The 264,547-nt window shown below is 45.9% G+C and overlaps 56 protein-coding genes across 60 annotated transcripts; 25 read left to right on the top strand and 31 right to left on the bottom strand.

The window, feature by feature from the left end:
* Positions 1–80,164: 80,164 nt before the first annotated feature.
* Positions 80,165–81,805, bottom strand: E1B28_003852 (uncharacterized protein; the record flags this gene model as incomplete). Its single annotated transcript, XM_043148290.1, has 11 exons — positions 80,165–80,568; positions 80,629–80,713; positions 80,781–80,880; positions 80,936–80,974; positions 81,030–81,056; positions 81,114–81,233; positions 81,285–81,403; positions 81,464–81,492; positions 81,546–81,667; positions 81,718–81,747; positions 81,787–81,805. The coding sequence occupies 11 exons, from the start codon at positions 81,803–81,805 to the stop codon at positions 80,266–80,268; spliced, it is 993 nt and encodes a 330-aa protein (XP_043012882.1). The 3' UTR covers positions 80,165–80,265.
* A 342-nt stretch (positions 81,806–82,147) lies between these two features.
* E1B28_003851 (uncharacterized protein) lies at positions 82,148–85,183 on the bottom strand. 2 transcript variants are annotated; one of them, XM_043148289.1, is made up of 15 exons: positions 85,020–85,183; positions 84,734–84,897; positions 84,651–84,676; positions 84,528–84,600; positions 84,428–84,472; positions 84,100–84,366; positions 84,012–84,039; positions 83,900–83,956; positions 83,655–83,839; positions 83,396–83,578; positions 83,315–83,336; positions 83,169–83,255; positions 83,019–83,106; positions 82,829–82,964; positions 82,148–82,771 (listed from the first exon to the last, which is right to left on the bottom strand). In XM_043148289.1, exons 1-15 carry the CDS (start codon positions 85,112–85,114, stop codon positions 82,479–82,481), a joined length of 1,749 nt encoding a protein of 582 aa, XP_043012881.1. In that variant the 5' UTR covers positions 85,115–85,183; the 3' UTR covers positions 82,148–82,478. The 2 variants fall into 2 exon arrangements, with proteins under 2 accessions (XP_043012881.1, XP_043012880.1); XM_043148288.1 differs by having other exon boundaries at positions 84,734–85,183.
* Positions 85,184–85,798: 615 nt separating this feature from the next.
* E1B28_003850 (uncharacterized protein) lies at positions 85,799–86,119 on the bottom strand (the record flags this gene model as incomplete). Its single annotated transcript, XM_043148287.1, has 1 exon — positions 85,799–86,119. The coding sequence occupies one exon, from the start codon at positions 86,117–86,119 to the stop codon at positions 85,799–85,801; it is 321 nt and encodes a 106-aa protein (XP_043012879.1).
* A 1,409-nt stretch (positions 86,120–87,528) lies between these two features.
* Positions 87,529–90,500, bottom strand: E1B28_003849 (uncharacterized protein). The gene is made up of 9 exons (XM_043148286.1): positions 90,222–90,500; positions 89,887–90,153; positions 89,539–89,823; positions 89,296–89,481; positions 89,173–89,241; positions 88,922–89,116; positions 88,543–88,855; positions 88,462–88,479; positions 87,529–88,410 (listed from the first exon to the last, which is right to left on the bottom strand). Exons 1-9 carry the CDS (start codon positions 90,225–90,227, stop codon positions 87,830–87,832), a joined length of 1,920 nt encoding a protein of 639 aa, XP_043012878.1. The 5' UTR covers positions 90,228–90,500; the 3' UTR covers positions 87,529–87,829.
* Positions 90,501–90,871: 371 nt separating this feature from the next.
* Positions 90,872–94,583, bottom strand: E1B28_003848 (uncharacterized protein). Of its 3 annotated transcripts, none has more exons than XM_043148284.1 (9): positions 94,088–94,583; positions 93,621–94,040; positions 93,172–93,568; positions 92,830–93,114; positions 92,587–92,772; positions 92,461–92,529; positions 92,210–92,404; positions 91,850–92,153; positions 90,872–91,795 (listed from the first exon to the last, which is right to left on the bottom strand). In XM_043148284.1, the coding sequence occupies exons 3-9, from the start codon at positions 93,385–93,387 to the stop codon at positions 91,146–91,148; spliced, it is 1,905 nt and encodes a 634-aa protein (XP_043012876.1). In that variant the 5' UTR covers positions 93,388–93,568; positions 93,621–94,040; positions 94,088–94,583; the 3' UTR covers positions 90,872–91,145. The 3 variants fall into 3 exon arrangements, with proteins under 3 accessions (XP_043012876.1, XP_043012875.1, XP_043012877.1); XM_043148283.1 differs by lacking the exons at positions 93,621–94,040; positions 94,088–94,583 and having other exon boundaries at positions 90,872–91,241; positions 91,301–91,795; positions 93,178–93,320; positions 93,385–93,568; XM_043148285.1 differs by having other exon boundaries at positions 90,872–92,153; positions 92,830–93,110; positions 93,167–93,568; positions 93,621–94,273.
* Positions 94,584–94,621: 38 nt separating this feature from the next.
* Positions 94,622–99,649, top strand: E1B28_003847 (uncharacterized protein). Its single transcript, XM_043148282.1, has 12 exons — positions 94,622–95,298; positions 95,347–95,635; positions 95,700–96,478; positions 96,532–96,734; positions 96,788–97,137; positions 97,193–97,465; positions 97,519–97,857; positions 97,929–98,054; positions 98,111–98,441; positions 98,495–98,586; positions 98,638–98,775; positions 98,833–99,649. Exons 1-12 carry the CDS (start codon positions 94,739–94,741, stop codon positions 99,313–99,315), a joined length of 3,963 nt encoding a protein of 1,320 aa, XP_043012874.1. The 5' UTR covers positions 94,622–94,738; the 3' UTR covers positions 99,316–99,649.
* Positions 99,650–100,119: 470 nt separating this feature from the next.
* On the bottom strand, positions 100,120–103,225 carry E1B28_003846 (uncharacterized protein). Its single transcript, XM_043148281.1, has 3 exons — positions 102,428–103,225; positions 100,506–102,368; positions 100,120–100,451 (listed from the first exon to the last, which is right to left on the bottom strand). Exons 1-3 carry the CDS (start codon positions 103,190–103,192, stop codon positions 100,350–100,352), a joined length of 2,730 nt encoding a protein of 909 aa, XP_043012873.1. The 5' UTR covers positions 103,193–103,225; the 3' UTR covers positions 100,120–100,349.
* Positions 103,226–103,281: 56 nt separating this feature from the next.
* On the top strand, positions 103,282–107,178 carry E1B28_003845 (uncharacterized protein). The gene is made up of 12 exons (XM_043148280.1): positions 103,282–103,720; positions 103,773–104,228; positions 104,284–104,517; positions 104,574–105,068; positions 105,123–105,268; positions 105,320–105,435; positions 105,487–105,643; positions 105,692–105,783; positions 105,835–106,141; positions 106,196–106,375; positions 106,431–106,574; positions 106,630–107,178. Exons 1-12 carry the CDS (start codon positions 103,346–103,348, stop codon positions 106,985–106,987), a joined length of 3,060 nt encoding a protein of 1,019 aa, XP_043012872.1. The 5' UTR covers positions 103,282–103,345; the 3' UTR covers positions 106,988–107,178.
* A 166-nt stretch (positions 107,179–107,344) lies between these two features.
* E1B28_003844 (uncharacterized protein) lies at positions 107,345–109,402 on the top strand. Its single transcript, XM_043148279.1, has 2 exons — positions 107,345–108,457; positions 108,513–109,402. Exons 1-2 carry the CDS (start codon positions 107,594–107,596, stop codon positions 109,254–109,256), a joined length of 1,608 nt encoding a protein of 535 aa, XP_043012871.1. The 5' UTR covers positions 107,345–107,593; the 3' UTR covers positions 109,257–109,402.
* A 1,250-nt stretch (positions 109,403–110,652) lies between these two features.
* E1B28_003843 (uncharacterized protein) lies at positions 110,653–112,172 on the top strand. Its single transcript, XM_043148278.1, has 8 exons — positions 110,653–110,767; positions 110,830–110,884; positions 110,937–110,974; positions 111,028–111,113; positions 111,172–111,342; positions 111,396–111,525; positions 111,582–111,962; positions 112,015–112,172. The coding sequence occupies exons 2-8, from the start codon at positions 110,877–110,879 to the stop codon at positions 112,035–112,037; spliced, it is 837 nt and encodes a 278-aa protein (XP_043012870.1). The 5' UTR covers positions 110,653–110,767; positions 110,830–110,876; the 3' UTR covers positions 112,038–112,172.
* Positions 112,173–112,192: 20 nt separating this feature from the next.
* E1B28_003842 (uncharacterized protein) lies at positions 112,193–114,919 on the bottom strand (the record flags this gene model as incomplete). The annotated part of the gene is made up of 10 exons (XM_043148277.1): positions 112,193–112,643; positions 112,717–112,813; positions 112,868–113,007; positions 113,067–113,298; positions 113,358–113,824; positions 113,889–113,967; positions 114,018–114,136; positions 114,201–114,455; positions 114,512–114,627; positions 114,680–114,919. The coding sequence occupies 10 exons, from the start codon at positions 114,917–114,919 to the stop codon at positions 112,193–112,195; spliced, it is 2,196 nt and encodes a 731-aa protein (XP_043012869.1).
* A 390-nt stretch (positions 114,920–115,309) lies between these two features.
* On the bottom strand, positions 115,310–118,683 carry E1B28_003841 (uncharacterized protein; the record flags this gene model as incomplete). The annotated part of the gene is made up of 3 exons (XM_043148276.1): positions 115,310–118,123; positions 118,178–118,599; positions 118,668–118,683. The coding sequence occupies 3 exons, from the start codon at positions 118,681–118,683 to the stop codon at positions 115,310–115,312; spliced, it is 3,252 nt and encodes a 1,083-aa protein (XP_043012868.1).
* A 595-nt stretch (positions 118,684–119,278) lies between these two features.
* E1B28_003840 (uncharacterized protein) lies at positions 119,279–121,421 on the bottom strand. The gene is made up of 4 exons (XM_043148275.1): positions 121,288–121,421; positions 120,686–121,239; positions 120,028–120,630; positions 119,279–119,976 (listed from the first exon to the last, which is right to left on the bottom strand). Exons 1-4 carry the CDS (start codon positions 121,356–121,358, stop codon positions 119,555–119,557), a joined length of 1,650 nt encoding a protein of 549 aa, XP_043012867.1. The 5' UTR covers positions 121,359–121,421; the 3' UTR covers positions 119,279–119,554.
* Positions 121,407–122,640, top strand: E1B28_003839 (uncharacterized protein). Its single transcript, XM_043148274.1, has 4 exons — positions 121,407–121,536; positions 121,591–121,975; positions 122,027–122,413; positions 122,470–122,640. Exons 1-4 carry the CDS (start codon positions 121,491–121,493, stop codon positions 122,585–122,587), a joined length of 936 nt encoding a protein of 311 aa, XP_043012866.1. The 5' UTR covers positions 121,407–121,490; the 3' UTR covers positions 122,588–122,640.
* Positions 122,641–122,857: 217 nt separating this feature from the next.
* E1B28_003838 (uncharacterized protein) lies at positions 122,858–127,872 on the top strand (the record flags this gene model as incomplete). The annotated part of the gene is made up of 31 exons (XM_043148273.1): positions 122,858–122,899; positions 122,955–123,068; positions 123,120–123,161; positions 123,214–123,270; positions 123,336–123,417; positions 123,471–123,663; positions 123,723–123,741; positions 123,794–123,858; positions 123,913–124,129; positions 124,193–124,340; positions 124,396–124,472; positions 124,532–124,594; positions 124,654–124,835; positions 124,896–124,958; positions 125,013–125,056; positions 125,110–125,189; positions 125,246–125,261; positions 125,319–125,468; positions 125,528–125,951; positions 126,006–126,222; positions 126,274–126,359; positions 126,411–126,528; positions 126,585–126,753; positions 126,807–126,908; positions 126,962–126,991; positions 127,058–127,146; positions 127,201–127,283; positions 127,333–127,360; positions 127,416–127,495; positions 127,553–127,643; positions 127,699–127,872. The coding sequence occupies 31 exons, from the start codon at positions 122,858–122,860 to the stop codon at positions 127,729–127,731; spliced, it is 3,204 nt and encodes a 1,067-aa protein (XP_043012865.1). The 3' UTR covers positions 127,732–127,872.
* A 3-nt stretch (positions 127,873–127,875) lies between these two features.
* On the bottom strand, positions 127,876–129,754 carry E1B28_003837 (uncharacterized protein; the record flags this gene model as incomplete). Its single annotated transcript, XM_043148272.1, has 6 exons — positions 129,256–129,754; positions 128,754–129,193; positions 128,505–128,687; positions 128,295–128,449; positions 128,088–128,242; positions 127,876–128,017 (listed from the first exon to the last, which is right to left on the bottom strand). Exons 1-6 carry the CDS (start codon positions 129,459–129,461, stop codon positions 127,876–127,878), a joined length of 1,281 nt encoding a protein of 426 aa, XP_043012864.1. The 5' UTR covers positions 129,462–129,754.
* Positions 129,755–129,904: 150 nt separating this feature from the next.
* Positions 129,905–131,936, top strand: E1B28_003836 (uncharacterized protein; the record flags this gene model as incomplete). The annotated part of the gene is made up of 5 exons (XM_043148271.1): positions 129,905–130,031; positions 130,086–130,184; positions 130,238–130,342; positions 130,399–130,966; positions 131,041–131,936. The coding sequence occupies exons 1-5, from the start codon at positions 129,918–129,920 to the stop codon at positions 131,934–131,936; spliced, it is 1,782 nt and encodes a 593-aa protein (XP_043012863.1). The 5' UTR covers positions 129,905–129,917.
* A 477-nt stretch (positions 131,937–132,413) lies between these two features.
* Positions 132,414–133,255, bottom strand: E1B28_003835 (uncharacterized protein; the record flags this gene model as incomplete). The annotated part of the gene is made up of 3 exons (XM_043148270.1): positions 132,414–132,712; positions 132,779–132,861; positions 132,933–133,255. 3 exons carry the CDS (start codon positions 133,253–133,255, stop codon positions 132,414–132,416), a joined length of 705 nt encoding a protein of 234 aa, XP_043012862.1.
* Positions 133,256–133,705: 450 nt separating this feature from the next.
* E1B28_003834 (uncharacterized protein) lies at positions 133,706–134,444 on the bottom strand (the record flags this gene model as incomplete). Its single annotated transcript, XM_043148269.1, has 4 exons — positions 133,706–133,835; positions 133,891–134,054; positions 134,116–134,223; positions 134,439–134,444. The coding sequence occupies 4 exons, from the start codon at positions 134,442–134,444 to the stop codon at positions 133,706–133,708; spliced, it is 408 nt and encodes a 135-aa protein (XP_043012861.1).
* Positions 134,445–134,734: 290 nt separating this feature from the next.
* Positions 134,735–140,525, top strand: E1B28_003833 (uncharacterized protein; the record flags this gene model as incomplete). The annotated part of the gene is made up of 11 exons (XM_043148268.1): positions 134,735–135,004; positions 135,060–136,276; positions 136,331–136,481; positions 136,537–136,608; positions 136,671–136,844; positions 136,898–137,358; positions 137,415–137,547; positions 137,603–137,815; positions 137,875–138,029; positions 138,082–138,615; positions 138,678–140,525. The coding sequence occupies exons 2-11, from the start codon at positions 135,182–135,184 to the stop codon at positions 140,523–140,525; spliced, it is 4,836 nt and encodes a 1,611-aa protein (XP_043012860.1). The 5' UTR covers positions 134,735–135,004; positions 135,060–135,181.
* A 222-nt stretch (positions 140,526–140,747) lies between these two features.
* Positions 140,748–142,480, top strand: RPT4 (26S proteasome subunit rpt4). 2 transcript variants are annotated; one of them, XM_043148267.1, is made up of 8 exons: positions 140,748–140,873; positions 140,935–140,977; positions 141,034–141,153; positions 141,223–141,458; positions 141,514–141,849; positions 141,918–142,139; positions 142,189–142,333; positions 142,393–142,480. In XM_043148267.1, the coding sequence occupies exons 1-8, from the start codon at positions 140,799–140,801 to the stop codon at positions 142,413–142,415; spliced, it is 1,200 nt and encodes a 399-aa protein (XP_043012859.1). In that variant the 5' UTR covers positions 140,748–140,798; the 3' UTR covers positions 142,416–142,480. The 2 variants fall into 2 exon arrangements, with proteins under 2 accessions (XP_043012859.1, XP_043012858.1); XM_043148266.1 differs by having other exon boundaries at positions 141,514–142,139.
* A 472-nt stretch (positions 142,481–142,952) lies between these two features.
* E1B28_003831 (uncharacterized protein) lies at positions 142,953–144,929 on the top strand. The gene is made up of 3 exons (XM_043148265.1): positions 142,953–143,485; positions 143,542–143,887; positions 143,937–144,929. Exons 1-3 carry the CDS (start codon positions 143,050–143,052, stop codon positions 144,385–144,387), a joined length of 1,233 nt encoding a protein of 410 aa, XP_043012857.1. The 5' UTR covers positions 142,953–143,049; the 3' UTR covers positions 144,388–144,929.
* Positions 144,930–149,049: 4,120 nt separating this feature from the next.
* E1B28_003830 (uncharacterized protein) lies at positions 149,050–150,593 on the bottom strand (the record flags this gene model as incomplete). Its single annotated transcript, XM_043148264.1, has 2 exons — positions 149,050–149,793; positions 149,850–150,593. The coding sequence occupies 2 exons, from the start codon at positions 150,591–150,593 to the stop codon at positions 149,050–149,052; spliced, it is 1,488 nt and encodes a 495-aa protein (XP_043012856.1).
* Positions 150,594–152,764: 2,171 nt separating this feature from the next.
* E1B28_003829 (uncharacterized protein) lies at positions 152,765–154,326 on the bottom strand. Its single transcript, XM_043148263.1, has 6 exons — positions 154,150–154,326; positions 154,011–154,095; positions 153,509–153,943; positions 153,324–153,441; positions 153,146–153,264; positions 152,765–153,087 (listed from the first exon to the last, which is right to left on the bottom strand). The coding sequence occupies exons 1-6, from the start codon at positions 154,294–154,296 to the stop codon at positions 153,071–153,073; spliced, it is 921 nt and encodes a 306-aa protein (XP_043012855.1). The 5' UTR covers positions 154,297–154,326; the 3' UTR covers positions 152,765–153,070.
* A 294-nt stretch (positions 154,327–154,620) lies between these two features.
* E1B28_003828 (uncharacterized protein) lies at positions 154,621–156,933 on the bottom strand. Its single transcript, XM_043148262.1, has 3 exons — positions 156,755–156,933; positions 155,437–156,696; positions 154,621–155,381 (listed from the first exon to the last, which is right to left on the bottom strand). Coding segments are annotated over exons 1-3 (1,764 nt in total). The 5' UTR covers positions 156,756–156,933; the 3' UTR covers positions 154,621–154,878.
* A 606-nt stretch (positions 156,934–157,539) lies between these two features.
* Positions 157,540–158,221, bottom strand: E1B28_003827 (uncharacterized protein; the record flags this gene model as incomplete). The annotated part of the gene is made up of 3 exons (XM_043148261.1): positions 157,540–157,707; positions 157,763–158,128; positions 158,183–158,221. 3 exons carry the CDS (start codon positions 158,219–158,221, stop codon positions 157,540–157,542), a joined length of 573 nt encoding a protein of 190 aa, XP_043012853.1.
* A 195-nt stretch (positions 158,222–158,416) lies between these two features.
* On the bottom strand, positions 158,417–158,812 carry E1B28_003826 (uncharacterized protein; the record flags this gene model as incomplete). Its single annotated transcript, XM_043148260.1, has 2 exons — positions 158,417–158,536; positions 158,591–158,812. The coding sequence occupies 2 exons, from the start codon at positions 158,810–158,812 to the stop codon at positions 158,417–158,419; spliced, it is 342 nt and encodes a 113-aa protein (XP_043012852.1).
* Positions 158,813–158,855: 43 nt separating this feature from the next.
* On the bottom strand, positions 158,856–160,898 carry MTR4_1 (ATP-dependent RNA helicase mtr4; the record flags this gene model as incomplete). Its single annotated transcript, XM_043148259.1, has 4 exons — positions 158,856–159,570; positions 159,632–160,083; positions 160,300–160,554; positions 160,611–160,898. 4 exons carry the CDS (start codon positions 160,896–160,898, stop codon positions 158,856–158,858), a joined length of 1,710 nt encoding a protein of 569 aa, XP_043012851.1.
* A 218-nt stretch (positions 160,899–161,116) lies between these two features.
* On the top strand, positions 161,117–162,943 carry E1B28_003824 (uncharacterized protein; the record flags this gene model as incomplete). Its single annotated transcript, XM_043148258.1, has 1 exon — positions 161,117–162,943. One exon carries the CDS (start codon positions 161,117–161,119, stop codon positions 162,941–162,943), a length of 1,827 nt encoding a protein of 608 aa, XP_043012850.1.
* A 370-nt stretch (positions 162,944–163,313) lies between these two features.
* On the bottom strand, positions 163,314–164,445 carry E1B28_003823 (uncharacterized protein; the record flags this gene model as incomplete). Its single annotated transcript, XM_043148257.1, has 4 exons — positions 163,314–163,399; positions 163,464–164,219; positions 164,269–164,372; positions 164,432–164,445. 4 exons carry the CDS (start codon positions 164,443–164,445, stop codon positions 163,314–163,316), a joined length of 960 nt encoding a protein of 319 aa, XP_043012849.1.
* A 39-nt stretch (positions 164,446–164,484) lies between these two features.
* Positions 164,485–165,439, bottom strand: E1B28_003822 (uncharacterized protein; the record flags this gene model as incomplete). Its single annotated transcript, XM_043148256.1, has 4 exons — positions 164,485–164,487; positions 164,557–164,863; positions 164,932–165,206; positions 165,263–165,439. 4 exons carry the CDS (start codon positions 165,437–165,439, stop codon positions 164,485–164,487), a joined length of 762 nt encoding a protein of 253 aa, XP_043012848.1.
* A 425-nt stretch (positions 165,440–165,864) lies between these two features.
* Positions 165,865–167,438, bottom strand: ACT1_1 (actin; the record flags this gene model as incomplete). The annotated part of the gene is made up of 9 exons (XM_043148255.1): positions 165,865–165,875; positions 165,935–166,073; positions 166,129–166,345; positions 166,407–167,003; positions 167,054–167,122; positions 167,175–167,202; positions 167,265–167,270; positions 167,327–167,363; positions 167,415–167,438. 9 exons carry the CDS (start codon positions 167,436–167,438, stop codon positions 165,865–165,867), a joined length of 1,128 nt encoding a protein of 375 aa, XP_043012847.1.
* A 1,340-nt stretch (positions 167,439–168,778) lies between these two features.
* On the top strand, positions 168,779–170,474 carry E1B28_003820 (uncharacterized protein; the record flags this gene model as incomplete). Its single annotated transcript, XM_043148254.1, has 7 exons — positions 168,779–168,832; positions 168,885–168,961; positions 169,024–169,151; positions 169,220–169,388; positions 169,449–169,600; positions 169,661–170,172; positions 170,235–170,474. The coding sequence occupies 6 exons, from the start codon at positions 168,779–168,781 to the stop codon at positions 170,071–170,073; spliced, it is 993 nt and encodes a 330-aa protein (XP_043012846.1). The 3' UTR covers positions 170,074–170,172; positions 170,235–170,474.
* A 72-nt stretch (positions 170,475–170,546) lies between these two features.
* Positions 170,547–172,346, top strand: ATG18 (autophagy protein). Its single transcript, XM_043148253.1, has 7 exons — positions 170,547–170,652; positions 170,722–170,795; positions 170,859–170,974; positions 171,028–171,187; positions 171,246–171,849; positions 171,909–172,070; positions 172,132–172,346. Exons 1-7 carry the CDS (start codon positions 170,597–170,599, stop codon positions 172,265–172,267), a joined length of 1,308 nt encoding a protein of 435 aa, XP_043012845.1. The 5' UTR covers positions 170,547–170,596; the 3' UTR covers positions 172,268–172,346.
* E1B28_003818 (uncharacterized protein) lies at positions 172,347–174,232 on the bottom strand. Its single transcript, XM_043148252.1, has 5 exons — positions 173,354–174,232; positions 173,191–173,282; positions 173,029–173,137; positions 172,825–172,932; positions 172,347–172,768 (listed from the first exon to the last, which is right to left on the bottom strand). The coding sequence occupies exons 1-5, from the start codon at positions 174,167–174,169 to the stop codon at positions 172,520–172,522; spliced, it is 1,374 nt and encodes a 457-aa protein (XP_043012844.1). The 5' UTR covers positions 174,170–174,232; the 3' UTR covers positions 172,347–172,519.
* Positions 174,233–174,280: 48 nt separating this feature from the next.
* On the top strand, positions 174,281–175,602 carry E1B28_003817 (uncharacterized protein; the record flags this gene model as incomplete). The annotated part of the gene is made up of 5 exons (XM_043148251.1): positions 174,281–174,385; positions 174,446–174,588; positions 174,698–174,780; positions 174,834–175,088; positions 175,151–175,602. The coding sequence occupies 5 exons, from the start codon at positions 174,281–174,283 to the stop codon at positions 175,600–175,602; spliced, it is 1,038 nt and encodes a 345-aa protein (XP_043012843.1).
* A 187-nt stretch (positions 175,603–175,789) lies between these two features.
* On the top strand, positions 175,790–176,765 carry E1B28_003816 (uncharacterized protein; the record flags this gene model as incomplete). The annotated part of the gene is made up of 7 exons (XM_043148250.1): positions 175,790–175,823; positions 175,892–175,942; positions 175,993–176,167; positions 176,222–176,300; positions 176,369–176,515; positions 176,564–176,614; positions 176,667–176,765. 7 exons carry the CDS (start codon positions 175,790–175,792, stop codon positions 176,763–176,765), a joined length of 636 nt encoding a protein of 211 aa, XP_043012842.1.
* An 874-nt stretch (positions 176,766–177,639) lies between these two features.
* E1B28_003815 (uncharacterized protein) lies at positions 177,640–178,902 on the top strand (the record flags this gene model as incomplete). Its single annotated transcript, XM_043148249.1, has 1 exon — positions 177,640–178,902. The coding sequence occupies one exon, from the start codon at positions 177,640–177,642 to the stop codon at positions 178,900–178,902; it is 1,263 nt and encodes a 420-aa protein (XP_043012841.1).
* Positions 178,903–179,031: 129 nt separating this feature from the next.
* Positions 179,032–179,370, top strand: E1B28_003814 (uncharacterized protein; the record flags this gene model as incomplete). The annotated part of the gene is made up of 1 exon (XM_043148248.1): positions 179,032–179,370. One exon carries the CDS (start codon positions 179,032–179,034, stop codon positions 179,368–179,370), a length of 339 nt encoding a protein of 112 aa, XP_043012840.1.
* A 461-nt stretch (positions 179,371–179,831) lies between these two features.
* E1B28_003813 (uncharacterized protein) lies at positions 179,832–181,986 on the bottom strand (the record flags this gene model as incomplete). Its single annotated transcript, XM_043148247.1, has 11 exons — positions 179,832–179,955; positions 180,017–180,075; positions 180,137–180,199; positions 180,258–180,328; positions 180,390–180,486; positions 180,547–180,651; positions 180,717–180,865; positions 180,929–180,989; positions 181,146–181,381; positions 181,472–181,652; positions 181,735–181,986. The coding sequence occupies 11 exons, from the start codon at positions 181,984–181,986 to the stop codon at positions 179,832–179,834; spliced, it is 1,398 nt and encodes a 465-aa protein (XP_043012839.1).
* Positions 181,987–182,256: 270 nt separating this feature from the next.
* E1B28_003812 (uncharacterized protein) lies at positions 182,257–182,795 on the bottom strand (the record flags this gene model as incomplete). The annotated part of the gene is made up of 2 exons (XM_043148246.1): positions 182,257–182,729; positions 182,786–182,795. 2 exons carry the CDS (start codon positions 182,793–182,795, stop codon positions 182,257–182,259), a joined length of 483 nt encoding a protein of 160 aa, XP_043012838.1.
* Positions 182,796–182,838: 43 nt separating this feature from the next.
* Positions 182,839–184,738, bottom strand: E1B28_003811 (uncharacterized protein; the record flags this gene model as incomplete). Its single annotated transcript, XM_043148245.1, has 3 exons — positions 182,839–183,852; positions 183,910–184,150; positions 184,200–184,738. 3 exons carry the CDS (start codon positions 184,736–184,738, stop codon positions 182,839–182,841), a joined length of 1,794 nt encoding a protein of 597 aa, XP_043012837.1.
* Positions 184,739–184,833: 95 nt separating this feature from the next.
* On the top strand, positions 184,834–186,012 carry E1B28_003810 (uncharacterized protein). Its single transcript, XM_043148244.1, has 2 exons — positions 184,834–185,229; positions 185,293–186,012. Exon 2 carries the CDS (start codon positions 185,422–185,424, stop codon positions 185,875–185,877), a length of 456 nt encoding a protein of 151 aa, XP_043012836.1. The 5' UTR covers positions 184,834–185,229; positions 185,293–185,421; the 3' UTR covers positions 185,878–186,012.
* A 1,140-nt stretch (positions 186,013–187,152) lies between these two features.
* E1B28_003809 (uncharacterized protein) lies at positions 187,153–188,778 on the top strand (the record flags this gene model as incomplete). Its single annotated transcript, XM_043148243.1, has 1 exon — positions 187,153–188,778. The coding sequence occupies one exon, from the start codon at positions 187,153–187,155 to the stop codon at positions 188,776–188,778; it is 1,626 nt and encodes a 541-aa protein (XP_043012835.1).
* Positions 188,779–192,220: 3,442 nt separating this feature from the next.
* On the top strand, positions 192,221–193,983 carry E1B28_003808 (uncharacterized protein; the record flags this gene model as incomplete). The annotated part of the gene is made up of 3 exons (XM_043148242.1): positions 192,221–192,301; positions 192,358–192,498; positions 192,562–193,983. 3 exons carry the CDS (start codon positions 192,221–192,223, stop codon positions 193,981–193,983), a joined length of 1,644 nt encoding a protein of 547 aa, XP_043012834.1.
* Positions 193,984–194,364: 381 nt separating this feature from the next.
* E1B28_003807 (uncharacterized protein) lies at positions 194,365–195,097 on the bottom strand (the record flags this gene model as incomplete). Its single annotated transcript, XM_043148241.1, has 5 exons — positions 194,365–194,390; positions 194,471–194,694; positions 194,758–194,780; positions 194,867–195,022; positions 195,095–195,097. 5 exons carry the CDS (start codon positions 195,095–195,097, stop codon positions 194,365–194,367), a joined length of 432 nt encoding a protein of 143 aa, XP_043012833.1.
* A 630-nt stretch (positions 195,098–195,727) lies between these two features.
* Positions 195,728–197,869, top strand: E1B28_003806 (uncharacterized protein). The gene is made up of 2 exons (XM_043148240.1): positions 195,728–195,817; positions 195,894–197,869. Exon 2 carries the CDS (start codon positions 195,915–195,917, stop codon positions 197,697–197,699), a length of 1,785 nt encoding a protein of 594 aa, XP_043012832.1. The 5' UTR covers positions 195,728–195,817; positions 195,894–195,914; the 3' UTR covers positions 197,700–197,869.
* Positions 197,870–197,934: 65 nt separating this feature from the next.
* E1B28_003805 (uncharacterized protein) lies at positions 197,935–198,630 on the bottom strand. Its single transcript, XM_043148239.1, has 3 exons — positions 198,481–198,630; positions 198,368–198,430; positions 197,935–198,306 (listed from the first exon to the last, which is right to left on the bottom strand). Exons 1-3 carry the CDS (start codon positions 198,484–198,486, stop codon positions 198,127–198,129), a joined length of 249 nt encoding a protein of 82 aa, XP_043012831.1. The 5' UTR covers positions 198,487–198,630; the 3' UTR covers positions 197,935–198,126.
* A 4,041-nt stretch (positions 198,631–202,671) lies between these two features.
* Positions 202,672–204,822, top strand: E1B28_003804 (uncharacterized protein; the record flags this gene model as incomplete). Its single annotated transcript, XM_043148238.1, has 10 exons — positions 202,672–202,703; positions 202,765–202,777; positions 202,837–203,070; positions 203,125–203,156; positions 203,214–203,445; positions 203,505–203,870; positions 203,928–204,105; positions 204,166–204,518; positions 204,581–204,719; positions 204,788–204,822. The coding sequence occupies 10 exons, from the start codon at positions 202,672–202,674 to the stop codon at positions 204,820–204,822; spliced, it is 1,614 nt and encodes a 537-aa protein (XP_043012830.1).
* Positions 204,823–206,284: 1,462 nt separating this feature from the next.
* E1B28_003803 (uncharacterized protein) lies at positions 206,285–208,117 on the top strand. Its single transcript, XM_043148237.1, has 3 exons — positions 206,285–206,385; positions 206,446–206,586; positions 206,651–208,117. Exons 1-3 carry the CDS (start codon positions 206,305–206,307, stop codon positions 208,109–208,111), a joined length of 1,683 nt encoding a protein of 560 aa, XP_043012829.1. The 5' UTR covers positions 206,285–206,304; the 3' UTR covers positions 208,112–208,117.
* A 425-nt stretch (positions 208,118–208,542) lies between these two features.
* On the bottom strand, positions 208,543–208,707 carry E1B28_003802 (uncharacterized protein; the record flags this gene model as incomplete). The annotated part of the gene is made up of 1 exon (XM_043148236.1): positions 208,543–208,707. One exon carries the CDS (start codon positions 208,705–208,707, stop codon positions 208,543–208,545), a length of 165 nt encoding a protein of 54 aa, XP_043012828.1.
* Positions 208,708–213,176: 4,469 nt separating this feature from the next.
* Positions 213,177–214,296, top strand: E1B28_003801 (uncharacterized protein; the record flags this gene model as incomplete). The annotated part of the gene is made up of 3 exons (XM_043148235.1): positions 213,177–213,452; positions 213,529–214,095; positions 214,156–214,296. 3 exons carry the CDS (start codon positions 213,177–213,179, stop codon positions 214,294–214,296), a joined length of 984 nt encoding a protein of 327 aa, XP_043012827.1.
* Positions 214,297–215,235: 939 nt separating this feature from the next.
* E1B28_003800 (uncharacterized protein) lies at positions 215,236–215,583 on the top strand (the record flags this gene model as incomplete). Its single annotated transcript, XM_043148234.1, has 1 exon — positions 215,236–215,583. The coding sequence occupies one exon, from the start codon at positions 215,236–215,238 to the stop codon at positions 215,581–215,583; it is 348 nt and encodes a 115-aa protein (XP_043012826.1).
* Positions 215,584–215,841: 258 nt separating this feature from the next.
* On the bottom strand, positions 215,842–217,170 carry E1B28_003799 (uncharacterized protein). The gene is made up of 4 exons (XM_043148233.1): positions 216,855–217,170; positions 216,708–216,805; positions 216,418–216,649; positions 215,842–216,358 (listed from the first exon to the last, which is right to left on the bottom strand). Exons 1-4 carry the CDS (start codon positions 217,070–217,072, stop codon positions 215,968–215,970), a joined length of 939 nt encoding a protein of 312 aa, XP_043012825.1. The 5' UTR covers positions 217,073–217,170; the 3' UTR covers positions 215,842–215,967.
* A 3,022-nt stretch (positions 217,171–220,192) lies between these two features.
* On the bottom strand, positions 220,193–222,580 carry E1B28_003798 (uncharacterized protein). Its single transcript, XM_043148232.1, has 8 exons — positions 222,216–222,580; positions 221,481–222,160; positions 221,165–221,418; positions 221,019–221,103; positions 220,906–220,952; positions 220,594–220,841; positions 220,428–220,536; positions 220,193–220,371 (listed from the first exon to the last, which is right to left on the bottom strand). Exons 2-8 carry the CDS (start codon positions 221,936–221,938, stop codon positions 220,310–220,312), a joined length of 1,263 nt encoding a protein of 420 aa, XP_043012824.1. The 5' UTR covers positions 221,939–222,160; positions 222,216–222,580; the 3' UTR covers positions 220,193–220,309.
* A 2,983-nt stretch (positions 222,581–225,563) lies between these two features.
* Positions 225,564–225,993, bottom strand: E1B28_003797 (uncharacterized protein; the record flags this gene model as incomplete). Its single annotated transcript, XM_043148231.1, has 3 exons — positions 225,564–225,581; positions 225,642–225,853; positions 225,924–225,993. The coding sequence occupies 3 exons, from the start codon at positions 225,991–225,993 to the stop codon at positions 225,564–225,566; spliced, it is 300 nt and encodes a 99-aa protein (XP_043012823.1).
* Between the last annotated feature and the right edge of the window lie 38,554 nt (positions 225,994–264,547).

Below are 264,547 nucleotides of genomic sequence, written 5' to 3'. Positions count from 1 at the left end.
TAAAGCTAGTGCCGCTAGTAGAATGTGCCGTGGCGCAGCTAGACCAGTTAGAGAGAGCCGTAGATCGTGTCAGAAAACTGTATGACCGTTCAAAACCTGTAGAACACTATGAGCAGAGGACTTAAGCAGTAATTCACCGAGTTCTACTCTCTACATTCTACTATGCACTGGCATATCAAGGGATTGTACTATTAGAAGACTTGTAGTCTTCACAGAACCGTTCGTAGCAGAACTTAACAAAGTCAAAAGACCTTCATACTAGGAGTACCTACTTCTACAGGGGATTTAGTTGACAAGAAATCGGACATTGGACCACACAGACTAGGAGAAATTTGATATGACCGTAGATCGAGTCCCGATCTGAGGAAAAGACAAAAAGACATGATACAGATCCCAGATCACAGATAGAGTACCTAGGAACCAGGCAGGAATGAACAACGAATCTCGAGTCCGCACTGTTCATGTGCTATGGCGATTCGGAACTCTGGATCCATATGCTGGAACTACTTGGACAACAAAGTCCATATGATTTGATAACGTCGAAATGCAGGATAAGGTCCGCAGGCAGGAAGTACCATATGGTACGCCTATGTAGGTCCATTCTACATGCTGAAACAAGAATGAAGAACGGTCCAGATTGGTCCAAAACATATGATTCGAATACGGAAAAGCTCCGTAGACAAGATTCTGCACATGTAGCAGTCCCTAGCGATAAGACTCCGCATGGATTCGTAGCTACGGTGCATTATTTTTAGAGATGAAACAAGTAGAGATAGGATTACAAAGCTAGCATAGAAGTAGTATAAAAGCAGCTCATGTATCCGTAGATAAAGGAGTACTACCCGTGCGTAGGAAAGTCCTGAGTGGGTTGCCCGGGAGTAACTGCTCTTGACACCAATAGAGAGATTTGCCCTGTCTTTGTGCAGTGAAACGATAAGATTTGATTTGAACTATACGAGACCGTCGAGGTCAAACTAGAGAACTATCCGTCCGTAGGCCGCCGAGGTCTTGATTACTGTTTTGTGATCCGTCGAGGGTCTTAGCGTTCGTGTCCGCCGAGGACTTAGTTTTCGTGTCCGTTGAGGGCAATAGTCTCCAATCGTTCAAATTAGTCTTACCGTAGACGAAATTCATAGTCCCACTTAGTCCACTGGACAATAAACAGAGCCCCTACAAACCTAGAATCCCCGTAGCTGTGGTGTTTTACACTTGCAGTTACATTGATTTCATAAGACCTTCATACGATATTGAGACTGTGATCTTGTGCGTAACCTTTGCCAAGCAGTCCACCCTTGCAATCTTTCCTGGTGTGTAGAGTTATTGATAGACTTTACCGGAGGTTTACTAGTTTTGGGTTGATTTGGTGTTGGTGCTACTCCCGTAGCTCTGATATTAGGTTGACTCTAGTGGTATTCTTAGCCCATTATCTGGTGACCACCGCAGGGGTGGAAATAAGATAACATTCAGTATCAAACGAAATATTGTGAAATTCTGGTAGTTTTAGCCCTACCGGCGAGAACTACAAAAAACAAACAAAACCAAAAGAACTTGTTCACAGCGACGTAATACTCGCACTTCACTAGCTGCTGGCAAACAAGTCTTACAGACACATAGTCTTCACGGCTTTAGCATCTAGACCCCAGCTCAAGTACGAGAGCTGGTCAGTCTTCTCGATCTACGGCGCAATTCTACCGCCAAGGAAGAAGCTACCCAAGTTATCCCAAACGATTTAAGAAGACCCCGGTTTCTCTTTTGACAGCAAGTCCGAGAGAAGCATTCCGAATTACGAGATCTACGCAAAGGTAAGGTCCTAGAAACCAAGCGTTAGAAACCCCATCACGAAACCCCAGACGATTTTAACTGAAGACATTGAACGTTTTCTTCGACCATTATCATCTCTACCCTCCGAATACAATTCAGACTTTGACCTACGGGAAGAAGTGTTTTATTCTTTTGAACTAAACCCGAGTTTATTTCTTGAAAGACCGTTAACAAGTATGTCCCATATATCGAATGACCCAGTAGCGGCAGGTGTGCCAGATGAAGAAAGACCGATAAAGAAGTCCTGGGCGGAGTTCTCTAAAGGTGCTTTGAAAGAATTAGACAAGGATACGTCGAAACGAAGGCTCCCCACATTCAACCGTCTAGATCCTGGAAATCTACGGGAATGGATGGCGGCTATCCTACAATATGGGAAAGTCAAGGGCTGGAAGTTAGATGAATCTTTTATCATTCTAGCAATGATTCAAATGGAGTTGAGACCTCTCGACTCCTGGCACATCATTTGCCATCTACGAGAGGCTATAGTTGGGCCTTTGAGAAAGAGATGTTTGATTCGTTCCCGTCGATTAGGGATTTAGAAATAGGAGCACTGGAGAATTTAGATCTGTTGAAGGCTAGGTTTTCTGGTATAGGAGAAGAACAGCTACAAAAGCTTACTTCGTTTAATATGGAGTTTGAGTTTGAAGCAGACAAACTGGCAGGAAGTTTGTCAAATCGAGAGAAAGTACAGAAGTTTGCGGAATGTCTAAACCTGACATTCTGGCGAGAGATCAGAAAGAGGCTACGGGACCCTCACTACGTTCGAAACCTGCAGCAGAAAAGCCCGTAGAAGTAGATAGTGGGTGGGTGGCTTCCCAGCTAGACCTGTTTGCTTTCTCCCAAGCTTAGGGATATGGCTTTGACCATAAGTAATGAAGCTTAGTAGGCGATTGCTACGCACCTCAGGGCTTAGATCCTGTTCAGCTATACTCTAGGAGTGAAGCGGCGGCTCCCGTAGGAACCCCTTTGATCACTCGTTGCAAAAATCGAGCCTACGATCGCTCCATTGTCTTCGTACAAGAAGGAAATAGCTTCTGAGAGTTGACAATGAAACTTTTGGCCTCCGTAACGCACAGAATACTCGAATGAACGACTTCCGCGTGCAGTTTCTGAGCTTTTCGAAGAAGATGCCTGACTTCAGTCAGCCTAACTTCTAACAAAAAACATGCAAGCTAATGGCGTATCATAATGGAAGCCAAGGGCAGAGTAGCGGTGGATCTAGGCCTTCGAACCAGATTACATCCAACTCTATGGCTGCAGGACAGCCATATAGGGCGCCTACGGACAAAAATTGCATTATTTGTGATGAACCCCGGGCATTTCTGGAGAGAATGCAGGCAAGCACAAGAGCTATCCCAGAAGAAGTGGATAGTTAAGAATGAACATACGAATAGATTGGAGATGTACGATGGGAATAACCTCCCACCGCCTGATCCAGTAAAGAAAGAGTCGCGAGCAGACAGAATTAGAGCTATCGCTAGAGAGAAGGGATGGCCAGGTGCTGAAAAGACCAGTTTCTTCTTACAGGGAGACTTGGATCTTGATGATGATCTCCCAGACCGTCAATCTGTACCTACGATAGAAGTTTTGTTACAGAGAATTGCTGCTTGGAGGTAGAGACTCGTCGCCAGTCGGGCGACAGCTCAAAAAACTAAAAGGTCCAATGATGGACTCCTCAGATAAGAGAGATAGATCTCGGGATACCCAGAGGAGACCGGAGGACCCCAAAAAAAATAAAATTACCACCAAAACCCAAGTAGTAATATCTACGCCGTCGTTCTTAAGGAAACAACCGTATGTGATACCCCAGAGAAAGCCTTTCGAAGAAGAGGTCTCTGAAGAAGAAGAAGCAGAATCGGATGAAGAAGAACCTCCGTCGCAGGTCGATAGACGTCCTTCTACTCCGCCGCCTAGGGGTATTCGATAAAATTCAACCCGTAGAACGCGTCCCACAACCAAGGGATTCTGTATTGCCCCGAAGCATAATTCCTGAAGACAAGGGTGCTTCAAAATCTAAGAAGGTTCAGTCCGAAAACGTGAAGAAAGCGTCTACGGAAAATCTTCAAAATGTTGAAACGAAAAGATATAAGCAACGGGTGATTCAAGACCTAATTGACCAAATGATGGCCAATCCGGCTAGTGTCTGCCTGAACAAGCTCACGGCTTCAGAAGAGTTCTGAAAGGCATTGCTACGGCGAGTTAGGAATAAGCACGTTCGAACGAAGAACTATAAAGCGTTCCTTCAAACGTTAGACTATCCAATAAAAGACTCTATGGCGGCAGAGGAACCTTTTGATGAAGAAGCAGAGTTTGTGAAAGTAGATAATATTGAGACCGTAGATTCGTTCGAAACCTTAGAAGAGGAAGAAGACGGATTGGAAGCGGGATCAGTAGTTCACCGAGATGTTGTGGAAGTTTATCGCACCGAGTTAGATTCTGAAGAAAAACAGAAGGTTGTGATAGTAGCTGGATTGTCTGAGGGACTCAGATGTGTCTTTCCTGAGGTTAACGGTTCTACAGAAAGAGTAGAAGTAGTGATCGATGGTGGATCACAAATAATCGCGATTGATGCATGGGTTGCTCAAGGATTAGGCTTGCAATGGGATCTGAATTCAGTGATTCACATGCAGTCTGCGAATGGACAGCTGAAACCAACACTGGGGGTGTGCAGAAATGTACCTTTCAAGTTTGGTGAAGTAACAGTATACTTGCAACTTCATGTGGTGGAGAAAGCTCCCTTTCAGATTCTCTTGGGTAGACCTTTCGATGTCCTAACGGAATCGAAAGTGCAAAACTTCAAGGATGGAGATCAGTGGGTTACAGTTTCATGCCCAAACAAAGGAATTCAAAGTGTCATCCCTACATACATGAGAGGGGAAGGCATTAAGATAAAACCTAAGCGGGAACCAACCCTACGGACGCAGAGTTCAGAGGAAGCGCAGAAAGAAAGAGAACAACGAGGGACTGAATCTTCAAATTTTCAGTCCACCTTGATGAATTGATAGAGGATCAAGGAGAGGTGGCTCTACAAATATCCGTAGATGCTCACGGTGTTCCACAAATTGAAAAATATAAAAATTTGATAAATACAAAATTCTCTCCTACGGAGCTGGCTGGAGCCTTCATAGAAGCTTCAAATAGTGAAAGGACTACTAGTCAGTCTGATTCGAGAGTGATGAAAAACATTGATATAAATGAAAAAGACCAAAAACACACAGAAGATACAAAACACAAAACAGTGCTTCTATTTCTCCTTGTGCTACGGACAGTATTCTTTCTTATTATTCATCAGCACCAGTTTCGAATTCCCTAGATTCCATACACAGTGAATCTATGGAACGAGAACGGTTGCTTTGTACTACTAGAAGAGGTTCAACCCTCGAAGGCTTCAACAGCCAAAAATTGGCACATCAATCGGACTCTTCTCCAACAAGATAAGATAGATGAGCTTAGTGAGGTCGCCGTAGACGGCAGAGCTTTACTCTTGAAGGCTCAAGATACCCATAGTCTATGTGAACTTGTTGATTCGCTTAGTACGAATTTCAAGGATCTCGCTGATGCGTTGCAAATCGAAGAAAATCCAAATAGATTGATACCCCCGTTGCTCCGACTACGAAGTTTTGTAGGGGGTGCGGTTGAAAATGAAAATGCATTTGATACAATGCTAAATGAAGCATCTGCGCTAGTAGATTATCACCAAAGGATGTACGAAAATCACTACCAAACCGACGAATGTATAGCCTTGATTTTGGATAGGTTAGCTAAGGATCCTGAGAAATGTGGAAAGACTTTGTTCAATGAACTAGCTTTTCATAAGGAAAGATGGTTGCAAGTCTACGGGACTATAGACAACTTTCCTAAGGACCTTTATACGGGCGAAACCCCGATAGATGAGATTCTATTGTCTACAGACTCTCTGAATGCCTATGTTATCGAACTTGATGCATGTGTACAAGAGATGGGGCTTGCTCTATGCAACTTAGAAGGAAAGCTTTCGAGAGAAAGTCTTCCTACGAATTCATATAGCACATTCTTGAGTAGCTCGCAGTCTATGGAGCGTGAGAACTATGTTTCCCAGGGTGCTACGGCGCTTGGAAAACATACAGTTCAGTCGGTCTACGGAAAATATAAGCCAGTAGCACTTAAAGTCCGACCACAATTGGCTAAGATGCCAGAAGAATTCCGAGTTCTTAGGAATATTACTGGGGATCTGCTTGAAGGGATGCCAGTACTATCGCCGCACCCTCCTGCGTTCAGTCCAGGAGAACGGTATACAGAAGAACGTAAGGAAATCATAGAAAAGAATCATAATGAAGGCTTTCTATGGCCCGAAGAAATGAAGTTGGTACACCACCTGATGAAAATCCAAGAGAAAGGATTCGCTTGGAGTGCAGATGAAGGTGGAACATTTCGTACAGATTTCTTCCCGCCGATTAAGTTTCCAGTGTTGCCTCACAAGCCCTGGGTTGAGCGTAATATCCCTATTCCACCTGGGATTTCTGAAGAAGTCTGCCAGATTTTGAAGGACAAAATCGCAGCAGGAGTATATGAACCTACTACGTCGTCGTATCGATCGAAGTGGTTCATGGTACTAAAGAAAGATGGAAAGAGTCTACGGCTGGTTCATTCATTAGAACCATTGAATGCAGTCACGATTCAACATTCTGGGATTCCACCTGGAACAGCTGAGATTGCTAGTAGCTTTTCCGGAAGAGCATGTATAGGAATGTTAGACATTTGGGTTGGCTACGATGAAAGGCTTATCGACGAGGAATCGAGAGACTTTACTACATTCCAAACGCCCTTTGGCCCCTATAGATTAGTGAAACTACCTATGGGATGGACTAATTCAGTCCCTTTGTTTCATGAGGATGTAACGTACATTCTACGGGAAGAAATTCCTCATGTTACTAGACCATACATTGACGACGTACCTATACGAAGACCTAGTACTAGATATGAGTTACCTGACGGAAGCTACGAGGTGATCCCTGAGAATCCAGGCATCTGTAGATTCGTTTGGGAGCATTTACAGAACGTGAATCGAATAGTTCAGCGAATGAAGTATGCGGGAGGTACCTTTTCAGGTCGGGAGGTACCTTTTCAGGTCCGAAGGCTTTCATTTGTTGCGCTGAAGGAATGGTAGTAGGCCATAGAGTGTCCTACGACGGTGAAAAACCCATAGAGAAGTTTGCAGAGATCATTCTCTCTTGGGATCTGAAAAACTTCAGAAGCAAAACTGATATTTGATCATTTCTGGGGATTGCAGGACAGATGCGCATGTTCATTAAGGACTACGCTAAGAAGACAAGACCATTGAATAAGCTCACTGGAGCTTTTGTACCGTTTGAAATGAACGAGGAAGCTTGTGAAGCTGTCCGAGAGGTTCAAGATGGAATCCGTGATGCACCCGCGCTACGGCCCATCGATTATAAGAATCCGACGGGTATCACTTTGGCCGTAGATTCGTCTTGGCAAGGTGTAGGCTATTACTTGTACCAAGTAGACCCCAAAAATCCGAGAATGAAGTTCTACAATTACTTTGGGTCTATAACGTTCAATGAGAGAGAAGCACGCTTCTCACAACCGAAAAGAGAACTCTACGGGTTACTTATGGCGCTACGAGCGTCGAAGTATCAAACTTTTGGATGTAGACCGTTGACCGTAGAAACGGATGCCAGCTACATTAAAGGAATGTTGAACAATCCGGATAGTGCTCCAAATGCTAGCATTAACCGGTGGATTGAAGAGATCAGACTCTATCATTTTGAACTAGTTCATATTAAAGGACTTGTACATGGTCCAGATGGACTTTTGAGACCTCCTCCTGGTGGGATATCTATGCCTAGACCAGAAGGATGGGAAGAATTCCTGGTCGACGACGATGGTCAGCCAGTAAAGTTTCAAATGGGAGATGGAATCGAGGATGAACCTTTTGACTTTGATACGTTCAAGGATGATATAGATCTGCGGTCTGGTTATTTGGTTTCATTAGCTGAGAAAGAACCAAAGTTGGCGACATCTGTCTTTTGCTATTTAGAAGACTTACGGTCCGCCGTAGATGAAGCAAACTTTGTAGATAAGATAAGAAATTGGGCACTACGGAAACCTCCAGACTATGTTTCAACATTTTTGAAGCAAGTACCAGTGGTCCCGCCCGCCGTAGATGACAATTGGAACGATTCTCATCCATATAAGCCTATACATGAATATACGAATGAGATTAAAAGGTTCGATGAGAAAGTTCCACAAATTGAAGAGTGGCTTCTAGATCCCGAAGCAGATTTTGTAAGCGAGTTATCTAAAAACGAAATGAACAGTTTCATTACATTGGGATCGAAATTCTTTCTAGACCCCGATGGGAGACTTTACAAACGGTCTACGGATGGTTCTACACAACATAGGTTGTATGTAGTTCCTGATAAGAGGATGTGGATGCTCGTAGCAAGTCACGATCATCTAGGACATAAAGGAATGTTTGCGACTAAGTCGATCATGGAGAAACGATTTTGGTGGCCACATATGGACAAGGACATAGATTGGTTTGTCCGTAGCTGTCAAGAATGCCAGGATCGAAGGCTTGATCTTTTGAGGATACCTCCAGTGGTTACTCACACACCGTCGCTGTTCCAAGTGATCCATGTAGATGTTTTAAGTATGACTCCCGCTAGCAACAGTTGTAAACTGATTGTTCACGGACGATGCGCACTATCGAGATGGTCCGAAGCAAGGGCTATTCAAAGTGATACAGCCAGAATACTCGCAGAGTGGTTCTTTGACGATATCATTAGTAGATGGGGTTGTCCCGAGGAGGTTGTTACGGATAATGCACCACAAATGATTGCTATGGCAAGGTGGCTTACGGACAAATACGGTGTCTGTAGCATTAAGATTTCACCGTACAATTCTCAAGCAAACGGAAAGATTGAGAGAGCACATTTCGATCTACGGAGCGCGCTTTCGAAAGCCGTAGCTGGAGACCTTGCAAAATGGTACTGGTTTTTGAAGCATATTTTGTGGGCAGATAGAGTAACAACTAGGAAAGACCTAGGTTGCTCCCCCTACTTCTTTGTTACCGGTGCGGAACCTATACTACCGCTTGATATTGTGGAATCTACGTGGCTAGTGAAACTACCCAATAGGTTTCTATCACGAGAAGAGTTAATTGGCTTTCGAGCGCAAGCTCTGGCTAAACACAGAACGCATGTAACAGCCATGCAAGAAAGAATTACAGAAGAAAAGCGTAGACGCTTGATCAAGTACGAACGGGAATATATACATACTATAAAACCCTTAAACTTTGAACCCGGGGACTTGGTTCAAGTACGGAATACTGCTATTGAAAAGAACTTGGATAGGAAAATGTTCCCTAGATACTTTGGGCCTTGCGTAGTCATTCGACGTACTAAAGGTGGCTCTTATATCTTAGCAGAAATGGATGGAACGTTGCTACGGGGAAAATACGGAGCCTTTCGCATCCTACCTCATGCGGCGCGATACCACATTGACCTTCCTACGGAAATAAAAGATTTAATTCAGCTATCTAAAGATGAGTTAGAAGCCATGGCTAACGAAGATGAACCAACTGAGTACGAACTTGGAGTGGACTACATCTTTGACAGGGCTCAAAACTTGAGGCTGAATGGTAATGCCTCAGCTACGGCAGAAAATGATAATGAAATTCAGCTACCTAGTGAATCTGAGGATCCAATGGACGATCTAGTAAGAGTTACTAGGTCTGCTAAGAAGAAAGTTAGATTCTCTCAGATCTGACTGAACATATGAAACCGAAAAATCCAGTTAGATTTTAATAAAATCTAACTAGTGCACAAGTATACGAAATGACAGTAATATGAAAAGAGCAGACACCGTTTATCGCTACAGCCAGCCATTGTTATAGAGTGATCTACGGAAAGATACACTACTGAATAGACTCCATAGGAGCACCTGCATCCGCCTCAGTAGGCTGGTTTGTAGACCTCTCCTGTGCTGAAGTCGACGTAGCTGACTGTTCGACGGAAAGGGCGAGGCGGGAAAGGACTAGCTGATTTGCCTCGACGAGTTTTTCGTAGGCTGCCCGGTACGCTGCTCCTTGGTGAAGGATCGAAAAGGCCGATGCATTGACCTCCGTACGGAGGAGGGTCTGAATGGCGGCGAGGTCGGACGCAGAAAGGGAGTCCATACCAAAATGGGCCGGCATGCTGGCTATGACCTTGAGTACAGAGAGATGCGTAGACTCTCTGCATTTCTTCTCCTCTGTCCAACAAGTTGTCATAAGTGATGCTACGGCCACGAATAAAGAGAGGACGGTCCCAAGGTGGACACTCACCCTCAGATTCGGGCGTAAGGTCTACGCCTGCCTTATCGATACGAGCCTTCTTAGCAGGCTTTGCTTCGATCTACGGAAAGATTAGAAATGATTTATATGAAACGAATAATGCAATCTACGGACCTCTTTCTTCTTGGAAATGCGAATTTTCATAGGATCCTTCCCTTTAGTGGCATCCTTCATTTTGAAGTCGTCATTCTGGTAAAAGGATTGAGCCGTAGATAGGTTTAGAACGAACTGAAGGGCTTACTTTAGTGTTTGCCTCTTCAGTATCAGAGCTTTCGATAGTAGCTTCGTTGTGAGAAGAGCTAGCTCCCTACAGCGAAGTCAATATCAAAAATTAGAAATATTAATAGAATGAGAGCTTACATTCTTGCGCTTGATAGCAGATGCCTTGTTGCGCACAGCGCACATCTCGACGTAGAAGGACTTGGCCTTTGCGAAGTCAACGCTCTTATCGAGAGAGAACTGCTCGATGTCGGCGGTGACCATCTCAACGACGTTGCGATAAAGATCGAACGCGACATCGTCTTTGGCAGACTGGTAGCTTTGGAGCTTGGTCTGAACCTACGGCAGAAGCATTGCAATGAAACAGAGAAGAAAGAGCGGTGCTAAACGTACCACAATGTCGAGAAGCTGTTTGGTGAACAGCTCAGCGGACAGTTTGTTAGCGTAGGGACGCAACTGGCTGACTTGTTCAACGATTGGAGCAGCGCGTTCAACCCAGATTTTGGTGGGAACAAATTCGCTACGAGTGGACATGTTTAAATTAAGATGAGAATGTAAGAGTTGAGAATTGGTTACTACGAATGCTGGTAGAGCTGGGTAGTGAAGAATTGACTATCTACGGTCAACCTTTTATACCTTTTACGCCCTACTATCCAGCCGTAGATGACTTTTTCTACCTTATGGTCCTAAAGGACTCCCGGATCCAACATCTAGTCAACAGGAGTTGACTGCACATTTGTTTGGGGGGAGAGGTACCTTAGGTTCCTGAAAATTTGACTGTAGATTCAAGTTTTGCGATTTGGACACCTACATGAACATACTGGCGTATCTACGGATCCTGAAAAGATAATCATCGCTTAAGAAAAACTTATAAGCGAGAAGCTACGCGAGAGATGCATAGTGATAAGAATGATTGAACAACGTGCTACGGATAGATTCATCTAACTCCGAGCATAGAGATACGCGAGCATGCCTGTCAATACTCTAACTTAATCAGTGGAGTTGAAAGTCAAACTCATTTGAACTCAGTTCACGCGGGGTATAAATCAAACAAGCTTTGATTTTACCACAAAATGAGAAATAAAAATACAGAAGAGTAATTTAGGCGCCGTAGCGCATACCAAAATACAAGATAAGAGGGCTATAAGCCCAGTACAAGATTCAAGACAAGCTACATTAACTGTAGACTATTGATACAAGATGAGACAACAAGAAATGACTACAAAAATGGATGAAGTTCGAGTTCGCTGAGAAACACCAAGTCCAAGAGAAGAAAGACTACGCTCTAATGAAGAGTTAGTGTCAACTTTTAAGACAAGGGATTCAACTTACCATTTACGAAACAATGGACAACCAAATGCCTTTTCGTAGGCTAGTCGTTCCCGTGCCAACTTTTCCATAACGGCCCGAGCTACGGGAGAAAGACCTTCGAGGTCAGAAGGGGAAAGTTGCCAATCCGCTGTTTCTTCCTCGTCAGTCTCTTCCCCATCGCTTGAATCTTCGGAACTCTAGAAAGAAATGATTAGAACCAGTCTACGGAAAGATAGTAAGAGACTACCGCTTCCTCGGCCTCATCGTCGATCAAGTCGTGAGCTGTAATCGCTACTTCCTAGAAATAAAATGAATAAAAGATAGAACATGATTAAAAGATTGACTTACGGGTTCTTGTACTTGAGGATCTTCAGCGCCCTCAACATCCTGAACCATACTGGACTTGGCTACGGATGAAGAAGCCTCCACAGAAGAGTCCGATGAACCACCATCAGATTCACCCTCTTCTTCTTCCTCTTCATCTGCGCTAACCTTCTTGGAAGCTCCAGAAGTAGCTATGGGAGCTGACGGGTTAATAGAACTGGTTGGCTAGAATAAGGGTGAATCATAGGGATTTCCGTAGATGCGAAATGAAATAAAACTTACCAAGGGAACAGAGGGAGGAGCATTCTCCTCGACCTCTTCCACCGCAGAATCAGAAAGCGACCAGCCAAGAGCGTCGCCGAGAGCTTTGACTTGAGAGGGAGTCATTTTGAAGTCCTCATCGTCACCAAGACCTTTGAAGACTTCAACGGGATCCCTCCCAGCCGCCCGTAGAGCCCTTTGACTCTCCTGGATGTTTGACCAGGTTATCCTAGCGGCGTTGTAGGTGGTCTTCTGAGCCAGTAACATTTGCTCGTAAGACCGTAACTCTCGATTGAGCCAGAGAGCGATTTTGGCCAAAACTGGTAAAGGGATTTAGAAGAAATGAAAAGAAATTGAACAAGAAGAACTTACGAAGGTTATTGCTTGAGGCGGCTTCAAGTTTCTTGAGCCCAGCTTGAGAACTGTCAGGATCGAAGAAGGAGCACTTCTGCTTCCCCGCGAAGCATCGTGCGCAGGTCGGCCTATGACCAGCCTTACCGCTAGTGGCCCAGATTGGTTTACAATCAGTATACCCAAAGTAGGTACAGCGACCGCAGGGAGTGAGACGATCGAACTACAAAGTTCAGTCAGAATAAAAGATTATAAGAGAAGAACAGGAAAACTTATGAAGGCTACGGATCGACCGGCTTTCAGAATCGACTCCAGGCTGAGCTTGGCTTCGCCCAGATCGAATTGGAGTGCCATATCTGGGCTGCAGCGTTAGTTTAGCAACAAATGATACGAGTTAAGAGACTTGCTGCGAGCGGCACCAATCCACTCCTCAGGAAACACGTGAGACCGGGTGCCAGAAGTCCACAGTTCCTCTACGGAAGCTCCAGTGTTCTCCATAGACTCCTTGGCCTTCCCTTTACTTTTGCTGGTCTGGCTTGATGTTTGCCTCGAGGACTGGTCAGTAGCTGCGGCCTCCGATTCCGAGGTAGCTACGGGCCCCTTTCTGGTACGAGATTGAGTGCGATAAGGCTAAGAAGGGAGGGTTAAAGAAGTTAAGAACGGATAAAAAGAGATGACTTACTTTGCGAGGCTCAGAAGCCTCTGCATCTGAGGACTCTGCAAAAGTGACCCTAGACTTGACAATTTTCGATCGCTTGGACCTCGTAGACTCTACCGTAGAAGATTCGGGGGCCTAGAGGGACTTGATTAGAACAAAGTTAGAACCAAAAGGAATAGAAGATGGACTTACCTTGCGTTTGGACACCGGTTTAGAAAGACCAGCAGCCACATTGGAGGACTCTACAGCGCTGGACGAACCAGCAACCAGAGTGGAAGCGAGAACCCTGGGCAAACCAGAGGCTGATCGAGTTCTGGCAGTTGGAGGCGGACTCACAGCAGCATCGACGGAGCTTGAAGCTGCCGTAGGCAAAGAATCCCAAGAAGGAATCTGCTGTCACAATTAGCATCACTGAGAAACGAAATGAATAACTCGAAACTTACCGTAGAGGAAGTTTCCAGTCGAGGAGCGTTTGGCATGTACTGGACTGGGGGTTCAGCATCAAAGTTGAAAACCTGGAAGATACATGTTGATAAGCCAAACGAGTAAAAAGGAAGAAAGAACTTACACCAAAGAGTTCTTGTAAAGAGAGGGACTCAGTCGGTCCCATCCGCCAGCTGGCCATTGGAACGTCCCATTCATCGGCAAACGATGAGAGCGAGGCCAGTAGCTGAAGAGCTGGAATGATCCAGTCTTCACCTTGGAACCGATTCAGTTGTTCTCGTAGATCGTTCTAGGGAAAATTGGAAGCTGAAAATGATAAGGATAGAGAAATGCTTACCAAAAGAGACCGGTGATCTGAAAACTCTTGCAGCATTTGGGATTGGTCGGTGAAATGGGCGACGAGTCGGTTGTATAGACCCTCTACCCATTTGTGGATATAGCAGAGGTTTCCCTCCAGAGCATCAAGAATCTCCGGCGACGGCAGTTCGGGTTCAGGTTCAATGGCCCGGGCCTTGCCCTTACTCTTCGCAGATTGTGATGGCATTGGATGTGATCTACGGTGTCGCATCAGTATGCGACACCGCCAAGAGATAAGAAAAGAAGAAAAACAATCTACGGGCCTCGGAGCAGACTCCGAAGCCTCCGTAGATCGTTCCCACTGACCTCGAGAAGGTTGAAGTCAATGAGCAAAGAAATGAGAGGAACGGCAGCGAAGAGTGACCGTAGAGAAGGTGGGAGAAGGGAAGAAAGAAATTTTCTGCTAAGTCCAACTGCTGCGGTTTTTATAGCCAAATCCGAAATATGAACCAGCACATGACCGTAGAACATCGCAGAATGTTGTAGAATATTCCAGATCTACGGAAATTAAAGCCTCGAGGCTGTTGAAATCATCTACGGAATGATGAGGCCATAATTAAGAAATGATGGAAGTAATTAACGACGGAACATTGCATCGTAGGAGTTCTGGCGTGGGAAAATCATTTTGATGTCGGAACATTTCCTTTTTGGGAACATTAGCACTGGTCAGCGTAGAGCTTGAGCTCAAAATTTCTCTAAGTCAGAGACTTGGCAGTTGTACACTGTAGATAAGATTAAGTAGATCTACAGGCCATTTTGAAGGCTTTTAGTAGGACTACCAAATAAAAGAGCTGTAGATCAATTCAAACGATAGAAGATGATGTTGTACTCAGTCCATAGATGGACTGGGGACAGTCCTCTTTTGTTTGGGGGAGATAATGCGACTTAGTTGACTATGCTACAAGGTTCTTTTTGCACTTTAAAACAGTGCCACGGAGCGATATTTATCGTATTAAGAACTAGAGTGAGCCCGAATTGCTAGTTAAAGCTAGTGCCGCTAGTAGAATGTGCCGTAGGCGCAGCTAGACCAGTTAGAGAGAGCTGTAGATCATGTCAGAAAACTGTATGACCGTTCGAAACCTGTAGAACACTATGAGCAGAGGACTTAAGCGGTAATTCACCAAGTTCTACTCTCTACATTCTACTATGCACTGGCATATCAAGGGATTGTACTATTAGAAGACTTGTAGTCTTCACAGAACCGTTCGTAGCAGAACTTAACGGAGTCAAAAGACCTTCATACTAGGAGTACCTACTTCTACGGGGGATTTAGTTGACAAGGAATCGGACATAGGACCACACAGACTAGGAGAAATTTGATATGACCGTAGATTGAGTCCCGATCTGAGGAAAAGACAAAAAGACATGATACAGATCCCAGATCACAGATAGAGTACCTAGGAACCAGGCAGGAATGAACAACGGATCTCAGAGTCCGCGCTGTTCATGTGCTATGGCGATTTGGAACTCTGGATCCATATGCTGGAACTACTTGGACACACAAAGTCCATATGATTTGATAACGTCGAAATGCAGGATAAGGTCCGTAGGCAGGAAATACCATATGGTACGCCTATGTAGGTCCATTCTACATGCTGAAACAAGAATGAAGAACGGTCCAGATTGGTCCAAAACATATGATTCGAATACGGAAAAGCTCCGTAGACAAGATTCTGCACATGTAGCAGTCCCTAGCGATAAGACTCCGCATGGATTCATAGCTACGGTGCATTATTTTTAGAGATGAAACAAGTAGAGATAGGATTACAAAGCTAGCATAGAAGTAGTATAAAAGCAGCTCATGTATCTGTAGATAAAGGAGTACTACCCGTGCGTAGGAAAGTCCTGAGTGGGTTGCCCGGGAGTAACTGCTCTTGACACCAATAGAGAGATTTGCCCTGTCTTTGTGCAGTGAAACGATAAGATTTGATTTGAACTATACGAGACCGTCGAGGTCAAACTAGAGAACTATCCGTCTGTAGGCCGCCGAGGTCTTGATTACTGTTTCGTGATCCGTCGAGGGTCTTAGCGTTCGTGTCCGCCGAGGACTTAGTTTTCGTGTCCGTCGAGGGCAATAGTCTCCAATCGTTCGAATTAGTCTTACCGTAGACGAAATTCATAGTCCCACTTAGTCCACTGGACAATAAACAGAGCCCTTACAGACCCTAGAATCCCCATAGCTGTGGTGTTTTACACTTGCAGTTACACATTGATTTCATAAGAACTTCATACGATATTGAGACTGTGATCTTGTGCGTAACCTTTGCCAAGCAGTCCACCCTTGCAATCTTTCCTGGTGTGTAGAGTTATTGATAGACTTTACATGGAGGTTTACTAGTTTTTGGGTTGATTTGGTGTTGGTGCTACTCCCGTAGCTCTGATATTAGGTTGACTCTTGAGTGGTATTCTTCGCCCATTATCGATATCTTCAGTATCTTCTTCCTTCCATATTTGCCACATTCGGCGATGTTTGCACTCTGGCGGGCATCGATCAAACTGAAGAGTCCCCTTTTTCCAGTCCACCATTGGGTTATGATGCCAAAGCCAGTTATACCCTATGATCACATCGCTTTTTCCCGTATCAGTTACAGCAAACGTGGTGACTTCAGTGTGGTCCTGGATCATAATTCCAAGTTTGGCCATGTGGGAAATCCTGCCTGCACAATTAGGAGTACCATCGGCGTTATAGACAGGAATTGGCTGAGCTAACTCATTCAATTTGAGTCCTTTGTCCATCACAAATGCCTTATTGATGTAGCAACTGGTGGCTCTGTAATCGAGGAGGGCTTTGGTAACAAGTCCTTTGTGCGAGTTAAGGGTCTCCAGAGTCGTCGGCACTAACACAGAATCTCCTTGAATCTTCCGGATCCATTGAACAGATTCTTTTAGCTGTTTAATGGTCGAAAGTGCATCTTGGACTGTCATTTGGAGAATATCGCGTACTAAGTCGTTGTCGACTTCGGACATCCTGCTTTCATGTGACTATTTCTTCAGGAGATGTCGTCCCTTTCCCTCGTTGTGACATAAGTTCCAATAGATCCAATAGGCATCCTTCTTTGATGTGGGGTAAGGGAGTTCAGGATTACTAGTTTTAGGGGGCACTCGAGCAGGTACTTGCCAAGGTACTCCATCCCTTTTTGCTTTTGGTGATAAGTTTGAACTGATTGCTATTGGATTTACAGACAAAGGATCCCTTAGGTGGCGTATCTTTCTTCCTAAGGGGTTTTAAAAACCCGCCTCCTCTCCAATTTTCCTGAACTCCGCTTTCTCTGCAGTACTAAACAATTGGATCTCGTTAAGAAGTCGAGACATGCGATTAACCCTGGGATGAGGGCAGTCCTGCAGAAGGTGGCCAACTTCTTGACAGTTGTAACACTGATGGTTTCCATTCCAAGCGTTAGGACGAGCATGGGCTCGATCGATTTCCATAGGTCGTCCTTGACCTCCGAAGGTTATACTGGTTCCCATCTTAGCTTCTGCAGGTTCCAAGGTCACGGTTGACACAGTGGGTACTGTCAATACCTGATTCTGGAAAGGATTGTTGGTACTCCGGGGTACTGCTGCTGCAGGTTTCGCTGCCGGAGTATGCACATTATGCTCCGCTCTCAGAGTCCGTGCACTGTGCTCCTGAAGGTCGAACCGAATTGCTGCTTCCTTCCACCTGTTGTAGGTCTGCGGCATAGGATCCATGGCATAGATACGACTGATGAGGAATGGTTTGAGATTCGTCTTTAAAAGCATCAGGAGTCCCTCTTCTTCAAGCCCAGATTCAGCTCAGTACTCCTCAAACTCAAGGAAGAATTGACTAGCCAACTCATTAGGTTTCTGGACCAGGCTGTGGAGTTTCCTCTGTGCTATATCCTTCTGGTCACCATCAGCGAAATCTCGACGGATTTCTGCCTTTAGGTCATTGAATGACGCTGGCCACTGTCTGTTCTCGATTTCTCAGATTTTATTAGCCACCCATTTAGGAGGTAGTACTCCGTCGGTCATATGGGCAAGGGTTTCAAGGGCCTTTGCATGGTCCACAGTGTATTTCTATGGATTTCTTTGGAAATAAATATAGAGCTGGGGGAAGAAGGGATCAATGCCTTTGGGGGTTCCGTTGAATGCTTTGGGCTTCGTAGCAGATGATTTCTCATTACTCTGGCTATGACTCTTCTCTAGTAACCTAGTAATGACTTTGTTTTGAGTATTCAACTGGCTAAGTTGTCGCCAAATGTTGACATTGAGTTCCCTATCCTGCTGTTGTGCGTTAAGACCCTGGAACCATTCTTCGGTTCCTTGAGTGAGGACTTCTGGATCGGGGAGAGCAAGTCCAGCATATTGGGAGATGTTGGGATTCATGTGGGTATCCTGATCTAAGGTGGTAAACATGTGCACAGCAATCAGGATGAGAGGTTTCCAAACTAAAGGTTGGTAAGAGTAGAAAAGGTCAGGTCGCCCCTGGGGTACTCTTGTCTATTGTTAGGAGTCGATCCTTGGGTGAGGCAAGCTGACAATTGAAGGGGAAAAGGGAATGACTCCTAGGTAGGATTGACCAGACAAGAGTGAAGTTCTACTGTACACTTGAAGTACTTATATACTACACTACTTAAGGGGTAAGGAGTTGAGGGGGCAGGGGCCTCCCTATCTATGATGGTCTACGGCAATCACGAGTCGGACAGAGTGCTCAACAGTGAGGAGTTGAAGGGATCGAAGGGAGGACATCGAAACGATCAAGTGTAAGGACAGGAGGGATCGTGATAGTACGTCAAGTACTATGGAGGAGTACTTGGAGTATGGCGAGTTCGTGACACTGGTCCTCTCACTCCATTATAAATTATTCATTTCAAACAATTCAAAGTCAAGAAAAAATCAATACAATTGGCATCAAGCCGACAACTTCCGGAACGCTCTACACAAAATATTCTATGTACAAAAGGCCCAATCTCGGCCATACTGCCCACTCCTTTACTCTTCTACCTCCATAGTCTTTTCTCCTTCATCGGCTTCTGGCTCGGTCTCCTTTTCCTTCTCTTTCTCTTCCCTCCTCTTTGGAACTTCCACTTCGACCGACCTCACTACTCTCTTCCTCTTCTTCTGCCTTTCGGAGGTACCGGCCTCTGCCTCGGGGATTGCCACTTTGGCGTTCTCTGCAAAATAGTCAGAAGAATAGAACAACAAGTAAACAAACACTTACTTTTTGTAACACTAATCAGTTGCTTTAGCAACCGATTGGTCTCCTTCTGTCCTTCCACCAATTCTCTCTGCCCAGCCACTAACTCTTCCATCATCTCCTCCAATTTTGTGTTGTCGGCGACCATCGTGGCCGATCGACTCCCTCCAGCTGTTATATCTGTGCCAGATCCATTCCAGACCAACCAGATTACAGTCCACTTCCATCCAGTCTCTAGTCTATGACCAAGGATTGTTTGTAACAAAGACCAAGATGCTTTTACTTACTATCATTCCTATACTCCACACATTCACATTATTTACTCCACTATCTCTACTTGGCCAAGTGTCCATTCAGTCTAGTAACTTCGCTTAATTCCTTAGTCTGTCTGACTCGGACCTCCGATCAGATCTCACCTACTTTCACTCTATCTCCTTTAGTTATCTTGAGTACTATATAAGATGTACTTCTTAATAGCTAGTACTTTAGAATTTAACTCAACTCTGGTTATCATTGATCAGGTCTAAGACAGTTCGACTCAGGGAGCCGTTGTCCAATAACTTTGGCTACTGTCAAGACTCGTCACTCTCATCTCTCTCATTGCTGTCCGAAACATTCCGATCACTTCCGATCACTTCTTCACTTCTTCTTTCTATCTATCTATCATTCTATTTGTCGGATCCACTCAGGTCTGGTCGATCTCCGCACATCCGTAACACCAGCAAACAAACACCCCAGTTTTTTGAGGTTGCAGGCCTCGCAGGCTTTTGCCTTGCTCGACCTGCCCAGAACCCGACAGACAATGTCATGGTCCTGATGTCGCTTGCACTCTACAAAAACATTATAAGTACGAAAAGAGGTTTGGAATGAAATGGACTTACTTTCATCAGCCTCTACATAGACCCTTTCCTTTCCCTTTCCCTTTGCTTTTGAGTCTGGGTGTCCATGCTTCAAATAGCCAACTATGGGGCTTGTCTTGGACGCTTCAGCATCCCATTTTCCCCTCTCGTATCCATGCAACTTGCCCTGTTTGAATGCGTCAGCGATACTTTTGAAAGCCAACTAAAGAAAGACCAATAAAAATAAAGGAAAAAAATACTTATAAAATTTTTTACTTACTGTCTAGTACTCCACATCCTCATCCTCTTCCTCTACATCATGACCGGACCTGCCCAGTCTGGCACTCACCTCCTTTCCTTTTCCCTTCTCTTTTCTCCTTGCTTCGGCCTCCTCTTTTTTCCATTGCTCTTCCACCCACCGCTCCTCCAATTGATGGCGTCATTTGGCCTCCATCTCCTCCCACTGTTTCAATGCGGCCTTTACGGCCTCCTCCCTCTCATGTTCCATTCTTCATGAAAACCTCAGTCCTTATATACCCTGCTTCTACATATTGCCTACCAAACTATATGATTTGATACAAATGTGCAATTTACTTCCGAAGTACTATTTTTGGGTGTTTCCTGGAGAGTTTCTGTATTATTCTCCGCTTTTGACTTCTAAAGGCACATAGTAGAACATTTATCTGCCTCAGAGGATCTGTCTGCATCGTCCACCTGTGGGACTAGATGACCCTTTCATCCCTATTCATCATTGCATTCCCTGGTACCCATGGGGAGGTCCTGGTGTCAGGTAGTTATTATCCTCACTTAGACCTACTCCACTCATTCTTCTATCCCTTTTCTTATGCTTCTGAATCTATCTCTTATGGTAGGCAGAAGCTACTACACGTATATCTCATTTCTGACGCTATATCTTCAGAAGGATCACTAAGAAGTTGTGTCAGGAGGGTGAACCACCTATGCATATCAACACCCACATAGAGCATACTCCGAGGGGTACCAAACCCCAGTACTCCGACCTACTATGAGATCATACTCCAGACTAATGCTGGCAGACCATCCTATGGGCCTATCGGCAATAGAGGATGACAAGAGCTGGTGACCAAGGAGAATGAATAATGATGATGTCCGGTATCATGAATATCCATGAACCATGTGGTGAACGGTACGACGAACCGTACACCTATAACAAGAGTAGACCTTCGGCAATGAGAGCGTCCTATGATGAGGACCATATCCTCACGAGCTGGTACTCCAATGACAACGAGAGCATATGATAGACAGTACCCAACGTACACCAGTGTAGTGTACCACATACCTGTAACCTAGTCCATGTGTACCCCATCCTGTACTCTAACACGAGAGAGTCCTGACCTCAATTAGACGGTGAGTCCCCTGACAAGGGCGACCTGGATGACATAGAGCGACTGAGTGAATGGGGCAGAGGCAAAAGGTAAGGATAGGGAAGGATAAAGGACAGAGGACAAAGGAAGACAAAGGAGATCAAATTCTAGGGAAATATCTACCACTAAGTACTCCTTATATACCTATCTAGTAGAAAGGGTTGTACTCCTATACCGATGACCCCTTCTCTAAGATTAGGAGTACTCTCCTATGAATTGATCTATTTCACATGATATCTCCCTTGATTGTACGCCGAGTCCAACCGCAGTTGACCGTATAGGAGGAAAAGTCGGCGGTAGGTACTACTCCTGGTTCAGTTCATGACAAGTTGTTTCTTGTGTCACTGGACCAAGTTCATTTGTGAAGTGTTTCTTATTGCATCTGCCACCCACTGTTTGAACTGTTGCTATCTCCATACTACATAAGAACAAATAAACACCCTTTTTGTACCCTACTTTCCAGGGTTCAGACAACTAAGGATCAAATTTCCGAAGTTGCGAATAATAAGAAGGACTTTGAATTGAATATACTTCAGAATTACATCAGAAGTGGTGGAACTGTCAACAACACCCAACCCCATCTCGTACACTTGTTTGTTGATTGAGTGTTTGATTTAGAAGAAGTTCTCTATTTTCAGTAGAGTTCCTATTCTACTTCAGAGACCTGATTCCCACATTTCATCCTGTTCATCTGTTCCAGTCAATTCACTGTTCTAAAGTGTTGGTTCATATTTGTTTATATTTAGTTTACATTCACTCACATGCATTCGTTCATGATCAATTCAATGTTCTACACTGGTTCTTCTTTGTTTACAGTCATTGCACATTCAATCACATTTGTCTGTTTGCAGTGAATTCACAGTTCTAAACTGCTGGTTCACATTTGTTTAAAGTCATTCCACATTCATGCGTGTTCATCTGTTCACAGTCAATTCACAGTCCTAAACTGTTGGTTCTTCTTTGTTTACAGTCATTCTACATTCATTCACATTCCTCTGTTCACAGTTAATTCACTGTTCTAAACCGTTATTGTGCTGAAAATCAGATTTAGCCTTAATATGCATATTTTTATCATTTTTAATTAACATTTGAGTTATAAAATAAGGGAATGTAGGACTAGGCTGAGCCCAAACTACTAGTCAAAGCACAAGCCTCTATGTGAGACTTTAGCAGTATGAAAAGTACAGAATTGGAAAGACGAGAGACTTCACGAGGTTTTGAAAATGGTAGAAACTTCAAGAAGCAGCCTCTTAAAAACCTTTGTATTTTGAATAGAAGGCCTTGTCTTACTTGCAGAATGCTTGGGGTGAACATAGGGAATTTATTGAACACTTTACTTTGACTTCATGAAGTATTGTTGGACAACTCAGACTTAAAGGAAATAACAAAGGACACATTAGATAAAGGACCTACATGTGGATTTAGGATAGAGATATCCAGTTCCTATGAAGTCACAGGAAAGGAACAGGATTACAACGTTCTGAAACAAAGGAAACCCAGACCTCGCGAGGTTGACATGACAGTTGTTACTGGAGACAGGAACACAGGAAATGTGTCATGGACAGCGACTGGTTCTTTTCCTTATTTAGAGGACAACAGGACAATGTTGATATAGGAGACATGTTTCCAAGGATATGTGGGCAACTCAGAGATCTCAGGAAGTCTAGACTCTGTCATTGTAACATAGATACAGGCAGGGGACTCTTGGCTTATTATTTTATTCATGGTTTCTGGCACAATCTCTGGCACTATACCTGATTAGGCAAGTTTCTGTTCAACTGAAAGGGATTTTATTATTATTCTCAAGTTTACTACATATTTTGGTCTTTTATTATTTTTATTTCAAAAAGTGTATATAAGGAGGGAGGGTAGCAGGAAATTTCCCTCCAGCAGCCTAAGAGTGGAGACGCAGTTCACCTACTAGTGCTAGCTCAAGGATTTGACCTTTGCCCCTCACTTTGTTGAAGTTTGGTGTTCTGTGTTTGGATAGAATTGATTTGGACCTTTTGCAATTTGGATTTGATTGGGACTATTATTGAAATTGAACTTGGATTTTAAAGTCGATTTGGACTTATATTGAATTGGAATTGCATTTGGACTTGATCAGAATTTGAACTTGAACTTGAACTTCACAAAGTCTTGAGAAAAGCTTTGTTGAATCCTTATTGTTGAAATATTGAACTAGTGTTTTGTCTTGTCATTTGATAAGAAGGAATAGAACTTTGATTGAACTCTAAAGTCCAAATATCCCTATATTCTCTCTTTCTTAGTGCCTCTTAGTGCAAACTAAAGCCTTAGAATACTGACCTCCACCCCATACTCTAAGAATACTCTTGTGGTGTGGTTGGTTTGCACACTTTGTGCTTGAGGTGTGTTTTCCAAACCCATTAGTAGGGTGTTCCAAGTGTTATTACCATTGGTTCATATTTGTTGATAGTCAGTTCACATTCACTCACATGCCTACATTCACGATCAATCCAATGTTCTAAACTGTTGAGTCTTCTTTGTTTACAGTCATTGCACATTCATTCCTGTTCGTCTGTTCACAGTCAAATCGCTGTTCTATACTGTTGGTTCTTCTTTGTTTACAGTCACTCCACATTCACTCATATGCCTGCATTCATGGTCAATTCACTGTTCTAAACTGTTGGGTCATAATTGTTTATACATTAGGAAAATGGGGTTTAGTGCTGATGTGTGTGGGCAATGCTGACGAGAGTGAGTGCATGGGAATGCATGTTAACGCACCCAACAGATCAACAGGTCACTGTTGGTTCCCCTTTGTCAGTTCACATTCGTTATTAAACCTAAACCCTTGTGCTCATGTCAGGGCCTAGGTATCTATCACTTTATATATAAGTAGGGACTATGACTGTTATATTATATTACCCCTGTGACAATAGCCTTTTGTATAAATATTCACCGCTCATCTATTTATACTAAACAAAGTTCATCAGTGAGGTAGTCTCAGACTGCATCTTGGACCAGTATGGTGAGAACAACATATAAATATATACAATACAGCTGTTTGTTCTGGAATGATCTAAAATAAACCATAGAAGTGTTTGTCCCTTGTAATCTTCTTTCTTGCTGGAAATCTGAGCCTATCCACCACTTTTTTAGTATGGTAGATGGCATGAATAATACATATGGGTAGGATTATATTTTTAGTTTGATCCATATTTTTAATTGATTTAATTTTCCAACATCTCTCTGATTTAATATTAATAAAATCATTCACTGTATAACAAAATATAGGAAATATTAAATGTTCAAGCCAGAACAAATATTAAATCATAGGGAGTTTAAAAGTATGTTCTAAGTATTGTTACCAGCCTACCAACCTATTTCCAGACCTTAGAAGTGACAGCTGACCCTCTTGACAAAAAAATACTAAATCCCTGGAAATAATATACTGTGATACAGGAGGTATTGCCACATTCATACACTTCTGCAAAATGCTTAGTAGTATGTTAGAGTATTGGACCTCCAAAATATCCAAGCCATTGGTTCATAGTGCTGTCTGTGAGACACCAGCTGTTTATTTCACAGTATTTTATTACTGTCATTGACCCTGAAGTTGTTATATCCGTGCCGGATCCATTCCGGACCCACCGGATTATGGTCTGCTTCCATTCAGTCCCTAGTCTATGACCAAGGATTGTTTGTAACAAAGACCAAGATGCTTTTACTTACTATCATTCTTATACTCCACACATTCACATTATTTACTCCACTATCTCTACTTGGCCGAGTGTCCATTCAGTCTAGTAACTTCGCTTAATTCCTTAGTCTGTCTGACTCGGACCTCCGATCAGATCTCACCTACTTTCACTCTATCTCCTTTAGTTATCTTGAGTACTATATAAGATGTACTTCTTAATAGCTAGTACTTCAGAATTTAACTCGACTCTGGTTATCTCATTGATCAGGTCTAAGACAGTTCGGCTCAGGGAGCCGTTGTCCAATAACTTCGGCTACTGTCAAGACTCGTCACTCTCATCTCTCTTATCGCTGTCCGAAACATTCCGATCACTTCCGATCACATCTTCAGATCTTCTTTCTATCTATCTATCATTCTATTCGTCGGATCCACTCAGGTCCGGTCGATTTCCGCACATCCGTAACAGAAGTCGGAAAAACCGGGAATTCGGAAATTTGTACTGTAGCCAAAAATGGACCATTTTTTTAGACTTTTTAGTATCAGAAATTAAGGAGAAATGTACGATACCTATCCAGAACACTCCTCACAAGGGGGGATGAACTCCTTACTGACTTGTGATGGTTGCATGACGATGGGTCAAATATTGGGCCGAAATTTTTTCGCATGAGAAAATTTTTTAATCAGGAATACCACCACTGTGGCACAAGTTCCTGATCAATTCCCTTCATTCTTGGTTAGTTATGATCACTGGATATTTCTCTTGCTCTCATATACCCATAGATACAAATATGACTGACCTATAAGTGCCCAAGGCCATGATTCTGCAGAGCACTCTGATTTTTTCAGTCATTTTGACCCTAGGTTGTGGCAATTACTCCAGGTACAGCATGGCATGCTGAGGGCCAGGCTCTTGGCACTGTCAATTACATCTATTGGGCTACCCAAATCTTTGGTCCTTGAATTTTTGCAATTTTTTTAGGGTGTACAGGGTGTATGCTTGCAAATATCCGAGATTTTTGTGTTTTACACCCATAAACTGTACAAGAAGACTAGCAAACACCTCTGGCAGGGATCAGATGATTCCTGAATTTTTACTTCTAGTCCAAGCAATGAATTAGGATTGATTCTGGCACCTCCAGCACCCTCTGTTCATGGGAAAAACAACCTAAATGAGGAAAAACTGATAAATTTAGGGTTTTTTTCCCACAAGTACAGCCTCTGTATATGAATGACATGTGTAGTAGAAGCATCTGAAATGAATATATATTCATGAGAAAAGTCCCAGGACCTGATGGAACCATTATACTGTCCCTAAGTAGACCTGCGTGGGAAAGACTTCCAATTTCCCCCCAACTACACTATGCCTCATAATAAAGGGCAGAGGAAAAAAGCAAAAACTACTACCAGTACTTCCGCAACCCCAGATTCTTCACCACATACAACCCCACCCCATTCTCCTACTCCATCTGAGTCCCCCTCTCCAGATTCTCTTCCTGAACCTTCTGATCCAGCTGTTGATCAGCTTGAGGTTGGATACCTTCTTCTGTTACTTGAAACTGCGGAGGCAACTCCAGAAGACAGAATTCAATATGCACTTGCAGCTTTAGACCGGTCCAAGCAGTAAGCAGTGGCTGAGGCAGAGAGACTGAAGCAGGCAGTATGTAAATCTAAACTGAGTGTTAATGCTGTGTGAGTCCTGCTTGCAATCTCTGTTTCCAAAGCTCATTAGTACTCTAGATCAAAGCAGTTTGGTGTTCCCTCTTCCACACTTTATGACCGAGTTAGTGGAAAACACAAGAACCAACAAGAAGCTCATACTCAGGAGATGATTCTCAACTGTGAGCAGGAGTCCATATTGGTAGAGTGGCTGAAGGTGTTGGGTTGCTGTGGGGTTGGTCTGAGACCCTCTCTCATTAACAAGAAAGCTTCCAGCATTGCAGGAAAGGAAGTTGGGACAAATTTCTACAGGCGATTTCTGGCACAGCATCTGGATTTGGTTGCCAGACAGACCACCATGCTGGAGGCATGTTGGGCACAGGCTCTCAACCCTACCCTTGTTGGTGAGTTATATGATCTCTTGGAGGAAGTGATAGATGTAGGAGATGGGTTGAAGATTCATCCGGGTATGATTGCTAACATGGATGAGAAGGGGGTCAATGTTGCAGACGTTGGGGCACAGAAGGTTATTGTTGATCATGATCAGAAAACAGCATTCACAACATTGAACGCAAGTTGGGAGTGGATAACTATTATTGAGACGGTGTTTGCGGATGGTTCCAGTATGAAGCCTACAGTTATCTTTAAAGGGGCTTGGACAAATGCAGAATGGTCCCGAGATAATCCTGGTGGTGCAAGGTGGGTCTTCAGTCCATTTATTAATTCTGTACAATTGTGCTGCACTCAACTGTCCCACTATAGTGTAGCTTCATCTCCCAATGGCTGGACAGATCGGGAACTTGGATACACCTGGCTGAAGAAAGATTTCATTCCAGAGGTCCGCTGTCAGAGGAAGGACTTTGGGCTCCACTCAAAGTATCCTGCACTTCTTATTCTTGATGGCCATAACAACCACTGCTCCCATGAGTTCTGCAATGTGGCAGAGAAAAATAATATTCACATTCTCTGTCTTCCATCCCATACTACACATGCTCTGCAGCCATGTGATGTTTGTGTCTTTTCACCTCTTGCTCGTGCATGGAAGCAGATTGTCATGGAGTCAGCAGATCAGCAGATCACCATCTCAAAAGCAAACTTTCTCTCTCATTATCACAAAGCCAGGGAACGTGCGATGAAGGGAACCACTATTACCTCTGCATTCCAAAAGACCAGAATCCACCCTTTTAACCGCAACATCATCCCTACTACAGCCTACGCATCTGCACAGAATACTACTACTCAATCATCCCAGCCTATTCCTGCACGACTTCCTTTTGGTCTAGTTCCAGTCACAGCCCCCATCCCTCTCACTGTCACATCTGCCCCAACTGACAGCCCAAACATTTCTGCCACCAGCAGACGTACATCAGTCACAGCCACTAGCAACAATCTACTTGAGTCCCTTTGGATTCAGAAATTCGAACTTGCTCTTCCCGATCCCCCTGACAATGAGGCACCACCAGAGGAGCTCTGGGAATATATCGACCTTCTCATTCAGACTGCCAAGCATGCCAGCACTGAGCTTGATTGTTCATATGCTTATATGGTACTGATGGATGAGGAGAATGCTAGATTATGGGAGGTTGCACAGAGGAAGGGTAAGACAAAGAAGAAAACCTATGTACAGGGGCGTGCTCGACATCTTACTGATGCACAGGCTTTAGAGGAGTTGGCGAAGGAGGATTGGCAGCTCAAGGCCAAAAATCTACTGAAGGAAGTTAAAGTTGCACACAAGGCTTTCCAACACCATCTGAAAACTCGACAGCAAGAATTGGAAAAGTTGATCGGAGAGGTCAGTGGGGATCATGGTAAACGATGAGGTCAAGCTCGGGGTAGAGCTAGAGGTGCTGGTGCTGGTCGGAGTCGAGGTAAAGGGCATGGCAGAGCAAAGGGCGGCAAAGGAAAGGGTCATCAAGTTGACGTGGTATCAGAATCATCTTCAGGTGAAAATTTTGACTTCTCTGCACTATCTCCACCCCCCCAGCCATCTCAACCCTGACCTCGCCCCTGTCGAATTAACAAAGGGACCAGTCCTGCCGAAACTTCAGCAGCTGCCTCTCACACCACTCCACCCCTTTCTGCCAAGAGCAACAGCAATGACAATGATGATGAATATGAGATTAGGAATGTCTCTATTGCAGATATATTGACCCAGGAGCTCAGGGTTGTACAATGGTTATGACAGCAGCAGGGAATTAGTTGATATGCCTATAGAAGATGACAGAGAGACCAGTGAGAATGACAGTGAGGAGGTGGAAATTGGTGTCAAGAAGATTGAGAAACATCGTCATGTTGAGGACAAGCTGCAATTTCGGGTCTGGTGGGATGATGGAGATAAGACTTGGGAGCCATTTGAGAATATTGATGAGCTGGAGGCATTAAACCAGTATCTGAAGTGGAAAAGTGTATCCTTTGTGACTGAATTAGCTTAAATAATATTTGCCTTTATCTACGCTTCATTTTGAGCCCCCTATTGTGTATTTTGGTTGGGAACTCGAGGAGATATCGACACTTTTTCAATGAGCACAATTGTGTGATGACAGCGACATCGCTTAAATTGGCAATTTCCGACTTCGCCATGGGGCCACGTTTTCGACACCCCCTCATTAAAAAATTCATATCTCAATAACCTCACACCCTCCCCACACAAAAATTGGTAGGCACATACTTCAAAAGGTGTTCTACGCAACTGTAAGTTATTTACAGGTTCTGGTACATACTTCTTTAGTTATACTAATATTTCTTCTTAGATTGCCGACTTCAGGGTCAATGACAGTAATAGCTATATAACAACATGTCCAAATGATATCAAATGGCATGTTCTCACGCTCCTTTTATTCACCCCAACCTATCTATAAAGTCTGGTGTATATATAGTTAGAAATAACCATGTTAAAAGTACTATATTTATCTATATTTGCAGTTTTCCATTATTCTCACCATATTCCTGGCAAAATTAAGTGTAAATAATCTATAGACCATGCTTATACAACTATTTGGAAATTTTCCTGATTTTTTGGTTATTTTCCATTACCCATAGCATGACCTGCATGAAGATTAAAAGGGCCGTGCCAGGCCATGGGGAAAACAATTTTTGTCATTACCATAGAAGGAAAGCATATCAACCATATATGGCCACCCCACAGAACCATAAAAACACAAAAGAAAAAAAGACTGCTAGGCTCAGGATGTAGCGTAAATCAAGCATAGCTCTGACCAACCTTACGTTAACCTTATGCTTATACACAGCTTAGCATAAAGTAATAATAATTCCCACCATAAATAAAGCATAAATCTGGCATAACCCTTTTTCTTTATTCTTGCAAGATCCTGGGAAATTTAACAACATAATGGGAATATTGCATCAACGTAGTGCATGGCCATTATGGAACAAAATTTTTTCATAACGGTAACGTAACATAAAGCGTAACTACTGTGAATTACGTTATATTTCTTGCTGTGGTTCAGACCAGTTACTGAGGTTTCAAAATGTGGTAATGCGACTTAGTTGACTATGCTACAAGGTTCTTTTTGCACTTTAAACAGTGCTATGGAGCGATATTTATCATATTAAGAACTAGAGTCAGCCTGAATTGCTAGTTAAGGCTAATGCCACTAGTAGAATGTGCCGTAGGTGCAGCTAGACCAGTTAGAGAGAGCCGTAGATCGTGTCAGAAAACTGTATAACCATTCAAAACCTGTAGAACACTATGAGCAGAGGACTTAAGCAGTAATTCACTGAGTTCTACTCTCTACATTCTATTATGCACTGGCATATCAAGGGATTGTACTATTAGAAAACTTGTAGTCTTCACAGAACTGTTCATAGCAGAACTTAACGAAGTCTAGAGACCTTCATACTAGGAGTACCTACTTCTACAGGGGATTTAGTTGACAAGAATTCGGACATAAGACCACACAGACTAGGAGAAATTTGATATGACTGTAGATCAAGTCCTGATCTGAGGAAAAGACAAAAAGACATGATACAGATCCCAGATTACAGATAGAGTACCTAGGAACCAGGCAGGGATGAACAACGGATCTCGGAGTCCACACTGTTCATGTGCTACAGGAGTTCGGAACTCTGGATCCATATGCTGGAGCTACTTGAACACTCAAAGTCCATATGATTTGATAACGTCGGAATGTAGGATATGGTCCATAGGCAGGAAATACCACATTGTATGCCTATGTAGGTCCATTCCACATCCTAAAACAAGAATGAAGAATGGTCCAGACTGGTCCAAAACATATGATTCGAATACAGAAAAGCTCTGTAGACAAGATTCTGCACATGTAGCAGCAGCCCCTAGCAATAAGATTTTGCATGGATTTGTAGCTATGGTGCATTATTTTTGGAAATGAAACAAGTAGAGATAGGATTACAAAGCTAGTGTAGAAGTAGTATAAAAGCACCCCATGTATCCGTAGATAGTAGTACTATAAGGGCAACCCTGCTAGAGGTGGAAGAATGATCACACAGGTCTAGCAGAGGGAAATCCAAAGTATATTAGCCAGCCATAGCTAAAACATATCCAAAATGCGCACCTAGCAGAGGGGAATCCAAAGAGAAAAGACTAAGGAATCCCTCTGACCAAGCACTACTATATCTAGCTAGTCACATGTCCATGTCCATATATATCCAGTACAGTCCATGAAGGGAAAGAGAAAGAAGAGAAAGTAAAGTGGGAACGATAAATGCTATAGACGTGAAAATGGGAGTATATACCTTTCGAATGTGCGCAATGATACTGTAAAGACCGTTTGTTGATACCATACGAACTGCAGGTGCAATAAAGGAAAGAAATCTAAAATGCGTAACTCGGTGAGATAAGAACATGGAAAGTCAAGGGGATGTAACAAGGCGTATCTGTGTGGGATCCATAGTCACAGGGTGCAGCTAGGTCATGTTTTATGTGCTCTCTTGAACCGTGCAAGCTGTGTGTCGATTGATGTCCGGGGGCAGATCTTATAAGACAAACAAGTGCACAGCTCCGAACTAGAGATCCAAAATTGACCAAGTCCACCAAAGCAGGTTGTCCCCTTACAAGTACGATAGTAGTACTACCCATGCGTAGGAAAGTCCTGAGTGAGTTGCCCGTGAGTAACTACTCTTGACACCAATAGAGAGATTTTGCCCTGTATTTGTGCAGTGATATGATAAGATTTGATTTGAGCGTACGAGACTGTTGAGGTCAAAGTTGAGAACTATCCGTCCGTAGGCCACCAAGGTCTTGATTACTGTTTCGTGATCCATCAAGGGTCTTAGCATTCATGTCTGCTGAGGACTTAGTTTTCGTGTCCGTCGAGGGCAATAGTCTCCAATCATTCGAATTAGTCTTACTGTAGACAAAATTCACAGTCCCACTTAGTCCACTGGACAATAAACAGAGCCCCTACAAACACTAGAACCCCCGTAGCTGTGGTGTTTTACACTTGCAGTTACACATTGATTTTATAAGACCTTCATATGATATTGAGACTGTGATCTTGTGTGTAACCTTTGCCAAGCAGTCCACCCTTGCAATCTTTCCTGGAGGTTTACTAGTTTTTGGGTTGATTTAGTGTTGGTGCTACTTCCATAGCTCTGATATTAGGTTGACTCTTGAGTGGTATACTTTGCCTATTAGCAGCGTCGAAATGGTGGGAGGGGATGGAGCAGTGTATCAAGTCCACCCTCTGATATCCTGCTATGTGGCAGACTACCCAGAGCAATGTTTAGTTTCCTGCTCAAAATACGGCACTTGTCCTAAATGTCGATGTAGTGCAGAGCATCTTGGAGGCATGGAGAACAAACCGAACCATACTCGCATCTGGAGAATAGATATTATGGACCACGCTAGAGTATCTTCTAACAGCAGACATGAGTACTTCAAGGCTTGCATGAAGCATGAAGTCTCGGATTACACTTACCAGCCGTTCTGGTACAGAAATCCATACAGCGCTCACCCCTGATGTATTACATCAACTATACCAAGGGGTGTTCAAACACCTAGTAGGCTGGTGTCAAGATCTGATGACTGAGGATGAACTTGATCGTCACATTCACTGTCTCCCTCCAGCGATGGGAGTAAGACATTTCCACAAAGGATGGTTGGTTCTATCACAGATAAGCGGAAGCGAGCAAAAACATATGGCTCGCATTCTACTAGCATGTCTGGTGGGTTCCAACATGCCACCCAGGGTGATCAAGGCATGTAGGCATTTACCTAGCACAGTACACCACTCAGACCACTTCCACCTTGAAAGAGATGGAGGATGCCTTGGAATGCTGGAGGTGCCATAGCCAGCAGTTCATAATCCTTGGTGTGCGAGGAGACTTCAACATCCCAAAGTTCCATTCACTTGTCCACTATACCGAGATGATACGGCTCTTTGGCGCCACGGACAACTACAATACAGAATTGTTCGAAAGGCTGCATGTAGACTTTGCAAAAAAAGGGTGGAGAGCATCAAACCATTGCAATGAGTTTCCACAAATGGTGAACTGGCTATCACAACAAGAGAAGATAAGTGCATTTTGTCGCTATATCGAATGTGAGAAGGAGGGCATGCTACAAACGGTAGATGAAGGCAAGGAAAAGCAAGGACCAGCTCAAAGTGGTAGGCCATCCCTTGCGTTCGACCTGCAAACGATAATGGGCGCTGGGAATGGTATATCAACCTCTATCCTCAAGAACAAACCAACCTATCAGTGCTATGTCTAGCACTAACAAATCAATCAATCCTCAATAATATAGCTATCCCAGTTGTGAAGAGTCTATCACCACTCAACACCCCAGAAGAACAGCTAGGGGTTTTGTAGTAGGTTTTACTTGTGTCCAGTGGACTTAGACAATAGGGTAGAAAGCTAAGAGCCCTCTGTGGACTATGAATCTCGATACGAAAACTGTTCTCTGAATTTGACCTCTGTTGGTCTATCTTGGAAATATCTCTGAAGGTCTCTGAACTGTTCTCTGAAATCGCTCGCTCTTATCCAATCTCTTATCCAATCACTGATTTAACAGGGCAAATCTAATCTCTATTTGGAGGCTATGCATGGGCAGTCACTCCGAAACTTTCCTACACACTGGCAGTACTTGCTTGCCTTAACTATGGATACAGGCCTGGTATATATACAATTTCTACACTAGCTTACAAATTGTCTTTGGGCTTGGCTGCCCATGCTGGGTTGTTGCAGGCAATGTTATCTAGCTGCATTCTCGCTTGCTAGTACCGCTAGCATATGCCTCTGACTTCGCTAGCTCTTTCTGCCAGGCATCTGCACACGGTCTGGAAGAGTCTAGCTCTTAACGTCACTGGTCTCTATTCATTGGTTAGTCTCTTAGCGAGAACTCGTATGGTTCAGTGCATGGAATCCGATCCTCAATCCTATCTGAGAGCGCTAGCTCTCTCCGACCTGTCCAAAGACAGTCTGTCCCTGTTGCTCGCACATGTTCAGACACCTCTCTGATCACTCGCACTTAACTTCATCTCGTCCTTGGTCTTGGGCATGTGTTTTATTTCTCTCCGTAGCATCCGCTCGGTCCATATGAACTGCTAGCGCTCAACACTTCGGCGTGCCTTTCTCTAAATCCATCTTTGTTCAAGAGGACTTGCTCTCTCTCTCTTCAGGAGTCTGTTTAAGACTTCATCCCTCTTAGCTACAAGTCCAGTACCGAAGCATAAGCCTCAACATAATATCCCTTAATCACTTTGTGCATAATAGCGTACAGAGAGTGGTCTTTCTGAATAGTGACTGCTCACATAGTGTCTTACAGTTTTCAGGCTAGCTCTACGGGATGCTCTCTAGCTGTTTCTCAGCTGTGCTAGTGTACTCTACTAGCGGCCATAAGCTTTAACTAGCAGCTTGGGCTCACTCTAATTCTCATACGATGTCTATATCATTCCAAAGCACTTAGTATATGTGCTGAAATGGACATAATGTAGTGTAGATGTCAAAAGTTGCATTAACGAGTAGACACATGTACATCACCAAGACACTTGATCAAGTACAAACGGGAATATATACACACTATAAAACCCTTAAACTTTGAACCCGGAGACTTGGTTCAAGTACGGAATACTGCTATTGAAAAGAACTTGGATAGGAAAATGTTCCCTAGATACTTTGGGCCTTGTGTAGTCATTCGACGTACTAAAGGTGGCTCTTATATCTTAGCAGAAATGGATGGAACATTGCTATGGGGAAAATACGGAGCCTTTCACATCCTACCTCACGCGGCACGATACCACATTGACCTTCCTACAGAAATAAAAGATTTAATTCAGCTATCTAAAGATGAGTTAGAAGCCATGGCTAACGAAGATGAACCAACTGAGTACGAACTTGGAGTGGACTACATCTTTGATAGGGCTCAAAACTTGAGGCTGAATGGTAATGCCTCAGCTACGGCAGAAAATGATAATGAGATTGAGCTACCTAGTGAATCTGAGGATCCAATGGACGATCTAGTAAGAGTTACTAGGTCTGCTAAAAAGAAAGTTAGATTTTCTCAGATCTGACTGAACATAGAGAACCGAAAAATCCAGTTAGATTCTAATAAATCTAACTAGTGCACAAGTATACGAAATGACAGTAATATGAAAAGAGCAGACACCGTTTATCGCTACAGCCAGCTGTTGTTAAAGAGTGATCTACGGAAAGATACACTACTGAATAGACTCCATGGGAGCACCTGCATCCACCTCAGTAGGCTGGTTTGTAGACCTCTCCTGTGCTGAAGTCGACGTAGCTGACTGTTCAGCGGAAAGGGCGAGGCGGGAAAGGACTAGCTGATTTGCCTCGACGAGTTTTCCTAGGCTGCCCGGTACGCTGCTCCTTGGTGAAGGATCGAAAAGGCCGATGCATTGACCTCCGTACAAAGGAGGGTCTGAATGGCGGCGAGGTCGGATGCAGAAAGAGAGTCCATACCAAAATGGGCCGGCATGCTGGCTATGACCTTGAGTAGAGAGAGATGTGTAGACTCTCTGCATTTCTTCTCCTCTGTCCAACAATTTGTCATAAGTGATGCTACGGCCACGAATAAAGAGAGGACGGTCCCAAGGTGGACACTCACCCTCAGATTCAGGTGTGAGGTCTACACCGGCCTTATTAATATGAGCCTTCTTAGCAGGCTTTGCTTCAATCTACGAAAGATTAGAAATGATTATATGAAACGAATAAAGCAATCTACGGACCTCTTTCTTCTTGGAAATGCGAATTTTCATAGGGTCTTTACCTTTGGTGGCATCCTTCATCTTGAAGTCGTCATTCTGGTAATAAGATTGAGCCATAAGATAGCTTTAGAACGAACTGGAGGGATTACTTTAGTGTTTGCTTCCTCAGTATCAGAGATTTCAATAGTAGCTTCATTGTGAGAAGAGCTAGTTCCCTATGGCGAAGTCAATATCGAAAATTAGAAAGGTTAATAAAATAAGAGCTTACATTCTTGCGCTTGATAGCAGATGCCTTGTTGCGCACAGCGCACATCTCGACGTAGAAGGATTTGGCCTTTGTGAAGTCAACACTCTTATCGAGGGAGAACTGTTCGATGTCGGCGGTGACCATCTCGACAACGTTGCGATAAAGATCAAACGCAACATCGTCTTTGGCAGACTGGTAGCTTTGGAGCTTGGTCTGAACCTACGGCAGAAGCATTGCAATGAAACAGAGATGAGCGGACAGCTTGTTAGTGTAGGGACACAACTGGCTGACTTGTTCAACGATCAGAGCAGCGCATTCAACCCAGATTTTGGTGGGAACAAATTCACTACGAGTGGACATTTTAAAGATGATATGAGAATGTAAGAGTTGAGAATTGGTTACTACGAATGCTGGTAGAGCTGGGTAGTGAAGAATTGACTATCTACGGTCAACCTTTTATACCTTTTGCGCTCTACTATCCAGCCGTAGATGACTTTCTCTACCTTATGGTCCTAATGGACTCCCAGATCCAACATCTAGTCAACAGGAGTTGACTGCTCATTTGTTTGGGGGAGAGGTACCTTAGGTTCCTGAAAATTTGACCGTAGATTCAAGTTTTGCAATTTGGACACCTACATGAACATACTGGTGTACCTAATAATATCCCTATGGATCCAGAAAGGATAATCATCGCTTAGAAAAACTTATAAGCGAGAACCTACACGAGAGATGCATAGTGATAGGAATGATTGAACAATGTGCTATGAATAGATCCATCCAAATCCGAGCATAGAGATATGTGAGCTACGGCTGTCAACACTCTAACTTACGAGTAGAGTTTCAAGTTGAGCTCATTTGAACTTAGTTCACACAGTATACGAATCAAACAAGTCTTGATTCTACTACAAGATATGAAACTAAAAATACAAAAAGAGAGTTTAAGCGCCGTAGCGCGTATCAAGAAGATAAGATAGGAGGGTCATAAGCCCAGTACAAGAAACAAAAAGAACTACAGTAAATGTAGACTATTAAGGGAATACAAGAAGAATCAAAAGAAAGCTACATCAAAGCTATTGATACAAACAAGAAACAAGAAATGATAGATAGGCAGATACAGTCTGTCCTTGAACAAGATCGAACCTGTAGAAAGCATTATTCTAGGGAGCAGTTAGTGATAAGAAAGTACAAGATTGGTATGATAACTTACCAAGTCACCCTCTTTTGGAGCAAGCTTGGCCTTCTCATGGTGTTTGGCCCAGAACAGCTTGCGCTTCATTCTACGCTTGCTGAGGTTGGTGGGGACTTCAATGTCTCCCTCATCAGTGCTTGAATCGTGGTCAGTGCTCTAAGAAAAGAAAGTTAGATTCAATCTATGGAAAATAGAGAGGAACTTATGGCTTCCTCTGCTTCATCATCAATGAGCATGGCACCCGTAGGCTCAGCCTAGCAGTTATAAGAAGTTGAAATAATATGAATAAAAGGAAGGACTCATGGGTTCAACTGGAGGTTCAGAAGAAGAACTCTGATCCTCTCCCTCCTCTGCCTCCCCAGGAACTTTGAGCTCTGGCTCAGGAGTGGCTACAGGAACTGCAACCTCTTCAGGTAATGAAGGCAGGGGTTCCTAGAAGAAACGATAAGAAACACAAATTAGAAGAAATGAAAGAAGAAAATACGAACTGTAGATGGAGGAGGAGCAGATTCTTCAACTTCATCTTCGACAGGAGCAGAGCGTAGATCGTTGGAAGCCACAGAGGCTGGAGTACCTGCAATAGGCCAGCCAAGTACTTCGCCGAGCACTTTGATTTGATCTGAGGTCATTTTGAAGTCTTTGTCTTCTTGAAGACCCTTCAGAACCTCAACGGGATCACGCCCAGCTGCCTGTAGCATTTGTTGGCTGGTTTGGATATCCTCCCAGATAAGTCGGCCAGAGTTGTACACTGTGATCTGAGCCATTCGGGCCTGATCGAAGGCCTTGAACTCGCACTGAAGTCGATGAACTACCTTAGCTAGAACTGAAAGAAAGATTAGACTTGATCTACGGAGCAAAAGAAGCACTTACAGATGTTATTGCTGGATGCGATTTCAATCTTCTTGGCCCCTGTGTGAGAATCATCGGAGTCGAAGTAGGAACACTTCTGCTTTCCAGAGAAACATCGCTGACAGGTTGGTCTACAGCCAGTTTTGCCACTTGGAGCCCAGATTGGGCAACAATCTGCATATCCAAAATACGTGCATCGATTGCACGGAGAGAGGCAATCAAACTAGATATGAATTAAGATAAGATGAAACATAATAGATGAGATGAAACTCACAAAGGAAACAGAACGTCCAGCAGCAACAATCGACTTGAAGCTCAACATAGCTTCCTTGAAGTCAAATTGCAAGTCCATATCTATGCTACGGCGTTAGTATCTAGTGAATCAAGAAAAGAAGCAGAAAACTCACTACAAGGTTCCCCGATCCAACGTTCAGGAAAGACATGTGAAGGAGCTGAAGATGTCCAGAGATCGTCTACGGAGGTTCCAGGGCGATTTGAATCGAACCCTTGACCTTTGCGTTTCCCCTTGACTCAGGATGGTGAAGGCTCAGATGACTGATCAGCCACCCTAGCCTCTGAATCAGAAGCTACAGAGACTTTCTTAGTCCAAGACTGAGTGTGATATGGCTAGGAAACAAAGTCAGTAAAATAACATAAGAATAGATGAGAGAAAAACTAACCCTAGGAGGTGGAGAACCTTCCTCAAACGACGACTCTTCAAAAGCTACACTCTTGACAAAAGCCTTAGAAGGCTTCAGTCGCTTAGGCTGTGAAGGGTCAGCCATAGATGAATCTGGAGCCTAAGAAACGATAGTTAGAACAATAAGAGAAATGAAAATGAACCTTACCTTGCGCTTTTGAGCTGGTTTGGACAGTCCAGCAACCGAAATGGAAGAAGTGCCAGCTGCCCTGGATGAACCAAGAGCAGTGGTCACTAGGGATGAACCCATAATGGCCCGGGAGCTTGAAGCTACCCCTGGGACAGCAGGAACTAGGCGGGGAAGAGGCTACGGCCAAAAGGATTTAGCCTAAGTTGCTAAAATAGAAGACAAGACGATCTTACCATAGGGAGAGGTTCTGACCTTGGTGCATTAGGCAGATAATAGGTTGGAAATATCCTGGTCAAAGTCAAATCTCTGGAACAAAAATGAATTGAGAATATAAAATGAGAAGAAAAGGAAGACTTACGCCAAAAGCCTCAATCAAGGCAGCTCGGTCTTCCTCATCGAACATCCAGTCATTGTAGGGAACCCGCCATCGGTCAGCCAGCTCAGAAGCCATAGCCAGCATCGAGAAGGCAGGCGATATCCAGCCAGCAGGTGCCAAGCGGATTGTTTGTTGGCGTAGATCCCCCTACGGCGAAATTAGATTGAGAATTAAGCAGAAATAAGATCCAAAACTTACCAAGAGACTGCTGTGCTTCCGGAACTCCTCGAACATCTCTGGTTCTTCCGTGACCTTGGCAATTAAACGATTGATAAGACTCCCAAACTATAGGTGCATGTGTTGGAGTTGTGATTCCAGCACATCGAAGATGATCTCGGAGGGAACATAGGGCTCCATAGCAGGCGCCTTGCCCTTGCCTTTGTCTTGTTTAGAAGACATTGAATATGAGCTACAGCGTCGCGTTAATACATTGTCAGACACCGTAGAAACATATAAGAAAAGAAACAATCTACGGGCCTCAGAGCAGACTCCGAAGCCTCCGTAGATTGTCCCCACTCACCTGGACGACATTGAGGAGGATGGTGAAGACGATATGAGTATCAGCGGCAAAGAGCGACTGTAGAGTGGTGGGAGAAGGGAGGAATGAAATTTTCTGCTAAGTCCAACGGCTGCAGTTTAAATAGCCAAATCCAACATATGAACCAGCACATGACCATAGAACATCACAGAATGTTGTAGAATATTCCAGATCTATGGAAATTAAAGCCTCAAGGCTGTTGAAATCATCTACGGAATGATGAGGCCATAATTAAGAAATGATGGAAGTAATTAACGACGGAACATTGCATTGTAGGAGTTCTGGCATGGGAAAATCATTTTGATGTCAGAACATTTCCTTTTTGGGAACATTAGCGCTGGTCAGCGTAGAGCTCGAGCTCAAAATTTCTCTAAGTCAGAGACTTGGCAGTTGTACACTGTAGATAAGATTAAGTAGATCTACAGGCCATTTTGAAGGCTTTTAGTAGAACTACCAAATAAAAGAGCTGTAGATCAATTCAAACGATAGAAGATGATGTTGTACTCAGTCCATAGATGGACTGGGGACAGTCCTCTTTTGTTTGGGGGAGATAATGCAACTTAGTTGACTATGCTACAAGGTTCTTTTTGCACTTTAAACAGTGCTACGGAGCGATATTTATCGTATTAAGAACTAGAGTGAGCCCAAATTGCTAGTTAAAGCTAGTGCCACTAGTAGGATGTGCCGTAGGTGCAGCTAGACCAGTTAGAGAGAGCTGTAGATCATGTCAGAAAACTGTATAACCATTCAAAACCTGTAGAACACTATGAGCAGAGGACTTAAGCAGTAATTCACCAAGTTCTACTCTCTACATTCTATTATGCACTAGCATATCAAGGGATTGTACTGTTAGAAGACTTGTACTCTTCATGGAACTGTTCATAGCAGAACTTAGCGGAGTCAAAAGACCTTCATACTAGGAGTACCTACTTCTACAGGGGATTTAGTTGACAAGAAATCAGACATAAGACCACACAGACTAGAAGAAATTGGATATGACCATAGATCAAGTCCCGATCTGAGGAAAAGACAAAAAGACATGATACAGATCACAGATCACAGATAGAGTACCTAGGAACCAGGCAGGAATGAACAACAGATCTCGGAGTCCGTGCTGTTCATGTGCTATGGCGATTCAGAACTCTGGATCCATATGCTGGAACTACTTGGACACACAAAGTCCATATGATTTGATAACATCGAAATGCAGGATAAGGTCCGTAGGCAGGAAATACCATATGGTACGCCTATGTAGGTCCATTCTACATGCTGAAACAAGAATGAAGAACGGTCCAGATTGGTCCAAAACATATGATTTGAATACAGAAAAGCTCCGTAGATGAGATTATGCACATGTAGCGGTCCCTAGCGATAAGATTCCGCATGGATTCATAGCTACGGTGCATTATTTTTAGAGATGAAACAAGTAGAGATAGGATTACAAAGCTAGTGTAGAAGTAGTATAAAAGCAGCTCGTGTATCCGTAGATAAAAAGTACTACCTGTGCGTAGGAAAGTCCTGAGTGGGTTGCCCATGAGTAACTGCTCTTGACACCAATAGAGAGATTTACCCTGTCTTTGTGCAGTGAAATGATAAGATTTGATTTGAACTATATGAGACTGTCGAGGTCAAACTAGAGAACTATCCGTCCGTAGGCTGCCGAGGTCTTGATTACTGTTTTGTGGTCTGTCGAGGGTCTTAGCGTTTGTGTCCATTGAGGGCAATAGTCTCCAATTGTTCGAATTAGTCTTACCATAGACGAAATTCACAGTCCCACTTAGTCCACTGGACAATAAACAGAGCCCCTACAAACCCTAGAATTCCCGTAGCTGTGGTGTTTTACACTTGCAGTTGCATATTGATTTTATAAGACCTTCATACGATACTGAGACTGTGATCTTGTGCATAACCTTTGCCAAGCAGTCCACCCTTGAAATCTTTCCTGGTGTGCAGAGTTATTGATAGACTTTACACGGAGGTTTACTAGTTTTTGGGTTGATTTGGTGTTGGTGCTACTCCCGTAGCTCTGATATTAGGTTGACTCTTGAGTGGTATACTTTGCCCATTAACGTGCCTTCTTAGCAGGCTTGGCTTCGATCTACAGAAAGATTAGAAATGATTATGCAAAATGAATAAAGCGATCTATGGACCTCTTTCTTCTTGGAAATGCGAATTTTCATAGGGTCTTTATCCTTTGGTGGTGTCCTTCATCTTGAAGTCGTCATTCTGGTAATAGAATTGAGCCATAGATAGCTTTAGAACGAACTGGAGGGATTACTTTAGTGTTTGCTTCCTCAGTATCAGAGATTTCAATAGTAGCTTCGTTGTGAGAAGAGCTAGCTCCCTATGGCGAAGTCAATATCAAAATCTAGAAAGAACAATACAATAAGAGCTTACATTCTTGCGCTTGATAGCAGTAGCCTTGTTGTGCACAGCGCACATCTCGACGTAGAAGGACTTGGCCTTTGCAAAGTCAATGCTTTTATCGAGGGAGAACTGCTCGATGTCAGCAGTGACCATCTCGACGACTTTGTGATAAAGATCAAACACAACATCGTCTTTGGCAGACTGGTAGCTTTGGAGCTTGGTCTGAACCTACAGCAGAAACATTACAATGAAATAGAGATAGAAGAGTGGTGCTGAACGTACCACAACATCGAGAAGCTGTTTGGTGAACAGCTCGGCGGACAGCTTGTTAGCATAGGGACGCAACTGGCTGACTTGTTCAACGATTGGAGCAGCACGTTCAACCCAGATTTTGGTGGGAACAAATTTGCTACGAGTGGACATGTTTTGGGTGAAATGAGAATGAAGAATTGAGAACTGGTTACTACGAATGCTGGTAGAGCTGGGTAGTGAAGAATTGGCTATCTACAGTCAACCTTTTATACCTTTTGCGCTCTACTATCCAGCCGTAGATGACTTTCTCTACCTTATGGTCCTAATGGACTCCCAGATCCAACATCTAGTCAACAGGAGTTGACTGCTCATTTGTTTGGGGGAGAGGTACCTTAGGTTCCTGAAAATTTGACCATAGATTCAAGTTTTGCGATTTGGACACCTACACAAACATACTGGTGTACCTAATAATATCCCTACAGATCCTGAAAAGATAATCATCACTTAAGAAAAACTTATAAGTGAGAAGCTACATGAGAGATGCATAGCAATAAGAATGATTGGACAATGTGCTATGGATAGATTCATCTAATTCTGAGCATAGAGATATGTGAGCTACGGCTAATGAGGCTTTTAACTTAACAATTAGAGTTTCAAGTCAAGCTCATTTGTACTTAGTTCACACAATATACAAATCAAACAAGTTTTGATTGTATTACAAGATATGAAATAAGGATACAAAAGAAGGATTTAAGCGCCGTAGCGCGTACCAAGATACAAGATATGAGGGCAGAGGCCCAATACAAGAATCAAGAAGGCTACAATAAAAGTAGAGCTATTGATACATACAAAAGATAAGAAATGACTGTAAAAGGTGAAGAAGTCCAAAAGGCAGAAAGGCTACGCTCTATTAAGAATTAGTAGCAAGTTCTAAGATAGAGATGTTGAACTTACTGTTTACAGTACATTGGATGGCCAAATGCCTTTCTGTAGGCCAATCATTCCTGTGCTAGTTTTTCTAAAACTGCTCGAGCAACGGGAGAAAGACCTTCAAGGTCATCAGACGAAGAGGAAGATTTCTCATCTTCTTCTTCGTCCTCGCTCTCCTCTCTGCTGTCGGCGCTTGAGTCTTCGTCGGAACTCTAGAGAAAAGAGTCAGAAGTGATCTACGGAGACCTTGGGGGACTTACAGCTTCTTCGGCTTCATCGTCAATAAGGTCCTTGACTGTAACTTCTACTTCCTAGAAACGATATGAATAAAAGATACATTTTTAAGATTGAGAGAGATGATTGGCTTACGGAACTTGGAGCTGGACAAACCTCAGCCTCCTCCTGGACTGTAGCAGACTTTGCTACGGCGGACACAGCATTACCAGAAGGTGATGAAGAGCCCAATGAAGACTCATCAGACACTCCATCATCTTCCCCCTCCTCTTCGGCCTCACTAACCTTCTTGGAGATTCCAGAAGTAGCTACAGGAGCTGGCGGATTATTAGAACTGGATGGCTAGAATAAGGATGAATCATAGAGATTGCCGTAGATGCAAAATGAAATGAAACTTACCAAGGGAATGGAGGGAGGAGCATTCTCCTCGACCTCTTCCACTGCAGAGCCAGAAAGCAACCAGCCAAGAGCGTTAATAATGCTGTGTAACACCACTAAATATGGCTAGCAAACACACCTCAAGCACGAAGTGCGCAAACTAAGACCACACCAAGAAGAGTATACACAAGTGTAAGGGGTGGAGGTCGGTATTCTTAAGGCTTTAGTTTTCACTAAAAGGCACCAAGAAAGATAGAATATGGGGGATCTTCGGTTTTATAGAAGTTTCAATAAGGTTCTTTCACTACAAGAGTGACAATATGATTCACAAATCCCAAAATTCAATATCTGACTTTTCAACAAAGCTTTACAAGTCTTCACCGAAGTTCGGTTCCAAGTTCAATATCCAAACTAGACAATAGCAATCCAAATTCAATATAAGTCCAAATTGACTTCAATATCCAGAGTTCAATTCCAAGACAATATGCCAATACCAAATTCAATTGCAATAATCTAAATCTGTCTTTCCAAACACAGAACACCAACTTCAGTGAAGACTGGGGCAAAGGTCAAATCTCGAGCGAATCCTAGTAGGTGAACTGCGTCTCCTCTCTTAGGTTGCTGGGGAAAATCCCTCTTTCCTGCCCTCCTTATATACAGTTTTTCTAATAAATAATAGTAAAAGTCCAAAATGTGTGTGAAACTGGTAAATAATAATGAAATCCCTTTCAGTCAAACAGAAACTCGCTTAATCGGGTATAATACAAGAGTTTTATGTACTGAAGTGCCAAATCGAATATTAAACTGAATATCTGTTCCTTGTTTCCTGGTTGCGATGTAGGGACTTGACTTTGCCGAAGTACCCGACATATCTGCATTCTCCTGTTTTTCCTAGGGAACGAGTCCCTGTTTCAGGCATATCCATTCTTCCTGTTCCTGTTCTATTCCTTTTTGGAAAAGATCTAGCCTCAATCCTAGGCCCTGTCCCCAAGGTTTCCCTCTTGAAATCAAATAACACGTGCACTTCGCTGAAGTCTGTGTTTCCTTGGTTTTCTGAGAAATTCCTATTCTTTCCGTTTTCCATTCATGAGAATCAGATGTTCCTTCCTTTATCTTTGTTTGGATCCTATATCCGAGAATTCCATATATCTGAGCAGTCCAACCAGACTTTGTTGAAGTTTCAATAAAGTGTATAATAAAATCCCTATGTTCGCTATGAGCATTCCAGGAGTAAGAGGAGGCCTTCCAATAAAAGAACGAATGTTTTTAAATGGCTGCTTCCCCAAGTTCATACAGTTTTCTGAACTTCGGCGAAGTCTCTCATCTTTCCTAATTTTGTACAGTTTGTACGGATAAAGTCTCTTGTAGAGGCTCATGCTTTAACTAGAAGTGCAGGCTCACTCTAGTCCTATTAATCCCATAATTTATAACTCATAAGTGTTAAAATTGTATAAATATGCATCTTTAAGGTCTTTTCCGATTTATATCGCGATAGCGTCGCCAAGTGCTTTGACTTGGGAAGGAGTCATTTTGAAGTCCTCATCGTCACCAAGACCTTTGAAAACTTCAACTGGATCCCTTCCAGCTGCCCGTAGTGCCTTCTGGCTCTCCTGGATGTTCGACCAGATCAACTTAGCAGCGTTGTAAGTGGTCTTCTGAGCTAGTTGAATCTGCTCATAAGACTGTAACTCTTGATCGAGCTGTAGAGCGATCTTGGCCAGAACTGGAAAAGGAAATAAGAAGAAATGAAAAGAAATTGAACAAGTAGAAGAACTTACGAAGGTTATTATTTGAGGTGGCTTTGAGTTTCTTGAGCCCAGAACGAGAACTGTCGGGATCGAAGAAGGAGCACTTCTGCTTCCCTGCAAAGCATTGAGCGCAAGTAGGCCTACGGCCAGCCTTACCGCTAGCGGCCCAGATTGGTTTACAATCTGCGTAGCCGAAGTATGTGCAGTGACCGCAAGGAGTGAGACAATCGAACTACAAAGTTCAGTCAGAATAAAGATTATAAGAGAAGAATAGGACGACTTACAAAAGCTACGGATTGGCCGGCTTTTAGAATTGACTCCAGGCTGAGCTTCACCTCACCCAGACCGAACTGAAGGTCCATATCTACACTACAATGTTAGCCTGAAGAAAATGAAAGAACCCAATCCAAGATTCAGGAAACACATGCGACAGCGCAGAAGATGACCACAAATCCTCTACAGGAGCAGCAGTGGGCTTTGCAGCCACCTTTTCCTTCCCCTTTCCTTTTGGAGCCTTCGTTGAAGAAGAATCGGAAGAAGGGTCTGCCATCATAGCTTCAGAATCAGAAGCTACGGGGGTGGAAGTCTTTTTTGCATGAGACTGTGTTTTATAGCGCTAGGAAATAGTGAGTTGGACTGAACAAATGATAAGAAACCAAATTTACAGAGGGAAGAGGAGACCCCTCGTCTTCAGAAGTTTTGACAAATGATACCTTCTTGACGAAAGCCTTAGTAGGCTTGGGCCTTTTTGGCTTAAATGGTCCTGCCATAGGCAAATCGGAAGCCTAGAATAGAGATAAGAGTGAATATTGAAAGAAAAAACAAGAGCTTACCTTGTGTTTGGATCGAGTTTTTGATGGTCCAGCCACCAGGGAAGAAGTTTCAGCTACCCTGGATGCACCAAGGGATTGCAGAGAAGAAGTCGCTAGGGATGTACCCATAGCAACTTCTGCTGAACCTAGAGCTACAGCAGAAGAAGGCGAGTGAGATTCAGGAAAAGGCTACCATAAATTGTTAAACTTTTCAGAACTAAGAAGAAAAGAGAGGAGCTTACCGTAGATTGAGGTTCGAGCCTCGGAGTGTTCGGGAGATAGGAGTCTGGTGGCGGTTGGTTGAAAAAGAAAGTCTACGGGGGAGTATATGATTAAGATGAAAAGAAAAGACTAAGTTGATAGGCTTACCCCTCCAAGACGGTCCAAAAGGGCCTCCGAGTTCTCTGGACTGTACCGCCATTCATCGAATGGGATCACCCAGTCATCAGCCAGCATAGAGAGTGAGGCCATCATGTGGAGAGCAGGTGTTACCCAGCTCTCCCCATGAAACCGCACTAATAGGCGATGAGTATCGTTCTACAGCAAAATCAGAAAGCAAAATGAAAAGAAGAAAGGAGAAATGCACCAAGAGAGTACTATTTCTCTGAAACTCCCATAGCATACAGGGCCAGTCAATTGTGTTGGCAATGTACTGGATCTGTAGCCCAGCTGTCCAATTGTGGATACGAGGATGGCCATAGGTGGAGGGGACAGTGCAAGAGGCGTGGCTTTGGCCTTGCCTTTGCCTTTGTCTTGCTTTGGCGGCATCAGAAAAGATCTACAGCGTCACATTAGTATGCGGCACCATAGAAACATATAAAGAAAAGAAACAATCTATAGGCCTCGGAGCACACTGTGAAGCCTCCATAGATCATCCACACTCACCTGGAGAATGTTGAGTGTGGGGACAAGAGAGAAAAGGACGACGGCGGCGAAGAGCGACCATAGAGCGGTGGGAGAAGGGATGAAATTTTCTGCTAAGTCCAACTGCTGCGGTTTAAATAGCCAAAGTTCAACATATGAACCAGCACATGACCGTAGAACATCATAGAATGTTGTAGAATATTCCAGATCTACGGAAATTAAAGCCTCAAGGCTGTTGAAATCATCTACGGAATGATAAGGCCATAATTAAGAAATGATGGAAGTAATTAACGACGGAACATTGCATTGTAGGAGTTCTGGCATGGGAAAATCATTTTGATGTTGGAACATTTCCTTTTTGGGAACATTAGCGCTGGTCAGCGTAGAGCTCGAGCTCAAAATTTCTCTAAGTCAGAGACTTGGCAGTTGTACACTGTAGATAAGATTAAGTAGATCTACAGGCCATTTTGAAGGCTTTTAGTAGAACTACCAAATGAAAGAGCTGTAGATCAATTCAAACGATAGAAGATGATGTTGTACTCAGTCCATAGATGGACTGGGGACAGTCCTCTTTTGTTTGGGGGAGATAATGCGACTTAGTTGACTACGCTACAAGGTTCTTTTTGCACTTTAAACAGTGCTATGGAGCGATATTTATCGTATTAAGAACTAGAGTGAGCCCAAATTGCTAGTTAAAGCTAGTGCCGCTAGTAGTAGAATGTGCCATAGGCGCAGCTAAACTAGTTAGAGAGAGGCGTAGATTGTGTCAGAAAACTGTATGACCATGTGAAACCTGTAGAACACTATGGGCAGGGGACTTAAATGGTAATTCACTGAGTTCTACTCTCTACATTCTGCTATGCACTGGCATATCAAGGGATTGTACTATTAGAAGACTTGTAGTCTTCACAGAACTGTTAGTAGCAGAACTTAATGGTGTCAAAAGACCTTCATACTAGGAGTACCTACTTCTACAGGGGATTTAGTTGACAAGAATTCGGACATAAGACCACCTAGACTATGAGAATTTGGATTTGACCATAGATTGAGTCCCGATCTGAGGAAAAGACAAAAAGACATGATACAGATCACAGATCACAGATAGAGTACCTAGGAACCAGGCAGGAATGAACAACAGATCTCGGAGTCCGTGCTGTTCATGTGCTATGGCAGTTCGGAACTCTGGATCCATATGCTGGAACTACTTGGACACACAAAGTCCATATGATTTGATAATGTCGAAATGCAGGATAAGGTCCGTAGGCAGGAAATACCATATGGTACGCCTATGTAGGTCCATTCTACATGCTGAAACAAGAATGAAGAACGGTCCAGATTGGTCCAAAACATATGATTTGAATATGGAAAAGCTCCGTAGACGAGATTCTGCATATGTAGCGGTCCCTAGCAATAAGATTTTGCATGGATTTGTAGCTATGGTGCATTATTTTTAGAGATGAAACAAGTAGAGATAGGATTACAAAGCTAGCATAGAAGTAGTATAAAAGCAGCTCATGTATCCGTAGATAAAGTAAGTACTACCCGTGCATAGGAAAGTCCTGAGTGAGTTGCCCATGAGTAACTGCTCTTGACACCCAATAGAGAGATTTGCCCTGTTATTGTGCAGTGATACGATAAGATTTGATTTGAACTATACGAGACCGTCGAGGTCAAACTAGAGAACTATCCGTCCGTAGGCCACTGAGGTCTTGATTACTGTTTCGTGATCCATTGAGGGTCTTAGTGTTCATATCCACCGAGTACTTAGTTTTCATGTCCGTCGAGGGCAATAGTCTCCAATCGTTTGAATTAGTCTTACTGTAGATGAAATTCATAGTCCTACTTAGTCCACTGGACAATAAACAGAGCCTCTACAAAACCTAGAACCCCCATAGCTGTGGTGTTTTACACTTGCAGTTACACATTCATTTTATAAGACCTTCATACGATATTGAGACTGTGATTGTCATGAACTGAACCAGGAGTAGTACCTACCGCCGACTTTTCCTCCTATACGGTCAACTGCAGTTGGACTCAGCGTACAATCAAGGGAGATATCATGTGAAATAGGTCGATTCATAGGAGAGTACTCCTAATCTTAGAGAAGGGGTTATCAGTATAGGAGTACAACCCTTTCTACTAGATAGGTATATAAGGAGTACTTAGTGGTAGATATTTCCCTAGAATTTGATCCCCTTTGTCTTCCTTTGTCCTACATCCTTTGTCCTCTATCCTTCATCCTTGGTTATCCTTACCCTTCGCCTTTCCCCATTCACTCAGTCGCTCTACGTCATCCAGGTCGCCCTTGTCAGGGGACTCACTATCTAATTGGGATCCGGACTCGTCCTAGAGTCCCTTCTCTCATGTTAGAGTACAGGATGGGGTACGCATGGACTAGGTTACAGGTATGTGGTACACTACACTGGTGTACGTTGGGTACCGTCTATCGTATGCTCTCGTTGTCATTGGAGTACCAGCTCGTGAGGATATGGTCCTCATCGTAGGATGCTCTCATTGCCGAAGGTCTACTCTCGTTATAGCAGTACGGTTCGTCGTACAGTTCACCACACAGTTCACGGATATTCATGATACCGGACATTATCATTATTCATTCTCCTTGGTCACCAGCTCTTGTCATCCTCTATTGCTGATAGGAGGATGGTCTGCCAGCATTAGTCTGGAGTATGATCTCATAGTAGGTTGGAGTACCGGTAATGGGCGCTGGGAATGATATATCAACCTCTATCCTAAAGAACAAACCAACCTATCAGTGCTATGTGTAGCACTGATAAATCAATCAATCCTCAACAATATAGCTATCCCAGTTGTGAAGAGTCTATCACCACTCAACACCCCAGAAGAATTGCAAGGGTGGAAATGCTTGCCAAAGGGTACGCTTCTTATCTCAAAAAGGGTAATACTAAAGACTAGGGAAAGCTAGCTCTTAGTTACAGCTATCTGTGCTATGCACTTGAACAGCTAGGGGTTTTTGTATTAGGGTTGCTTTGGGTCCAGTGGACTTAGAAAGGAGAGTGGAAAGCTAGGGGTTCTCTGTGGACTATGAAACTCAATATGAAGACTGTTCTCTGAATAACTCTGAAGGTCTCTGAACTGTTCTCTGAATTGCTCGCTCTTATCCAATCTCTTATCCAATCACTGATTTAACAGGGCAAATCTAATCTCTATTTGGAGGCTACACGTGGGCAGTTGCTCTGAAACTTTCCTACACACTGGCAGTACTTGCTTGCCTTAACTACAGATACAGGCCTGGTATATATACAATTTCTACACTAGCTTACAAATTGTCTTTGGGCTTGGCTGCCCATGCTGGGTTCTTGCAGGTGATGCTATCTAGCTGCATTCTCACTTGCTAATACCGCTAGCATATGCCTCTAACTTCGCTAGCTCTTTCCACCAGGCATCTGCACACGGTCTGGAAGAGTCTAGCTCTTAACATTACTGGTCTCTATTCATCGGTTAGTCTCTTAGCGAGAACTCATATGGTTCAGCGCATGGAATCCGATCCTCAATCCTATCTGAGAGCGCTAGCTCTCTCCGACCTGTCTGAAGACAGTCTCTCTCTGATGCTTGCACATGTTCGGACACCTCTCTGATCGCTCGCACTTGACTTCACCTTGTCCTTGGTCTTGGGCATGTGTTTTACTTCTTTCCGTAGCATCTGCTCAGTCCGTATGAACCACTAGTGCTCAACACTTCGGCGCACCTTTCTCTAAGTCTGTCTTCGTTCGAGAGTGTTCACTCTCTCTTTTTAGGAGTCTGTTTAAGACTTCATCCCTCTTAGCTACGAGTCCAGTACTGAAGCATAAGCCTCAAACTAATATCCCTTAATCGCTTTGTGCATAATAGAGTACAGAGAGGGGTCTTTCTGAATAGTGACTGCTCACATAGTGTCTTACAGTTTCCAGACAGCCTTACAGTTTTCAGGCTAGCTCTACAGGATGCTCTCTAGCTGTTTCTCAGCTGTACTAGTGTACTCTGCTAGCAGCCATAAGCTTTAACTAGCAGCTCAGGCTCACTCTAGTTCTCATATGATATCTATATTGTTCCAAAGTACTTAGTATATGTGCTAAAATGGACATAATGTAGCGTAGATGTCAAAAGTCGCATTATCGAGAACCGCAAGTCCAAGCAAAAGTCCATGGCAATATATTGACGAAGGTCTCTAGCAGACTTAGCTAGTCAAGTCTAGGATATCAATGATGTGGACTTACACTTAGGCGAATGGCCAAGAGGGTCAGAAGATGGGGCAACATCCCCAGGCGACGGTGCATCGACTGAACCCTCTTTCCCCTTGACAACCTTTTGAGCCAGCTGTTGAACCATGGACTCCTCAACTTCCCGAGCTGACATGCTGTCATCGCGAACTGGATCCAGGGGGTTCTGTAGAAAGGAAAAGAATAGTTAGAAAGGAAAAGTAACTTGAACAGAAATATAAAGGAAACATACTTGAGCGGCACTGATCAAACTGAGAGCCACAGAGAAGGACTCGCCGGTCTTAGGGTTAAGAAAGGTCATTGAAGACCCATCAACCTTGACCTCGGTAAACCCCTTGGCCTCTCCATCTTCCAGCAGCCACTCGAAAAGAGCACTGAGCCCTCGGATTGTCTCGGAACAGAGCGCCAGACTGTCCAGGTGCAATTGAAGGTACTCAAGAACCACTTTTGGGTTGATGGCGATGTCTTGAACCTTGTGGGCCTTGTTGACGATATTGGCACAGAGGGAGGAAATGGAATCTTGAAGAGACCGCGCTTGATCAGTGAGCTGGTCGTACACCTTCAAGAGCTGCAGGAGCTCTCCTAGACACGAATGGAAGTCTAGAAAGATATGTTAGTCAAAAAGAATAGAATAGAAAAACAAGAAACTTACTGCTGGGGGTTGAACTAGCCCAGTCCCGGATGGATGTCCATCCTAGACCAGAATTCCGACTTCGGCAGAATCCAACTGCACGGGAATCGGGACACCTTGCATCGATCGCACTTCTCGCTTTTTGTTATAGAGCGCTCGCACTTGACTTTGGCGGAGGTGCAGGCGAAGCATGGGAGCATCAATTCCTGTTTAAGTCTTTCAGCTTAGGAAAAAGGAAAGAATGGTTAGGACTTACTGAAGAAAGTGTCCAGCTGCTCTCGAGGACGTCTCGAAGTGAAAAAGCTTCTGCCTCAGGAATATTGAAGCGGAGTGGGACGTCTAAGATAAGAATTAAGAATGAAATTTTAGAAGAATAAAGATAAGACTTACTATTGGCATCATGACCTTGCGGATGTTTTTGGGTTTGAGAATGCTAGATAGTAGGTTCTTAGAAAAGAAAAGAAGTATTAGAGAAAGGACTTATGATGTCGAATTGACGATTGGAAAACCATTTTGAGGGCTTAGAAGCGTAAGGGGATGGAGATCTGGGCTTGGCCTTGCCCCTCCCCTTGTCCTTTTGAACCTCAATGACCTTAGCAGAAGCAGGGGTCTTCGACGGTTCTTGCTTGATCTTCACAATGGTTCCAGTTGAACTGCGCATAGTGCGAGGGCCAGGGGACAGAGTCAATGAACCAGCAGCTGGTGGGATGTTGACCTTCTTGATCTTTGACAAGTCAGAAGGCGGGATCTAATCGAGTGTTAGCAAAGAAAAAGAAAATAGAACTAAGAACTTACCAGAGAGCATGCCAGCTTAGGCAGAGGCTTAGGAAGAGGGTGTTGGGCTATGACCACCTCAAGTTGCTTTTTTGAAGGTGGAGGAGGACCTTGCTTTGAAAGTCTGGTAAGCGGCTACAATAACATTGTTAGTAGAAAGAAAGAAAGAAAATAATAAAGAACTTACTTCTGAGGGAGGAGACGGTTTCAAGTCCTCTTCGGACTTGATTTCATCTTCCTCTTCCTCAGAGGAGACGACTGCCTTGGATCTCTTCGACATTTGCTGTAGAGTGGTTAAGAAGAAGTCTAAGAGTGGAATAAAGACTTACCTTGCGCTGATGCGACTTAGTTGACTATGCTACAAGGTTCTTTTTGCACTTTAAACATTGCTATGGGGCGATATTTATCATATTAAGAACTAGAGTGAGCCCAAATTGCTAGTTAAAGCCAGTGCCACTAGTAGAATGTGCCGTAGGCACAGCTAGACCAGTTAGAGAGAGCTGTAGATTGTGTCAGAAAACTGTATGACCATTCGAAACCTGTAGAACACTATGAGCAGAGGACTTAAGGGGTAATTCACCAAGTTCTACTCTCTACATTCTGCTATGCACTGGCATATCAAGGGATGGTACTATTAGAAAACTTGTAGTCTTCACAGAACCGTTCGTAGCAGAACTTAACGGAGTCAAAAAACCTTCATACTAGGAGTACCTACTTCTACAGGGGATTTAGTTGACAAGGAATTGGATATAGGACCACGCAGACTAGAAGAAATTTGATATGACCATAGATTGAGTCCCGATCTGAGGAAAAGACAAAAAAGACATGATACAGATCCAAGATCACAGATAGAGTACCTAGGAACCAGGCAGGAATGAACAACAGATCTTGGAGTCCACGCTGTTCATGTGCTATGGCGATTCAGAACTCTGGATCCATATGCTGGAACTACTTGGACACACAAAGTCCATATGATTTGATAACGTCGAAATGCAGGATAAGGTCCGTAGGCAGGAAATACCATATGGTACGCCTATGTAGGTCCATTCTACAGGCTGAAACAAAAATGAAGAACGGTCCAGATTGGTCCAAAACATATGATTTGAATATGGAAAAGCTCCGTAGACAAGATTCTGCACATGTAGCAGTCCCTAGCGATAAGATTCCACATGGATTCGTAGCTATGGTGCATTATTTTTAGAGATGAAACAAGTAGAGATAGGATTACAAAGCTAGCGTAGAAGTAGTATAAAAGCAGCTCATGTATCCGTAGATAAAGTAAGTACTACCCGTGCGTAGGAAAGTCCTGAGTGGGTTGCCCGTGAGTGATTGCTCTTGACACCAATAGAGAGATTTGCCCTGTCTTTGTGCAGTGAAACGATAAGATTTGATTTGAACTATATGAGACCGTCGAGGTCAAACTAGAGAACTATCCGTCTGTAGGCTGCCGAGGTCTTGATTACTGTTTCATGATCCGTTGAGGGTCTTAGCGTTCGTGTCTGCCGAGGACTTAGTTTTCGTGTCCGTCGAGGGCAATAGTCTCCAATCATTCGAGTTAGTCTTACTGTAGACGAAATTCACAGTCCCACTTAGTCCACTGGACAATAAACAGAGCCCCTACAAACACTAGAATTCCCGTAGCTGTGGTGTTTTACACTTGCAGTTACACATTGATTTTATAAGACCTTCATACGATACTGAGACTGTGATCTTGTGCGTAACCTTTGCCAAGCAGTCCACCCTTGCAATCTTTCCTGGTGTGTGGAGTTATTGATAGACTTTACATGGAGGTTTACTAGTTTTTGGGTTGATTTGGTGTTAGTGCTACTCCCATAGCTCTGATATTAGGTTGACTCTTGAGTGGTATTCCTCGCCCATTAACACATAGCAGTCTGTTTGGGACATTTAGCTGGGGGATTGTCGATGATTTTGACTTCGGAAGAAGAGGCCTTCTTGTCGTTCTCTTCAGACTGCCATCGTTTTGAGGACATCACGCGGGCCATTCGGTATCCAGGGTGCCATGGAGAGTAAGGATTAAGTTCGATATTGGGGAGGATGTCGTAGAGAAAGTTAACTGAAGGCGCAGCCTTGAAATTATGTTTGGGATAAGAGAGAAAGTTAGTATCAAATAGAAAAAGAAGAAGAACAAAGACGCATGATGTTATAAGTCACCCAAGTGGCGATCTCATTGGCAGAAAGAACCCAAGAAGCTTCGTGATGTTGCGAGTGTGCTATCTTTGAAGTTGCGGAAAGAATCGCACCAACGGCAGGAGGAAAGTGTCGATGAAAGGATAGCTTGCAAAATTCCAAAGCCAAGCGTTCCTTGATTGCAAAACATGTCAGAAATGAAACAGGAAAGAATAGAAATGGAAATAGCACGTACTAGCTCCATTCTGCAACACTTGAGAGCACAGAGGAGGAGTCTGTCATGTGAAAGACCTTCTGTTGGAGGAAATGAAGTCGCGTCACCAAAAGTCCAGTGTATGTTGAACATGGCCTCATTGAAAGATGAAAGATCACTGAGAGCCACTGGAGAAAGGCCCAAAAGCGACGAAGAGGAAGACATGGTAGAATAAAGGGGAAAGGGAAGTTGAAAAACAAACCCTTGAACCTTGAAAATATAAAAGGGGCGATCGGCAAACCCTGAATTGACTTAGAAATATTTTGAACATACCTCTCATGGAAGTTGTGGAGTGGGAAAGTTCTAAATAAGGAAACCTTAGCTACAGATCTCGAAAATGAGTTGATGGCTAACTCGCTAGTGCAGAATCAATTCAATTTGATATCAATAACGCTTCTAAGTGAGATATATGAAGGAACCGATTGATGTGGGGACTTAGAGTCCTCGGGAAAGAAATTTTGGACTTCGAGGAGGTCTAATCAACCAAAGAACATTGTGAAACAGGTTGTAGACATTGCAGATTGACTCCGGACAAAGATGCTATGGACTGAGGACAGTCCTTTCTTTTGTTAGAGGGAGATGTCGCAGATAGACTCTACTAGTACCTAAATAAACGCATTTTTAACATTTTTATATATAATATAATCAAAATGGGAACATAATATGAGGATTAGAGCAAGCCCAAGCTGCTAGTCAAAGCACGGGTCTATTTGCGGGTTATCTGAAGTACGAAAAGTACGAATTACCTTATAGACAAGAGTCTTCGACATTCTGAAACCTGTAGGAACCGATGAAGTAGCCTTTTAAAAACCTTCGTTCATTTACATAGGCCTTGTCTCACTCACAAATACTTGTAGCAAACATGGGGACACTTGATTTTACTATCAATTTATTGATTTCTTCGATATTGGTTGAAAAGACGGAAACAACTCTTAGAAGTACATCTGGAAGTAACAATCGGACAGATGTAACTATCTAAAGTCCACTTCGGACTTAAGGAACAGAAATAATGCCAGTGGCTGTAACTTACAGCTGGGAACAAGAAAAGGGGCGGATGTTGTCGATGTCCGGTCAGAAAGGATATTCTACCAGGAAAGAACCATAGAAACGATCCCTGGAATATAGATCGAACCGTTTTGGACTATTCCAGATCGGATAGAACAAGAGAGAACAAGGGAGCACATGGGAACTCGCCTTGGAAACCAAAAGGTGTCAGGATGTATCTACATGCAAATGTCAAAGATATCTGACTCAGAACAGGAATAAAGAAAATATGAGGAAAAGAAATAAGAAATACTATATTCTGGACGGTTTTATATCTAATTGACATGTACTATACCTGATTAAGGGTACTTTGGTATCTCTGAAAGGGATTTCTTTATATTTTCGACTTTTTACTATATCTTCGACTTTTGATTATTATTTATTTGAAAAAGCGTATATAAGGAAGGGTGGTAGCAGCAGTATTTCCCCAGTAACCTATGACAGAAGCCTAAGTGCTTTCACTAGGGAACTCTGGCTCATACTTTGCCCCACTTCTTCGAAGTTGGTGTTGTATTTGTAAAAGATTAGATTTGGACTTTGAATTTGATTTGAATTTATTGCCACTTTGGTACTTGGAAACTTTGAACTTGTAGAGTCATTTTGACTTGAATTTGAATTGAATTTGATAGTTCTATTTGAACTTAGAAAGAATTGAACACCTCCTTGAAGTAGTGAACTTTGTAGAAAGCCTTTGTCATTTTGACTTGTGAACACAGAATTTAAATTTGTTTTGAACCATATAAAAGCCCCACCTTTGAAGTCATATCTTAGAGTTCTCAGTGAACCTTGCTGAGAGCGTCCATTGATACCAATCTCCACAAATCAACTACGCTAATTGCTAGTGTTGGGTTTGGTTTTGTGCACTTCGTGCTTGGAGTGTGTTTTGCTGCACCTGGTAGTAGTTTTTAGTGCCATTATCATAAGTGTAGCTTGGTGTAGATTCAAGCCATTTGAGGAGAATCGAGAAGGTCGGAGATAAGTGGAAGCAGATACCAGTCTTTATTAGTGATCTTGTTAAGACCACGGAAGTCAACATAAAGGCAGAGATCACTGGACTTCTTTTTAATGAAGAGGATTGGAACACCGAAACGAGATTTGGAAGGAGTAATGAGCCCAGCACTGATATGTTCGTCAATGAATTCTCGAAGTGCCTTGAGTTCTGCGGGAGATAGTGAATATATCGGACCGTATGGAGGATCTGCAGTTTCCTCAATATTAATTTTAACATTGTGAGAATGATGTGGAGTTAGTTCCTTCGCCATAGATGAAGAAAATATATCAGAGAACTCGTGGTATTCTTTAGGGATACGTGCAAGATCTTCATCAGAGACATCCGGAGCCTTTCTGTCTACCGATTCAGCCGATGGGTTGGCCAAGTGCATAATATAGGATTTCGCACCTGATTCCTTAGTAGCCCTCAAATAAGCGCAAGCTGAGATAATGGATACAAGCGGAACCGAGTTTGTAGGGGCATTTAATAGATCTGCATTAATGGGCGAAGAATACCACTCAAGAGTCAACCTAATATCAGAGCTACGGGAGTAGCACTAACACCAAATCAACCCAAAAACTAGTAAACCTCCGTGTAAAGTCTATCAATAACTCTACACACCAGGAAAGATTGCAAGGGTGGACTGCTTGGCAAAGGTTACGCACAAGATCACAGTCTCAATATCGTATGAAGGTCTTATGAAATCAATGTGCAACTACAAGTGTAAAACACCACAACTACGGGGGTTCTAGGGTTTGTAGGGGCTGTCTATTGTCCAGTGGACTAAGTGGGACTGTGAATTTCGTCTACAGTAAGACTAACTCGAATGATTGGAGACTATTGCCCTCGACGGACACGAAAACTAAGTCCTCGGCAGACACGAACGCTAAGACCCTCAACGGATCATGAAACAGTAATCAAGACCTCGGCAGCCTACAGACGGATAGTTCTCTAGTTTGACCTCGACGGTCTCGTATAGTTCAAATCAAATCTTATCATTTCACTGCACAAAGACAGGGTAAATCTCTCTATTGGGTGTCAAGAGCAGTTACTCACGGGCAACCCACTCAGGACTTTCCTACGCACGGGTAGTACTTACTTTATCTACAGATACATGAGCTGCTTTTATACTACTTCTACGCTAGCTTTGTAATCCTATCTCTACTTGTTTCATCTCTAAAAATAATGCACCGTAGCCATGAATCCATGCGGAGTCTTATCGTTAGAGATCATTACATGTGCAGAATCTTGTCTACGGAGCTTTTCTGTATTCAAATCATATGTTTTGGACCAATCTGGACCGTTCTTCATTCTTGTTTCAGCATGTAGAATGGACCTACATAGGTGTACCATATGGTATTTCCTGCCTATGGACCTTATCCTGCATTTCGACATTATCAAATCATATGGACTCTGTGTGTCCAAGTGGTTCCAGCATATGAATCCAGAGTTCCGAATCGCCATAGCACATGAACAGCACGGACTCCGAGATCTGTTGTTCATTCCTGCCTGGTTCCTAGGTACTCTATCTGTGATCTGTGATCTGTATCATGTCTTTTTGTCTTTTCCTTAGATCGGGACTTGATCTATGGTCATATCCAATTTCTCCTAGTCTGCGTGGTCCTATGTCCGATTTCTTGTCAACTAAATCCCCTGTAGAAGTAGGTTCTCCTAGTATGAAGGTCTTTTGACACCATTAAGTTCTGCTACGAACGGTTCTGTGAAGACTACAAGTCCTCTAATAGTACAATCCCTTGATATGCCAGTGCATAGTAGAATGTAGAGAGTAGAACTCGGTGAATTACTGCTTAAGTCCTCTGCTCATAGTGTTCTACAGGTTTCGAATGGTCATACAGTTTTCTGACATGATCTACAGCTCTCTCTAACTGGTCTAGCTGCACCTACGGCACATCCTACTAGTGGCACTAGCTTTAACTAGCAATTTGGGCTCACTCTAGTTCTTAATACGATAAATATCGCTCCGTAGCACTGTTTAAAGTGCAAAAAGAACCTTGTAGCATAGTCAACTAAGTTGCATTATCTCCCCCAAACAAAAGAGGACTGTCCCCAGTCCATCTACGGACTGAGTACAACATCATCTTCTATCGTTTGAATTGATCTACAGCTCTTTCATTTGGTAGTTCTACTAAAAGCCTTCAAAATGGCCTGTAGATCTACTTAATCTTATCTATGGTGAACACTCTAGTGTACAACCGTCAAGTCCCTGACTTAGAGAAATTTTGAGCTCAAGCTCTACGCTGACCAGCGCTAATGTTCCCAAAAAGGAAATGTTCCGACATCAAAATGATTTTCCCATGCCAGAACTCCTACAATGCAATGTTCCGTCGTTAATTACTTCCATCATTTCTTAATTATGGCCTCATCATTCCGTAGATGATTTCAACAGCCTCGAGGCTTTAATTTCCATAGATCTGGAATATTCTACAACATTCTGTGATGTTCTATGGTCATGTGCTGGTTCATATGTTGGATTTGGCTATAAAAACTGCAGCAGTTGGACTTAGCAGAACATTTCTTTTTTCCCTTCTCCCACCTGCTCTACGGTCGCTCTTCGCCGCTGCTCTTCAAACTTCTTTGCTCATTGTCCTCCGCATTCTCGAGGTGAGCGGGAACGATCTACGGAGGCTTCGGAGTCTGCTCTGAGGCCTGTAGATTATTTCTTTTCCTATCTGTTTATACGGTGTTGCATACTAATGCGGCCCGTAGATCATATCCAATGCCGTCTGCACAAGAGAAAGGAAAGGCCAAGGCCAAGGCTGTCGATCCTGAACCTCACATCCCCAGTCCTATCGTTATTGACATACTGGAGTCCCAGCTTCAGCAAGTTCATCAATGACTCGGTGACCTTAACAACAGGTTGATCGCCAAGTTTACCGAAACTCCAGAGATGTTTGACGAGTTCCAAAGGAACAGTAGTCTTTTGGTAAGTCTTCAATTCCTCTCTTTTTATTTTTCAACCTGATTTCATTATAGGGGGATCTACATCGGCAAACACTTCGTTTTGCACCTGCCGGGTGGATCACTCCTGCCTTCTCGCTACTGGCTACAGCCTCTGAGTGGGCTTCTGGATGGCGGGTTCCCTACAATGAGTGGATGTTCGATGAAGAAGATGCCACTGCTCTAATCGAAGCCTTCGGCGTAAGTTTTCAACTTCTTCTCACTTTATCTTTAAATTCATTTCTACTCTAGCGATGCGATTTTGACCAGGACCTTCCAGCATACTATTTGCCGAACGCTCCAAGATCAGAACCTCTTGCTACAGTAAGTCACACTGTCTCCTTTATATTGAACATAGGCTGAGTTTTCGGCCGTAGCCTCCTTCTCTCCCAGCTCTCGCCCTTCCTGGGGTAGCTTCAAGCTCCCAGGTCGCTATGGGTCCATCCCTAGCGACTTCTGCTCTTGGTTTGCCCAGGGCAGAGGGTAGTTCATCTCTTCCAGTTGCTGGACCATCAAAACCAGCTCGAAAGCGCAAGGTACGAACCCTCTTTCAATTTTGTTTATTACTTCTAACCTCTGTTCTAGGTTCCGGATTCATCTACGGAGGGCGCTTCACAGTCTAAGCAGCCCAAGCCTACAAAGGCTTTTGTCAAAAGCGTAGCCTTCGTAGATTCTTCCTCTGAGGACGATTCTCCTCCTGCTGTGAGTGTCCCTCCTTTTCTTCTAAGGCTTTTCTTCTAAACTACTCTTTCTAGCGTTACAAGACACGTTCTCGATCCACGAAGCGCTCCGCTGTCCTAGCCTCTGAGTCGGAAGCGGCGGCAGCGGATGCCTCTTCCAATCCTTCTCCGTCGAGGAGTTCAAGGGCAACAGGAAAGAAGAAAGCTACCACTAATCGTACCGAAGCATCCGTAGACGATTTGTGGACCTCTTCTGCTCCTTCCCATGTGTTCCCTGAGAATTGGATTGGTGAAGCACGGAGTAAGTTTCCTGATTTTTCTTAATACTACTAGATCCTGACACTGCAGCGTAGACATGGATCTGCAGTTTGCTTTTGACGAAGCCAAATTAAGCTTCGGATCAATTGTGGCCGCTGGCCGTTCTGTTTCTTTTGTAAGTTCTATCATCTATTTTGTTCCATCTTATCTTAATTGGTATCTAGTTTGATCGTCTCTCCCCATGCAATCGATGTACCTATTTCGGCTACGCTGACTGTTGCCCAATCTGGGCTCCAAGTGGCAAAACCGGCCGTAGACCGACTTGTCAACGATGCTTTTCTGGGAAGCAGAAGTGTTCATACTTTGACCCCGATGATTCTCATACTGGGGCAAAGAAACTCGAGATTGCCTCAAGCAACAACATCTGTGAGTGCTTCTTTTCTTTCATGGATCGAATCTAATCACTTTTCCAGTTTTGGCTAAGGTCATTCGCCGCCTTCAGCGAGAGTTCAAAGCTTTTGATCAGGCTCGACGGGCTCAAATCGCCGCATACGATTCTGCTCGGCTTATCTGGGAAGACATTCAAGTCAGCCAGAAAGCGCTACGGGCTGCTGGACGCGACCCTGTAGAAGTTTTGAAGGGTCTCCAAGATGATGAAGACTTCAAAATGACCGCAGATCAAGTCAAAGCTCTCAGTGAGGTACTTGGCTGGCCAATTGTTGGAAATTCACCCCCTGTGGCCACTGAGGATCTACGCTCCGCTCCTGTTGAAGATGAAGCTGAGGAGTCTGCTCCTCTTCAATCTACGGTTCGTAATTCTTCTTTCATTTCTTCTAATTTATGTTTCTTATTGTTTCTTCTAGGAACCCCTGCCTTCATTACCTGAAGAGGTTTCAGTTCCCGTAGCCACTCCTGAGCCAGAGCTCAAAGTTGCCAGAGAGGATGAGGGAGAAGAACCAGTAAGTCTTTTCTTTTTTTGTTCATATTATTTCTGCTTCTTATAATTGCTAGGCCGAGCCTACGGCTGCTATGCTTATTGACGATGAAGCTGAAGAAGCGGTAAGCTCTCTTCTAACTCTTCCGTAGATTATATCTAACCATTTCTCTGTAGAGCACGGATCACGATTCTAGCGCTGGTGAGGAGATTGAGGTCCCCGCAAGTCTTAGCAAGCGCAAGTTGAAGTGCAAACTCTTCTGGGCTAAGCATAGCGAAAAGGCTAAGCTCCGAAAGAGGGCAACTTGGTAAGTTGTTTCTTCATATACCATTCTATCTTATCACTAACCATTCCATAGAATAAGGACTTCTACGGGATTGATTTTGTTTGTGTTACTAAGGACAGATTCAGTTGTTCTGCCTTATATCTTGTCATATCTTGTTTGTATCCATAGCCTACGATTACTGTAGTTTTGTTGTCTTTTGGTATTGGACTTGTATTGGGTGTCTAGCCCTCATTATCTTGTATTTTGGTACGCACTACGGTGCCTAAATTCTTCTTTTGTATTTCTAATTTCATATCTTGTATTTCAATCAAAACTTGTTTGATTTGCACACTGCATGGCTAAGATCCAATAAGTCCAACTTAAAACTCTAATTGCTAAGTTAAAGTCTTATCAGCCATAGCTCACATATCTCTATGCTCGGAGTTAGATGAATCTGTCCGTAGCACATTGTTCAATCATTCCTATCGCTATGCATCTCTCGCGTAGGTTCTTGCTTATAAGTTTTTCTAAGCGATGATTATCTTTTCAGGATCCGTAGGTACACCCGTATGTTCATGTAGGTGTCCAAATCGCAAAACTTGAATCTACGGTCAAATTTTCAGGAACCTAAGATACCTTCCCCCCAAACAAATGAGCAGTCAACTCTTGTTGACTAGATGTTGGATTCGGGAGTCCTTTAGGACCATAAGGCAGAGAAAGTTGTCTACGGCTGGATAGCAGAGCATAAAAGGTATAAAAGGTTGACCATAGATAGCCAATTCTTCACTACCCAGCTCAACCAGCCTCAGTAGAAACCAGTTCTCAACTCATACATTCTCACTTCATCTAAAACATGTCCACTCGTAGCGAATTCGTTCCCACCAAAATCTGGGTTGAATGCGCTGCTCCGATTGTTGAACAAGTCAGCCAGTTGCGTCCCTACGCTAACAAGTTGTCCGCCGAGCTGTTCACCAAACAGCTTCTCGATGTTGTGGTACGTTCAGCACCACTCTTCTATCTCTGTTTCATTGTAATGCTTCTGCCGTAGGTTCAGACCAAGCTGCAAAGCTACCAATCTGCCAAAGATGATGTTGCATTTGATCTTTATCGCAATGTCGTTGAGATGGTCACTGCCGACATCGAGCAGTTCTCCCTCGATAAGAGTGTTGACTTCGTGAAGGCCAAGTCCTTCTACGTCGAGATGTGCACTGTGTGCAACAAGGCAACTGCTATCAAGTGCAAGAATGTAAGCTCTTATTTTATTAATCTTTCTAATTTTCAATATTGACTTCACCGTCGGGAGCTAGCTCTTCTCGCAACGAAGCTACTATCGAAATCTCTGATACTGAGGAAGCAAACACTAAAGTAAGCCCTCCAGTTCGTTCTAAAGCTATCTATGGCTCAATTCTATTACCAGAATGACGACTTCAAGATGAAGGACACCACCAAAGGATAAAGACCCTATGAAAATTCGCATTTCCAAGAAGAAAGAGGTCCGTAGATCGCGTTATTCGTTTCATATAAATCATTTCTAATCTTTCTGTAGATCGAAGCAAAGCCTGCTAAGAAGGCTCGTATCGATAAGGCCGGCATAGACCTTACGCCCGAATCCGAGGGTGAGTGTCCACCTTGGGACCGTCCTCTCTTTATTCGTGGCTGTAGCATCACTTATGACAACTTGTTGGACAGAGGAGAAGAAATGCAGAGAGTCTACGCATCTCTCTGTACTCAAGGTCATAGCTAGCATGCCGGCCCATTTTGGTATGGACTCCCTTTCTGCGTCTGACCTCGCTGCCATTCAGACCCTCCTTCGTATGGAGGTCAATGCGTCGGCCTTTTCGATTCTTCACCAAGGAGCAGCATACCAGGCAGCCTACGAAAAACTCGTCGAGGCAAATCAGCTAGTCCTTTCCCGCCTCGCCCTTTCCGTCGAACAGTCAGCTACGTCGACTTCAGCACAGGAGAGGTCTACAAACCAGCCTACTGAGGTGGATGCAGGTGCTCCCATGGAGTCTATTCAGTAGTGTATCTTTCCGTAGATCACTCTTTAACAATGGCTGGCTGTAGTGATAAATGGTGTCCGCTCCTTTCATATTACTGTCATTTCGTATACTTGTGCACTAGTTAGATTTTATTAGAATCTAACTGGATTTTCCGGTTTCATACGTTCAGTCAGATCTTAGAGAATCTAACTTTCTTCTTAGCAGACCTAGTGACTCTTACTGGATCGTCCATTGAATCCTCAGATTCGCTAGGTAGCTCAATTTCATTATCATTTTCTGCTGTAGCTGAGTGTCACAGATTTCACTGTCTTATCCCTATCTAACATTTATCTTATCTGTGCCATGTGTTTATCTTATCACATCACTAGATATTCCAAAGATGGAGTGGACCATTGGACTTGTTCTAGACCATTCTAGACACTTCCAGATTGTAGATCAGATCTAGGGGAATTATGTCAGATCTAGATCACACTAGCAACAGCCTTGGCAGGCTAGATGTCTAGATGTTGATCCTTGTTGCCAAGCATGCTTGAGCAACCCAGAGTACTATATATTTACTCAGTGCTACCCACTGCACCATATGGTTTCCCAGGCTTCACCATATGGTTTCCCAGGATTACCCAGTGTACCATATGGTTTCTCAGATTGTTGCTAAGGAACCATTGTTCTGGAATGTACCTGAAGTCTTCCAATCAGACAATTACCAAGCACACCATGTGCTACTATTCAAATAGAGTATTAGAGGTCTTAGTATAGTATCTGGGGTCCTAGATAGAATTCATGTATATAAGCTAGACAGTCTGAGCCTTAGAGCCTCAGACTTAACAACATCTTTTGTCTTCATACAACATCTCTGTGCTCTCCATCTAAGCTTCACTACTAATCTCCTTCTACCACTCCACTACAACACATCAAGAAACTAGGTGAGTTGCAGATTTGTGATACTGAGGCATTACCATTCAGCCTCAGGATTTGAGCTTTGTCAAAGATGTAATCCACTCCAAGTTCGTACTCAGTTGGTACTCAGTTGGTTCATCTTCGTTAGCCATGGCTTCTAACTCATCCTTAGATAGCTGAATTAAATCTTTTATTTCCGTAGGAAGGTCAATGTGGTATCGCGCTGTGTGAGGTAGGATGCGAAAGGCTCCGTACTTTCCCCGTAGCAATGTTCCATCCATTTCCGCTAAGATATAAGAAGAGCCACCTTTAGTACGTCGAATGACTATGCAAGGCCCAAAGTATCTAGGGAACATTTTCCTATCCAAGTTCTTTTCAATAGCGGTATTCCGTACTTGAACCAAGTCTCCAGATTCAAAGTTTAAGGGTTTTACAGTGTGCATATATTCCCGTTCGTACTTGATCAAGCGTCTACGCTTTTCTTCTGTAATTCTATCTTGCATAGCTGTTACATGTGTTCTGTGTTTAGCCAGAGCTTGCGCTCAAAAGCCAATCAACTCTTCTCGTGATAGAAACCTATTGGGTAGTTTCACTAGCCACGTAGATTCCACATATCAAGCGGTAGTATAGGTTCTGCACCAGTAACAAAGAAGTAGGGGGAGCAACCTAGGTCTTTCCTAGTTGTTACTCTATCAGCCCACAAAATATGCTTCAATTTTGCAAGGTCTCCAGCTACAGCTTTCGAAAGCGCGCTCCGTAGATCGAAATGTGCGCTCTCAATCTTTCCGTTTGCTTGAGAATTGTACGGTGAAATCTTAATGCTATGGACACCGTATTTGTCCATAAGCCACCTTGCCATAGCAATCATTTGTGGTGCATTATCCGTAACAACCTCCTCAGGACAACCCCACCTACTAATGATATCATCAAAGAACCATTCTGTGAGTATTCTAGCTGTATCACTTTGAATAGCCCTTGCTTTGGACCATCTGGATAGTGCGCATCGTCTGTGAACAATCAGTTTACAACTGTTGCTAGCGGGAGTCATACTCAAAACATCTACATGGATCACTTGGAACAGTGACGGGGTGTGAGTAACCACTGGAGGTATCCTCAACAGATCAAGCCTTCGATCCTGGCATTCCTGACAGCTACGGACGAACCAATCTATGTCCTTGTCCATATGCGGCCACCAAAATTGTTTCTCCATGATTGACTTAGTCACAAACATTCCTTTATGTCCTAGATGATCGTGACTTGCTACAAGCATCCACATCCTCTTATCAGGAACTACATACAACCTATGTTGCGTAGAACCATCCGTAGATCGTTTGTACAGTCTCCCATCAGGGTCTAGAAAGAATTTTGATCCCAATGTAATGAAACTGTTCATTTTGTTTTTAGGCAACTCGCATACAAAATCCACTTCGGGATCTAGAAGCCACTCTTCAATTTGAGGAACTTTCTCATTGAACTTTTTAATCTCATTTGTATATTCATGTATAGGCTTATATGGATGAGAATCATTCCAATTGTCATCTACAGTGGGCAGGACCACTGGTACTTGCTTCAAAAATGTTGAAACATAGTCTGGAGGTTTCCGTAGCACCCAATTTCTTATCTTATCTACAAAGTTTGCTTCATCTATGGTGGACTGTAGGTCTTCTAAATAGCAAAAGACAGATGTAGCCAACTTTGGTTCTTTCTCAGCTAATGAAACCAAATAACCCAACCACGGATCTATATCATCCTTGAACATATCAATGTCAAAAGGTTCATCCTCGATTCCATCTCCCATTCGAAACTTTACTGGCTGACCATTGTCGTCAACCAGGAATTCTTCCCATCCTTCTGGTCTAGGCATAGATATCCCACCAGGAGGAGGTCTCAAAAGTCCATCTGGACCATGTACAAGTCCTTTAATATGAACTAGTTCAAAATGATAGAGTCTGATCTCTTCAATCCACCGGTTAATGCTAGCATTTGGAGCACTATCTGGATTGTTCAACATTCCTTTGATGTAGCTGGCATCCATTTCTACAGTCAACGGTCTACATCCAAAAGTTTGATACTTTGACACCCGTAGTGCCATAAGTAACCCGTAGAGTTCTCTTTTCAGTTGTGAGAAGCGAGCTTCTCTCTCATTGAACGTTATAGACCCAAAGTAATTGTAGAACTTCATTTTTGGATTTTTGGGGTCTACTTGGTACAAGTAATAGCCTACACCTTGCCAAGACGAATCTACGGCCAACGTGATACCCGTTGGATTCTTATAGTCGATGGGCTGTAGCGCGGGTGCATCACGGATTCCATCTTGAACCTCTTGGACAGCTTCACAAGCTTCCTCGTTCATTTCAAACAGTACAAAAGCTCCAGTGAGCTGATTCAACAGTCTTGTCTTCTTAGCATAGTCCTTAATGAACATGCACATTTGTCCTGCAATCCCCAGAAATGATCAAATATCAGTTTTGCTTCTGAAGTTTTTCAGATCCCAAGAGAGAATGATCTCTGCAAACTTCTCTACAGGTTTTTCACCGTCGTAGGACACTCTATGGCCTACTACCATTCCTTCAGCGCAACAAATGAAAGCTTTCGGACCTGAGAAGGTACCTCCCGCGTACTTCATCCACTGAACTATTCGATTCACATTCTGTAAATGCTCCCAAACGAATCTACGGATGCCTGGATTTTCAGGAATCACCTCATAGCCTCTGTCAGGTAACTCATATCTAGTACTAGGTCTTCGTATAGGTACGTCGTCAATGTATGGTCTAGTAACATGAGGAATTTCTTCCCGTAGAATGTACGTTACATCCTCATGAAACAAAGGGACTGAATTAGTCCATCCCATAGGTAGTTTCACTAATCTATAAGGACCAAAGGGCGTTTGGAACGTAGTAAAGTCTCTCGATTCCTCGTCGATAAGCCTTTCATCATATCCAACCCAAATGTCTAACATTCCTATATACACTCTTCCAGAAAAGCTACTAGCAATCTCAGCTGTTCCAGGTGGAATCCCAGAATGCTGAATTGTGACTGCATTCAATGGTTCTAACGAATGAACCAGCCATAGACTCTTTCCGTCTTTCTTTAGTACTATGACCACTTTGATCGATATGATGACGTAGTAGGGTCGTACACTCCTGCTGCGATTTTGTCCTTCAAAATCTGGCAGACTTCTTCGTAAATCCCAGGTGGAATAGAGATATTACGCTCAACCCACGGCTTGTGAGGCAACACTGGGAACTTAATCGGCGGGAAGAAATCTGTATGAAAGGTTCCACCTTCATCTGCACTCCAAGCGAATCCTTTCTCTTGGATTTTCATCAGATGGTGTACCAACTTCATTTCTTCAGGCCATAGAAAGCCTTCATTATGATTCTTTTCTATGATTTCCTTACATTCTTCTGTATACCGTTCTCCTGGACTGAACTCAGGAGGGTACGGCAATAGTACTGGCATCCCTTCAAGCAGATCCCCAGTAATATTCCTAAGAACTCGGAATTCTTCTGGCATCTTAGCCAATTGTGGTCGGACTTTAAGTGCTACTGGCTTGTATTTTCTGTAGACCGACTGAACTGTATGTTTTCCAAGCGCCGTAGCACCCTGGGAAACATAGTTCTCACGCTCCATAGACTGCGAGCTACTCAAGAATATGCTATATGAATTCGTAGGAAGACTTTCTCTCGAAAGCTTTCCTTCTAAGTTGCGTAGAGCAAGCCCCATCTCTTGTACACACGCATCAAGTTCGATAACGTAGGCATTCTGAGAGTCCGTAGACGATAGAATCTTATCTATTGGGGTTTCGCCCATATAAAGGTCCTTAGGAAAGTTGTCTATAGTCCTGTAGACTTGCAACCATCTTTCCTTATAAAAAGCTAGTTCATTGAACAAAGTCTTTCCATGTTTGTCGGGGTCCTTAGCTAACCTATCCAAATCCAAAGCTATACATTCGTCGGTTTGGTAGTGATTTTCGTACATCCTCTGATGATAGTCTACTAGCATAGATGCTTCATTTAGCATTGTATCGAATGCATTTTCATTTTCAACCGCACCCCCTACAAAACTTCGTGTCGGAGCAATGGGGGTATCAATTTATTTGGATTTTCTTCAATTTTCGACGCATCAGTGAGATTCTTGAAATCCATACTAAGCAAATCAACAAGTTCACATAGACTATGGGTATCTTGAGCCTTCAATAGTAAAGCTCTGCCATCTATGGCGATTTCACTAAGCTCATCCATCTTGTCTTGTTGAGAAGGGTCAGATCAATGTGCCAATTTTTGGCTGTTGAAGCCTTCGAGGGTTGAACCTCTTCTAGTAGTACAAAGCAACTGTTCTCATTCTGTAGATTCACTGTGTATGGAATCTAGGGAGTTTGAAACTGGTGCTGATGAATAATAAGAAAGAATACTGTCCGTAGCACAAGGAGAAATAGAAGCACTGTTTTTGTGTTTTGTATCTTCTGTGTGTTTTTGGTCTTTTTCGTTCATATCAATGTTTTTCATTACTCTCGAATCAGACTGACTAGTAGTCCTTTCACTATTTGAAGCTTCTATGAAGGCTCCAGCCAGCTCTGTAGGAGAGAATTTTGTATTTATCAAATTTTTATATTTTTCAATTCATGGAACACCATGAGCATCTACAGATATTTGTAGAGCCACCTCTCCTTGATCCTCTATCAATTCATCAAGGTGGACTGAAAATTTGAAGATTCAGTCCCTCGTTGTTCTCTTTCTTTCTGCACTTCCTCTGAACTCTGCGTCCGTAGGGTTGGTTCCTGCTTAGGTTTTATCTTAATGCCTTCCCCTCTCATGTATGTAGGGATGACACTTTGAATTCCTTTGTTTGGGCATGAAACTGTAACCCACTGGTCTCCATCCTTGAAGTTTTGCACCTTCGATTCCGTTAGGACATCGAAAGGTCTACCCAAGAGAATGTGAAAGGGAGCTTTCTCCACTACATGAAGCTGCAAATATACTGTTACTTCACCAAACTTGAAAGGTACATTTCTGCACACCCCCAGTGTTGGTTTCAGCTGTCCATTCGCAGACTGCATGTGAATCACTGAATTTGGATCCCATTGCAAGCCTAATCCTTGAGCAACCCATGTGTCAATCGCAATTATTTGTGATCCACCATCAATCACTGCTTCTACTCTTTCCATAGAACCGTTAACCTCAGGAAAGACACATCTGAGTCCCTCGGACAATCCAGCTACTATCACAACCTTCTGTTTTCCTTCAGAATCTAACTCGGTGCAATAAACTTCCACAACATCTCGGTGAACTACTGAACCCGCTTCCAATCTGTCTTCTTCCTCTTCTAAGGTTTCGAACGAATCTACGGTCTCAATATTATCTACTTTCACAAACTCTGCTTCTTCATCAAAAGGTTCCTCTGCCGCCATAGAGTCTTTTATTGGATAGTCTAACGTTTGAAGGAACACTTTATAGTTCTTCTTTCGAACGTGCTTATTCCTAACTCACCATAGCAATGCCTTTTGGAACTCTTTTGAAGCCGTGAGCTTGTTCAAGCAAACACTAGCTGGATTGGCCATCATTTGGTCAATTAGGTCTTGAATCACCCGTTGCTTATATCTTTTTGTTTCAACATTTTGAAGATTTTCCGTTGACACTTTCTTCACATTTTCAGACTGAACCTTCTTAGATTTTAAAGCACCCTTGTCTTCAGGAATTATGCTTCGGGGCAATACAGAATCCCTTGGTTGTGGGACGCGTCCTACGGGCTGAATTTGATCGAATACCCTAGGCAGCGGAGTGGAAGGACGTCTATCGATCTGCGACAGAGGTTCTTCTTCATCTGATTCTGCTTCATCTTCTTCTTCAGAGACCTCTTCTTCGAAAGGCTTTCTCTAGGGTATCACATACGGTTGTTTTCTCAAGAATGAGGGTGTAGATATCACTACTTGGGGTTTTGGTGGTAATTTTATTTTTTTGGGGTCCTCTGGTCTCCTCTGGGTATCTTGAGATCTATCTCTCTTATCTGAGGAGTCCATCATTGGACCTTTTAGTTTTTTGAACTGTCGCCCGACTGGTGACGAGTCTCTACCTCCAAAGCAGCAATTCTCTGTAACAAAACTTCTATCATAGGCACAGATTGATGGTCTGGGAGATCATCATCAAGATCCAAGTCTCCTTGTAAGAAGAAACTGGTCTTTTCAGCACCTGGCCATCCCTTCTCTCTAGTGATAGCTCTAATTCTGTCTGCTCGCGATCCTTTCTTCACTGGATCAGGTGGTGGGAGGTTATTCCCATCATACATCTCCAGTCTATTTGTATGTTCATTCTTAACTATCCACTTCTTCTGGAATAGCTCTTGCGCTTGCCTGCATTCTCTCCAGAAATGCCCGGGTTCATCACAAATAATGCAATTTTTGTCCGTAGGCGCCCTATATGGCTGTCCTGCAGCCATAGAGTTGGATGTAATCTGGTTTGAAGGCCTAGATCCACTGCTACTCTGCCCTTGGCTTCCGTTATGGTACGCCATAGCCTGCATGTTTTTGTAGAAGTTAGGCTGACTGAAGTCAGGCATCTTCTTCGAAAGCTCAGAAACTGCACGTGCAAATTCATTCATTCGAGTGTTCTGTGCGTCTACGGAGGCCAAAAGTTTCATTGTCAACTTGTCAGAAGCTATTTCCTTCTTGTACGAAGACAATGGAGCTACCGTAGGCTCGATTTTTGCACGAGTGATCAAGGGGGTTCCTACGGGAACCGCTGCTTTCACTCCTAACGTATAGCTAACAGGATCTAAGCCCTGAAGTGCGTAGCAATCTCCTACTAACTCATTACTGATGGTCAAAGCCATATCCCTAACTTGGGAGAAAGCAAAAGGGTCTAACTGGGAAGTGAAACGAACTGTTCAACCTTAGAACCACTGCACCCAACTAGTGGGGTTTTAAGGCTTATGTGGCAAGCTAAACAATACAGACAACACTACAAAGGGGGACCGCCGAGGCGACAAGGTTTACTCAAAGGTAAATACTTACTGAGGGATGCTGAGAGGGAACTTAAAAGCGCTTGAAGCACACTGGAAAAATACTGAGGGCACTAGAACACTTGGGAACACTGGACAGGAGCAATGGCTCAACTGGAGAGAGAGGAGGAAAAGCAGAAAGCACAAGAGACAGAAACACAAACAGAAGGTTTAAAATTACAAGGCTGGGGGAAAAAGCTAGATACATGGGGGTTTATATACTACTGAGCTATCTATAAGGGGATAGGGCTTAACCAATAGAAAATAACATGTGAATAGCCACCAGACTTCTGATTAGAACAGTGGAAACCTGCAGGAGCTATCGGATTTCTGATTAGAACAGTGGAAACTTTGTGTAAAGATGACTAGATGCCAGTAATGCTTGGGATGCCCCAAAAATTTAATTTCCAGGTATTTCTTGAGGCTGGACATGCCTTGGAAAGTGAATGATTCGTGACAGGAAGCCACCCACCCACTATCTACTTCTATGGGCTTTTCTGCCTGCAGGTTTCGGACGTAGTGAGGGTCCCGTAGCCTCTTTCTGATCTCTCGCCAGAATGTCGGGTCTAGACATTCCGCAAACTTCTGTACTTTCTCTCAATTTGACAAGCTTCCTGCAAGTTTGTCTGCTTCAAACTCAAACTCCATGTCAAACGAAGTAAGCTTTTGTAGCTGTTCCTCTCCTATACCAGAGAACCTAGCCTTTAATAGGTCTAAATTCTCCAATGCTCCTATTTCTAAATCCCTAATCGACGGGAATGAATCAAACATCTCTTTCTCAAATGCAGCCCAACTATAGCCTTTCATAGATGGCAAATGATGTGCCAGGAGTTGAGAGGTCTTGAACTCCATTTGAATCATAGCTAGAATGATAAAAGATTCATCTAACTTCCAGCCCTTGACTTTCCCATATTGTAGGATAGCCGCCATCCATTCCCGTAGATTTCCAGGATCTAGACAGTTGAACGTGGGGAGCCTTCGCTTCGATGTATCTTTATCCAATTCTTTCAAAGCACCTTTCGAGAATTCCATCCAGGACTTCTTTATCGGTCTTTCTTCATCTGGCACACCTGCCACTGCTGGGTCATTTGATATATGGGACATACTTGTTAACGGTCTCTCAAGAAATAAACTCGGGTTTAGTTCAAAAGAATAAAACTCTTCTTCCCGTAGGTCGAAGTCTGAATTGTATTCGGAGGGTAGAGATGATAACGGTGAAGAAAACGGTTCAATATCCTCAGTTAAAATCTCTGGGGTTTCGTATGGGGTTTCTAAGGCTTGGTTTCTAGGACCTTGCGTAGATCTTGTATCTCGGAAAGCTTCTCTCAGACTTCTGTCAAAAGAGAAACTGGGGTTTCTTAAATCATTTGGGATAACTTGGGTAGCTTCTCTTCCTTGCATAGAATTGTGTGTAAATCGAGAAGACTGACCAGCTCTCGGTACTTGAGCTGGGGTACTAGATGCTAAAGCCGTAAGACTATGTGTCTGTAAGATTTGTGTGCCAGCCGCTAGTGAAGTGTGAGTATTACGTCGCTGTGAACTAATCTTTCGGAGAGAAGTTCTTTTGGTTTTGGTTGTTTTTGTAGTTCTTGTCGTAGGGCTAACACTACCGAAATTTCACAATATTTCATTCGATACTGAATGTAATCTTGTTTCCACCCCCTGCGGTGGTCACCAGATAATGGGCGAAGTATACCACTCAAGAGTCAACCTAATATCAGAGCTATGGGAGTAGCACTAACACCAAATCAACCCAAAAACTAGTAAACCTCCGTGTAAAGTCTATCAATAACTCTACACACCAGGAAAGATTGCAAGGGTGGACTGCTTGGCAAAGGTTACACACAAGATCACAGTCTCAATATCGTATGAAGGTCTTATAAAATCAATGTGTAACTGCAAGTGTAAAACACCACAGCTACAGGGATTCTAGGGTTTGTAGGGGCTCTGTTTATTGTCCAGTGGACTAAGTGGGACTGTGAATTTCGTCTACAGTAAGACTAATTCAAACGATTGGAGACTATTGCCCTCAACGGACACGAAAACTAAGTCCTTGGCAGACACAAACGCTAAGACCCTCGACGGATCATGAAACAGTAATCAAGACCTCGGCGGCCTACAGACGGATAGTTCTCTAGTTTGACCTCAACGGTCTCATATAGTTCAAATCAAATCTTATCGTTTCACTGCACAAAGACAGGGCAAATCTCTCTATTGGTGTCAAGAGCAGTCACTCACGGGCAACCCACTCAGGACTTTCCTACGCACGGGTAGTACTTACTTTATCTACGGATACATGAGCTGCTTTTATACTACTTCTACACTAGTTTTGTAATCCTATCTCTACTTGTTTCATCTCTAAAAATAATGCACCGTAGCTATGAATCCATGCGGAGTCTTATTGTTAGGGACCATTACATGTGCAGAATCTTGTCTACAGAGCTTTTCTGTATTCAAATCATATGTTTTGGACCAATCTGGACCGTTCTTCATTCTTGTTTCAGCATGTAGAATGGACCTACATAGGCGTACCATATGGTATTTCCTGCCTACGGACCTTATCCTGCATTTCGACGTTATCAAATCATATGGACTCTGTGTGTCCAAGTGGTTCCAGCATATGGATCCAGAGTTCTGAATTGCCGTAGCACATGAACAGCATGGACTCCGAGATCCGTTGTTCATCCCTGCCTGGTTCCTAGGTACTCTATCTGTGATCTGTGATCTGTATCATGTCTTTTTTGTCTTTTCCTCAGATCAGGACTCGATCTACAGTCATATCAAATTTCTTCTAGTCTGCGTGGTCCTATATCCAATTCCTTGTCAACTAAATCCCCTGTAGAAGTAGGTACTCCTAGTATGAAGGTTTTTTGACTCCGTTAAGTTCTGCTACGAACGGTTCTGTGAAGACTACAAGTTTTCTAATAGTACCATCCCTTGATATGCCAGTGCATAATAGAATGTAGAGAGTAGAACTTGGTGAATTACTGCTTAAGTCCTCTGCTCATAGTGTTCTACAGGTTTCGAACGGTCATACAGTTTTCTGACACAATCTACAGCTCTCTCTAACTGGTCTAGCTGTGCCTATGGCACATTCTACTAGTGGCACTAGCTTTAAGTAGCAATTCGGGCTCACTCTAGTTCTTAATATGATAAATATCGCTCCGTAGCACTGTTTAAAAAGAACCTTGTAGCATAGTCAACTAAGTCGCATTAGCGTAAGAATAAATAGACTCAAAAGGATAAGGAGTAGAACTGGATGTGTAGCGGAGTTTTGCATGTTGGCGTTTACTCAGGCCAAGTGGAGGAGTGTAAGGAGAGTCCAAGACCTCGATAGAGGGACTCGGACGTTCGGCCGGATTCGGATGCACGTCGGTTCAGAAAGCGATACTGTCTTCAGACCAGTCAATCAACGGATTGTAGCAGTTGAGCCAGTTATATCCCAGAACTAAGTTGCAGGTAGAATCTAGAGAAGTGACGTAAAAGTCAATTGATATGATTTCTCCTGTAGGAAATTTCATAGGAAGAGAGACAGAGGAAGTAATAACGGAACCGAGGGAACCATTAAGAAGATGTAAAGAAATAGGAGATATAGGTACAGTAGGTACATGGTTCTTAGTAACAAAGTTTGAATCAATGAAACAATGTGAAGAACCGGAATCGATAAGGGCCGAGAAACTAAGAGTGTTCGAGTATAGAGGGACAGAAAGAGAATTAGGAGAAGAGAGTGCAGCTGCATTGAGTGTAACCTCAATTTGGACACAATCTAGTGCAGTGCAACTCCAAGCTCATGCCGAGGTCTTGGAGTCGCAGCCTAGTTTTCCGACTTTCCATCAGACTTGGCTGGCTCCGAAGTGGAAGCATTAGCTGCATGGGCCTTAGCCTCTTTCGCAGCTTGGTTAGTTTTCTTCTTTTGACAATCATCAACCTTATGTTTACCCCCACAATAGCTACACAACCCATCCTTCAAGCGGCAGGCCTTTTCAGCCGCATTCAGCTTTCCATCTTTTCCTAACTTATCCAAGAAGGGAAGATGGGGAGCAGTGGAATCCGATCTGGAAGCAACGGCATTCAAAGTCATAGTGGATTGTTGTCCTTTGCCTTTCGGCTTGGGTTGAGATTGGGAGTTGGTCAAAGAAGTGGAAGAGGAAGTAGATTGTTTCGGTTTGTTGGAGGAATTATTGTTGGATTGGCCACGAGCAGCATGGGTTTTTTCGGCCTCATGTTGCCAATAGTGTTGGTCACCAGCTTTCACGGTGGCCCGAAGCAGATGGTAAAGGTCCGGACGGCCTCCAGGAAGTGCAGAGACCTGATCCTTGATGTGGTCAGGAAGTCCGTAATAAAAGGAATGACAGAGTCCTGGATCACTGTAACCAACTCTAGCAGCAAGGGAGTTGAACTTCACTATGTAACGAGCAATTCGGTCAGTAGTCTTCATAGTGAGTAAATCCAACTTGTCCAAAGCTTCTCCGGCAGAGTCCACTTGGCCAAAGTTTGTCTGCAATTCTACCACCCAAGCTTTATAGCTACCCATCCATGCTGGCAGATCCTGTTCAGAAAATTCGCTACCCAATAGTTCAGGTTCGAAAAATTCAAGAGCAGTACCTCGGAGGAAAGAGAGGCCGTAATTGACCTTTGCAGATGGATCAGAGGAGAAAACGTCAGGGTAGTGATTAAATTGTAATTGTAGACCAGTGAGGAAATTTTTGAGTTTGTGGGGATTGGAACCGTCGAAAGTCTCGGGTTCCTTCAGGCATATGCCCTTCTTGGGTTTGGCTTTTTCGCGGAGCATCTGTTGAAGCAACGCATTCTGAACGGTAAGATAACTGGTGACTGCAGAATAGAAATTATCAGACGGGTTTCGGTAAGGAGCACTGCCTAGTGTTCTGCCAGCTGGAGGACCACCACCACCTGGAGGACCACCGTCACCACCACCACCACCACCAGAACCTCCCGGACCTCCAGGGCCACCACCATCACCTGAACCACCACCAGGAGGGTGTGATGGATCTTCGTCAGGATCATCTCCATCTTCGGGTGGATCATCAGCATCATCAGCTCTACCTTTGCCTTTATCAACCCTCGGTGTTTCTTCTCCTATTTCCTCCATTTGTAATTCGGAGAGGATCGGAGATGGTCAGGGTCGTTGGGTAGAAGAGCATCGTGAACAATCGATGGTTCCTTGGAGTTTACTGGGAGAGAGTAGGGAGTCGTAGGGATTGTCGGAATCAGAAGCATAAACACTGCTGACCCTTTGGGGAGTTTTGGGAATATTGAGATGAGAAAAACAAAGAGCAGACCCGACATGGGCCTGAGTTGTAATAGTACGTGTGGGGAATAGAGTTTCGAAAACAGGAAGGTGTTCGCAATGGTCGTCTGGATTGGACAACATGTTGACTCAAGAAAAAGAATTTAACTACTGTTAAGGATGTGCAGAGATCGATCGGACCTGAGTGGATCCGATGAATAGAACGATAGATAGAAAGAAAGAAGAAATGAAGAAGTGATCGGAAGTAATCAGAATGTTTCGGACAGGAAGAGAGTGATGAGAGTGACGAGTCTTGACAGTAGCCGAAGTTATTGGACAACAGCTCCCTGAGTCGAACTGTCTTAGACCTGATCAATGAGATAACCAGAGTCGAGTTAAATTCTGAAGTACTAGCTATTAAGAAGTACATCTTATATAGTACTCGAGATAACTAAAGGAGATAGAGTGAAAGTAGATGAGATCTGATCGGAGTCCGAGTCGGACAGACTAAGGAATTAAGCAAAGTTACTAGACCGTATGGACACTCGGCCAAGTAGAGATAGTGGAGTAATTAATGTGAATGTGTGGAGTATAGGAATGATAGTAAGTAAAAGCATCTTGGTCTTTGTTACAAACAATTCTTGGTCATAGAGTAGGGACTGGATGGAAGCAGACCGTAATCGAGTCGATCCGGAATGGATCCGGCACGGATATAACACCTCTCTATGTAAGCTTCCCATGCACCATATATGGTAAGTACACGTGTCTCTGACCCTCCTCTTCTATTTTTTTCATCACTCGCGAATGACACTACACATTTTTTTCTCACTCTCTACCCAACCATTAATGATGACAGGTTCTGGTATTGGTATTTCATTGGAGTCTATATCTTCTGAGCCTAGAATATTATATCTGTTAGCCTTTTTAAACTAAGATTTCCTGGAAATGAAATACCACAGCATCACTCCAGTGATTGACTGTTCAATGAGTCTTGATGCATGATGCTTTTGAGTATGGAATAAGGTTACAAACAGTCCCAGAGAGTTGACTACAACAACCACTCTTAGATATATATTTATTACCCTTCAGAAACTCAGAATTGGCTCAGAATCCACAACTGGACCTTGCCAAATTGCAGATGTAGGTGGGTCTAAAAAAAAAATTCCGCCCTGCTCGACAGACCCCCCCCAGGTCACAGTCAGGGAATCAATTTTGTGGGCCCCCTTCATCAGTAAAATAGCAAACCTCCTTATGTGGATTTTTAAGGAGGATAAGGAGGATAAGGAGATAAGTACACGTACTTTTCCAAGGAACGTCCTATAACTTGAAAAAGTTCACTTCCCTTGAAAAAGCTTGTCAAGGACGATGAGGAAACAAAAAACCAGGGCTCCTTGGCCCCCTTTTCTCAATTTCTCCTTTCCACTTTCTGTACAATCAGACATTGGGATTGGTCAAAACATGGTATATAAAATTCTGTTCTAGTATACAGATAACTAAGAATAATTTGTACCAGTAGAATATAACGAGTCATCACGGTAAGTATCGGGGTCCACCACCTTGCATGCCACCTTCTTGCGGGAAGGGGATTCTATCAGAGATGAGAATTAGTATAGTTGATAACGATGGCGAGGATATACATACCTGAGTAGTGAGTTTGGTGATGCCAATTGCACAGTAACCCATGATCCCAGTTCAGCCCCAGTGGTTGGTATGACAGAACGAGTAGTGATGGCAGGATGGGTTATGATAGCGGAGTATTGTTTGTGTAAAGTTAGTACCAAAATCATCAAAGAGAGTTGAAGTTCGAACACATACCAGTTTGGACACCTTCCTCTTGAAATTCTTCCAGTGAGTCTTGCTACAGTCAACTCATAAGCCAGACAGTTCATGTTTTGTTCAAGTTTTGCATGGCGAGACTGAGATGTTGACGAGACATATTAACAATGCCTGGCCACCTTAAATACAAAAGTCAGAAACATAATTAGGGAATGAAGGACACATACCTCTAATTTGAGGGTTGGTTTCTAGTACTTCGAGTGGCCTATTAGAACATTATGGATGAAGGGGGAGGAAGAGAGAAATAAATGGGGGAAATTTTTTTAATCGTGCGACTCACCAACAAGACCATGTGATGTGCAGAGTATATTCGGACTTCAAAACGACTTAGCTATTTTTATGAAGTCCACTCCAACTTGTTTCACACATTCTGCACAAGTAAAATAAGGAGATAAGTAATGAAAACCTCCCATAACCTGAGAAAAGTTGGCCTCAAAAAACCACAAAGAAGTTCAAGTACAAAAAAGCTCAAAAAAGCCCCGAAAAACCTGTTGCTGTTTTACTGATGTTGGAAGCATGTAAACTGAAAAAATGTCACTCCTCAGACAATATCTGCATCTCAAGTGCATTGCCCTCCTCTACGAGTGTTCTGGCACCAGAAGTTGCCAAATGAGACCAACCTGAAGAAATGTCCTCCTTCCAGGTCCTGAACTCCTCTCCTAGATTTCCTATGGTTCTTGTCATGATGTCATTCGGCTGCTGAGCAGAACGAAGATTAGGGCGCGGCCTTGGTTGCTCCCCGACACCTCGGAGATTCAACACAAGCCGAGATACCATGACAGAGGTGATCATTTGGCTGAACGATGCACCAATTGCTTTAAGGTCCTCCACAGCCAACTTAATAAAATCTGCCATTAGCCTATCTGGACTTGCACACTGTGGAACAAAAGTCCAAACCTGGTATATTATAACATTGATCATGTTGGCCGAGAAAATGACAGCGAAGTATAGGACACCGTCACGGGTGAACTGATGTATCAACCTTAGTTGAAAGTTCAATGGCAGCTTATTAGGAATGAAAGATCGATAAATGCATGAGTAAAGCTCACGGAGTGGTTGACCTTAAGTTCCTGATGAATTTCATGGTCCGATATAGGGTGAGGCAGAAGATAATGAAATCTGTTATGGCGGGGGCATACCAAATCGCCGCTGATTAAATTCATTAAAACGCTGAAGTATAGGGAATTTCATCCAAATCTCTCACGAAATAAAGATTTGTTAGGTGGACCGGTGAATATGCAACCTGACAGAAGGTTCAGTATGCCAGTGACTGAATCAACAAACCAGCGACCACGTACCGACAAATCCAGGAGGGAGGGGGACACCTAACCAACTCTTAATTTGACTGCATCTCGGAAAAAGCAAAATCCAAAAAGACATACGGGTCCCAAAAGAAAGCCCATAAGAAGATATGATGATCTGGACAGCCAAGACCACTAGAAGGAAGCCAAGGATCCAATAGTTGCGGCCATATAATGCGAAAATACGAAGTATCATGACAACTGAAATCGAGTGAGGCGGCTGCAGCCTGGGTCAAAAATACGGTGACCTACGTTCACAAACTGCGACAAGACCAACTGTAGTGTAGCCCTCGAACGAAACAATTCGATCGCAACTAGAGACCGTGAGCTTGTTGTTTTCAGAGGGATCATATAAGAAACGCATCGTACAGCTAGAATATTGGAAAGTCAGAAATAAAAGCGAAAAAGACCATCAAGTTTATAACACTCACGTTTGTCGACCATCCGGGGTTGTGGAACGCTGGTCGAACGTTGAGCCCCGGACTGCCAGTACTCAAAAAAAAAGAGGCTTACCATCGATGATGAATGCAAATTGTAATGGTGTAAGGTATCGATTGAGAAGGAATAGTATACTTGCGCCAGTAATATCGCGCTTCCAGACTCGTTCGACCTGATGGAAAGCAATTCGGTAAGTACTATCTGTGGTGAGAAGCATAGTATGAAGAACAATTGTCAACCTCTTCACTGAAGGTGACGCCTGCCGCCACGACTCGGCCTGTCAGAGTGGTTCACTTCACAGATAGAAGACGCTTACAATGGTCATACAACAGCATCACATAAGCCGCAATCTGGAAGTATTTTCCGGCTTGCCTGGAGGGTTATAAGGGTGGGGATGTCATTCCTGAATCGAAGTAGGGAACGCACAGATGCAAAGCAGCGGTAGTCACTTCGGCTAGAGTTGGAGCAGACATGATTAGTACGGTACTAATCTCCAGTAATGGATCGCTACTTCCCAGGAGTCGTATAAGTACGGTCGATGGAATTTGAATGATGATTTGATGCTACAAAATGATGGTTAACGATAGTTTGAGCACGCCAAGTGCAAGCTAAGTGCTTGAAGCCTGCCAAAACCCTGCACTAGTATGCACCACAATCAAAATTGAAACCACATATGCCCGGGGATGGTTAATTCGGATATCTTCAAGATAGTTTGATGCGCGCGAGCCGTCCGTAGGTAGTACTTACCCTGGTTTGGTTGATGTGATGCCAGCTTTGAATTTGGGGTAACTTCACCTACGGACTTCATCGGTTGCGGTTGTGGCGTAGTGATTGGGGCAATTCCCGCGTCGTCCTCTTGTATTTGCTCAAGTCCAATTTTACAGGTTCATTGTATACTGAGCAGCTGGTGACATGTGACTTATCATGACTCTGACACTATAAAGTACCACTCATCTGTACGATATAGGCTTCGGTGGTGTCTGAGTGGCGTTGGTATTTCACACTCAATTAGATCATCACAGCTGGTTCCCTATCCCAACTATGGACTCTTCTCGGGGTTCCAGTGGACACGGTCTCCCTCCTCTCAATCTCCTCTCTCTTCTTCTGTGGCCATTCAGCAAGCCAGCCCTTAAATGCCTCCAGCGCCTTCTTCTGTACGTCACGAACAGTACCATCAACCTGGCCTGTAGCGGTGGAAAGATCTGAACAGTGGAAACCGTCGCTGAGACCAAGGATCTGTCTGGGTGTGCTGTGTCTGTTAGCGCCTTGTGCAGCTACGGTAGCTTCGCGCCATGGATCGCCTGGTTCGGAAGAGTAAGTGAACTCAGAAGAGAAAGAGAAAAGAACGAGTAACGTACGTATACCATTAGCGAAGAACAACTTATCGACTTGGAGATCCCATCCGTGGAACTCCTGATTTGTCCTTTTGACGCCGCCTTCCATGTCCGGAGGAGTATTCGCGAAAACGTCGGGGAACATCGATTGGCATTGTCGCTAGACGGGAGTAAAATCTTGAGCTTTCCTGAAGTAAATTAACTGTTGACTTACGATATCGGAGGAAGGTTGAACAAGCCTCGTTACTACGGCCGGCTGGCCTTTAGGAGGACCGTCTTGCAGGTACCCTACCTGGTTGCATCTGTTGGCGAAAAGGTTCAGTCCGGCGAACGGTAGAAGAGAAACATGCATGAGAATACCCACACGATCCAGAACCATGAACGTCCTGCATTGTCAATACTCGTATCGGTATAGAACGTCGAGTTGGCGTCGTATGTGCCCAAACAATCACTATAAAAAAAGAAGTCCTGTTCACGTCCTGTAGACGAAGAAAGAGAGAAACAACCTACACGATGTCAGAGTTCCCGCACACTAAGAAGGTCAAAAACATTCAGTGTTAGGTTTGTACTGCAAGGAACCGAGCAGCTCACATTGTTTGAGATATGTATTCCTCCAAAATGCTCCCCAAGCCTCAACGGCATGATCAGCACCCCATCCAGCCGGCGGAGCGCTCTTTCCATCCTTGACCTCAAGCGCATCACAAAACCTGGTGAACGTCGTTCCAGAACCCGAAGTAGGCTGTAGGCTTTGCCAATCCCAAAGGTTGTTTCGGACTGGAACAAAGAGAGAAAAAGACGGTGTCGTCAATATACTTCCGCCAACAAACCTTTACTTGCAGTTGGGACTTACGTGCGCCAGCAGCGTCATCCAGATGCTGAATTTCGCCCAAACCAAAGTTATCCTTCAATTTTTGGATAGCATTTTGGTCCTTGCCAGAAAACACCTGATCGATGTGGGCAATGGCTGCCTCGACATCGGCGGAACAGTTCTGGGGCATGTTTTGGCGGATGGGTTCGAAGTATCCCCAGAAATCACTGAAAAGAATTCAATTAGACGATCGACTGCAGTATTGAAATAGACGGCCTATGACATACAAGATGGTCTCAACGACACCGGATGAGGAATATCCGGCCCAAAAAAGTCCGGGTTTGCTGACAACATTCGGTGTGAGAAGATCGGAAGAATGGAACAGAGCGGAACGCTTACTTGACCATCGTCCACCCAGTCAGAGCACCTTTCAACATCCGAAATTAGATATTCTGATGAGAAGAAATGTTTACCACTGAACACTCACCTGAGTAACTTCCTCCAGTCAAAATCCACGGTGCCTTGTCCGGACCTAAATTGTCACCGTTGGGCATGGGAAGCTTTACATTTTTAGCAAAGTACTCCAAATCGTCAATAGCTTGTTGAAGGGTATGAACCGCGAGGTTCTTTCCCGTCAGTTCAGGTAAGGGGTTACTGAGTCCATAGAAACGATGTTCAAGGATGATGACAGAACCGTTCTGTTGTTGAGCAATTAAACCATTGATAGTTGCGTTGGTAAGATAGCGGGTGTAAGCTGACAGTGGGAACAAGATCAGGGGATTGAATTGGAACGCATCAAAATAACTAGGACTCACGTTGCGCATTGGCTTCGCCAGGCGTCATGAGGATAATTGGGCCACCTGGAGATGAGGGATTGCAGATGGTCTACGTCCACGATAAGGAGTTAAAACTAACCAGGCTCGAAGAACTCATAAGTGTGCCAGAAACGCTGTTTGAAGGTTCCGAGGGAAGGATTGTTGTGGTCGATCTGGCAAAATATTAGTTCTGACAATGAGTTCCTTACGGCTTGACACTGACCAATTGATCGAAGAAGTAAGTAGTGTCTGTAAAGGCGTAGTAAGCAAGCACTCAGACTCAAAGGAAACGTGCAGCACGCGTACTATAGGGAGGAAGCTCGGACCCATCGCGACCAGTTACTGGACCTGAGTTCCCAGGGGCTTGAATAACAGGAATAGTGGGAGGGGGTCTGAAGTTGGCGTTCAAACGACCGTCTGGGAGTCGTGCAGAGACGATATTCGCCAGTAAGAGAGTGAGCGGGACAAGTCTAGCGAAGACCATGGTCAACATCTCGAAAAGATTGGGGCAGCCCGAAGTTATGGGATACTCCGTGTTTTTATACAAGACTTCGGAGATCCAATGGAGCTTTAAAAGGCATCCCATACGAACATTTGATCTGGGTACCTATGAGCCTCGTGGTCTTCCGAACGTAATTCAATCAATGGGAGGCTTGCGTTCATCGACATGGGCCAGGATTCACTCATCTTGACTGTGGACTTGCTTGATAGTACTACGAGTCCCCTCGCGGGTTTGGGAGGCTTCCTGCTATTTCGCTGCAATGGCGGTCATTTCAATTTTACATAACATGAATGACTCAATGTATGGCTAGCCGAACAGACTTCTTGCTGTCATGACGTCCACATGGAAATCATCACGAAAATGGAAGTCAACTTCTTTCGGGTCTGCCGACTAGCCGTTGCATTCTAGCAATCGCGGAGCCTTCCACTACCTCTTTGAGACGGGAGCCGATCCTCTAGACCGAGCACGAGCGACGCATGCACATTTACCGTAAACATTCGTACGTATATATATAAAAACCATGGCGTTTGGACTGGAACGTACCGAAGATTGACCGAAAACGAAAAGAAGGGGGGAAAGTAAAAGCAAAAGGAGCCTATATTGAGAACGATCAAGAGCCGCAGGTTTTCTGAACGGTCTGAGTGGCCACATACGCCAGGCTTCAAGGAGGGCCGTAGTCATCTTGGAGGTCATTCGCTTTGGGGTACTGCAGGATGAATGGAGGAAGGCGGTTCCCGTTCAACCCAAATGCATCGATTTCTGTAGACCTGCATAGTTTGCCCATTGATACCAACTCGTCCGCAAAAAACTCCACGTCCACTTCCGGTCCAAATCTCATTCCCAAAACACATCGTCTCAATCATAATCGACTAATTTATCCAATCTTTCCTTTCAGCAGCTAATATTCGTGCCGTATTCCTAAACCAGCGACATGAGACTATCACTGAATGCGAACGTCGGAAACGTTGCTCAAGAGAAGGAAGGTTGGGGTCTCCAGCCTCTGTCGTCCACTCTCGAAGTTTCGGTCCGACGTTTGAAGGCTCCAAATTGCAGTTGTTGTTATTTTGATACACGACGATGAGGATGGTAGCCGAATGAACTGCTTCAATATGACCTGGGTTGGACGGCTGCTTTGTTATAACGTTGGCAACGCTGACTGACACCTCCCTCGACGGTGCCGACGGTATCATCCATGTTTGCCTGTCGTGTACCCAATTCCAAGGATTCGGTCAGAAGTTTTGGGTGTTGGCCGTGGGGACGGTCTGAAGGTGGGATGGTAATAGCTTTGATCAATATGAAACGGAAGGTAAATGAGCGACCAAGATATCACCAAACTCCCGGCCAGCTTGTCAAGGTTGCCGACGACTTTTATCGCAAACCGATTGCCCTGCACACTGATAACGATGAAGCAATGAGAAGATGTTGTTGGAGTAGATGAGGCGGCGAATATCAGTCTATGGATGTAAATTTTCGGAAAAAGCACTACTAACATATGCAGATGAAGCCCAGGTTTGTTGAATGCGAATGCAGTTCATGGCCAACTCCTCAAGGCTCTAGAAATTGTCTTTTGACATCCAAACCGGTGGCCCCATACGAGACGAACGTCCTGGCTGTCTCATGAGACAATCTCGTCTGTGTCCGCTTCAGCCTTGAGGATTTCGGTTGAACAGAGAAGTGCGATGATGTAAATGGAAATAGGCGCTCAAGCTCAATTTTGAATTCATCACAACGCGCAGACAGGAAGAAACCCAGTCGAGGTTTTTCAAAACCCTCATACCTCAATTCTCTCATTCTCGAATGCCGATGTCTCCACGCAAATGACTCGGAGGATCTTCGACTTTTAGTCCCCAGACATGATTTCTGCACAGTGGAATCGGTTCAGTATGGAGTGACTGTAAATAAGGACTCGAAGGATAGGACCCCGGGAACGAAAGATGGTGTGTATTGCATAGTTCTACTGTGATACGGAGCTAAAGCGCGATCTAAAAAGCGTCCTTTCATTCTACTCAATCGTTCTCGTCCGTCTGGCCCGAATCAATATTGGTGGAGAAACTAGATAAAGCGCGACTGAACGCCGGGGCTAGATACGTACTACAATGTGTCTATGGCGTTGTAACAACCCTCAGTTCGACTTCCATCTCGCTCGGCCAACAACTCGATTATTCTAAACCCTGCAACTATCTGCAACATTAACCTTGGGCAATTTTTGTTTGTCGCATGATTTTGGCGGTATGCTATCTATTGCTGGCTCGATGAAGAGGTGCAGTGTTTATCAGCTGTTGACGCTTGATTCGAGGACTGAAACGAGTTATCTACGATACAGTGCCTGCTTTTCTTGAATATACCTGCTCGATGTGCATTCGACATTAACGCTGTCTTCCGACAACTAACCGGTCAGGCACGGCCACACCTCGACAGTCGCAGTAAGTAGTTACATGTTTCAGTTACTCAGTCTGTACTTTGTTTCGGATCATTTGGTAGATTTGTATCTGCATGCCTAGTAGTAGTCGCACTCCACATGAACAAGAACTCATGGTGCGGGAACCCAAGAAAACCCAATTCGATTCCTCGCACTTCGGTGCAACATGGATTTGGTGTTCTGTAGTAAAGCGATCGTCGCATGAAATAATAATAGGAATACACTATTCGTGGTTCGTTGTTTTGTCCTCGCCTTCTCTGACGAACACTGCGTCAAGATTAAAGCGTCATAATTCGCCAGGAATCATAGCCGCTGGTGAAAAGTTAGAATTCGGGTCCTATGAAAATCCACTGGGCAGGTGAGAAACTAGCGAAGTATGCTAACGAGGGCGGATCAGGAGGCGAAGGTTGATTTGGGGGGAAAAGTATTCAAAACTCGCTCGTACACTTTATCCTTATCATTGCTGGTACGCATCACTGAGTCAAGGACATGCTTCGTAGGCAGTGATGGATTCGCGACGGAAGGGTCGCCGTTGAGTCGGTGTGTTTCTCTTGACCTCAAACATCCGAACCACATCACTCCCTTCCTCGAAATCCAGCGCCCATTCGAGCGGTAAAATGCATTTAACATTACCATCGGGCGAATCCAACGCGTTTTCAGAAACCCAGGAATATCCTGACTTCAGGAAAACCCTGACCTCGATGGTGAAGGTGTCCCACCCTACACAAGTGATGGAGTACGGCGGGCGTCGGAGAATGATATGATCCTCATCAAACGTAGGGTCCAGGAAGATATGCATCTCCTCAATAAGATCCGTCGGACTCGGCGTGACAAAGAACGTCCACTCGTGGATATTTTCAGGTGGACCATCGTCATCCGGTGAGACGATGCTGTGATGATTGCCAATATCCAAAGTGAGAGTCTGGATTACCTGATCACTTATTAACGATCCTTCGGTACGCCTCCGACTTTCGCTATGCCTTTCTCTTAAGCCTCTGGTTGTAAGCCTTAGACCGCCTCTCTCAGTGACTTGCGGAAAGTGAGAGACCGGGGCAAGGGGGACTAGATCAGTGTTAGGAACGTGATCACCATCGAATGTTGAGCCTGGCTCACTTGAGGTGCTAACTCCTGCTAATGGTTCCATCAATGAGTGCTGATCGATGAAGTGGGGAACTTGAAGAGACGGTAGCTCACTTATCTGGCGCCGAGATCGGCTTCGAGATTCAAGGACTCTTATAAGCGACAGAAGGTCGACGTTGTTGCTTATGATTGAATGTAGTGATTCATGCCAATTCGGCGTGGTCATTGTTTCATTCGCGGTGGTCACACGCCGGATGATATCCCCTGCAGTTGGTCTAGTAGAAGGTTCTTGTTTCCAACAATCCTGCACAAGGGACCACAGGTGATCTTCATCCTTCGGTAAATTCGTAGGTCGTTGATGAAATGCCAGATCTCCCCCAATACCTCGGACCAAATTGTTGGGGAGGTCGTATACCTTAATCAAAATCTGGTGAGTGGATGTGTAGTATCAACTAAAGTCAATAAATTACTGTAACAAGCAAGTAAAACTCACCCTGTGGCACAGAGATCCGTAGGAATATATATCGCTTGGCTTTGAACTCGAACTCCCAAGTAGAACCTCTGGGGCCATATACCCCAATGTACCTCCCCGATACGTCGAGGGTGGGAGCCCGAGCGTGACAACCAAGCGAGACAGACCAAAATCACAGATGCACGCTCGATAGCTTTCTGTGACGAGGATATTGAGCTGTGAATTTCACCTGAATTTGCATATGAGAATAAACAATGGCTTGAAAGACTTGCCTCTTTCAGATCGCCGTGAACAATGTCTTTGTCGTGTAGGTATTCCAGTCCTAACGCGATGTCGGATATCTACAAATAGATGTTTGAGTTTCAACAAAGTCGTGACTCAACAGTACGACTGACCAGGATATGACTGACCACCTTGTCTGGATCAGTGTTTCTTAAGAACTGAGCAAGGTTTCCGTTAACCATGTAAGGAGACACAAGGCACACATCCTCTCTGTTACCATCCAGATAATATATCCCGAGGAAAGGTAACACATTGGGATGTTTGAGCTGCCTCCAGATGATCGCTTCTCGGACATGGTCCTGCGAGTGGCTCATTCAGTTCGACTTTCTCCAAAAAGACTAAGATGCCAGACGCACATTGAGGACTTTTCCGTGATTATGATCATCTTGGCCAGCGGTGGCCTGGCTGAAGTAGGCCCTCCTGACGATTTTGACTGCACAATCAATTTGACCCGTGGCCGAGTCGCCGATTATTCCTCTCCAGACGTCACCAAATGCTCCGCAGCCGAAAGGATGCTTCCCAAGAAGCTTGATGTTTCGAATGACGAGACACTGTGGGAAGCGTCGTGAGTTCTTTGAGAGGCGGGACATGATCTTTAAGATATGAGATCGAGGAGAGGTTGGACCTGGGAGATCGGCTAGCTGAAAGTTAGGTTTGAAAATCAGGAGTTGAATATGAGTCTGAAACAACCGCTTTGCAATCACCAGTTGGAGTAAATCGAGCATGAATTGGGCTTCATCTCCTCTTGATTGGAGAAGGAGTTCCCTCTTCGTTTCGTCTTCTATGATGTTTTCGAGAGCGCTGAGTTCTTGCTGTAACCCATTACTCAGGGACTCGCGCTGGATACTGGTAGACATATAACGCGGTTGAAGGGATTGTGAAGCAAATGGGTGACAAGGGCGTCGACAATCAGTGACCAGTACTACCATCATGTTCATCATTCTGAAATGTGACAAGCAATGTAACCTAATCTAACGGAGGGGCAGGTGCATCAGCAAATTTTCGGCTGTTCTCCGCGTTCAAAAACAAAGAGACCTGCCTGCATGTATTTCTGCTTTCTGTGCACAGGATGGTTTGATGGAAAATGAGTAATCCTCCCGTTGATTCTCGCTCACGATACAGCTTGCAGCTTGTATTCTCATCTTAGGCACACAAGTTGTACTGTGTCCACAACTCCTAGGCGATCAGTTGTTGCGAAGCCAGGGAGGTCGAGAAGTTAATTTCAATGTACAGAGAAAAGCATCCAGGCTGCCTCGTGAGACGATCTCGTTGGAGTCCGCTTCAAGTTTTCGGTTGAGAATTGCTTCAACGCCGCGATCATGATGGTGCTGAAGATGGAAATAGGCGCTCAAGTTCGTGACGTCCACAGGCCAGATTGAGCAGACAGAAACCCCAAATTTACAGAACCCTCATGACTCGATTCGCATGTTTTCTCATTCTTAGATGCAGACGTCTCCCATGCAAATGACTCAGAGACTAAGTTAGCTTTAGTCCCCACTGGATGGCTTCCGCACGAGTCGACGGTGGACTCGGAATCGGTTTTGCCTGGAGTGACTGTAGATATAGGACCCCGGGAATAAAAGATAGTGCATTTTTACATGTTTCTACTGCGATGCAGAGCACTACAAAACGCTCTTTCATTCTACCTCTTCGTTTTCGTCCATCTGGCGTAAACGCGGAATGACGACGGCCGGGGTTAGAATGGTACTTATGATCCATTACAACAACCCTCGAATTGACTTTCATCTCACTCGGTCAAGAATCGTTACATGGATTTTTTGAAATATTAGGGATAAATTATTTGTGCTTCGTTGATTTGTCCTCGCCTTCTTTCCCGTACAAACCCATACATCAAGCGTTAGTCAAGCATCATCATGTATAACTTTGATTCACCAGGACCCTTAGCCGCGGGTGAAGAGGTTGCTGGGTTGGTTTGGGTTTTGGGACGAAATTCGGATTATATTTATATTCGGATCCGCGAGGCGAGTGAAGAAAGGCGGGTAGAAAGTAGCCATTTGTGGTGTATTGTTTGATTCTTGACTTCCAGCACATACGTCGTCTGGCTCCCTCCGTCAAAATTCAGTTCCCACTTGAGAGGCAAAATACATTTCGTCTCGCCTTTTGGCAAATTCAACGCGTCCTTGGAAACCCAAGAAAATCCTGATTTCAAGAAAACCTTGACCTCGATAGTGAAAGTGCCCCACCCCACACGAGTGATGGAGTATGGCGGCTCTTCGAGAATGATGTAACTCTTTCGGAACGTTGGGTGGAGTGAGATGTGCACCTCCCGGATAATGTCAGTCCGACTAGGAGAGACAAAAAACCTCCACTCGTGAACAGTATTTGAATGAATGTCTGCGGGTGAGGGTGAGACGAGATGGTGGTCGTTGCCAATGCACAAGCTAAGAGCCTGATTTCCCTCGCCACCCATTTCTTCGCTACGCTGATCCCTCTCTTCTCTTGGGTGTCTTGGGCCGTTCTTGGTGACCTTTGGCGATGGACTGACCGGTGGGTGGCACAGGAGATCAGTGTTCGGAGCGTGACCACTGCCAAACGTTGAGCCAACCGATATCTTTCTAACAAGACCGGTTAACGTTTCCGTCGATGGTAATGCTAATAAACAATTTCGTCGAATGGGAACAAACGACTGAAAAGGAATTGACTGACTTATCTGACGTGAAGATCGACATCGGGATTCGAGCGCCCTTACAAGCGATAGAAGGTCGATGTTGCGACATATGTGCGAGTACAACGATTCATCCCAGTCCGATGCAGGAACCGAGGTGGTAACACGCCGGACGATGTCACTTGTAGTTGGTCGCGTTGAAGGCTCATGTTTCCAACAATCTTGCAGAAGGGACCACAGGTGATCTTTATCATTTGGTAAGTTCACAGGTCGCGGTTGAGATGCAAGATTTTCCCCCATGACTCGGACTACATTGTTGGGGAGGTCGTACACCTTGCTTAACATCTGGTGAGCGGATCAGTATTGAATAAAGTCAACAATCAAGCTCAAGCGCGACTCACCCTATGGCACAGAGACCCGTAGGAATATACATCGCTTTGCTTCGAGCTCAAACTCCCAAATAGAACCTCTGGGGCCATATAGCCCAATGTACCTCCCCGATACGTCGAGGGCGGGAGCCCGAGAGTGACACCTAAGTGTGATAGACCAAAATCACAGATGCACGCTCGATAGCTTTCCGTAACGAGGATATTGAGCTGTGAATTTCACCTGAATTTGCATATGAGAATGGACAATGACTTGAAAGACTTACCTCTTTCAGGTCGCCGTGAACAATGTCCTTGTCGTGTAAGTATTCCAATCCTAAAGCGATGTCAGATATCTACAAATAAATGTTTGAGTTTCAACAACCAAACTCAAGGCTAACAGTATGACTGACCAGGATATGACTGTGCACCTTGTCTGGATCGGTTTTTCTCAGGAACTGAGCAAGGTTTCCGTTAACCATGTAGGGAGATACAAGGCACACGTCCTCTCTGTTACCATCCAGATAATATATCCCGAGGAAAGGTAGCACATTGGGATGTTTGAGCTGCCTCCAAATGATCGCTTCTCGGACATGGTCCTGCGAGTGGTTCATTCAGTTCGACTTTCTCCAAACAGACCAAAAGGCAGGACCCACATTGAGAACTGTTTCGTAATTGTGATCATCTTGACCAGTGGCAGCCTGGCTGAAGTAAGCCCTCCTGACGATTTTGACTGCACAATCAATTTGACCCGTGGCTGAGTCGCCGATTATTCCTCTCCAGACGTCGCCAAATGCTCCGCAGCCAAAAGGATGCTTCCCAAGAAGCTTGATGTTTCGAATGACGAGACACTGTGGGAAGCGTCGTGAGTTCTTTGAGAGGCGAGACATGATCTTTAAGATATGAGATCGAGGAGAGGTTGGACCTGGGAGATCGGCTAGCTGAAAGTCAGGTTTGAAAATCAGGAGTTGAATATGAGTCTGAAACAACCACTTTACAATCACCAGTTGGAGTAAATCGAGCATGAATTGAGCTTCATCTCCTCTTGGTTGGAGAAGGAGTTCCCTCTTTGTTTGGTCTTCTATAATGTTTTCGAGAGTGCTGAGCTCTTGCTGTAACTTATCACTCAGCGACTCGCGCTGAAAACCTGTAGACATGAACGTGGTTGAGGGAGTGTGAAGTAATATGGGTGACGAGCCGGGCGTCGTCACCATTTCTGCCCCTCGACCATCATGCGTCAGTGACCAGTACTACCATCATGTTCATCTTCCTGAAATGTGACAAGCAATGTAACCTAATCTGACGGAGGGCAGGTGCATCAGCAGATTGACTTCGGCTTTATCCTCCGCGTTAAAGGCATAGAGACTGCCTGCATGTATTTCTGCTTTCTGTGTACTAGGGCGGTTTGAGGGAGTCTCGCCCACGATACCGGAGCGAACGCACATACATTTATACTGTATGTCCATAACACCTAGGCGACAACTCTTGAACTTGAGGCGCCAACTGACCGTTGTCGCGAACCCAGGGAGATCGAGACGTAAAATAGAAATGTACGAGGTGTCCGGCGGACCAAGTGGAATCGCCAATCGTTTAGGGGAACCCATGCAAGTCAAGATGCGTAGGGAGTTGAAATATACAGTAATAGTAGACGGGATTAATCTTGAGGTTACAAATCTGTAAGGAAACAAAAAGATACAACTGATTAGGGTAGATGATGGTGATGGTGATGATGGAAAGAATACACGAGCTTTCCTGAACAACGAACCCGTCTGGTGGTGACAGGCGAGAATAGACTACTTGTCCCGAAGAAACTTATTCATAAAGCCACAGATGGAAGGATCGGGAGGTGTCCAGGATAAACCATAATCTAGAATGGGACATCAGAGTGGTGATTCTTCACAGACAATCTCCCACCTTGCTTCAAACGTGACTGGCATGCTCGTTCACCAATGTCTGCGCCGGATCTCCCAGTAGCAACTCGGAAACGATGAGAAGGCGAATGACTACCTCGCAATCAAGTGCCTTTTGTAGGAGGCCCATAGCAGTGGGTCGACGGCTGTTGATTAGCGAGCATGGCTTGATGCTGCGTTACCTGAGGAAGAATCTACATAGACGCGCACTCGGAAGGTGAGGCCGCATCTACTAATTGGCACCGGAAGATGAATCGAGTGAACGCCATGCACGACGAAGGTTTGCTTGGAGGTGTTGGGCCGGTACAGCGGTATGCAGGTGACTGGCCACCGCCGAAAGGGGCGTTGGTGAATGGTTAGGAAATGGAGAGGTACAACGTGCAAGTAATTTGAAGCGATAGCTGTTCGATGAACGTTTTGACCAGGTCAGACTGAGAAATTGTAATTCGCTGCACGGAGGTGGAGTAACTGTGAGCTAGACTAGCTAGTTGGCGGAACAGAATTGCCAGCATCACGTGGTGTCAATTTTTCATTCGATTTCTAATTCTCATTCAACTTGAACGTTGACCTCAACTTTTCTTCTCTTCCTTTGGTTACCGGACCTGCACTATCGGCACCATTCCTCGACGGTGCGTCTGGGTCAATCGCAGTTTGGATGCTTAAAAGTACAGCAAAACGGTTAGAGACGGTTCTCCTGATATCTCGACAGTCATTACCTCGTCCAGCTCGACTATATTCCACTCCTTCGAAACGCGCAGATGCACCCGCGCTCGCCACCCAGCATGCTCCTCTACCCAACCAATACTCTCCCAATCCCGAATTAGAAGGCTTTCTACAAGTCCCACCCAGGTTCACCTTTCTTCCTACACCCCGACCTGAATCAGCCGTGAATTCTAACCTCTGGTTCACCAACTCTGCAATTCAGGATCAGCTCGCGATCATAAACGCGTGTCTACACAATTCCTATGACGTTCCAAGAGCAAAAAGCATCTTCGACCGGCTCAGATGTCAACCAGGGTCCAGTGCTTTTCTAGAACCTCGAATGTACGATGCCTTCTTAGAGGCATACGTGAATGTTGCGTCCAAAGATTCAGAAGACAATAAGGAGTATTGGTTAGAGAATGTCTGGGATCTCTATGAGGCGTTGGAAACTGAACGGGAACGGGTCGTACCGACGGATGCTACCTACGCGATAATGGTTATAGCGTGGCTCAGGTAATATTCTTTGCGCTTTTGCCTACTTCATTACTCAACAGGCTTCAGATTCGGTCCCGAATCAGTAAACCACTTTTCGAAACTCTCATTAATCTCCCCCGAACGTCTGCTCGCCCGTATCAATGAGCGCAAAATGTCACTGGAAGCCATCGTCGCGAATCGCGCCTTTTCCTCGTCAGAAGAGGCCGCTGCTGCTATAAAGTGCCTTTCTAAAGCAGCAGTAGATTCCAACATGTCCAATCTTGTTACTCAGCTTGCACAGGCAGAAGTCATTGGTACACATACTCCCGACGTTCTGGATGATGTACCTGAGGCTATACCCGTTCTCAAGGCAAAGGTGATCCAATCTTATACCATGTGTACTCGAATTTATTCTAAAGTGTCTCTTTAACGACATCTAGAAGCAGGAAAGTGGTACAGACCAACACGCAGAACCGGAGTACGAGGTCCCTTTCAACCTAGCCAACCTTCGAAGGCATCTCGCCGAAGTTTCACTAGCAAGGCGTGTCCTTCCTGAAGATGTCGTGTCTCGACAAAAGATGCTTGAAGAAAGTGTCTACGATACCGCAGTGGAACGGCTACAGCACGAGGCCACTGTATTAGAAGACCTAGGCTTGGACAACAACTCTCTACGCCAACCAGACTTGCGTCGATGGATGTGGGAATGGCATGCGAAGTTAAAAGTTCGCCTCGCGGAGGAGATACGGAATATAGACGAAGCAGAGAAGAAGACTTTTACAAAGCTCAAGGGCGATAGCTCCAACGCCCTCCTTTCGCCCTACCTTTCTCTAGTCAACCCTGAGCGCCTCTCGCTGATCACGATCTTGGAGATCATGCGACTGCAAGGGTCTGGTGGAATCTCGGAGGGTATGAAGACGACGCGCGCATTGATAACGGTTGGGAAGGCTGTGGAAAACGAGTACAAGGGTCAAATGTGCCGGAAGAACAATATAACTCTTCCTGCGATGGGGAAACCTACGGAGTCAGGTTATTTCTCGAACTTGGGCTATAGTCACCTTTTGGAGCGACGACTGGTGGCAGCGAGACATATGCAAGACGGCGAAGCCTGGACAACTTCATGGACCCAGGCAGTGAGAGCAAAAATCGGTGGTATTTTGGTTGAATGTCTTATGGACGTGGCTACCGTGACGAGAACCGCAGTTCACAAAGGGGAGACGATGTACGTCAACTTTTAGTCCTCCTTGAGTATGGCTTTTATGGACACCTTTACAGCTCAGAAGTTCAACCCGCATTCCATCACTGTTACGTCCACAATCGTGGACAGAAGCTCGGTGTAATTCGTCTCAACCCTGTAGTGTCGGAGCGTTTTTCAAAGGACAGTCTGAAAGACACGCTTCATCCTCGCCATTTACCTATGCTGGTCAAACCAAAACCTTGGCTCTCCCCCAGCGAGGGCGGATACCTTTTCAATAAAGGTCTGTGATTACCTTCACTTCTTACGTTCCACGTGTTCAACATTCCTCTGTAGTCTCTGCGATGCGTTACAAGGACTCTATAGAACAACAGTCGTATTTGAAGCATGCCTCTGAGCTGGGCAACGTCGAACTCGTATACGCTGGACTCGATGTTCTCGGAAATACGCCGTGGAAGATCAACAGAAAGGTTTTCGACGTCGTGTTGCAAGTGTGGAACTCTGGTAACGGACTTGGGAAGCTGCCTGCGGCAACAATCGAAGACCCTGAGCCAGAGGCTCCTACAGATGCCAATCCTAAAAGCCGAGTTGTCTACTTGGCTAGGATGAAGCAGTGGAATCAGGACAGGGCATCGAATCATTCAGACCGGTGTAGTGTTAACTACAAGATTGAGATTGCAAGGACCGTAAGCGAAATGGTTTCTTAAATCCTGTGCTCTCTCACTCATCTATCTTTTCAAGTTCCTGGGTGACACGATTTATTTCCCTCACAATGTCGACTTCCGTGGCCGTGCTTACCCCGTTCCACCCCATCTCAACCATATCGGAAACGATTTGAGCCGTGGACTGCTCACATTTGCAGAGGGAAAGCCTCTTGGTGCCCGTGGTCTTCGGTGGCTCAAGATCCATTTGGCGAACCTGTACGGCTATGATAAGGCGAACTTCGATGAACGTGTACAGTTCGTTGACGAGAAACTAGAACAGGTGTTTGAAAGCGCCACGCAACCTCTCGACGTGAGTTATTGCTTTCCTTTCTCTGAGAATATATAACTAATCTGCGTCGGTAGGGTGAAAGATGGTGGATTCAGGCTGATGATCCGTGGCAATGCCTCAGTACATGTATGGAGTTGCATGCCGCTCTGACTTCCGAGAATCCGGAGGAATACGTTTCGTGTATACCCGTCCATCAGGACGGTACCTGTAATGGTCTTCAGCACTATGCTGCCCTGGGTGGTGACTCTCGCGGTGCAGAACAAGTGAACTTGGCCGCAGGTGATAGGCCCTCTGATGTGTACACCTATGTGGGGAGAATGGCCGAACAGATCATTGCTGAGGATGTCAAGAAGGGTGAGAAGTATGCTGTGATGCTTTCAGGAAAGATCACCCGAAAAATTGTGAAGCAAACAGTGAGTGAATATCTTGTTCTGACCTATATCTCGCTTTCGCTGGCAATCTAACGATCGTTGTTGACGTGTAGGTCATGACAACGGTGTACGGTGTTACGTTTATTGGAGCTCGTGAACAAATCGAGAAACAGTTGAAACTGACAAAGCAGTTCCCGCCGGAGGAAGTTTGGTTGGCTGCAGCCTATCTCGCAAAAGTGGTGAGTAACGCGTAATCCGATAAAGGTCTCACCGTCAATAATGACCATATTTTTAGGTGCTCAGTTGTATCGGAGACTTGTTTACTGGCGCAAAAGACATTCAAAATTGGCTCAATGCCACCGCAAGGATAATCTCTAAGAGTATATCAGCCGAACGCATACCTGAAGCATTGAACGAGATCCGGAGCAAGAGCAAAAGAAAGGCCAAGGCCAACACCGCCGATCTCATTACACTTGATTTTCTCAAGCGTGAACAGATGACTCCTGTTGTGTGGACCACACCACTTGGGTTGCCTATCGTTCAGCCTTACAGGAAAACGAAGAAGAAGCAGATTATGACCAAGATGCAAACCGTATACATTTCCGACCCGAACTCCCCCGCTGAAGGTATGTATTCATGACTTGAGTTGCGGTCTTATTACTGATTACAATGGCCTCAGTCAACGCGTCGAAACAGGCATCCGCGTTTCCACCCAACTTCATTCACAGCCTGGATGCCACTCACATGATGCTCACTGCTCTGGAATGTCAGGTTGGTCGTCATTTTGATCGATCAAAGCTCCATGCTGATTTCTCGCATCAGACCCGCGGTATGACTTTTGCAGCGGTACATGACTCTTACTGGACCCACGCTTCGACCATCGACGAAATGTCGACCATCATTCGAGACACTTTCATCGCTTTGCATTCATCTGAAGTTCTTACTAAGTTGAGTGAGGAGGTTGGTCGTATTTCTTTTGCGGGATAGGTTACCTGTTTCTGACAAGCGGAAATGTAGTTCAAGCAGCGGTATAAGGATTACAAAGTCCCACTTATCCACCTCCGTAGCCCAACTCTCATCAAGGTTCTCAAGAATTGGGGAGTCAAAATCAAAGTAACTCGGGAACAGGCTAAAACGTTGGATTTCCTCGCATCTGTTATCGAAATCTCAGAAGACTCTTCATCGGTGGAGGAAACGCAGGGTACTGAAGATTTGAAAGAGATTTTGAAGACCCAGCAGGAGCAGAAGTTGGCGGAGGCGGAGGAAAAGGAATCTCGACAAAAGGACGTGGAGGAGGATTACGACCAAGGCTTTGAAGACGAGGAAAGTGATGAGGAGCCTCGGACTTTGGCCTCTAAGTCGAAAAAGGCCGAGGAAGAGAAAGCTGCGATTGAAATGTTTGGCAAGTTTGTGAATCTCACAGACCTGATTCCGCCGTTACCCAAGAAGGGAGATTTCAAAGTGGAGGCAATCAAAGCCTCGCAGTATTTCTTTTCATAATCTCCTCCTGGTCTGCATTCCACTTTTGTCTTTTTTCTGTGTATGCTCAAATGCTTTCACGTTCTCTGTCCCTCCGTCATCCATCATCATCTTTCAGTTATTATCGGAATATTACAATCTCGCATACTTTTAGCACTGTCAGGAGAAAGGTCTATTTCTATACTTCTTTGGTGGACGAGAACGTAGAACCATTCCCATTCACGGCCTCCGAACTCGCTAGGATAACAAAGAACTCTCGAGACGGAATTCGAACCGTACTGAAATTATTTTAGACCTTCATCTAATAAATAGATACGATACAATCTGAACCAAACTATAACAATATCTGTTCACCTACAAGATGCTTTCACAGTCTTTGATGACATGATCTTCAGGGGGAAAGCAGGAGGTCAAAATCTGAGAATAGGATTCAGTTAGGTCCCAAAGATTTTAACGCTTTCATCTTCCTCGTAATGGGTCTCGCCAATTTAGCTTTGAACCACTGAGGGAACCTGTTCACGGAGCGTGAGGACATACCACTGAAATGCACTGATGCGCTTTTCAAGAATGACCAAGGCAGAGTCGACGGAATCGGAGTACCGATGGCCCAACGATAGTGTCTATCCTGCCAGTGCAATCCCAGAGCTTCCAATTGCGTAAAAGTACATCATTGCCATTAGCTTCGACGAACTAAACTCCAGCTGGAGAGAAAGCAGCCGCATTTCCCATTTGTATTCGCAGCACACGGCATTCAGCGATCGGGCCTTTACCGTTTCCTTTACCTTCACACCACCATGAAATATCGTTCGGTCCGTACTTGTCGTTGCTGCTTCACTGAAGCCACTGCCAGCTGTCGATATTTTGTTTTCCGCATGAATATAATTTTAATCACAGCAAAGATAAACATAAAATGCGAACAGAAGCGCAAATGAGACCGAAAATGAAACAAAAGACTGTACGTGGCGTACAATGCATGTGTATAAATGAGGGTATGGTACGTATCTGCAAACGTATACGAAGATTTGATCCCAACAACCTCCAAACGAATGACCATTTCATTCTGGTTTGACACGCCATACGACTGCTGCCGCAGCGACGCTTAACACGAGAACCCCCACCGCCGTCTGAACGTTAATGTTGTTTACTGACATTGAACCCTGCACATACACGGATGAGTGCCGTTCAAAAATGAACAAATCCATAAGACCAACCAAATGTGCATGAATTTTGGAGTTCAAAAGTTCTTGGTCATCTTCTTGACCTTGAATCCTTGAAGGCCTGTCAACAGCTGTCGTATCCCGGGCAAATATCAGGGACTCGGGGGTTATCAAAGGGCCGTTCTCCTCTATCCCTCCTTGCCTGGCTGCGAAAGACCCTGGTGGCACAAGTATTTTGTCCTCGCTGACCACGACAGCATGCTCGTCGACTGCTAACGTTTCTTCCGTGTCGTCCGTGTCGGCGCCTCTAGAAGAACTCCTCCGTACCCCCCTGACTTTTCGTCTACCTGAAGATCCAGAGCGCGAACGTTTTCTACTTGGCCGCCCACTCCAGCTTGATGAGGAATTATATTCATGGTCGCTCGAAACACTTCTAGGGCTGGGAGGCGTCACAAGGCCGCCACCGCGATACTTGAGTGCTTCACCATTAACAAAAGCGCCTGTTGATAAAGCTGCGGAAGACCTGGCCAAGAATGTCGCTCTCTCCTTTTCCCTGCTTTCTCGGTCCTGGATGATCTCCTTTTCCATCTTGTCAATCCTTTCCAGTCCATCGTCAACCTCTCGAACCTTTCTTTCCCACTCACCCGTCATCTTACTTTCCCATTCTTCTCTTGCTCTACCCAGCCTTTGCCTCTCTTGCGACCATTCCTCACGGACTGAGCTCCATTGACCCTCTACATGACTTTTCCATTCCATAATCATCGAGGTTAGCGAAGCGGTTTGCGCCGTCTCCGATGGTTCCTCTTTGCGTGCAGGGGTCTCATTGACCGAGGGTGGCGTTGTTTCAGGTTCGACAGCGGTATCGGATTCCTCTACCTTCGAAATCGGGGGATCTTCCACCTTCTGTTGCTGCTTCAACCCATTTCTAACAACCTCTTCCAAGCCCTCCACCTTCAATTCCAATCCTCTTATCACCTCCCGTGCCTCTTGATGCTCTTTCTGTAGGCCTTTCGACCACTCCATCGCACTTTCGAGTTGGGAGGTAAAGGATGCGACCCGCACGCTAAGCTCCTCAATGACAGCGGAGGAATTGTGAGGAGAACGTTCGGTGAGGGTCTTGGAACGAGTTCTGGTCTCAGGATGATGATGGCCATTAATTTTGACATGCATCCCAAGCCTTGTAGGTTCCGGAGTCCTGGGTCGACCGAGCTCCTCCCTACGTCGACGACGTTCTTCCTCCTCCTCTTCCTCCTGCTCCTGCTCTCGCATGTGGGAACTCGAAGTTTCCAAATCCAGCTCATCGACACGAGGTCTTTGACTGAGTGACGAGGCCTCCTCCTCATCTTGATCCTCATCCACCATCGCGGACTCCTCGTCTTCTTCCTCGACGCGTTCAAGCTCATGGGGCACTATGGTGGCAATACTCTGGCGGTCGTCAATGTCATCATCGTCATGTTCCTCGAACTCCCTGTGAACTTCTTCGGTAGCATGTGACTCTGTCGAATGTGGTAATCGAGATTGGGGTGACGATGGAGGTGGGTGTGAAGACCATTCGCGCTCCCCCCTCTGCAGAGAATTCATCATATCCCTCAGCATGCTGACATCATTTCTGATCGTCTCTTGTTCCTTGAGAGCACCCTCTAGAACCCGAATACGGTCTACATGGGCCGCTAATGATGTCTGGGTTTCTTGCAGCTGGGCTTGTAATTCGGTGATGAGGTTACTTGGAGGTGAATGTGGCGAGAAAGACGTTGAAGTTGAAGTGTCGGCTTTGTTCATCAGAAGCGATTCCGGAGGAGGAGACGTAGATGACGGAGCTTGATGATCTTGTATGGGTGGAGGTAAAGGCGCCTCATCAGAAGGATTTTGAGAACGAACTGGAGGAAGAGTATGGGGATTAGGTGGAGGATTTTGGGGCTGGAATAACGCATCAGTGAGTAAGAACTAAGACTCGATGATACGAGGTATATCCATACCATATTACCGGCACCAAGTGTATCGTGTATGTCGTTCATTGCACTCGTCAGAGTATGCAGTTCAGCACCCGTTTCTCTACTTTTCTGCAACTCGCCTTGAAGCCGGGTGAGAATATGGTCGAACGTGAGTCCGCTTTTCCCTGGTGGCCGCATACTGCCACCCATGCCACCCATACCCTGTTGGGATATCCCCGGCCGACGCGGGGGTGGCTGCTGTTGCTGCGCTGAGCCCGCAGAGAAATTGAAGGCAGAGCCGGGACTCGGAATCTGCTGTTGCTGCTGCTGTTGCTGTTGTTGCTGTTGGAGTGAACCGTGTTGCATCTGGTGTTGCTCCGCACGAGCAGCCATTTGCATATCCTGGTCGCTGAGGATGCATAGTACTCGTGCAGCCACCTTATGATGGATGATCGTTTTGTTGTCCTCACCGACGATGTCTATGCCGAATTCGACAATGTCGTCCGACTTGAGTTCGTAAGGGTCGGACTCGAGACCTTCCGGGCTGAGCCGTTCACCATTTATGAACGTTCCATTCGAGCTCTTCACGTCCTTGATGAAAATCTTTCCACCCTCCTCCCAAACCTCCGCGTGCTGCCTGCTGAGTACCTTCGAGTCGAAATATCCGTTTCGTTCACCGGGTGTCGTTTTCGCATTCGTTTGCCTTCCTATCTTGACTCTCTGGTTATGGAGCAGAGAAATGTGTTTTGGAACGAATGAGTCATTAAGAGGATAGAGATAGAGTGCGGGATACCCAGTCGGTGCTGGCATTGGGGGAGGGAGCGATGAGAGAATTCTTGAAGCAACAAACGGTCACACATCGTGACAGCTCCGGGTCTCATGACCCTATTTTGTGGTTTACATTTTAAGTAAATTACAATCATTTCCCTTCCATCATATTCACGACCTCATCACGACCTCTTCATGGCAGATCTCCCAAATCTTCTCCTTGCTTCACTCAATCCGACGACTAGGAAGCAGGCAGAACAGAATCTGAACGCGTTGAGCGAGCAACCAGGCTTTCTTCCGCATCTCCTACAACTTGTCCTGGATCAATCTGCAGATCGCGCCGTTCGTCTTTCAGCAAGTGTTTACCTCAAAAATCTCGTCAAACTGCGGTGGGAGGAGGATGTTCAACCGATCTCAGAGCAGGATAAAATGGCCCTAAGAGGTCAGCTAGTGCCCGCGATGCTCGCGCTCTCCAGCCCTGCAGACAAGTCTATACGCGCTCAAATGGCAGAATCAGTGGCCCTCGTCGCTGAGCTCGACTTCCCTGTAAAGTGGCCAGACTTGATTGATGTGCGTTCTCATATTCCTTGTTCTCGATACCACGTCTCAACCTTAGCTTTAGCAACTAGTGGCATCGCTGAATACAACGAATTCCAACACTATTCTCGGCGTTCTCCATACTGCCCATTCTATATTTCAACCGTGGCGCGCTCATGTTCGTTCCGATCAGCTATTCACAGAAATCAACCTCGTTTTCGAAAAGCTTATGTCACCTTTCCTCAACCTATTCAGACAAGTCGCAACGACACTCGTCAAAAACCCAAATTTTGCGTCCACTCCCAAAGAGGAGAAAGCTATTCTCACTCAATGCATGATTTTGCTCGTGGAGATATATCACGACTTTACATGTCAGGATATTCCGCCCGCGATAGAAGACTCTCACAATGAATTTTTCGCAGGAACTGGGTGGTTCCCTATGTTCCTGGAGTGGGATCCTGACGAGCTTCGAACCGATCCCGACGAATTGACCCCATCGTTACCTTCGCAACTCAAAAAAGCTCTTTTGGAGGTGGTGGAGGTACGTATCCATTTCGACCAACGTTATAATTTCATTAATTAACGCCGATCGCCAGCTATTTGTCAAACTTTACCCTGAGCAACTGCAGTCTTCCGCTGCCATCCCGACACTTGTGCAATCTGTCTGGTCTTTAATACGGTCCGACAAAGTAGAGAACGTCTCTGATGATCCCCTTGTCTCACAATCCTTGCGTTTCCTCTCAACTGCAATTCGCTCCGGTCATTACACCCAACTCTTTACAACTCCAGAGACGATATCGACCTTGGTCGAAGGCGTAGTCATACCTAATGTGCGTAATTCCCAGAAACCGTCCATGTTTCGTGTCCCATGACGCGACATTTTCAGGTCTACCTGAGGCAGCACGAATTAGAGCAGTTTGAGGACGATCCATTAGAATTCATACGGCTGGACCTGTCTCTCGGCGTCGTGGGAGGCGGTGCTGCTGGCATGGGTGTTTCCAACGACGGTGTTACTCGTCGTCAAGCCGCTGCCGACGTTGTAAAGGCTTTGGTCGGCACTGGCGACGGTGAAGGCGAGAAGATTACCACGGAAGTGGTCGGGAAATGGATTGGTAAAGGATTGGACGGTTACAAAACTGCCGGGCAAGGACAGGACAGCGAGGGCTGGAAGCACAAGGATAGCGCTATCTATTTACTCACTGCTCTCGCGACAAGAGGTGGAACCAGCCAGCATGGTGTCACCTCTACGAACGCACTCGTGGACGTCGTCAAATTTTTCTCGGATCATGTATTCCAGGATCTCCAGGTGGAGAACTCTGGATCTGTGCACCCGATTCTGCAAGTCGATGCAATTAGGTTCTTATATACGTTCAGAAATCAGGTAAGAGTCCATAGCGCTATGTTCTTTGGCGTACTGAATTGGTCCCTTCCGCAGTTGACAAAATCCCAACTTCTCGGTGTTCTTCCACTACTCGCGCGGCACTTGGAATCCGACAACTATGTCACATATACATATGCGGCGATTGCAATTGAACGGGTATTGGCCATTCGGGGTTCAGGTACTGGACAAAGTCAAATGCTGTGAGTCGAGTTTCTCGGTTTTCATGTTACGCGACCGACTCTTTTGGTCAGGTTCACATACTCCGATATACACGATTTCGCCTCTGGTCTTATCAATGCACTTCTTTCCAAGATTGAAGGGTCAGCGACGCCAGAAAAGGCGGCAGAAAATGATCATCTCATGAAATGTATGCATTTTCACTCAGCCCGACCCTATACGTGACAGTTGTCTCTCACAGGCATCATGCGCATTATCGTCACCGCCCGTCAGACCCTGACCCCCGGATACGAACCTTTGCTCAATAGACTGGTAGCAATCGTCGCGGTTATCTCAAGGAACCCGAGCAATCCCAAATTCGATCAATATATTTTCGAAAGCATTTCCGCTTTAATGAGGTAAATTAGACCTTCGTACGTCAGTTCTATAAACTTACCGTGATCTAGATTTGTAGTGAACAGATCGAACAACACGCTGAATGTTTTCGAGCAGCAGCTGTTTGGGCAATTTACCAATATCCTTCAAAACGATATCGAACGTAAGTGTTCTCAATTCATAACCGACCGACGTTCACCTAATACTTCGTTAGAGTACATTCCCTACACATTCCAAATCCTTGCACAGATGCTATCACTCCACGATGTGAACACCATCCCCGGTCCATATGAATCATTGTTATCTTTCCTTCTCAGACCATCTGTCTGGGCTCAAAAGGGAAGTATTCCCGGTCTAGTCAGATTGCTCAAGGCGTATCTGAGGAGAGATGTCAAAAAAATGGTAGCGAATGGACAGCTGGCAAGTATTCTTGGATTGGTACAACAGAGACTGATACCATCCAAAATTAACGATGTCTGGGGCATCGAATTGCTGATGGCTGTTGTGACTTACGTAGATCCGTGAGCCGATCAGTTCTCATTTCTCATCTTTTTTTTCTCTGACCTCAACTTTAGAAATGATTTGAACCAGTTCTTCCGACCGATCCTCATGACATTGCTTACAAGGATGCATACGAGTAAAACAGATAACTTCGTCTATCTGTTCTCCAAATTCTTGCTGTACACCATGGCATTGAACGTGGAAGGTCTTGGTCCGGACTATGTTATCAGTGGAGTTGAAGGAATTCAATCTGGGTGTGACTTTTTTCTGACCCTTTTCTTGAAACGTTTCCTGACCATACGCTCTCAGACTCTGGTTGCAAATTGTTAATAACTTTGTTATAACTCAGTTCGACAAAATTACTCCAAAGGATAAGAAACTAGCCGAGGTGGGGATGGTAAGGATGTTATTTAGGAGTGAGAGCTTCCTCCAATCGCCGTCTGTACAGGCATGGTACGTTCTTTCTCATCTACGTCAGGGCTATTTGTTTTTACATGTAAAAACACAGGCCAATAGCATTCACATCCCTCATTAAGCTCTTTGGACCGGTAAATAACTTGAAGGATGTTAAGTCATCCGGACCAAGCGGCGACGACGACGACGCCTTTGTAGCAATGACCGCTATTGATGAAGAGGAACAGAGTGCTGGTTATCAAGCTGCATATTCGAGACTGGCGGCAGCAGAATCTTCGGAGACGGACCCTCTCTCGTATGTGACCGACACTCAGAAGTTTCTGGGGGAGGAAATGGTGAGGTTTTCAAAGTCGGATGGTGGGGTCAGGCTGAAGACGCTGTTGGCACAAGTGGATCCAAATGTCGCAGGGCCTGTCGTGCAGAGCCTCGCAGGTGCCGGGTATTCGATATAAAAAGTATACACCCCAAGTACTTCATAATCTCAATCAAGCGGCAAGACAAAGCGGCTTTCTGATTGGCTGCTTACCGCCTACACGTGCTTACTCAACGCCGAACAAGTCATGATTAGCTATCTTAGTTCGCCAGCCCTTTTTAGTAAAAGGCACAACGCATCGGTCCGATAAGCATAATGTCCGACAACGCCTACACCTGTAACCTCCGATAACGGCCACGGACATCTCATTATTAGGGTGTCCTCCATCGACCCGAGGACTGACGGGTGTCATGTAGAGCGTATTCCGGGGCTCAATGAATGGATGTTTTGGTTCTACAATCATCAAGTACTGCATGACTAGTACTAGACTACTTGTACCACGTTAAACTGGAGAAACAAAAAAAGTACTGCATGACGCATCTAGTGTAGCTGGGATGTAGCTCCTCAGATTTGAGGCGCAGTCTCAAATTGCTTTGCGAGCCATTGTGGGCTATCCTGAGAGGCTTACAAAATCCTAGGGAATAATTTATGTAAAAGGATTTTCCGCCGAGGAGGTAAGCAAGGATTAGCCGAGACCTTGGAATCCGAGTCGGCGACATAAATGCAAGACAAATGACGCTTGTCGATGATGAGTAAGAAGCTTGCTGATCAGACATCGAATGTAACTTGGGCCACGGTACGGACTTATAAAAGCCAGCCTTCTGCTACTCCTTCCAACACAGATCCTCCTCTACCTGCACCTGCCCTGTCAACAATGTCGATCCCAGTGCACGAATCCCAACAACGCCAAGAGCACCAAGAGTCCAGCGACATTGACTCCGACGCCAGGTCTTCCATATTCAACTTTGACGACGATGAGGACGAGCGTGACCGCGTCGAGCCTTCCTCTTCCTCCTTCGATAAATCGTCCATCGCTCATCTCATCTCCACCCACGGCTCCTCTTCTTCCACCGCTTGGCTCGAGTTCTCTCGCTACAAAATATGGCAAGCACCCGCCTCTTTCCTCGCCGAGAACCCCTCTGCTACCTTCCTCCCCATCCAAGGCTACATGCAACACAAACATTACATCTTTGCATGGGGTAACCCTATCGTCTCCGACGTTTCCCTTCTCGGTCCCACTGCCAAGGCCTTTGCGTCGTGGGCAGTAGACGAACAAAAAGCGAAACCCGTTTGGTGTTGTGCCGATCTCGCTCTCGAGACCGTTTTAGCCAACAACGATAAAGAACGTGGTCTCGGATGGTCTACGGTCGAGTGTATCCACGAGGAAGTACTCGATCCAGATCATATCCTGGAATTGACGAACGCGAAGGGGAAGGAGGGCGTCGGTGCAGTCAAGGATTTGAAAAAGAACCTTCGGAGAGCAGAGAGAGCTGGCGTTTCAGTTGAGGAAACGACAGAAAATTGGTCGCAGCATGACAGACAGGAGGTGGAAGATGGTTTACTTGAGTGGCGAAAGAGTAAAGGTCTGAAAGGTGTCCAATTGGCCTCTGTAAGTTGGCTTCTTTCTACAGTTCAGGTCAGATGACTTACCATGTACCCTGCAGACCACTGGACTTCCATGGATAGATGAACAGCACCGTCGATATTTGGTCGCTCGCCACGAGGGTCACATCGTCGGGATTTTGATCCTCACTCCCATTCACGGGCCGTACCAGCCTCCTGCCTCCGAGGTATCATCCGTACCTGCTCCAGCCCCAGCCCCAACCACATCTCCGCTCAAACAGAAACGAAAATTCTTCCTTCGGCACCACAAGTCCTCTCCAGAGACATCTCCCGAACGAGAGTCTTCCCAATCCACCTCTTCGTCGGATTCTGAATCACCCATTCAATCACCCATATTCTCTTCTCATAGTCTCTCCTCATCTTCCTCCTCCCTCGACACTGATTTCTCTCTCCATATGGAGTCCAAGTCCGCTTCCACCTCGCCCTACTACCTCATCAAAAATGCCATCTCTTTCCCTTCCGCACCCCGAGGCACGTCTGAACTCCTCATCCACACCTCGCTTGAGCTCCTTCAAAAAGCATCGCCTTCACGACCTCCCAAAGTCACCTTTGGTATAACAGCATCTGACACCCTTCATCCGAAAGCCAACCTCTCGGGATGGAAGATTGCTGGGCTGTCGAAGGTGTATTCGAAGGTAGCCGGTACGGCCGGATTACTGAAACGAGGCGATTTCAGAGCCAAGTTTGATTCTGGAAGGGTGCCGATGTATGTTTGTTATTCTACTGCAGACGGCGGATTTGGGATTGAGGGTGTCAAGGCGTTGTTGAAGGTGTTGAAAAAGTGATCGCTATCACTTCCCCTGTTCGTTGCGTGCCTATACCATATATCATTATTTTGATGTTTCTTTTTGTGTATGATGTATAATCGATATCTTACCTGATTGTAAATATTATGTGTCATCCCTTCCTTCGATACCATATTTGATTCTCCGTTTTGTTCTGTTGCAAAACAAAAGCATTTCGATTTTCGGGAGGCGGAAATAATATGTTCTTGTTGACCTAATATGAAATAGAGAAATCGAGTGAGAATGTCGGAAACTGTCGATGCGAGGAAGAAATTACCGAAGAAGAGATGGATAATTAGGCAGAGAAATTAACAAGATGTCATAGTTATCGATATATTGATCACTGGCAATCCTACTGTCGTCGCCTTGTCCGTTACATGCACGCGCATATGCCATACTCAATGATACTCTCGCAACCAATTTTGACACCTTTTGAGCACTAAGAGTAATCGTGGTAGCGCTTGGCGTTACGAGGAAAGAGTCGAACATAGCTTCCCCGGGAGCGGAGGTGATAGTCTAAGTTTTCCACAAAACTCTGTCGGAGATACAATATCCATGTTTGAATCTATAAGAAACCAGACGCTGGTCGGGATGCAGATACTCATACGCAAAGGCTCCATGTCGCAAGTAAACATGCCTTGTCACACCAATAGGTAAAGCGGTCGCGTTCGGTCTGAAAGCAAGTGGGAAGCTACAAGAACGCAATATAGAAAACAACTCTTCCCTGCAGATAAAGAAACGTCATTGTGAGGTTATCCTCAGAGTCTTAGTGAGGCTTACCGATGCCAGGCATCCCACAGACGATTAAAACACTTTGGGCACTGGACGAGGTGGGCCAACCCGGGTCGGCATCGGTATTTATTTGCTGGTCTTCACCTTCATCTTCGTCCTCCGGTAGAGGCCAACAAGACTCCTCCCGAGTAAACTTTGTTTTGAGGTCCTTCCGTCCGTCGAACCAGCGTTTTGCATCGGATAGAGCGGCTTTATATTCAGAAGTGACCAACAGGTGATCTTCATGTCCAACAGTGTGTGGAAGGAGAAGTTTGAGGGATTTATAAGGTTCAGAGCCAACGACATCCTCGAAAATGGCGTTACGGTCCTTATTTTTTCCAAGCTACTTCATGAAGATTGCGGTAATTTGAGTCATCGCTCTCGTAGTCCCGATTGGCGAAATTGTCGAGCTTATGGAAGAATCTTGAGTCAGGCCCCATGAATAGGTGGATGATAAGGAAAGGTCTTGAGCTTCCGTCCTCGTGTTCAAAGGTATGAATTTGTTCACCGTGTAACGGTAGGAGTATGAGGGCAGTTCGAGACCTACATACTGAACGAGTCCAACTTTAGTTCCAATATTATGCTCCTGTTCCATGCATATTAGTGTCGTCACTCTGATACCATAGTTTTCCGTTTCGTTCTGTGTTACTTGTCTTACTTAACGTTTTCTCTCCCAATCACCACTGGATTTTGCGTTGCTATTGTCCTTTCCCTAGTCCTGAGAACGAGGGATTTTGATGGTCGAGAAGTCGGTTCATAAGATATAATGACGGCGAGTTGGCTAACGAAAAGTCACTGCCAGTTACTGCCGTGACATCACACTACTTTTTTCCTCCACTAGTAACTACGATGGCAGCGTAAGTCCAATAAACTGCACATTCACGAATAAAGGCTCTAATAACTCATCAGAATAAAAACTTCTTGGGCAGACGACGTTGACGAGCTCGGTGAGCCCTGTGAAGAAAATCTTGCAAATTCGGCACTCAAGGATACGGCCTAGATCAACAAAAAACCGAATCGGTCGATGAGAATGGCATTCGGACTGTCGTTGAGTTCACCGTGAATGACGCTGGCAAAAAGGTTAAAGTACGTCCCGTCCTAACTCTGCAGATTAGGACTCCTCTGATTACCATGTACAATGCAGATCACCCGTAAATTCAAAAGAACTTTGCAAAAGTCCGTCGTCGACCATCAAGTCGCAGAGAGGGCAAAATGGGCAAAGTTCGGTGCTGAGAAAGGGAAACCCCGCGGTCCTGATACAGCTACAACGACTGTCGGAGAAAATGTGACCCTCGTGCTTACCGCAGGAAACAACGTGAGAGTAGTTTGTAATTTTGGGGATCCGTTTCTGAATCTTCTGTCAATCAGGTTCATGAACAAGAGCAAGTAGAGAAGAAGCCTGTCAAGACAACGACTGGAAAGGTGGTCTGTCGGTTATGTCAAGGAGAACATTTTACTGCGAAATGTCCCTACAAAGGAAGGCTCACTACTGGGGATGGTACGTCAAATCAAGTTCAATCGATGCCCTGTTCTGATCCCCATCGTTATGGGTAGAACTCGCTCGCGACGAGGACACAATGCCGCCGCCTGAAACTGACGCTGCTCCCGCTCCGTCAACGTCAACCGGAAAATATGTTCCTCCATCCATGCGTGGTGGGCCACGCCAGGGAGAGTCTATGCGTACAGGAAACAGAGACGACCTCCCTACTCTCCGCGTTACCAATATCTCAGAAGACACGCAGGAAAGCGACCTGAGGGAACTCTTTGGCATGTTTGGTCGTGTGGCAAGGGTTTACGTTGGACGAGATAGAGATACCGGTGCTGGTAAAGGCTTTGCCTTCGTCAGTTTCGAAGAACGATCGGTGGCTCAGAAGGCGATGGAGAAAGTCAATGGAAAAGGTTATGACAACTTAATTTTGAGCGTACAGTGGAGTCGTACGTCGTTTCAATTCCGGCTCAGAACAATCTCTCATGCCTTATTCCCCAGAACCTCGGCCAGAGCCGAAGTAGACTCTCAACGCAAGTTATCCGCCACACTCGTTACATTGTACTGCTCACGGCATTTGACTGTGCAGAATCTCTGCTTGTGTTAGTATATCTAAGAGTAGGAATACATCCAAAACCTATATAATTCATGACCTTCCCGGACACGCCTGCCTGAGCCACTAGAACAATCTCATGCCATCTTGCAATAAAAATGCGCACCGTCCGTTCTTCCCATCCGGCATCCCATCATCAATAGTCAGACCAGGATAGTCGAGCGACGCGACCAACTCCTGATTACCGTCGCCAGTGAATTGAGGCCATGTCCATCCACCTTCAAGAGCCTTCAAAGTACTCTCATATGCGGGACCTCGAGCCCTAAGATACTCTTTATCTGGATTCGGGTTCCCAGATCTAGCGAAAGCACCCCACATGTCTTGTACCAGCGCGGTATAATGAATATCCTCCTTAACTCGTACTGGATGTGAATAAATATGATAGGTGCCGAAGACTGGATACAGGTCGGCGGAATGGCAGACGTAGTATGGTTGGGGCTTTCCAACGGGGAAGGTGCATAAATTGAACGGATTCAAGAACGGCAGCCCATAACCACGCCTCATGATATAGACATACCTAGATCATAGAAAAGAAGACCTAGTCAATCAACCAGTGGCGATAAGGGACACAGCACCACTGTCAAACTTACAAGGACGGGAATACTTCAGATTTCACTGCTGCAGTGATCATCTCCTCAGCAGGGCAGGTCAGAATTAAGTTGCCGAATGCATTGTTAGTAGCATTATCTACGACAAAGTCGTCGTGAGTAAGAGTCAAAACACACGACGAAGAACACATACATGGGGTGAATTCGTCGTTAGTCTTCCATAAACCGGAATCATGCATTTTTTGCGCAACATCCGGTCCAACGACTTTTGAGATCGCTAGTTGGAAGTCCTTTTCATCGGGGTTGAGGTCAATCGGGAACGCCCCTAGGGCCCTGGACAACTAACACAATCAGTTATAAAGAAAACTGTTCACTACGGAACGTAGACGTACGATTGACCTTCATCGGGCACAAAACCTATCAAGAATGGGACACTGTTAATACTACCAGCACCTTCACTAATCTGATGCGTTGGAGAGTCGAAGATGAAAACATCGTCTTTCACGGATGGCCAGAATGCTAGAGGTTTACGCGATGCCTTGATGAGGTTGTCCGCTGGAATCCCTTGGAGACACTCCAATCTTTCGACAGCTGTTCCATTGCAAAATTGAGAAGTCAATGGACCTGCGATATATGACTATCAATTACACTTGCAGAGAAAACCTCAGTGCTCAAGCACTCACCTCCCATATAGGCAGCCTGTTCTGGGGTGGCAAAAGTACCGGCTCCCCCTGACTGAGAAATGGCTCTATGGAAAAGTCCCTTTGCTTTGGGGCTTCTCAGCAGGTCAATTACCGACCAGCCTCCTGCTGATTGACCAGAGATCGTCACTCTGTTCGGATCACCACCAAAAGCGGCGATATTATCCTTCACCCACTGCAAAGCAGTAATCTTATCTGACAACGCGTAGTTTCCGGTAATGACATCGTCGTTGAGGGCCAAGAAGCCAAATACGTCGAGCCGGTAGTTAATTGTTACTACCACGGTGTCTGTGCGGGACGCCAAAGGACCACCATCGAACGTAAGGTCGGAACCAAGACCATATGTGTTGCCACCTCCATGAATCCAAAAGAGAACTGGCTTCAATTTGGGCGATTCTTCGTTGCGTGACTCTGACGGTATGTGAGGGGTGTAAACATTCAAATATAAACTGTGTTGGATTCAATCAATCAATCAAATGTCAGGGGGAAAAAACGGTGAAAACTTCCGCTTACCAGTCTTCGCTTATGCCCCAAGGATTCACACCTAAATTGTTATTCTCGAAGTACCCAAATTGAAGGCAACCTGGTTTGACTTTCACCGCCAGTTAGTGGGTAGAAAAAAGAGATTGAGCGCCGACTTACGCGCTGTAGCATCGACGCGGTCCCCGTGCCAAGGTTGGCTGTACTTGAAACGTAGTGGACCAGTGGGAGCCTGTGCATATGGGATTCCCATGAAACGAAAAGCCAGATGGTCGCGTGTCCTGCGGTGGTGGAATCAGCCCATTGGAAATCGGGCGAGACGGAAAGGTTGGTGACTGAACGTACCCTGTAAACACAGTGCCCTTCGAGGCGACATCGACCTTCGGTGCGTCAGAGAAATCGGTATCCACCGAGGTAGTGTGGGGAGCGGAGTTGGTGCAAAGGAATGGCAGTGTCGCGTCCGAACTTGGAATATCAACACAAAAGTCGCGTTTTTGCAGAGGTTTTATTGCACATGTCCTCCCGCTGGATGCGGCCCAATACTGCTCGCTTTCGTCTACTTCTCCCATGAACTGAAAATATGAGAAACGCGCTGAGATTCTGGGGAGCCGGTAATTCATGAAACGTGCTGTTGGTGAAGAGTTTCAAACACATACTCTGCTAGATTTTTGACATCAAACAACGTCTCATTATGTTCCTTGCATATCGTCTTTGCTTCTGCGCCAGTGACCGGTTCGTGAAAAAACAAAGCGCTGGAATGATCGCCAAAATGCTGCCAAAAGGCCGGGTCAGTAAAAAACATCGATACAAGGTATGGCACTTACCTCCCAGTCAGCATCGTTCTCGAACAATAACGATACGGATCGTGCAGGAGGACATGTTGTCGAGACGTTCCACTTGCCTAAGAGAAAGGTGGAGAAGGCAACAGCGTAACCACCCAGTGCATCGCCAAACATTTTAGACGGAAGCAGAAATGTCAACGGTGGGAATCTATGGTATACATAGATACAGGTCGTAATACATGAAACATAGGAATCTGAGTTACCCGAGGTCGAGATTCCCATGACAGGGCTGAGGGAAGCCGAAGGGAGGTGCTTCAAGACACGGGCCGCTTGACTGCCTTGAAGCTTAAAGGCTAAGCGTCAAGATTGGACTGAGTATCTTCGTTTTTGCCTCTGACTTGATTTTGAGATTTGCGACTAGTTTACTAAAAAAAGATTCACATCTAACATAAGTTTAGTTGAGCAATGCGGTTATGACAGATTAATTCTGACGCTTACATTTTCGGTTCAGAGAAACGATAGTAAAGACAGTAATGAGTAGAGGAAGAAAGTCAGAAAGGGATTTTAAGTCCCATTCAGATACAAACGAACGTCTTTTTGTTATCGGACAGGCTTCGCGACCGCCGACGACAGCTCGCTGAAGTGCTGAGCGTCACAATCGGATGGGTAAGTTCAACTTCCGACTCTTGAGTCTGATAAGAAATCCGCGCCCATTAGCCCTTGTAGTTTGACAACATTCCCGCCAAAGAAATCGTCAGGACTATAGCTTTTTGATAGCCTGATCCGAACTTCGTAATCCCCCTTTCCCAGTTCAACCACGACCTGGAGTGGTTTGTCAAGCGCAAGAGAGTCCCGTCGCGACTCCGTAACATACGTCCACTCCGTCTCTGCGCCACCCTTCAAACGAACCTCGACCTGAACTCCATCTGCCTTCCAGGTACCTTCGTCGTAATCTTCTGCCAGAGCGCGAAAGGTGAATGTTACACGACCAGAAGTTGGGGTGTAGACTAAGATCAGGCATTCGACACGACCTTCGTGTAGACACAACACATCCTGTTCCGCCGTGAGTGTCTTCGCAACTTCCTCCTCTGGCTCTGTTCTCGACATAGCCATAAGCTCCCATGCCGGATTACTTTGCTCCTCCACGCCGAACGGGTTATCTGCTTCGAATCCAACCAGATACTGGAATTCTGCATTCCGTTGGCTAGCCTTTTCCTTCCACATTTCTCGATTCTTGAATACACGTTCTTGAATGAGCTGGGTTTTCAAAGCATCATCAAGAAGTCTTGGACATGACAGAGCCACTATATTAGTGTGTTTTTCAAGGACTCCCAAGAGAAGATCAGGGAATTCGGGTGTTGTCGGAACATGAACGACATCGAGAGTGGTGAGTTGATGCATTGTATCCAGGGAGGCTAACTGACCGAGAGTCGATTTCGGGTCCTCCGGTCCCAATTGCAATACGCACGGGGCATTGCTCCGCGAGAGACCAAACAAGTGATAATCCGACACCTCATCCATGGCCAGATAAGGCTTGAAGAAACAAGAAGACGAGCAAAGAACGTCTCCCGCAACCGCTGAACGAGAAAAGCCACGAGTCAAGAGTGTCTTGAGTCTCAGTAAAGCGAAATGGAACTCCTGCTCGAACTTGGCTTTCTCAGTAGCATCGGAAACCCATGCACCAGAAATCCGTGCCCAGAGAACGAATAAGGAGCGGCCCCCCAACGCGTCCTCGAAATATACTGGGGGAGGTTTTACTGACTCCAATGGCATCTTCAGGTTTCTAACATAATCGCCCATCCACCGCAGCACCTTCACAAAGTCTTCCGACTCTCGTAACATTTGAAGACCTGACTGAAGCTCGTTCCATATCACAAAAGGTAAATGGTCCGGGTCTGGGCACAGCGACTCTATCATCTGCATCTCTTCACTTATGCGCTGTTGCATCCCGAGTGTCCATTCAGGGGCAAGCCGGCGAATAAGAGACCTATCGGAGGCTCGTCTTTCGGCGAACTCGTGGTCCTGCAGACACAAATCCATCTCCAAGATGAAGCTCTCGAATAAGAATAGGTGCAACTTGTGCACGAGAGAAGAATTTTCGCTCATCGTTGATTCTGCGGTGTCCTTCAGATGCTCCAGAATTCGTCTTCTTCGCCTCATAAAGACAATTTTCTGCGTCCAGTTTTCAATCTTAGTCGCCCTGTATTGCTTGTCGTGCGCCGTCAAGGAGTCGACAACAATCCTCTCATCGCTGGACATTGAATTGGCTTGGATGGTAGTGAGGTCCCATTTGATAGCCAGTTCGGTACGCGGTAAACCAAAAAACCGAGATGCTAGGTTCCGGGCGTGACTAGAAACCATATCATAAACTTCCCGAGGTATTAAAATGCTGGTTTCTTCTATTATATCCTCGAACGTTACCAGAAGAGTGGTCGTTCCGGGGAGCAACTTGTAGGTGGACGAGATCGCCCAGGAGTGGGCGTCGTCAAAAACCAGGCATATTGAAGCACGAGAGTGCGCAAGGACAACAACTGTGCACAATACTTTTTTTGCCGTACCGAGGTTAAGCACAGCATAGAGGAGAGAGGAGATGTCGTCTGATTTGAAGCGATTTAGAGGTCCGGTATATGATGTGGCAGCGCCCAAGAACTCGCTTTCAGGGTGAGCAACAAAAGTAACTCCACGAAAGTTCGGGTGATGCCGCCTTTTTTCCACAAAATCAATAGGAGTAGGGCTTGTTATGAGGGGGAAGTAAGAGAGAGAAGCTCCTTTATCGGAATCCTCGGTTTCGGGGGGAGCTGGCATATCCTTGGAAATTAACCGGAGCGATAACCTCAACCCAGTGCTCTCATCCCAAGCCGGATTCAAGCCCCAGAGCGATATCCTCACTAATGAGAGAAGTGATTCCAATCCAACCCATACGTAAGGACCACTGACGATATCCACACTCCCGACAAGATTGAAGCAGCCGATGTAACCTGCTACTACCATGCCCATTCCAATGATGATCATAACTTGATAAAGGAAGAGGAGCCAGTCAAAGCTCAGCAAGGTAGCTGCGTGTTGTCGTTCCATCTCGTCGCAATCGGAGTTACCCTTGCAACTAGCTCTTTCGAGATCTCCGATACGAGGACGGAGGTGAACAAGACTCAGGAATGATGCCTTTGAATCGTGTCCAAAAAAGTAAGCATGAAGTTCGTTCTCTAGAGTTTTTGGACCTGTGTTATTACTGGGAGACCGTTTCTGGAATTTCATCAACAGGAGCCGTGACTGGACAATGCGATGGATTCGGAGTTGGAGCGCCAGCTGGATGCATACGACGCACAGGAACGAACCGAACGATCGAAGAGCAGGAAACAGCCATGCGAGGGGTTCACCCCATGTGCTGCTGATGAGGTATAGATAAGGTGTCATGCTGATCATGGATCCAAGTGCAGACGCCAGTATCAGTTTCAAATTCCATGGAACGACGCGTTTTGTGGAATTCTGAGTAATCAGATATTAAGAATTGAACTTTGCACCACAATTTCGGCCACTCACTGCTTCGGCGTCTACTACCCGTCTTTCCCAACCTGACCAATCCACACTAGAAATAAGCTCAGGATCCCCAATATGCTGGTCATCCAGCAGCTGGCGCAAACAATTCTCGGCACCGTATTCCACCGTCCCATTCTGGATTGTGACAAGAGAGGAGACCGTTCCCGTAGAAGCAAAGCCAGCATCAGCTAACCAATTCGCACCACGAAATGGATATGTCGTAGTTGCAAGTACTGTCGCAAAGGCTGTCTTGACAATCCCGAGGCTTCCAAAAATCGATAAAGGTGTCGCCGCTGCGTAAAGAAATCCCTTGTCAAGAGCAGACCCTACATGCCGTTCGCATTGCTCAGTGCCCAGAAGAGGGAGAAGAGCAGACACGTCTTGAATGCCACCGGAGAGGGTATTACCAAAGCCTCTTCCAGTATCTATAATTGACAAGAGTCTCCTTTAGTACGAAGGAAATATCGAGGGTGGAAGGGGTGTTTGGACTTACCGGGGGACGTGGACATGGTTATACTTACTGTTGGAAAGACTTCCCGAGGACACACTGAGATGTATTAGAATTCATTCTTCAAGTGACGAACGCCGTAAGCACTCAAGCGAATGGTGTGTTTTTTTTTACTTATTTCTGATGCATGATAATCAATCGAATTCGGTAGAATGACATGTTTAAATCCCACTCACAGAGGGTTATCCTGACACATTTTCACCACGGGAAGAACATCCGGACGCGCTCATGGAAGGATCATTCAATGGATTTGCCAAAATTTTACACGACTTCCAAGAGCATTGGTACGGGTGAAGGAGAACAGTAAGGTTATGTACAACAACCAGCCGGCGCGTGGGGGCCGACGACTTTGGACGGCGGCACGGCCGCTTATTATTCTCGAGCTCGCACATCGTTCGAACAGCTCCCGAAACAGTATGGTATATATCTTGGATGCTATTGTAATTATATATTTGTTTGCCTTGGACATGTTGGGTCTCACTTTCACAGTGTTTCTACATGTAAAATTGTAAGGGAAAAGTCTTCCGAAAAGCTCTATGTATGACAATTCTTTCATGGTCATCGCGCATCGTTCCTGTCAGACCACGAAACGGAATGTCGGAGAAAGAAGCATGTAATAAAATTATTTACACTGGGAGTTTATGGGAACTGGGCCTGGATCGAATACTAAGTACCGATCACCTCGCCACCGGATTACACTTCCCGCATTGTCAATATCATTTGTACAAGCTTTACACTCAACGCTACCCTGGGTTCCCGATGTACTAAGACAACTCATCCAAGGAACAATTTATCCTGAAACAACGCAGCCAAGCAATGTTGCGCCACCGTCCACCGAACTCCTGAACGTCCCTGGACACCCCAGTTCCACCTCACGAGTCATCATCGTCTTCCTCATCCCTGGGGAGCGGAGGCCAGAAGCTTAGACCTTCAGCTTGATCAGCACTGAGAGCTTGCGGTCTAAGAAACCTCATCGCATCCCAAAACACTTTCTCCGCATTAACATTTGCGATATCCGGCGGTTCAGGCAGTGGCTGAAGAGAAAGCTGTGGAACAAGGATGTAGTTTGGCAGAACTGACGATCTCGTAGAGGAGGTCGTAGAAGGGGAACGGGGAGTAGATGCATGTGCTGGAGGTGGTGACCGCTGATTGTAAAACGAAGTGAAGATAGGCGTGAGAGGTTCCGAATCTGGGGACGTTTCTGCTCGCAACCTGAGGGTGGCTTGTAGATAAGGCTTGAGCAGTGTTTCCGGAGATTCACCGCGAGGATTGAGCGCTGATAAATATAGTATCCCTACCACGATATGAGTGCCGGGCGGTAGCCTTCAAAAGAAGATAGACGTACATTTGTTTTGAGGTGTCGACATTGTTCCTTCTCCTACGATCAGGACGTCAACGGTGGACAGTGCTCCTCCGCCTTGAAGCGAAGAGGGAGGGAAAATAAGGATCCCTGTGTCCATCGACTTCGGTGACTGGTCAGACAAATTATCCACAAACTCTTCATTGTCAGTTGTCACTGGAGTGGCTTCCTGGCTTGAGGATGAACAGAATCTTAACGGTTTATCGATGATGGCAATGCATCTCGCCGTCGTGACGTTATCGGGGGCTTCCCGAAGTTTAGAGAGCTGGGTAGCGGGGAGGAGTTCTTGAGGAATTCGGCTTGAGGAGGAAATTAAGACCCGGCAAGTTAGAGGCTCCGGAAATTCATCCATGTGGATAACATATGAAGGCCGATCCGGATCTGGGAACTCGCCGTCTGCTGTGCACTTCACAGAAGTAATATTCCGTCCCAAGATGTAGACTCCTCCCGAAACCGCTGACGTACGACAAAAACCTTGAGCAATTTCTCCAGCGCTACCATAATGACCCACGAGAAAAGGGGAAGCGCCATAACGTCCAGCCGAATGAAGATAGCGACGCAATCTCTGCAGCGCGGGAGCAGTGGGATCTGAGGGCTGATATCAGCGAAAATTTCGGGCTCCGTAGAATACCTGTTTCCATACCTGACGGTGATTGACAGTATGCAAGAGCGTAGGTGATGGCATTCGAGATATCGTCATTCAGGGAGAAAGTGGATTTCAGGAATTCAACAAAAGTCTGTTCTTCCTTTCCTGACAGCTCTTCTGATTCCTCAAAATCTCCAGATGCAAACTTTAGAAACCGCATCAGTCGACGCTTCTCAACAAGAGTAATGGTCTTGTCCCTGAAGATATCTTCTTTACTCCCAGGTACGGCCTTGACTGTCCCAGATGAATGATACATTGCGACCTGCTCTATCATGCGAAAACCTCCATAACGAGATACGCCTGATTGAATCAAGGACGATATCAGAGGCCCGGTTGATGGTATGACAGATGGTAAGAGTGACAGAGAATACTGTCTCGATTGAGGAAGAACATCGCTTGATGAACGAGAGTACGAAGAATAGATGTCGTTGGCTGCCAATTGACGATCTTGCCATTGAACGAATTCATCCTGGGTTAAACTCGCTTCATCTCCACCATAGTAAGGATTTACATCGATTTGAGCTACTTTGAAGCCTGCCTTTGATAGGGCACTATCGAAGTTTGAGAAAGTAGAGGTTATGGTAGCTCTGATTGCTTACGCAGTAGCAATGGACTCTGTGAGTCCAGTTCCAATCACGATAATGTCAAAGGCACCTTCGTCGTGATCCATATTGCTGTTGTCGATGACTGGTGAAAGGGTGAACGTGAACGTTCGTATAACTTTTAACTTTTCCACGGTGTGCACCGTGTACTGGTCTTCCCATACTTTCACCACCATCGCAGTCGAACGACCTACACAAATATGGACTCTTCAGAACTTTATCATGTCAAACAGCAATTCATCCTCGGTATGATCCAGTAATACTGAGCGGTATCGTCCTCAAGCTAATCAAGCTCTCCAGGTGCTCACAAGTCGCTCGTAGCCTTGGCCCTTCCAGATCCCAATGCTGCGGATTACAACTCGATTCTGTTGTATCAAGCGCGCTCTCACATTGCTCTCCATGATTCAAAATCTGCTCTCAAACTCGTTCCGTCCAACACGCACAACGTCGCGTTCAGAGCGGTTGCATCACTTGCTCGATACGTGGCTGCACAGGGCGAGTCGACGAAGGAGGCCTCTTTGGAAGAGTTACGTGATTTGTCAGTAGAGATTGAGGGAGACGATGTTGAAGCCACTCCCCGTGAAAAGGCGTCTGTCCGCGTCATTGCTGGAACGGCCTTCGCGATGGCTGGCGAGGTAGAAGAAGCGCTTGAGACTCTTGGTACCGACACTGAAGATTTAGAAGCGTGGGTAAACTACATTGTACTTCTTGCATGTTTGGTGACCTTCGTCTCTAGTGTTGCAGTCATCGTTCAAATTTATCTTTCAATCAACCGACCTGACCTCGCAAAACGAGAATATGAACGCTCAAAACGTTGGGCCGAAGACGATCTTCTTCTACAACTAATCGAATCCAACATTGGACTTGTCACCGGAAAAGATGGTTACTCCAACACTCTTTCATTTTATACCGAACAACTTGGCAACCCTTCCTTGACTTCGCCGCATATTCTGACAGCGCGTGGGGTTACTCGTATTTTACGAAATGAGATCCCGGAGGCCAAATCGGACCTGGAGGAGTCCATGGAGCAACAACAACAAAATGATGCAGAAAGTTTAGCTGCATATATTGTTGCTTGCGGGCTTGGACCATCCAAGAAAGGAGAAGCGGACGAGCATTGGTTGTATGTCCCCGTTCAAGTACCTGAGCTTTAGTAATTCGCTGATTTACCTCCTCCAGACGGTTACAGACCGAACATCCCACACATCCCCTCGTCCTCGACATGGCTCAGAAATCGGCACTATTCGATGAGGCAGTATCAAAATTTGTAGTACCCCCATTGGCTACAGCAGCATAGACATGTTTTGTAATCTAATTGCCCGCTGAATTCAACAGGTTACTATTCGGATGACAATACGCCTAAGAGGTTTCGGACAGGTCAAATGTTTCCACGGTAATAGATGGAAGTCATCTGCAATTTCTGTTCGCTTCGCAACAACGGCACTATATACTTCTCAGTCACCATCAGAAGACTTCATGCGAATTCATCACGGCAACATCTCACAAGGAGGTTCGTATAAATACGCGTCTCTTTGTCTCGCGTTCTTTTCCCTTGACCTTCTACTACATGGCGTCGATTGCAAGAAACACTTCCCTCTTCAAGAGGGCGGTGAGTTGACTCGCATTCTCCAAAGTATCAATGCTTGCTCATTATAACTCTTTAGCAGCGGGAAAGCAGCGTCTCGACAGAAACTTCTTCCAATGAAGGAACCCCAACCCCAACCGCTGGGGCTTCTGCAACTGCGAAAGGAAAAATGTTGAAGGACACGAATGAACAGGTGGGTATATTGTCTTGCCTGTCGTTTTCAGTCAAACTCATCAACTGTAAGGTGAAGAAGGGCGGGACTGTTCACCCTCAACACAGTGCTCTGGTCAGCACAGATCTCGTTCTGAGTCAATTGAATTGACTTACGCCCACTATAGTCAACTGTCCTTGACGCCGTGAGACACGCGGATTCTATTGACGATAGGAAGCTGCTCGTGAGCAAATGCTCGTGCTCATTACATATCACGTTCTCAAGCCTCGTTCCTGCCCCTACAATTAGCTCGAACATGGACTCGCATTGATATCCAACCTTCCTCCGGGTAAGGTTCAACAAGACCTACAAGATCAAGTCATTAAGCTCTGTGCGTCGGATGTCGTCGGCTTTCAATGGCCAACGTTAACGAACCTTTCCCAGTGTATAACGATCTTAGCCACCCCCCTGCAACTTGTATTGGAAGCAAATATTCCTGGCGGTCGGCGGATGGGTCTTTCAATAACGTTGCCATCCCCCAATTAGGGAGAGCACAGGAGCCTTACGCCCGAAGTGTACAACAGTCCCATCCTCTTCCCGCACACGAACTTCCCGATCCTGGTCTTATTTTTGATACGTGAGTAATGGACATATCTTCGAAGATGTTGATCGTTATTGATTCCATTACTAATCTAGCCTACTAAGACGCGAAGGAGTGAGTTCTAGACTTCGTTAGGTCTTCTAGCCATCATGACCCGTTTCTGTAGTTTGTTAAGCACCCAGCCGGCTTATCGTCGCTGATGTTCTCTTTCGCTGCGCTGGTCATTCACACGTCAGTATTCCGCTCCCGTTTATTCAATTCTGAGTGACAACTGATTGTTCATAGTGTTTTCCGTACTTCTCACGCTGACGTCAACATCAACGAAACGTCGTCCTACGTCGACTTGTCTCCACTTTACGGACATAATCAAGAGGCGCAAGATAAAGTCCGGAAGCGCGATGGTCGTGGGCTCCTCCATCCTGATGTGTTTGCAGAAGACAGATTGCTATTGCTGCCGCCTGCCGTGTGCGTGATTTTGGTTCTCTTTAGCCGAAACCATAATGTCTGTAACTCCAAAATTCATCCTGTCCGAGGAGTACAATACTCACTCCACATTTATGCTCAGTATATTGCCGAGAGACTCCTGGAGATTAATGAACGTGGAACCTTCAATAAAGATCCATCCACGATCAAATCTGAACAAGAACTGGCCGCCCAAGATGAGGAGCTTTTCCAGACAGCACGGCTCATCAATTGCGGTTGGTTCGGCTCTGGTCTGTTATCTTTAGCTGTATGTCGGTCGAAACGCTAAAAATATCTTGTCGATAGCTGTGTTCACAGACTATGTCTCCTGCATCTTGGGACTAGTAAGACAAGGCAGCAGTTGGACCTTGGATCCGTTTGGGGTTCGTAAGCTTAAATTAATTAAGCCTTCGCACTATTCTGAGTTTATCATCTCCTTTAGGATATCAAAAACGAGGACCATTCGAATTTTGAGCGGGGTAAAGGCAACGTATGTAGTGTTGAGGTAAGCGGTCCTTGAACGATTCTCGTTCAGCGGTATCACATAACCTTTGACCCATTTAGTTCAATTGCCTTTATCGTTGGCACGCCACGACTAGTACTGAGGACGAGAAGTGGGTGGACAAAGTCTTCGAGAACATCTTCGAAGGCAAGTCTCCGGATGTCGTCACAGCTCAAGACTTCAAGGATGCTGCAAAGAGAGTGCAGGCAATGACCCCAGACATTCAACACTGGACGTTTGGAGGGTACGTCATAGTTACTGAGTTATTTATACGAGCATATTTGATAAAATATTACCTTTCTAGATTGCAGCGTGGAGAAGATGGAAAGTTCAAGGACGAAGATCTAGCAACCGTCCTCAAGAATGCGTTCGTGATTTCTGAATCCTTCATCCCTTCCGAAAGCTAAGCCTATTCATGCAGAACCGACCACCCAGCTGGGGCTTTCCGGGCAAGGGGTACTCCAGGTAGGTTTCGTAAATCAACCGGTACAACTTCTCATATTGACGCAAGCTACAAGCGAGTATGCGTTTGCATGAAATTATGGGTATCATGCAAAACAGGCAATGGGGTGTTTGTTCCTTGAACGATTTCCGAAGGGTAAGCTACCAACCTTTACAGACACCTCCACACTAATATTTTTGTTCTGCCTGCAGTATCTCGGTCTTAAACGTACGTTGTCACAATTTTAATTTTCGGGGCGTTCTGACCATGATAAAATGTATTCAGCCTATAGCAGCTTCCTAGAATGGAACCCTGACCCGGAAATTGCCCATGCCGCGGATAAACTTTACGGAAACATCGAATACCTTGAGTTATATGTCGGCCTTCAAGCGGAGGAAGCGAAACCTGTCGTAGAAGGCGCTGGTCTTTGCCCTGGTAAGATGCTTAATCACCATTGATAACTGACTGTTTTCTTACCTGTCATCTGATCCCAGGCTATACTATCAGTCGTGCCATCCTCAGTGACGCGATTGCACTTACTCGTGGAGACAGACATTTCACTCACGACTACACCCCTTATAACCTCACTGCTTGGGGTTTCGCCGATTGTCAGCGTGACCCAGGAGCATGGGGGTTCGGAAGCACTCTCGGTCGTCTCTTCTTGAGGGCTCTTCCGGAGCAGTTCACGGAGAATAGCACATATGCTTTCTTCCCACTCATGACCCCCGACTCGATGAAAGAAAACTTGAAGGAGTTGAAGCTCGTGGATAAATATGATATGGCCAGAAGTGGCCCCGTCCCCGGCTATCAAACCATCAAGGATTATCGCCAAATTGGAGATATCCTCAAATCGAGCGAGTTCAAGACACCCCGATATCAAGAAAGAGCGAACAAAGTCATCAAAGGGAGAGGGAAAGGGTGAGTCTGTCGTTCGCGTGCGGTTTATAAGAGGTGCTGAAACATTTAGTGCAGGTTCTTCACCGTCTCTGATAGCCGTGATGAGCAAGACCGCGTCCTCAAGATCCTGTCGCTGCCTGAGTGCCAGACCGAAACTACTCAGTACTTCTACAAACAAACCTTGAAGCTTATCAAAGAACATTCCTGGGGACTATCGGGTGGCCAAAAACGTGCCGTGGATATCGTTCGTGACGTTTGCAAAGCTGTACCTGCTTATTGGGCCGCTTCACTTGTGAGTGATCTCCGCCAACACGGTTTGACCTCGATACTAATCAATATTCAGGCTGGTATCACACTAAAATCCAGCCCTTCTGGTAACGGGGCGTTCACCGTCAGCGAGTTCTACGATATGCTAGGCGATATATACACGTGAGGTTCTTGTCCGAAAATTTGCCTATCGTAATCTCATGTTCCCGCCAGATACATCTTCCTGAACGTCGAGAGCGCTCAAGTCATGGTGCTGCAGGAAAAGGTCGAAGGGCATGTACGCAAACTCCTAGGCCAGATCGAGAGCGGACTTCACTTGGGTTTGAAGAGGGTGAGCTCACTGTTTCAAAACTTTATGCGTTGAATTGACATGCGGACGCCGGCTAGCTCTCGGTCTCCGGCATCCTTGACACAATGTCCTCCTTGTTCTCGAAACCGAAGGCAAACGAACAGCACATTCTGGTCAAGAAACTTCAAGAGCAAGGTTCTTCGGCTAACCAAACCGCGGTCACTGTTTTGGCCATTATGGTCGGAACTGTGCCAGAGCTTTCTTTGGGTGAGGTGGATTTTGGGTCGCTCAAAAGTCTGCTCGATTGACAATCACGTTAGCTTTGACCAACATGATCCATCTCTGTCTCAAGAACCAGGTGGAACAAAATGTCCGAACAGAGGCCAATTCAGGCTTTGAAAACTTTGCAAAGGAATCTCTTCGTGCGTATATACAGTCTCAAGGTTACCTAGTACAGCTCTCATACGTTGAGTAGGCCTCGACCCACCATTCCAGGGAGTTTTCCGTGAGTCGTGCCCCACACGTCAACACATTCTCATGTTCATATTCTGACAACTTTTATCGTCAACAGGTGCTGCATCCGGCGACGTTTCAATCGCAGAAAGCTCCATCAAGAAAGGAACTGAACTGTTCTTGGACCTTGCTAGCGCGTGTCAAGACGTACGGTTTCCATTGTATATTTTATTATTGGTCCAGTCCTCACTATTCGTATAGTCAAAGATCTATGCCAATCCCGACTCCTTCAACCCCGCCCGAAGTACCAAGCACCACCTTTTCACCGACGATGGTATTTACAGGTGTGTTTATCCACAGTACCACGAAATACCATTCTAAATCTCACCATAGGTGTTTGGGAGAATCGTTGACCGAGAAGGTGAACCCATTTTCCAGCCGAGCAATGTGTCATCTTTGCTGAACAGTCTGTATAGATCATGGGCCAAGTGCTCAAAGCTGTTTTCAGTCTCAAGAATATCGGCAAAGCACCCGGACAATCTGGAGAACTGAAAAGGTATACTTCTAAACCTCTCGTGAGGAGCTAGATCGAGCCGAGTTTCTTTCGAATTAGGTTCAAGGATCATAAACGTCCAGAACTGCATTGGGCGTACCTCAATGATTCTAAAAAGGTCTCCGCTTGGCCTACCTCAATGCACGTAACGGTACGGCTTTTATCTTTTTTTCCCAGCCCGGTTTCCGCCTGACATTCCTTCGCAGTACGACCCCGAGCCATCTGTTAACGGCGTCTAGGAAACCGGGTTTCTGACTCTTTGAATCTCGTCCATAACATGCTGACCTCATTATACCCATACGATGTTTTCCGTACTTGTTACAGTCATTGTACATATGAGAAGGAAAAATAAAAGTTCTGTATCTCGCAGATATCGAGACTAATCACATCAACCGAACAGGTTTACCAGGGATAGGTACTCGAATGAGCGCAAATGGCTTCACTCTCTTGTCAGTTCCGTTCTGGTAAACAGGGCTAAGCCACAACTGGTTTGCAGTGAAGTAAAGGAATCCGTCGTCCGCAACACTGTGTGCATGTAGAGTTAGACCATGTCAGAACCAACGTTCAGTTACCAATGGAAGGGAACACTACGAACGAAAGAGTATCCGGCCAAGCCATCCTAGGATCTCTGACAAACAGCTCAACGAGTCCAGTTTTGGGGTTGAAGGTATTGATAGAATTATGCTCTGGTTGACTGATATAGATGAGGCCTGTATCGTCTGTCTCGAATCCATCCGCGGCACCACCCATCTATCAGAATAGTCAGAAAATGGAGAGGTAAAAACCATCTTTCAAAACATACCTGTCCAAGGTACTGCACGTTTTGGGCAGCTCGAATAGTGGCGAACATATCATCAGCAGGATTGACACGCAGAGGTGCGGTTTCGACACGATAGAGGTCTCGGCTGGCTATAGGGGTGAAGTAGAGGAAACGACCGTCGGCGGATATGGCAAATCCTACACAACGACATTTCAGTTCAATGGCGTCGAGTGATTACAGAAAAAACAGTACCGTCGATACCGCCACCAGCAACAGTTTCCCAATGAAGTGCAGGTCGTAATATAGAGGCTTGATATGTTGGACTTCCAAAGAAGGAAGCCAAGAAATTCGTAACTGGATTCACAGACCGAAGTTGGTCGAGATGTCTCCATGACTCGCCGGTTCCCAGATCGACTACTATAATACCATGGGCACCTAAAGAGGGAGGAAGGGGAAATCAGAAACAAAACGCGTCGCATACCCAAGATCATAATTCCCCACCACTATCAGCAATATACGCAATCCCCTCCCCAGAAGCCGTAAGATTGGGAGACAAATCGAAGCGAACGTCATTCAAATATCCGAGAGCGGGAAGAACATCCTCCGTAAACGTGATGGTCTTGAAGGGCGCGGTCGAATTCGAACTGGAGTTGTTTAGATCAAACCCCATCAACTTCGGTCCACCAGGAGCAGCTGGTGGATTATCTCCACCTTCAAGGACTGGTCGTCCCGTATCCATCGCCCACAACCGTCCTTTCGGGTCGAAAACTACGGCTTGGACGTTGATAAAGTGTTGCGAGTCGCTTGAACCGAAGGTGCGCCCAGAGGTAGTGTTAACAAGTCCATCGGGTGGCGTGTTGAATTCTAAGCTGGGGAAGGGTACCTCTGCGGTCGCGTTGACAATTTCTGCTACAGTGAGCGGATTCGTGGCAAGGTCACCTCTAAATTCAGTAGTAGCGAGGTCAGAAGCACTGACGTCCAGTATAACGAACCATCCACTCACCTGTTAAAGTTAACAAAAGCCCTCCCTGACTGGCCAACGGTTATACCAATAGGTGGTTCCTCCTCAAATAGATGGACAATTTCAACCGGTGGGCCAAATGTTCCATTGTCGACCAGACCCGGATTTTGGTCGAGTGGCTGAAACGATACACCTAGCGATAGTGGTAGGAAGAGTAGTAGCGAAAAGAAAGCAAGCTTAATTTGCATATTCGAGTTTGAAAGACGACGCTTGGTATGAGAATGGGGGCAGGTATGGGAAGCCCTTTCGCCAGCCTTATAACCACTGGTCAATTCGGATCCTCAGCGAATAAAGGAAGCCCTCCACGGATGACGCGTTCTGTGAAATTTATTCCCCTCCAGCCCTGTCGAAGAAGGAATGGCTGATCACCGGGTGGAGGCGATGACCTCAAAGATAGAGTTCCCGTAACTCGTTTGAGAACGCAAACTTCCAAGAATACCCATTACCGATGGCCTGGTCGCGAAATATTCACAGACATTGATATTCTCCTCGGTAGAAAGATGAAGTCGCGGAGGGGTTAACTGGAAAAGCGCTTTCTATTACTGGTCTGGCACGTGGTTGAAATCTTGACCTGCCCTCATGGGACTTTTTTTGGTGCATAATCTTTTGGAACAAGTTCTATATACTCACCTTCCACTTGCGCAATGGCGAAATCCGAAAAAAAGGGTGAAAAAGTCGACAAGAAGTCCAAGACTTCTAGCAGCAAAAAGCCTGGTGTAGTGCCTACATCTGCTGAAATATTAGCCAAGGCAAGAGCGGTACGTTTTTATTTCTGAATATTCTACATTTCAATACTCATCGTGAATATATAGGACAAGGGCAAGACATCCAATAAGGAAGAAAAGGATGTCACGAAACCCAAAAAATCTGCCGTGAAGAAAGAAGATAAGAAAAAGCCCACAAAGGGCAAGGTATGCTTCAGGAAAATGATGAAATTGTCTACAACACTGACTTATTCCCTAAGGCTAAAGAGGAATCCTCTTCCGAGTCCTCCGAGTCGGAAAGTGAGGAGACTGAAGTCAAAAAGCCAGCTGCTACTGCTACGCCAGCAAAGGCCGCGAATGGCAAGGTGCGATCATTACCATTAAATCATCTATATTTGTACCGATTCGAACATTCCTACAGGCTTCAGCAGACGAGTCCTCCGAAAGCGATTCAGCATCATCTGAAGAGGAGAAACCCAAAGCTCAACAAGTCAAAGCATTACCCGCGAAAAAAGCCGATTCTGATAGTTCCGACGACTCTGATTCAGAAGACGAAAAAAAGCCTACAGCAAAGGTCGTCCCTACAAAGAAGGCCGTCGCTATCCCTTCCAAAAAGGCGGCACCGGCACCGGCAAAGAAGGCAGACTCGGATTCGGATTCGTCAGAATCAGAAGAAGACGAGAAGCCTGCTGTTACTCCTGCTGCTGCTGCTGCTAAAAAGGCCATCGAGCCGTCTTCAGATTCAGATTCCTCAGATGACTCATCGGAGGAGGATGAAGGACCTACCGCCAAAACAACAAAAATAACACCCGTGAAGAAAGCCGAGTCAGAAGATGACTCCAGCTCCGACTCGTCAGATGACGAAGACGAGAAACCGTCTGCTGCGTCTAAAACCAAGAAAGACGAATCGTCGAGTGATGGTTCCGAGTCGAGCTCTGAGGACGAATCTGACGTTGAGATGGGTGATGATACGAAACCCAGTGCCAATGGTTAGCCTAAAACAGTTTGTTCGGACCCCTCATTTCATTATTTTGAATCCCTTTTCTTTCCGTCATTTTTTCAGGCAAACGGAAAGCTGCCGACTCTGTGACCGCCCCACCCAAAAAAGTCAAGCTCGCGAACGGAGATGCCGCAGCTGCTGATAGCTCCCAAGAAGAGATCAAATCGATATTTGTTGGCCAGCTCTCATGGAACGTTGACAACGACTGGTTAGCTCAAGAGTTCGCCTCTTGTGGTGAAGTCCTTTCGGCATCCGTTCAGATGGATCGTAACTCTGGAAGATCGAAAGGATTCGGATACGTTAATTTCTCTTCCCCTGATGCCGTAGAAAAGGCTTTGAAGGAGATGAACGGGAAGGAAATCGATGGGAGGAGCATCCGGGTTGACAAGAGTACACCTCCTAACAAAGCTGCGGATAGGGACAAGAGGGCGAAAGCTTTCGGAGATACCCAAAGTCCACCTTCGACGACATTGTTCCTGGGGAACCTGGCGTTCAGTGTTTCCGAAGATTCGGTCTGGGAGGTCTTTAATGAGTGGGGTGTGAAGAGTGTTAGGTTACCGACGGACAGGGATACTGGGAGACCGAAAGGGTTTGGATACGTTGAATTTGAGTCGCTGGATGGTGCTAAAGCTGCGTATGAGGCGAAGAAGGGTTCTGAACTTGACGGGCGATCGCTGAGATTGGACTTCTCGCAGCCAAGAGATGCTAGTGGAGGTGGACGAGGAGGGTTCGGTGGTGGTGGGCGAGGAGGAGGGGGAGGGTTTGGTGGTGGTGGTGGTGGAAGGGGAGGGTTCGGTGGTGGTGGTGGAAGGGGAGGGTTCGGTGACCGTGGTGGTGGACGTGGCGGAGGAAGAGGTGGGGGACGGGGTGGAGGAAGGGGCGGTCCACCGAAATTTGGAAATGCCCGTTCAGGAGGAATCGTACCGCATGAAAACAAAAAGAAGATTTACTTCGATTAGGCTAGGCGTAGGATCTATTTCATTTATACTCTCCGTTCATGTTCTCCAATACTAGTGATATCTTGACAATACAGGTTGCATTAGCGACTTCTTGTAACCCATTGTACATGTCTCCACCTCAGATTGATATAATACAGTCTTCAGAGAAACTAGGAAGACGACGTATTACGGGCGAGCAGAAGGTCTCGCAAGTAGTGAACCTGTGGTCGCCGTCAAAGCCCACTCTATGTTGTCTCGTACCCTCATCTCGCGGTACACCTCATCATGGTTCTCCATCATTTACTGTGGTTCGAAATTCATTGTCGTAAGGGGAGAGCTCACTTGGACCAAGGGACGTTCTATTCCATCATCGTTCATCCCCATCGTGAACCCATCTCGGAGGGCATGACTATCAATAACAACAACCAGGCGACACCTCGATGTTTTGCGGACACGTTCTATGATCGAAAAAGGGTGCCGACCCAAAGAACTCCCATCTTAAGTGACAAAACTCCCATTCCCGAAAACCTGCTTATCAACCGAAACCTCTCTCTCCCCCACGAAAACGACATGCCCAACGTCTCGAGCAAATAACGGAGGACCACCACGAGGAGTTATCGACTTTTGTAGTTTTCCTCGCCGCGAACGCGTACTTGAAGTTGGTGCCGACTCGGAGGTCATGTCCATATCCATATCACGACGATCACTTTCGTCGTTGGTTGGGGGAGCTGGAATATTGCGTGAATGTTGACATTTCAAACAGGTATATCTCATGGAATGTCCATGACAAGGAGAGCCTATAACACACATTACCCTCGTTTCAGTCTGTCTGTAACTTATATATACGGCGACAACGAGTATACCTTTCACTCTCACCGATGCTGTCGACCCAACAACCAAAACGGTATTACAACCTCGACAAAGCGTTCTCTTGATAGATGGATCCCTGATGAATGAAAGTTCAGCATCAGCATTTATATGATTTCGTCCGACAATAAAAAATAGAAAACTCCTCACATCCTAACCGTCGTTTTGGTACTAACAACCTTCATAGTCCCGATATACGCTTTCGCAAGATCTCCCATCCCAACTTTCCATATCTTCCTTTTCTTCCCCCTCCCCCTCGTTTTTGTTTTCGCTACAACACCAGCGTCACTCGACGACGCCGACACTTGAGGCTCAGGCTGCGGCTGCGAAGTCGAAAGGGTGCTACAAGAATCGTCCTCGTCCACGCTATGAAGGTAAACACTGGCTTGATACAAAAAATTGAGACGATGGATGATATCTCGATTCGGGACTACATTTGGATTTGGTATGTTGTTTTTGTCCTTCTTGGCCATATTGGAAGGATCGAAAGAGGAGAGAGAGAGAGAGAGGAAGGGAGGTGGGAGATGTGGATGATGGCGAAAACGTGCCGATGGAACGCGATGGTGTCCAGTCGAAAAGTTGAGGGTTCCGATGACGGAGATGTACCAGAAGGACGTCTGCACGCGAGCGGTACCCGGTACACTTGCACTCTTATCGTACTTGTTATGGGATTTTAACAGTATGTACTTTTTTGTGAGATGCGGATTTCCGAATGAGTAACGAAATGAGGGTCGGAAGTAAGATTGTCACAGGAATAGTACGTTGCAAGAACCATTAGCCATTCACAGCGTCGCCGAAGTTCAAGCACAAGACTATAAATCCAGTACACCGTTGCCAATAACGTGTAGGAGTGAAAAAATGTGTGCCATACGCCATACGCCATAAACTCATGAGGAGCAACAAATACAGACACCCTCTCAACCTTATGCCAACTTCTTGACCGCCTTCCTGACACCATCCCGTCTCCTCTTCTTCTCCATCAAGACTTGAAACCGACCAAAGTCATTCAGAGTCCGGCGTTTTTCAATAGCAGCTCGTTTTTTGGCCCAAGAGCTGAGAAATATGGACGTTAGTCGAGGATTCATAAACCTCTAGGAAAAATCTTTACCTTGATTCCCACTTGGCTAATGTCGCCTCCTTCTCAAGGTGTTTCCTAATGACACCGGTCGATGCAGTACGAGGAAGTTTGGTGAGGCAGATGGGGGTGAGAACTAGATGTTTGTAAGGATAGGCTTGACGGGGCACATCAGAGATAGGGTTGTCGATGATAGCCTGCAAGTGTAAGGGCATGCATGAGCAAAAGTACGAGTGAAGCGACAGGAATACAACTGACCCGGTTATGGTCGATAATCTCTGCAATGACGGCGACCTTTCCTGCGCAGGGACCAGCCTTCAAGAGAACCAAGCGGCCGACTTGAACGAAGCGTTTGAAATTAGATTCCTGTAAAAAAGCGTGTTAGCTTTCCAGGTTTTCGAACGTGATCGTAAGGTGATATGCCAGTCCAGTTCCCCTCGAGGTCTCCTACATCCTCATCCCAATCCTGGAACGGACTTTATCCATGCAACGGAAACGTCATCCATCCAGTTCCTCCAGAATCCAGCACACGCAGCCTTCCATTTCCATTTAAACCTTCCCAACCGTAAAACAAAACTCACGGTCATTACAATTTTGAAGTTTTTGGGGGTTTAGTGTCTCTTGAGGACGACCAGGACGTTCAGGGGAGCGGAGGGTTTCGTGTTGTGTCGCGTGAGAACTTTCCGGCGTTATTGGTACTTGTTTGCACCTGAGCAACGGACTACGGCAATCCGGCCATAATGCCGTAATTAGGGCCTTCGGGTTAAGCCATATTAGGAAGGAGTGGCCTATTCTCGGGCCGAATGACTCTATTAGGATGACGCCGATGTAATGTTCGACGAGGAGGAGGAAAGAAAAAAACGAGATTTGACCCTCTCTTTCTCTCAACTTCCACCCTGAAGCTTTCTCTCAAATTGCAACAATTTATTGTCATTATTTTCTCTGGCATTTTCCCGAGAAGGGGTGGTTTGGAGGGGTTCGATGACCCTCTCGAGGTCGCTATTCATACTGGCATCCAATATCTGAATGTTCCATAAAGTGGAAAATAAGGACTAAAGGGTGGAGGGGACGGTTAGAGGGGATGAAGGTTGATTCGAGGCACGCCTGAAGGAACTTACCGTGTGACCAACATAGCCAAACAAACCAGGTGCCGTAGCCAAACAACAGTCTTTGACTTATTTCTCATTTTTCCTTCAACTCAGGAAGCTGGTTCGTCGTCGTGCAAGACGTTGCTGGCCACTCTCTCGACGCCACCGTCGACCTCCCACCACTTCCCACTTTCCCCCCCCCCTAGCGTTATCCTCAGCAACGCAACGCTGACTGCATGAATCCTTCTGACATCGCTTCGGAAACACCGTTACCTCATACCCAAGCTTCACCTCTTACCATCAAATTGAAACTTTCAAGCCATCATTCACGAATGGCCGCCGGTCACAACAACAACCCTCCCCTTCGTCGTTCTTCGCGTTATCGCAGCACCTCCGACATCCTCGCCTCGGGTTCCGAATATCACGAGAGCGACAAATCAATGCAAGACGGAGAACCCGAACCCGAACTCAACCACGACGAGGACGACGACCCCTTAGCCCAAGACCAAAAACCCACTTTCACAAGTACCAGAAGTGGCAGAAGAGTAGCACAGAAATCTTACGTCGAGAGCAGCGAAGCAGATGACGAAGTCGGCCCAAGCGAAGCCGGTGCTCTATTCGATGACGGTGTCAAATTCAAAACACGCACGCGTTCTCTACGTCGCCACTCTGCAGATGACCACGACAACGACGACGGTGACGACGAAGACGAGGGTGGTGGTCTCCCTCCCCGTCGACACCTTCGGTCACGGAAAAACAGCTTCATCGCCAGCGAGGAAGACGACGACGCTGGCGGGGGCGGTGGATACAACACCCGTCTAAGAAAAAGACCTTCCACACGTTCCAACGGCACCGGCAAATCATCCACATCCACCCGGAAACCTATAGACGAAAAAGCATCCCAAGCCGCTGCCCGTGCTCTACGCGCTCAACGTAGACACAAAACAGAAGAAGCTGATATCTACGAACCACAACCACAGGGATCTCCAGGATCAGTCGATGCTGATGGCTCATTTGACGAGGATGCTCAGGGGGATACGGATGTGGATGATTTAGAGATTGCTATGAACGACCAACGACCGGAGGAAGAGGAGGAAGTCGAACCAGAGAATGATGGGAAACCGTATTCGCTGAGGCAGCGTCAAAAGGTCAACTATGCTATTCCGCCCCCTTTGGAAGAGATGACACGGCCTATGGCGAAAAGTAAATTTGGAGGAGGTGGTGGACGGAGAGGTGGGCCTGCTGCGAGGAGGGCGAAGGGTCCAGGATGGAGTGCTACTGGTGCAGAACTAGGGAGATGGATGGGTTTGCCTGGGGCGGGAGATGATTCTGTGGGTTTGACGGACACCTTTTGTTTCAAATTTTTGACTCATATGTTTTTTTAGGACTCGGATATTCCCAATAGAACTCCTCGTAAGCCCTATGGAGGGTTGGGTGCATTTGGAGGTGGGGTTGCAGGTGGAGGAGGAGGCTTGTTAGCTGGTGATCTTGCTGCTGCTGGAACGCCCTCGAATCTCGGCCGAGTTGGTGATTCGAGTAAGTGATAAACAGGAAACTGTTGCGCATCCCCCCCTCACTTTTTCCCCCCAAGCACTTGCGGATGCGGATCCTCTTGGAGTCAACGTCAACGTTACTTTCGATGAAGTCGGCGGCCTTGATGATCGTCAGTTTGACTACTTGGTCTTTTACGTTCCCTTCCCTTATTTTCGTTTTTTTTTTGAACAGATATCAACTCATTGAAGGAAATGACGGTTCTACCACTTTTGTATCCGGAAGTTTTCCAACAGTTCAAGGTGACACCACCAAGAGGTGTTTTGTTCCATGGACCTCCAGGTACCGGAAAGACCCTACTCGCTCGAGCTCTTGCTGCCAGCTGTCGGTCCAATGGGAAACAAATTTGTAAGTGTTGAGGAAAAAGGAGATATCATGTCATAACCTCTCTCCTTTTTTAGCCTTTTTCATGCGTAAAGGTGCCGATGCACTTTCAAAGTGGGTAGGAGAAGCGGAACGACAATTGCGTTTGTTATTTGAGGAAGCACGGAATTCTCAACCGTCTATTATCTTTTTTGACGAAATCGATGGATTGGCACCTGTACGATCTTCGAAACAGGATCAGATCCATGCTTCTATTGTTTCTACGTTACTTGCGTTGATGGATGGAATGGATGGGAGAGGACAGGTTGTTGTTATTGGAGCTACGAATCGACCGGATGCGATTGATCCTGCGTTGAGGAGGCCCGGGAGGTTTGATAGGGAGTTTTATTTCCCGTTGCCTGGTGTGGAGGCTAGAGAGAAGATTTTGGGGATTATGACGAGGGGGTGGAAAGGGTGGAGCGATGAGGATGATGAGAGTAAAGAGAGGGTGAGGGGGTTGGCGAAGTTGACGAAGGGGTATGGGGGTGCTGATTTGAGAGTAAGTGTTTTTGGTGTTTAGACCCATTTTTTATTTTTTATTTTTTATTCAAACAGGCGTTGTGTACAGAGGCTGCGTTGAATGCTGTACAGAGGAAGTATCCGCAGATTTACAAGTCGAATGATCGGTTGTTGCTCAAGCCTGATTCTGTCAGAATTGGGTTACGGGATTTCATGATTTCGATTAAGAGTAAGCACTCCCCCCCTTTTTTTGTAAGGCTTTCCTCTTTCTGACGGATACGTAGAACTTGTGCCGTCTTCTGCAAGATCGTCATCTTCAGCGGCATCACCTCTCCCGCCACAGCTTGTCCCTCTGTTGTCGGAAACTTTGGAAGAAGTGAAAAAGGTCATAAGTCGTGTTTTGCCAACTGAGAAGAAGATGACGGCATTGGAGGAGGCGGAGTATGAGGATTACCAGGGTGAGGAGGGGGCGTTGGAAAGAGAGATGACATTGCAATGTATGTGTTTTTTTTTGTTATTGCGACCTTTTCCCCCCCTTGATCACGTAGTTTTATAGCTATGGAAAAGCTGAGGATATATCGGCCTCGAGTTATTATTCATGGTTCGTTAGGTATGGGGCAAGCTTATGTAGGAGCTGCAGTGTTACATCATTTAGAGGGATACCATGTACAAAGCCTAGAGTTGGGTACTCTCATGGGTGATTCAACAAGGGTACGTTATACGTTAGCAGAGATTTAAGATTGACTGATGTAATGTTTTATAGACCGTCGAAGCTGGGATTGTTCAGCTTTTCGTTGAAGCGAAGCGTCACCAGCCTTCTGTGATTTACATCCCCTCGTTGGTAGGGTGGTGCGCCGCAGTGAACGAGACTGCTCGGTCCACGGTCCGCGCGATGCTCGACACGCTTGCTCCCACGGATCCCATACTTCTTCTTGCCATCGTTGACGGACGGTTCCTCGATCTCCCAAAGGATGTTCGTTCGTGGTTCGGATTAACAAAAGACAACCGGGTTGAGATTCCTGTTCCTAGTGAACACCAACGCGTGGAGTTTTTCAAGCCATTGATCGAAGAAGTGCGACGGCCACCTAATCAATTTGCTGATGGTATGCCGAGGAAGAAAAGAGTGTTGGAGAAGTTACCGATTGCTCCTCCCCTTGAACCGAGGAAACCGACTGATGCTGAGTTGGCGGCACAAGAAGAGAGTGATGGACGTGTTATTGCGTTGCTTAAATATCGGTTGGGGCCTATTTTGAATGAATTGAAAAGGAAGTTTAGGCGGTTCACGAAACGGGCGAGGGTAAGTTGTTTTATTTATTTGGTTCTAAAAAAATCCTCAATGACATGTTCATTCTAAATCAGGAGGAGTACTCGTACGCGAAATTCCAGGGTGATGATGATGATGATGATCAGCCAGAAGTCACCATTGTTGAGTCTAACACGGTCGTGAACGGGGTGATAGATATCACTTCTGATCCACCGCAACAAGATCAGCCGTTGATGAACGGTGGTGGTGGTGGCGGCGGTGGAATAGATATCCTCCCGGCTTCTAACGAAGTGCAAGTACAAGTTACATCCACCAGACGACCTCCGAAACTTCATGACATGGATTTAGAACGCATGCATTCTGAACTCTATCGAGGACGGTATCTCACTCCCCAGGAATTCATAGATGATATCAGGAAAATCGTTCGGAATACAGCGCTTTGTGCTGAAGAAGATTTGGAACGCCATTATAGGGCCGAGGCGATGTTTAATGCTGCTGAAGTGAGCATACTTGAATTTGATGCGACTTTCCGGCTCGAGTGCGAGAGAATGGCTGTTCGTGAGCGGAAGCGGAGGGAGGAGTATAAGAAGAGTAAAGTGAGAGCAAAGGAGAAGGAAAAGGAAAAGGCGGGTGGGAATGGGAATGGGAGTGATAATGGGAACGGGAACGGGTTTATGGGAACACGTAAGAGTGCGCGACATAATGGTTTGCAACCAGAGCTTGGGATAACGGATCCTGTCAAACTTGAGCGACGACTGAAGCGTCAGAGGGAAGAAGGGGGAGGAGGTACGGATTCGCATGGGTCTGAGGATGAAAAGGACGAAAATAGGGATCCGAAGAGGTCGAAGATGTTTGTATATGATGAAAATCGTGACCCTTTGGAGATTGCTACTCCTCCGCGGCAACATTCAAGTGTTCGTTTTGCTCCGCTGACGATTGAACCGATGCAGTCGCTTGTTCCTCAACCGGCACCTTCGATACATATAGCAGCGAAAGCGGGACCGTCGGTGCAGCCGCAGCAACCCCATCCTCTGCATCCAATGCATTCTATGTATCCTCAAGATATGTCGCACCCAACACAGCCGTTCCAGCCGATGCAGGCTCACTATCCGCTACAGTCGCACCAACCTTTACCACCCATGCAACCCCATCAACCAACGCAGCTCTTCAATCAACCATCTCAGGACTTTTATCCCGTTTCAGTCAATCAACCTCATTTCGGCCATCCGTCACGATCGACACATTCTCCTTATCCGATACAGCACGAACTTTCTGGATCACAACAACATTCAAACGTGTGGCAGCAGAATAACGAGCAATCGAGTCGGTTTCCGTCCAACTTTATTCCGGGTCCGGGTGATCAACGTGAACGTGAACGGGATGGGATGTTGGTTGACCCAGTGCACGGGCAATTCGGAACAGCAGCCCAACAACAACCACGGAGTTCTGGTTTCGATCCATCGCTCCTCAACCCGTTGTCAGAGGAGATGCCTATCCATTCTACACCCGTACCGCCACCTGTGATAGACGATGATCCTTTCTTGTCGATGCCTCTACCTCAGCAGTCTATCAGAATAAAATCCACATCGCCTCATCCCCATCCTTCCAAGCCTTCTTCCAAGTCACCCGAACCTCCCCGAGATCGAGACCGAGAACCATCCCCGATGCCTGGGGTAGAAAGGACACCTACGCCGTTACCGGAGTTTCACGTTGATGAGAATCTGTTGGCGCAATTAGAGAGTAGTCTGCGATTGCATACGTCGACATTGACGATTGAGCAGTTGGAGCAGCTACGGGCGACGTGTTTGAGTTGTGTGTGGAGGAATAGAAGGGAGTGGGATCGGGGTGGGGTTGTTAGGGAGTTGCAGGATGTTGTGAGTGATTTTGTTGTGGAAGTTGGTGGGGGTGGGGATTCTTCTGGTGAGGATGGTGAGATGAGTTGATTGGGTTTGGTTGCTGGGTTTGGTTTGTTTTTTTTAATCGGTTGATTTGGGTTTTTTTTTTTCATCTTTTTTTTTAATGCTGTATACTGAATTTACGATTACTGTATCACAAGGCTTGTATGTTTTAATACTGCGTACCCAATGCTACTACTTACTCAAATACCAGCCTGAACACGCTATATTTTCTTGGAGAATGATTAATGATTTGTCAGCGTCTGTTGACGCGTCATCTCCGTACCGCTAACGCGTCGCTACTCTTACGAATCGTTCATCATGGACGGACAAGCATCGACATCCTCTGGAGCCATGGACGAGCGACGGAAGAATGCTCTGAAAAGCTATCGCGAGGTGAGTATTGCCATGTATTTCGCACCAGTCTTCATGGGCAGTTGAACCAAAAGTCCAATAGAAAATGCGAGCACACGAAGTCAGCAGTGAAAGCTTGAAGAACTGTTCGTCTTATGAATTATCCTCTCTTTTGTTGCTTATATGGATAATTCATGAACAGTGCGGTTTTCGTTGAAAGACCTCGAAAGAGACTACGAGAAGACAGAAGACGACATCAAGGCCGTACAATCCGTAGGACAAATTATCGGGGAGGTTATGAAGCAATTGGACGATGAGAGGTGTGAGTTTTGTTTCACTTGTTCATTCATTCTTCCTGGCATCTCATTTTTTTTCTTAAACCATAATCCAGTCATAGTAAAGGCATCATCAGGTCCTCGATATGTGGTATCCTTCCGACCTACTTTACCCGTCGAAAAAATGAAAAACGGCACTCGAGTCTCTCTTGATATGACAACTCTTACAATAATGCGGATTCTGCCGAGGGAAGTGGACCCATTGGTGTACAAAATGAGCTTAGAGGATCCAGGAGGTGCATCTTTCGCAGGGATCGGTGGACTTACAGAACAAGTTAGAGAGTTACGTGAGGTACCTCACTTTCTGTTATTTTTCGACCTCCTCCCTCCTCACCCAACATTTCTAGATTATTGAACTTCCACTTCTCAATCCAGAATTATTCCAAAGAGTCGGAATCAACCCTCCGAAAGGAGTTTTACTGTACGGTCCTCCTGGGACTGGAAAGACTCTCTTAGCGCGTGCGGTGGCAGCTACACTCAACACCAACTTCCTCAAGGTCGTTTCTTCCGCGATTGTTGACAAGTACATCGGAGAATCCGCGAGGGTGGTGAGAGAAATGTTCGGATATGCACGAGAGCATGAGCCATGTGTGATATTCATGGATGAGATTGATGCAATCGGAGGAAGGAGATTTTCGGAGGGTACCAGCGCGGATAGAGAGATTCAGAGAACGTTGATGGAGGCATGTTCTTAACCTTGCAGTTTGATCTCCCCGTTGATATACCGCTATCGCTGACAACTTTCTCACAGCTTCTCAATCAGATGGACGGTTTTGACTCTCTCGGGCGGACAAAACTGATTATGGCTACCAATCGTCCAGATACCTTGGACCCTGCACTTCTACGTCCAGGCCGTTTGGATCGTAAGATTGAGATTCCTCTACCGAACGAGCAAGCGAGGTTGGAGATTTTGAAGATTCACTCCAAGCCTGTGAATAAAGCTGATGATATAGATTATGAGGCGATCGTCAAAGTGAGTTCTGTGAGCGGTTTACGAAACGTGTATTCACTTCGGTCGTTAGCTTTCCGATGGATTCAATGGCGCAGATCTGCGTAATGTCATTACAGAAGCTGGAATGTGTGCTATTCGCGACGATCGAGAATATGTTAAGCAGGAGGACTTGACCAAGTCGGCAAGGAAGGTTGGGGACGCTAAGAAACATGAAGGTAAGCCAACGTTCTCTTTTCAACGGCATACGAATTATATAGCTTATCCGGGTTTATAGCTAAACTTGAATATTCAGCGTAGTTCAGGTGTAATTACTAGCTGTCAGGATTCAATGGGTGGCATTGGAATAGGAATAACTCTATCCGAGCGTTTCAGTTTCAGCTGCGGCAGACATTACAGGACCCAGGACTCAAGAGGCTAGGTATGCGCGAGGCTAGTCCAGGAATTCAAGGGTTCCGACGAGTTTACTCGATTAGTCAGACACCCTCAACCATTCTGCAGATCTTTATGAAGCCCTTATTCCTCTGCATAAAGCAGCTGAAACTGTTGAAGAGAACGTTGGTCCTGACGAAGGTGGTGGTTGCGGTTCAATAGAGCTGGTTCAGTATGCATATGGGTGTTGCAGAACTCATGCACATGGCCGTTATCCGCTCTTGAATACTCGAGGTGACTAGGCCCTCGCAGGTGAGTATTCTAGTCGACGAACATGGACGCTGTAGTAGGATATGTAAATTTGGACTCGTTCAGGAATTTATTCATCTCGCTCTCGAACTGCCCTCGTACCTCCTCGTACTCGTAGCGCTACACGAGGGACAAATTCATACCAAACACGAGTATGGAAGTGTCCCGGTCGGCAGTTCCGAATTCCGGGACCACGTGCGTGTAATCTACAGCGCCAGCTCTTCCTTATCATCCACCACCACCACACCCATTCATGGCACCTGACTCCGAAAGGTTCTTCAATACGCTCGACGGTTTCACCAATCGGGACTACGAGATCGATGACCCAAATTACCGCAATCTATATGAAGTAGCCTGGAAAAGTAAGGACCGTAACGCCATTTTCGAGGATGTCGTTGGCTCTGAACCTTACAAATCCCTCAAACTTGTCCTCCCACACACTGTTGGACATCAAGATCACCTGTTGGTCACTTCTGAATATAAAGCCGCTCTATCCGATGCAAAACGCTGGTTCGACGGACGGGAGGACCTCAAAACAAAGTTTACTCAGGAGGAATCTTGTTGGAAGCCTCTATCGGAGGACGAAGGTGAAGGTGAAGACCAGCAAATAAATACCGATGCCGACCCGGATTGGCCCACCTCGTCCAGTGCCCAAGGTGTTTTAATCGTCTGTGGGATGCCTGGCATCGGTAAGCCTCACTAGGACTCTGAGGATAACCTCACAATGACATTTCTTTATCTGCAGGGAAGAGTTGTTTTCTATATTATGTTCTTGTAGAACGTCTCCTCGCAAATCTTCCCACTTGTTTTCAGACAGAACGCGACCGCTTTACCTATTGGTGTGACAAGGGCGTGTTTAACTGCGACATGGAGCCTTTGCGTATAGGTTTCCGCATCCCGAGCAGTGTCTGGTTTCTTATAGATTCAAACATGGATATCGTATCTCCCTCAAGCGACATATTGCGAACGTGTGCACGGGTAATCCAAGCGGCTTCCCCACTGAATGCTCGTCTCCGTTGGAAACGAAAGCAGAATCTCTTCACCTATCACTGGTTCATGAAGCCCAGCCCGCTACGAGAGCTATTGATCATGTGCGCTCCGTGTCTCTTCTTTATTACTATCACCTCAAACTTTGCATAGGAGGCAATTTTGGCCTGTTCCCCTCACAGATGAACAAGTGACGGAATTTGTGACCAGTTATGGACCATCCATTCGCCTTATCACCCAGTACGCCCATCGCCTCTACCAATACCGCGTTGACCTTCAGTCCAGGACCAGCCAACTCACTTTTGACAAGCTCAGAAAACTGCTTTATGATTTAAATGTCTTGAACGCTGGCAATGAGAGCGTTTCGCATTGGATCTTTGGTATATACCCGGGTCGTAAACGCTACCATCATACAATCGGATTCCATACATCAGAAGTTTACGATCTCGTAAAAGCAGTATTCTCCGAGAGTTGGAAAACACACGTCTGCTTGAGTGTGTATGAACTGTTCAACAACGGGGTTCGCTGGACGCGAGGCTCCGCAAGCTATCTTTCGCAGGACTTACCGATCGGGGGTACTGTACTGGAAGGTAACCATAGCTGAAGTCGAACAATCGGAATCCGATTACAGCGCCACCATCTGTAGGAATTGCCGAATTCTTCTTACTCTTTGAAGCCATCCCCCCAAAAAACATCCGCACCTCCCCAAGCTCTCATGTTGTATCAGTATGATTCCAGTGGCGCCAGCGTTTTCTGGAAAACTTAGGCTATCATCGACCACCCTCCGCTCCCAAACAGCCAACGTTCGACTCTTTCCTCGTAACGCCAAGCATACACTCAATACTCTCGCAGACAATAGGTACGAGAAGACACCTTCTGAGCACCAGGAGTAATCATGGCATATGCACGTGCATGTAATGGACAAAGGCGAGACAAGGCGACACTAGGATTGCCAGTGATCAATATTTCAAATACTTGTTAATTTCTCTGCTTAATTATCCATCTCTTTCTTGGAGATTTCTTCCTCGCGTCGACAGTTTCCAACATTCTCGCTCTCGATTCTCTATTTCATCTCAGGTCAACAAGAGTACTGTCATTGACCCTGAAGTCGGAAAAACCGGGAATTCGGAAATTTGTACTGTAGCCAAAAATGGACCGATTTTTTTAGACTTTTTAGTATCAGAAATTAAGGAGAAATGTACGATACCTATCCAGAACACTCCTCACAAGGGGGGATGAACTCCTTACTGACTTGTGATGGTTGCACGACGACGGGTCAAATATCGGGCCGAAAATTTAAGCGTGAGAAAATTTTTTAATCAGGAATGCTGCCACTGTGGCACAAGTTCCCGATCAATTCCCTTCATTCTTGGTTAGTTATGATCACTGGATATTTCTCTTGCCCTCACATACCCATAGATACAAATATGACTGACCTATAAGTGCCCAAGGCCATGATTCTGCAGAGCACTCCGATTTTTTCAGTCATTTTGACCCTAGGTTGTGGCAATTACTCCAGGTACAGCATGGCATGCTGAGGGCCAGGCTCTTGGCACTGTCAATTACATCCATTGGGCTACCCAAATCTTTGGTCCTTGAATTTTTGCAATTTTTTTTGGGTGTACAGGGTGTATGCTTGCAAATATCCGAGATTTTTGTGTTTTACACCCATAAACTGTACAAGAAGACTAGCAAACACCTCTGGCAGGGATCAGATGATTCCTGAATTTTTACTTCTAGTCCAAGCAATGAATTAGGATTGATTCTGGCACCTCCAGCACCCTCTGTTCATGGGAAAAACAACCTAAATGAGGAAAAACTGATAAATTTAGGGTTTTTTCCCCACAAGTACAGCCTCTGTACATGACATGTGTAGTAGAAGCATCTGAAATGAATATATATTCATGAGAAAAGTCCCAGGACTTGATGGAACCATTATACCATCTCTAAGTAGACCTGCGTGGGAAAGACTTCCAATTTCCCCCCAACTACACTATGCCTCGTAAGAAAGGGCAGAGGAAAAAAGCAAAAACTACTACCAGTACTTCCGCAACCCCAGATTCTTCACCACATACAACCCCACCCCATTCTCCTACTCCATCTGAGTCCCCCTCTCCAGATTCTCTTCCTAAACCTTCTGATCCAGCTGTTGATCAGCTTGAGGTTGGATACCTTCTTCTGTTACTTGAAACCGCGGAAGCAACTCCAGAAGACAGAATTCAATATGCACTTGCAGCTTTAGACCGGTCCAAGCAGGAAGCAGTGGCTGAGGCAGAGAGACTGAAGCAGGCAGTACGTAAATCTAAACTGAGTGTTAATGCTGCGTGAGTCCTGCTTGCAATCTCTGTTTCCAAAGCTCATTAGTACTCTAGATCAAAGCAGTTTGGTGTTCCCTCTTCCACACTTTATGACCGAGTCAGTGGAAAACACAAGAACCGACAAGAAGCTCATACTCAGGAGATGATTCTCAACCGCGAGCAGGAGTCCATATTGGTAGAGTGGCTGAAGGTGTTGGGTCGCCGTGGGGTTGGTCTGAGACCCTCTCTCATTAACAAGAAAGCTTCCAGCATTGCAGGAAAGGAAGTTGGGACAAATTTCTACAGGCGATTTCTGGCACGGCATCCGGATTTGGTTGCCAGACAGACCACCATGCTGGAGGCATGTCGGGCACAGGCTCTCAACCCTACCCTTGTTGGTGAGTTCTATGATCTCTTGGAGGAAGTCATAGATGTAGGAGATGGGTTGAAGATTCATCCAGGTATGATTGCTAACATGGATGAGAAGGGGGTCAATGTTGCAGATGTTGGGGCACAGAAGGTTATTGTTGATCGTGATCAGAAAACAGCATTCACAACATTGAACGCAAGTCGGGAGTGGATAACTATTATTGAGACGGTGTTTGCGGATGGTTCCAGTATGAAGCCTACAGTTATCTTTAAAGGTGCTTGGACAAATGCAGAATGGTCCCGAGATAATCCTGGTGGTGCAAGGTGGGTCTTCAGTCCATTTATTAATTCTGTACATTGTGCTGCACTCAACTATCCCACTATAGTGTAGCTTCATCTCCCAATGGCTGGACAGATCGGGAACTTGGATACACCTGGCTGAAGAAAGATTTCATTCCGGAGGTCTGCTGTCGGAGGAAGGACTTTGGGCTCCACTCAAAGTATCCTGCACTTCTTATTCTTGATGGCCATAACAGCCACTGCTCCTACGAGTTCTGCAATGCAGCAGAGAAAAATAATATTCATATTCTCTGTCTTCCATCCCATACTACACATGCTCTGCAGCCATGTGATGTTTGTGTCTTTTCACCTCTTGCTCGTGCATGGAAGCAGATTGTCATGGAATCGGCAGATCACCAGATCACCATCTCAAAAGCAAACTTTCTCTCTCATTATCACAAAGCCAGGGAATGTGCAATGAAGGGAACCACTATTACCTCTACATTCCAAAAGACCGGAATTCACCCTTTTAACCGCAACATCATCCCTACTACAGCCTACGCACCTGCACAGAATACTACTCAATCATCCCAGCCTATTCCTGCACGACTTCCTTTTGGTCTAGTTCCAGTCGCAGCCCCCATCCCTCTCACTGTCACATCTGCCCCAACTGACAGCCCAAACATTTCTGCCACCAGCGGACGCACATCAGTCACAGCCACTAGCGACAATCTACTTGAGTCCCTTCGGATTCAGAAATTCGAACTTGCTCTTCCCGATCCCCCTAACAATGAGGCACCACCAGAGGAGCTCTGGGAATATATCGACCTTCTTGTTCAGACTGCCAAGCATGCCAGCACTGAGCTTGATCATTCATATGCTCATATGGTACTGATGGATGAGGAGAGTGCTAGATTACGGGAGGTTGCACAGAGGAAGGGTAAGACAAAGAAGAAAACCTATGCACAGGGGCGTGCTCGACATCTTACTGATGCACAGGCCTTAGAGGAGTTGGCGAAGGAGGATTGGCGGCTCAAGGCCAAAAATCTACTGAAGGAAGTTAAAGTTGCACACAAGGCTTTCCAACACCGTCTGAAAACTCGACAGCAAGAATTGGAAAAGTTGATCAGAGAGGCCAGTGGGGATCATGGCAAACTGCAAGGTCAAGCTCGGGGTAGAGCTAGAGGTGCTGGTGCTGGTCGGAGTCGAGGTAAAGGGCGTGGCAGAGCAAAGGGTGGCAAAGGAAAGGGTCGTCAAGTTGACGTGGTATCAGAATCATCTTCAGGTGAAAATTTTGACTTCTCTGCACTATCTCCACCCCCCCAGCCATCTCAACCCCGACCCCGCCCCCGTCGAATTAACAAAGGGACCAGTCCTGCTGAAACTTCAGCAGCTGCCTCTCACACCACTCCACCCCTTTCTGCCAAGAGCAACAGCGATGACAATGATGATGAATATGAGATTGGGAATGTCTCTATTGCAGATATATTGACCCAGGAGCTCAGGGACAATGGTTATGACAGCAGCAGGGAATTAGTTGATATGCCTATGGAAGATGACAGAGAGACCAGTGAGAATAACAGTGAGGAGGTGGAAATTGGTGTCAAGAAGATTGAGAAACATCGTCGTGTTGAGGACAAGCTGCAATTTCGGGTCTGGTGGGATGATGGAGATAAGACTTGGGAGCCATTTGAGAATGTTGATGAGCTGGAGGCATTAGACCAGTATCTGAAGCGGAAAAGTGTATCCTTTGTGACTGAATTAGCTTAAATAATATTCGCCTTTATCTACGCTTCATTTTGAGCCCCCTATTGTGTATTTTGGTTGGGAACTCGAGGAGATATCGACACTTTTTCAACGAGCGCGATTGTGTGACGACAGCGACGTCGCTTAAATCGGCAATTTCCGACTTCGCCGTGGGGCCACGTTTTCGACACCCCCTCATTAAAAAATTCATATCTCAATAACCTCACACCCTCCCCACACAAAAATTGGTAGGCACATACCTCAAAAGGTGTTCTATGCAACTGTAATTTATTTACAGGTTCTGGTACGTACTTCTTTAGTTATACTAATATTTCTCCTTAGATTGCCGACTTCCGGGTCAATGACAGTAATCATTTTCCGAAAATCGAACTACTTTTTTTTTGCAACAGAACGAAATGGAGAACTATGGTATCAGAGGAAGGGATGACAATATAGGAACAGGGACATAATAGTTACAACCAGGTAAGATATCGATTATACATCATTCACAAAAAGAAACATCAAAATAATGATATATGGTATAGGCACGCAACGAATAGGGGAAGTGATAGTGATCACTTTTTCAACACCTTCAACAACGCTTTGACACCCTCAATCCCAAATCCGCCGTCTGCAGTAGAATAACAAACATACATCGGCACCCTTCCAGAATCAAACTTGGCTCTGAAATCGCCTCGTTTTAGTAATCCGGCCGTACCGGCTACCTTCGAATACACCTTCGACAGCCCAGCAATCTTCCATCCCGAGAGGTTGGCTTTCGGATGAAGGGTGTCAGACGCTGTTATACCAAAGGTGACTTTGGGAGGTCGTGAAGGCGATGCTTTTTGAAGGAGCTCAAGCGAGGTGTGGATGAGGAGTTCAGACGTGCCTCGGGGTGCGGAAGGGAAAGAGATGGCATTTTTAATGAGGTAGTAGGGCGAGGTGGAAGCGGACTTGGACTCCATATGGAGAGAGAAATCAGTGTCGAGGGAGGAGGAAGATGAGGAGAGACTATGAGAAGAGAATATGGGTGATTGAATGGGTGATTCAGAATCCGAGGAAGAGGTAGATTGGGAAGACTCTCGTTCGGGAGATGTCTCTGGAGAGGACTTGTGGTGCCGAAGGAAGAATTTTCGTTTCTGTTTGAGCGGAGATGTGGTTGGGACTGGGGCTGGAGCAGGTACGGATGATACCTCGGAGGCAGGGGGCTGGTAGGGCCCGTGAATGGGAGTGAGGATCAAAATCCCGACGATGTGGCCCTCGTGGCGAGCGACCAGATATCGACGGTGCTGTTCATCTATCCATGGAAGTCCAGTGGTCTGTAGGGTACATGGTAAGTCATCTGATCAAAAACCATAGAAAGAGACCAACTTACAGAGGCCAACTGGACACCTTTCAGACCTTTACTCTTTCGCCACTCAAGTAAACCATCTTCCACCTCCTGTCTGTCATGCTGTGACCAATTTTCTGTCGTTTCCTCAACAGAAACGCCAGCTCTCTCTGCCCTCCGAAGGTTCTTTTTCAAATCTTTGACTGCACCGACACCCTCCTTCCCCTTCGCGTTCGTCAATTCCAGGATATGATCTGGATCGAGAACTTCCTCGTGGATACACTCGACCGTAGACCATCCGAGACCACGTTCTTTGTTGTTGTTGGCTAGAACGGTCTCGAGAGCGAGATCGGTACAACACCAAACGGGTTTCGCTTTTTGTTCATCTACCGCCCAGGACACAAAGGCCTTGGCAGTGGGACCGAGAAGGGAAACGTCGGAGACGATAGGGTTGCCCCATGCAAAGATGTAATGTTTGTGTTGCATGTAGCCTTGGATGGGGAGGAAGGTAGAAGTGGGGTTCTCGGCGAGGAAAGAGGCGGGTGCTTGCCATATTTTGTAGCGAGAGAACTCGAGCCAAGCGGTGGAAGAAGAGGAACCGTGGGTGGAGATGAGATGAGCGATGGAGGATTTATCGAAGGAGGAGGAGGAAGGAGACGAAAGCTCGGCACGATCACGCTCATCCTCATCGTCGTCAAAGTTGAATATGGAAGACCTGGCATCGGAGTCAATGTCACTTGACTCTTGGTGGTCTTGGTGTTGTTGGGATTCGTGCACTGGGATCGACATTGTTGAGAGGGCGAGTGCAGGTAGAGGAGGATCTGAGTGGAAGGAGTAGCAGAAGGCTGGCTTTTATAAGTGAGTCCGTACCGTGGTCTAAGTTACATCCGCGCTCATTTGGCAAAGTTGTTTCGCCGACTCGGATTCCAAGGTCGTCGGCTGCTTACCTCCTCGGCGGAAAAGCCGTACATAATTCCTAGGATTTTTGGCCGGGGTACCCGATCGAACCGACGATAGCAGACCCGGCGGAGTTTGAATTACATCTAGAGTTACGTACAGCGTAAGCACATTACCTGGCTAAAGTCCATGTACTATAGTCCTCCCATACGGCGGCCACCTAACTGTCGTATTTGTTCTTTCTCAAGCTTGAAACACATGCACAGGATTTGTCGCCACCTACCATCTCTCCGTACGCCTCAGCTGTCATCTCCATGCAAATTGCTGCGTTCATGGCGCCTGACTGAGACTTTTCGGGTCGATTTGACGATCTCACCTATCGGGAGTTCAAAAACAAACAGTACTGGAAAAATAAATTTCAAGGGATCCCGATGATAAAGGTGAAGACCAACATATGGATACTGATGATAGTCCGGATTAGCCCACTTCAAACCGTCTCAAAGGTGCTTTTACTGTCTGTGGGATGCCTGGCATCTTAGTACGATTCCAAGGATAACGTACCAATGACATTTGTCTGCAGGGAAAAGTTGTTTTCTGTATTACGTCCTCGTGGCTCCTCGCAAATCTTCCGACTTGCTTCCAGACCGAACCTGACTCCTTTACCTATCGGTGCGACGAGGGCGTGTTTGACTGCGACATGAGAAGGGTTTCGACGCTCCCAGCTGTGTCTGGTTTCTTGTGGATTCAAACACAGACAACTTACCAAACCATAACGGATTCGAAGGCACGGGTAATCCAAACGGCTTCCCCACAGCCTGACGCTTATCTCGATTAGACCGAAAAGACGAGGATCTACAACTATAAATGTTTCATCTACGAGAGCTGCCAACCATGTACGCTCCGATGAACAAGCGACGGAATTTGATACGGACTATGGACCATCCACTCGCCTTATCGCCCACCGTCTCGACCGATACCCTTGACCTGCAGTCCAGGATCGATCACTTTCGACAAGCTCTAAAAACTACTTGGTGATTTATAGGTGTTGCAATGCAACGAGTGCGATGTGCAAGGGCTCTTTGATACATACCCAGCCTCAGGTCATCAACGCGACTATACAGTCGGATTCCATACATCAGATGTTTACGTTCTCGTAAAATCACCATTCTCCGAGAGCTCCGCTGGACTGTTTTTTTGCAGGATATATCTATATATCACAGAGACTGAAATTGAAAAACCGAAGAATATCATCCCGTTTAGAGAGCCTCATCCTTCCATCATCGTCACTTCGACCTCTGTTATGTATTTCTGTTGCAGTTTACCGTTTTCATGGAGGAAGCATGCAGTTCGTATTACGAATTGTCGGAAATATTGACGGCGGTTTATAAGCGGTTATAAACGTTACGCCTTTTCTCACAAGGTGATATTGCCTTATGGAGACTTATTTTAATCTTACGGAGCCTTATTTGCCTTACAATCGCATATAAGTGGGCCGACAGTCCGAAGCGCCTGACATCTCGGAGATTTTCCGGGAAGCTCATAAGCGGTTGTAAGCCAAATAAGGCTCCGTAAGATTAAAATAAGTCTCCATAAGGCAATATCACCTTGTGAGAAAAGGCGTAACGTTTATAACCGCTTATAAACCGCCGTCAATATTTCCGACAGAAGCACCACAGTAATTACAAGCTTAGTATACCCTGTTTACTTCGTGATTATACACAACGGCCTTTGGTTCTATTCATCCGTATTCCTACGTGCCCTGAATAGTGGATTATACGTCTCGTCTTTGCCTCCTTCTCTAATCGTGCTTCGGACTCTGGATCACCTTCAACAAACGTTTGCACTAACGCTGGTGCTTTTTTCACCTGAAGAAGACATTTCAAGTGAACTGGTGGAATAGTGATTGCAGAAATATTCGAGGCATTGAAACTCAACGAATCTTGTTTTCCTTCGGTGCAACGACTGCTTGCTCCTGCATTGCCTCCGCCGCTCTTAGTGGGACTTGGTGCGACTTTTCCTCGTCCGCCTCAATCTGTGCTGTAGAGTCATTCATCAAGTCATTATCGGGAGGTATTGGTGGAGGGGCGTTCGATTGTGCGAGAGATATCTTTTTTTTTCGGATTTATTCACCCCTCCCACCAAAGGACAGAAGTGTACGCAAATAGAGAGAGATGTTCAAGTAATAACGAGCTCGGTCGGGTGGGTGATGGTAAATGTCTACCCGACCGGTGCGACGAAACCTTCAGATCTCCCCTCGCGCAGGACATCACTGAATGAAAATAAAAGTTTGTATTATCTTATCAACGAGTGAAACGTGCTTGAGCGCAGCATCTAATATCACTAACACTCTACTCAAACCCTGTGTTCGCTTAGAGTGCGCTCGCACCTGAGGAAATCGAAAATGTCAGCAAGAAGCGCGGAGCTGAGCGAACGAACCAACGCACCAGTAATGATATCCACCAACTCGTTCGTAATTGCGGCCTGGCGACCACGGTTATACTGCATAGTCAATGAATCAATCATGTCCTTCGCGTTCTTTGATGCGTTGTCCATAGCGTTACGACTGAAAGAAAAAATATATTTAAGCAACGAGATAGAGAGAAGAGCGCAAAAAGGACGTACCGTGCGCTCTGCTCGCAAGCATGACCTTCTACAAGTGCCGCATAGATGGCATTGGCAAGAGAGAATTCGGCAAGATCCTTGGTGAAGTCGTCTTCCATCTCATATCTCTTGAAGCCCTCTGAAGCAACATCATTGATAAATAGGGAAACTTCATCAACGCAAAAGAATCAGAGACGAAAACGTACCGCTTTCCTTCAAGGCTGCTGCACCCTTGACCTCAAACGCCTTAGGCTCGTACGAGATTGCCGAGACGAATCGGTTGTGAACCAGGACAACCGCATCAAACTCTACACCACTCTTCGTAATCAAATCCGCGACACCAGCAGCATCTGCGAAGGTGGGGATGTCTCTACCAATTTGGTTGAACGTCAGCCTGAGGTTCTTGGGTTGGGCACGCGTAAGTTGGGCTTTCGACTTGTCACCAATGACCATGACGGGCGACGTGGGGTCTATCTTGACACCTTCAAGGGGAGTGTCTGCTAAGTTATTCAAGGCGCGACGTGTGGCTTTGCTGACGGAAGAATGGATACCGCCGCAAAGGCCTTTATCGGAGGAGACGACGATGAAAAGACGACGTATAGAGTCTGAGGGTGATTCTTCTTTCGAGTGATCAAAGACCTCTAAATAGAAGGTAAGGGAAAATGAGAACTAAGGGAAGAAGAACAGGATGGAGAACAGGCCACGTACCGGAGTTAGCGATACCGTATTCCTTTCCTGCTTGCATAGCTCTCTGAGCCTTTGCGAGTTTTGTAGATGCAATCATTTTCATTGACTAGCGATAAAAAGAAATTAGAAAAAATTGTATTCTGAAGAAGCAAGCGCGTACCTTTGTAATTTTCTCAATGTTGCGGACAGACTTGAGACGAAGTTCGAGTTCACGGAGGGTAGCCATGTTACGGGCACTTGAGGGTATCACCAGTAGCGAGGGCTGAGCCACGACGCGGGCCACGGATCGACGAGCAAGCATCGACATTGTTGATGAGGGACAACGACGACGGGGAAGTGAGATTTTGGCATCGTCGACGTCGGGCGCGTTCGGCTTGAGGATTAATTTCCCACGATCATGCAACAATCCCTCTCACGCTTTTAAATTTTGAGCTTTGACTGGCGCCTCTTCCTTTACCAATTTATGATCATTGATATGGGCATGGTGGTAGCAGTTTACATTAGCTGCTTCAATCTTGCCAGGAGTGTGGACGTCTTCCACAACGGTCCTTACATATGGGTTGGATTGGAATCACCTTTCTCATCAGTGAGGATAAGAAGGCAATGATACGTACTCTTAATATAAGCTCTGCTGAGCATTGGAAGCACACTCTATACACCTTGTTCGAGGAAAAATGACCGAACCTTTACTTAAACACATGCAAATTAGAAAAACACACTATTCAGTACAAAGTACAACGTATAGTACAACATATAGAATGACAAAGAAGCCTGTTACACGACAAATCAAGCACAACCTACCTGTATATCACAGAGACAGACAGATGGATAGATACATAGTTTACACGGTAGTGTCAGTTATGCGCGAAAAGCACGAGACAAACCTACCTTAGTTGACGACCGGGTAGAGGTGGCAGCTGGGATAGACATTCTTGATATGTCGTTCGAGTTTACAGTATGGCGTCCCATAAGTTACGTCTGTCGCATCTGTCAAGCCACCACCACCGGTGAGCAGGGCCACAATACGGCCATCTCTGCCAAGGATAACAGCACCAGAATCTCCTTTGGCAGAGAAGGCACCACGGCTACTCCCATAGGGCACAATGGTGACCTCGACAGCCGTGAACTTATTGCCCGGGCCGCCAGCGTACGATGGGTAGTAGCGAACGAGAGATTCAAGTGAGTTGAGCCAACCCACTGTGGTGCCCGTGGCCATGCCATTCTTGATGACAGGCAATGCCTTGTCGCCATGCACGTTGAGTTGCTGGGGATGCCGCATCTCATTCTCGGGCACGACGCCAAGGACCTGGAGGAGGCCATCTTCTGGGATCCTGTAGGCTGCCCGGTCATTGGGATGTGGGAACATGAGTCCGCCAAAGTCAAGGTCTTCACCTGCGGGATAATAACAATTGGTACTGCGGGACGGACAGGAGGGAATAATACGTACCAACCCAGATCTTGTTTCCTTTGAAGGAGTGCCAGTCAATCTTCTCGGAGAGCGCGATAAAGGCCCAGTCGTGCATGTATCCATCATTGGAGACGCCGATGGGGTCGGCGTGGAGGACGAAGCCGACAATTCGCTGGTTCGGGTTCGTCATGAGTTTGGTAACATTGCTGTGAAGCTCATCCAAAGATTCGATTGTCCTTTTCACCTTGTCCATCTCCTGCTGGGCCTCCTTGAGCCTCTTGGTAGCCTCTGGATTCTCGCCATGGTTGGTGAGCTGGCGCAGCCTGGTAATTTTACTCTCCCACACATCGCTAGTGCGGATAAGGGTGCCGATTTGGGTCACAATAGCATTTGTAGCGTCCTGGTAACCCTTGTTGCCAAGAGCGACAATCTCCTCACGGGGCTGGCTGTTTTCCCCGTGCGTCATTCCCAGGTTGGGGTAGACGGTGGGAGGGCGAGCGACGTGGGCAGCGGTGAGAAGGACAACGCTGTTTTGGTCATTTCTGAGGCGGAAGAAGAGGCCGCCGGTGCCCTCATAGTGGGGTGTTTTGAGTGGGGCAATGGAGAGGCCGAGCGTGGGCGTGAAGGGCTTTCGGAAGCCAGGGACGGGGTGGAGGAGGGGATCGAGGGAGAGGAGCTTCGGGCCACGAACGGAGAGGGTCGCCTCTGACTCACGGAACGCGACTTCAATCCCGGGAAAGCCAGTTTGGCTGAGGATAGCACCCTTGATATACTCAGCAGCAGCCTTTGCATCCTTGAAGGGGAGAGTGTTGGGCAGCACGCCGAGCCATACCAGAAGTGGGCAGAAGGGCTTCTTTTCCCCAGCATTGGCGAAGCCTATGGCATCGACGGAGCTCCACTTGATGCGGCGAGAGGTGAGGCATTTCCCGATATTTGCACGAATATTGGGCCAGAATTTTGTGATAGGGTGGCCGTTGACAGCACGTAACTCGCGAACATAGGGCTGCGCTTCTGGACCCTTGGGTTTAGGCCAAGCAGGACCTGTCTTGAAGATGCAGGGAGCACCACTAGGAGTACCATGAAAGTCGGTGAACGCATCGGGGTAATGGTCAGTCAGACGGGATGAGTTGGCGGCGCTGCCCTCATTGATGCCGAGCTTGACGAGCGTGCGGGTAGTGGGTGAGGTGAGGGTCGATGTTATAGAGACTGGCGACTGGTTTCCCAGTTGCTTGGGGGTGGTGTCCAGGCATAACTGGTAGAATTCTTTACTGAGGCCGAAGGTATCGTCAACAGGCCCCACTGGGAAGGAATGATCAGTAACGAGGACGGATCGGAAAGAAAGAGCTAAAGGGCGTACTTGTGAACGGTCCTGATAGACGACGAGAGCTGAATAAGAGGGAAAAGAAAGAAAGGAGGGGTCCATGTAAGAATTTTATAGGAATGAACAGTAATGGTAGTACAGTAATAAGAAGCGGTTGAAAACGTACAGCAGACTTATTGTAAGCTTGTTCACTTATAGGCGAGAGGACGATAGTGAGCTTGTCACATCTGTACAGTTGTGACGGGTGCTTGTCAGTCACGCCGTCAATGACCGCTCGGATCGACGACCAGAACGTGAACCTCTTCCTCGCCGAGGTCTGACAGGAATCAGTGACGACAAGTCAAAGTCGAAGACAGAAGAAATGTGTATCTTTGTCGCCCAAGGTTGCAGAGATGGATGAGTTTTTGAAGGAGGAATGAAATTGACATGAAGGATAACATTATTCGAATCTTGATGAGGTGAATTGTTCGGACGGGGCCTGGGCGTGAGCGCTGGGCAGCTGCCAGGAATACTTAGAGACTCCGAGAAATATGTTACAACATCTAAAAATACAAAGACGAACAGAAAATGACCGAATTGGGCCGCTCAAGCATCTCGGATGCCTTCTCAAATTTTTGCTGCAGCTCACCGTTTCCAATCACTTTGGCAGCCATCACCATCTGACGGAGGAGTTCTCCCAGACGACGAAACACACGAATGAGACTCCCTTCAAATATATTAGGCCCCGCGAGCTTGACCATGTTAAGTGTTAACATTGGCAGTAGAGAGAAAGATCTGGAGATAAATACCTTGCATATTTCAGAAAATGATGCTCCCTTACACTACTGCATGACCACATCCATGAGTTCAGCCTTGAATGAAGAGACGTATTGATTTTCGTCTACAGGTAGTTTGGACTCTTTCGAGACTATGGCTATGCGCCTGGCGATCTCCTGGAGAGTCCGAAGCGGGGAGGCCAGCTCTTCTTTCAGCTGTGCCGGATGTTCACTCTGGATGTCACTGAGTGAGCACCATCGAACGCCAAGGAACGGCTAGAAACTGTACCTTCACATCAAACACGAAACAACTCAAAAGCGCCGCACATTGCTCTGGCTCCAACGCATTGAAAACCCCGTTGAATACCAGCTCGGTTAACAAGAGCTCGTCTCCAGTGCTGATCTCGCAAGCAACTCTGCCTTTGACATCCACGATATCGTCGGCAGTGGTGAAGCCTAATCGTCTGAGTACTCGTTTCCGGCACTTGAGCTCTTCCAGCTGCAGTAGATCTTGAGTAGCTTGTATCTGCCTCTTCAAGCTCCGTATCCGGTCTTGGTGTTCTGCCCTTTTCGAATACAGGGCAAGCAGTTCTCCGAGTCGAGGATCCTTGTGAAGAGGACTCTGGAACATCCGGTTTTCCATCGCCTCGATTTTCTGATGTCAAGTGTCAGCAGACGGCCGGAACCATGTTAAGGAGAACAGACAAACCCGAACAAGAGCTACGAATTTGCCATCCTTGATGCCCATGTTCTTTATTGGGTCCAACAACATCACATCCGGGTACCGACGATGAACTTCTAAAACGCTCTTCCAGACCGTCTCCCTCGCTCGCTCTTGCCGAATATCTTTCGGTAGGTGTATTCTGAAATGGCTGATGCTTTCCACGGTTGAGAGAAGCGCCGGTAGGACGAGAGGTGATCCTTTCTTGCCCGGCGGACATGGTTAAATGTTCCCTGGCGTGGGTGGGACGTTCGCCCGATCTTTAGTCATGAGAGTTCCACTGGGGATAACGTTCAAGAGTACGTCGATGATATACTGCTCGTGCGGCGGAAGTGGTAGATGCTGTATGGGAACGTGTCAATGCTGAGTCGGTCCTTCACCAGGATGTGGATATACCTTGGGAGAAATCCGTTTCGAATAGCTAATGACTACTCCCCAACCAAAATCAAGTTTGTCGTGTTTGACCTTGATGAGGCGACCAGGTTTTAGGTGAGGAAGAGCGTAGGATGGGTGGGTTATGACCAATCTAAAGTCAGCAGCCATGCGTTCGAGCTCTTGACGATATTTGTAGTACTCAGCAACTCGCTCGTCGTCTGGTACGGTTATCGCGTCTTTCATCTTTTCTGCTGCACTGACCTCTGTCAAAGGACACCGGTCAATGTTAAGTCAAAGAATCGTTGACTGTCGATGAACCTTCCTCCAGCTTCGGTAGTCCTGCATTTTTCTGGAACTGGTAGAAACATCTCTCCAGCATGTATTCCGGATTGATTCCCTCCACCTTCATCAAGTTCATAATCATATTATAACCAAGATGGAAAGCAGAATCCAACCGGTCAGGTTCTCCTTTGATCATGTCCTTTGCAACTGTCGGTTCCAACTTCTCATCACACATCATGATTACGACCCCTCTGTCATCGAGACCTCGACGTCCGGCGCGTCCAGACATCTGGATGTATTCACCGGAAGATAAATCCCTTTGTTCCCGTCCATCGAATTTACGTGTATCCGTGAAGACGACAGTCTTGGCAGGCATGTTGAGACCGATCGAAAACGTCTCTGTCGCAAAGAGCACTTTGATCAGGCCCTCCTGGAAAAGAATCTCGATCACCTCTTTGAGAACCGGTAGAAGTCCACTGTGATGGATTCCGATTCCCCGCTTCAATAGCGGCAAGAGGTTTGAGATCTGGGGTAACTGACGGTCGTCGGGCGCAAGGTTTTCAATGGCGTTGTTGAATATGTTCGAAACGAGGTCTTGCTCTTCTGTGGTATTGAACTCGGACTTGAACATTGCTATTGCATTTGCCTCGCATTCGCGTTTGCTGAAAGAGAAAACGATGACAGGATTGAAGTTCTTGACCATGACCATCTTCACTATCCTTGAGATGTCCGGAGCTAAGAGTAGAATGATAAACATAATGGTATCATCGAGGCCTCGACCACTCGCCTTTTTTTTCTCCGCCCTTCCTCGTCTTGCCTTTCCTTCCTTTCCCACCTTTGGGATCGGCCGGATCCTCACCGATACGCTCTTGCAACTCCCCCATCGCCTTACTGAAGTTGTCCTCCCGGAATTCACCCTTTTCGTTGACCACAAGATATATACCTTCCCCTCCTTTCGGGAAGAGGTAATGTTGAAGGGGAGTTGGTCGGTAATTAGTGTAGACGACGTGACAGGGTTGTTCGTGTGACCTGCATATCCACTCGGCAAATTGCATGGCATTGGGGATAGTCGCTGAGAGGAAGACGCATCGGACGGTATGAGGAAGAAGAATGATAGTTTCTTCCCAAACTACACCCCGTTCCTTATCTCGCATGTAGTGGATTTCGTCAAAAACAACCCAGGCAACTTCACGCATGATTTCCGAGCCTCGGTACAGCATGGAACGAAGAATCTGGGGCTTAATGTCAACTTTTGATCTTCATGAGAGCGGGAACGGTACGCACCTCGGTAGTCATGACCAACACGTCGCCGAAGGGTTGATTGTAACATCTCCAGTCATAAGTCCCACATCCCCGAATTCCGCCAACATTTCTCGGTATTTTTGATTACTAAGAGCCTGCGGATATTTCTCAGTAAAACGTAGACGAAGCTTGGGACCTCAACGTACTTTAATTGGACTTGTATATATGACACGCTGTTTCCTTGCCAGAGATTGGGCGATTGCATACTCTGCGACAACAGTCTTCCCGGCGCTTGTATGTGCAGACACCAGGACACTCTCGTTACGTTGAATGGCGGACACCGAGACTTTTTGGAACGGATCGAGATCAAACTTGTACTCTCGGTCTGGATTGGGGGGAGGTACACGTTGTGATATTGGAATGTAATTGTACCCAGGAGGGACCGCGACTTGGTGCCGAACCTGTGCGAACCGTGGGTGAGTGAAAAAAAGCGTAAAATACAACTTTTATGCAAAACCTGATGTCTAAGCTCCAATCTCGAGCCGGTTTCAACACCTCCTTGCAGTCCAGCACTCGCTTCCACCTCGCGTTTTGCTTCTATCTCTATTTCATCGGTGATCACTGGATTCGGGGGTAGAATGGTTTCTTTCTTTTGTTTCTTGAGAGGTGTGGGGTGGTCGCCATTCAGTTCGAGCTCCGAGGCTTCAGGTTTTCTTTTCTTGAGGAAAGAAGCGTTGATATCGTCGGTCTCTGCGTCGTCGATGTCCGGCGCAGCATTTTCTAGGAAGGAGAAAAGGTCGTCCATCGTTGGGATAGAGCGCTAGAGCGCTAGATCTAGATTCTTGAACAGAGTCTAAAACACATCTTCGCACGCTCTGACCACATCCACCGATCCAGGCTGATCCACGACTCCTTTTGTATTGCTTTTGTGCGTCTTGTCCCTAACGTAGCCACAATAAAATGACATGGCTGGCCTATAAAAGTCCTCACCGACTTCTCTAGATCTATCAACCACCATTAACAATGCGGTACAACGATGTTGACCAACTGAAACCCCTCCTCGGCGACGAATTCTGCAAACGACTCAACGCCATATTCGAATCCCATTCCTCTCTCCTTCTTCTCGATAACGACGACGACGATTCTTCCGAAGTACTCAGCACTCTATTTGAAGGATACTCCCCTTTCCAAGCTTCTACTGATGTCAACAACGACAAAATTCCACCAGTGACCGTCTCCCACATCTCCCGTCTTCCAACCGAAATCTTAGTCGAAATCTTCAAACTATACGTCGATTCCACGTTCGATATTGCATGCTGGTCCGATAGTTGGATGAAGGCCCGCCCTACTCCGCCACTTACCAGACAAAGATACCGTCTGAATGAGGAATATACTTCCGAACCAGATGGTAAATGTGAGATAGGTCGATGGCCACCTGCATTACTGCTCTCGAGAGTATCAAACAGATGGCACGATATCGCCCTCGATATGCCCTATCTCTGGTCGTTCCTACACATCAAAGTTGGGACGGACGATAAAGACATCTCCCGGCTATTGTATCCATATCGATCGAGTGCTGAAGATGCTAGTGGGCCGAAAGGTTTAGAGTATGAAGTGAATTTGGGAGAAAAGAAGAAAAAAACAGAGAATATGCTTCGACGGCTTCGAAGATTGGTCGCTGCGCTCGTGAGATCGGAGAACTTGCCATTGAAGGTATGCTTGACAATCAACTTGCCAAAAACCGACTACGAGACCATCAGTATCAACTCGTTTCCAATCCTCCGTCTATTGATGGCAGTCTCTCCCCGATGGAACGAGTTGTACGCCGCTGTTCCTGTGGGTGCCACACAAGCCCTCGTTCAAATGTGTAGCAGACTGCCATTGTTGGAAACCTTGATGTGGAAGACGGTATTAGACGGCCGCAATGATTTCTGGAGGGCGGGATTCTGCCTGCATGGACCCGCTATTCGGAAACTTATCCTGTGTAACATACGTTCTTCTTCACTCCCTCCATCTGTCACTTCCCTCGTCTGCACTGTAAGCCTCGAGAATTACTGCATGACGAGGAGTACGCTCAACTGTATCGGATCATTTCCGTCGCAAGATCACCTCCAACATCTCTCCTTGACCCAAGTAGATCTTTATGCAAGGGTGGACTTTGGGGCTCTCTTGACATTCAACTCACTCCGCTCGCTCTCTCTGATAACCAAACTCCCGAATTCACAACGGTCAGCAGTGCGCCTTTGCCGAGTTCCCACACTGCTCGATGATTTTATCACCCCTCAACTCGAGAGTTTGTATCTTGACGGATGCTACGGAGCAGGAAACAACGTTCGGGATATGTTGCTCCGTTCAGGCTGTCTCTTGAGAGAGCTAGAGGTCAGAGGAGGTCTAATGTCGACTCCCAGTGAAATGGAAAACCTGTTTATGCGGGTCACACCTGGTCTTTGGAAACTTACGATGTCGGACTGTAGTGAGGTGGACGACGGGCTGATCCGATCGATGACCCCCGGGCTTCCACGTGCGACTATTACTTGCGTCCTTCCAGAATTAATCGAACTCCGGTGCGAGATGATATCTCTGAGCGAGGAGGTGGTTCGTGGCTTTGTAGAATCTCGATGGAAGATTGGGGCCAAGGACACAGACGAGGCCAAGTTCGATGAGGACTCTTTCGGAGTGCGTCGACCCCAAGTGGTTGCTTTGGAGGTGTTTAGCATTCCTGGTTCCAATATATTCAACCGGTGGGAGCGAGTGTTACTGAAAGAGGGCCTGCATATCACGATCAAGCGGAAACAAAATACTCCGTTTAGTTTTTCCTTCAGTTTGAAGAGAGGAACAACCACTATTTGAACCAGAACACTTTTTATCATATTTTAGATTCGCAGTCTTCTGTTGTGATAAGTATAGACGATAATGTCCATGACCTCATACAGAGACTGTCTAAGTACAAACACTGGAGTTCCAATGTCCTGAGGATTGTGCAACGTCGAGTGTGAAAGTGCGAACCACACTCAACGAGCGACTTGCGAGTTATCTACAGGTACAAAGAAGTAGATGTCAAAAGTCGGTACGATAAAAGAGAAGCCTTTTTTAAAATACACGAATAATAGAGGGGAAAAATCAATTTACTGTACTATCCCAAAAATGAGGTATATTATCGGTTGGAAGGTGTTTCATCCGAGTCCGCCCTCATAATGTGGACGACTCACAATAAATAGGTTCAACCTGGGCGACGTAAGCCTCGCGACTTTCTCGTTTCCCTCTTGTCAACGGCAGATATCGCGTGCACAGGTGAGGGTGGGAAATCTGGTACAGAGAAAAGGCCAGTGAGAACAATCGGAAGCAAGAAAACAAGCACGGATGACCATACTGCAGGGTTTTACATCTCGCCACTTAACAAGATGTTGATTTTTCCCTTCGCCATAACAGTCCTTATGCATGCACTCCACCTCCGGGTTGATCTTACCAAGCTCTTCAACAGTCTTCGCTCCACACAACTTCATAGCCTTTTTCGCGCACATCGTAGCGGAAGCATGCCATCGAAATCTCTTTGCGTTCCATATCCTGAAACGGGGATACATCTTGGATGGGTTGTAAGGGTACTTCCAATCGGTCGGCCACTTATCCTTGTCCTCGATCGTTCCCTCTTCATCGTCTTTCGTACATTGGTGCATGTATACTTGAGGTACCCAAAAGAACTTTGAACATGCCTTGCATTGAAACACATTCTTGCGGAGATCCGAGTAGGACGCGTAACCTTTGTCGGCTGATTGGTGGATAGACTGTTTCAGCTCCTTCGCCTTTTGACGGACCCATTCACCAGATAATCGATCAAGATGTGTGCGAAGGTCGCGGATATAGGCAGGGAAAATATCTTCTTCATCCATTTCCGGCAGGGAAAAATAAATCAAGCCGTTGACGGTCCTTGCAGCAGGTGAAGCGAGAAAATCGTCGACAGGCATCAGAGTTCGGTTCGTTTCCTCCTGCACCTCTTCGCAAAGATCATCGTATCGAGACATAAAGCATATATTCAGGGCCCGAAAGCGCTCGTTGCGTTCGTATTGAATAACTTTGGCCGGGAAGTCTTGGATGACTTTGATGAGGATCGGTTTAATATTACACCATTCTATGCATAGTAAACAAACCGAAATGACGGTTGCGATCATGCTTCGTACCATGTTGAGTCAAGAGCTTTGTTTGACGAACTAAAGGGTGTTGTATAGAGCTCCGAAAGCCGGGTTCACGACTGAAACCGAGCCCATCTAGCTGGGATGTTATCCTGACTGACGATAAGCATGACAATAACCGATTCACAATAGCAATGTGTATTTTACTTACTCCCCCCGTCTCATTGTGTACGTTTTCCGCTGCCAGAGACAGCATTCGCGGGCCTACTGACGTAAGAACCGACAGAAAAGTTTAACATGGTCCCGTAACGCTGGATTTCGGATCAGGAGACATACCTGTTCCCGGGCATTGTAGTATTCTTCTCTTGAAGATCTCCATTTCTCGAGTTTTTCGGCATCGTGTTTTACTTTGACATATTCACGACAGTGTTGTTCGACGACTTGCTTACAATATGTCATAGCCATGCCCTCATCATTGTGCTTCTGAACACCTGTATAAAAAGGAATACGGGAAGGTTGTTGTCGAGAGGAACATTTAGGTGACTCACGCGTTTGGAAGGAGACGTCTGTCAGTTCCCCTAGCTCCTTTAGTTCTGTGGCATAGTGAGGTAGTTGTTCAGGAAGATCGTCAATGGTGAAGAATCTTGAAGCAGATTGCATTTAACACATCATCTGATATTGATGTTGAGATAGAGGAAACAAGAAACGTACATTCCAGATTCGCATTTGTCCGGGTGACAGCATACCCTGAGCTCCCAAATGATTCTTTGGCACGGACGTCTGCACACATAGCAAGTTGCATCAAATGCCAAGCTAGCGTAAGACGGTTCGTCCAAATCTTCTAGGATAGGAGGGAGCGATAGGTATGCGTTTGCTCGAGCTGACCGCCAGACAATTTCGGAGGACCGGGATGTGAGGAAAGTACGGAGATCTCTGTTTGTTCGAGACAACGAGAGCAGATCGAGGGGTTGCAAGTACGCAGAAATCTATTATTCACCCATGAGAGTTCTAGAAGAAGGAAAGAACAGATTTCAATACGAACCTCGACTACAATATCCAAAGGCATATCTTTCACCAGTCGATCGAGCAGTCCATGCCAGCTAAAGTTGCTTTGGGCAGACTGTACTGGGACACTGGTAAGCCTTGCTCTCTTCAATCGGCGCAGTTTGGGTCTGGTATCTTCTGGGGGCATGTCAACTCTGAAGTTTTTCTTCCCCATTGCTTGGAAAGAGAGAGAAGCTGAGTTGAATAGGAGCTGTTACAGGAGAGGCTAGTGACGCTCACGTGGGTAACGTTTCCGTTTGATTTGTTGAGGACGACGGTGTTTACTGTGTTCACTTGAACCTTCCCAAGGGCGAACACGTAAACAACATTGGCGGCATATCTTAACACGAAACGCCAATTGCTGATCAAGGCCGCGTTATCTACACCAAAAAACGCTCTCTAGGTACAAAAAATCAGACATCAAAAGTTGGTACAATAAAGGAGGGAAAAAGCATCTTTTCATGTCATCACAAAAAGGGAAAAGTGAGAGAGGGGGGAAAGAACCAAATTTTTATTATACTATCCCACAAATGAAGTATATTGGTCGTAAGGTGTAATCCAGCCAACCCTTCATCCGAGCTCTGTCCAATATCGCGACACTTAGAAGCACTCTGTACAGAAGTATCAAGGTTGAGTAAAAGCATTCGACTATGAGATGAAAATGACATACTGCGGTGGACGATACCAGGACCAGACTCGTCGTACTCTTGCTTCGAGCACCACAAGTTTTGGAATGTGCTGAGGGAGGCAAGAATCGAACCACCAATCCAGACCGAGTATTTACGCTCGGGGGGAGCAACGATCTTGACCTAATTCAGGTTATCGTTAGAGACTAAAGTTTAGCGGAGCAGTTCAATCACATACCCTCATGCTCGATGGCGAGAGAGCAGTCAACTCCTTCTGCATACGCTCAGCAATACCGGGGAACATGGTAGTACCACCAGAGAGGACAATGTTGCCGTAAAGGTCACGACGGATGTCAAGATCACACTTGAAGATGGAGTTGTAAGTGGTCTCGTGGACACCTGCAGCTTCAAGGCCGAGGAAGGCCGGCTGGAAGAGAGCCTCAGGAGCGCGGAATCTAAGAGAAGAAAAAGGTAATTGGAGATTGAAATGTACAGAAGAGATAGGCATTTGCTTACCGCTCGTTACCGATCGTGATGACCTGACCGTCGGGCAACTCGTAGCTCTTCTCCAGTTGAGAGGACTGAGCAGCAGTTTGCATCTCCTGCTCAAAGTCGAGAGCAACGTAGCAAAGCTTCTCTTTGATGTCACGGACAATTTCACGCTCGGCGGTGGTGGTGAAGGGGTAACCTCTCTCCATCAAGTTCTTGATTAAAAAGTCGGTCAAATCACGACCGGCGAGATCGAGACGAAGAATGGCATGAGGGAGCGCGAAACCTTCGTAGATAGGGACAGTGTGAGATACACCATCACCAGAGTCCAGGACGATACCAGTAGTACGACCGGAGGCGTACAGGGACAAGACGGCCTGGATGGCGACGTAGAAGGCGGGAGTGTTGAACGTCTCGAACATGATTTGAGTCATTTTTTCTCGGTTTGCCTTGGGGTTGAGAGGAGCTTCGGTGAGGAGCACGGGGTGTTCCTCAGGAGCTACACGGAGTTCGTTGTAGAAGGTGTGATGCCAGATCTTCTCCATATCATCCCAGTTAGTGACAATACCGTGCTCGATAGGGTACTTCAAGGTGAGAATACCACGCTTCGATTGAGCTTCATCACTATTGCAAGAATTAGCGTCAACACAGAAGGTCGCTACAGTGAAACATACCCAACATAGGAGTCTTTCTGACCCATTCCGACCATAACACCCTGATGACGTGGACGACCGACAATAGAGCTATATTCCACAGTAAGTTATAGTCGTGAGCTGCTCAAAACTAGAGCCTTACGGGAAGACAGCACGGGGAGCGTCGTCGCCTGCAATCACGATCGTGTATCTGTGAGCCCACATATACGATTCTAAGGCGTTGATAGCTCACCAGCAACTAGAGAACAGTCAGATGAAGTTCAGATCTTAGTATCAACGAAGATTTGTACTCACAGCCAGCCTTGCACATTCCAGATCCATTATCGATAACCTGTAAAGGAGTCAGCCAGCTGGAATAAGGGATAGAAAAAGGACTACTCACGAGGGCAGCGACTTCTTCTTCCATTGTACTGAATTACGTGAAGAGAGGGGAGATTAAGAATTGGGGGGTGGGCGTTAGCTAGAAAGAAATGGAGCTGAAGGAAATTATTTTATATGTCGCAGCAAGGGGCGGTGCACGGGTAGCACGGAAAGGGCAAAACAGGAGATGGAAAAGGCGGAGCAATGGTCGATGAGTAAATGGTGTATTCGCTGGACAGAACGATGAGCAGACTAACCTCGACGACGTGGTAAGTGGTGAGGAACTTGGGGGCAAAGGGGACGATCTTGCCCGACTTATTGGGTTTAGGGCAGGCTCCGGAATGCAGGTGTTACCATTTTTGGAAATTCCGCCAGATTCTGAACCACCATCATCGTCACCGACGCGACGCACCATCGTCTATGAAGATTTATCTAATAGTGCCAGTCGAAGATGAACTTACTTTCAAACTTGGAAATTAGCTTTTAAGTGAGGAGTACCGCTGTAGGCTCCATGTTTCTGACGAATGTCCACAGTTTATTTAAAGTAACATGAAATTTTTAGCTACGATTCAAGCTACGCGTGGCCATCTCAAAGCGTGACGGGGACTTCAAAGCTTTATCGATTCAGGAAACCTGTTATACCAGATTTTGTGGTCTCGATGACTGCCATTGTCGCATATGGCTGGTTACATACTGCCATCGTACCAGAATCTGAAGCTTTCCTAACCAACCTATAAATTCTATGAACGAGTGGTTGTCATTGCTCGACACAACAAGGCCCTACTTCATATTATAATGGTATAGGTCTTCGTATGGACGAGTCTCTCGCTCTTGGGGGTTATGATACGGAAGGCAATCGCTTCTCAATTCAAGCACCATCTACAGTGAGTTCTCAGGTCATAAGTAAATCGAAGAATCGAATTCACCCCATTGAATATAGTATCACGAGAAACCGAACGGACTGCCAGCTCCATAGGCAGATCAGCGACTCCCGTTGTCACCGAATCGACTAGAAGCGTGGTTCGACAGGTATTGGACTTCCTTTGAATCTTTGAAATGTACCTCATCTCCTCTTGTCAAGTGGGCTCCTCGTGGCTGCACGATAGAGAATGACTAATGAGTACTCGGAAATATCGGATACCGAGCCTCGGGTGTCAATAGGAGCGATGAAAGATGTCTTCCTCTGGGATCCGAACGAAGCACCAAGAATTCTTTTCGACAGGTCGTCGCGCCTTCCAGCCAAAACTCCGGACTTGCGAACCAAAAGGCAACTCCACCTCCATTTCGGACTCCGTTGTGGAAATCAGATGCAAATTGTAGGAGGGTATATAGGGTCAAGGTCATGGAGGTAGATCCCACCGCAACTCACCTCGTTCGTCAGGCAGGATGCATTCCTATCAAGCGACCATTGTTACTACTTTTTGCTTTTTCCTGAGCACAGTGAGCACCGTTTTCCTTTTTCTCGCTCGCTGACATCAAGCCTCGTTGGTAGATCGCTTCTCCGGCTACTTCCAGGACGGGACCTATCGTTCAGCGCCACGGGATGTGGAACCATTTGGGATGTTTTGTGTGCGTCGACCAACACCTCAGTAGTCTGGTTTTAGTTCTCACTTGATTATGATTTTTCGTAGCGATTCTGCTCAACGTATCCTCCCAGTCCAACAAGATACATGTGGTAAAAACACAGTTGAATACTGCCTTGACCTATGCGCACAACAAGGTTTTCCTCTCGCTGGCGTCGAGTATGGTGATGAATGCTGTGAGTTCGCTTTCTTCTTTCTCTTTTTCATTCCCTAACCAGGGACCCACACCTTTCTTTCTCTCCAGACTGCGGAAAGGACTGGAATACCTTCAACACCGTCTGTCCTAACAACTGCAATATGACCTGCACCGCCAACTCTCAAGAGATCTGTGGGGGTGTTTACGCGATTAACGTGTACGAACGCGCTCAGCTGGTCGAAAAATGCGGAGAGTGGACGGCTGTTGGGTGTGCAGAGTGAGGCCTTCTGTCTTTTTTCTCACATGTACTTTTTGCGTAAATGCTGATTCGTTTCAGAGAGCCCAAGTGGCGAGAAGGCGAACGTCGTAACTTACCTTACCACCCGGGCACTGATATCCCAATCAAAGACATGACAGTCGAAAAATGTCTCGATGGATGTGCAAAATCTGGCTATACGTGTGCTGGGCTCGAGTACGGACAGGAGTGTTGTGAGTTCGTTCCTCTTTTATTGTGACCTAGCCTTCATCGGTTCTCAATCCCGTTCGTAGGGTGCGGGAACTGTACAGCAAACGATTTTAAATACGGATCGTACGACAAGTGTTATATGGGCTGTACGGGTGATCCGAGAGAGTTATGTGGAAGTGGCGAGGCTGAGGGGTGGGAAATCGTCTATACGAGGAATGTAGGCACCAGCGGCGGCTCTGGCAGTGGTAGTTCTGGAGGTGGAGGTTCCGGTGGGGGCTCTGGCGGTGGAGGCTCCGAGGGCTCGGGCCATGGTACTGTCGGCTCCTGGACTCCGTGCGGGTGCTATCAGTTAGTTTTTTCAAAAAAGTTTTTCCTACTTCCTGACTTGACTGGCAATATTACAGGAAACCGCTCCTGTAAGTCTCAAATAGTCTTTCTTTACCCTTCTCACGTTTCTTTCTCTCTAGTGGCCTACTCGACTTGCTCCTCCCTCTGATCGTGGAACTGGAAGAGGCACTGACCGTAGAAGCTTGCCAAGCAGCCTGTCTAGCAAAGGGATATCACGGTTGTGCGGTTGACAGTGGTGATACTTGCCGTACGTGTTTGAATTCTTCCTCGCTCTTCTTTCCACGGGGACTGATGCTTAGAAACACTTAGGCTGTGCCGGTTCTTTAGATGGACTTCTCACGGGGCTCCTTGGGCTTCTACACTTGGGTAATGGAGGATGCAACTGGAAATGTCCCGGAAACAGCGCAGAGACTTGCGGTGGTCGAGGAGCGTTGCAGGCGTATAGTTATCGTGCTCAGTGATAGAAGACGTCCCCGTAACTTTTTTTGGTCGATTTCCCCTACGTATAACTCCTTTACTCGTCAAATTATTCTTTCTTTTCGTTCTGTGCGCACAGTTCAGGTACGCCCAGCACGTGATCGTAGTTAGCGACTTAGCCCCAAGTGGGTAGAGTCAGAACTTGAGACCCGACTGTAAGTAACGCCCACCTCCATCGGTCCTCCACTGTCGTTATGGCGGAAAGAACCAACTCGAATATGTTATTCGCAAATTTCAACCAAGACTTCTCGTCTGTACACTCTTTTTTCTTATTACTCTGCTGGAGAAACTAACCAGAGCAACCTACTTAATTCATCAGGTGCATATCGGTTGGAACGAGAAAGGGTTACAGTATCACGAACTGTGATCCATTCGGGAGGGTTTATACCATGAGTTGCGTTCCTTTGCTTACTTTTCAAAATGAACGATACTCACCACGTATATTGGTTTGCGTAGACGACGGAGCGCGAGGAATAGTTGAAATGCTGTTCTGCACGAGTCTCATTGCGCTCGTCGGTGCTGCTGATGTGCCACAGTCGAGTCCCAGAAAGCTACAGATCGTCAACACCAAGGTATATCTCCCGTCCTCAAGCTCGAAAAAGCGCCGGCTGACGGTGGTTCGTAGCGTCAATCCATGATATGCGAACTGCTCTTTCCCTCTTCAATATTGGCAGTCAAGATGAACCGAAAAACCCTTGTCATCGTTCTCGAGCTGGAAATCTACATCTACGACATATCGAATATGAGACTGTTGCATGTCATTGAGACGACGCCGAATCCAGATGGTGTGTATCGTCCTAACAGTTGTCGATACCAAAGTTCTGATTCTTTCTTGGAAACAAGCCATATGTGCACTATCACCGTCTACAGACAACTCTTACCTTGCATACCCTTCCCCCGTTCCCTCACCTACATCACCCCTCTCCACCCAACCAGGTTCTTCATCTTCATCTTCCCATCCTTCGCCTCCAACATCTTCACCCTCATCAACCTCAAGCCAATCTGGAGACGTTCTCCTCTTCTCTACTCGTTCTCTCACAGTAGCCAACGTGATACAAGCACACAAAGCTCCTATATCGTTCTTATCACTCTCTTCGAATGGAACGTTACTCGCGACATCATCAGAAAAGGGAACCGTGATTCGTGTATGGTCCGTACCGGGTGCGGAAAAACTTTATCAGTTCAGGAGAGGGACTAGGGAAGCGAAAATCTATTCGATGAACTTCAACTCTGTGGGGTCTTTATTGGCGGTCAGCTCGGCGCACGATACAGTGCATATATTCAAATTAGGAGGCAAAGGTGGTGGTAGTGGAGGAGTAAATGGTATTAAAGAGGGTGCAGGTGCTACGAGTCCATCATCGGCTTCGGTGGATTCTGTTGATGAACCTGATGGAGGAGGGGGAGGGTATGAAGCGTTTATAGAGAAGAAGAAGAGTGGTGGTGTTTCGTAAGTTCTCGTTCAGCGTTGCGTCCCCTTACATGCGGTTGACAGCGCGTTTTCTTTAGTTCCACACTCCGCCGGAGATCACTCCAGGTCACAAAGTCGCTTTCACACTCAATGGGCGGATACCTCCCCAACTCGATCACGGAGATGTGGGAGCCATCGAGGGATTTTGCATTCTTGCGGTTACCAACTAGCGGGGTGAGATGTGTGGTGGCCCTGAGTGGGTGAGTGGATTTAAAACCATGATGTAGGATATCATTTGATACTCATCATTTTTGTTTTAAGGACGATGCCTCAGGTAATGGTCATCTCGTCGGAAGGCTACTTTTATTCGTACAGCATCGATCTTGAGAAGGGTGGGGAGTGTGCGTTGACGAAACAGTACAGTTTGCTGGATGCTGGCGAGGGAGAAGGCGAGTAGAGGGCGGCTGGAGACGTGTAGGATTCTCGTTTCCATCCATCCTTCTGTACTTTCGACTTCCAACAGGACCGGTGGGCTTGCTTATTAGGATATGTATTTGTGGATCGTATGCGTAATGCGTAATTGAATCGAAGGATAACAGAAGAGAAGAGACATTCCAATACCGTTCCGTTGAGCTACAAATACACCCGCGAAATTTCGTCTGCTTGATTGACTGAACATCGAATAAATAATTTCACTTCCTTTCACTCTCTACTTCCTCCATCCACCGAGCGCGCCACCGCTGAAGCCTGTGCCAGTTTGAGCTGGGCTTTGTTGTTGGTCTCCTCCGTTCAGTTGAACCCCTCCACCTACGGATCTTGTAGGCCCATGTGACCCAACAGCGTTACCAAAACCACCGGTACCCTGAACTGGGCTGGCAAAGGTTGTCCGGAATCCGGTCGCTGGCAACGATTGAATAGATAAGAACTTGTTTGGTTGTGGGCGGTCTTCTGTGTTGTACTGGGAAGAATAGCTGAGTCGCTGATTAAGGACGGATAAAGGTTTGAAAGCAATACCTGGAACTCCAATCCTATGCCATCTTTCTCCCCGATGTCAAGCAACTTTACAAGTTTCCTTCCAATTCCATTGATCCTTTCCACGTCTTCCTTTGTGCGTGTCCATACCTGGGGAGAGGACGTCAGCGTTGTCGCATGGTAGCAGAAAAAGCGATCATCACGGGGCAATGAGCGCTCGTGCGATGACAAACTAAAACTACCCACCTGAATCCTATCAACCTTGCTCCTTAAACTAACAACTGCCCCACAAATATCATCGTTATCCTCTTCGAGCTCCTCACCCACGAGAGCCATTGCTACCCAACTCCAGCACCTACGAAAAGCCATGAGTATACGCTAAATCTGAGAATAAGAAGACAGATGGACCTATCCAATAGGGTAGGATTGTTCTTCATCGTTAAAACCCATTTACCGCCATTCTTATTCGCTGGGTCTTCCCACATCGGTTTAATTCCCTCCTATGGGTTGGTACAGAACAGCCACCACAATCAAAAAATTGGTTCTCATGATCAAGACAACAGAAACATACCTTGAACAAGTGGTAGTTACTATTCCTCTCCAATTTACTAGGCGGCTTCAGCCAGTTGAAGTACCGGCAGAACTGTTCTACGGTTGTGAACGTCCCGACGACCGTCAACCCCGCTTCGTAATCGTTCGAGTCAACTGGGGCTGCAGGGAAGTGTCCTTCAAGTGATGCACTAGTTGGGGTCAGCAGCTGACTCCCAGGAGCAGGAGTATGGGGGAATTTGGCTTTGGTATCGTGGTAGATCGTCCAAGGGTGTTGAAGAGGATGCTCGGGAGGTTTGATCTGCAGACCTGGTGTCTTTGGATCCTCGATAAGAGCTAGTTCAGGAGGTTGAGTTGACCCGTCAATCGAGAGATCCTGATGTGGAACTTTTTTGAGAAGTCTAGCTGTGATAGCATCCAGGCTAGGAATGTTTTTGTAGCCTTTAACTTTTTTCGGAGGAGCTGAGGAAGGTGGGCTGGGTGTGGGTGAGTCCGAGGACTGTTGTTGTAGTTTATCCAGTTTATCTGCTGTTATACCCGAATCACCGCCTGGAGGCATCATGGCAACATCGGACGAAGGGGTTGAAACGCCTGAACTGTCAACTGTTATCGCTGAGGGTGACGTGCTCCTCGTAGCTGGTGGGTTTACTGCCATTGAATCTGCAGAAGACGATGCGACCGTATTGACGGACGTTGTCGAGTTCGTGCGAAGCGTCGTCAGAAGATGACGAGGACGTGATGCCGCAGAGGGATCATTGGAAGAACTACTATTGGGTGGGAGAACGTTTATTCTCGCAGCGAGTTGGTCGAGAGATGGAAGGCCTTTGCTTTTGCTCATCGTGAAGGACAGCGTTGAGTTCGTTGAGACACCGTCGATGGCGATGGTGAAACTCCAAGAAGCGGCACGTGACGCACTCATTTCGCTCTCTGCAACTTTAAAGCTCGCTCCATGGCCGACCAGTTTCCTCTTCCTTCCCCGCCGTTTGACAGCGTTTCGCAAGTGAAATTCTCTCCAACAGAGCCAGATCAGTTACTTATATCGTCTTGGGATACTGTGAGTCCAAACTACTCCCCAGTTGTGAGGAGAGAGAAGTAAACTTTGTTCCCTTTTCAGACAGTTCGCTTCTACGACGTGGGAGGTGATCCGGGAAAAAGCCAGCAGAAATGCAAATTCGACCACAGAGCTGCCGTCTTATCGTGCTGCTTTGAGGACGGGCAACACGGTTTTAGTGGGGGACTAGACACGGCTGTCAGATAGTGAGTGACCTTGGTTACTTTTACTCTGAATTCCTTTTTCATACGCTGGAACTCCTATTGTGTGTTTACTTTGCATTCCTTGCTTTCCGGGTACTAATTTGACTTACAGTCTGGATTTCGAAAATGAAAAAGTCACAGTGTTAGGCTCTCATTCCGATTCAGTGTCGAGTATGGTTCATTCCAATGAACGGAGTGAGTGCAAGTTCTACGCGGTATTTCATTTGGCTGACTTTGTCGGTTTCCAGGCGCTTTAATAACAGGCTCTTGGGACCGCACTCTTCGTTTCTTCGACCCGCGAGCCCCAACTGCCCAAGTCTCCTCCCACACAACCCCAGAGCGAGTTTATAAAATGGACATCGTGAACAACACCCTCGTAGTGGCAATGGCCAGTAGACTCTTCAACATTTATGACGTGAGGAAGATGGATATGCCAGCCCAGCAGAGGGAGAGCAGTTTGAAGTATATGACTCGTAGTATTGCCTGTATGGTCACGGGTGAAGGTAAATCCCTTTTTCATTTAATTAACCGTAACCCACCACCTAAATAACGACTCTTATATTAGGCTATGCGACAGCTTCCGTCGAAGGGCGAATAGCAGTGGAATATTTCGATCCCTCCGAAGAATCCCAAGCCAAAAAATATGCCTTCAAATGCCATCGACAAACTACCGAAGATGGCGTCGATCACGTCTGGCCAGTAAACTCTCTCGCTTTCCATCCGACCTACAACACCTTCGCTTCTGCCGGCTCCGATGGCACAGTGTCTGTTTGGGACCACAAAATCAAGAAACGTTTACGCCAGTACCCGAAATATAACAACCCTGTATCTAGCGTGGCTTTCAACAAAGATGGGAGCAAGTTGGCTGTTGCGACGTGTTATACCTGGGACGAGGGTGAAGCTGGTACAAAGTGGGAGGGAGGTGTCAAGGGCGCCGGTGGAAAGGAGAGGGAGATGCCCATGATATGGATTAGAAAGGTTGGGGTGGAGGTCAAGCCTAGGGGATGGGATGAATAGGCAGTATCGTCCGTCGACTTTCCATAATCTGCTAACAGCTCAATCAGACCGTCACATCTGTCACGCCTCTATAAAATTGAATCAAATTCTTCATATCTCCTTTCGGGAAAGCGAGGCGATTATAAGTAGTAGGTGCAGTCCTCGTCGCATCGATAACACGCTTCCCCTAACCCGGTCGTCAAGTCTAATGTCAGTTGTTCATTGCATTCTTTCTCTCACTGGTGTGTAGTAGGTTCTCTAGTAGGTTCTCTACCCGTTGCATTGGTATGAAACCGGAAGGTGCCCACAGAAGAGGAACTCGAACAGGCAGTTAATCTCCATCTTGCAGCATACGAGGGCGGTATGTGCTCCTTTTTAGATATTTTCCACTTGGTTGACCACAATATGTAGACACCGCTATCAAAATCATGATAGGAGGTGACTGGAGCCTCCACCCATTGCTTGCTCGTGCTATGCTTCGCGCCGCTCTTCTCGAGGGTCACATGTACGCGGTCAAAGACGACGAGACCAATGCTATCGTTTCTTTTGGTCTCTGGTTTGAGCCGGGCGTCGTGATTTTCTCAACGTCTGTATCGTTTCTCAGTTTACCTCGTGTGTTGATGAGAAATCCGTCATTTAGTGAAGCGCAACGTGCTTTGGGATACGATGAATTATTCCGAAAATTGAAACCGGAGGTGCAGCATTGGTGGACCAACGCGGTATGTTTGGTTGCCAGAATCGTAGACCTTAAATTCAGGATTGATGAATCATTCGTTGCCGTATGCAGTACCCGGAAACGATCAAAAAGTACGGCGAACCTTTGTTCACGGAACAGCAGAAAACCAAACGATGGTGGTGTGCGAACCTGGTCACAGACCTGAATCACCAAGGACGAGGCCATGCGACCGCTATTGTCAACGCTGTTCGCTCCAAGGTTTGTGCTTCCCGTCGTTTGGATGAAAGTGTGCTCACTCTTTCGCAGGCTTCAGAATCAGATAATTTTATTGCTCTTGCGACTCACACGGCGTTGAACGTAGGTTAAGAGCGATATAAGCTAATCCCAGCCGTCACTTAACGATGTGTAGGTCTCCAAGTATAAAGCCATGGGATTGCGGGAGGTAGGAGATCATATCCTCCCCTCTCCGATACAAGACCTTCATATGCATTATATGATCCGCGATTAGACATGTAGATTAGGTAGATTATTAGGACCTACATCAGAAGTTCAGGATTGATTTTTGTCTATGATCGGATCTTAAGTTTCGCCAGGACCGACCATTCCGAAGATTAGATATATATGGCACTTGCGTGGTCATCGATCATCAATCACCATCTTTTTTTCTTGGTGGTGCATTGGATACCAGGTTATGCTGGCCAGGACATCCGATACCCCCGACGTATTAATGCCTGTAGGCCCCGGCGTCCCCGACAAGGTCGTCCAGGGGGCGCATCTCCAGGAAGAAATGCAGTTTACGTAGACCCATGTCGCCAGCCTCAGCCATAATTTCCTTTCAAAGAAAATAAAGTAGTCACGTCAACGGCGGATGGCAATGCGAGCGGCGACCAACCCCTCCGGTGAGCTCAAGATTGGCTTTGTATAACCTGAGAGTGTGCACAAAATTACTGATACCTTCGACCAGTGTATCAAGAGGACGTGGTAGTAACTGAACGGATTGTATGATAGCACAACTTCATAGTTATCATCTCGCAACCAAGTTGGGAATCAAGAGATCATTATGTGCTCATGAAAAGGGACTCCGACGGGAGCTTGGCGATTATGGACGATTGTGGGCGTCGATACGCAAGAGTCAGTCAGCATTTTCAAACTCCGACATTCAACCGCGTGCGAGTTCGTTTCTCTTCTGAACTGCCTCCAGTGTCACTTCAATCGACCAACGGCTGCATTCCTACCCACTTGGCTTCCTGACCACGGAATCAGACGTAGTAGAAGAAGTCATCGCGTAGAATCTATACTAATAGTCAGCATATTTCACTTCTGACACTGCCGATATAACTCTGATTTGGTTTTCAATCTTTAGCATCTATTAGACGGACAAGATGGAAGAAAGTCAAACCCTCCTGTACGAAAAATGTCAAAGCCACATACACAAGCCGCTACAGTTACACCCAATCGATCCCATTCTCCTCCATTCCAGTCACCTACCGTCAAAGATAGAAATCGCTCAGACGTTGAACTCGTTGCAGAACGAGAAGCAACAGCTGCAGCTGCATGAGGAGACTACCGATTATCTAACTCGAATTCTGGAAAAGTTGGATGCTGAAAGGCAACAACTCGAAACTCAGATTTCACAGCGTCATTCCATTACCACCGTCCAGCGTACGGTTCCTGCGGAAATCTGGGAAACCATATTTTCAATTGCCTGCTCAGGTAGCTCCGAAGACGGTTATTCTCTGTCAATGACAATGACACCCAATCTGTGGTCCTTTGCTACTACCGTGTCTGCATTCCCGATCGTACTCTCGCACGTCTGCCGCCGCTGGAGGGCCATTGCTAATAGCTGCCCCACGCTTTGGTCTTCAATTAGCATCAATGGGCTTAGGGATTTCTCCACGGAACACAAGATCCTGATCGAGACCTTTCTGGAAAAATCAGCAAAGTGTCCTTTGAATCTTCGTGCAGCGGAAGATTGGTCGGGACGCACTCCGAGTGTGATGTGGGAACTATTGAAGAGTCATTTCCTACGGCGGTGTGGGCGACTATATCTCGATCTGATAGGCTTCTCTTCTCTTGATAATTTTGAAGAGACGGATATCACATTCCACCATTTATTGTCTCTCCGCCTTGATTCCCCCATTCCCGGTGAACTGAACTTGAATAGTCCGTTCTGGCAGGCGATATGTCACGCTCCGAAGCTCACGCAAGCCCAAATATGCAAAATTTACCCCCCCAACTCGCTTCCCTATCCCCAACTCACTACATTGGTCCTTGACACCATTCTCCTCAGGCGTGTGGAACACCTGCTCCGAGTGCTTGAGCTCTCCAGTAACCTCCGTTCTTTTGCGCTTCTGGACGCTTATCCGGATGATCATCCAAATTCCCTTGATCACATCATTCGTCCTGTTGGAATGCCCTCATTACGCACTTTGTCATTCTACTCGAACAGCAAGTTGCTACGAATAGACAATCCAATACTCGAAGTATTGTGTTCATCACTGGTGATGCCTACTCTTTCAGCCTTTGGTCTGGGGTGCACAAGTTCGACTACAAACGTAACGCGTTGGCCCTCCTCACTCCTCGCCATGTTGCGACGGTCATCGCCAACTCTGCGACACATGTGGCTTTCCCTTTGTCCTGACTAAGAGTCCACCTGGGAAGCACCTCTCTCTCTGCTGTTACAGACAACGCCTAATTTGACACACCTTGAGCTGGGAGAGTGGTTTGAAGATAAAAAACATAATAAGTTCGAACATGGAAACAGCGTCACCTCTATGTCTCAAAATCCTGTCGTCCCGAATCTCGAATACATGTCTCTCGTTCGTGTCCAATTGAAATCTGACATCCTAACGAAACTACTCGCTTTTGCGGCCTCGAGGAGCCCCAGCCGCCTTCAATCCGAAGTCACTCCCGTTCCCGGTCGTTCCTTGAAAAAAATCCGCGTTGTGCCTTCCGTTGTGAAGAACGCATCGAAGTTCGTTCTGGAAGCCCATATGCTAGAGGAGATAAGGCTCCTGGAACGGGATGGGGTGAAGGTTGTGATTGAGAATAGTACTGAGGAGGCTTCAAGTTGGCCTCTGAGAAATGTGGAGGGTTGGGACAATCTGGATTGAATAAACGACGGGTGAAGCTCGAACATTCTTTTCCATGACTCGCCGCATACCCTCCACGACGATCATGGTGCCCGTGTAACTCATGCAGGTGGACGTTCCATCTAAGCATCCTTTTCTGATAGGGATACTTGGTTTCAATGGAATGGATGCCTGCAGCCTTGTTCTATACGTGAAGATTTGAAAAGTTATGTACTTACCTATCGTAATAAGATCACAGACTCGTGGATAGCTTTGCGAGCGTTTTTGCCCGGGATGTGGGTGACTGCCAGTGCTACGTATGAACGTTGAACATAGTGGTCCAGGTCAGAGAAATGAAGTTCAGCGTATCTTCCAATCTGCCTCTGTGCTTCACAATCGCTTGTTATTTTACATAATAAACCAAAAGATACTGGTGGACATTCGGTCGCGTTCAGCGGGTTGGTCCACAACACCCACGATCTACATCCTACGGGTTAATACAATCAAATTCGTACATTACTACGTGGAACTACAGCACTGGCGATCACTTTGGCGTTAAGCCTAAATTCAAGCATGTATGTCTCCGCAAAATCCCAAACCTTCACCAGCTCAAGACCAGCTGCCGCGCTACCATAAAGTAAGGATTTAATTAGAATTAGAATAAACGTTATAAGAGTTAGCAACTCACCCCAACGCTGAATACTCCTCACACGTCCTTTCCCTACTGTTGAACACAGCAAGCATATTCTGCGAAGTCCAAGGTTTGAGCGGAACTGAAAGACGAAAAATCGGGCGCAGTACGACTTACGACGTCTTGGGTGTAATTCCGGATGTTTCCCGTACCGTAATTCGGTAGCAGAGGATAGGGTGCCTACGGTTCTTTAGTGTAAGATATGGAATTTCCAAGTCAGACACTTTTCGTCACACACCCGTTCGATCCGTATATGACTAGACTCCGGGTGTTTACTTTCAGAGTGCATATGCTTCAAAACAAAGTCATCTACCGTAAAAAGGAAGAATTAACCACACGAAGAAACACTGAGGTACAGGTGGTAACTCACGAATAAGGAGACGGCTTTGCAGTGTCATAGCGCTTGCTATGTGATCGATGATTGTGATAGCCTCTGAATCAGGCCAATCGTGGAGAACGTGCTTCATCTAAAGTCAAAGTACTCGTCAGGTCGGAGGGTTTTGTTTAAAACCCATATCATGGCTCACATAGTATATATCTTGGCCTACAACTGGCATGCCCTTCAAGAAATCCAGAGGAACAAACTGGACTCGTTCGTTATCTAAGCCTCCGGGGAATTCCCTTGACCATACCTAAAGATCCAACCGTTGGGTGACCCAATAATGACAAGCAAAAGGACGAGAGCACAAGGACATACATATTTGGCCTGCTCCAGCGGTTCAGGTAGATCTTGTAGAGTAATCCGTACATGCGCGTGGGCTTTCGCAATCGACAGTGGAATCGTCCCGACGCCAGACCCAATATCACATAAGGTCGTACCGGGAGCCATCTTTTCCCAAGGGAAATCTTGGTTAAAATATCGTGAACATTAGTCAACAAAGGAATGGCACCCGGAGCTGAAACCCTCACTGTTCACCATCGCAATAGATCCCGTTATCATACTCCACCCCATCATAGCTCGGTCAAAACGCTAGATTCATAAGAAAGGTAGCCCAGTTATGGGCAGGCCCACGAACAACGAAACATAACGACACACCTGCCCTACAACCGGCTATAAATGGACATGAATAGCAAGGAGTGAGCACTTTCTGTTACTTCTTAAACAAAAGAGTAAATAGTAACTCACATTCGCCTTGTACCAGTCAAACAACGCAGCATTCTCCATGTCTCCTCTAACCGAATACGTAAACGCAGTTTTATTAACTGCACCACTGTACGCATAATCAGGGTCCACCAACGCCTCAGGGAGCGCATTGACTGCTCTCAGACACTCCCCGGTGGTTAACAAGACAGTCGCAGAAACGGGGTTCGACGAGAGAAGTGTACACGACAGGCGGTTGTTCGCAAAAACGTTCTCATCCACTATACGCACAAACAGAGAAGAAGAAGGAAAAGAAGGGGAGGCCGCAGTGAGATAAAGTGGCCACGCGAAGTCAAAGGGTGTGTGCGTACCTTCTTTGAAACATCCTCGTGTGGCGAGTAAACGTAAAACTTGTCGTAGTTTACTTGCATCGAGTTTGGTTTTTGCCGCGATCCTATCGATATGCAGACCTTGAGGGTAGCCTTCCAATATGTCAGCGACCCCTTGCTCGGCGGCGAGCCGGAGGCATGGCGCTTCGTATGCCATACTTCGCTACAAATTAAAGATCGTGTCAGAGCTCGTCGGATTGGAAGAGAAGAGAGGGGGAAAGGGGGGGGGAGGGAAAGGCACTCACATTCGCAACAGTATGCATTGGCTGCGCTAATGTCGTACAGATACGCTCGCAAGCCCCCTCCAGAACTCTAACCGCTTTCTTCAAAGCCAGAACATCCGAAGCCGTATCCAGAGGATGAGGATTAGAATCGTTGGGTGATGGTACACCGTATCCACTCTTGCGGTATTCCGCAACTGCAATGCGCGTCGCGGAGTGGATGAGACCCAATAAAGAGTCGATATCAGGATCGCCTGTAAGTGTAGGGATAGTCATGAGGGGGGAAGAAAGTCGAAAGGGGGTGGAAATGCGACGACGATGCCAGAAGAAGAAGGGAGGCTCGGATTTTTATAACGTCGTAACGTAAGATGGATTTGAAAGACGTAGTTGCGATTTTTGACATAAATTATGGAGAAAAATTCCCTAGTGAGGGTGCCACCTTTCATTTAATGGGATAGCTCAGGTGACAGGATGCTAGAGCTCTTAGTACCGTTATGCAGGAACATATCCAACTGGTAAAGTTGGACGCCATGCCTGCATACCAAGTTAAGCGTCAATGAGGAAAGATAGACCCGAACTACCAGTAGGAAAATTTCTTGTGGCAATGGAATGCAACTCGCTTTCTGAATGACAAGCGCCACTGGATCGTGAAGTATAACATCCAGAACATGTGTGGCGAGAGCAGAGACAGAATGGAATTGGAGGCGATAATAAGGATTCGAGGAACGGAGTGGTTTTGACCACTATGTCGAGAAGGAAGGGGGCTTCGTTATTTAGTGCGTGTCTCCAGTCACATCCTAAAATGTGAGCGCTGGCTTCCCATCGCTTAAATTGACCATAAGTATGCCTGACATCGGAGAGTATATCTATCCTTCTTCTGTCAAATCTTGAGAAACGACTAATTGATTCCGAATTGCTTTGAGCCTTGAGCCTAGCTAGCAGTCGGGAGTAAGTTGCATAATTTTGGGCCGGGAGGTCGGAGGCGGTGACTCGGTACGAAGTCCAAACCCGACTGAGATCTAGATGAAATGTCAATCAGAGCTGGGTAGGATGGCGAACAGACAGTAACACTCACCGAGCTTCATGTACCTAGAGCTAACCGCACCGACGTTCTTGCGTCGAACCACCTCAAAGATACCCCACCCAAACGCTCCCATCACCTAGCCCCATAGCGACCCTCCCACTGACCTCATCGTAATCCATAGCCGTACACCCATTAGAACCCATGTTACCGAGTACCTGCTTCATCCTTGGTTCCGGCGAATCAAGAAAAGGACCTGGAAAAACACCTGCGACCAGTGATTCACCTCTCCTAGTGATGGCCGTACTGGAAGTGACGATTTGACTGCTCTGATCCCCCACTCCTATTCCAATACCATAGATGTCGATACCATTTCCATCAACAAGACCTGTATCCCCATGGCGGTTCAGTGTGCTGCTATCTCCATACTCGACACTGCCAACACTAGCACCAACGCCGACACCATAGATATCCAGCCCGGCGGCACCGTCAACAGCCCATTGGTCAACCACAAGCCCTGCAGTTCTATTGGTGGAATGGATTGAGGTGGTGGCGAGAGGGCAGACCCAAAGGGCGGTGCTACAAGAGCCAGCACGCACTGTATTGCATCTCAAGGATCCTCGTGGGGTAGGTAGAGATGCAAGAGGATATGGAGGGAAGATGTAAGGAGATAACGCTGAAGAGCTTTCGAGCGGAAGTGTTTGAACTTGAGGTCCATCGTTTTCGTCAAAGTCTGGGCTCGCTCGTAAGACATAAACATCGATTGAACCTTCGCCTGAGCGCCAGGGGTTGTCGCTTTCTGCTCGTACAAAAACTTGGAGATCAGCTCGAGGTGATGACGGTTTGGGTGAGGTCAAAACGACGTCTATTCCGTCTACCCAACCGAAGCTATGCATGGCGATTGGGGTATATGTGGGTATCAGCGGGCGCATGGAGAGTTGCGGTTCGTTTTCAAATTCGACTACTTCTGTTTCAACTCTGAGTCTGAGATGTTCGTGAATGGAACCTTCTATGTTTGAGGGAGAAGGCGAAAGCGAAGGCTGTTGGAAGAGCGATAGCGAGCGAGCACGGACGACCAGTACCGAGCGGTGAGCAAACACAACCTGCATCGCGATATTATGCTTAACGGAGAAGTTGAAGTTTTTGAGCGAACGAAATGAGATGTGCAAACTTCATACCTTCCAATTCGCAGTGCCAGTACTTCCCTCCCTTTCTTCATCTACGTCCTCGGTTAAGATAGCCATCTCTCCTGTTGCCCAGTCAAATATCGTGGTGTGTGATAGGTCGTCCGCGAGAGCCAAGACCGAACCAGAGAACGCAAGAGCTCGAAGAGGGCTGGCTCCTTCGGGCGACGGAATTCGACGTTTTGGTGTTAGACTGAAAGTCGTGTCTATTTCTAGAAGTAAAGTTTCGTGAGACCTAGCTCTCATTTAGCCGCAGAACGAAGAATTTGAGATAACGGACTTACCCGTTCTTAGCAATCGAAACCGCCAACTGTTCTTCAACATTCGCGTCTTCATTTATCGCCAGGCCGGTGAACAGACCCCCTCTGGGCGACCATTCAGATAACTTCGTCTCGTTTTCATCGTCGCTCTCATCAATATCCCACAGTGTCAACACCGACCAGATCCCTTTCGACACCGTTAGCAGTGTCTTGCGACCGTGGACCACCAAGAACCGGATATCAGATACCGCAGTGCTCGTGTTGGTCATAAAACTTCGTTCTCTCCGCACTGGCATCGCCTTCTCCGTATCAGATGCCCAACGACGACCCAATCTCCACGCGTTTCTCGTCGTCTTTTCCTCGTCTTTATCATCTTTGGCCATCTCGCAAGGCCACAACTTGCTGAAAATTTCACTCTTTCGCGCATTAATCCATACGATGGATTGTTTGGAAAGGGCGAGGAATAGCTTGTTCGTTTGTCGCAGGTTGAGGATGTCAGGGATGGAGAGCAGAGTGAAAATATTGATCAGGACGTCCGTTGGAAGTGTCTGGAGGCTATTCATTGTACACCCAGATTTTTTTTCGGCAGGGGATTAATCGATACTATGGTGACTGTCTTGCGGGAAGATTTCTGCGGCGTGACCTGCAACTCTTTCTCATCGATCCCATTGACGTCGGCCGACATAAAGTGTTTGAGGACGGGTTCTCGGGTACGCCATATTCAACATCAGATGAACTGCAACAACCACCAGCAAAAATAAAGATGTACTTACCTGCTTTGCCTTCATTGCCTTAGGATTCGTTTTCAACAACTTTTAATTCTTTCTCGCATCCGTAACAGCGTCGGCCCTCTAGTCTTCATCAAAACTCCCTCAACAAGTTCAGACCCTGACGAGTTCGAGTCTGGATCCAATTTCTTTAGGTCTAAACTCTGCGACGATGGTGTTTAGTAGAAGGTTTGGAGGAGTCTGACCGGATGTGTCACTGTTTGGCGATACCTCACTAGCCTCACTCTTCCCTGTTATTCAGCTCTCTCTACCAGAACCGTTCATAAGTACGCCTTTTTTAAAAGCCCTTTCCTTTCGATCTGTTCTCGTTACTGACCATTTCCTCCCAGTGGTGCCTGTTAACACCTTCGGCCTTGGTGAATGCCTGGACATCACCCCAAAGCAACTGGGAAAGCAATCGCCAGTCGGCAACTCATCCCGTCTGACCGACTATTACCCCGACGCATTCACAGACTGTCATGGTACTTCCAGTGGGGCACCCTGCATCTTCAAGACAGGTCCTACCTGGCCTAAACCCGAGGGTTCAGAAGCGCAGCCCTACGTTCGCGAGTTGCGTGTTGTCAATGGCCACCCTATCCCAAACTCCGGGCAAACCTCCGCGTGAATATTGGGAAATATACCTCTCGTGGGGTCAGGTGGAGCTCGGTCGATGCCATAGGCTTCGCCAACGCTGGGGACAAGGAGCCGTTTTGAACGCTCGGATCGGCGTGCTGCCTACCACCCTCCCTTTTGAGAATACGAAGGCTGCTGCTCAGTACATCAAGGGTACTATCGTCAGCCAAGCCGGCTTTCCTGGGATTGAAGTCGCTTTCCACAGTTTGTGGCCCGAAGCTCCTCTCCTTCAATCCCCTCTGTTGAGCGCAGAGTTTGACGAATCGGGTCCGGACAAAAAGAGCGAACGACGAAACAACTAGATAGTACTGAATGTAGAACACCGATATTGATAGTAAATATCCTAGATAGGAAGATACTAGTAGCGTCCGCCGTTGCTACCCAGATGGAACTTATGTTAGTGAAAGAGTGAGAGGTACAGCTTGCTTTATATCCGGTGATTTAACAGTGACAGTAATGAATTATTCCGGTGGTCACATCATACCAAAAGTTTGCGAGAAACGGTCGACGTTTGGCGATGCTGAGAAAAAGCTGCATAGTCCATTGAAGGCAAGGGAATTCCTGTACCATGTGGCCGGTGAGTGTCGATCGAGCCGAAAAGTCAAGAGGCTCAATTGGTTTGCTTTTGAGACTCTTTTGGGGAACTTCTAGAAGTTGTAAGTAGTTTCAATTGCCGAGAGGATCAAAAAGCAGTACTTACCACTGTGCTTTACGGGAAACAACGGCTCTTGTGTGAGACGAGAACCGCTTGAGAACCGCTACGTCGTCGCCCGGAAGGCAATATATTGAGTTCTATGAGCCTCATCAGAGCTTTGCTCGCCATGGTCTCAGACAAACACTGATCGATGGCGCGATGACACAGAGATTTAAATATAGTAAATGCAGTCGTACAATATGTCTAGCAGGCCTTGGCACAGGAAAAACGCCATCTTCAGTCAAGGCTGAAAAAAGATTCATATTAACTGAAAATTGTTGATTTATATAGCACACCTTCATACGATTCTGATACGATTAGTATCTCACAATCAAGGAGTCATTGTCCTGAGCTTACGCTTTTTGTGCAGCATTGTCCCAGTAAAGTTGGATATGAAAAGGGAATCCGACGGGAGCTTGGCGATTATGGGCGATTATGGGTGTCGATACGCAAGAATTAATTTAAACTCCGACATTCAACCACGTGCGAGTTCTTTTCTCTTTATATCTCAGACCCGAACCGCCTCCAGTGTCACTTCAATCATCGAACGACAGACCTGCATTCGTACCGGCTCGGCTTCCTGACCACGGAATTAGACGTACTAGAAGCAGTCATCGCTTAGAATCTATACCAGTCAGTATGTTTCACTTCTGACACTAAAATATGCTGATATAACTCTGGTATTTCTTTTAATCTTTAACATCCATTGAAGGAAATTAGACGGACAAGATGGAAAAAAAATCGAACCCTCCTGTGCGAAAGATGTCAAAGCCACATACACAAGCCGCTACAGTTACACTCAATCGATCCCATTCTCCTCAATTCCGGTCACGTACCGTCAAAGATAGAAATCGCTCAGACGTTGAAATCGTTGGAGAACGAGATGCAACAGCTGCAACAGTATGAAGACACTATCGATTATCTAATTCAAATTCTCGAAAAATTGGATGCTGAAAGGCAGCAACTCGAAACTCAGATTTCGCGGCGTCATTCCATTACCTCCGTCCAGCGTAGAGTTCCTGTGGAAATCTGGGAAACCATATTTCTATTCGCGTGCTCAGGTAGCTCCGACGACGGTTATTCTCTGTCAATGACAATGACACCCAATCTGTGGTCCTTTGCTACTACCGTGTCTGCATTCCCGATCGTACTCTCGCACGTCTGCCGCCGCTGGAGGGCCATTGTTAATAGCTGCCCCACGCTTTGGTCTTCAATTAGCATCAATGGGCTTAGGGATTTCTCCACGGAACACAAGATTCTGATCGAGACCTTTCTGGAAAAATCAGCAAAGTGTCCTTTGAATCTTCGTGCAGCGGAAGATTGGTCGGGACGCACTCCGAGTGTGATGTGGGAACTATTGAAGAGTCATTTCCTACGGCGGTGTGGGCGACTATATCTCGATCTGATAGGCTTCTCTTCTCTTGATAATTTTGAAGAGACGGATATCACATTCCACCATTTACTGTCTCTCCGCCTTGATTCCCCCATTCCCGGTGAACTGAACTTGAATAGTCCGTTCTGGCAGGCGATATGTCACGCTCCGAAGCTCACGCAAGCCCGAATATCCACCCTTTACCCTCCCAACTCGCTTCCCTATCCCCAACTCACTACGTTGGTCCTGGACTCCGTTCTCCTGGACCATATGGAACACCTGCTCCGAGTACTTGAGCTCTGCAGAAATCTCCGTTCTTTTGCATTTCTACAAGCATATCCGGATGATGGTATTCCAAATTCCCTTGATCACATTATTCGTCCTGTTGAAATGCCCTCATTACGCACTCTGTCACTCTACTCAGATAGCAGGCTACAACGAATGAACAATCCAACAATCAAGGTATTGTGTTCATCGTTGGTGATGACTACTCTATCAGCCTTTAGTCTGGCGTGCACAAGTTCGTATTCAGAGGTAACGCACTGGCCCTCCTCACTCCTCTCCATGTTACGGCGTTCATCGACAACTCTGCGACACATGCGGCTTTCCCTTTGTCCTGACTTCAAGTCTGGTTGGGAAGCACCTCTCTCCGTGCTGTTAGAGACAACGCCCAATTTGACACACCTTGACCTGGGAGAGTGGTTTAAAGATACAATTGACGAAAAGCGTGATTACGACGAACACGAACCACCGTCAATACTATACAGTCTCGTCTCATCATCTATCGCTGTCATCACTTCTATGAATAACCTCGTCCCAAATCTCGAATATATGTCTCTCGTTCGTGTCCAATTGGATTCTGACATCCTAACGAAAATCCTCACTTTTGCGGACTCGAGGAGCCCCAGCCGCCTTCAATCTGATGTCACTTCCGTTGCCAGTCGTTCCTTGAAAAAAATCCGAGTCGTGCCTTCCGAGGTGGAGGACTCATCGGAATTCGTTCTGGAAGCCCATATGCTAGAGGAGATAAGGCTCCTGGAGCGGGATGGGGTGAAGATTGTGATTGAGAATAGTACTGAGGAGGCTTCAAGTTGGCCCCTGAGAAACGTGGAGGGTTGGGACAATCTGAGTGAATGACGGGCGGAGCTCAAACATTCTTTTCCATGACTCGCGCTCTCCACGACGAACATGGTGCCCGTGCAACTAACGGCACCTCCGTGCACGACTTCGCCTTACCCCCCGTGGTGGAGGTTCCATCTAAGCATCTCTTCAGGTAGGGATACTTGGGAGGAATGCCTTGTTCTATATGTGACTTTTCTTAAACGATTCAAAAATTATGTACCCATCGTAATAAAATTACATGGACTAGAGTGTTTTCCATGCGTCCTTGCCCAGGATGGGGTGTTTCAAGAAGGAATCGGGGGCCTTAGTTATTCAGTGCGCGCCTTCAGTCATATCTTAAAATACCAGCGCCGAGAAGGTCCAACTTCACATCGCTTAAATTGACGAGTGACATCAGAGAGTGCATCTATCCTTCTTCTGTCAAATCTTGGAGAACGATTAAATTGATTCTGGATCGCTTTGAGCTTGGCTAGCAGTCGGGAGTAGGTTGAATAATGTTGGGCCGGGAAATCGGTGATGGTGAATGGGTACAAAGTCCAAATCCGACTGATATCTAGACAAAATGTTAATCATAGCTGGGCGTAACACTCAACGAGCAAGCCTCCTGTACTACTTAGCCCTGACCGCACCAACATTATTGCGTCAAACCACTCAAAGACGCCCCCACCCAAACGCTCCCATCACCTAGCCCCATAGCAACCCTCCCACTGACCTCATCATAATCCATAGCCACATCCATTACAGCCTGTTTACCGAGTGCCTGCTTCATCCTTGGTTCCGGCGAATCAAGAAAAGGACCTGAAAAGAGACCTGCAACCAACGATTCACCTCTACTAACAATGCTGGTACTGGAGGTGACAATTTGGCTGCTTTGATCCCCTACCCCTATTCCAATACCATAGATATCGATACCATTTCCATCAACAAGTATCCCTATGGCGGTTCGGCGTGCTGCTAACTCCGTACTCGACACTGCCAACACGAGCACCGACACCAAGCCCTACAGTCACTGTATTCGTGGAATGGATTGAGGTGGGTGCTGCAAGGGCCAGCGCATACTGCATTGCATCTCAAGGATCCTTGTGGGGTAGGTAGAGATGCAAGGGGATATGGAGGGAAAATGTAAGGAATAACGCTGCGAGCGGAAGCGTTTGAACTAACGCTTCACTTCCACCGTCTTCGTCCAAATCTGGGCTCGCTCGCATGACATAAACATCGATTGAACCTTCGCCTGAGCGCCAGGGGTGTCACTTTCTGCTCGTACAAAGCTTGGAGATCAGCTCGAGGTGATGATGGTTTAGGTGAGGTCAAAACGACGTCTATTCCGTCTACCCAGCCGAAGCTATGCATGGCGATTGGGGTATACGTGGGTATCAGCGAACGCATGGAGAGTTGCGGTTCGTTTTCAAATTCGACTAGTTCCGTTTCAACTCTGAGTCTGAGATATTCGTTGACGGAATCTTCGATGTTCGAAGGAGCGAAGGTTGTTGAAAGAGCGATAGTGAGCGAGCACGGACGACCCGTACCGAGCGGCGAGGAAATGCAACTTCAATGCATCGTGATATTATACTTAACGCAGAAGTTGAATTCGAACGAACGAAATGAGATGTGCAAACTTCATACCTTCCAATTCGCAGCGCCAGTACTTCCCTCCCTTTCCTCATCTACGTCCTCGGTTAAGATAGCCATCTCCTGTTGTCCAGTCAAATGTCGTGGTGTGTGATAGGTCGTTCGCGAGAGCCAAGGCCGAACCAGAGAACGCAAGAGCTCGAAGAGGGCTGACTCCTTCGGGCGACAGAATTCGACGTTTTGTTAGACTGAAAGTCGTGTCTCTGTGGTTAAATAAGAGCTAGGTCTCACGAAACTTTACTTCTAGAAATAAAGAACAGACCCTCTAGGCGACCATTCAGACTTTGATGACTTCGTCACGTTTTCATCGTCATTTTCATCAATGTCCCACCGTGAGTGTCAACACCGACCAGATCCCTTTCGACACCGTTAGCGTCTTGCGACAGTGGACCGCCAAGAACCGGATATCAGATACCGCAGTGCTCGTGTTATTCATAAACCTTCGTTCTCTCCGCACTGGCATCGCCTTCTCCGTATCAGATGCCCAACGACGACCCAATCTCCACGCGTTTTTCGTCATGTTTTTTCCTCACCTTTATCACCTTTGGCCATCTCGCAAGGCCACAATTTGTTGAGAATTTCCTTATTTCGTCCATTGATCCATACGATGGTTTTTTTGGAAAGAGCGAAGAATTATTTAATCGTTGTCGCAAGGAGCAGAGCGATTAGGACCTCCGTTGGAACTTGGGAGCATCTGGAGGCTATTCATTATCCACCCATATCTTTTTTCGGCAGGTGATTAATCGATACTTTTGCTCCAAGATCCAGGTCCAAAAGGAGTCGGAAAGGAGCATAAAGGACCTGCAGAATGAACTGAGCAGTGGGTAAATGCGTCGGCGAAGGAACGATGTGGGAGACTCACAAGGTTTTCAACAGTAGAATCAGTCTATGATTTAATCATGAAGGACTTCAAACAGTCCAACGAAGTGGTAGGATGTGATATGGGTCCTGGTGGACGTCAAATTGAAAGGTCATGTGTTTGGCAATTTGCAACCTTACCTCGTGCCGGCCGCTCACACGTCCTCAACTGCGATTCCGAACATCCTCATATATGTTTGATCTTTCGCCAAACCCAAGGACGGAAACTCTTAGTTGGGAAATTTTGAAGGAAGTGCGTACCAACATTACTCTGATTTCTCAATGTACCCAACCTCGGATACTTTTGCAAGTTAAGAACGTTCACCTCAGACTGCCCCCCGCGAATCGCTTTACTTTCCGACGTAGGATGAAGTACAACTGCTGCCTCAAGAAAGAATCTAAAAACAAAACAACCGTATGAAGCGACCCTGTTTGTCATCGTCAAAACCGCAGGTCGACCGCCTTTTTTCGTGGGCCTTGCATTCCGGATTCGCCCACCCACCCTCAGGGTCCAGGAATTTCTCTGAGGATCATACAAAAATCGAGCCATTGTAAATCTGGATAACGGTATCCGGGATGTATAAATACATGTAAGGTCTTTCCGCCATCAAAACTGAACCGAGTCATGGTGTTTTCACCTGGTACGCACCAGGACCCGTTCCTACTGGATCAACAATTTGCAACACTACTTGATGTCAACGCACATACCCTGCATCTCATCGACCTTCACCTTGCCTTCACCTCTTCATGCATCTTTTTACGAGCTTCTACACCCACGAACCCACCTCTAGGTAGTTGCTCGCCGGTGGGGTTCTTGGTGACGGTTCTGAGGTAACCAGTAAAACTGGGACTCAGTTGGTCGCCCCCAAGACACAGCACATGATGTGTCACATGTCACATGCCACATGCCACACACTGGAAAAAGCGGAAAAAGGAGTCCAATTCTGCCTTCTGCCTTCTCCTAAATACCATGAAACACAGTAGAAGCGAATCCCAGGACCCATCAGTCAATTCAGACAAGAAACAGAAAACTCATGATGAAATTAACCAAGTAAGTTCCTTCAAATTACGTTACATCGCCGTTCAACCTGATGCTCTCGTTCACAGAATCAAAACCATTCGAGATCTATCAGGACCGCGTTTGACATCAAATTTGCTCTATCAGAAGTACGAATGATATTCAGACCAATTGGAAACGTGGTGACGGTCTGGCCATTCAAAAATCATCCTGTTCCAAAGAAAAATGAAGTGAGTTGTGCCGTGCGCATTAGTTCGATAGCCCCTTTAAATCAAAAAACCCCCTCTACGCAGCGAGAAATCCTGGACGAATTATCTAAACTCAGCAAGAAAGCCAATAAAGTCTCTAAACCATACTGCGTTGGAACCCTCAAGGATCCATTCTATCTCGAGGTCACTTATCCCGGTTGCGAGTTCAAATGCGATGATTTACGGTATGATTCGTACAAGGACGCAATCCAAAAATGGCTCGAAAACGCCCCTGTGTCCGGTTTTGGAGACAACCGAGTCCTGGAAACCAAGGTGGATCCCGATGTAAGGAGGGCATGCGAGATACCAGCAGATGGCTTCAAAGTGAAAAAGGAGCTCCTAAAGACCATTGAAAAAATATGGTCATCCAACTTCCATCCCGCTAACGTCCGCGTTGAACCTTATAAGATCCATATCTACGGGAAGGGTGGACACTTCAAGTCTCACCGAGACACGCCGGAGAAGCTCTTGGTGGGGACGTTCCTTCTCGGAATAGATGATACGACAATGATCCCAGAAAAGTTTTATGATGACTCGGATTTCGATGAGGAAATTGATTTCGAATCCGATGAGGAAGTTGACTGCGATGATGAAAGTGATATTTATACAGAAAGCAGTGATAACGATGCGGAAGATGACCAAGCTGTTGATGGTGACCAGGTTGCTGAAGGTGGCCGAGCTGTTGAAGGCGACCAAGTTCAAGTTGAAAGTGACCGCGATGCTGAAGGTGACCGCGATATTGAAGCTCACCTCGACGCGGGAAGCAGGGGTGTCAAAGCAAAAAGCGGCTTCAATGGACGAGCAGGTAACTTCTGCATAGGGAACATTCAACGAACCGCGAAGACTGGCCAGTGGGTCGCCTTCTACCCTGATGTACCCCACTCTGTTGAACCCCTCGTACGTGGATATCGGGCCGCTATCGCTTTCAAGATATATAGCCAGAAGGATGTCAATATATCGGAGGAAGTCTCTCGACGCTATCCCTCGGTGGTCGAACAAACTAGAGCGGTTTTATCGAAGATAGAGGGCCCGTACGGAATTGTTCTCCAACATCATTATCCAATGGGAACCGACGCAGACGACTTGGTTGGCGTCGATGCAGTGATCCTCTCCGCCGCGAAGCAAGTCCGGTCAAACACTGTCCGAGTCATTCCAATTATGGTCCGGATAGACGAAGAAAGGATAGACAAGTACCCCATTCACGATCTGGAAAGTTGCATCGATGCAAGAGTATACCCCTTCACCCATCACCATGTCGACATCTGTCTTGTGCGTTCCGACGACCACACGAAGGAGTCAATAGCCTGGATTCAGAATGTGAAGAACCTCCCCTTTTTTAGCTGGGATTTCAAGAACAAGTCTGTGAAGTGGTCGTCTGAGGAAGACGAAATAAACCACACCGGGAATGAATCTGATGGTACTCGAGAGACGTCTGTGTACTTGGCATACGCCATTGTGGTACTATGATTCTAGGAGGCAACGGTACAAATATATTCATTTGAAGGACGTACAAGTAGAACCATCTCAGAATAATCGATTAAGAAAACAGTCATTCTCCTAATACATGTATCCAAACTCATTTCAGTGAGTGGCTAAATGAGAGATCATAACAAAATTATTATCTTTGGAATGACAAAATCAAACGTCGGAATGGCGCGGCGTGGCGGTCAATTAAAGTTTGGTTAGCCTGAATAAGCAATGGGATGGTCGGTGGCGGTGGCGGTAGAAGAAGAGTAGGAACACGTATGTACTGCAAATCAGAGACACTGGCGAGGAATATAGCGGCCTGGATTTTCAAGGGGTCATAACTGAACGGAGGGTGAAGCTAGTTTCACATAGGCTTTATCATCAAGGACGGTTCGGTTTAAGCAAACCTTTAACGCGTTCAAGGTTATAATACAAAGTAATTAGTAAACGACTGGTATAAACTAAGAACGAGGTTTCAATGGCGTACTGAGAGTCCCTCGACTTCGTGTGTGATGCCGGACTTTCCATTCATGGGCAACTGAGCTTTCCACACTGATTGCAGCTGTTCCTGAAGCCGTAGTCGCAGGCGTGGCTATCCTCTCCGCTCCATTTAAAGACATGTCCATTGGTGCAGGCAGAGTTGATGGACTCGTTGCCACAGAACTGGCCTTGAACGCCGTTGCAGACACAGTCGGTGCGAGAGCAAGCCCTCTAGTGTAACGAAAGGCTAGGTCAGAACTGAGCCGTCAATGTTAATGAGTAACGACAACATACTCGGTCGACGGGCTCAGCGGTAGCTACTGTAGCGAAACCACAGCGAGGACAGTCAAAAGCTGTAGAAACACGGGCTTTAGTCGCGGTGCTCGAGGCTGGTTGAAGTTACCTTAGCATTATTATGATTAGGATAGAGTGTGTTGTTGGGTTCTGAGTTGTAGTTCGATGAGCTGGAAAAATTGGTACTTCCTGGTGGGCTTTTATACCGTTCCAACCCTCGATAGCCAGAGCCAAATTCACTATTTTTGGCAATACTGACACCTGTCTGACATGTTGAGGTAGAAAGTGGAGTTGGGTGATGAGCACGAATTGAAGCGGTGGAGTCAAGCGCACTGACCATGAATGATTAGGCGCTTGGCGCTTGAAATTTTGCGCGGGGAGCCAAGGTTCCAAGTTACTTGTCCCACCAGAGTGGTATATACCGAACCCGAAGCGGCGCGTGCAAGTTCATCGAACAAACAAACATCCAAACGGTTCCCTGTCGAAAAAGAATGAGGACGATATCATGAACAAAAGCAAAATACAACTACGAAGGGGCGAAAAGAATAAGCAATCAACGTTTCAACTCCGGAGTAGGGACTCTCTCGTACCTACGGCCTAATCACGCCGCCCAAATATCAATATTCAATCGTTACATCCGACCTTCCTATATCAGCTTGAACCATTTTCGATTTGAACGTCACTGTGGGTGCCGTAGACCGGTTAAAACCTAACAGTCTTGATGAGTAGTGGCCGCATGCACACCAAGCGACGAGATCCTGTAGCTTACGCATTCGTTTGGACTTTCGCACAGCATCTTCACAGGCTGATTGAAATCGCGCCGTTCTATGAAGTTGTCCATCGACTGTGCTGGATCAAAAGCGAACTTGGGCCGTAATTATAGGCGATTGTGGGCGTCAATACGCAAGAGTCAACCCAGCTGAGAGTTTTCAAACTCCGACATTCAATTCACGTGCGCATGCGAGTGTAAACGCTACCTGCACCTGCATTACCAGACTCGGGTTCCTGATCAAAGAATCGGGCGTACCCGCTGCATCGAGTAGAATCTGTTCAATCACCTGTCAGTATATCCCACTTCTGACACTTAAAATTATCATGACGACCTGATACGAATCTTATTTCTTTTCAATCTTTAGCATACATTGAAGAGCAATCAGATGGACCAAAGTCGACGTCTCCTCTGCGATAGATGTCAAAGTCACGTACACAATCCGCTACGACTACACCCAATCGATCCCATTCTCCTCCATTCGATTCACGTACCCTCACAGGTAGAAATCGCCCAAACGTTGGACTCGCTGGAGAAAGAGACGCAACAGCTGCAGCAGTATGAAAACACTATCGATCCTTTACGTCGAATACTGAAAAAGTTGGAAGCTGAAAGACAGCAACTGGAAGTTCAGATTACACGGCGTCATTCCATCACCTCCGTCCAGCGTAGGCTTCCTGTGGAGATCTGGGAAACCATATTCTCGTTCGCGTGTTCATTTAGCTCCGAGGACGGTTATTCTCTGTCAATAGGTTTCGACCCCGTTTTCAGGGTCAACACGATGGCTGTATTCCCCATCCTTCTCTCTCATGTCTGCAGCCGCTGGAGGGCCATTGCTTTCGGCTGCCACACAATTTGGTCTTCAATCAGCATCAATCGGGTCAGAGACATCTCCATGAACCACAAGATCCTCGTTGGAGCCTTCCTGGCAAACTCAGGGAAGTCTCCTTTGAATATTCGGGTCGTGGAGGACCGTCTGTCGGGACCCACTCATGCAATGTGGGAGCTCTTGAAGAGCCATTTGTCGCGGTGCGAGCGGTTATCTGTCGCTCTGAAGGACTACACTAGTCTTGAAACTTTTGGAGGGGCGGATATCACATTCCACGATTTATTGTCTCTCCGCGTTGATACCTCCAACATTCGCAGGAGACCGGAATTGGATAATCCGTTCTGGCAGGCGCTATGTCACGCTCTGAAGCTCACTCAAGCTCGAGTACCCAACACTTACCCCCACAATCCGCTTCCCTATCCCCAACTCACTACATTGGTCCTAGACGCCGTTCACCCCGACCGTATGGATCACCTACTCCGAGCACTTGAACTCTCCAGGAATCTCTGTTCTTTTACATTTCTGCGAATGTATTCGTACGGTGGTCTTCCAAATTCCCTTGATCACGTCATTCGTCCTGTTCAAATGCCCTCATTACGCACTCTGTTACTGAGCCCTGATACCGTGTTACCAACATCTCACACTGCAACGCTCGAAGTATTGTGTTCGTCATTGATGATGCCTAATCTTTCAGCCTTTGGTATGGGATGCACAGGTTCGACTTCAAACGTAACGCATTGGCCCTCTTCACTTCTCGCCATGTTGCGACGTTCATCTACGACTCTGCGACACATGTGGCTTTCCCTTCTTCCTATCCACGAGCCCGTTTGGGAAGCACCTCTCTCCGTGTTGTTAGAGATAACGCCTAATTTGACACATCTTGAGCTGGGAGAGTGGTGTAAGAATACAGATATCGATTATTCCGATTCCGATTCCGATTCCGATTCTGACGACGAATTCGACAGTCTCATCTCATCATCTATCACTGTCATCACCTATGTGGCTCAAAATACTCTCCTCCCGAATCTCGAATATATATCTCTCGTTCGTGTCCAACTGGATTCTGACATCCTAGCGAAGCTCCTCACTTTTGCGGCCTCGAGAAGCCCCTGCCGCCTTCAATCTGATGTCACTCCTGTTCCCAGTCGTTCCTTGAAAAAAATCCGCATCGTGCCACCTTCTGTTGTGGAGGACTCATCGAAACCCGTTCTGGAAGCCCATATGCTAGAGGAGATAACGCTCCTGGAGCAGGACGGGGTGAAGGTTGTGATTGAGAATAGTACTGAGGAGGCGTCAAGTTGGCCCCTGACAAACGTGGAGGGTTGGGAAAATCTGAGGAAATGACGGGCGGAGCTCGAACATTCCACGACAAATCATGGTGCCCATGTAACTCGGCCCTTCTATTCATGATTTTGCCAAGTTACCCTAGTATTGGATTTTTTTTTCCATCTAAGCATCTTGAATGTAAATGCTGTATATCATACATCGGCGCCACATAATACTGTAAAGCAGGGACACTGGTGAGGAATGATAGCAGCGGAAACTGAAGGTGTTATGACTGTGAATGGAGGGTGAAGCTGTTTCACATAGCCTGTAGAGGCTGTATCATCAAGCACGGATTTAAACAGACCTTCAACACGTTCAAGGTTATGATACAAAGTAGTAAAATACTGGTATTAACTAAGAACGTGGGTAAAAGTTATCCGAATGAGCAGGAGTCGAATTGAGAATCTCTCTGACTTTGTACATGTGATGCTGGAATTTCTTACGTTCAGCACTGGAGCTCTCCACAACGGGCGCAACTGTTCCTGTAGCCGTAGTCGCAGGCGCGGCCAGAGCCCCTCGCGCATTCGTAGACATGGTCATTTCTGCAAGCAGGGTTGACGGACTCGTTGCCACAGAACTGGCCTTGAATGCCGTTGCAGACGCAGTTAGTAGGTCCGCAAGCCCTCTAGTGTAGCGAAAAGGTAGGTCAGAACTGAGCCGTGAAATGACTCGCAACGAGAACGTACTTTGTCGATGGGCTCAGCAGTAGCCACTGTAGCAAAAACCAAGGCAGTGAGGACAGTCAAAAACTAACAGAGGCTTTAGTTGCGGAGCTCGACGCCGGGTGAAGGTACCTCACCTTCATGATTGGGATAGGAGAGCTTTGTGTTGTAGTTCGATGAACTGGAGAAATTGGTTCTTCCTGATGGGCTTTTATACAGTTCCAGCCCTATAGGGAGCCGGAGCCGACACATGTCTGACAGAGGTTGAACGCGAATTGCGCGGTGGGTGCTTGTTCGGTAGGTGGTCGGCGGTGGCGCTTGACGTTTGACACTTTGCGCTGGCCTTCATATTTTGAGCCTCGTTTATGTCCGAAAAGTGACTTCCTGAAACTCGAATAGAATCTTTTGTCAATAAAATAAAGGCTTTCTGCAGATCTTCTGCTCTATATTTCTCGAACAGTCGGTAACACTGAACCGCCAAAATCGATATCCATCTACCGTTGCTCGAGTCGGATTTGACCTTTGTGACGGTATTGACAGGGTCATTTCAATGGAGTTTCTAAGTCAAGTGCTTGTTCGGAAGGTGGATCGGCGGTGGCGCTTGATTCGCGCTAAGGCTTTTTGTCAAATTTCAAATGTTTTGCCAAGCAGCAATGCTGCCAAAATGCTGCTCACCTTGGATAGATAGATTCATGAACCTTCAGATCTTCAGATGCGGCGATTGTTGGAGGAGAAGTCCACAGCTGCGTGAAAGTCACGCCTTCCTAATTGCCAAATCAGGTTATTGTGCAGTCACCACTGGATATCCTGCATCTCTTCGTAAATTCCTCATCGACCTCTTCTTCATGCATCTTTTTACGAGCAACTACACACGAGCAACTACACCCACGAACCCACCCCTTCTTCCAGAGTTATCAGCCTTCCATCAGAACTCTATCAGCTCCGGGAGGATGGCAGAAAGAGCTGAAGCGGTCTCATCGACTCCAATCAATCCGGGGCTCAACGAGCAGCAGCACACCACAATGAAAAACCAGATGCAGCACATAGCACATCTGGTGCAAGATGCAGCACACTGACTCGGAAATTGATTTCCGAGTGTGCTGTGCCTCATGTGAATGTGCTGTAAATTGAACTCAGTGTGCTGTGTCCTGTCATAATTTACTAATACATTCAAAAAATAAAAATAAAAAATAAAAAATTGTACCATGCCCAAAATGACACATTGTGATGTCATCACATGTGACTGTTGATTTTGTTCAACAAACCATTTGCAGACCCCATTCATTCTGGTCTTTTCCCCCCCCTGCTCTACTTCTCAAACACCTTACAGAATCAGTAGTTAATTAATAAATTATGTGTACATATCTATTATAGAGAATAGAACATATATTTGAAGTGGAAAAGGGAGGGACTGAAGGGTGATGATGGATGTCAGAGGAAAAGAGAAAATGCTGTGCTGCTAGGGTCTGTGGGAGCCGATATTCCATGCATGCTTTGGGGTGAAACAACCATGTGACTATTTCCCACACAGTCTCAGCATCATGGTTGTTTCACCCCAAAGCATGCACGGAATATTGGCTCCAGTGGTTCCTAGCAGCACAGCATTTTCCCTTTTCCTTCGACATCCATCATCACCCTCAGTCCCTCCCTTTTCCACTTCAAATATATGTTCTATTCTCTCTATAATAAGTATGTACAATAGATTATTATTTAACTACTCTTTTTTTAAAGTGTTTGAGAAGGAGAACAGTGGGAAAAAGGACTGGATGAAAGGAAGTTTGTCAATGGTGTGTTGAATGACATCAACAGTATCACGTGACGATGGCATGTCGTGTCATTTTGGGCATGGTATGATTTTATTTTTTTATTTTTTTATTTTTTGAATGTATTAGTAAATTACAACAGGACACAGCACACTGAGTTCAATTTACAGCACATTCACATGAGGTGCAGCACACTCGGAAATCAATTTCCGAGTCAGTGTGCTGCATCTTGCACCAGATGTGCTATGTGCTGCATCTGGTTTTTCATCGTGGTGTGCTGCTGCTCATATAGACCCAATCAATCCATAACATACCCTCATTACAGTTCGATAGTCGCAAATTTCCAAAGGTAAGGCAATTCCAAGATTCTCAGAAAATTTCGCCATAAGATCTTGAAGCATCGCTCTAAATCTCCAGCTCTCACACACCCTTGCACGGACCAACCGCCCTCGCTCCTCAGCATCTGTCAAGGGATCAGCTTCACCTGTCGAGGCGGACACCACTCTTGTCTGACGTAGATTCGGGATTTGGTTATCAACGAGAACGAACGCAGCGAGTCAAACGATCCGGTCTTGCACAGAGATCCAATTTACCCCAGGGAGAGTGTGTGTTCCTGGAGGAGATGACGAGCCACGACACAACGGAGAAACGGAGACGATCGATTGGTTAACTTTCGTTCGTGGAGCAGCTTTTTGGGACTTGTGGTGCAGATCACGAGGAAGTGGAAGTGACAGGTCTAAGGGAATACGCAACTGTTGACCCAGGATTTCGAATATTCGGTCCACGTAGTAAACAAGAAACATCTCAGGTTCTTCCTGGATTTCCCGTTCTCCACCTCGCCGTCTCAATCAAAAAGGAAACTTTCACGTCTCCTGTATGCGGACTCATAATGGGAACCGCAGCGGATAGAACATAGCTGTTTCCATCGAGGAGGCAAGGACTGCCATCCATAAGCGTTGGAAGATCGGAGAAGAAAGACTTGACAATCGTCATAACATGTCAGTCGAAGTTCGATCTTCAAGCAATATCATAACCTTCAGCGGCATCTCCCTCGGGCCTCGATCATTCCTCTTAAACTATCCGACCATCCATCTTCCCTCCCCGCTCTCTCCTTAATATTTCCCAACGTGTACTCCACGCTCTGGCCTCTTGTTAGCGCTTCAGTTCGATGACATCTTCCGCATCCGACGCCATTTCGTGTGACCCGGGTAGCCTAGCGCCTAACCCTGTGGTACTTGGATTCTGAACTTAGAGTCAATAAACCAAGAACACGAAGCACCTGACTCGATACGTTCCCGAATTCAACCCTTCCCAGTTCTGCTGTAGGCAACACTGAGGCCCTTCTTTCCGACAAAAACATCGAGACCCGTTCGAGAAGATATAGAGTCTCCCTCCGGTCCTACACCGAGACGCACGACGTAGAGGTTCGATTCGAGCAGAAATAGAAGGCTACGTTAAAGGCGAGCTGTTAATAAAAGCAACTCATAAATGAGTTCAAGAAACTCGCACCCGGCATTTCACATTGCATGGGCCAACATCCATGCTCTCGTCGTTTCCACCTCTTTTGTCCACCTTTAAATCGCCAGCATCGCCGTATACCTCTCCTCAGAATTCCCCGTCAACCTTCCCAAACTTGTCGTGTTGAATCGGACCTGTGCGGCAGTTAACGTCGTACTGACAATGGCCCTGGCGGGTCAAAAAAATTAGCAACGGCCCTGAATGACACCATTGTGTAACATACTCAGTGTCCATTTCGATCCTCCCAACGTGAAGGAGCGCTTGAAAAATGGAACGACACTGACGGGGGTTGGTGCTCGTCGCCCAGCATGCTATCTGATGGAGGATAAAAAGGGGAACTGATTCGCACAGCTACGCCTCTAGTATGAACGAGCAGAGATACGGCATAACCAGTTTGGCAATGTCGTTGCGGTACAGTACGTCGGAAGAGAGCGGTGGAATGGGCTGTGGCAGTGCTGACGATCGCGGATGTATGAGGGATGGCAAAGCGGTCAGCGACCCACACTCGTATCCGTTTTCTTCAATATCATTTCGAGTATGCCTGCCTGTCCATACGCCACCGCAAGCTCGAAACTTCCGTCGCTTAACACCCTTATTTCATCTACACCGCTCAACAACAGAGCAAAGGACATCGGGCGCAAGTCCCAGGCTCGGCAACTCATCGTTTTTCAATTCGGCGACTTAAAACCACATATCCTGTTGGGCTTACTACGAAATAGGATGAACAATTCCCAAAAGAGGACAACTTGTTCCCACCTTCGATGACGCAGTGCTACTTTCCACTAAGCATCTCAACGACTCCTTACTAACCCTCAATACATCCACCTTCTTCCTATGCTGTCGGTCTACGTTTATGGGAAAATACAACACGCGAGGTGTCGGCATGACGAGGAAACGCACAAGCAGATTTGGATGGATTGTATGACGAGGGCAAACGTTCTTTTGTTGAAGAGTTTATAAGAACTCAGATTCTTTCGGTACGTGCCATTCAATCCACAGCATCCTTTCTGAATGAGCATCCAACAACAGTACTCTCCGTCTTGGACGATGTCCAAAGGAAGCGCGTGTACTAATTGCAGGTGAGCATCTCCAGTTCTCTAGATCGTATGTTACGCATCTTACGGTAACTTCACTCCACAGGAAACGGAAGATAGTGAGTCAAGCCAGCTGGCAACCAGTCCTTCCCTTGACAAACCCTTTCTATTTTGTAAGCGATGCGATGGTGCGCGTCCCCAATGTCGCGCCTGCCGCACTTCTTCGGAACAATTCCAGGATTGTGAGTACACCGACTTGGGTGTAACTCATTCCCAAAGGCTCGAGGAGCAGATCGCTATTCTCGAGGCAAAAGTACACGAGCTCGAAGCTCACCCACATTTGCCCTCTAGTCCCAGCCCTGCCCGACAGCCTGAATCGTGTCCTATCAACCGCAGCCTATCGGCGGCAGAGGTTCGTCTTCATAAACTGCCCTCCCTCCCTTCATGTTCACCGGAAACGATTTAGGCTCCGTTGTCGAGTGAACTGCATCAGACGCTGTACGTATAACCATTTCATTTTTGCATAGCTTACAGTCGGCTGAATACATTTTGTAGTATACATAGATTCATACAGTCCAGTGCCGACCTTGCTTTCTTTCTAAACACTGAGCGATTCCTTCATTCCTTCACTACGAGTGCCCGCCCATCACAAGCCCTCCTCAACACGATCTACCTCTGGGGGATCCATCTCTCACATGAGCCCCAAGTTCGTCAACACGAACCACAATTCCTCGCAAAAGCCCTCCAAAGTATATCCCACTGTTTGGCGGGTGCCACCAGTCTACGCGTATGTTTCTCCCCTTCTTCAAGACTGCTCACCTGGAACAGCTTGCCATCGTTGAATAGGTTCTCCACACAATCCAAGCCTCAGTCCTCATCGCCCAATACTTCTTCAGAAACTCCCGGATTCTCGAAGGGAAATACCACATGACAGCCGCCCACTCTCTCTCCATCGGCGCTCGCCTACACACAATCCGCTCCTCTGCCTCGCCCCCACCCCCACCCACGATAACAAGCCCTACGCGTGGGTTTCCACCTCCAGTAGACCCAATCGAAGAAGGCGAACACATCCGCGCATTCTGGACAGTCATCATCCTAAACACCTGTTGGCAATCTCTTGATGGAGAGTCGCTTTCGAATATGGTTTATACGAAAGAGCCCGGGTTGAGGATCGATACACCGTGGCCGGAGGATATGGATACATACGTGACGGTCAGTCTCCCTTTCGTTTTGAAGTTTCTTTCATACTTAATGAATGTACCTACTTAGCATGGCATCCCCTATGATCTGGTGGGAGATCACACCGTGGAGGGCTTCCTGAGAGGCATGAACCCGAATAGCAATCCTCCCGGCGGTCAATCCTGGATATCCCTCCACGCAAAAGCATCAATCCTCTTCGAACGAGCGACTCAAATAGGAGCTGCCCATGCCCATTGGAAAACGAAATGTAACGATTTTTTTCATACGAGTTAGTTCTCACTCTCACCTCAATCCCCGGAATTCTCAGGTATCCCCACCGTGACTCATCCCCTAGACCAAGACCCCGACTTCCTCACCATCGACATAGCGATCCAAACTCTTTCTCACGTTCTGAGCAGTGTCAAATCCCCACCTACGAAGCAGCACCACCACATTTTGGTACCTCTCCTCATCAACGCAGCTAGCATCCGATTACACCAAACCTTCATACAATGCGAATCCAAATCAACGGACCAAAACCAACACGTTCAAAGCCAGAGGCATCACCACCACCGCGTCCGCGTCGTCGACTCCGCACGGAACATCGTGCGTCTTATCGCGCACTACGCACAAAGTAGATGTATCGGAGGAGGAGGAGGAGCGATAGACCCAATTGTTGCAGTACGTTCGCCCCTTGCCTAACATCAATCATACATCACGATACCAGCCCCCCGCTTTTGCAGCCATTGTCAATGATCGCTTTCCACACTCTCCAAGTGGCTGGACCTGGGTCTGCCAGTGGTGGCGAATACAACACAGAGTTGGAGACGCTTATTGATGCGATGGGTAGGTTGTCGTCGGTTTGTCCGGTGATGACTCGGAGTGAGTTGCGTTCTCTTTCAAGTTCGCGGGGTATTTTTAGTTACTGATCTTACTTTTCCATCGTTCAGATGTGCAAGCTGCCCAAGTACGGGCAGGTGGATGAGTGATAGTGTAGAAGTCGAAAGAACGACAACGGTAATTCCCATAGTGGCTGCTGAGTCCTTTCGGGGAAGATATATAGAAGTTGATCATGATATAGAAATACATAGCAAATTGTGTATTGTCACAGAGAAATTAGAAGGTTCAGTGTAATAATCCCTTCATTGATGTAATATACGAGACGTCAATATCCCCACTTCTGTCCCCAACTTGCGGCATAACCTCCTGTCCATTAACGACAGCTTATAGGTTGCGCTCAAGGTAATCCTGTCGCGAGTACTACTCCGAATAGCCCGGGCGGCGATGAACCAGACGCAACAGCCCTGGCTTGAAATAGACATACTTACAGCTGAATGCGAAATTGTAGCGCAATTATGAACCAATATTCGACCCCGCCTTTGTTTATTTGTTCTTTGTAAACAAAATCCAAATTTGGTAACTGAGGTAATTGCCCGACGCTCACGTGAAGGTTGAAACATTGACCCCGCCGTCTCTTTCCACTCAACGTCCAGTGCAGATGCAGGCTGTCACTTCTAAGGCTAAAAAACTGTGAGTATCTACTTAAAGCTCTCTGAAAGCTGTCTACAAGTCCCTTTTGATTCAATATTGGTGGAGTGGGATGGAGTACTGGCGTCGGGAAATTACCTCACCATTACCAGATTTGGATATTAATACAACAACAAACAAACAAAGGCGGGGTCGAATATTGGTTCATAATTGCGCTACAATTTCGCATTCAGCTGTAAGAGCCGCTCAGGATATCCACCTTGGTGATAGACAACATAGCCCCGGATTGTTCAAAACCTCCTTATGGTTCTTGATCACCTCCGTCGACACAATTATCAAAAAGATCCGTCCGTTCTGATTGAACGTTGATAACATCAATATATTCAGGCTAGATTTAACTACTAAACTCAAATCATACAAGAATTGAAGCTAACGTCTCATCCCTGAACCGACGAATAGTAAGCCGCAGATTGAGGAATAAGTTGGGATTGTCATAAGGCGGACATGAAGTCCGTCAATTAACAACCAGTGTCCACGCGCCCTTGAGCTTTGAATATTTGAATGTCTATGTCTTCCTGAATTCCTGACTGCTGGATTTGATTACCTTTTCAATCTCATACTTGAAGCTTGAGGACTTGAATACTTGTGACCTTCTGCCGATTTTGATAGAGTGAGATTGCGTCACTATCAAAAGAGACTCATCCATTGCTGAAAGTACTGGCAGCAAGTTGAGAGGTAATAGTTGCTCGCCGGTCGGGTTCTTGATGGGTCGGGTGGTAAGGTGCTTGGGAGAAACAGTAAAATTAAGACTCAGTTGATAGAGGTAGCCTAGTACGCCATAAATGTTGGTGCAGTCGAAGGTAGGACATTGTGGTGCAGGAATGAGGTTAAATGTTACGTCTGTAACGGGCGCGCGAGCACATGATGTGAGTCACAGAGTAGAAAAGAAAAGCCTTTTATCTCCTTCCACCATAACACCATGAAACACAGTAGAAACGAATTGACGGATTCGCCAGTCAATCCAGACAAGAAACAGAAGACTGACGATGAAACTGAACAAGTAAGTTCCTCCAAAACATCGCGCGCTTGGAGCGAAACGTGATGGTCTCGTTCATGGCAGAATCAAAACTTCTCGAGGTCTATCAGGACGGCGTTTGACATCAACTTTGCTTTATCAGACGCACGACTGAAGTTTAGACCAATTGGAAATGTCGTGACGGTCTGGCCGTTTGAAGATCATCCTGTCCCAAAGAAAACGGAAGTGAGTTGTGCGCGTTAGTTCGATAGCCCCTTTAATCCAAAAACATCAACTTCTTTCTACGCAGCGAGAGATCTTGAACAAATTGTCCGAACTCAACAAAGAAGCCAATAAACTCTCTCAACCATACTGTGTTGGAACCCTCAAAGATCCGTTCTATCTTGAGGTCACTTATGCTGGTTGCGAGTTCAAACGCAATAATCTACGTTACGGTCAGTTCGACTCGTATAAGAACACAATCCAAAAATGGCTCGAAAACGCCCCCGTCTCCGGTTTCGGAGACAACCGAGTTCTCGAAACCAAAGTGGATCCTGAAGTCAGGAAAGCATGCGAGATACCAGCAGAAGGCTTCAAAGTCAATAGCAAACTCCTAGACACAATCGCAAAAATATGGTCAACCAACTTTCTTCCCGCCAAAGTTCGTGTTGAACCTTACAAGATCCATATCTACGGGAAGGGTGGACACTTCAAGTCTCACCGAGACACGCCGGAGAAGCTCTTGGTGGGGACGTTCCTTCTTGGAATAGATGATACGACAATGCAAGAGTCGTACGGTGATTACGATGAGGAGAGTGATGTCGATGCAGAAAGTGATGACGATGCGGAAAGTGATGTCGATGCGGAAGATGACCAAGTTGTTGAAGGTGACTGCGATGCTGAAGGTGGCCTTGAAGCTGCAGATAGTGGCCAGGTTGCTGAAGGTGACCACGATGCTGAAGGTGGCCTTGAAGCTGTAGATAGTGGCCAAGTTGCCCAACTTGGTGACCGCAATGGTGAAGGTGGCCGAGTTGCAGAAGGTAACCTCTACGCAGGAAGTGGCAGAGGTGTCCAAGCAAAAAGCGGTTTCGATCAACGAGCAGGTAACTTCTGCATCGGGAACATTCAACAGACTGCGAAGACAGGCCATTGGGTCGCCTTTTACCCTGATGTACCACACTCGGTTGAACCCCTCACACGTGGATACCGGGCCGCTATCGCGTTCAAGATATATAGCCTGGAGGGTGTCAATATACCGGAGGAGGTTTCTCGACGCTATCCCTCGGTGATCGAACGGACTAAAACGGTCTTAGCGAAGATAAAGGGCCCGTACGGAATCATTCTCCAACATCATTATCCGATGGGAACCGACGCAGACGGCTTGGTTGGCGTCGATGCAGTAATCCTCTCCGCCGCAAAGCAAATCCGGCCAAATCATACCGTCCGACTCATCCCAATTATGGTCCGGATACACGAAGAAAGAATCATGGACCCCATCCATGACATAGACAGCGAAAGTTGCATCGATGCAATAGTATACCCCTTCACCCGCCACCATGTCGACATCTGTCTTGGGCGTTCTGACGACAACACGAAGGAATCAATAGCCTGGATCAAAGATGTGAAGAACCTCCCCTTTTTTAGCTGGGACTTCAAGGAGAAGTCTATGATGTGGTCGTCTGAAGAAGACGAAATAAACCACACCGGAAATGAGTCTGATGGTACTCGAGAGACATCTGTGTACCTGGCGTACGCTATTGTGGTACTATGATTATAGGTACAAGATATGCATTGAATGACGTACATGTAGAACATCTCAGAATAATCGATTAAGAAAGCGGTCATCCTATTCAACTATTCCAATACATGTATGAATTATCCTTCAACGAAATTACAAATTCAAACGTCGCCACAACGGGATGTAAATTAAGCACAGTATGCCTCAGCCAACGCGTGGCAATCAGAGTTAAGATATGGAATGGCCGACGAAGAGTAGGAACACGCGTGCTGTATATCATACATCGGCGGGGCTGCATGATACTGAAAATTAAAACAGAGACACTGGTGAGGAATTGTATCGGCAGATGTTTGAGGGGAGAAGGCATAGCCCATATAATCAAGCAATCAGAACTTCAACGTTCAAGGTTATGATACAAAGTAATTAGTAAATTACTGGTATTAACTAAGAACGAGGGGTTAAAATTATCCGAATGGGCGGGAGTCGAATTGAGAGTCCCTTGACTTCGTACTGTGATGCCGGACTTTCCGTTCACGGGCAGCTGAGCTTTCCGCAATTTCGGCAGCTGTCCCTGACGCCGTAGTCGCAGGCGTTGCCAGAGCCTTTCGCGCATTCGTAGACATGGTCATTCTTGCAAGCAGGGTTGATGGACTCGTTACCACAGAACTGGCCTTGAATACCGTTACAGACGCACGCGGTAGAACCGCAAGCCCTCTAGTATAGGGAGATGGGAAGTCAGAGTTGGGCAGTGAATTCGGAGTAACGACGACGTACTCGGTCGATAGGCTCAGCGGTGGCCACTGTAGCGAAAACCAAGGCAGCGAGGAGAGTCAATAACTGTAGAAGCAAAGGCTTTAGTCGCGGTGCTCAAGGCCGGGTGAAGGTACCTTACCTTCATTATTATGATTAGGATGGAAGAATGTGTTGTTGGGTTCTGAGTTGTAGTTCGATGAACTGGAGAAATTCGTTCTTCCTGGTAGGCTTTTATACCGTTCCAACCCTCGGGAGCTGGAGCCACTGAATTCACTATTTTTGGCAATACTGACACCTGTCTGACATGTTGAGGTAGAAAGTGGAGTTGGGCGATGAGCGCAAAATGAAGCGGTGGAGTCAAGCCTACAGACCGTGAATGATAGGGTCTGATCAATGGTCGGGTAGGTGATCGGCGTGGCGCTTGGCGTTTGAAACTTTGCGCTGGCCTTCATATTCGAGCCTCGTTTATGTCCGAAAAGTAAATTCCTGGAACGCGAATAAATCTTTCGTCAGTAACACAAGGGCCTTCTGCTCTACATTTCTTGAAGAGTCGGCAACACTGAACTACCTAAATTGATAACCATGTACCATTGCTCGAGTCGAATTTGACCCTTGTATTGACAGGGTCCATGGAGTTTCTAAGTCATGTCTCGCGAGTTCAAGTGAATAAACCACCGAGTAAATTCGCCTCAAGCCAGCGCTGGAGTGGAGCAGTTGTCAAATGGCGGTGTTTGTGGGTAGGAAAAGAGTAGAAGTTCCGAAGTACTGCTGGTCGGAAGATGGAATGGGTACTGTACGGCAGGGACCTGTAAATGACTTCAAAACCACTATAACAGACTAGACGTAAGCTTTTGTTAATCTATCATTGGAGCTAAGTTTTACCTGCTTCTTAAGTTCCGTCAAATAGTCCCAAAGAGTCAACGGTGGAACAACTCGACTCGAAACTTGGAAGATGACACCAGTCCTTCTCAAGCGTGTATCATCACTATGCACGTTGTTGTGGCGATGTTTCTAAGTTCCGAACTGCTGCATGAACAGGGCTAGAAAGGTCTCGCTGCGCATAAATGAGGCCAGAATGAGGCTGAAAATAATTGAAACGTACGGGCCGGCGGCTATCTGTCGAGACTTCTTGACTTGGCGCGAGTCACGACTCTCCACATCTCTCTACAACGTAATCCCCGTCTTGGTCGCTTCCTCTTCCTGCTTTCCGCAGTTTGTTTATTACCTGGTGTCCTGAGATTGAAACATGCTATTTATGAACAGTACTTGCTGGTTGGAATTCCTTCATCGGATCGTCGAGCTACGAGACGGCTGGCGCATGATCGGAAAAGAGGACAAAATAATGCGCAAGTTGTCGATAAACCAAGGTTCCAAGTAACAGGGTAGTTAGAACTTCGCACTTCTCCCATCAGAGCGGTATACCGAACCGGAAATCGTAGCGGCGCAGGTGGCAGAATTCATCGAACGAACAAACATGAAAAAGGTTCCTGTAAAATTGGCCGATATTGAGTTTCAACTTAGCAGCCTAGCAGCCATGTCCTCTACCTCTAATGAATAGGAGCGACCTAGAGTATCTTCCCGTTTTATCGCATAGAAACAGTCGCTCTTGAAGGCCTGGCGTCATCTCCGAACTCGAATCTTTCCCAATCCGAATCCAAGCGTTCCTTCGCATCTGTCAAAACTTTCCGCTAATCAGCACCTGTTTCGGGATCCGCCGGATCTCAAGAAGCCAGGCCAATGTAAATCAACTCTTGAATCCGCTATTTCTTTCTTAACACCCGGTGTCAATGAGTCAATGATCACTTTCGTTCTCGTTGGTGCAAGACCAAGACGGAGCGGCAACGCTTACAGATGCGATGGGTAGTTTATTGCCATATATACGACAATTCTGGGGGGTCATCTCGAATCTAATCACTTATACACAAGGTACGGGTATGGCTCACTGTTTCTTACATCTGAAATGCCAGGGAAATCGGAAACAGGTGCCAGCGCATTTTGCATGGAAGTTCGAAAAAAAAAGGTAACGGGCACGTGGGTACGTGTGAGTCGTGACCTTAGTCACGGATCCGAGCCGAAGCCCCTATTTGAGCTTGTGGCCCGAGAAATGTTCACCATCTCGGCACGGAATATTTCGGCACTAGTACTGAGGAGAAAACCGTATAAACCGACGAAAATCTGTTTTCAATTTCGCCTTCCTCACCTTACACCATACACCACGAAACACGAAACAAACGAATCGTTGGGCTCAAGCGCTCATCGACATCAGTGGCATTAGACTGACGATGAATTCAACGATTCAGTTTCTTCAAAATCCGTCATATTTGAACGTGAAATCCTTTATGGTCTCATTCACAGAGTCAAAACCTTCTCGACGTCGATCAGGACAGCATTTCACCTATACGTGGCTTTACCAAACGTGTGAGGGAAACTTCGAACCAATTGGGAATGTGGTGACGTGCGGTCAAATACCGTCCGAGCCATCCCAATCCGAATAGACGAAGACAAGTTCATGTGTCCGGTCTATGCAAAAGAGCCCGAAAACTTTATCGATGTAAGAGTATATCCCCTCACCAGCCACCATTTGGATTTCTGTCTTGGACATTTGACAAGAGCACGGAGGAGTCAATAGCCTGGATTAAGAATGTGAAGAGTCTCCCCTCTTTGAACTGGGACTTCAAGAGGAAGTCCATGAAGCGGTCATCTGAAGAAGAGGAGAATAAACTACACCGGGAATGAATTTGGTAGCACCCGAGAGATGTCTGTGTACTTGGCGTACTCTATTGTGGTACTATGAACCTAGGAGACAAGGGTACAACTGATATTCATCTGAATGACGTACATGTCGAATCAAGGGTGGTTTCCCCGGTATTATCGCTGAACAATACACGTATCTAAACCCATCTTAGTCAGAGGCTGAATGAGAGAAAAACACACCAATATAGAGGATACGGACTTCGAGCCAGCCTCTTCGTCATCCGCATCTCATTCTTCTTCTATGGAAACGAACTGCTTCACAAATTGATTGCGTACGCCATCTTGGACTTGGACGAGGTATGGATGATGTTGATATTGTGTCGAGGTAGGAGCGGTCAGGGTTGCCATGAGGTCAAGTGAATGTTAAAAAAAAGAAAGCTATTGCCACAGCATAAAATGCACATTAGCCATCGACCTGCCTCCAAGGGCAAAACTGTCAGAAAATTTATGGGATTACACACACGGTGCCCTCCGTCCGCCAAAGATGAGGAGGGAACTAGAAATCTGGATCTGGATGAATAGAGGAGGCTACGACAGGACTTGGCTGCTTACGACCACTGCCGTCAACGTAAGTTGAAAGTGCCTAAGTAGAAAGTAGGAATATGTAAGTCGGGCAAACGAGCTGAGGCGCCCTTTGACTTGGTGACCTTTGAACCCCGAAATGAGGCGACCGGACGAGTAGGACAGTTCGGACTGGGTGGTCGCGCTGGTGTAAGCGAGCAACGCTGGTCCAATGAAACTTCACAGAAAACCAACCGCACAAGCGGCGCGTGAAGCACGCAATAAACCGGTTCCTTTCATCCAGGCATGCGAACGTCATTGATACGTGTGATGTCGAAGAGCGACGAGTAGAAGTCGACGCTCTCGTCGGAATATTCTCGAACGATAGGCGCTGTTCTCCCGCAATCCTCCTTCGCTGTCGCGGCGCAGCTATTCCACAACCCCACGAGCAAGCTCTAATCGAGATCGTAGCAAATCGCGACCCGCACGCACATTGCCGTTCAGAGATCGTCGATGGTGGGGGTTACTTTGTCTTCTCAGTTCTTTCAGCATAGAATATTCCAATCGAGACTATGGGTACCCTCCGTTCGAATTTCGTACGTTCTTGAACAAAAAGGGATCAAACATCAATTACCACTTACCAGTAAGTGAATCTTCAACAATGCTTCAAGGATATCTTGGAGCTCGGAATGGAGTTCTCCCATCGAACGGGTAAACGGTAGAGGTTGAAGTGCGTCCCAATTCAACACACGTGTTCTCCCGCCACTTCAGAACACTGATGCCCCTTGGTTATCGTGAATGACCCGGAATAACCATCAGCAAGAATATAACCGAAACTTTGAAAATGGACTCACAAGTTGAACGCAATCCCATGCATGAGCCAGTCTTTCGACCGGCTTATCACACCTGACCCCTCGTATCGCCCGAACACGGTATTTTTGCAAACGCCGGTCCCTATAGAATGTCCAAAAACCTATCAAAGAATCTCCCATCAACTCTCAGTCTCTTCTAATTTAACCGGAATTCACTTACACAGTCACATATATACAGTCTTAAGCCTTCTCTCCATCTCAAACGATTTTTCACGAGAATGGCACACCAACGCAACGATCGTCGACTTCGCCTATTCCTCTTCTCCCATCCACGCACGACGAGTAATCTCTTCATGCGTTTACTCGAGGGTCTCCCCAACATCGCCCAATCCAAATATCTCTACTTCCCACCATACTTCTACGGCCCTGATAGGCAAGCAGGATGTCCCCGAGAAGAATACCATTACATGCCAGGTTACGACCGCTGGGAGGAAAGAAGTTACCAGAATACCTTTGATGCAATGCAAAAGTTTATGAAAGATGCGGAAGACCAAGTAAGTTAAAACTCAAAGAGCAGTGCAAGTAACGTACCACTCCAGTTTACTCACACATCCTTCAATCTCCGTCCAGGGGAAGATCCCGCTGGTCATGGACCACGCCCTCATGCTCACAACTCCCACCGTACCTCGTCAAACAATTCCCGAGAAACCAGAGATTGTTGATCGGATGCTCGATTATGATGTTGATGGTGGTGCAAGGCGCTCCCCACCTCCCAAGGAACTACCGATTCCCAATCCAACATTCTTCCCTGATGCCTTCCTACTCACTCTAACTCCCCTCTTCATCATTCGCCACCCAGCGCGCACGTTCCCGTCCTATCTTCGTGCTATCAGCGCGAACGCTACGCCGAAGAGAAAAGTTTTCGACGAGGAAACCCCCGTAGCAGGCGCGTTCAAAAATCAAATCCTCGTTTTTGATTTCTTTAGAGCTTTGAATGGTGGTCAGGTACCAGTGGTGGTGGAAGGAGAACGATTGGTAAAGGATACGAAGGAGCAGATGAAGAAGGTTTGTGAAAAGATAGGATTGAAGGAAGAGGATATCAAATACGAGTGGCAATCGAAGAATATCAAATTGCCCCAGGTGATGGAGGCATTTCAGGGGAAAGTTTTAAGATCGACGGGAGTTATGGATGATGGGGTGAGCGTTTCGAGTTCTTTTTGCAGATTTTTTTCTCAATTAACGCGACGGGCTTCTCAGTCGTACGACAGACCGGTCGACATCTCCGAAGAAGCGAAAAAGTGGGAAAAAGAGTGGGACGCTGATGTTGCAAAGCGAATGGAGGAGCTTGTACGTGCGTCGGTGAAGGACTATGAGTACTTGTTGCAATTTGCTTTGTGAGATGTAAGATGTAGTCTCAGATAAATGTTCGGCCTTGTAATTTGTAAAACTAGACGAAAAAGTGACCAGTAGTGGTGGGCTTAGGTTGGTACGAGACGGCTATGAAAGCCGAAAAAAATGATGCTAGTAGCTTGGAGTATGCAGCCAGTGATGACAAGTCTGAAGGAGACGGCCTCAGATGATCTAAGTTGGTGTAAACCGCACCCCGCCGCAGAGGTCGAAAATGATGCCACTTTGCTGTGAATGATAGATAAGATTCATAATATTCACCCAGCTGAGGAGTAACCAAAAATGAGGTACTGTGTAACTTGCACGATCTGCGGGTGAAAGAGGACGAGCAACGGGAGGTATCGGGAGGCAGCACTGACGGTTCGGAGGACGGAGACGACCCAGTGAGTGACTCAATGAGTGATTTTTCCGCGTCCACGTGCTTTTGATTCCCGCCATCACGTGAATATAATACAGTTTCCTTTTCACGCCATCAGAACGGCTTCCAAGGGGAGACAAAACTCCTTCTGGTAGCATGAATGTCCTCACGATACGCTCGAACAATCTTTCTCTGCCCATATTCCTCTCACCTCCACCATTACGTGGCAAAACGATCGAAAACGATGGATTGTTGTTTCGAATGGAGCTGGATTGTTTCCCTGAACGGGTTTTTACCTGACCTCGGAGTCGTACCGATACCTTGTGCGTTCTCATGTTCTGTTTTCCCACTCCAAGCGCTCGATAAGTACTGACCGCGTCTCACGACCACTCACTAGATATGCAGTTTTAAATCATACTCCCCTCACTGAAATTCTTTAATACACATCGTCCCCCTGCAAAAGTCAAGTCTTCACAGGCATCGTCTTGGACATCGATGATGACTTCCGCTTCTCCGATATCGAATGGTTTTGATTCTTTTGAAATCGCAGATTTGGCTTGGTAAAACTCGAGATGTCGGGTTTGAGCTCGAATTACACTCCACATAGTTTGACTTCATCCAAATTGTCGACGATGATTCACAAACGGTTTGAGGAAGTACAACTGAAGAGTGACGACACTCCCGCCAACGCTTCCCCAGAAGGTGGCGATTCCAAGGTGAGCTACCTCGTTACCCAAGGGTCGGTATGCTGGGATTGCCGATGGCGAGCTTCGGGATCTCGTGTTGAGTACGACATTCTTCGAATTCGCTTGCTGCTAGAACCGCATGAGGATGAGATAGATCCTGGTGTCTTATCTACATCCGGTTTAACCGAGGCTACGTCCTCGAAGGAAGACAAGATCTATCTACAGTCCCGTTAACTTTAGTGAAACGTACAAAAGATGCTCAAGATGGAAAAGGAGCCGAGGGCGTGGATTGAGATACTTTCGAATGGGTCAACTTGCATTTACTATTGGTTTATGCCCTCTACGACGTCGATAAATATGCTTTATCCTATTTTTCGAGCACGTCAACGACTTAGAAGTGTGACCTCCATGCGGTGGCCAGCTGGGGACCTACATGGATCTACAACTGGTACTATTCTAGTTCAGGATTCCACGACCAAAACCGGAGTTCAAGGCCGATCATATGTTCGCAGTATAAATACCTAATTAGAGCCTACTGCATTACAATCAACATTCAGGGTTCTACTATTATGTACAAACGTACAGACTGATCCGAATTTAGCAAAAGCATGAAGAAAGTCATCTAAACCATCTAGTATCCTTATGGTCCTTCGTCGCCCTCCGTGACAGATAGCTCGACATCGACTGTCTCCCAGGCTCAGCCAGCGACGGGAGTTCCCTGTTCCACCGAGAGGCTGATGCGTGGTCAATAGTGCCGCCTGCCACCATACTATCTTCTCGCTGTTTCCTTCGACGTCGCCTCCACAACATATAAATCACGCACGCCACGGCCGTAAGACCCAACCCCAATCCTATTGTCAAACCAACTGCATGTGCAACCAGTTTCTTTTTGGTATTGTCGGAAGTTGTCGTCGGAGTAGCCGAATTCGAGGAACTGGAAGTAGGAATGACAGTGGGAAGGGAAATACTAGGTGGTAATGTTTGAGTTGGGAGAAATGAACTCGAAACGCTGCGGTTTTGAAGACCAAATTAATTGACCGGAAATTTTACGCCCGAGGAACAACCTACGAATCATTCTTGACCATTATGGTTATGTTACCAATATCAAGTCGTGCGGGCATCTGAAGATCTGGAACATAAGTTATCGAAATCGTGGTTGTGTCGGTTTCCTGGAGGTTAACAACAGCGAGTGACCCAAGACTGGAATTAGCCATGGCATTGACGGTAACGTTCCCCGTCAAAACTGTAACATTGATAGAGACATTTGACAATGGGGAAGTCGTCATGAATAAATTTGAGGCTGAAGAACAGTAAATTTTCACATCGCGTAGAAAGATCAAAGCCGCGCAGTGACTGACCTCGAAACGAAAAGAACATCTGTGGTACGATATTCACGCCCCCTTCAGATGGACCATCGGTAGATACCACCGTTAATCCATCAACATCCAGAGCCCGCCTAGCTCAAACATGAATTCTAAGCCAATCGAGAGAAAATCCCAACTCACCAACCGCCCTTGCAGTCAACTTCGCTCGTGCTCGAGTTGCAAAAGAACGGCGTATACGTGATCTCCGGCGACGTATTAGCTATCGAAACATTCCGCAAGTAGTCCTCCTGAATCTGCTTTGCCTTGACCGACCCTGACGAGAAGATACCACACAAAACCAAAAGAGTCAAAAAACAGGAGGTCGCCGACGAACAACGACGGATGAAGCGTTCTGTCATTCAACAGCGCAGAAGAGGGGTCTCGGAATAGCCACGGATTCGTATGGAAGCCGTCGATATCGCCAGATAGCGGTCACATCAACTTGGTCTGCTGGGCGTTGGCTATCTGCAAATATAGGACGAGAGGTCCTTATATGTATGCATTTTCATGATAGATTCAAAACAAAGGTGTCATACCCCCATTCGGCTAGGTGGTCTGCGAGAAAATGATGGGCATCCCGCAGATTACTTTGATAAATCGAGCCGACCTTCCCCCATGTCGGTGCTACATCAACATGTGGCGAAAGCGTTGAGCCCATGACTACAACACATGGGAAGGAAAGAAGTAAAGAAGCACTCTTCACCTAGTTACAAACAAACATTCTGCAGGCTATTTGCAGACAACAGTTCAGCGCCAGCTTTTGAGAGATTCCGTCTGATATATCGTCTAAAACGAGCAGCTTCATATCGATATATTAAGTGAAGGCTGATAACCATCCACAAATCCGATGACATTGATTGAGGCCGACAGTCGCCAAAGAATCGGGCTAGGGATTTACGGTTTTACGGTGCGAAGAAGCAAGTCATTGATCGTTACTCTGATGATCTTCAGGTGACTCCCTCGAGGGAATTGAAACCCAAGGTAGATGCCCGTATCAGCGGTTACTGAGGCACAGTTCCAGAGTACTGAACACCAGACCTTTCACGCCATCAGATCAGATAGCTGCCAGAGCAAGGTTTGACAGAGGGCAGTTTTGAGTGTCATTCGTAGCCATTGTGTTGTTATATCATATATGATAGTGACGACGGAAATTTAAGGGGGTCCTGCAATCTCGGATTCGTTTGTCGGATCCAGTTCGGCATAGCTATGAGCGCATCATTTCTTTCCTCTCGAAGTCAGCTCGACGCAGACAGTTTGCTTTTCGGGGTCTTCAACCGAGGTCTAATGCTCCCAAAGAAAACGCCAATTTCCATCATGATTGTTGTGTTACCGGATTTTAGGATCGTGTCTGACAGAGAGGAGGAGGAGAACCAGCACCAGAAGACGATGGTAGTCCCTGAGAAAAAGATCGAGCATGCTCAGTAAAGTCATAACCGTGATGAGAGCCAACATGACTCACCATATAGCTCGTTCCGGAAGCCTTTTCCTTGATCAATCAACTTGACTGAACTGTCCTGCTCGTACCAAAAAACTCCATATTAACCTCTGGAAACACCACGAGCCCGTACACTGCCTCCTGTACTGGGTTCCGGGGATGCAGTCAGTCCAGCTGGTCTTCGAGCTGTCTCTCATGCCCTTTTCGTTTAGCCGCCTCATTGCTGGGCATATTCTTTGGTGTCGTGTGAGGTATGCTTCCTGTTTGTGCCGTTGTAGCAAGCTTCACACTTCATATTGGTGGATCTTCGAAGTCTTCCGATGTAGTGAGAGGAGTTGAGAGGTGCGTGATTACCAACCTTTACAGATAAGATAGGATCATAAATATCGGCGGCCTGGGCTGCCGATTCTCTCTGGAAACGGAATGATAACTTCAGACTGCAACAGATTAAAGAGCAGTCACATTACACTTCTCGGGAACATTTTTGCTCAACATTCAGCTCATCCTGACAGCTTCCCGCAATAGCAGCCTCACTAGTACTACTAGTAGCACCGTTGTCTTGCTGGTTTTCAAGCTGAGGACCTGTTCCCGCTACCATAGCAGCAGTTACAGTGCACGGACATTTCACACCCATTGAGGACATATGTAGCTGTAGACATAGCCGTCAGCCACTGTCATTGGACATGATATAGGCCTGCTCCGAAAGGCATCCTGCCAACGGCTCCTCCAGCACGGCACGGCTCAGCCTGTAACATTTAGCCGAGCACAGATTCCAATTTCCAACGCTTGATATTCGTACGTTGCGTTAGAATCGTTCTATTGGAAACACTCTAAAGACAAGTCAGTTACTAAGACCTGGTTATTTTGCCGTAAATATTTGAGAAGAACTCTTCACTCCACCTTTAGGAAAGGTTCCGTTCCCCTGAGACGTCAACGATACAGTGACCGGTGTAGTTGAGCAGGCTTCTGGTTCTCTCAACGACAGGCAGAATCTTGAGAACGCTCCCAAGCTATTGAAATTCGAGATGATCGGGTATGTATACGGGACATCAGGGAAACGTGAAGCGCCTTTAAACCGCACTTTTTGGAAACCCACACAAGCCCAGTTTTTTTATCCTCCGAACAGGGACCGTCTTCTCTACGTCTTCCAGGCCTCGCACGATGCGAATAGACCAACGACACAACTTCCGGAACGTTGAATCTGCCAAAGACTACAGCGGCAATGAAATACCACGTTGTTTAAAGGCATCAGGAGCTTCCATTGTGAGAGGAATCAGATGACGAGATGTCCCATCTTTCGTGGTGGTCGTAACTCTGACAAATTGGGAACATGAGAGATGGGAGGGAAAAAAAGAAGGGGCGTAAACTGGGGGCTATGGTTCCTGAATAATCTCCTCGGGTTCTGAGCCTTAGGAAAATAGAGAACATTGAGGAAGACGTTGGGGAGATGGGATGTGCATGTGAACTCTTGAAGCGAGTAGCGTGAATATGGGTGATTTGCATCCCTACTTATCGCCAGAATCTTCTGATGATCCGCTATCCAAAAACCAGATAACGTCAATCAAGTCACGTCTTCAAGCCGGTACTGGTGAATCTACACGAGAATAGGCGAAATCGTTGACCGCCAAACGTATCTTCCTCAAATGAGTCATTCTTGCCCGTGGGTCCAAGATATAAAACAAAGAGGTCGAAGGCATTTAATTTCGAGCACGAGTTCATTACCAACAAGAGGCCGGGTCGTCCCTTTATGTAGAAGATGTCTCCCCAGAGGCACTGTCGCAGGTCGCTCAGCGCTACTACTAGGCTAGTCAGGTAGTGACTGGGCGGCGACTGGTTTATCTTCGGGAGGACTGATCTTGAGAGTTGAAAAAGGAGGTCGTTGATCTAATTTTGGTGACTTGGCGTAACTGGTCTCTAGGAGGAGAGCCCAGTACCTTCTGGGTGACGAGCTCGTGGTAAGAACCTCCTCACGATCACGTGAGAGACCTCCTTAATGCGTGCCGCTTCGGGCCGCCTATACGCTTTGCCTGGATCAATAATCCATCTGAGTGACATATGTTAAAGCGTTATCCATGATAGAAAGCTCGTAAGGGTATATACTTCATACTTGAAGCAGAAAAAATCGTAAAACGAGCCACTTGAAAAGCCCCAACGCCAACCTCTAGCAATGAGCCAATCCTCTCTCAAGAAGATCATTCCCCACCTTGACGAAGTAATGGTCACCTGGCACGAGTCGGAAGTTGAATATGGCATCGATGATTCCGAACCGGGAAACCTACCGTAAACGGTCCCAGTCAAATAATTATTCGACGGCCAGTTCACAGTCCCGTTGGAAAGGAGACTATCCCACTCAGGCTTCCACGCAAGTTCGGTGATATGATCGAGGATCTAAAGTCAATAGTTCATCCCCGGAATAATGCAACACGAACAGAAAAGAAGATCTACCTCAAGGGCCGCAGACGTCCACTTGTCCGCGTCTTCCTCATCTAAGCTGCCCAAAAGTAAAAGCCCATTCGTCGCTATAGTCGCCGCAGACGAATCAGCGGGTCTCACTCCTCCAGGGACTTTGGGATCCTTGAGGGGCGCATCAAAGTCCCAAGGAACTATCCCATCCGAGGGGATGTGTGATAAAAAGTACGTGGCAAGGCGACGAGACGTTTCGAGATAGGTTGGGTTCCCAGTTCTGCTGTACACTGAAAGAAGTCGAAAGATTACTAAATCTGGAAAGAGAGTGGAGAACCAGGAATGGCCACTTACTCTGAGCATAACCGTAAATACCCCATGCCTGGCCTCTGGACCACGTGCTAAAAAGGTGAGGAACGTTGAGAGACTTTGACGCAACGGGAAGCCTGAAGGAACGCAATGCGCACCTATCATCAGAAAAGCCTTGCGCGGTATGCTTCGACAGAACAGCACCAGTGTCTGCATCGTACTCAACTACATGCCATGTGGATCCTGAGACAAGCGGTAAGCGTTAGAACCGTTCGAATCCACCGACAGAGAAACCTGCTCTCACCATCCGCTCGGATATGATTCTTGATAGTCGTATCCGCATGTGTCTTCGCGATTTGGACCAAAGTTTGGTTACCCGTGAGCTCGGCAGAACTGAACAGCACATCGAGGTTCATCATATTGTCGATAATGACGCGGACAACAGTTTGGTTATCGTTATCCCAACTCCTAGTAACTCCAGCTGCTGGGATGAACCGTTTTGCGAGGTCTCGAGCGAATCCGTTTACAGTGTTAATTGCAGTTTGGTTGCCTGGGTTTCTAGAGGAAGGGACCCGTTAGTTCGTGTATTTAAGACTTTCAACAAACACCCCAAATCGTACCTCTTCAATTCCTCTACGAATGGAAAACTCAAAAACCCAACATCGTGCCCTTGGGTATTATGTCCAGGGAGACTGACGAGCCCTTGACTTGCACTCCTACCCAGCTGGAGCCAGTCAACATCGACTCCAGACGCGTTCAAAGTCTTGCAGAGAGTTCGTCGTCTGTCCATTTCGTATAGAGTAGTGGGAAAGAAAGCTGATGTCCAGGTATCAGGTACGAAAAAGGCCCATTTCCCAGGCCGTGAGCTGTCGGTATATTGGGGGTACTGGATAGGTTTGGGAAGCGAGTTAAAGGTACGTAAGAGTTTCTGAGGGACGAGGGGGGAATATAGCTCTGAGGGTACGGCAATAGCTTGGCTGATGAAGTTCAGCAGGATGAACATGGTAGATACAGTGCCAATCGGTGCCATGGCGGGAAGTGAGGGTGTAGGGAGGGAGTGAAGGCCTTTTATAGCCATTGCAAGGGGGAAGCGTAACTTGGCACAAGCTAAATCGGTCGCGAATATGAATTCAACCGTCGAAACATGCGTTCAGGTTTCAGGTTGAGAGGTAACTCACATTGTACCACCCTTGTTCTCCAAGTAGATGAACGTAAAACGAGGCCACTCCTCGTGGTTCTGTAGCGGATCTATACCTCGAGGTTACTGAAGTTGTTGACTGCTGCAAAATGCCACGCGGTACTGAAAAAAGCAGTATGGTTCAGTACAAGGACCTTGAAAAAAGTTGTGATCTTACTTTTTGATTGAGTCAATGTGGCCGCCTTTCATCCCCAGATACCTTATTCCCCAACACATTTCTAGAGTAGAATGGACTGGTTGGGATGTGTGCGGATGGATTTAGAGAATGTAGGAATGCCGCCACATCATGGGTGTTATTGGCACATCAGTGCTTCAGCCCGGGAGCACGTTTTCGTATCCCTCGTATCTGCATCCCTCCTTCCAGGTCCAGACATCCACTAATTATAACCCGCCCTGAGGCACAATCCAAAACGCCTGGGATAACAAGCACCTTGACATGGCCTTGCCTGAGCATAGGAATGATGATGCTTGAAGCTTCTGGGTTAGACCAAAGCGGCCCACTGAGACTGAAGTACTGGCAGGAGGACGGAAAAGGTTCGAATTCGGATTCGGGAAATTTAGGCTTTTAGTGCTATCACGTGACCAACAATAACATGCAAGTCCGTCCTAGTTTCCTACCATCCAGCCTTAGATTTAGACCTTCTTGTTCCTCAACGGGATTCAAGAACGAAAAGTTGTACCATGTACCCAACCTGCTTCAAGCAGGCTGCCGGCTGCCTCGCGCTTTGCCTAGCGAACGAAGGAATTATAAGCAGTAAGCTGACAAGCGCACAAATCAACTGAAGTTTCCGCTCGCTCGCCTCCGACTCATCACGTCCTGGAATCCTCATCATCATCTCAGGCAGCGGTGCGTTTCGAAAAAAGTTGAAAATCTATTGCTTTTAAGACTTGGACAACCGGTATAATCTAAATGGCCTTGTTCTTCACGAGTTCTGTAATAGGATTAGGCACAGAGAAATTGACAACAGCAACCGAGATTGACACTCACGCTCAACCTCCACAACAGCAGCCAACAAGATATCCCTCCGTGTCTTCTCGTCCTTCAAACTGTTCATGACATTATCAATGACCGCCTGGGTAAGTGCAGCCTGCTCGCTCTCCTTCTGCTGCTGCTCATATCTCACCCAGCTGTCGAGAACAGTCTTAAGTTCGCTGGCAAGAGCGACCTTTTGTTTCTGGACGAAAGCTTCGGACTCGAGTTGAGCAGTTTCCTAACACACAATGAGCATCTTTCTGTACAAAAACCAACATTAGAACCGCACCTTGGAAAGAGCAAACAAGCTCTGGGTTAACGAGGCAACATCCTTCATCTGTGCAACAGAGTCGATCCGCTCCTTGACAGCTTGAGTATGCTCAGTACGAGCACCATCTAAAACGCCCTTGATTTTGTCGACTTGGGATTGTGCCCAGTTGCTGTAAGGCTCCCGGATGACCTTGAAACGAAAAAGAAAGGTCAATTCCGGCGTACTACACGTAAAAAAAGAAAACCGGTGACGCGCACTTTCGCAACATATGTAAAGAAGATGGCTGAGCCGACCAGTAAAACGGTTTCCTCATTCATAACGTAGAGCTCCTGGGAGATGGCGGCTGCAGCAAGACCTGTACCGAGGAGAGCAGTTCCTGTCTTCGTGATGAGGTTCGGCGAAGAGGGAAGTTTCTCGATGATTTCAGAGGCACGTTGTTCAGGTGGAGGGTTGGACGAGCTGGCCATAGACCGGCTGTAATACGAGAACAGATAGCATTAACTCAATTAATCGTGAAGCAGTAAAAAAAAACAACACGCACCAAACGACCGCTCTAGGAATCACTGCAGCCGTCCTAGGTCGAGCTGGAGAATGGATAAAGTTAAAAGAAATATTTCTGGAACCAAACGTTCGAACCTGCAGCCCTCAGGGAGTTAATAGCAATTCTGGAGGTCATAATGGAGGGGACAGGGAGCCCAAATGGGAGAAATGAGTGGAGGTCAAGCGTGGGAAATATTTCCGATTTTACACGACGACTTCCGAGTGGCCTACAAGCCCGATAACCCACTGACGGTTACTCCACCTCCCTACCGACTCCCTAGTCAGTACTCAGTACTTGTCCGAGACCGCTCAGTAATGGCGAGCAAAGCTCTGATGAGGCTCACAACACTCAAAACACTACCTTCTTCGACATAATGATTTTCAGGCGGTTATAACTTCTCATTCGTATGGATTCATACAAGGACCCTTGTTTCCCGAAAAAACACAGTGGTAAGTACCGTCTGTTGATCCCCTGACAACTGAAACTATTTATTATTATAATCTAGGTTGATAAATTCTGTACATAAAACGTTAAAACGTCAAGTTTAGTGTTGTTGAGGGCCGGGTCGGGCTCAAAACCCTGGGGTCGGGTCGGGTTTCTGAGGGTCAGGGCTCACCAAATCTCGAGCCCCCGCCCTAGCCCTCGATAGCCCTAACCCGGGGTCAGGTCAGGCTTGAGCCAGGGCTCATGAGTCATCATATTTAGTCATTATTTATCACCATTTCTGGACAGTATTGTGATGTTTTCTGTGTAATAACAAGTAGAATTAATGTTGTGGGATGAAAAGCAATGTTTTGGCAGCACTGTGAGCTATCATTCCCATCTGAGCATATGATCCAACATTAAATAATCAATAATTGCACTAGAAATGATGGTAATTAGTGAAAATCATAGTATCACTTGTATAACTTGGTATAACTTACATGTGTTGATAAAGAAGGCGGTGAAAAATGTACGGATAAGCGTCCTATAATGGTAAGTATCCCACGTGACTGGGCCCCAGGCCTTGAGCCGGGGTCAGGGCTTTTCAAACTCCAAGCCCGAGCCCTGACCCCAATGAGCCCTTCCAAGAGGGTCGGGCTGGGCTTCAAAAGCCCGGGTCGGGTCAGGTCAGGTCAGAGGGCTTGAGCCCAACCTTCAACAACACTAGTCAAGTTCCAGGCGTTCCTGCCAACAACCTTCAGGATGCCCAGAAAGTAAGGATGGTACAGGGTAGGTGACTTCTTCTCCTTGACTGATTATCACTGAACAATCGCCAACTTTTATGTTACACTGGCAGAAGGTCCCCGAAAGAGTCTCAAAAGCAAACCAATAGAACCTCTTGACTGTTCGGCTCGACCAACATCCGTCATCTGCCAACCCCCCTTGCCTTTACTTTGCTCTCCCGCCTCCCTCACCACTGGAGTTCGTGACAGACCAGGCTTCTGTTGCTGACCACTCTATAGGTTGTTTTGTGGGTCAAGAAATGATGGCAAGCTTCTAGATAGAAACACTGGCTCACCTTCCAATCCTCGAAAACATCTAGGGATATATTCGTGGCCTGACAAATTGACCACACTTCATATTTGCTCGGATAAGGTCGTGACTTATGATGCATTGTCCATGCCTCCATCAAAACATTAAGCAAGGCGATTTGATTGGGTTTCTGAAGTCGAGAGGTCGCTCTTGTTCTCATATATATTGGTATTTTGCTCCACTGCGAGTCAGAGTAAGTTAACCTTCAGTTTAGAAACCATTTCTTGAGGTGGGAGTAGCAGTTAAACGTCTATTATCACAGAGTTCTCAAAAAATAACTTACATCTACACTCGAAGGTTCTAGGTCGAGAAGTTCAGCTAACAGTTGCTTCATCGGGGGTTCAGGTTTGAAAGGCGTCCAATATTGCTCCATGACGCCCTCCAGGATGGTTTGCTGAAAGCTGTTAGTGACGCCTAGTGCCAGGTGCTTTGTTGTTCGATGTTGCTCTTGTGAGAAAGCGGGAGAACTAGTAGCCTTTCTGGTCTTGTCAGCCACTGGAAACGACAAAAGCGGGCAAATTGACTCTTGTCAACGGAAAGTTATGGTCGAACACGAGTCATGCACTAGTACCGGTAGCATGGACCTGGTTATCAAGATCCAAGTTTGAACGTTTCGTATTGGATGCATCCGCCATTGTGGTAGCATTACGAGGTGATTATGCTGTTTGTTGTATTCCCTCCGAGTCCACCGGAAACAGCAGTTCAGAACAATCCTCGCCAACAATGTCTGATACCTTGACAGAGTCTTCTGGTGGTCGTCTACTGATAACATATCCACGAACAAACACACACTGGTCCAGTACACGATTAACCCATCTCAGTGAGGATGAACTATAAGGGTCTGTCGCATCTGGATGACACCTACAGCCAGGACCCTGGCTGCTGTCCTCAAAGCTCCAAGAGTATTTATCGTAGTTGTCATCAACCTCGTGAGTGACAAAGGTCAACAAAACCGGATTCCTCCATTCATTGGCGAAAGCTGAAATACCCCAAGAAAAGGCCTTGTTAAGTCCGGTGACAAGATACAGAAATTCCCTTGCCTCCAATCGTCGATGCAACGTGATCTCGGAGTCTTCGAACCACTGCTTTGCATGTTTAATGGCATGATTTTGAAATTGGTGTCTGGTGACGATGTCGGCCGTTTCTCGCCAACTTCCCTCCGGTAGCATAAGAATTGCGCTGTCATGTGAACCGTCAAAGTTGAATGTATGCGATGACTTGATGACCTGTCCCCTGACACGCCAGAAGTAAAGTTTGCGAGACCCGTCAATAGGCCAGCAACAAAGAAAGATGTACCCTTCACTCATTCCTCTGCCAGACTTTGTCCCATGATAGTGTCCCTTTGTAACCACATGGGCTGTATTTTCGCCCCAGTTGCGGAAATACCAATGATCCAATGCATCTGGGTCCCGGGCTAGCTTCAAGTTTCGCTAGTCACCATGCGATGAACCCATGCACGGAGACAATGAACCTTGGATGTTGAAAAGAGATTCGAACGGATCCCACTGGGTAGCGCAGACATCGCGAATTTCACCACAATTTTTGCCACAATTTCGTGGGGAATTCATGACTTTTCAGAGTGATGTTCGCCAGAATTTCGCTATGGAACAGTGAAATTTACTGTAAATGAAGGCAAAAATTATGTGATGGAATTCGCGACCAAATTTAACGTTTTGCTCGGTAGGTCATGGCGTTTTTCACCTTAATTCACAGCAAAAGACACCCAGAATTGCTATTGTATGGCAGCCAACTGTGAATTTCATTGTAACTTGTAATAGATTTCAATCAAAAACAATGTGAAATGGATAGTACTATTAAAAGATACACAATGAAAATTACTCGGGTTTGACTTGCAAGTCACTCGTCAACAGCACCTAATGTAGGTGCATTGGTATCGTTTCCACAGCAGCCCGCCTCTCCCACTACTGGCCCTTTCCTCATCGTCATCCACATTCCCGCCATCATCCCCCCACTTTTCACTTCATCTCGTTTCTCTGCTCTCTTGAGCCGCTCCATCCAATTGTGCTAGTGATGATTGCTGAGTCCCTGGTGTCTTTTGTGTGAGTAAGTTTTGCTGGGCTGAAAAGAAGAGTTTACGAACATCTGAAATTGGTGGCATCTTGAAGTATCTATGAAAGCAAATATTACAGTGAATTGTCGATAGTCAATAATTTTCCCAAGTACCTTTCAAATTTCGGGCCTTGTCCTTGTTGTCATTGGAATGAATCTCTCACTTGCTCTGCTGCAGGCCTTTTAGTGGACTTGTACTCATGTTTAGCTGTCTAGAGAGTGGAGGTAAATGGGGTGGGGAGTCACCGAACATGGTGGTGGGAGCGAAGTTGTTTATGGTCAGCTGACTTTTGTTGACTCCATATGACTGATGGCTGCTAAATGACGTCAAATACTCCAAAGCCCCACACTACGTCAAACGAGTATATCTCAGATGAAAACCACACCAAATGTCGACAAATTTCACTCCATGTAATTCACTTGTTTTTGGTGCCTTGATTTGAGGCAAAATTTCTGATAAATTTCACCATATAAACTCAATTCTGATTCGCTCGAAATTTTCTGCTACAACATGACGGAAAAATCACCATGTCCATTTTTGTAGTGAAAACAGGTTTCACCTGAAATTTCGACAAAAAGTGAAATTCCCCACAACTTCAGGTATTTTTCGCGAGGTTTATTCTGCCCAGTGGGAAATTGGTTGCTTAGAATTCCAACATCCCTGACCTCTATGCCTTTTTGTTTTTGCTGGCTCCCACTAACCTGTTGAGGGCACCACAGGGCATACCCCTCTTGCTTAGAAAGTAAGAGTGATGCATATATCAACTGGACTGGCAGTGGTCTGTTGAGAGGTGGGTGTGTGCATGAATGCATGACTTCAGGTTCATATTGCCATGATTTCATCAGATGCTTGTCATCTTCGTGGGTGTTATGAATATAAACTGGCACCGTTAAATACATTATTGTCAGTCACCGCAATCGAGAAAATGATTGACCATGTGCATACTTGTCTGTGGGCCATCAAAGTGGTAGTTTTGGTGATATTGATGTCCTCCAATGCAGTTAATATTACTGTCCTTGAACCTGACATCCTGCATGTCTTGGTAGGACATGGTTTACACTCTTCCGTGGTGGTGCAGATCAAGAAGCAGTGCTGCACCGGTGCAATTTCCCACCTCCGGGCCATTATCACAGCTCTAAATCCACCTAGGTTGTGGATATGGATGGAAGGTGGCACCATGCTAATGCAACTTAGTTGACTATGCTACAAGGTTCTTTTTGCACTTTAAACAGTGCTACAGAGCGATATTTATCGTATTAAGAACTAGAGTGAGCCCAAATTGCTAGTTAAAGCTAGTGCTGCTAGTAGAATGTGCCATAGGTGCAGCTAGACCAGTTATAGAGAGAGCCATAGATTGTGTCAGAAAACTGTATGACCATTCGAAACCTGTAGAACACTATGAGCAGAGGACTTAAGCGGTAATTCACTGAGTTCTACTCTCTACATTCTACTATGCACTGGCATATCAAGGGATTGTACTATTAGAAGGCTTGTAGCCTTCACATAGAACTGTTCATAGCAGAACTTAACAAAGTCAAAAGACCTTCATACTAGGAGTACCTACTTCTACGGGGGATTTAGTTGACAAGAAATCGGACATAGGACCACACAGACTAGGAGAAATTTGATATGGTCGAGTCCTGATCTGAGGAAAAGACAAAAAGACGTGATACAGATCCCAGATCACAGATAGAGTACATAGGAACCAGGCAGGGATGAACAACGGATCTCGGAGTCTGCACTGTTCATGTGCTATGGCAGTTCGGAACTCTGGATCCATATGCTGGAACCACTTGGACACACAAAGTCCATATGATTTGATAACATCGAAATGCAGGATAAGGTCCGTAGGCAGGAAATACCATATGGTACGCCTATGTAGGTCCATTCTACATGCTGAAACAAGAATGAAGAATGGTCCAGATTGGTCCAAAACATATGATTCGAATATGGAAAAGCTCTATAGAGAAGATTCTGCACATGTAGCGGCCCCTAGCGATAAGATTCCGCATGGATTCATAGCTACAGTGCATTATTTTTAGAGATGAAACAAGTAGAGATAGGATTACAAAGATAGTGTAGAAGTAGTATAAAATCAGCTCATGTATCCGTAGATAAAAAAAAAAGTACTACCTGTGCGTAGGAAAGTCCTGAGTGGGTTGCCCATGAGTAACTGCTCTTGACACCAATAGAGAGATTTTGCCCTGTCTTTGTGCAGTGAAACGATAAGATTTGATTTGAACTATACGAGACCGTTAATGCGACTTTTGACATCTACGCTACATTATGTCCATTTTAGCACATATATTAAGTGCTTTGGAACGATATAGATATCGTATGAGAACTAGAGTGAGCCCGAGCTGCTAGTTAAAGCTTATGGCCATTAGCAGAATACACTAGTACAGCTGAGAAACAGCTAGAGAGCATCCCGTAGTGCTAGCCTGAAAACTGTAAGGCTGTCTGAAAACTGTAAGACACTATGCGAGCGGTTGCTATTCAGAAAGACCACTCTCTGTACTCTATTATGCACAAAGCGATTAAGGGATATTAGGTTGAGGCTTATGTTTCAGTACTGGACTCGTAGCTAAGAGGGATAAAGTCTTAAACAGACTTCTAAAAAGAGAGAGCGAACACTCTCGAACAAAGATGGACTTAGGGAAAGGTGCGCCGAAGTGTTGAGCGCTAGCAGTTCATATGGACTGAGCAGATGCTATGGAAAGAAGTAAGAACACACGCCCAAGATCACGGACGAGGTGAAGTCGAGTACGAGCGATCGGAGAGGTGTCTGAACATGTGCAAGCATCAGAGAGAAGGTCTTTGGACAGGTCGGTAATGGGCGAAGTATACCACTCAAGAGTCAACCTAATATCAGAGCTACGGGAGTAGCACCAACACCAAATCAACCCAAAAACTAGTAAACCTCCGTGTAAAGTCTATCAATAACTCTACACACCAGGAAAGATTGCAAGGGTGGACTGCTTGGCAAAGGTTACGCACAAGATCACAGTCTCAGTATCATATGAAGTTCTTATGAAATCAATGTGTAACTGCAAGTGTAAAAACACCACAGCTACGGGATTCTAAGGTTTGTAGGGGCTCTGTTTATTGTCCAGTGGACTAAGTGGGACTATGAATTTCGTCTACGGTAAGACTAATTCGAACGATTGGAGACTATTGCCCTCGACGGACACAAAAACTAAGTCCTTGGCGGACACGAACGCTAAGACCCTCGACGGATCACGAAACAGTAATCAAGACCTCGGCGGCCTACGGACGGATAGTTCTCTAGTTTTGACCTCGACGGTCTCGTATAGTTCAAATCAAATCTTATCGTTTCACTGCACAAAGACAGGGCAAATCTCTCTATTGGTGTCAAGAGCAGTTACTCACGGGCAACCCACTCAGGACTTTCCTACGCACGGGTAGTACTTCTTTATCTACGGATACATGAGCTGCTTTTATACTACTTCTACGCTAGCTTTATAATCCTATCTCTACTTGTTCTATCTCTAAAAATAATGCACCGTAGCTACGAACCCATGCGGAGTCTTATCACTAGGGACTGCTACATGTGCAGAATCTTGTCTACGGAGCTTTTCCGTATTCGAATCATATGTTTTGGACCAATCTGGACCGTTCTTCATTCTTGTTTCAGCATGTAGAATGGACCTACATAGGCGTACCATATGGTATTTCCTGCCTACGGACCTTATCCTGCATTTCGACGTTATCAAATCATATGGACTTTGTGTGTCCAAGTAGTTCCAGCATATGGATCCAGAGTTCCGAATCGCCATAGCACATGAACAGTGTGGACTCCGAGATCCGTTGTTCATTCCTGCCTGGTTCCTAGGTACTCTATCTGTGATCTGGGATCTGTATCATGTCTTTTTGTCTTTTCCTCAGATCGGGACTCGATCTACGGTTATATCAAATTTCTCCTAGTCTGTGTGGTCCTATGTCCGATTTCTTGTCAACTAAATCCCCCGTAGAAGTAGGTACTCCTAGTATGAAGGTCTTTTGACTTTGTTAAGTTCTGCTACGAACGGTTCTGTGAAGACTACAAGTCTTCTAATAGTACAATCCCTTGATATGCCAGTGCATAGTAGAATGTAGAGAGTAGAACTTGGTGAATTACCGCTTAAGTCCTCTGCTCATAGTGTTCTACAGGTTTCGAACGGTCATACAGTTTTCTGACACGATCTATGGCTCTCTCTAACTGGTCTAGCTGCGCCGACAGCACATTCTACTAGCGGCACTAGCTTTAACTAGCAATTCGGGCTCACTCTAGTTCTTAATACGATAAATATCACTCCGTAGCACTGTTCTAAAGTGCAAAAAGAACCTTGTAGCATAGTCAACTAAGTCGCATTATCTCCCCCAAACAAAAGAGGACTGTCCCCAGTCCATCTACGGACTGAGCACAACATCATCTTCTATCGTTTGAATTGATCTACGGCCTTTTCATTTAGTAGTTCTACTAAAAGCCTTCAAAATGGCCCGTAGATCTACTTAATCTTATCTACGGTGTACACTCTAGTGTACAACCGTCAAGTCTCTGACTTAGAGAAATTTTGAGCTCGAGCTCTACGCTGACCAGCGCTAATGTTCCCAAAAAGGAAATGTTCCGACATCAAAATGATTTTCCCACGCCAGAACTCCTACGATGCAATGTTCCGTCGTTAATTACTTCCATCATTTCTTAATTATGGCCTCATCATTCCGTAGATGCTTTCAACAGCCTCGAGGCTTTAATTTCCGTAGATCTGGAATATTCTACAACATTCTGCGATGTTCTACGGTCATGTGCTGGTTCATATGTTGGATTTGGCTATAAAAACCACAGCAGTTGGACTTAGCAGAAATTTTCATTCCTCCCTTCTCCCACCACTCTACGGTCGCTCTTCGCCGCCGTTTTTCATATCTTCTTTGTTACTGTCCCCAACGTTCTCGAGGTGAGTGGGGACAATCTACGGAGGCTTCGGAGTCTGCTCCGAGGCCCGTAGATTGTTTTCGCTTTTCTTATTGTTTTTACGGTGTCGCATACTAATGCGACGCCGTAGATCTTTTCTGATGCCTTCAAAACAAGATAAAGGCAAGGGCAAGGCGCCTGCTACGGAGCCCTACATCCCGTCTCCTATAATCCTGGACGCTCTAGAGGCCAACCTCCTCTTCGTTCACCAATGGATCGCAGATCTCAACAATCGCCTCATCGCTAAGGTGACGGAAGACCCACAATTGTTCGAAGAATTTCGAGACAATAGCTCATTTTTGGTGCGTTTTTCTCTTCAGGATCAATTCTGTATGTTCTAAGTTCTCATCTCTGCCATAGAACGATCTCCACCGTCAAATTGTGCGGTTTCGCGATGAAATCTGGATCTCCCCCGCCCTTCAGATGATGGCTACCCTCTCTTTTCTCGCTGATGATTGGAAGGTACCAGGAGACGAGTGGATGTATGGAGAACCTGAGTTCACCCATCTACTCGAGGTCCTCGGTGTAAGTTCTTATTTCTACTGCATTTCTCTAGCTTATCGTTCTCATAGCGATTTGACTTTGATTCCGAGCCTCCCGAATTCTACCTTTCAGACGCTCCAAGATCGGCTTCCCCATCTACGGTAAGCTTTCAGGTTCTTTTCATTTCTTTTTGGATGCTCAGCTCTCGCCGTAGCTTCCTCGCTCCGCTCTTCCGGTCTCTCCTGTGGTAGCTACGCGCTCTCAGGATGTTGCTACGGGTTTGTCTCGGACAGCCAACACCCAACTGGCTTTTGATTTGCCCGAAGCTGGTCCCTCTTCTCTTCCGGTTGCTGGACCGTCAAAACCAGCCCAAAAGCGAAAGGTAAAATTTCATCCTTTGTTTTATTTCTATTCTGACCTCGATTTCTAGGCTCCAGATTCATCTACGGCGGGCTCTTCTCAGCCCAAAAGAGTCAAATCGGCGAGAGCTCCGGTCAAGAAAGTGGTTTTCATGGAGGCCTCCAATGATGCGGGGTCTCCCCCTCCTTCAGTGAGCACTCCCTTTTTCTTATTCACTTTTAGTCTTCAAACCATCTTTTAGCGTTATAAGACACGATCCCGGGGGAAGAAACCTGCTACGGCCCTCACTTCCGAATCAGAGGTTGCGGCCGCTGTCACTTCTTCGAGCCCCAGCCCATCAAAATCTTCGAAGGTCCAGGGAAAGAAGAAGGCCAGTGATCATCGCGATGGAACTTCCGTAGATGATCTGTGGACTTCGGCACCCCCATCTCATGTGTTTCCCGAATCCTGGATCGGAGCCGCACGTAGTAAGTCCTTCAGTTCTCTATTTATTCATTCCTTTCTTACACTGTAGCGCAGACATGGATCTTCAGTTCAACTTTGGCGATGCCAAGTTGAGCTTTAAATCGCTTCTGGCCGCGGGACGGCCTGTGTCCTTCGTAAGTATTCAATTCTTATCAACTTCAATTCATCTCTAATTCGATTCGTAGCTCAATATCCTTTCTCCGTGTGGCCGGTGTATGCACTTTAACTACAAGGATTGCCGCCCAATTTGGGTTCCCAGTGGCAAAGCCGGACGTAGGCCCTCTTGTGTGCGCTGCTTTGCCGGGAAGCAGAAATGCTCCTTCTTCGATCCTGATGACAGCGCACTGGGTCTGAAGAAGATTGAAGTTGCGTCGAGCAACAACCTGTGTACGTTCCTTCCTTCATTTGTCTATTGTTTCTAACATTCTTTCTCAGTCCTAGCCAAGATTGCTCGTAGGCTCGTTCGTCAATTGGAGGCTTACGACCACCTTCGCGTTGCTCAGATAGCCGCCAATTACTCTTCTAAGTTGGCTTTGGAAGCTATCAAAGAAAGCCAAGACGCTCTACGGGCTGCTGGTCGCGATCCCGTAGAAGTTCTCAAGGGTCTTCAAGACGATGAAGATTTCAATATGACTTCTGGTCAAGTTAAGGCGCTCGGAAAGGCGCTCGGATGGCCCATTGTGGCACCTACGGAGGAGGAAGTCGAGGGGGTTGAAACCGCTGCGCCTTCTTCTCCAATGGTACGTTTATATATTTCTCAATGTCTCTCCTTTTCTCAATATTCCTTCTAGGGTTTAACTTCTGTCTTGCCTTCTGACAATGTTCCCATAGCTGAGTCTACGATTGTCAGAGAACCCGATGAAGAAGCCTACGAAGCAGAAGTTCAGGAGGATCTCGGAATTCCTCTTAGTCCCCGAATCGTAAGTCTCTGATTCTTCTTTACTCTCTTCTTTATTCATTTCCTTTCAGGAAATGGATGTTACAGTTAAGGACTTAATCGATGATGAAGCCGAGGAAGCTGTAAGTCGTTCCTCATTTTCCGTAGATCTGTTCTAACCTTCAACTCTAGAGCATCGATGGTTCAAGTGTGGACGAAGAGGAGGAGGACAGTGAGGACGAGGGAGAATCTTCGGATTCTTCTTCCTCTGTCCGCTGCTCTCTCGATCCAGTCTCCAAGGCAGTTATCGCCAAGCTGGATCAAGACAGGCGAGCCGTCGAGAGGGCGTTCGGCCTTCAGCCACGGCGCAAAAGGTAAGTTCGATATTTCTATCTTAGAACTCATCACTAACTCTTTATTAGAGCGTAGCCTTTCTTCTTTTGGACTTGGTAATTCTCAGCGGACTCAAACTTTGTCTTTTGGTAGTCATATCCTGTCTTCTTGAATGTATCAATAGCCCACATTTACTGTAGAAGTCTTGATTCTTCTTGTACTGGACTATAAGTCCTCCTTTCTTGTATTCTTGGTACGCGCTACGGCGCCTAAATTCTCCATTTGTACTATTGTCATATCTTGTATTTCAAATTAAAACTTGTTTGATTTGACAACAGTGTGAGCTAAGTTCAAACTAGTTTGACTTGAAACTCTACTTGCTAAGTTAAAGTCTCATCAGCCGTAGCTCACGCATCTCTATGCTCGGAGCTAGTTTGACTTGAAACTCTACTTGCTAAGTTAAAGTCTCATCAGCCGTAGCTCACGCATCTCTATGCTCGGAGTTAGATGAATCTATCCGTAGCACATTGTTCAATCATTCTTATCGCTATGCATCTCTCATGTAGGTTCTCGCTTATAAGTTTTTCTTAAGCGATGATTATCTTTTCAGGATCCGTAGGTACACCCGTATGTTCATGTAGGTGTTCAAATCGCAAAACTTGAATCTACGGTCAAATTTTCAGGAACCTAAGGTACCTCTCCCCCAAACAAATGAACAGTCAACTCCTGTTGACTAGATGTTGGATCCGGGAGTCCTTTAGGACCATAAGGTAGAGAAAGTCATCTACGGCTGGATAGTAGAGCGTAAAAGGTATAAAAGGTTGACCGTAGATAGTCAATTCTTTACTACCCAGCTCTACCAGCCTTCGTAGTAACCAATCCTCAATTCTTACATTCTCATATCATCTTTAAAATGTCCACTCGTAGCGAATTTGTCCCCACCAAAATCTGGGTTGAACGCACTGCTCCGATCGTTGAACAAGTCAGCCAGTTGCGTCCCTACGCTAACAAGCTGTCCGCCGAGCTGTTCACCAAACAGCTTCTCGATGTTGTGGTATGTTCAGCACCGCTCTTTCATCTCTGTTTCATTGTAATCCTTCTGCCGTAGGTTCAGACCAAGCTCCAAAGCTACCAGTCTGCCAAAGACGATGTTGCGTTCGATCTTTATCGCAACGTCGTCGAGATGGTCACCGCCGACATCGAGCAGTTCTCCCTCGATAAGAGCGTCGACTTCGCAAAGGCCAAGTCCTTCTACGTCGAGATGTGCGCTGTGCGCAACAAGGCATCTGCTATCAAGCGCAAGAATGTAAGCTCTTATTCTATTAATCTTTCTAATTTTTGATATTGACTTTGCCGTAGGGAGCTAGCTCTTCTCGCAACGAAGCTACTATCGAAATCTCTGATACTGAAGAGGCCAACACTAAAGTAAGCCCTTCAGTTCGTTCTAAACCTATCTACGGCTCAATCCTTTTACCAGAATGACGACTTCAAGATGAAGGACGCCACTAAAGGGAAGGATCCTATGAAAATTCGCATTTCCAAGAAGAAAGAGGTCCGTAGATCGCATTATTCGTTTCATATAAATCATTTCTAATCTTTCCGTAGATCGAAGCAAAGCCTGCTAAGAAGGCTCGTATCGATAAGGCAGGCGTAGACCTTACGCCCGAATCTGAGGGTGAGTGTCCACCTTGGGACCGTCCTCTCTTTATTCGTGGCCGTAGCATCACTTATGACAACTTGTTGGACAGAGGAGAAGAAATGCAGAGAGTCTACACATCTCTCTGTACTCAAGGTCATAGCCAGCATGCCGGCCCATTTTGGTATGGACTCCCTTTCTGCGTCCGACCTCGCCGCCATTCAGACCCTCCTCCGTACGGAGGTCAATGCATCGGCCTTTTCGATCCTTCACCAAGGAGCAGCGTACCGGGCAGCCTACGAAAAACTCGTCGAGGCAAATCAGCTAGTCCTTTCCCGCCTCGCCCTTTCCGTCGAACAGTCAGCTACGTCGACTTCAACACAGGAGAGGTCTACAAACCAGCCTACTGAGGCGGATGCAGGTGCTCCTATGGAGTCTATTCAGTAGTGTATCTTTCCGTAGATCACTCTTTTAACAATGGCTGGCTGTAGCGATAAACGGTGTCCGCTCCTTTCATATTACTGTCATTTCGTATACTTGTGCACTAGTTAGATTTTATTAGAATCTAACTGGATTTTTCAGTTTCATATGTTCAGTCAGATCCGAGAAAATCTAACTTTCTTCTTAGCAGACCTAGTAACTCTTACTGGATCATCCATTGGATCCTCAGATTCGCTAGGTAGCTCAATTTCATTATCACTTTCTGCCGTAGCTGAGGCATTACCATTCAGCCTCAAGTTTTGAGCCCGGTCAAAGATGTAATCCACTCCAAGTTCATACTCAGTTGGTTCATCTTCGTTAGCCATGGCTTCTAACTCATCTTTAGATAGCTGAATTAAATCTTTTATTTCCGTAGGAAGGTCAATGTGGTATCGCGCCGCGTGAGGTAGGATGCGAAAGGCTCCATATTTTCCCCGTAGCAACGTTCCATCCATTTCCGCTAAGATATAAGAGCCACCTTTAGTACGTCGAATGACTACGCAAGGCCCAAAGTATCTAGGGAACATTTTCCTATCCAAGTTCTTTTCAATAGCGGTATTCCGTACTTGAACCAAGTCTCCGGGTTCAAAGTTTAAGGGTTTTATAGTATGTATATATTCCCGTTCGTACTTGATCAAGCGTCTACGCTTTTCTTCTGTAATTCTATCTCGCATAGCTGTTACATGCGTTCTGTGTTTAGCCAGAGCTTGCGCTTGAAAGCCAATTAACTCTTCTCGTGATAGAAACCTATTGGGTAGTTTTACTAGCCACGTAGATTCCACAATATCAAGCGGTAGTATAGGTTCCGCACCGGTAACAAAGAAGTAGGGGGAGCAACCTAGGTTCTTCCTAGTTGTTACTCTATCCGCCCACAAAATATGCTTCAAAAACCAGTACCATTTCGCAAGGTCTCCAGCTACGGCTTTCGAAAGCGCGCTCCGTAGATCGAAATGCGCTCTCTCAATCTTTCCGTTTGCTTGAGAATTGTACGGTGAAATCTTAATGCTACGGACACCATATTTGTCCGTAAGCCACCTTGCCATAGCAATCATTTGTGGTGCATTATCCGTAACAACCTCCTCGGGACAACCCCATCTACTAATGATATCGTCAAAGAACCACTCTGCGAGTATTCTGGCTGTATCACTTTGAATAGCCCTTGCTTCGGACCATCTCGATAGTGCGCATCGTCCGTGAACAATCAGTTTACAACTGTTGCTAGCGGGAGTCATACTTAAAACATCTACATGGATCACTTGGAACAGCGACGGTGTGTGAGTAACCACTGGTGGTATTCTCAAAAGATCAAGCCTTCGATCCTGGCATTCTTGACAGCTACGGACAAACCAATCTATGTCCTTGTCCATATGCGGCCACCAAAATCGTTTCTCCATGATCGACTTAGTCGCAAACATTCCTTTATGTCCTAGATGATCGTGACTTGCTACGAGCATCCACATCCTCTTATCAGGAACTACATACAACCTATGTTGTGTAGAACCATCCGTAGATCGTTTGTAAAGTCTCCCATCGGGGTCTAGAAAGAATTTTGATCCCAATGTAATGAAACTGTTCATTTCGTTTTTAGATAACTCGCTTACAAAATCTGCTTCGGGATCTAGAAGCCACTCTTCAATTTGTGGAACTTTCTCATCGAACCTTTTAATCTCATTCGTATATTCATGTATAGGCTTATATGGATGAGAATCATTCCAACTGTCATCTACGGCGGGCGGAACCACTGGTACTTGCTTCAAAAATGTTGAAACATAGTCTGGAGGTTTCCGTAGCGCCCAATTTCTTATCTTATCTACAAAGTTTGCTTCATCTACAGCAGACCGTAAGTCTTCTAAATAGCAAAAGACAGATGTAGCCAACTTTGGTTCTTTCTCAGCTAATGAAACCAAATAACCTGACCGCGGATCTATATCATCCTTGAACGTATCAATGTCAAAAGGTTCATCCTCAATTCCATCTCCCATTCGAAACTTTACTGGCTGACCATCGTCGTCGACCAGGAATTCTTCCCATCCTTCTGGTCTAGGCGTAGATATCCCACCAGGAGGAGGTCTCGAAAGTCCATCTGGACCATGTACAAGTCCTTTAATATGAACTAGTTCAAAATGATAGAGTCTGATCTCTTCAATCCACCGGTTAATGCTAGCATTCGGAGCACTATCCGGATTGTTCAACATTCCTTTGATATAGCTGGCGTCCGTTTCTATGGTCAACGGTCTACATCCAAAAGTTTGATACTTCGACGCTCGTAGCGCCATAAGTAACCCGTAGAGCTCTCTTTTAGGTTGTGAGAAGCGAGCTTCTCTCTCATTGAACGTTATAGACCCAAAGTAATTGTAGAACTTCATTTTTGGATTTTCGGGGTCTACTTGGTACAAGTAATAGCCTACACCGTGCCAAGACGAATCTACGGCCAAAGTGATACCCGTCGGATTCTTATAGTCAATGGGCCGTAGCGCGGGTGCATCACGGATTCCATCTTGAACCTCTCGGACAGCTTCACAAGCTTCCTCGTTCATTTCAAATGGTACGAAAGCTCCAGTGAGCTTATTCAATGGTCTTGTCTTCTTAGCGTAGTCCTTAATGAACATGCGCATTTGTCCTGCAATCCCCAGAAACGATCGAATATCAGTTTTGCTTCTGAAGTTTTTCGGATCCCAAGAGAGAATGATCTCTGCAAACTTCTCTACAGGTTTTTCACCGTCGTAGGACACTCTATGGCCTACCACCATTCCTTCAGCGCAACAAATGAAAGCCTTCGGACCTGAAAAGGTACCTCCTGCATACTTCATTCGCTGAACTATTCGATTCACGTTCTGTACATGCTCCCAAACGAATCTACGGATGCCTGGATTTTCAGGAATCACCTCGTAGCCTCCGTCAGGTAACTCATATCTAGTACTGGGTCCTCGTATAGGTACGTCGTCAATGTATGGTCTAGTAACATGAGGAATTTCTTCCTGTAGGATGTATGTTACATCTTCATGAAACAAAGGGACTGAATTAGTCCATCCCATAGGTAGTTTCACTAATCTATAGGGACCAAAGGGCGTTTGGAACGTAGTAAAGTCTCTCGATTCCTCGTCGATAAGTCTTTCATCGTATCCAACCCAAATATCTAACATTCCTATACATGCTCTTCCGGAAAAGCTACTAGCAATCTCAGCTGTTCCAGGTGGAATCCCAGAATGCTGAATCGTGACTGCATTCAATGGTTCTAATGAATGAACCAGCCGTAGACTCTTTCCATCTTTCTTTAGTACCATGAACCACTTCGATCGATACGACGACGTAGTAGGTTCATATACTCCTGCTGCGATTTTGTCCTTCAAAATCTGGCAGACTTCTTCGTAAATCCCAGGTGGAATAGGGATATTACGCTCAACCCAGGGCTTGTGAGGCAACACTGGAAACTTAATCGGCGGGAAGAAATCTGTACGAAATGTTCCACCTTCGTCTGCACTCCAAGCGAATCCTTTCTCTTGGATTTTCATCAGATGGTGTACCAATTTCATTTCTTCGGGCCATAGAAAGCCTTCATTATGATTCTTTTCTATGATTTCCTTACGTTCTTCTGTATACCGTTCTCCTGGACTGAACGCAGGAGGGTGCGGCGATAGTACTGGCATCCCTTCAAGCGGATCCCCAGTAATATTCCTAAGAACTCGGAATTCTTCTGGCATCTTAGCCAATTGTGGTCGGACTTTAAGTGCTACTGGCTTATATTTTCCGTAGACCGACTGAACTGTATGTTTTCCAAGCGCCGTAGCACCCTGGGAAACATAGTTCTCACGCTCCATAGACTGCGAGCTACTCAAGAATGTGCTATATGAATTCGTAGGAAGACTTTCTCTCGAAAGCTTTCCTTCTAAGTTGCGTAGAGCAAGCCCCATCTCTTGTACACACGCATCAAGTTCGATAACGTAGGCATTCAGAGAGTCCGTAGACGATAGAATCTCATCTATCGGGGCTTCACCCGTATAAAGGTCCTTAGGAAAGTTGTCTATAGTCCCGTAGACTTGCAACCATCTTTCCTTATGAAAAGCTAGTTCATTGAACAAAGTCTTTCCACGTTTCTCAGGATCCTTAGCTAACCTATCCAAATCCAAAGCTATACATTCGTCAGTTTGGTAGTGATTTTCGTACATCCTTTGGTGATAATCTACTAGCGCAGATGCTTCATATAGCATTGTATCAAATGCACTTTCATTTTCAACCGCACCCCCTACAAAACTTCGTAGTCGGAGCAACGGGGGTATCAATCTATTTGGATTTTCTTCAATTCTCGACGCATCAGCGAGATCCTTGAAATTCGTACTAAGCGAATCAACAAGTTCACATAGACTATGGGTATCTTGAGCCTTCAAGAGTAAAGCTCTGCTGTCTACGGCGACCTCACTAAGCTCATCTATCTTATCTTGTTGAGAAGAGTCCGATCGATGTGCCAATTTTTGGCTGTTGAAGCCTTCGAGGGTTGAACCTCTTCTAGTAGTACAAAGCAACCGTTCTCGTTCCGTAGATTCACCGTGTATGGAATCTAGGGAATTCGAAACTGGTGCTGATGAATAATAAGAAAGAAAACTGTCCGTAACACAAGGAGAAATAGAAGCACTGTTTTTGTGTTTTGTATCTTCTGTGTGTTTTTGGTCTTTTTCGTTTATATCAATGTTTTTCATCACTCTCGAATCAGACTGACTAGTAGTCCTTTCACTATTTGAAGCTTCTATGAAGGCTCCAGCCAGCTCCGTAGGAGAGAATTTTGTATTTATCAAATTTTTATATTTTTCAATTCGTGGAACACCGTGAGCATCTACGGATATTTGTAGAGCCACCTCTCCTTGATCCTCTATCAATTCATCAAGGTGGACTGAAAATTTGAAGATTCAGTCCCTCGTTGTTCTCTTTCTTTCTGCGCTTCCTCTGAACTCTGCGTCCGTAGGGTTGGTTCCCGCTTAGGTTTTATCTTAATGCCTTCCCCTCTCATGTATGTAGGGATGACACTTTGAATTCCTTTGTTTGGGCATGAAACCGTAACCCACTGATCTCCATCCTTGAAGTTTTGCACTTTTGATTCCGTTAGGACATCGAAAGGTCTACCCAAGAGAATCTGAAAGGGAGCTTTCTCCACCACATGAAGTTGCAAGTATACTGTTACTTCACCAAACTTGAAAGGTACATTTCTGCACACTCCCAGTGTTGGTTTCAGCTGTCCATTGGCAGACTGCATGTGAATCACTGAATTCGGATCCCATTGCAAGCCTAATCCTTGAGCAACCCATGCGTCAATCGCGATTATTTGCGATCCACCATCGATCACCGCTTCTACTCTTTCCATAGAACCGTTAACCTCAGGAAAAACACATCTGAGACCCTCGGACAATCCAGCTACTATCACGACCTTCTGCTTTTCTTCAGAATCTAACTCGGTGCGATAAACTTCCACAACATCTCGGTGAACTACTGATCCCGCTTCCAATCCGTCTTCTTCCTCTTCCAAGGTTTCGAACGAATCTACGGTCTCAATATTATCTACTTTCACGAACTCTGCTTCTTCATCAAAAGATCCCTCAGCCGCCGTAGAGTCTTTTATCGGATAGTCTAACGTTTGAAGGAACGCTTTATAATTCTTCGTTCGAACGTGCTTATTCCTAACTCGCCGTAGCAATGCCTTTCGGAACTCTTCTGAAGCCGTGAGCTTGTTCAAGCAGACACTAGCCGGATTGGCCATCATTTGGTCAATTAGGTCTTGTATCACCCGTTGCTTATATCTTTTCGTTTCAACATTTTGAAGATTTTCCGTAGACGCTTTCTTCACGTTTTCGGAATGAACCTTCTTAGATTTTGAAGCACCCTTGTCTTCAGGAATTACGCTTCGGGGCAATACAAATCCCTTGGTTGTGGGACACGTTCTACGGGTTGAATTTTATCGAATACCCTAGGCGGCGGAGTAGAAGGACGTCTATCGACCTGCGACGGAGGTTCTTCTTCATCCGATTCTGCTTCTTCTTCTTCAGAGACCTCTTCTTCGAAAGGCTTTCTCTGGGGTATCACATACGGTTGTTTCCTTAAGAACGACGGCGTAGATATTACTACTTGGGGTTTTGGTGGTAATTTTATTTTTTTGGGGTCCTCCGGTCTCCTCTGGGTATCTCGAGATCTATCTCTCTTATCTGAGGAGTCCATCATTGGACCTTTTAGTTTTTTGAGCTGTCGCCCGACTGGCGACGAGTCTCTACCTCCAAAGCAGCAATTCTCTGTAACAAAACTTCTATCGTAGGCACAGATTGACGGTCTGGGAGATCATCATCAAGATCCAAGTCTCCCTGTAAGAAGAAACTGGTCTTTTCAGCACCTGGCCATCCCTTCTCTCTAGTGATAGCTCTAATTCTGTCTGCTCGTGATTCTTTCCTCACTGGATCAGGCGGTGGGAGGTTATTCCCATCGTACATCTCCAATCTATTCGTATGTTCATTCTTAACTATCCACTTCTTCTGGGATAGCTCTTGTGCTTGCCTGCATTCTCTCCAGAAATGCCCGGGTTCATCACAAATAATGCAATTTTTTGTCCGTAGGCGCCCTATATGGCTGCCCCGCGGCCGTAGAGTTGGATGCGATCTGGTTCGAAGGCCTAGATCCACCGCTACTCTGCCCTTGGCTTCCATTATGATACGCCATAGCTTGCATGTTTTTGTAGAAGTTAGGCTGACTGAAGTCAGGCATCTTCTTCAAAAGCTCAGAAACTGCACGCGCGAAGTCGTTCATTCGAGTATTCTGTGCGTCTACGGAGGCCAAAAGTTTCATTGTCAACTCATCAGAAGCTATTTCCTTCTTGTACGAAGACAATGGAGCTATCGTAGGCTCGATTTTTGCACGAGTGATCAAAGGGGTTCCTACAGGAGCCGCCGCTTTCACTCCTAGAGTATAGCTAACAGGATCTAAGCCCTGAGGTGCGTAGCAATCGCCTACTAACTCATTACTTATGGTCAAAGCCATATCCCTAACTTGGGAGAAAGCAAAAGGGTCTAGCTGGGAAGCCACCCACCCACTATCTACTTCTACGGGCTTTTCTGCCTGCAGGTTTCGAACGTAGTGAGGGTCCCGTGAGCCTCTTTCTGATCTCTCGCCAGAATGTCGGGTCTAGACATTCCGCAAACTTCTGTACTTTCTCTCGATTCGACAAACTTCCTGCAAGTTTGTCTGCTTCAAATTCAAACTCCATATTAAACGAAGTAAGCTTTTGTAGCTGCTCTTCTCCTATACCAGAGAACCTAGCCTTCAACAGATCTAAATTCTCCAGTGCTCCTATTTCTAAATCCCTAATCGACGGGAACGAATCAAACATCTCTTTCTCAAAGGCGGCCCAACTATAGCCTCTCGTAGATGGTAAATGATGTGCCAGGAGTCGAGAGGTCTCGAACTCCATTTGAATCATTGCTAGAATGATAAAAGATTCATCTAACTTCCAGCCCTTGACTTTCCCATATTGTAGGATAGCCGCCATCCATTCCCGTAGATTTCCAGGATCTAGACGGTTGAATGTGGGGAGCCTTCGTTTCGACGTATCCTTGTCTAATTCTTTCAAAGCACCTTTAGAGAACTCCGTCCAGGACTTCTTTATCGGTCTTTCTTCATCTGGCACACCTGCCGCTACTGGGTCATTCGATATATGGGACATACTTGTTAACGGTCTTTCCAGAAATAAACTCGGGTTTAGTTCAAAAGAATAAAACTCTTCTTCCCGTAGGTCAAAGTCTGAATTGTATTCGGAGGGTAGAGATGATAACGGTGAAGAAAACGGTTCAATGTCTTCAGTTAAAATCTCTGGGGTTTCGTATGGGGTTTCTAACGCTTGGTTTCTAGGACCTTGCGTAGATCTTGTATCTCGGAAAGCTTCTCTCGGACTTCTGTCAAAAGAGAAACCGGGGTTTCTTAAATCGTTTGGGATAACTTGGGTAGCTTCTCTTCCTTGCGTAGAATTGCGCGTAGATCGAGAAGACTGACCAGCTCTCGGTACTTGAGCTGGGGTACTAGATGCTAAAGCCGTAAGACTATGTGTCTGTAAGACTTGTTTGCCAGCCGCTAGTGAAGTGCGAGTATTACGTCGCTGTGAACTAATCTTTCTGAGAGAAGTTCTTTTGGTTTTTGTTGTTTTTGTAGTTCTCGCCGTAGGGCTAAAACTACCGGAATTTCACAATATTTCGTTTGATACTGAATGTAATCTTATTTCCACCCCCTGCGGTGGTCACCAGATAATGGGCGAAGTATACCACTCAAGAGTCAACCTAATATCAGAGCTACGGGAGTAGCACCAACACCAAATCAACCCAAAAACTAGTAAACCTCCGTGTAAAGTCTATCAATAACTCTACACACCAGGAAAGATTGCAAGGGTGGACTGCTTGGCAAAGGTTACGCACAAGATCACAGTCTCAGTATCATATGAAGTTCTTATGAAATCAATGTGTAACTGCAAGTGTAAAAACACCACAGCTACGGGATTCTAAGGTTTGTAGGGGCTCTGTTTATTGTCCAGTGGACTAAGTGGGACTATGAATTTCGTCTACGGTAAGACTAATTCGAACGATTGGAGACTATTGCCCTCGACGGACACAAAAACTAAGTCCTTGGCGGACACGAACGCTAAGACCCTCGACGGATCACGAAACAGTAATCAAGACCTCGGCGGCCTACGGACGGATAGTTCTCTAGTTTTGACCTCGACGGTCTCGTATAGTTCAAATCAAATCTTATCGTTTCACTGCACAAAGACAGGGCAAATCTCTCTATTGGTGTCAAGAGCAGTTACTCACGGGCAACCCACTCAGGACTTTCCTACGCACGGGTAGTACTTCTTTATCTACGGATACATGAGCTGCTTTTATACTACTTCTACGCTAGCTTTATAATCCTATCTCTACTTGTTCTATCTCTAAAAATAATGCACCGTAGCTACGAACCCATGCGGAGTCTTATCACTAGGGACTGCTACATGTGCAGAATCTTGTCTATGGAGCTTTTCCGTATTCGAATCATATGTTTTGGACCAATCTGGACCGTTCTTCATTCTTGTTTCAGCATGTAGAATGGACCTACATAGGCGTACCATATGGTATTTCCTGCCTACGGACCTTATCCTGTATTTCGACGTTATCAAATCATATGGACTTTATGTGTCCAAGTAGTTCCAGCATATGGATCCAGAGTTCCGAATCGCCATAGCACATGAACAGTGTGGACTCCGAGATCCGTTGTTCATTCCTGCCTGGTTCCTAGGTACTCTATCTGTGATCTGGGATCTGTATCATGTCTTTTTGTCTTTTCCTCAGATCGGGACTCGATCTACGGTTATATCAAATTTCTCCTAGTCTGTGTGGTCCTATGTCCGATTTCTTGTCAACTAAATCCCCCGTAGAAGTAGGTACTCCTAGTATGAAGGTCTTTTGACTTTGTTAAGTTCTGCTACGAACGGTTCTGTGAAGACTACAAGTCTTCTAATAGTACAATCCCTTGATATGCCAGTGCATAGTAGAATGTAGAGAGTAGAACTTGGTGAATTACCGCTTAAGTCCTCTGCTCATAGTGTTCTACAGGTTTCGAACGGTCATACAGTTTTCTGACACGATCTACGGCTCTCTCTAACTGGTCTAGCTGCGCCGACGGCACATTCTACTAGCGGCACTAGCTTTAACTAGCAATTCGGGCTCACTCTAGTTCTTAATACGATAAATATCACTCCGTAGCACTGTTCTAAAGTGCAAAAAGAACCTTGTAGCATAGTCAACTAAGTCGCATTATCGGAGAGAGCTAGCACTCGCGGATAGGATTAAGGATCGGATTCCATGTGCCGAACCATACGAGTTCTTGCTAAGAGACTAACTGATGAATAGAGACCAGTGACGTTAAGAGCTAGACTCTTCCAGACCGTGTGCAGATGCCTGGCGGAGAGAGCTAGCGAAGTTAAGAGGCATATGCTAGCGGTATTAGCGAGCAAGAATACAGCTAGATAGCATTGCCTGCAAGAACCCAGCATGGGCAGCCAAGCCCGAAGACGATTTGTAAGCTAGTGTAGAAATTGTATATATACCAGGCCTGTATCTGTAGTTAAGGCAAGCAAGTACTGCCAGTGTGTAGGAAAGTTTCGGAGCAGCTGCCTGTGCGTAGCCTCCAAATAGAGATTAGATTTGCCCTGTTAAATCAGTGATTGGATAAGAGATTGGATAAGAGCGAGCAATTCAGAGAACAGTTCAGAGACCTTCAGAGTTATTCAGAGAACAGTCTTCGTATTGAGTTTCATAGTCCACAGAGGACCCCTAGCTTTCCACTCTCCTTTCTAAGTCCACTGGACCCAAAGCAACCCTAATACAAAAACCCCTAGCTGTTCAAGTGCATAGCACCGATAGCTGTAACTAAGAGCTAGCTTTCCCTAGTCTTTAGTATTACCCTTTTTGAGATAAGAAGTGTACCCTTTGACAAGCATTTCCACCCTTGCAATTCTTCTGGGGTGTTGAGTGGTGATAGACTCTTCACAACTGGGATAGCTATATTGTTGAGGATTGATTGATTTGTCAGTGCTACACATAGCACTGATAGGTTGGTTTATTCTTAGGATAGAGGTTGATATATCATTCCCAGTGCCCATTACCGTCGAGGTCAAACTAGAGAACTAACCGTCCATAGGCCGCCGAGGTCTTGATTACTGTTTCGTGATCCGTCGAGGGTCTTAGCATTTGTGTCCGCCGAGGACTTAGTTTTTGTGTCCATCGAGGGCAATAGTCTCCAATCATTCGAATTAGTCTTACCGTAGACGAAATTCATAGTCCCACTTAGTCCACTGGACAATAAATAGAGCCCCTACAAACCCTAGAAACCCTGTAGCTGTGGTGTTTTACACTTGCAGTTGCACATTGATTTTATAAGACCTTCATACGATATTGAGACTGTGATCTTGTGCATAACCTTTGCCAAGCAGTCCACCCTTGCAATCTTTCCTGGTGTGTAGAGTTATTGATAGACTTTACATGGAGGTTTACTAGTTTTTGGGTTGATTTGGTGTTGGTGCTACTTCCATAGCTCTGATATTAGGTTGACTCTTGAGTGGTATACTTCGCCCATTAGCGATAATCAGTGTTACTGTGTTCTCCATTGAGTTTGAAGGACCTGGAGGTGAAAGAATAATAATCCTTCAAGTCCCAATATTGATGCACTCTAATCACGGAATCATACATTTCTTGGTCCAAAGTTTGGTAGACATATTGAATTGTGGCAATGAGGGCAGGTATTCCGAGCTCCCGCAGCTTGGTGTCTGAGATATGGTGTTTTCCAGCGGCGTCGAGCGACCAATATTAGTATTCACCGGTGACCCATGACCTAATCTCACTTTCCGTCCACCATTGTGGTGGAGGAGTCAAACAGAGGTAGAAAGTGTCCAGAACTCGCTCAGTCGGGTCAGGATCGAGACTGAGTATTGCTCTGTAGATAATTGCTATGAAATGGAATGGATGAGTACACACTTGTCATGATTCAAACACTTTCCTAGGCTGAACCCTACCATCCAGCATAGCATTGACCCCTTACAATTTTCTTAGATTCTATTCTTGACTTAGAACCTAATATCAACCAGCCCCCACTCACTTTTAGCACTTAGACAGCTATAATACCTCAATCTTACTATGCTGTAGCTATTTTTCTACTTAATTACCTTTTATGGACTACATACCAACCAATTTACCCTTGCCAGATGTACAACCTCACCTTTGCACAGGTTTGCATAGTCATTTTGACTCATCTCTTATCTCTAGTCATAGCACAGCTGTACTCATTTATTAATTGACTCATTAATGACTCATTATATAGATAACAGAATAGTATATAAGGCCTGAGGTTTGCTTGCAAACCTCAGCCTTGATATTTGCAACCCTTGTACCCTTTTGTCTCTTTTGTCTCTTCTGTTTCTTTCTCTGTTTGCTCCTTTCTCTTATTTCTCTAGTATCTACTCAATATATTCTGTTTTCTCTCTCAAACCAGTCTCTGTCTGAATTCCACTGCTCAAATATCATCTCTAAGCCCTCTGAAACCATTCAACAAGCCCTTGGATAAGTATTTCTATTCCTAAATCACAACTCTAGTCTGTAAAACTGTAGTGAACCTCTAGTAGTATTCATTGTGCATCCCTAATCCCCCTGACTTGTGTCAACTTGATGATTCTCTGAGTAAGTCTTGAAACCTCACCTGTTGAGTGCATCAGTAGAGTTTTCAATTCCTGACAACACTCTAGCCAGAGATATGTCAGCCAAAGCACTGTAATCTCCCGCATATTTGTCATGGTGGCAAAAAATCTTGTGCAACTCTGCCAACCATCCTCCTGCGACATCATACCATTCATACAAGGAGCCATATTCATACTGAAAATTGCAGCTTGAAAGTTCTGTAAATGCAAAACTATGATTGCTTTTTCATATTTTGTACTTCAGTTGAATTGAATTTACTCACCACAGCCTTCCCTCAATTTCAACACCATCCACAGAATGATAGGCATGCTTCAGCTCCCATGATTGAGAATTACTCGGATATTGTCCGACGTCGCTAAGATTGGGAAGCTTCAAAACTGTACCCAGAAAAAGCAGCGTGTCTGGGTCTGATTCCAATAACTTGACGGCATCAACCAGGTAGCAGCTTGTAACAAATCACCTGTGTGGTATAAAATTGGAGATGTACAAGAGGAGAGCGCCTTTATCGTAAGCATTGATAGGGAGTGCTCTCCTCTCAGTCTTGTGCTCGATGACCGGCGGTATCTCCCAAGCCCAATCCAGAGAAGGTCCTCCAACATCAACAGAAAGTTCCTATCACAAATCTGCAACTCACCTAGTTTCTTGATGTGTTGTAGTGGAGTGGTAGAAGGAGATTAGTAGTGAAGCTTAGATGGAGAGCACAGAGATGTTGTATGAAGACAAAAGATGTTGTTAAGTCTGAGGCTCTAAGGCTCAGACTGTCTAGCTTATATACATGAATTCTATCTAGAACCCCAGATACTATACTAAGACCTCTAATACTCTATTTGAATAGTAGCACATGGTGTGCTTGGTAATTGTCTGATTGGAATACTTCAGGTACATTCCAGAACAATGGTTCCTTAGCAACAATCTAAGAAACCATATGGTACACTGGGTAATCCTGGGAAACCACATGGTGAAGTGGGTAACACTGAGTAAATATATAGTACTCTGGGTTGCTCAAGCATGCTTGGCAACAAGGATCAACATCTAGACATCTAGACTGCCAAGGCTGTTACTAGTGCGATCTAGATCTAACATAATTCCCCCTGGATCTGATCTACAATCTGAAGTGTCTAGAATGGTCTAGAATAAGTCCAATGGTCCACTCCATCTTTGGAATATCTAGTGATATGATAAGATAAACACATGGCACAGATAAGATAAATGTTAGATAGGGATAAGACAGTGAAATGTGTGACAGTTCCCCACTGTGCGACTGAATCTATACAAAGCTATGATCAATGAGCTGTTTCGCTAAAACGGCATACAACCTGAGCAGACCATCAGAAGAAAGGTCTTCTAGATCTGAATCATCTGATTGATTATTCTCAGACTGAATCGATATGAGCCCATCGATATCAGGGAGTAAACAGCCTAAGGATTCGACCATCTGCCATATGTGCCTTTAGAAGCCGAAGAGCAGTGTAAACGATGGAGACAGACCAGTTGAGTAAGAAGGGAGAAATAGAATAAGGTTGGCCTTGTATACTGATGCATTCTGGTCATATAATCAAGCGGAATGAGTTCTATGTGCAAGACCAATGAGCACTGGATTTCAGTTGATACAGGAGCCTCCATACACACCATGGTGGATGATGGTGGGTGGAATCCTTGACGAGTCGCTACCAAACAGTAGTTGTAACTTTGTGATTCTGTTGATGTTTCATTGACTCGCTCGTTGATACCTAGTGATTCAATTTACTGGGTTTGAGAGAACTGTTGAAACTCTTGCCATGCCTGAGAAAAAGTTTTCATTCCACACTTCAAGTCATGAACTTCAGATGCGTACCTTCAAACCTGCTTCTGGCCCAGTTTGCGAAACAGTTTGTATAAACCCGTTCCCCAACGTGCTTCAGTAGTCTTTCCCTATAATCCCTTGCCTCATACTTCCCCAATTCCGAAGCCTTCTGTTGTGGATGACAATCTAACAACTGCGACGTTAACTTGCTCGTCCATTGACACAATAGGAAGTACACACCTCGTCATAATGTGATGGCATTTCACCAAAAGTCACCTTGGGTCAGCCTGTATGAAGAAAGGATTTACTGTCCTTGTACAGGCTTCCATGAACGGGATTGAAATTTACTCCTCTAATTGAAAAATCCGAAACACCAGAAAACGACATCAAGTGTGTGTTATATCCGTGCCGGATCCATTCTGGACTGACCGGATTATGGTCTGCTTCCATCCAGTCCCTAGTCTATGACCAAGGATTGTTTGTAACAAAGACCAAGATGCTTTTACTTACTATCATTCCTATACTCCACACATTCACATTATTTACTCCACTATCTCTACTTGGCCGAGTGTCCATTTGGTCTAGTAACTTCGCTTAATTCCTTAGTCTGTCCGACTTGGACTCCGATCGGATCTCATCTACTTTTACTCTATCTCCTTTAGTTATCTCGAGTACTATATAAGATGTACTTCTTAATAGCTAGTACTTTAGAATTTAACTCAACTCTGGTTATCTCATTGATCAGGTCTAAGACAGTTTGACTCAGGGAGCCGTTGTCCAATAACTTCGGCTACTGTCAAGACTCGTCACTCTCATCTCTCTCATCGCTGTCTAAAACATTCCGATCACTTCCGATCACTTCTTCACTTCTTCTTTCTATCTATTTATCATTCTATTTGTCGGATCCACTCGGGTCCGGACAATCTCCGCACATCCGTAACAGTGTGGTAGTATTGACCAGAACCGTGGAGCTTAGTGCACCCGCTATTAGGTCCCATGAGTTTTTAGCAAAGCATATTAGCATGAGATGTGTCGAACCTATTTAGCATAGCATATTAGCATTGCTAATTAGCCACTTATCAGCAAAAAAAAATGAGGGAGAAATTTTCATCAAATTAGGCCTTTTTTGGCTCTATGCCCACGCTGCTATAATCTATGATACAAATGACATCCAATCTTTTTCTGCAGGAGTAGCATCCTCCATGGTGATTTATTGTCCCATCCTTCCCCACATCCTTCACCCATTCATCACCGATAGACCAGGTAAAGAGAAGAGGGTGGAGCAAGGGGGCCCACCCATGAAAAAAATCGACCCGGGGTCGGTTTTTGCTGAGCGAACCTTTGGAAGCCCCCCCCTCCCCATGTGATGTTCACACGCACCATATATAGTAATTTCACGTGGTAGATAATGCGTGTCATATAGTAATTCCATGTCACATGTCATTTCCACTTCCTATATCTTGCCTCCCTCATATGTTCTAGCAGGTTTATAATGTTCCACAAGAAAATAGATAGTTATTGTCATCTAAATGAGCTCATTTAGCAGTAATGTTTTTCTCTTGTACTTATCTTTCTGAAAATCATGAATATCCACTATAGCTAGAAATTGGCTAGAAATGCCCATGTAAAGTTGTTGGGAAGGAGTAGAGCACCTACCATCATCAGGGTTGGCATCTTAAGGTTTCAGGAGTGTAGAAAACTGTTACAAACACTTTCAAAGTGTTCAATTAGTTCCTACTACATCTAATTACCCTTCTATTACTCTAAAAGAACTTACAAAAGCTCAAAAATGACAGCCAGGACCTGATTATACAGGGGTCAAAAAAATTTTTTTGGCCCACTGGCCAACCCCCCCCCCCTACCCAGGGTCTTATTTCTGAGTATAATGGGAGGGCATTTGGTAGGTTACTCATTAGAACTCTAGCTGGTGGAGGTCTCTTGCCTTCTCGACTTCCATTTGTTGAGTTTGAACACAAGAAAGTACCAGCAAAGGCCAAGAGACGTGTTCTGAACGTGACAAGATTTAACACTGCCACTCACACGTGACACCTTCACGTCATGGAATTGAACTCAAAACTGCTTAAAGAATGTTTGTACATCTAAAGGAGCACTGTGAACCCTAATTAGCAATAAGTAACCTAATTAGCATCAAATATTTGAGGGTTCTAGGGATACTGCTAATTAGCACTTACTAATTAGCATTGCTAATAACTTTGACCTAATCACAGGTGCACTAGTCACGCCAATTTTGCCAAAAATTCTGTTCTGCAGAAATGTGTACTGAATTTAGATAATTCGGGCAGTAAACCAGTTGATTTGAAAAGTGCGCTGTCGGAACAAAATTCTGCTTAGGTGAAAAACTTCGGCATCTATCCGATTGGAATTTGGTCCGGATCTAGCAGAAATGTGCCCCGAAAGGACAAATTTCAATTCAGCCGATTTACTGCCTGAATTTCCTACATTCACTACATACTTCTGCAGAGCCCATTTTTTGGTAAAATCAGATGTGCTAGTGGAGCTGCCAATCAAAATTTGAATCGAAGCTAGGCGTCCGACTCATGTTCATCTGACCCAGACCGGCTGATTTCTTCACCCACGACCCCGTGACTACTCCCACTTGTCCTCGCTCTTTTTAAAGTCAATGTGTCTACATTGACAATCCACCCCCACCCATTGACACTTGAAGCTTAATCGATTAACTACCCACCTTTACCAAGGCACTAATGAATGCCCACAGGTTCTATGTCAATCAATTTCTGAAGCCGTGCCTTTGGTTGAAATTCAACGAATTCTGCAGCTGCCAGCCAGCAATGGATTTTTGACGACGTTCAATTTTCAAAGGACATGAAACATGCTTGGTCACCAAAAATTTGATGAATGTCAGACACTCGGAGTCATCTTGCCTCCGAGTTGGTTATGTTCAAGTCTGGCCATCGTTTGGCAGCAGAATCGATTGCGGGTTATCTTTGCCCTGCTTCAAGTTTCCTAGGTTGTCTTCGCCAAATCGGGCAAGGTGTCAGTGCAGACGAAGTGACCGAGGATGTTGATCAAGCGTGCTGATAGCTTTATCTGGCGAGCACAAACTTTAGAGTCTTGCGAGATCAACAACACCCAAAACCTTATCGGTGCATCGTACAGGAAAGTGCCTGTATAACTTAGGAAAGGTTGAGGAAAGGGATGGGTCAGGTGAAGATTGTTTGTCGAATATTCATATATGTCTTTTTTGTTGATCTGGTACTCAGGCTCAGTTCTTCAAATGGATTACGGCTCGTATCGAGAAGCTCATCAAACTAGTGAAGGGGCGTCTTTCAGAGACAGTCTAAAGTTAATCACAGGGAACTTACGTCCCTACAACCTACTAATTTCTAGATTTACGACGAATAAACACACCATCATGCGGTCCAGAAAGTAAAAATCTGTATAGAATAACTTAACTTCATCTGGAAAATCCAGATTTATTAATTAGTATGAATTAGTATGAATTAGTACTAATTAATAATAATCAATACTAATTGGCACTAATTCAATTAGTATGAATTCGCTAGGTTATCAAATTAATTCGTACTAATTAGTTGTTAAGGACGTGCGGAATGACTCGGAACCGAATGGAACCGAAGGGAGAAACGATAAGATAAGATATAAGATATGTACGGAAGGATATACTAAAGAGGAATGATCTAAGATGAGGAGGGGAAAGAAACGGAATTGATCGGAGTGTGTCGGAGAGCGACGAGGAGAGTGAAGGAGATTGAAGAGAATGACAGAGTCTTGACAGTAGCCGAAGTTATTGGACAACGGCTCCCTGAGTCGAACTGCCTTAGACCAGGTCACTGGGAAACCAGAGTCGAGTTTAATTCTAAAGAATGTAACTACTAAGTTGTACATCTTATATAGGATAGAAATGTACAAGGTCCGAGACGGATCCAATAGCCGGATCCGCATTCGGACCGCCGACTCCCAAGCCGATAGTCTAGGCTTTAATGGGTAGTACGGAGATTAAGGTAGGTGGAGTAAGTAAGAATAGGATGAAGTGATTGTGACACGTCGGTCCGGATCGGTCCGGCATGTATGTAACAGTATCCCCCTCTTAAGGTTCTTGCCCTCAAGAACCTTTCCGAGACGGAAACCGATGTAAATATAGTAAGGTAGAATTCGAAAAAATTGAAGTGAATCGGGTCCGCGCGGAGTCCGATGAACGTGATTTTCTAAGTTGAAAACGATCGAGTGATTGCCGAGAGGCAAAGGGAGACAAATAAGAAAAGGATATATAAAGCGTACCATCAAAATTTCTAAGTCCATTCCCCCTTAACCTCCTTCGTCCACCATCATGAGCGCAGTCCCCACCGAGTTCCTTCCCCTACTAACTCCTCGACCAACCCTTAACAGGCGAAAATCATTCGACAAGCCGCGTCCGATCGGATGCGAGCCTTTTGATGCGTCCAAGTTCACGCGCCCCGGCGGAGTTTCCGATATGGAGTGGGCGAAGATGGTGCGAGACGAAAAGAGTCGGATCCGAGCGGCGCAGGAGGAGTTGGATGAGTGGGAGTGGGAGAAGACGGTTTTTGAGGATGAGGAGTATAAGAAGGAAGTGAAGTCGGCTCAGGAGCAGGAAGCGTGGGATATCGAGCAAGCTGAGCGTAGGGAGAAATTGGCGAAATGGAAGCGAGAGGAAGCCGAACGGGTCCGACTAGAGGAAGAAGAGAAAAGATCAATGGACGCGAGCGGGTCCGGATCACGTCCCGAGAATGAGGATGATCCGATGGATGATGAGACGTCCGAACCAGTAAGTTTCATTTCCTATTCATTGATTGCTTATTGACCTTTTTCTTTTTAGTTGAGATTGTTAACTCCCGTCGCCGCATATGCCCTTGGAGTTGAGGAAGGGAAGGATCAAGCCCGGCGGCCGATCGGAAATTACATAGATGGAGGGAAGAAAAAGCGAGGGTTGAAAGAGGAAGGAGGACAGATCATTGCGGCACTGAAGGGTACAGTTCCCTTCATTCGATTTTCATGTTTCTTGAACACAGCTGACTTTTCTCTAGTGTGCGATCGTTGCTCCTTGAAGGAGCTCGACTGTTCGGTCCCGGCGGCTTCAAAGCAGGGACATGCCTGCACCGAGTGTAGGAAATCGAAAGTCAAATGTTCGTTGACTTCGGGTGGCCGCTCGGCGCCGACAGTTCAAGACAAGGACAGTATTTTGGAAGAGATTTTGGAAGAGATGCGGAGAAGCAATGAGTTGGCAGAGGAGAATAACGCGTTGCTTCGGAAGCTGGTTCGGGCCCGATCTGGCACCAAAAAGAAGCTTCAACTGGAAGCTGTGGAAGTATCGAAACGGGTTGCGAAGCGGAAACGGGTAGAAGAGGAAGAAGAAGAAGAAGCAGAGCCGAGTGAAAAGAAGAAGGGAAAAGCAAAAGAGATTGTAGCAGAAGAACGAGATGGAGAAGATATGGAAGTAGAAGAGTAAGGAACGTAAGCGGCCGATGTCGGACCTTAATAATGTAGAAAAATTGTAATTAGTACGGACCGAAACGGCCAATTGGGCCTTGATTGTAAAAGTTCTTTCTTGAATTTGAAAAGTGTTAATGAGTGAATAAGGATCATAAGGATCCGGAGGGACCCGGTCTATTAGGGTACTTAGCGTGAAATTCCGTAATGATCTCCTCGGCCTGGAAATTATCAGCCGGGATCCAAGAGTATTCTTCGTCAGTACCTTCATATCCTAACCACCGTACATAGTACTGCAGCTTGCATCGGAACCGTCGGTCGATTTTGGAATCGAGTATCTCCGAGACCTCGTAATGATCTTCAGAGTCTTCGACGATAACGGGTCCGGGCAGGTCCTGGACACGATTAGGGATAGGATTAGGAAGGATAGATTCTAGTTGAGAGACGTGAAAGACGGGATGAATAGAGCGGAGTTCTTTCGGAAGCCGAAGAGTGTAAGCAACTGTGGATGGTTGAGCTATGATTTCAAAAGGACCGAGATACTTCTCCGAAAACTTCTTGGTCGGCCGAGTCGATTTGATGTTTTTGGCTGTCACCATGACTCGGTCTCCGACCTTCCATTCGGGATGCGGTATAAGCTTTTTGTCCTTCTGTTCCTTGTAGCGTTTCTGAGCTGCTGTTAACTCGTCACGGAGCATAGAATGTAATTCGTCAAGATCGACGACAAACTCACGGGCCCGTTCGGATGCGATATCGCGTTCTGGATGGACAGTGATGTTCGGATGATAACCCTTGTTGGCAAAGAAAGGAGAGATGCCGGTAGAAGCGTTCGGAGCGTTGTTATACGCGAACTCTGCTAATGGAAGAAGTTCGTCCCAATTGTCCTGCTGATAATTGCAGTAGATTCGGATGTACTGTTCTAAAGTTTGGTTAGCACGTTCAGTCTGTCCGTCGGCCGAAGGGTGGTATCCGGAAGTGAAGTGAAGCTTCATATCCAGAGCAGTACCTAAGGAGCGCATGAATCGAGAGACGAATTCGGAACCGCGATCGGAAGTGACATGATTCGGAACCCTGTGTTTAGAGAAGACGTGAATAATGAAGATGCGTGCGAGCTGTTCGGAAGTGATAGTAGTGTCGGTTGGAATGAAAATGGATTGTTTAGAGGCACGATCTATAATGACTAGGATGGAATTATAGCCATTAGAATTCGGGAGTTCTTCGATGAAGTCCATGGATATAGAATCCCACGGACGGGCCGGAACTGGTAGAGGCTGAAGCATACCGTATGGTCGATGTCTCGGAGATTTGTTCCTATTACAGATAACACAGGACTTAACGTAATCACGGACCAATTCACGGATCCGTGGCCAAGTGTACTGTCGGCGGATAGTCTCTAGGGTACGATTCTGACCGAAGTGTCCAGCTAGAATATGGTCATGAAAGATGCGGAGGACCCGGAGTTGGAGATCCTTAGCATCTGGAACGTAGATTCGTTCATCAAGACGAAGAAAACCAGACTCATCTAAAGACCAACGGGATTTCTCGGGATCCGTAGCGGACCGGAAATGTTCCCGAAGGGATTCGTCTTCTGACTGAGCTGTTCGGATGTCTTCGTGAAGTCGTTCAATGTCCATAATGACACTAGCGTGAAGGACGGGGCCTTCAAGGAAGGTAGCACGGAGGGAGGAGGAGAGTTGTTCTTGTGTAAAGACTGGACGGAAGTTATGAGGATTAAGACTGGCATAAGCGGTATCCCCCTCTTTAGGGTAGACGTCCCATCGTCTAGTAAGAGCGTCCGGTTTAGTTCCGAGACGTCCGGGACGGAAACGAATAACCATGTTAAAATGAGAGAGATATTCGGACCACCTAACTTGCCGACGGGTAAGAATCTTGGTAGAAGTGAAGTATTCCAAGTTCTTGTGATCTGTAACCACGTCGACCGGATCTCCGGAACCCTCCAAGTAATGTCGCCATCGTTTGAACGCTTCGAATATAGCAAGAAGCTCCTTGTCGTGGACTTCGTAGTTGAGTTCGGGAGGCGTGAAAGTGCGTGAGTGGAAAGCAATAGGGTGAATCTCACCGTCCTCGGTCCGAAGGGAAAGGATTGCAGCTAATGCATAATCGGAAGCGTCGGTCTCCAGAATGATTTCCTGATCAGGAAGCCAGTGCGTAAGTATAGGAGCATGAGTAAAAGCTTCCTTTAACGTTTCAAACGCTTTCTGACATTCGGGACCGAAATTCCATTTGATCTGCTTCCAGGTGAGGCGGGTAAGAGGGACAGTGATGGCACTATAATCGTAAATAAAGCGCCGATAGAAATTGCAAAAACCAAGGAAGGATTGGATATCCTTGATCTTACGCGGTGGAGGCCATTCGGTAATGACTTTGACCTTTGCCATGTCCATTCGCAAGCCTTCTGGGGAGAGAATGTAACCGAGGTATTCAATGGTATCTGTGTGGAAGTCGCATTTCGAAGCTTTACAGTAGAGACCGTTCTTTTGGAGTCTACGGAGTACTTCCTTAACATGCTCCCGATGGGATTCGAGGTCATCCGAGTAAATAAGGATGTCATCCAAATAAACAAGGACATTGACGTCAAGCATGTCAGAGAAAATATCGTTAACAAAGCATTGAAAAACAGATGGAGCATTGGTTAAACCTTCCGGCATAACACGCCATTCAAAGGATCCGTAACGAGTCCTGAAAGCGGTTTTTGGTTCGTCTCCGGGAGCGATCCGGACGAGATGATAAGCATGACGTAAGTCTAGCTTGGTGTAAATCCAAGCCCTCCGAGGTGAGTCTAGAAGGTCAGATATGAGAGGAAGCGGATACCGGTCTTTCTTTGTGATCTTGTTAAGGCCACGGAAGTCGACGCATAGGCGGAGATCGCCGGACTTCTTCTTGACAAAAAGAACCGGAGCACCGTAAGGGGATTTCGAAGGAGTGATGAGTCCAGCACTGATATGTTCGTCTATGAAGTCTCGAAGTGCTTTGAGTTCGGCTGTGGAAAGAGAGTAGATCGGTCCGTAAGGCGGATCCGAACCATCCTCTAGATTGATTTTAATATCGTAAGGTCTATGGGGGGGAGTTCCCCGGCTTTCGACTCGGAGAAAACATCAGCGAACTCGTGATACTCCGTAGGAATACGTGCGAGATCCTCATTGGATAAATCCGAGGCTCTTCCGGTCACCGACTTTTCCGTTGTGTCTACCATCTGCATGGTATAAGATCGCGCACCTGATTGCTTTGTAGCGTTCAAGTAAGCACGAGCAGAGATGATGGAAACCAGCGGAGTCGAGTTGGACGGAGCGTTAAGAAGATCTGCATAGGAGTAAATAGGCTCAAAAGGAAAGTGAGAAGTTTTAGAAGCGTAGCGGAGTTTAGCCTGTTGGCGTTTGCTCGGGCCCGCCAGAATGGTTTTGTCTGAGTCCTCGACAGAGGGAGTCGGACGGTCGGCCGGATTCGGAAGCGTGTCGGTTCGGAAAGTGATACTGTTTTCAGACCAGTCAATCAACGGATTGTAGCGGTTGAGCCAGTTGTATCCCAGAACTAAGTTGCAAGTAGAATCTAGAGAAGTGACGTAAAAGTCGATTAGAATGGTTTTGCCTGTAGAGAACTTCATCGGAAGCGAGGCGGATGACGTAATAACGGAGCCGATGGAACCGTCGAGTAATCGTAAAGATATAGGTGAAATAGGTATTGTATGTACTAGATTCTTTGTAACAAAGCCTTTATCAATAAAGCAATGGGAAGAACCGGAGTCCACTAGGGCCAAGAAATTATATGTATCGGAGGTAAGAGGAACCATAAGCGAATTAGAAGAAGAGAGCGCAGCTGCGTTGAGTGTAACCTCAGGATAGACACAATCCGGTGCAGTGCAACTCCGAGCTTGTGTCGAGGCATCGGAGTTGCAGCCTAGTTTCCCGACTTCTCGTCGGACTTGGCCTTCTCCGGAGTAGAAGAAACTGTCGCTGCACGGGCTTTAGCATCCTTCGCAGTCTGATTAGTCTTCTTCTTTTGACAATCCTCAACTTTATGTTTACCCAACCCACAATAACTACACAACCCTTCCTTCAACCGTCGGGCTTTCTCGTCGGCGTTGAGTTTTCCATCCGTTCCTAAACTCTCCAAGAATGGGAGACGGGGAGCGGCGGAGGCCGAAGCAGAAGCGTTGGAAGTGGAAGAGTTCGAGGTCTGTCCTTTGCCTTTCGGTTTGGACTTGGATTGCAAAGAGGAAGAGGAGTTGTTGTTGGAAGTAGAGGTAGAGGAAGAGGATTGTTTCGGAGTAGAATTGGAATTGGAATTGGAATTGGACTGGCGATTAGCTCGGGATTTTTCGGCCTCGCGCTGCCAATAGCGAAGATCTACGGCTTTAGCGGCCGCTTTGAGAGGATGATACAACGCCAGCTTCCTGCCGGTGATGTTACTAACTCCATCCTTTAGACGTTCAGGAAGGCCTTTGTAAAAGGCATGCTGAAGAGCGGAGTCGCTATAACCAATTTTAGCTGCGATGTCGTTGAATTTAGTAATATACGGCGCAATTTTCTCATTCGACCGCATAACCAAGTAATCCAACTTATCCACCGCTTCTCCGGCGGCATCCACTTGACCAAAGTTAGTTTGGAGTTCTACTACCCAAGCTCTGTAACTAATCATCCAAGCCGGCGGTCCAGCTCGGAAAACTCGCTACCTAACAAATCAGGTTCAAAGTAATCGAGAGCTATACCACGGAGGAAGGAAAGTCCGTAGTTGACTTTGGAAGCGGAGTCGACGAAGGATTTGGAGAAATAATTGAACTGGAGTTGTAGACCAGTGAGGAAGTTTTTGAGTTTGGTGGGGTCGGAGCCGTTAAAGGTTTTGGGGTCCTTCGGTTTGGCACCTTTCTTCGGTTTTGCTTTTTCGCGTAGCATTTGCTGAAGCAGAAGATTGTGAGTGGTGAGGTAGGTAGCATAAGCCGAAAAGAAACCCTCAGCTCCGCCGCCTTGTGGCGGACCATGACCACCTCCTCCACCACTAGGAGGACCACCGCCTCCTGAACCACCTCCTGAGCCACCGATCGGAGGATCCAACGGATCCTCCTCCGGGTCAGTACCATCGTCAAAAGAGTCATCCTTGTCGTCATCCGCTCTACCCTTGCCTTTATTCCTCCTCGGTGTCTCCGGAACTTCCTCGATGTGCATTTCGGAGATGATCGGAGATTGTCGGGGGGTGCGTTGGTTGGAGCTGTGATTGCTGGAAGAGCGTCGGGGACGATTAACGGTACCTTGGAGTTTGCTCGGAGATAGTAAAGTATTGTATGGGTCGTTGGAATCAGAAGCATAAACGCTACTGACCCTTCGTGAAGAACTGGGAACTTGAAGATGGGATATACGAAGATGAGACCCGACATGGGTCGTAATCGGAGTAGGACGGGAAGGAAACATAGAATCGAAGATCTTGAACTGATCAGAGACGTCGTCTGGAGTGAACAACATTTTCGACTCAAGAAAAAGAATTAAACTACTGTTAAGGACGTGCGGAATGACTCGGAACCGAACGGAACCGAAGGGAGAAACGATAAGATAAGATATAAGATATGTACGGAAGGATATACTAAAGAGGAATGATCTAAGATGAGGAGGGGAAAGAAACGGAATTGATCGGAGTGTGTCGGAGAGCGACGAGGAGAGTGAAGGAGATTGAAGAGAATGACAGAGTCTTGACAGTAGCCGAAGTTATTGGACAACGGCTCCCTGAGTCGAACTGCCTTAGACCAGGTCACTGGGAAACCAGAGTCGAGTTTAATTCTAAAGAATGTAACTACTAAGTTGTACATCTTATATAGGATAGAAATGTACAAGGTCCGAGACGGATCCAATAGCCGGATCCGCATTCGGACCGCCGACTCCCAAGCCGATAGTCTAGGCTTTAATGGGTAGTACGGAGATTAAGGTAGGTGGAGTAAGTAAGAATAGGATGAAGTGATTGTGACACGTCGGTCCGGATCGGTCCGGCATGTATGTAACATTAGTATGAATTCATACTAATTCATACTAATTAGTAGGCATTAGTAGGTAAATAAATTGTACATACTTCTGTATAGTGTACTATACTATATACTACATAGTGTACTGTTTTATTAGTATACCATACTATGATATTTTGAAGTAGAACCTAACTAATTTTACTTACTTACTTACATTTATTAGTATTAGAACTACACTTGTCCGAAATTTTTTCTAAGTCCACTATGCATACAAATATAATAGATATACTTATATATATCCTATTAAAGAGTTACAATAAGGTTATAGTAGTAACTAGTAATGGTGCTTATACTTATCATTTTCCTTAGACCGGGATTGAACTTGGTGCTAGCAGTTATGATTGTGTTACACCGGCGGGTACCCCATATAAGCGGTAACTTGTATTTCATCAGTTCCTGGTCAATTTAGATGATTCTGGGGTGGTTTTGGGGGTTTTTCTACCCCCTGAATTCGATTTTGAGCTTATCTAATTGTTCCCATCACTCCTTGAAGAGATAGTGCTTGTACTGTGTTGCAAAACAGTGTATATCATGTATTTTAATGAGAACTGATTCAATCCATGTTCATCTGGGATGTTTTCTAGGGTTCTTTGACCCTCTGAATCTGATTCTGGCCTTAGTTATTTTTTCCCACCACTCCCTGAATTGATATCATTGTTTGGCCAGAAGTTTAACCATTTCAGCACTGTATAACCATGGTTGATGATAAAAATATTGGAGGTGGGTAGAACTATGTATTTTTGGGTGCTGAACTCGAATTTCCAATCAGCTTGATGATAGGATGTCTCCCTACTGCACTATAAATAAATAAAATTTATTCCAAAATATCGGAAATAATATCCATTTATTTCAATGAAAACTGATCCATTTTGTGTAATCCTGGGCTGGTTCCTGACCCTCTAAATTTGACTATGAGGTTAGCTAAGCTCTCCCACCCCTCCCAGAATTGATACTCTGGTGTGATTCAATTTCTGATCAATCCAGCACTGTCTGAGTAAGGTAGGTGATAGAAATGGGTAAGATGGGTGGTAGTATGTATTTTGGGTGCAGAATCCAAATCCACAATCAGATTGATGATAGGATGTTTCCCTGTGACAATATAAATGAAAATATTTTATGCCCAAATATTGGAAATAATAGATATTCAATAAAGAAGGCAAATCAAATATTGAATCACAGGGAATTTGGGGGGAATGTTCTGGATATATGTAACAGCCTGCCTACCAATTTTTGGACCTTAGAAGTGACAGCTGACCCCCCTAGGCAAAAAAATGCTAAAAAAGCGAAAAATAATAGTTTGGCCTAGTAGTACCATCAGAATGGACTTCAAGTACTGTTTTAGACCAGTGTTCTGCTTTCTTTGTAAATGTCTTCAGTGATAGAAACTCTTACTACACTGTCTTCTGATATAAATCTAATTTACCCCTGCAATTCTGTGTAATAACCTATGCAAACCTTTTGCCCCAATTGCCCCAATTAGTGATTAGTATATAAAGTGTGGTTTTCTCTACCATTTTGGGTGATTACTTATGGAAAAACTCATATAACCTTTTGCCCAATTAGTGCCAATTAGTGTCAATTAGTGATTAGTATCAATTAATAGAAATTAGTTTTGGATTAGTATCAATTAGTTTTGGATTAGTACAGATTATTACTAATTATTACTAATTACTACTAATATATAAAGTATGATTTTCTGGGTGATTACTTATGGAAAAACTCATATAACTTTTTGCCCAATTAGTGCCAATTAGTGCCAATTAGTGTCAATTAGTGATTAGTACGAATTAATAGAAATTAGTTTTGGATTAGTACAGATTATTACTAATTATTACTAATTAGTACTAATTAGTAAAGTAGGTTTTCTCTGATGTTCTCTTTGACTAATCAACGTCGCAACAATCGCCCACTACAATACCCAGAAATCACCGAAAGAGCCTCGAAAACAAATTCATAGAACTCCTTGACTGGCCAACATCAAGTATCAGACCAGCTCTGCCTCTACTTCACTCTC

This window comes from Marasmius oreades, chromosome 2, assembly GCF_018924745.1.
Source record: "Marasmius oreades isolate 03SP1 chromosome 2, whole genome shotgun sequence".
NCBI lineage: Eukaryota > Fungi > Basidiomycota > Agaricomycetes > Agaricales > Marasmiaceae > Marasmius > Marasmius oreades.
This window is presented reverse-complemented; position numbering and strand designations above follow the sequence as displayed.

Coding starts and splice junctions, on each gene's coding strand:
- E1B28_003848 (XM_043148284.1), bottom strand. CDS start 93,387: ATGGTGACGACGCCCGGCTCGTCACCCATATTACTTCACACTCCCTCA. Junction 92,773..92,829: donor ATTACGAAACAGTTCTCAAT/GTGGGTCCTGCC, acceptor AACCACTCGCAG/GACCATGTCCGAGAAGCGAT. Junction 92,405..92,460: donor TTCACGGCGACCTGAAAGAG/GTAAGTCTTTCA, acceptor TGAAATTCACAG/CTCAATATCCTCGTTACGGA.
- E1B28_003846 (XM_043148281.1), bottom strand. CDS start 103,192: ATGCCAGCACCGACTGGGTATCCCGCACTCTATCTCTATCCTCTTAAT. Junction 102,369..102,427: donor CACTTGGTGCCGGTAATATG/GTATGGATATAC, acceptor GCGTTATTCCAG/CCCCAAAATCCTCCACCTAA. Junction 100,452..100,505: donor CCAAAATTCATGCACATTTG/GTTGGTCTTATG, acceptor GTGTATGTGCAG/GGTTCAATGTCAGTAAACAA.
- E1B28_003845 (XM_043148280.1), top strand. CDS start 103,346: ATGGCAGATCTCCCAAATCTTCTCCTTGCTTCACTCAATCCGACGACT. Junction 104,518..104,573: donor AAGGCGTAGTCATACCTAAT/GTGCGTAATTCC, acceptor CGACATTTTCAG/GTCTACCTGAGGCAGCACGA. Junction 106,376..106,430: donor GTTGAAGGAATTCAATCTGG/GTGTGACTTTTT, acceptor ATACGCTCTCAG/ACTCTGGTTGCAAATTGTTA.
- E1B28_003851 (XM_043148288.1), bottom strand. CDS start 85,013: ATGGGATGCCTTTTAAAGCTCCATTGGATCTCCGAAGTCTTGTATAAA. Junction 84,040..84,099: donor GACTGGAGGAAGTTACTCAG/GTGAGTGTTCAG, acceptor GGATGTTGAAAG/GTGCTCTGACTGGGTGGACG. Junction 82,965..83,018: donor TTCAACCTTCCTCCGATATC/GTAAGTCAACAG, acceptor ACTCCCGTCTAG/CGACAATGCCAATCGATGTT.
- E1B28_003818 (XM_043148252.1), bottom strand. CDS start 174,169: ATGAGCAAAAGCAAAGGCCTTCCATCTCTCGACCAACTCGCTGCGAGA. Junction 173,283..173,353: donor GTAACTACCACTTGTTCAAG/GTATGTTTCTGT, acceptor ACCAACCCATAG/GAGGGAATTAAACCGATGTG. Junction 173,138..173,190: donor AATCCTACCCTATTGGATAG/GTCCATCTGTCT, acceptor GGCTTTTCGTAG/GTGCTGGAGTTGGGTAGCAA.
- E1B28_003799 (XM_043148233.1), bottom strand. CDS start 217,072: ATGACAGAACGCTTCATCCGTCGTTGTTCGTCGGCGACCTCCTGTTTT. Junction 216,806..216,854: donor GTTGACTGCAAGGGCGGTTG/GTGAGTTGGGAT, acceptor TGTTTGAGCTAG/GCGGGCTCTGGATGTTGATG. Junction 216,650..216,707: donor GATGTTCTTTTCGTTTCGAG/GTCAGTCACTGC, acceptor ACTGTTCTTCAG/CCTCAAATTTATTCATGACG.
- E1B28_003806 (XM_043148240.1), top strand. CDS start 195,915: ATGGACCAAAGTCGACGTCTCCTCTGCGATAGATGTCAAAGTCACGTA.
- E1B28_003844 (XM_043148279.1), top strand. CDS start 107,594: ATGATGAGTAAGAAGCTTGCTGATCAGACATCGAATGTAACTTGGGCC. Junction 108,458..108,512: donor AAGGTGTCCAATTGGCCTCT/GTAAGTTGGCTT, acceptor TGTACCCTGCAG/ACCACTGGACTTCCATGGAT.
- E1B28_003810 (XM_043148244.1), top strand. CDS start 185,422: ATGGTACTTCCAGTGGGGCACCCTGCATCTTCAAGACAGGTCCTACCT.
- E1B28_003831 (XM_043148265.1), top strand. CDS start 143,050: ATGGCACCTGACTCCGAAAGGTTCTTCAATACGCTCGACGGTTTCACC. Junction 143,486..143,541: donor CTGTGGGATGCCTGGCATCG/GTAAGCCTCACT, acceptor CTTTATCTGCAG/GGAAGAGTTGTTTTCTATAT. Junction 143,888..143,936: donor CTACGAGAGCTATTGATCAT/GTGCGCTCCGTG, acceptor AACTTTGCATAG/GAGGCAATTTTGGCCTGTTC.
- ATG18 (XM_043148253.1), top strand. CDS start 170,597: ATGGCGGAAAGAACCAACTCGAATATGTTATTCGCAAATTTCAACCAA. Junction 170,975..171,027: donor TACAGATCGTCAACACCAAG/GTATATCTCCCG, acceptor GGTGGTTCGTAG/CGTCAATCCATGATATGCGA. Junction 171,188..171,245: donor GACGACGCCGAATCCAGATG/GTGTGTATCGTC, acceptor CTTGGAAACAAG/CCATATGTGCACTATCACCG.
- E1B28_003828 (XM_043148262.1), bottom strand. Junction 155,382..155,436: donor AGGAAACAAGATCTGGGTTG/GTACGTATTATT, acceptor ATTATCCCGCAG/GTGAAGACCTTGACTTTGGC.
- E1B28_003840 (XM_043148275.1), bottom strand. CDS start 121,358: ATGGATCACGACGAAGGTGCCTTTGACATTATCGTGATTGGAACTGGA. Junction 120,631..120,685: donor ATACTGTCAATCACCGTCAG/GTATGGAAACAG, acceptor ATCAGCCCTCAG/ATCCCACTGCTCCCGCGCTG. Junction 119,977..120,027: donor GTCGACACCTCAAAACAAAT/GTACGTCTATCT, acceptor ATATCGTGGTAG/GGATACTATATTTATCAGCG.
- E1B28_003839 (XM_043148274.1), top strand. CDS start 121,491: ATGGACTCTTCAGAACTTTATCATGTCAAACAGCAATTCATCCTCG. Junction 121,976..122,026: donor GACACTGAAGATTTAGAAGC/GTGGGTAAACTA, acceptor CTTCGTCTCTAG/TGTTGCAGTCATCGTTCAAA. Junction 122,414..122,469: donor GAAGCGGACGAGCATTGGTT/GTATGTCCCCGT, acceptor TACCTCCTCCAG/ACGGTTACAGACCGAACATC.
- E1B28_003829 (XM_043148263.1), bottom strand. CDS start 154,296: ATGTCGATGCTTGCTCGTCGATCCGTGGCCCGCGTCGTGGCTCAGCCC. Junction 154,096..154,149: donor ACATTGAGAAAATTACAAAG/GTACGCGCTTGC, acceptor TTTTATCGCTAG/TCAATGAAAATGATTGCATC. Junction 153,265..153,323: donor GCTTGCGAGCAGAGCGCACG/GTACGTCCTTTT, acceptor TTTTTCTTTCAG/TCGTAACGCTATGGACAACG.
- E1B28_003847 (XM_043148282.1), top strand. CDS start 94,739: ATGCTTAAAAGTACAGCAAAACGGTTAGAGACGGTTCTCCTGATATCT. Junction 97,858..97,928: donor GAAAAATTGTGAAGCAAACA/GTGAGTGAATAT, acceptor GTTGACGTGTAG/GTCATGACAACGGTGTACGG. Junction 98,587..98,637: donor TCACTGCTCTGGAATGTCAG/GTTGGTCGTCAT, acceptor TTCTCGCATCAG/ACCCGCGGTATGACTTTTGC.
- E1B28_003843 (XM_043148278.1), top strand. Junction 110,975..111,027: donor AGACGACGTTGACGAGCTCG/GTGAGCCCTGTG, acceptor GATACGGCCTAG/ATCAACAAAAAACCGAATCG. Junction 111,963..112,014: donor TTTGAGCGTACAGTGGAGTC/GTACGTCGTTTC, acceptor CTTATTCCCCAG/AACCTCGGCCAGAGCCGAAG.
- E1B28_003798 (XM_043148232.1), bottom strand. CDS start 221,938: ATGGCTATAAAAGGCCTTCACTCCCTCCCTACACCCTCACTTCCCGCC. Junction 221,104..221,164: donor GAATCATATCCGAGCGGATG/GTGAGAGCAGGT, acceptor CGCTTGTCTCAG/GATCCACATGGCATGTAGTT. Junction 220,842..220,905: donor TATTTACGGTTATGCTCAGA/GTAAGTGGCCAT, acceptor GACTTCTTTCAG/TGTACAGCAGAACTGGGAAC.
- E1B28_003805 (XM_043148239.1), bottom strand. Junction 198,307..198,367: donor CTGCTGAGCCCATCGACAAA/GTACGTTCTCGT, acceptor TCGCTACACTAG/AGGGCTTGCGGACCTACTAA.
- E1B28_003803 (XM_043148237.1), top strand. CDS start 206,305: ATGAAACACAGTAGAAACGAATTGACGGATTCGCCAGTCAATCCAGAC. Junction 206,386..206,445: donor CTGACGATGAAACTGAACAA/GTAAGTTCCTCC, acceptor CGTTCATGGCAG/AATCAAAACTTCTCGAGGTC. Junction 206,587..206,650: donor CTGTCCCAAAGAAAACGGAA/GTGAGTTGTGCG, acceptor CTTTCTACGCAG/CGAGAGATCTTGAACAAATT.
- RPT4 (XM_043148267.1), top strand. CDS start 140,799: ATGGACGGACAAGCATCGACATCCTCTGGAGCCATGGACGAGCGACGG. Junction 140,978..141,033: donor CAGTGAAAGCTTGAAGAACT/GTTCGTCTTATG, acceptor ATTCATGAACAG/TGCGGTTTTCGTTGAAAGAC. Junction 141,850..141,917: donor TTCAGAGAACGTTGATGGAG/GCATGTTCTTAA, acceptor ACTTTCTCACAG/CTTCTCAATCAGATGGACGG.
- E1B28_003849 (XM_043148286.1), bottom strand. Junction 89,824..89,886: donor TGCTCGATTTACTCCAACTG/GTGATTGCAAAG, acceptor CCTAACTTTCAG/CTAGCCGATCTCCCAGGTCC. Junction 89,242..89,295: donor AGGTGGTCAGTCATATCCTG/GTCAGTCGTACT, acceptor ATCTATTTGTAG/ATATCCGACATCGCGTTAGG.